Source organism: Denticeps clupeoides, chromosome 15 (genome assembly GCF_900700375.1).
Source record: "Denticeps clupeoides chromosome 15, fDenClu1.1, whole genome shotgun sequence".
Taxonomy (NCBI): Eukaryota; Metazoa; Chordata; class Actinopteri; order Clupeiformes; family Denticipitidae; genus Denticeps; species Denticeps clupeoides.
In genome coordinates this window covers 18,525,789-18,776,056 of record NC_041721.1, presented here as the reverse complement: position 1 = coordinate 18,776,056, position 250,268 = coordinate 18,525,789, and the positions used below count along the sequence as shown (strand labels likewise).

Below are 250,268 nucleotides of genomic sequence, written 5' to 3'. Positions count from 1 at the left end.
CTTATCAAGAGCGACTTACAGCTGGGATGCCAGTAGTTACAGGGACAGTCCCCCTGGAGCAACTAAAGTTAAGTGTCTTACTCAGGGACACAATGATAGTAAGTGGGATTTGAACCTGGGTCTTCTGGTTCATAGGCGAAAGTGTTACCCACTAGGCTACTACCACCCTATGCGTCACATTCAATTTGGTGACATTTGGAGCATGTTGAAAAATTAGCATGTTATCTAAAGTGTAATAGGTCCGGGTGTTCCTAATAAAGTGGCGGACGGACCGGGCGTTCCAAATAAAATGGCAGAAGAACCGGGCGGTTTTAATAAAGTGGCTGAAGGACCAATACTAAATGGTCTATCCTACTGACAGGCCCAAATGATTTACATACTCAGGATTGACGGCACCTGGGGACTCACCTGTGCCCAATCAGGGCGCTGTTATAAGGCGCTGTGGTTCCGCCCATCGAAGGCAACATTTTTGTGGACATGATTTATGTGTTTTACAGTTCTGGCAATCGCCACACGCCTGAAGGTTTGTTTAAGTTCTCCCCTTTATTTGTACTGTTTTCTGCCCTCGTGCCTGGTTTTGTTTCCCTTTATTGTTAATAAATACTTCCCAGTATTTCCCGCCTCTGCGCTTCATTCCCCTGTCAGCTTGCGGACGTGACAGAATGTTGCTGCCCCAACCTAAAGCACAGAGAAGAACTCAGCCAGTCGGAGTGAGTAAGGGCGCCAGCGGGGAGCGCTGGATGATCACCTGTGGGGTGGGGTAGTTCCGCGGGACGCGGGACGTGCCAGGATCCCCACGTACTGGTAGAGCAATTTCTTCTCATTAATACGGGGGTTGAGCCATGGCGAGGAGGGCCACGGTATGACATCAACCCCTGGGTGATCCGCAAAACCTGCAAGCGGTAGGGTCTTCGGGTAAGTGGGCGGAGCGAGGACAAAGGCGTCGGCGGCAGCAAGAAAGTGATGTGGGCAGCGAGCACAGAGAATGCGACCCCCACAATCTTTGCCATGTCAGGCCAGGAAGCTCTGCTGGCAAGGCTCCCCGTGGACTGGGAAGACGACGACGCGAGTTGGCTGGCTACACGCTGCCGGGACTGCCTCGCGGGGAATCCGTCTCTCCAGCTCCGGTCGCAGACACACCTACTCTCTGCTCGGACGTTCCCCAGCTGAACAGCAGCACAGCACCAGCGCCCCTGCCTGTTGTAGAGGACGTCCACCACCCTCCATGCCACACACCGACCACAATCGCCAGGACCCTGTGCAGGAATATTCAGCAATGAGAGGGTTTTCCATAAATTCCACTAAATCTAAATACTACTCTGTGATTTGACAAATATTCTGACTTTCCCTTCGATATGAGCTTAGTATTGCCCCCTATTGGGCAACACTGTAAATGCATTTGCACTTTCGTTCAACAGTTGCACTGTAAAGTGGGTGTATAAAATAAAGGAAGTTATTGACAGGACCTTATACACATCAGACGATTGACAAGGGAATGAGGGAAGGCAAGGCATATGTTAAGGGAACACTAGTTACACAGGAACGGAATTTACATGGCGGTAATCCACAACCAAAGAACCATGCCAGACAAGCACAGGACCCCTGCGGAATCAGCTCTGGCATCATCAGTGTCCTCCTCTGCCTGCTGAGAGTGAAACGACGGACCTGGGGACTCAAAGGCCAGAAATCTGGTTTGCGAGAGCCTTCAGCTGTCTCTGCTCATGTATTTCATCTGGAGCCCACCATCCTGCCTTCTCCAGTCTCCCAGCTGTCAGGCCCACTCCTCTCTTCTTCTTGTTTCGCCCCATTGCCCCTACTAGCAGTGGGGCAGTGGTGGCCTAGCGAGGGCAGTGGTGGCCTAGCGGTTAAGGAAGTGGCCCCGTAATCAGAAGGTTGCCGGTTCTAATGCCGATGCGCCAAGGTGCCACTGAGCAAAGCACCGTGCCCACACACTGCTCCCCGGGCGCCTGTCTTGGCTGCCCATTGCTCACCAAGGGTGATGGGGGATGTCTACTCAATTTGCATGCTCACCAGTGCATTTTGTACTTCTGACACCATGTACTGTTCAGTCAGGAGAAGGGGGTCATTTGATTTCTTTAAAGCCTTTACTGAGAATTTTTGCAACTCTACAACTTGAACACATAGATACACTGCACTGCCTACTGGAACATTATCCTGGTCTACACATTGGTTAATGTCCTTCAGTGCAATAATATATATCCTTACAGCACAAGAATCTGGAGGAAGAAATGCAGAGTCAGATCACTGGTGTGGGAACACTTTGGAAAACAAATTATGTTCCAGATTTGCTACTCTAAACCATTTCTGAACACAAATAAACTGATGTCAAGTAATCTAGCTGTCTTGATGACACTAATGCATTGCAAAGCAGTGACAATGTATGAGCTCTTTTCATGAATTGTCATAAAAATATGTGGGAGAATGCCTTACTGTTAAACTATTATACAATCTACTAAATGCACAATTTAATACAATAGCAAAAGCAAACTAGAAATCAAAAGTCCAGAGGAAATTTTGATGGGCCTGTCCGGGCGTTTTTCGCAGGAGCGGACATGGCCTCCTGAACTGGTCTCAGCTGTAAATTCATGTGGTGTATTAAAGGAGCCGATGGAGCAGGCGGTTACATGAAATTTAGTGACGTTTGGAGCATGTAAAAAAATTTGCATGTTAGCAAGTTAATGCTAGCATGCTAACATAAAAAATGCTAAAAGGGCATGGCCAAGATGCGTCACATTAAATTTAATGTTTGGAGCATGTTTAAAAATGAGCATGTTAACATGCTAATGCTAGTATGTTAACAACAAAAGCGCAAACAGGGTGTGGCCAAAATTTCGTGACGTCTGGAGCATATTAAAAAAAATTGAATTTTAGCATGTTACTGTTTGCATGCTAACATAAAGAATGCTAACAGGGCGTGGCCAAGGTGTGTCAAGTAAAACTAAGTCACGTTTGGGGCATGTTGAAAAATTTGCATGTTATTGCTAGCATGCTAACATTAAAAACGCAAACACGGTGTGGCCAAGATATGTCACATTAAATTTAGTGACGTTGGGAGCATTTTTAAAAATTACATGTTAGCATGCTAACATCAAAAATGCTAAGAGGGCGTGGCCAAGATGTTAAATTTGGGGACGTTTGGAGCATGTTGAAAAATGAGCATGTTACCATGCTAATGTTTACATGCTAACATCAAAAACGCTAAGACAAACCATATGTCAAAACGTCAGTCTTGGCGAGAGCTACGAGACAACATTTTTTGTATGTCAAATAATCTAGACACAAAGTCCAAAAAAGTCAAATTTTGGACTAGGATAATAAACATGTTCTGGAAATGCTTTTTAGTGTGTGCTGTGAACCATGTCATTGTCAGGATCCGGTCTGAAATGGGGGTTACCGGAGTTTAATTGTTGTCCTGTGTAATGTTCCCTAATCGTTCTCACCTGTGTTAATTGTATAAAGCTGCCCTGATCGTTTCTGTTCGCCGTCAGGTCTTTGACGTTATGTTCCATGTTCACCAGTGTCTACGTCTCGGATGTCTCCCCTGTCCTGTGCTTCACCATTAAACCCCTGTTCCATGATGTCAGGTGAAAGCGTCCTTCATTCCACGTCTTCTCGTCACTCTTCGTCCTCCTCTCCGTTCACCCGCCGCGTCATGCCTGCATGGACGTGACAGAAAGACCTGACCCACATTTGGACACCACCTGACGCAGCCCCGCTGAGATCGGAGGAGCCGCGACTCGCCGGGAGGACGCCGCCAGCTTCCTTGTCCCTGGCCTTCCATGGCTTCATGTTCAGCAGGGTCCCGACCCCTGCCTCTCAGTCCCGTGTCTGGCGGCGTTGAAGGTGAGGAGCGGCCATTCAGCGGGGCGAGCCGGAGACTGACAGGAAGCGGCGGGCGCATGCGGACGGCGGACGAGGTGCCGGTACCAAGGAGGAGGATTCTGTCAGGATCCGGTCCGAAATGGGGGTTACTCCGGTCAGGATCAGGATCCGGACCGGAGTTTAATTGTTGTCCTGTGTAATGTTCCCTAATCGTTCTCACCTGTGTTAATTGTATAAAGCTGCCCTGATTGTTTCTGTTCGCGTCAGGTCTTTGACGTTATGTTCCATGTTCACCAGTGTCTATGTCTCGGATGTCTCCCCTGTCCTGTGCTTCACCATTAAACCCCTGTTCCGTGATGTCAGGTGAAAGCGTCCTTCATTCCACGTCTTCTCGTCACTCTTCGTCCTCCTCTCCGTTCACCCGCCGCGTCATGCCCGCATGGACGTGACAGTCATCACAAATTCTAAGAAACTAAATGTTTTCACACTTTTAATAGGTTGGTCATGATTTGTGGGTGTCCCATAGTCCCCAACGAAGCATTTCAAGATCTTAGTGTGGCATCCACAAATGCAAGACCGGGCCTTTTTTGCTTTTTTTCCTAATTTTCCAGGTTTTCCTGACACCTGTTGGGGGTAGTGACACATCCAATTACCAAAATTAGAGAGGGGATAGCCTAACATATGAAACAGGGAAAAACCCGATGTGTAATCCATTTATTTCAACAAAGTAACTGTATTCTGATTATCACTCATTTAAACGGTAACTGTAACAAAATAGTTACTCATATTTTGTATTCTAAAGACGTTACGCTGTTATATGTATTGCGTTACTCCCCAACACTGTCTGTAGGCTTCATCAAACGCTACTGTCTCTTCATGTAATCTCAGACATACTTAATGTTATGATCAGATATTGTTTTAATGTTGTGCTGCCTATTGTAAATTGTTAAAAATAAAATATTACTTAGATATTACTTACCGCATTTTTCACAACTATCTGCACAGTACTCAGTGTATATATGATAAAAAAAAAACACAAAAATAAGACATGCTAGATCTGAATGAATAAAATAATCTTATTAAATACTTATTAAGTTCTTTAAATAGTTGAATGTGCTGACAACAAAAGCACATAAAAATTATCGATGGAAATCAAATTGATCAACCCTTGCAGGTCTGGATTAATACAGGCCGATCCAACTTTGATGTAATGTCAAGAAGTCAAAATTAGGCTCAAAACAAGTCAAAATTAGGCTCAAAACAAGTTAAGCTCAGTGGTGTGTATGGCCTCCATGTGCCTGTATGACCTCCCTACACCACCTAGGCATGCTCCTGGTGAGGTGGCGTATGGTCTCCTGAGGGACTAAAGCATCCGCCAACTCCTGGACAGTCTGTTTTGCAATGTGGCATTTGTGGATGAAGCGAGACATGATGTCCCAGATGTGCTCAATTGTATTCAGGTCTGGGGAATGGGCGGGCCGGTTCATAGCATCAATGCCTTTGTCTTGCATGAACTGCTGACCCACTCCAGCCACATGAGGTCTAGCATTGTCTTGCATTAGGAGGAACCCAGGGCCAACCACACAAGCATATGGTCTCACAAGGGGTCTGAGGATCTCATCTCGATACCTAATGGCAGTCAGGCTACCACTGGTGAGCACATGGAGGGCTGTGTGCCCCCCCCCAAAGAAATGCCAACCCACACCATTACTGACCCACTGCCAAAACGGTCAGGCTGGAGGATGTTGCAGGCAGCAGAATGTTCCGGTCATGCTGGAGGATGTGGCAGGCAGATGTTCCAGACTCTGTCACATCTGTCACATACAGGAGGAGTCCTAGCCTGTTTGGTGCCCAATCGAAACATAAAACATACTAAGAATTTATATTGGCATATTTATTTGAAAACCCTGTTGTCAGAACCATACTGAATTTAACTACATATATATATAGGGCTTTGACCTTTTCATGTCCATCTTCCATTGGTTTGTACGTTAGTCTGCAATTTCTCACAACCCAGTGTCACAGCCAATACAAGAGCGGGCCATCCCCTTCTGAACTCCTGGCAGGGACCACAGTCTTTACCAAGCTGGACCTCCAAAACGCATATCACCTCGTTCGGATCCGGGAAGGGGACGAGTGGAAGACTGGTTTTATCACGCCATCCGGACACTATGAGTATTTGGTAATGCCCTTTGGTCTCTCGAACAGCCCAGCCGCCTTCCAGGTGCTCGTCAATGACGTCCTCAGAGACATGTTGGACCAATTTGTGTTTGTCTACCTAGATGACATCCTAATCTACTCACCCAACCTCTCGACCCACATCTACCATGTCAGAAGGGTCCTCCAGCGCCTTCTACAAAACCGTCTCTTTGTTAAATTGGAAAAGAGTACTTTTCACACCGCTGAAATCTCCTTCCTGGGGTTCCAGATCAGCCCTCAAGGAATTGCCATGGACCCCCTCAAGACAACCGCAGTCACGGACTGGCCGGTACCCACCACCGTTCGTCAGCTACAGCAGTTTCTCGGATTCGCCAACTTTTACCGTCGCTTCATCCGCAACTTCAGCAAGGTGGCACAACCCATGACCTCCCTCCTTAAAGACCAACCAACCCGACTCCGCTGGAACCCCCAAGCTCAACAGGCATTCAGCAAGCTCAAACAGCTATTCACCACGGCCCCCATCTTATTCCACCCAGACCCCCAACTCCCATTCGTCGTCGAAGTCGACGCGTCTAGTCTAGGCGTAGGGGCGGTACTATCGCAACGCAACCCCCTGGACCACAAATTGCACCCATGTGCCTTCTTCTCCCACAGACTAAACCCGGCAGAGCGGAACTATGATGTTGGGAACAGAGAACTCCTGGCCATCAAATTGGCCCTGGAGGAGTGCCGCCATTGGCTGGAGGGGGCAGTCCACCCATTCCTGGTACTGACAGACCACAAGAATCTGGAGTACCTCCAAAACGCCCAACGCCTTAACCCACGGCAAGCACGGTGGGCCTTGTTCTTCACACGGTTCGAATTCACCGTATCCTACATCCCCGGCACCAAGAATGCGAAGGCTGATGCCCTGTCATGCCGGTACACCCCAGAGGCTGAGGACAATCCGTCCTCCCCTATCCTCTCCCAGCCGTTCCTACTGGCCCCCGTACGCTGGACCCTCATGCAAGAGGTGATTGCGGATCACACACACCACCCCCCACCTAGGACCACGCCTCCCAACCTCACGTACGTGTCACCTCCTCTCCGACCACGCGTCCTACAATGGGGGCATGACACTCCATTGGCTGGACATCCTGGACGTCAGCGCACACTGGCCAACATTCAGCAGACATTCTGGTGGCCAGGCCTGGCCTCAGACGTACAGGCATACGTTGCCGCCTGTAACACCTGCGCTTCACATAAGACCGACACACAAAGACCCCAAGGCCTTCTCCTTCCCCTGCCTCGCCCCCATCGCCCTCGCCCCCATGGTCCCATGTCTCCATGGATTTCATCACGGGACTGCCACGATCAAGAGGGATGACCACCATTATGGTACTCGTAGACCGGTTTTCCAAGATGGCCCGGTTCATTGCCCTTCCAGGACTGCCTACAGCTGCGCGAACCGCCGACGTCGTCCTCCAAGAAGTGGTGCGGCAGTTTGGACCCCCAGTAGACCTCCTCTCTGACCGCGGCCCCCAGTTCATCGCCAGGTTCTGGCGTCACTTCTGGGGACAACTGGGGGTCTCAGTCAGTCTGTCGTCAGGATACCACCCCCAGTCCAATGGCCAGACCGAGAGGGTCAACCAGGAGGTGGAGACCTACCTTCGCTGCTACTGCTCGGCCCGACCCACCTCCTGGTCCCAACACCTCCTCTTGACGGAGCTCGCACGGAACCAGCACAGTTCCTCGGCCACAGAGTGGTCCCCCTTTGAGGTGGTCACTGGCCTCCGACCCACATGGTTCCCCATGCCCATGGTCGAGGGACCGGTGCTGGCGGTCAACAACCGACTCCGCCAGCTCCACACGGTCTGGTCCCAAGTTCACCGGGTCCTCAACCGCACCGCGGAGCGCATGAAACGACAGGCATATTCCCCGGCGGGATATCCTGGATCCGGCCCTTCTCCTGGATTTCCATGACTGCCACCCTGATTTGCCGGGCCCTTCAGGAGCCGGGCCTAGGAGGGGGGGCTCTGTCACAGCCAATACACCTCCAGCCCACCAGAGAGCACCAGGCCAGACAGAGAGACGGCGACCCGGAAGCGGAAACGAGAGTGGGCAGCGTAGAGTATAAAAGTCAGGTAACCCCAAGGAGACGCTGCCCGCTCTTTGAGTTGAATTTACTTCCATTGACGCCAGCCTTATTTTCCCACGATTGATATCCATGACCACGACCTTTGCCTGTCCCCGACCTAGAACTTTGCCTGCCCCTCTTGTGACGACGATCTCTAATCGGATTCTCCAGTGTGACCACGACCTTCGCCCGCCATTGACCTTGAGTTTGCCTGCCCCTTTTGCTAATACGATCTTCCCCGTTACCCCCCACGGAGCCAGAGTTCCCTCCCCGCCGCGCTGCGGCGCTTCCACGGCCACACTCTTGTCCCAGCTCACCTCCGGCCGCCTTATCATCGGCCAAGCGCCTCCGGTCCTCCTCTCCCAGTACGACGACTACTCCACCCGCTCCAAGCATGCCTGCGAATGCGTCCCCCAACTCGGCCAGTGACACCCAGGGATAATTGATCGTGACACAATGAGCACAGATTGACAATATTATGAATGAAATGTGTTTTAATTGGAAGCAGCACACCTCCCTCCTCTTTCGACATGTGAGACTTCGGCACAGCTGCAGCAAGCAGGCAAACCAAGGACCTCACGCTCACATCCTGCATATATAGGTGTGATAGAATTTATAATACACAAGGATGATGAAGTTAGCTCATTATTCGAATTGCCTGTTCTGCCTTAAATACAGCTCACCTGGCTGCAATCCTAATTAAGTTTACATGGAAATGTCCATATTCATCATAAATCTATGTGCACATGAGGTTAATTTTACAGTTAAAAAGGTTTTGGGCCAGACAGGTATAAGTTTATACTATTTCGACACATCCTATTTTATCCTTAACAAGTTTGTTTTCTGTGGCCCCAAGCTTTTTGACTATAGTTTTGTTTTTGTTTAGAAATAAAATGACATTCATCAATCCAATGTTCCCACTGAAATGTTCAGTAAAAACAGTGTTGGACCAGACAGGTAACACTTGATACAATTTCTAATAGTTCAGGGTGTTGAGTGGGCACAGAGATCATCACCATATACAGATTTAAAATGTTATTTATTTCTGGGACAGATTTCCTGTCTGTGAAAGTGATTAGTTGTCACATGTGCTCGCTAGGCCACAACTGCCCCTCCCTCTAGTCCACCACTGCTGTAAGCCTTGCTGAACTAAAACCCCTTCAGGTGCAATATGGGATATGGGTACTGCAGCCTGCTGAGCAGTATTTAAGGTGGAACTGAAAATTCAAACAAGGAGCTAACTTCAGCATGTTTTTTTTTTATTTTGTGAGCTGGTTATTAAATGCAGCTCCAACCCGTGATACCACCCCCGCCATGATGCCGTAGGAGATCATGGTGGGGGAGATTTCTTCTTTTATCCTGTTCAGAGTCTACATTCCACCACAGGCCAACTGGCTGACCAGATCACAACCCTGGAAAGAAAATGTCCAGACTCCCTTTTTATTGTCCTTTTTAACAGAACAAAACTAAACCATGTATGTGCTGTAAATTCTGTAAATGTAAATGTATCACCCATACAACCAGCACTGTTGTAATACTTTCTCTTTATGTTATATTATTTATAATAAGGTATTGTATATCATATTATAATGATGTCATTATAAAAAAAAAAATACACACGACAGACAGACAGATAGATAAAAATGAAAAACAACAATGTTGAGGGCAAACCAAGTTATTCCACCCGGGCCAGGAGTTGAACCTGGTACGTCCACCAGAAAGGTGAATGTGTTACGAATATACACCACCCGGGTTTGGGTTTTGGTTTGCCAATTCATACTGGTTCACAGAACAACCAGTAGTTTGATTAAATTTAGCTGCCAAATTGAACTAAGTGCAAGTGACAGATTTCAAACTAGTTTGAAGCTTGATTTTGGCTTGGAAAGCAGTGAATATTAAAAAATTAGATACTGAAAGGATTAACACAAGAAATTAGGTGACAACACAAGAAATTAGGTGTTTAGAGCATGTTAAAATATGCATGTTAGCATGCTAATTCTATCATGCTAACATCAAAAATGCTAACAGGGCATGGCCATGATAAGTGAAGTCAAATTTAGTGACGTTTGGGACATGTCAATTATCTTTATTGCATTAATTACAACAATGTTACCATTCCCCACTGCTTACTAAGGGTGATGGGTTAAAAGCAGAGCAGCAATTTTCTTAATAAAGGGATAGTAAATTAATAAAGTTAAAAAATTGTTGCTCTGTTAAAGGGAGGAGTGGAGGATAGGCCGATGAGTTGAAAGAGGTTAAATGTGGTTGAATTGGTTAAATTTGGTGGATTGTTGAAATATGTGGAGGTTGAAAGGCTAAAGGTGTGATCATTGTTGATCTGTAAAATGCATGGCTGTAAATGTGAGGATGGAAAGATGAAAAAGAGGAGTAGAGGATAACGGGATGAGGGGAAAGTGGTTAAATGTGGTTGAATTTGATAAATTTGTGTGGTGGTTGAAAGATTGAAAGGTTTCCAAGCCAAAAAAATACTAATGAAATCATCTGAAACTGCCTGCTTTTGCTATGCATGTGGGAAACCGGAGTACCCGGAGAAAAACCCACGTGAACACGGGCAGCGCACGCAAACTCCATAAAGAAAGAAGCCAGGCCAGGACTAGAACCCAGTTTCTTTCTATAAGGCAGCAGCTTCAAGCACTGTGCTACCGTGTCACCAGAACAACACACATCAACATGCAGACATCATGTCAATTATATTCATTTCAATTACATTCAGTCCTGTCAAAACTTACCTACCTACATACTTATCAACCTAATATAATATACTAACCTAACGTACCAATATAACTGTTGTAAACAATGCTTAACTGTAATAAAACTACAACAATAATAAAAAAATAAATATATGTGATTAAGCTATGCTTAAAATATTAACAATACAAAAATATTTTTAAGAAGTAATATTAATAAATAAACTTTTTTTAATAATAATAAACATATATAACATCGGAATAAATACATGTGCTGGAACTTAAACTATGTGTGTAGGTGTGCAAGAGAATGTTTGTGTCTTTTCTAACAAATATGGGAAATTAAAACTGAACAAAGCAAAATAGAAAATTACATTATGTTTCAAAAACTCACTTAGGATGATCAAAAAAAAAAGATGGTGAAAAACTCCAGGTCCTGCAAAACAAATGTGAAACAAATATTATAAAAAAGAGCTTAAATATTTAAATGGACTGAAAAAAGGGATAGTTAAAAAAACCGGGGTCGTTTGGATGGTGATGCCCCAGCAGAGACCAGGGAGTGAAACAGCTCTGCCATGAGGTAAGGATGGCCTTTCTGAATGGTCTTCCATCCAGGTGTCCTCATGACATCCGAAGAATACCTAAGAGAGAAAAGGAGATCTTGTTAATGAAATATTTATACAGTACCATCTATCTTCTGAAAATAAGAAACAGCATAGAGTAAATGAGCTGTGGGAGCATCACCCACTGGTTGATGAAGGTGATGGACTTTTCCTTCAGATTCGGGGTCAAGTAGAGGTCAGCGAAGATGAGGATCTCGGCAGCGTTCTCCACCGTGAGACTCCTGCACAGCGCTTCCTCACACATCCTCTTCAGCCGCTCCAGAAGATACTGGGAGAGAGAAGAAGAGCGTCTAAGATCCTGTACGCTGAGTGTGTGCTGAGGGGCATTAGTGTGTGTGTGTGTGTGTGAGCATTAGCTACCATGTCTGCTGCTACTAGGAGCTCGGCTGCCATGTCCTGTAGGTTAGGTGCCTTGCCGGAGTAGATAAAGGTGAGCAGCTCTTTAAGCACCTCTGGCTCCATCTCATGGATCTCCACACGGTTCTAGAGAGGAAAGCAGAACTGAGATGAGTTCAGTTCTAGACAATGACAGTAAGAGTGAAGCCAGAGTTTGGACTGCTCCTGTTAAACCACACAGAAAGAGTCTTATAAATCTTTCTTTTCTGTTTTAACATGCAACATATTGGGGATTACAGGTCAATGGCTAAGATGAAGCATAGAGACTTACGGTCTGACGCTCCATCATGTTGTGCGTGAACATGGCCCTGAAGACTGGACAGCGAGCTGCAGAGGTAGAGAAAGAGAAGGAGCAATGTGAAGATCGCTGCTTCCACCAATCACTGTTAGCGTTTCTGCACATGTGAGCATTGTACCTGCTAGGATGGCTTTGTGGGCCTGGAACTCCTGTCCCGCCACAACCAGAGAGCAGTCTGGGAGCAGGGACTGGTCCCACAGGTCCCCGAGATCATCGGCCATGCTGCACTCGGGCACCTTCACCTGCGAACGCTGGGTGTTCTCGGGACTGTGCAACAAATGGAGCTACAACAAGCCAACACAGCGTTTACTACACTTCACTCAGCTACAACATCCACACACTGTCAGCATCCAATAATGTAATGTGGTCAGTGTGGTTATGCAGACAGAACATACTTCACAGGTCACTGTCAGGGTGTCGTTCTGAAGAATTCCTGTTTCCTCGTTCATGATGTCTTCCAGTCTGGCAAAGGTGTCAAATCCAACGACTTTCCCAGGCATCATTCTGAAGGTTCTATCCAGCTCTGCAGAACAAAAGCACACAAATAGGCTGTGTGAGTTCAGGAAATGAGAGAACACACACACACACCTCGTGTTCTTCAGTTTCACTGTTTTGAATCTCCAGACGGACTCACCCCTGGATATGGCCTCTTCTCCATCACTGTTGAGAATGGCCATCCTGCCCTTGATAGGGATACCTGTCTTTGGACCACTGATCCAATGGAAATAAAGAGACAGGTACTCTTCATAGGGCACACCACACGTGAACATTAGCAGGGTCCTGAGAAGACAGAGATTAAAGAAACGCAGCATGAGAAATACAGAGCACCAGCAGCCAGAGCCTCGAGCAGCAGTCCAGGATGCCACACCTACCATTTTGACTCTTCACTGGCGTTGGTGAAGATGCTGCTCTGCACAGTGCCATCAGCAAAGCTGAAGTCTGTGATGTTCCAGGTCAGTGAAAAGCTTTCAGCTTTGCACTGTGTGTAGAAGTGGTCATCGCTGGTCATCTCTGCTGCTGGATGTGGAATCTTCTCTTCTCTCTGATGAATGTCTTCTTCTCTTCAAACAGGAACCTCTCTATCTTCTTCTGGAATCTCACAAATCTCTAATTGTATGAAATAACTGAGAGAATAAAGAGACATAATTGAATATTTGCACAGGACATTATTAGCAATGATGAGGACATATATGTCCTGATATTAAAGAGCTAACAAGTGTATAAAGCGTTCAGCATCTCAACATGCAGGGAGAGAGGGAGAGAACTATGAACTATAAAATGCTGAATTTACCTTCCTGAGCAGGAAAAGTACACAGGCAAACTACAGCCACACAACCAGAGTAGGAATGGAAATGTTTTATTCCATGTGCTACTCACTGTGGCCTTTGTTACTTGCTCACTTCACCTTGTGTTTCAAAATTGTGACGGCGAAGCTGCCAAATATGCAAATTAAACGCGAATGTGCAGAAATATATAAAATATTCGTGTCAGAGCCGGGTTGATAAACGCGGTCTGTATTTTATCTATAAATCATGGCGCCAGTCCCGCGCTACAGTGTTTAAGGTCAGAAAGCAGAAAACTAGCTACTCACCGAACACGCCACCACTCGGATCTGTCGCCTCGCAGCTCTGACGGTTAATTTTATGTTGTGATAAACTCCGTTACCATGACAACGACGCACGACGTGCAGCGCAGCGCGGATTCTAATAAAAATATGGACGCAACTTTGGATTTTATGTTGGTAATTTGGCTCGTAAAATGAAGCTACATTAAATGAGTCGATTTTAGCTGCTGCTTTAACTATTACAACTCCGTAACCCACCACAATATAAACTAATGGACACTTTAGTGCGCAGATTTGGTTTGTATTTTTTCTCCAATTTCGCAGAACCCAGGGAAAATTAATCGTGAAATAATGAGCTTGGCTTGACAATATTATGAATGAAATGTGCTTTAATTAGAAGCTGGTTGCCTCCTTCGCCTTCTTCAGCACAGCAGCAGCATGGAGGACCTCATGTACACATCCCACATATATGTGATAGAATTTAGATTTCTCAACAACGCTGAAGTTAGCTTCTTATTTGACACGCCTCTTCCACATTAAATACAGCTCAGCAGGCTGCAACACTATTTTACATGGAAATGTCATTATTCATCATAAATGTATGTGCACTTGAGCAAAGTTCAAGTTCCAGGTCAATTTTACAGTGAGAAAACTGTTTGAGCCAGGAAAGTATTAGATGACACTGTTTCTACACATCCCATTTTACCCTTAAAAAGTGAGTTTTCAGTGGCCCAGCACTTTTAAACGTTATGTTTTTTTGTAAGAAAATGGCATTCATAAATCCAATGCACAGTTCCCATAAGAAATGTTCAGTAAAAACAGTGTTGAGCCAGACAGGTAACACTTGATACCATTTCTAAAAGTTCAGAATTTTGGGTGGGCACAGAGATCATCGTATACAGATTTAAAACATGGTGAATTTGCCAATTTTGGTGCTTTGCTGGCAAATGTCAAATGTGCTGCACGGTGTTGGGCCGTAACCCCTACCTGTGGACATCAGGCGCTCATACCACCCTCGTGGAGTCTGTTTCTGACCGTTTGAGAAGACGCATGCACATTTGTGGCCTGCTGGAGATCATTTTGCAGGGTTCTGGCAGTGCTCCGTCTCTTCCTCATAGGTAGTGGTGCTGGATCCTGATGCTGGATCGTTGCCCACATTTTTCACATTGTGTCACCTTACAACCAATCAATAAATATTTATAAATTGGCAATCAGTGTTGCTTCCTAAATGGACAGATTGATTTCACAGAAGTGTGACTGAGTTGGAGTAAAATAGTGTTGTTTAAGTATTCCCTTGATTTTTTGGAGCATTGTGTGTAATGTAGAACACACACAAACACACACACACTTCAAAAGTTTAGTATGATTGAAAAAAAAACAATTGTCTTCTCCAACACTGATACAGACATAAATTACGCTGGAATTGGCTGTTAATGATGGAAAATCTGTACACATATAGAGACCTGTCATGAGGAACAATTAGCCTTAGTCAACGGAAATGGAATTTTAGACAATGGAAAGTGATCTCAGATAATAGTTTTTATAAATTTGCCAAAACCTCAAGCAAACGTTTTTCTCTTTGTCAATATGGGGTGTTGTGTGTAGAATGCATTTAATGTAGCTGTAACAAAAAGTGATGCACCATGAAACATTTTCTGATTCACTCTGTGTGTGAATGTGTGTATTATACACACACACACACACAGCATCAATAATAAAACCAAGAGAAAATGACTGAGCAGTATTGTCCAGTACTGGTAAGGCTGGATTCTGGGATATGCTATTAGGGTGCAACGGACAGCAGCTCCTCTGTGTGCAGGAAGCCATCGTTGTACAGCTGGATCTTGTTCCTCAGTCTTTGTTTGGCTGGATTCTCAGATGCCATGATGGGGGATTCTGAGAAAGAGAAATATAGCATGAATTTACAAACAAATTATGAAAAAACGACTCGCTGAGTGTCACTTTTACTGCTGCCGAGAGTTAGAAGTGTTTAGCTGTCCTCCCAGCCATACCTACATTATTTGCCTTATAATTTCTTATAATTTCTGCATTTAAATACATTACAATTAGACCTGTGAATTTAAGAATGATGGCCAGCACTAATGAGGCTCTCTTTGGTGATGCACCTACCTGTCTGGAGCAGTGAGTGATGGGGGACAAAGGTGTTTGCCCGGCAGTCATCACACACCCTTCTACCAGTGTCTGACCCACAGCTGCACTGCACAGGCCAGCTCCTGTACAAGTCCACTGCAGGCTCTCCTGCATCAGCCTGCACAGTTTGTGCAGGCTCCACCACAACTGGTTTCAGGGGATGCATGCCCCCACCTTTGCCTTCGGTGCTCTGTTGGAAGTGCTTCTCACGTGTATACTGGCTGAGGTAAATGACTTCTGATTGGCTGCACTCTAGTGGGCCCAAATCCATGGCCGGCCACAGGCCATTTGCATGTGTGATGGGTGGCTCTTCATCCTCCACCAGCAGGCTGGGGGTCTGAGCTTGTCTTCCTCCAGACCTGACAGGGCTGTCATCAAAGGTCTGCTGCTCCTCCTCAGGAGGTTGGGGAACAGGCAGCAACTGACTCAGTGCCTTTAGTACCTGCAACCAAATGAGTGTGAAATGGCCAGTATGGAGTATTACATAGATTCTGTGGGTGTATCATAGCTTCGTTATAGAAAGGAAGTGGTGTGTGTGTGTGTGTGTGTGTGTGTGTACACACTCACCATCTCCATACTGGGTCTAATTCGGGCCCTGCTGGAGGTGCAGTCCAGTCCCAGCTGAAGAAGGCAGAGAGCTACAGTCTGTGGCCAGTCGCCTGCACTTTCATCCAGGAAACACAGGCAAGCATCCATGCAGCCATGACTCTCTGCTTCAGCCCACAGCACATCTCTCTGTGTTGGTGAGGCACAACCAACATCTCAGCTGCATCCCAATTCCTATTCTGTTATGTCACATCAGCTCAGAGCATTATCTGGCTGGAGGTAATGACAAGGCAATATCATTTAGCAGAGATTCTAATAACATAAAGTGCATTGAAAAAATGTTCATGCCCTTTTCACATTGTGTCACCTTACAACCATGAGGTGCTTATTTATTTATTATTATCGATTTTATGTGATAGACCAAAACAAAGAAACACATTTTTTTATGAAGTGGACTAAAAACGATACATGGTTTTCACTTTTATGAGTTTTGTGCTCAGTCCACCTTTTTAAGCTATTTGGGGGTGTGCAGAACAGTGACTTAAAATGTAAATCCTCACTCCTTTCCTTAATGTGGACATTGTAGTTTAGATGGATATTTTACAGATATTTGTATATTCATTATAACCACAAAGACTTTCAATAGCTTCAACACAAAGTGACCATGTGAACCAAATCTAATGTAGAACTGAGATGCTGCAAGGGACTACTCAGAAACACCTTGTTGATTTTCCCCACCCCTGATTTAATGTTATTATTTCAAGGGGATTTTTTTTCCAATAGCCTCCACACTAAGTGACCCTGTGACCCACAACAAACCCTTGAACTGTGGGATATAGTGGGTTGCACCTGATTTTATAATAATACTTCAAAGAAAAAACATAAAAAATAAATTTCTTCAATACCTTTCACATAAATTGACCTTGTGACCAAAAAACCCACTTAAAACTGTGCTGTAGCAAGGGATTTGTCACACCTCAATAATAATATAAAATCCCTGGTTTTATATTAATATTTCAAAGATACAGTGGGTATTCTGACCCCCTTACATTTTTCTCTCTTTGATATATTACAGCTATTAGCTAAAATCATTTAAGTTTGTTTTTTCCTCAATAATGTACACACAGAATTTACATTTTTGCAGATTTATTAACAGATTTATTAATTAAGAAACACTAAAATATCACATGGTCCTAAGTATTCAGACCCTGTCCATTTCTTCTGATCATCCTTGAGATGGTTCTACACCTTCATTTGAGTCCAGCTGTGTTTGAGTATACTGATTGGACTTGATTAGAAAGCCACACCCCTGTCTATATAAGACCTTATAGGTCACAATGCATGTCAGAGCAAATGAGAAAAAATTCTGCTGTACTTAAGGTTCCTAAGAGCACAATGGCCTCCATAATCCTTAAATGGAAGTTGTTTGGGATGACCAGAACTCATCCTAGAGCTGGCCTTCTGGCCAAAATGAGCTATCAGGGGAGATGAGTCTGGGTGAGAGAGGTAAAGAAGAACCTAAAGGTAACTGTGGCTGAGCTCCAGAGATGCAGTCAGGAGATAGGAGAAAGTTGCAAAAAGTCAACCATGACTGCAGTCCTCCACCAGTCAGGGTTTTATGGCAGAGTGGCCTGCTGAAGCCTCTCATCAGTGCAAGACACATGGAAGCCTATATGAAGTTTGCTAAAAACCACCTGAAGTGTGAGAAATCCAATTCTCTGGTCTGATGAGACCAAGATAGAACTTTTTGGCCTTAATTCTAAGATGTATGTGTGGAGAAAACCAGCACTGCTCATCACCTGTCCAATACAGTCTCGCAGTGAAGCATGGTGGCGGCAGAATCATGCTGTTTGCGGTGTTTTGCAGCTGCAGTGACAGAATGTCTGATTGCAAATCGAGGGAAAGATGAACGCGGCCAAGCATAGGGATATCCTGGACGAAAACCTTCACAGTGCTCAGGACCTCAGACTGGGACAAAGGTTTACCTTTCAACAAGACAATGACCTTAAGCACACAGCTTCACAACAACTCTGTAACTGTTCTTGAATGACTTAAACCCAATTGAGCATCTCTGGAGAGACCTAAAATGGCTGTCCACCTATGTTTACATTTACAGCATTTATCAGACGGCATTATCCAGAGCGATTTACAATCAGTAGTTACAGGGACAGTCCCCCTGGAGCAGATTATGGTTAAGTGTCTTGCTCAGGGACGCGGTGGTAGTAAGTGGGATTTAAATCTGGGTCTTCAGTTTCATAGTCGAGTGTGTTACCCACTAGGCTACTACTACGACTGCTACTACCATCCAACCTGCCAGAACTGGAGAGGATCTGTAAGGAGGAATGAAAAAGGATCTCCAAAGCCATCTTTCCCAAAAAGACTCATGGATGTATTAGATCAAAAAGGTGCTTCTACTAAATACTGAGCAAAGGGTCAGTTTTCCTTTGTTAATAAATCTGCACAAATGTCAACAATTCTGTGTTTCTGTCGATATTAAGTGCTTTGTGTACATAAATGAGGAAAAAATAACAAATTATTTTAGCAAAAGCTGCAATAACAAAGAGTGATTTGATCATTTAAGGGGGTCTGAATACTTTCTGTACTCACTGTATAATCTGATGAGGAATATTTTGTTTTAGTTTTCCCCTGAGGGATTCCCACCTTGTCGAGGGGTTTGTGTGCCTTAGTGACCCTAAACTCAGCCTTCAGGTGGAACACCCAAGATGAACAGGTCTTAGGGAAGAGGCATGACAAAGTAAAATCCAGTTACATGACAATAAGAGTTATCCAGAGCACCCAATCACACCACTTTGCCGTCTCTGTCACCACTATGTGCCCCCTTTACTCTTCTGTCTGCCCAGTCATATATGCCTGCCTAGAACTGGCCCCGCCTGCACGTAGTTATCAAGGGGGAAGAGGAGCTTCATTCATTTATTAGTTATTCATTGCATCTGTCCATGTAGGTATTATTTAAAGGGTTCCAAGTCTGATAATCTGTTACAAGTTTAGGGTAGCTAAATTTTTCAGTTTTGAAACCAATGTCACTAGATCATGTGTTTTCTAAAAGAAACATTTCTGCTCACATATTATAATCTTATTATAAAGATGTACCATCTTAATGCATGAATAGTCAATAGTGGGTAATTTGTGATAGGTAAAAGAAAACCCTTTAATGAATCAGATGCTCTGTCTCATACCTGCATGTGACATCTACAATGTGTCAAAGTGGGACTCACCAGTAAAGAGTGACTAGGTTTGTCCTGCTCCAGCTGTCTCCCAGTTACTGTCTCCAGCACAACCTGAAGCACAGAAACATGAATAAATCTACCCATCTCTTGATGCCAATCATATTTGAGGAGTTATAGAATCATTTAGCCAACCATCCCAAAGCTGTACACATCCAGTCGAGTAGACAGCTTCCCGTCACAGATATACTCCTCAGGCAGGTAGGCCAGGTTGCAGAGGGCACTGGTATCCAGGGTGGTGGTACAAGTCTGGTTAACAGCATGTGGCCTCAAGCAGGCCATTCCAAAGTCAGTCAGTTTGGGCTGTAAGCTCTCATTCAGAAGAATGTTTAAACTGTACACACAAATACACACCATGTTAAAAAGAAATGTTCACAAATACACAAACCCACTGTCCAGATGCAAAAGCAAGGCTGTGGAACAGTGTTCACCTGCTGATGCTGCCGCAGATGATAGAGTATGGCTTGGAGGTGTGCAGGTAGTGCACAGCCTTTGCAGTCCCTTTAATGATCCCCAGACGTTGCTGCCAGGTGAGTTCATCCACAGAGGTCTGAGCAACCTACAGCCAGAAACAATGGGAGGATTTCCTTAACTTTCAACTGAACTATATTTATAACACACAGCAGTGATATGGCATGATTATGGAATGGTGTATGTTTACTACAAATATAAAAAATATTTAGCATTTAAAGCTTATTCATGAAGGGTAATATATGGTCTCAGAAGGTCCTTGTGGTCTCAGAAGGCAGTCAATCCAGAATTAAACGGGAGGTGTATAATTTCCACACCAACCACCTGCATGTCCTCCCTCACTTTTCATAGTCGATGCATCGCGATGCAGACATGGACGATTCTGCACCGATGCCGTGCTCAGAGAAAACATTGTATGAAGTTATGTGGAAAAATGTATGGGATGCATCGTGATTTCATCGATAAACATAATCGAATAAAATAGTGAGATCAGTGAAGGTTCACACCCCTATCTCTCACCACATCCATAAAACTCCTACTAGGCATTCCTCTTCTTCTCCTGCCTGGTAGCTCCATCCTCAGCATCCTTCTCCAAACATATTCAGCATCTCTCCTCTCTACGTCCAAACCAACACAATCTCACCTCTCTAACCCTAACTGTTCACCTAATGCATTCAGTCTTAACCTCCAGCTCTGCCTCCTGTCTTAACCTTCTTCCACAATGCTTTCCCATAACTTCTACTTTATCCCCTATAGATACCGCCGCGTTTCACATCAACCTTTTCCATGAAAACCTCTACCAGTTCACTTCATCTCATCACTCATCAAGCATCCCCTCAGTTTTCAAGACTGTTTTTAACCAAATTGTACCACTTCTACAGTAGCTGTAACTCAAATTCAAAATGTATTTGTCACACACGCAGTCATACACGGAATGATATGAAGTGAAATGCTTCTGTGACTGCTATAGACCTCCATATTGCAAATATTGCAAGTATACAATCAAGACCAATGTGCAAATATTGCAAACATAACCAAATATTACAATTTTATGTTTTTAACTCTTTTGTTGGCTGTAACTCTTCCCTGCCAGCCAGTATCTTAGCTCCTCCCTAAACTCCACCTTAGAGTCTTCCTTCTTCAAGCCCCACCACCTGATCTATGGTTCGGCCTTCACTGTCCACCTCCTCCCCCATGCAGTCTCATGCTACTTTCACCAGTCACTACCTTATAGTCAACAGCCTCCTTTAAACTGATCATCACTTTCCAATCACCTCCTCATCAACTTAGTTTTCTTCACCAAAATGGAAAATGGGCATACATTGTGGGCTTTTCCCCCAACTCAAATTGTAATTCAGCCACACTGCAGGAATTATTGCACAAATGAAAAACTGGTACAAATTCTTTTAAGCGCCTGAACACTTAACATACTCTAACACCTACCTCATTTACAGCATTTATCAGACGCCCTTATCCAGAGCGCCTTACAATCAGTAGTTACAGGGACAGTCCCCCTGGAGACACTCAGGGTTAAGTGTCTTGATCAGGAACACAATGGTAGTAAGTGAGGTTTGTACTTATGTCTTCTGGTTCATAGGCAAATGTGTTACCCACTAGGCTACTACCACCCATTTCTCCTGCCATTTAACCCATTTGAAACTTCCTCCAGTACATCTGGCATTACTTTCCTTCTGTCTGGTCTTCTGCACACACACTATATCAACCTTCTGTCTACTCTATTACCCTTCCTCCTTTCCTCCTGCCTCCGGACACGACTTCCCATGACTTTCTAATGCAAATTAGAGAAAATCACTGAAATATCACAGTCACTATACACACAATCAGAGCACTTGCTTCAGATGTTATTGATTAAATGCCGACAGCAAAAAACAGCCAATGCATCCCCTACTGACATTTTGTAAATGCCCCAATTACCTTGTTGTGCAGTCTATTGAAGAGAGAACCACTGGACATATAGGGGTACACCAGGCAGTAGTGATCACCCTCTGAGAAACTGGCCCACAGCTCCAGGATGTTAGGGTGCTGATGGCTGAAAAATAAAGGTAATACAGTTTCCGGAGAACATCTTCACAGCTCTTTCATGGGTGTCAAGTTAAACTCTTACGTATGGAGAACCTCCATCTCTATGCAGAACTTCTTCCAAGTAGATTTCCAGGAGCTATTCTGGCCCTGCACCAGTTAAAAAAAAAAAAAAGAGCAATGTGCTGCAGTATCTAACAAAAGTGAGTACTCCCCTAACACACTTTTCTTGGGACAACACTTAAGATGTGACACTTTAATACAATATGAAGTATTCCGTGACCTGCTTGCATACCTGTGTAAACTTACTGTCAAAATAACTACACACACAGACATTAATGTCTAAACCACTGGCAGCATTGTGTCCAATTAACCATTTTCCCTCCCCTTATGTTACTGGCTTGTGTTTTAAGGATTCAGGTGTCAATAGGGTGAAACAGCAGCATCACAATGCAGTAATTACAATTACAAGCACATAAGCATTATATTTTATGTTGGTACTTCATGCAAATAATACATTCAAGACTAAGGGTTTAGCTGAACCATTATGTGCAACAATGTATAATGCATTACCTGTTTAAAGAGTTTAACTGTGAAGGTTTCATTTCCTCTTTTTCCCTGATAAACATCATAGAAAACTCCACTACCAATTTTTAGGTCTGGATGAAAGTGTCTGGTTCCCTCTATGACATCTGAGTAAAAGATTGCATGTCTTCCTCCTGCAACATGAAGACAACTTCAACTTTCCATGTAGTTTGCTGAATCATCTATGATCTGAATGGTATTGAAAGTAAGAACAGTTCTCTGGTTTCTCATGATAAAATCATTCTAAAATTGCATTTCAGTTTACTTTCACTAGTAACAGCAATGGTGATCACAATGCTGCTGAAATCTATCTGCATATTTAATGCAAAGGTCAAAGTAATGTGAAATGTTTTCCCACCCTGTCCCCTCCATGTGTGTACCTGAGGGCTGACTTTCCATCTGGTATTCAGATCTGAGTGGTGGTGGCTGGCAATAAACAAGAAATAATAAACACTCTATGAAACCTGTTTCCATCTTTTCTCACTCTGAACGTCATGTGAGCAGAGCTCCACCTCAGAGTCTTCAGAGAGTTGTGGCTGCTTGGGTTCTAAAAGGTCAGGCCACCGGCGACGTTCCACCAACATCCTGTCTGTGGTCTCAACAGCTAGAACAAAAATGTAGAAGTAACTTTCCTTCAGCAGGAAGTTACCAAAGAGTAGTGGTCTCCATGGCAACTACATATGACAGTGAAGTGATTGTCATGGTGACACTGCAGCACAGCACAGGGTGACAACGAAATGTGTCCTCTGTTTTTAACCAATCACCCTTAGTGAGCAGTGGGCAGCCATGACAGGCGCCCGGGGAGCAGTGTGTGGGGACGATGCTTTGCTTTGTGGCATCTCAGTAGTACCTTGGTGGCTCGGGACTCGAACCGGCAACCTTCTGATTACAGGGCCACTTCCTTAATCGCTAGGCCACCACTGCCCCCTTTATATTTTTCACATGGCTAATATTAAATTGGCTGGTTTGTAAACTATTGTTTTGTTTGTTTTCTTAATTTAATAAAGTTATTTGAAGTCTCTCTCTCTCACACACACACACACACACACACACACACCTATAAAAAGCAAAAGTGCTTAGTTTGTTTTACCGGACTGGCTGAAGAGACTCAGCGCTCTCTGATGGCCCATGGCGGTCAGCACGGTGAGCAGGTCACCCACGGTCCTGTTCTGCTGCGCCCACGTCCACAGCACCTCCTGCGTGGGACTCCTCCCGGCGCGTTCCGCCACCTCCGCCCGGCGCACGTCCCCCCAGCTGGGAGCGACTCGCGCGGCTGGTGGGACAGCAGCGTGTTGACGTGGAGGCTGTTGCAGAGAGGGGGATATTTCAGAAGGCGACTTACCGAAACTCCTCCACCCCAGGCTCCCCGCGTCGCTGTCCATTACTGAACAGAACGCGTGGACTAGGACCGGGGCGACGTCGAACAGGAGACGCGTGGATTCAGCTGCCATCGCGCCGCTTCCCCTACTGCACAGCGTGGAAATTCCCAGGCCCCGCCCACTTTCTTTATTTCTCCAGATACGTGGATTAAAGTTCCTGTCAGCGCAGTCCACACTGAATTATTTCTACACGTACACTGACGTATTGTTACGTACACTGACGTAATGAGTTTGAGTTATAAAAAGTTTTGTTGTAACTTTATTCTCTCTGTCTGGTCACCTGTCCTAGGGGAATTACTGCATATCAGACGTTCATTTTTATTCTATTAAGAATCATTATTTTATGGCGGAGAAACCATTTAAATATTATTTTGCAATTAGTGTTTTGGCATAACAGAAAGAGGCGGTTCTCATGACGCTTTCTGGAACGCCCACCATACAAAAAGGGGCGGTTCTTATCCACCCGTGATCCGCCATTGGTTGATTTCAAGAAGACGCCACAGCCAAACCGCGCAATATTTCAAACCAGAGCAAACACGGTGCCGTGTGAATAAGCAATCTTTTTTCCTCTAAAGTGTATTATTACATAATTCTAGTTTTATCCGCCTTATATATCATAGTTGACTATGATGCAAGGATTAGCAGACGTAACAGGTTTCATTTTATATTACATATATATTTTTATGTCATTTAATTCGCATTAGCCTGAGTGGCCTGCCATTTTATTTGTATGTGTCATAATACGTTTTCCCATACTCATGTCCATTTCATGTCATTTTCACACAATATGAGGTCAGCAAACACATTTTTAAATTCTTTACATTTTTTACACACAAATTAAACTCAAGAACAAAACTTTACAAATGTTTACAGACAGCATAGCAGAAACCCAATATTCCAAACTTTTCTACAATCAATTTAACATCTCTACATCTGGACAGATGTGCATTTACAGTTCAAATGAACCAGAAACATGAAATATCACATGTGCACTTGTGGTCGAGAAAGACGAAAAAATACTATTTAGAAATGACTGTCATGTTTCTGAGTTGTTTGCCTTCATTTTGTTCTCATAATTGCAAAGCTTCTAGTTTTGGGTAGTTTGGGTACTTGGTCAATTTCGCTCCGTTTTGGTCAGATGTCAACCATGATTGCTTCTAACCACGATATCAGGAATATCTCTTCTGTAATTTAATAAAAAAGATTCCTGCTCTTCGCCACTGTGGGGCGCTCGCTGGCACGCTCATATAGGGCCAGAGTGACAGGCGCACAGGACGCAGACTGGATACTGCAGGCGGCGGTGGCGGTGGCGGTGGCGGCGAGGCCGCTGGGGCCAGAAGATGACGGTCACCTACTCCAGCCAGGTCGCCAACGCGACTTTCTTCGGCTTCCACCGACTGCTGCTGCGATGGCGGGGCAGCATCTACAAGCTGCTGTACCGCGAGTTTCTGGTCTTCGCGCTCTTGTACACGGTCCTGAGTATCATCTACAGGTGGGCTGCTGGCGGGTTAAATTTAGCGATGTAACGGGAACGCGTATAATGAGCATACTTTATAGAAACTTTATAACTGGAGGCATGTGCTGACTTTGGGTTTTGGCCTAATTTGAGGCAGATTGATCTAACTTGGACTCAGATCCAAGTCAATCTCTGATAATAATATAATGTAATATAATATAATAAGCAGAAATGTTGCAAGCAATGTTGGAATGAGAATCTCAGCATCTTAGAGTACACGAGAGTTGGAATTTTAGTAAAATATACAAAAATAATTGTGAATAGTGAGGTGAATGGTGAATTCCGTGGGAATTTCTGTTTCTTTCTGTTTTCTCTCTGATGTCTTACTTGCATATCATGAGGCAGATGTGTCTGATGTGTTGTACTAAAAAAGAACCGGAAATGTTATGGATGCAGATCGGCCACTCTAAGGCCATTAGTTCAGATGAGGATAACACAAGATGTCTGTGGAGTCTTCATAAACCACACCTTAAATATAGAGTGATCTGTAATATTGAAATGGAACCATAATTCTTTATGAAACATTTGTCTTTATTGTGAGATTAATTGAATTGTGCAGATGTTTCAAACCTGTATGTGGTGTCTGTGCATCCCAGACAATTAACCAGTGGACAAAGAGAGAAACAGTGGGGTTAGAAGCAGCCTTTTATTATTTTTTTTCCCCAGTAAAATGCCTTTATCCACCCCATAGATATTTCCTTTCGGACCCTCAGAAACGTCAGTTTGAAAACTTGTCTCTATACTGTGATCAGTATGCAGAGCAGATTCCAGTCACATTTGTACTGGGTAAGACCATCTGACCCTGCATGTGCCAGCATGCATTATACTTATTATACGGTGGGTGTGTGGGGGGGTGGGTGTGTGCCCCCCGCAAAATCAGGCCATGACAAGATCTTATTGGGCTTTAATATTTATCTGCAGAACTGCAACATCTAATTTTTGGTCTAATTTTATATCTGAACAACTTTTTTTCTTTTGCTGAAAAGCTTTATTCAAGTACAAAAAGAGCAAAATGAAGAACAATTTACAGTCTTATTTTATTTGGTTTTCTGTTTCAGTGAAGTTTATTTCACTTTTAGTGTCTATCACTGTTCTACATTCAGTGACGATTTGTATAAGGTTCTATTTTATTGGCCACTTGGGTGGTGTGCAGGATATGTTTGTAATGAGTCTGCTTTAATAGTGGTGTAGTGGTGGCCTAACGGGCAAGGAAGTGGACCCGTAAGGCTGCTGGTTCGAATTTCGAACCACCGAGGTGCCACTGAGCAAAGCACCGTCCCCACACACTGCTCCCCGGGCGCCTGTCATGGCTGCAAACTGCTCACCAAGGTGATGGGTTAATAGCAGAGGACACATTTCATTGTGTCACTGTGATCTGTGCTGCAGTGTATCACAATTACAGTCACTTTCACGTCACACCATGAAGAAGCATGGCATAACTTTGCATGGTTTTGTTTGATCTTCTTCCGTTGTGGGCTTCCTAAAAGCTGACGTTAAAGGCTGCTGCCAGGATCAGGCCAACATGAAACACCTTCCAGCTGAGCATCTGTTCTACAGGGTTCTATGTGACACTGGTGGTGAATCGCTGGTGGAACCAGTTCCAGAACCTTCCATGGCCGGACCGGCTGATGTTCCTGATATCCAGTTATGTTCAGGGACGGGACGAATATGGCCGAATGCTGCGCCGCACTCTCATGCGCTACGTGAACCTCACATCCCTCCTCATCCTGCGCTCCGTCAGCACGGCTGTCTGCAAACGCTTCCCCACACTGGAACACGTGGTAGAGGCAGGTACATACATTTCCCCTGTGCAACACAATGAATGTCTGGCAGTTGAAAAAAGACATAATGAATTGTCAATTCTTTTGCTCATGGATTAAATGTAAGAAATTTAAATTCTCCAAACTACAAAGTTATTTTGTCAGGATCAGTTCTGGAAGGAGGATAGTTCATGTTCGTCCTGTGTTCCCTATATTCTAGACTGTTCTGACCTGCATGTTTAAAGTTGCCCAGTTTGTGTCTGCTCTTCGACGGGTCGTTGTTTGGTGATGTTTGACCCTGTCTAGCGTTTTTGTATTGTCCCGTCTTGTGAGTTGTGTGTGTGCGTCCTGCTTTCCATGTCCAGCAACCATGACACATTGGCATAAGTCTTTCATATCACACCTACATCACTCCCTCATTCACACAGATCAAATGTTCTTTATAAGGGTTAAAAATAATATGCTGTACCCATGGGATTACAGGGAATTTAGGGAAATTGTTTTAGTTGAGGGAAGCAAGGTTTCCTCCATTATTGCCCTCTGCTCCAAAGACTGGACTACTAGTCCCATTTTGTGCTCTAGTCCCTCCGTGCTCAGCCGGTGATAATGTGATCTGTGAGTTGGTGCTGCAGCTGTCTTCACTGTGACTGCATGTCCGACTGAAAATAACACATGAACCCGAGCCCTGGTGTTTTGGTTGCCAATATGATGAGGCAGGACTTTGTGTGCTTAGTGTTTAGGGTCTGGCCTCCAGTAGAATCCAGTGGACATGGACCTTAAACAACCATAGTTAGAAAAAGTTTATGAGAAGAATTATCTTCCTGCTCATTTGATGAATTAAAGGACCAATGTAATAAAGGCATGTAAAGAGTGATAATTGATATTATAAAATGTAAATAATTCATGAGTACCATTTACTACTGTTAATGGGTTGATAATCCACCATTGACTCTGGATCAGATAAATTTACATTTCAAAATATGTTTAGAGTCATGTAGATAACCAGGAAATTCCTGCAAATTACAGGTTCCTGATGCATTGAAGGACAATATAGAGTTATATAGAGTTACAATATAGATTTTCATGTTCTTAAAACATTATGTTGTAAGCATTGAATATTAACCAGTTATTAATTTTCTTATTTTAATATTAGAACAGAACCCAAAACCAAAAAAATACTCAACTAATAGAACTTTCATATGAAAGAGAATATAATTCATGAATTAATTCCATCATATAGAGGGTATGTTCTTATCAGGATAATAACATTATAGTCAAGGGTCTTAGATTTTATGAAATTTTCTTAGTAGATTTGTTGAGGGAGCAAATTTTTATGGCATAAGCTTGAGATCACACATTGAGGCAGTGGGGCATAAACATAGCAGTCTAACCCATGTTAGAAAATGCGGTCCAAAATGTAATTAAACTATGCGTCGCAAATAATAGTTCCGATCTATTCAGTCAAACACCTTTTCTGCATCCAGGCTAATAACACACACAAAAAAATGACCGATAGAAATCAAACTTATCAACCCATGGAGGCCATGATTTGGAGTGACACTCAAAATTAAAGTGTAAAAACACACTGCAGGCAAACCTTCTTGCCACAGCTCACATTGATGTGCCATCTTGGATGAGCTGCTGTATCGGAGCCACTTGTGTGGGTTGTTAACTCCGTCTCATGATACCACTAGAGCGAAAGCACTGCCAGCATTCAAAAGTGACCAAAACATCAGCTAGAAAGCATAGGAACTGAGAAGTGGTCTGTGGTCACCACCTGCAGGACCACGCCTTTATTGGGGACATCTTGCTGATTGCCTGTAATTTCCACTTGTTGTCTATTCCATTTGCAAACCAGCATGTGAAATTGATTGTCAATTTTGATTTCACAGAAGTGTGATTGACTTGGTGTTACATTGTGTTGTTTAAGTGGTCTCGTTATTTTTTGAGCAGTGTATTATGTCCATTAGAAGATGAATATTAAAGTATGAGTGGCGGTTTTTAATGAATCCAGTTTGGTCTTCAGATATGATAATAGTAGTGGTGGGCCATTATCGGCATTAACGTGCTGCGTTAACATGCTGCGTTAACGTGAGACTCTTATCGGGCAATTAAAAAAATATCGCCGTTAATCTATTCACAAAGTTGGGTTGGGAGCTGGGTCTATACTACACAAGCTATTGTGCCGGAGTTAAATGGTTACACTAGATTTATACAAGTATATTTCTTCTTTCTTGTGTCTTTTAGTTTCTTATTTCCTAAAGACTTTTATTTTGTTTTTGAGACCCGGTTCAGGTCTCTTGGACACATGGTGTGAGCTGTGAGAGGTGTGTGGGGTTTGTGTGCAAAAAGTTATTTCTTTCATTTTAATTTATGTACATATTAGGAATATTTTGCATGTGTGTTATTTTGTGAATGTTTTTTTATGTTCTTTTAATACTGTATATTGTAGAGAGAGGTGCAGAAAGACGCGATGTTCTGACGCGGCCTTGCTTTTTGTACAGAATACACTTTGCACAGAAAATCTCTTGGGTGTCAGCTCATCATGTGGTTCAAGAAACGAAATCAAAAAGTTACACAACGCAGAAGAAGAACCGCTACACTATGATGACTTTCACCTTGATATTTTAGCGCGGATGTATACCTAGCCGAATTGCAGTGTAGGGGGCGAGAACGAGTCTTCGAACTGTGAAATGACCACATCAAACATGACGCGGTAACATGGATGCAGCTATTTAACTGAATAAACAGTTGGTAAACACAAGTACATCTTATTGAACATAATTTATTTTCATCACCAACTATCATAGTAGAACAGCTTTCTCAAGCAGTTTGTGATGCATTTTGGAAACAGGAGATGAGCCCCTGGTCTAATGCGCCACCTGGCTTGAGAAACCCGTTCTCAAAGACTTACTTTTAGTCATTATTTGGGTAGCACACATATTCTGAATGCCTTCGGCAGAATTCAAATGAGCCATTTTAATCTAGATTAATCTATATTAATTCCAATATTACAGTGAGATTAATCTAGATTAAGAAAATTAATCTATGACCACCTCTAGATAATAGGCATGTTATTTTCTAGTCTCTAAGATAGTACTTTTGCCAAAAAATGAGACTGCCCTATAGGAGGAACAGTTAACCTTTGTGTTGTCTTTGGTGACTTTTTCATCTTTTTTAAAAGTTAATGTGTCATAAGTTTGCCTTGAAATTGTATAGCACCTGTGGTTTTCCTGGTGACAATTTCACCCTGCCAGTTTTAGTGGCTCCATGGATCAAACTATTGCTCTTTCCAGACAGACACACAACACAGACATACAAAATGACTTCGAAATGTCTCATTTACACAAACACATGCACCCCAACACACACACACACACACACACACACACACACACACACACACAAAAACTTCAAAGTAACAGGTATTCCAACTCTCAGACACACATTGGGCCAAGATGAAGAAAAAGTGTCAGAGGAAGAAAACTGAAAATGATGAGGAGGAATTAAGTGATGAAGAAGAGCCTGCTGAAATTGAGAATATTTTCCAACCCAATGCTGTTTCTCATTCTGATAGCATAAAGTCAACATTTGAGTTATTTATGCCAGAAGAAATTGAAAAGATTCTGCTGACCAACAAGGAAGGGCATCATGGTGACAACTGGAGGAAGATGGATAAAATAGATCTTCAGGGATACCTGGGTCTTTTGATTCTTGCAGGTGTCTACCAGTCCAGTAAAGAGGGTATATGCAGCCTTTGGCATCCAGAGTATAAGAGGGCAATATTTCGTGCCACCATGCCACTGAAGACATTCCACATCATCTCAAGAATCATTCGTTTCGATGATCGTGACACCAGACCAGCCCACAGTGCCAGAGACAAACTGGCTGCCATCCGACAGGTGTGGGATAAGTGGGTACATCCACTGCAGCTTATGTGTAGTGGACGAGCGCCTGGTCCCATTTAGAGGTCGATGTGGATTCAGACAATGTATGGCATCAAAATCCGGGCAGCCTGTGATGCCCAGTCGAGCTACACCTGGAACATGCAGGTGTACACAGAGAAAAATCAAGGCCAGCGCGTGGTTCTCGACATGACAGAGGGTCTTCAGGGACACACTATCACATGTGACAACTATGCTCTTGGGTGGGAGCTGCTAAGGAAGAAGCTGAACATGGTGGGAACTGTGTGAAAGATTAAACCAAATCTTCCCCCTGCACTGCTAGCAGTGAGAGAGAGGGCCAAATTCTCCGCCCAGTTTGTGTTGATTGATACACACTCTCTTCTCCTACTGCTTCTCATGAGCTCTCTGCATTGGGATAGTACAATTAGTGCCACAGAGGACAAAAAGCATTTTTTTTTTTTGCTGCAGGCCACCAGTATGTACAGTTGTAAATGGATTACGGGTGATTTACAACATGCTAGATGTGTCTACGTACTCCTTCATGCTGTGGAAAACAGTAAACCCTGGCTGGAATCAGGGGAAATGGAACAGGAGAAGGGACACCTCTCATAAAACGACGCCAGGTCCTTCCCCGCACGCCAGCCTCTGCCAGCTTGGTCATGGAGGTCCAGCAGGACACATCAACCTCGGCAACTGCCCTCCCTCACCCAGCAGCTTCTCCTCACCCATTATCCAAAAAGAAGAGGTGCAAATTCTGCTTGTATGACAACAAAACCAGTAGGAGGGCAAGAAGTGCAATGCACATATTTGCAAAAAACTATTCAATAATACCACTTTTGAAAGTGTAAAATACATGTTAATATTTTGGAAAAATTATTTAACTTAATCTCTTGTGCTTTAGTAACAATCAAAAACAGCGGTTAAAATGTCACCGGGAGGACAACAGGTGTGACTATTTGCAGTCATTCAAAAAATTTTAATGGTTTCGAAACAATATCCTGAAGAAAGTTTAACATGTACCAGTCTTTGATATTCTACCATGTTTTGTGCCTCTGATAATAACCTTAGTGAAAATAATTCAGAATATTTGCTTTTTTGAAAATGTTTTTTTAGTTAAATGGTCTATAATAATGTAAAATATATATATTAAAATACTGCAAAAAAGGTCACGAAAAGAGTGAAATTAATAAAATGGTTTTCATTTAATCTCTTGAGCTTTATAAACAAACACACCAGGTAAAATGTCACCAGGAGGATAAAAGGTGCGTAGTAAATGGGAATAAAGGGTTACGTAAATATTTCCCATTCTTAATGATAAGGGTTATATAAGCTTAATAAATAAATGCAGGTAATTTACCAGATTGAAAAACTCAACGAGGACTTCCCAGATTGCAACAAATGAATTACTCATCAATTTCCTCCTTAGATATTCTTCCAGTCTTGTTCTTTTTAAGTCTTGTTCTATGTAACACTGGTTTGACATAGCGAGGCAGTAGATCTGTAACGATGGCTGGACATGGCAAGGAAGAAGGACGCATGACATCACGAAACGGGTTTAATACATGGTGAACAGGACAGGACAAGTAACAATGACCCGATGGTGAACAGACAGGAACTGGGCAGCTTTATACAATCATTAGGTACCCTGAAGCTCTCTTCACAACACTTGAACCTCTCTCCTTGGAGTTTTTGATGATCTGATAAATGGTTGATTTGCAATCTTAGTAGCAGCAATATCCGTGCCTGTGAAGCCCTTTTTTAAAGCATCCAGTCTGCTATTCTAACTCAATCAGCATGACAGAATGATCTCCAGCCTTGTGCTCCTCAACACTCTCACTTGTGTAAACGAGAGGCTCACTGAAATGATCTCAGCAGGTCTTTTTGTGGCAGGACTGAAATGCAGTGGAAATGTTGTTTTGGGATTTAAGTTTATTTTCATGGCAAAGAGGGACTTAGCAATTCATCTGATTACAGTATATGCAAATTGCCATAATAACACAGATGCAGCAAACTTTGTGAAAACCAGTATTTGTGTTATTCTCAAAACCTTTGGCCACGACTGTAATGTGAATAAGTAGCTCCATCCCCCATTCTAATTTTGGAAATATGTTTTGTCTAGGTGCAGTTGCCCAACATCTTACTGGGTTTATCACCCTGAATATAGAATTGGCTTCTGCTTTTCAGGAGTTAGCATTCTACTAAATGTGCAGAGAGAATGTCCAGTTTAGTTTGAAGCTCTTTAACTGTTGAGTAAAGTTGATAAAAAATTTTCTTTGATAGCCCTTTTCTTCATGACTGCAGTGTATGATATAATCTCAGACAATTATAGTCCCAGACAATTAGGCTAGAGCTTCCATCGGCGCTATTTGTAGAGAAAATGTACAAAGGTGTTATAAGAATTGAGTTAAGGCGCTATCGCATGTTAAAGCGAGGGATATCAGGCAAGCTAAAATACAACACAACAGGAGCATGATCTGAAATTGTTATGGCCTTCTATGCACACAAAGGTGTCCATGAGATTAAACAGGTGTCAGTAAAAAATAATCAGTAAGTGTGATGTACATGGGAAAAAAAGGAATGTTCTATTTCTTAGGATGTAAATGGTGCCAAATATCCAGAATACCATAACTAGACTGGATATATGAAGCAGACCTACTTAACACACAGGGGTTAGAAGAAGAACAATCTAGCAAAGGGTTCATACAACAATTAAAATCTTCTACAAGTATAAGAGAGATGAACTCAGATCAGGTAACCTAGAGAAGAGATGCTTGATATTCAGATTGTCAAAATTAGGAGCATATATATTGTACGTTACAATTTTAAAATGATGCAGTTACAAAGTATGGCATTATAATAACATCTGAAATGACACCATGACACTGAAAAGGAATATTTCGATTGACATTGATAGATACCCCTCATGCCTTTGCCTGATAAGGTGAATTAAATAGTTGTATTGAAGGCCTTTGGTCTAGAGAGTTCTGCTGTAGTCAGTGGAAGGTTGGAAGGTTGTGGTTGAGGTCCCCATGATCAAGGGCACCTTTTATGACCGGCCACTGCTCACCAAGGTGATGAAAGTGAAGTAACGCATGGCGCATACAACTAAATGTGTCCTCTGCTTTTAACCCATCACCCTGAGTGAGCAGTGGGCAGCCGTGAAAGGTGCCCGGGGAGCAGTGTGTGGGGACGGTGCTTTGCTCAGTGGCACCTCGGCAAATCGGGATTCGAACTGGCAACCTTCTGATTGTTGGGTCACGTGTGCTTCAGTGTATCACAATGACAATCATTTCACTTTCACTACTGTGATGCTGTACTAATAAACTTGTACAAAACCAAAAGGATCATAACATCTATGTTGTCTAAATTACCTGCTAACCAGTGTATCTTCTTTTAGTTTTCAAATGTTATACCTATTTACACCTATTCTGAATACAGAATATTTTTCTGAATATGTCCTTGGGCATGCTCTTAGATCATCAGAAGACTGTCAATTAAAAGTGATCAAAGTGTTGCACAAGTTGGCAAGAGACATGGTGTTCAGTGTCATGATCCAGTCCGGAAGAGTTTCACGTTTGTCATGTGGAATGTTCCCTAATCGTTTTCACCTGTGTCGAATGTATAAAGCCGCCCTGTTCGGCTCTGTTAGCCGCAGGTCTTTGTTGTGTTACACGTTCACCTGTTGCCAGATGTCTCCCCTGTCCTGTTCTTCACCAATATAACTGGCTCAATTATTTTTTAATGCTATAACCTCATGGTGTGTTTGGTTTTATTGATTATTATACTATAATTATTGTTTAGTTTTTATTGAAATCCTTTCTTATTGTTCTTAATATTATTATTTCATCAATATTCACATTTCATCAATATTCACATTATTCACAAAAAGCACTTGGGGCTGCAAATACAATTTGAAATGTGGGCTATATAAATGAAACTATCATTATTATTATTAAAAGAACTGCATCTTTATAACTCGAAAGAATACTACAGTGTGGAATGGTACATTTGGGGGATGTTGAGCAGTGGGAGACATATATAATAAACAGGTGTTAATATTTAATAAAACAGATACAGGCCTTTTCTATGTCCAGGCTTCATGACTCCTGAGGAAAGAAAGCAGTTTGAACAGCTGAAGTCACCTCACCTGAAGTACTGGATCCCAGTCGTGTGGTTCACCAACCTGGCCTCGAAAGCTCGCAAAGATGGTCGCATACAGGACAGTGTTGACCTTCAGGCTATTCTGCAGGTAAGATGATGCATCGTGTGATGCGCTTAACCAAAGTGGTGGATCTCCAGAATTCCTGGATCATATTAGAAACTGGACATATTCTTTGCATGACAAGACATAGTCAGAATGGAACAGATCATGTTACAATGCATGGATGTGTGTGTGTAGGAAATGAACAAGTACAGGACCTGGTGTTCTACTCTGTTTGGATATGACTGGGTGGGAATACCATTGGTGTATACACAGGTGAGTCGGCAGCATGGGGTACAGTGGGTAAAATAAGTATTGAACATGTCACTTCTAAGTAAATTTATTTATAAAGGTGCTATTGACATGACAATCACATAAGATATTGACAATGTGAATGTGTAACAGAAAAGGATGGACACAGGGAAAAAGTATTGAACACATGACAAAGGAAAGGTGCAAAAGGCATGAAAATGACGTCAGCGGAACCCGATCAGTAATTAGAAGGCAATCCACTTAGTGCAAATTAATATCAACTGGTTCAGTCCTAACTGATGGCCCATCAGGTGTCTCATTACCATGGTGTCACACAAGAAACATCTCATGATGGGTAAAACTGAGAGCTCTTTCTAGCCCTTTAAAACATACTGGTGAAAGTGAAGTGATTATCATTATGGTGCACAGCACACGGTGACAAGTTGATCTTAATGAGCAGTGGGCAGCCATGACAGGTGCCCGGAAAGGTACAGTACTATGCTCAGTGGCACCTTGGCGATTTGGGATTCAAACCGGCAACCTTCTGACTATGGTCCGCTTCTTTACCCACTAGCCCACCACTGCCCCATTGGTCACAATACACCATCCATGACCAGGGGCTCCTGGCAAGATTTCAGACAGAGGAGTGTAAAGAATTATCAGAAGATTTGTCGTATAGCCAAAGACAATTTGTGGAGAGCTTCAGGAGGACCTGGAATAAGCAGGCCCAACTGGTTCAAAGAAAATAACAAGTAATGCTCTCAACCACCATGCGTTTCTACGCTCACCATTCAAGATTCCATTGCAGAGGAAAAGTCCTGAAGAATGTTGGGAAAGGGCACTGATACTCACCCAAACAACACCATACATACCATCAGTGATTTGTGGATGTGGGAACATCATGGTGTGGGGCTGATTTTCAGTATATGGCACTGGCACGTTTCTTATAACTGAATGTCATGATGCGGTCCGGCAGGGGTTACTCTGGGTCCGGAGTTCAGACCGGAGTTTCATGTTAGTCTCGTGTAATGTTCCTTGATCATGTTCACCTGTTGTATAATTATATAATTGTATAGAGTTATCCTGTTCATGTCTGTTCGCCATCGGGTCATTGTTTAGTGATGTTCCCCTGTCCTGTTTATTAAGTATTAAAACCCCTGTCCTATGACGTCATGCGTATGCGGCAAGCCAGAGACTGACGGAGTGACCTGGTACTTCGGACAGTGGACAGGATGCCGGTCCCCCACGGATGAGCCGTGCTTTGGCCCGGGCCTGAAGCCGCCAGTGTAGGACAGCCGCCACTCGTCCTTATGGACTTCTTCCCCCTTTTCATGGACCATCTTTTGTTGCACCTCCGGAGGTTGTGCCTTTGAGGGGGGGTACTCCGGGTCCGGAGTTCGGACCGGAGTTTCATGTTCGTCTTCATGTTGTTTGTTTTGGTAAGTTGTATGGCCTGCCCATACAGTTGTCAGGAAAACATGGAAAAAAAAGCAAAAAAGGCCATGTCTTGCATTTGTGGCTGCCACGCTAAGACCGTTAAACGCACAGAAACAACGACCAGGTCAGGCCGAAAGCCTATCCCCTCCGCACAAAATGACATATTGGTTGCTTTGTTGGGGACCACGGGACGGCCACAATTTGTGACAAAACTATTAAAAATGTGAAAAAAATTGGTTTATTAGAATTTGCGATGACACGGTTCACAGCACACACCCGCCTTTCATGTCAGGTTGTGCGGCTTTTTGTTCCGGACGATTTGACATATGGCTTGGCTCGGTCGGATTTATGGTCTGCGGGCAATTTCCCAAAAAGCTTTTCGGAATGCGTTTATTATACTAGCCCAAATTGGACTTTTTTGGACTTTGTGTCTAGATGGTTTGACATACAAAGAAGATTTTGATGTTGTTTCATAGATCTCGCCAAGACAGACGTTTTGACATATGGTTTATCTCTGTCTGATTTACGGATCAAGTGTCAATGGGCAAAAAAAATACTTTATTTATTTATTTGTTTATTTTCATTTAATTTTTTTCGGCACTTAATGCGGGTCGTACCGAAGCTCGCACACCGGTGAGCTATATATCAAAAATTTGTACTTTATTGTGTGAGGTGTGCTATTACTTTTATAAGTGATCGGACTGGGCGTGGCCAAGCTATTAACGCTCAAACAGGGTCATTTACCCATTAGAATGCGTTGAATGCTAATTTTAGCATTGGTAGCATTTGTAAAATGGGGCCCATTTTAAGTGGTACTGCTACTGTGTCATTGCCAGCAAAGGGGCCCTACAAGGGGTACTGATACAGTAGCAGCGGCAGCACTGTAATTCAATGGAATCTTAAACCAGCAGCTTCATTAGGATGCCAATCAGCCACATTACCGCCCGGTCCTTTGGCCACTTTATTAGGGACGCCCAGTCCTTCAGCCACTTCATTAGGGACGCCCGGTCCTTCGGCCACTTTATTAGGGACGCCCTGTCCTTCAGCAACTGTATTAAATCAAATTAAAATTTTATTTGTCACATACACAGTCATACACGGCATGATGTGCAGTGAAATGTTTTTTGCGACTGCTACAGACTACAGTATTGAAAATGTTGCAAGTAAACAATGAACCAATATGCAAATATTGCAAACATAACCAAATATTACACTTTTACGTCTTTAACATAAAATATGTGTAACTGGTAGGGTGAAGGTGTGCAAATGAGTTACAGTTTCTTTTTTTTTTTTTTTACAATGTTTAAAGAAAAAAAAAAAAGAGCAGTAAGGTAAAAAGCGCAGTGTCATTTTGTGCAAAGTGATTTTGTGCAAAAGAGTCCGGAGTGATTGGAGGTGAAAGTGCATGAGTTCTATGTACTGTTGTTGAGAGCTTGGACAGCCTGCGGGAAGAAGCTCCTCCTCATTCTCTCTGTGTTGGACTTCAGGGAGCGAAAGCGCTTCCCTGATCGCAGCAGAGAGAAGAGTCCATTGTTGGGGTGGGTGAGGCCCTTCACTATCTTCCTGGCCCTGGTGCAGCACCGTTTGCTGTAGATAGATTGAAGGTCAGGGAGCTTGGTACGGATGATTTGTTCGGCTGATCGCCTGTCCTTCATGGGGCTGTTCCCGAACCAGGTTGAGATATTTCACGTCAGGATGCTGAGCACCTTGGAGGGCAGTCTGAAGTCTCTCAGGCGTCTGAGGTAGTAAAGACGCTGCCGGGCCTTTTGTGACAGGACCATGACAGGTCCTGCGTGATGTTAACACCGAGGTAACGGAAGCTGTCCACTCGCTCCACTGGGCTCCTGTTGATGACAGGGGTCTGGTAGGTCCTCTCCTGCTTTGTACTGAAGTCCACTATTAACTCCTTTGTCTTGCTGACGTTCAGGTGTAGATTGATCCTCTGGCACCAGTTCACCAGATTTCCAACCTCCTCCAGGTAGGCCGTCTCGTCGTTGTCAGAGATCAGGCCCACCACGACAGTGTCGTCAGCAAACTTGATGATTGTGGTGGAGTTAGTAGTGGCTGTACAGTCATGGGTGTACAGGGAGTACAGCAGGGGGCTCAAAACACAGCCCTGGGGGGCTCCAGTGCTGAGGGTGATGGAGGTTGAGACATGTCCACCCATCCTTACTGCCTGTGGTCTCCCGGTAAGGAAGTTGGAGATCCACTGACAGAGAGATGAGCTGAGTCCCAGGTGCTCCAGCTTGGTGGTGAGTGTGGAAGGGATTATTGTGTTAAATGCTGAACTGTAGTCAATGAAGAGCATTTTAACATAATTTCCCTTCCGAGTGTCCAGGTGGGTGAGTGCAGTATGGAGGAGATGTGATATGGCATCATCTGTGGATCGGTTGGGACGATACGCAAACTGTAGTGGGTCGAGTGTATCTGGTAATGAAGAAATGATGAAGTCTTTGACCAGCCGTTCAAAGATCTTCATCACTACTGAGGTGAGGTCGTACCGGATGTTGGTGCTTTATAGTCCGTTATTGTCCTTAGTCCCCGCCACAGGCTCCTAGAGTCACTCTGTTCGAGTTGTGACTCCAGATTCTTCCCGTAGCGGTGCTTCGCCTCCTTCACCGCTTTCCTGACGCTGTACGACGCAGCCTTGTATGGTTCCATGTCCCCGGAAGCGAGCCCCGCGTTATAGGTCGCGGTGCGAGATTTCAGAGCGTCGCGGATGGTTTTATCCACCCACGGCTTCTGATTAAGAAACGTTCTGACGATCGTTTTCTGAACGGTGTCGTCCGTTAGTTTCCCAATGAAACTCACAACCGCTTCCGCAAACTCACTGATGTTTCCGGAACAACTCTGGAACATGCCCCAGTCTGCGTCATCCAGTGCGTCCTGAAGAGCGGCCACCGATTGGTCCGTCCAGCGTGCCACCTCCCTCTGAACCGGAACTTCCTGTTTAAGCCTTTGTTTGTATTTAGGCATGAGGAAAATGGCTGCGTGGTCGGATTTTTCAAATGGTGGACAAGATTGTGCCCTGTATCCGTCCTTTATTGTCGTGTAGCAATGGTCCAGTGTCCTTTCGCCCCTGGTGGGGCAGGTGATGTGCTGATGAAAATTCGGCGCTGCGCATTTGAGGCTGGCATTATTAAAATCTCCTGCCACCATAAGCGCAGCGTCCCGGTGCTGAGTTTGGTGCTGTGTGTATTAGGCCCTGCCCTTCGGCCACTTCACTAGGAATGCCCGGTACTTCAGCAACTTTATTAGGGACGCCCGGTCCTTCGGCCACTAACATGCTACACCTTCAGCTAACACGCTAAGTACTACATTTCGTTGCCCTGTACTTGTACATGTGTAATGACAATAAAGTTGAATCTAATCTAAGTTGTCGACATTCTCCAAACGTCACCAAATTTAACATGACCTATTTTGGCCCTGTCAGCATTTTTGATGTTAGCATGCTAGCATTAGCATGCTAACATGCTCACCAAATTTACCGTGACTCATCTTGGCCACGCCTTGTTTGCGTTTTTGATGTTAGCATTAGCACGCTAACTTGCTAATTTTTTTAACATGCTCCAAACAACTCCAAATTTAACGTGACACACCTTGGCCACGCCCTGTTAGCATTTTTCTAGTTATGTATTAAAACCCCTGTCCTGTGACGTCGTGCGTATGCGTCCTGCTTCCTCGCCATGTACAGCCATTGGGACACTGAATGTACCAAGATATTCTTGATCAAAAATCTGCTGGCATCTTAAACAAAGACTTAATTCATTTCACTAAGCGTGATCAAAATTTATTGCCTATGTCGTTCCATTTATCACACAGAGCAACAACAACATTTATTTCTTATATAGCCCATAATCACATACAGTATGTCTCAATGGGCTTTGACACCCCCACACTTGACCCTTCTGCACACAAGGAAAAACTGAGAATAAAAGAAAGGAAGAAACCTTGGGAAGGAGTGAAACAGAGAGGGACCCACTTCCAGGGTAGAATGAGCCTGCAATTGTTGTCAATGCAGGGTTGGTGATGATTTGTCCAAGAAAAAAAAAATTGTACATTACATTGCTACTGGTCCATTTGAAGATCCCTGAAGTTTTAGCTGTTACAGTGGTGGTGGCTGTGGTCACACTCTGGTTCTTTTCATGCTATGTCCTCGTTTAGCAGTTCATTGCTAGGGACTAGGATTCATCTGGTTGTCTTTTCACTGGAGTCTGCCAGTAGTCTGTGCGGTTGATTCCGGGCCTCGGAGAGAACAAACAAACGCAGTGGCAGATGGTGGCATCGTACAACTGGTACAGAAATACGTGGCTATAGTGGTATATTTGCACAAAAATGGCCCGGTACTTTAACTTGGGCAGCCTAACTAAGGTGAATTTAACACTGTCTGTGCTTGACAGGGGGACTGTGTGATAAAGTGGACTTGTGTCTGGGATTTTAACAGAGGACCAGAGTGAACAGGTGTGTTTTTTGTTTTAAATCACGAACACTGACTGGCAAGTCGTTCCACAGCTACGGAGCTCTATAAGATGCCCACTTGTGTGGACTGGATCTGGTAATTCATGCTATTCATGTCAATAGCACCTTCAGAAATATTTACTTAGAAAACTGATGATGTGTTTGATACTTATTTTATTTGCTGTATCCACACCTACATGCAAAACACACACACACACGCATACACTCCTTACAAAAATAACCCATGCATTCAAAATACATACACTATTAATCATCCAAAATGAGAGATAATGTATTTATACAGTATATGCCAATATAAGTATACAAAAAAACAAGATTAATTTAGTATGTGAACTCTCACAAACACACTTAGGTGAAAAGCTGATCTGCGTTTCCATTTTCAGGATAGGGCCGTGTTTCCGGCAGCATGCCCATCATTCTTGTGCTTTCTCCAGAACCTTCTATGTGCTATAGTCACATGCGCCCTGCCACTGGCCAAGTCTGAACCCCTGTGCTGTATTAGACTGTGTATATCTGAATGTGTGTTTGTGTGTGCGCTGTCATGAGTAATAGTGTATAATCCACGCTCCCACCCCTCATCTGTGTCAGTGCACAGAAACACGAGCAGCGCTTTTCTGTTTCTATTTTTCTGTCTCAGGTCGTAACCTTGGCTGTGTACACCTTCTTCCTTGCCTGTCTGATTGGACGACAGTTTTTAGACCCTGAGCAAAACTACCCAGGTCACAACCTAGATTTCTACATCCCGGTATTTACACTGCTGCAGTTCTTCTTCTACTCTGGCTGGCTGAAGGTTTGTCCTTTCCCACCTTGACCTCTCAGGCAGTCAACAGAACAGCCTGTTCATTTAAATGTGACTGGTCTGTACATTACACATGTTATGCACATAACACAGTTATGCACTGTTATTGCATCACACACCACAGAACTTTAATTTAGTACCCAGATGGTGCAAAGGTTCACTGGTAGTCACTCCCATTTGGTCATTTGTCATCGTGGCCATCATGAAGTGGTTTGCTTATGCCTTGTGCCCTTGCAACAAGTATGGAGTGTGAGACACAGTGCTGGTTATTGTTGTCGTGCCTCATATTATTCTGGATCATTTCTCTTATGGCCTGTAGGTGGCTGAGCAGCTCATAAACCCATTTGGAGAGGACGACGATGACTTTGAAACGAACTGGTGCATTGACAGAAACCTACAGGTGGGTTTCTTTTACTTGATATCTGTTCTGATTTTTCCTTTATTGGGCTCTGCGGGTTTGTGGCAGGTGTCTCTGATGGCTGTCGATGAGATGCATATGAACATTCCCCGCATGACAAAAGACATTTATTGGAATGACCCGGATGTCCGACCACCATACACACTTGCTGCTGCAGACTACTGCATCCCATCCTTTCTGGGTTCCACCACTGATATGGGGTGAGTCTGTAGATCACAGAAAACTGCATGGTTTGTGGCTCATTATGATGGGTTATGTTCATGTTTCCTCCTTAAGGTTGATTAAGTATTTAGTACCACTTGTGTTTGTCCAGATTGTCGGACATTGCTCAGTTTGAGCACCTTGATTCCCAGGATCCATGGCAAAGTCAGTCGGTCTTATGCCGCATGCGCCGTTTGCTGAGTGTCCAGGACCCGCCAGATCTCCCTCGAGCTCGCCCTGGACTCAAACGCCACAGCAGTGACATCACCAGCTTCCTCCCATTTGTTCCAGACTACCGCATAAACCTGGGGGCAGGGGACCTGGCCAAATCAGGACCGCTGTCACAAACCCGTGCCAGCTCAGTGGAGCTGCTGGCCACTCTGTCTGAGGCTAGCAGCACCTCATCCTCTCCCAGCACTTTTAAGGAAATCCCTACAGTAGTCATCAGTGGTGTAACTTCAACGCCTTTGTGCTCGGAAGAGCCCCTGTCAGCTCGTACAAATGGAGATCTACAACCGGTCCAGAATCCTCAGGCTACGTCAGAAACCAACCCAACAGCACAGGCCTCCAAAATGAACAGAGGAGGCTCTCGCTCCCCAGCGGGCCTGCTGAAGAAGCGGCAGCTCTCACTTCACTTCTCCAAACAGGGGTGTCAGAGGTCCATGCCCAGCCCCTGGCTACAACGGAGGAAAAAGAAGCCCCATGGCGGCACGCCCTCCCCACCCACAACCCCCCAAGGCAAACAGGACACCCACCCCCCCGAAAGTGACCGCCCAGACGATAAGGAGACAGGGAGCGGTGAGGCACAGGACAATGGCTGCAAGTCCTAGGATCCTGAGACCAATGGTACTGAAATTGAGAGTTCACCTCATGAAGGTGGTGCCTCATAAGGGCTTTCTACAGACGTCTGTAGGACCAATAATTTATCAAGGAACATGTTCAGACTGCGGAGACTTCTCCAACTTAGCATGTGGTCCGTGTATTTACTGATGAATGTGTTGATCCTGCACAAATTTATGCAAAGCGCACAAAACAAGATCCTCTGACAGGTAACAAATGTATAAGAAGTAATAAGCAGGACAGAACACGGACAGACATTTTGTTCATTACACCTGAGCTGGACAACTGATCACAAATGATTTGCAGAAAAATGTATGTTTGGTGTAAAACCAGCCTGGTGTGTACTGTTGCCATTTGTTTTGATCATTTTCACAGACCAAATCATGCTGCATGACTCGTGGTCATCCTTCATCGAAACATGACTGAAAAATGCAATTTGCAATGTGGGTTTCTTTTGTAAGAAAAAAAACAAGCAGGAGAGACATTTGTTGTTGTTGCAGGAAGTGAGTTCATCTCTGTACCCATTTATTTGTTGAGGACAAGCAGTGTATTCATGGTGCTAAGTCATTTTCTTGCACTTGCAAATCCCACACGGTTCTGCCCACGGTCAAACACACTGTAGAACTCGATCAGGAACACATCTCCCAGAATCCACAGGGGCCCTTCAGGGCTGGAAAGGTCCACTGCCTGGAACCCGGTGAAGCAGACCTCCTTGTCCCCAATCATTTCCTGTTTGTTTATGTGTGTTTAGGAATTAGAGCGTGTTACCTTTGGTTAATGAGATAGTATGTAGATATTGCAATATGAAATGGATAAACTGTAAAACAAAGTGTGCATTCAATGGGACAGTGTGTTTACCTGTCTGATGTAGGCTTGAGCAGACAGAGGATAATCTATCCCACCAAGAGTGAAGGATACCAGAGGCAGGCTGGATACGCGTGAGCAGTCGACAAGATACTGAAACAGACACACACACACACACACACACACACACACACACACACTGTGAAGCACAAACACGTAGACATAGTCTTGAATACATACAATACAACCTGTTGTGTACACAAAGCTGCTTCATACTGAAATACTCACAATCAACTTGCTACTGCACACATGCACAAATTTGTCAGTAATAGGACTCAAATGTTTGTAGAATGCATGTCTGGGCTATGATTGGTGTACTTCTCCAATAGAGGTGGGCGTGGCTCCAATAAACTGGTGCAGCAACAGGATGTCCCTGGTCGGCCCAGCGATGAGCGAGGTGCCCGTGTCCACAATAGCCTGGCAACCTTGCTCTCTCTGGCAGAAGCTCACTGCACCCTGAACTTTCACACTGGTAAACATTACAACAAGGAAATGATCAATCATGAAAACACACGCATGCACGAAACACTTTTTTTTTCAATAGTAAAGTGTAATTGCAGGCAGCTATGATCTGTCAGAATTCTGTTTAAAGGCAGTACTGGGAATATGTCTATTAATATTCAGTTCTATTTGAGTTCTTCCAGACTGCCAGAGGGCAGTTGATTGACAAATGGAAGGTGTACATGCCATGACTGTGTATTCCTCATTTTCACCATGGATGACTATAGAATATATATTGGATTTTCTGACTGACTGTTGCCTGGAGTCATGTATGCCTGGGGAAAATAGCATAGAAGTGTCTGTCCAGCTGAGTTTGGCTCCAGGTGCTGCTGTTGGACACCGGTCAGACTGGCAATTTTTCAAACTCTTCTCCTCTGCTGGAAGTCCACACTTGCATAGGGATCACATGGTTTTCACAAAGCACAGAATAAGGTAAGAACAGAGAGCTGCTGGTAGGGTGGCTGTGGTCATGCCCTGGATCTGAATATGGAATGTTGTGGCACAGATGGTTGCATGGGATGATCCTGCGTTGTTTCAATTTATGGGTGTGACTCACTTGTCCATCTGTATTTGCCAGTAGCTCTGCTGAGTGACAGGCAACCAGTTAATGGTGCCTGTATACAGGTTTTCATCAACTCCTCCAAAAAGGACCTCCCCCTCCTGGCCTGAAGTACTATTACTCCTGTCAAAAAATATTATTTATTTATTTGAGATTATTTAACATTAATACAAGTTCCCCTAAGCCTTTTTTTTTTTTGCTCGGTGAATGGATGTGAAAATTAGCACAAATGTATTTTTTAAGTTCCGTCACGTGAGACCACTTTGGGTGAGAGCGGGGAGTTACAGGTTTTAAAGACCGAAAACCAATTTAAGAAAAGAGAAAAGCTGAGTCGGCAGATTTACATGATAATTCATCAGATATACATTCAGAGAAAGCATTGCTTGCCAGAAGTGATAAATAAAGTGAAAATATTTACTTGCTGAGGAAGAATGAGAAGACGGGTTGATCAATGACCTTCTGTGCCATCATGTTGTCAAACACTGGTGCTCCAAGTTCCACTGCCAGGGATGGGTATCCCATACCCAATACGCCATCGAACTTTGCCATGACAAACGTATAGCCAGGCTCATACACCGACTCGCCAAACTCCTGATTCTGCACAGTCACTGAGCCCACCTACAGAAAACACTCATATGAAATAGCACAGAAATGACTGACTTGGCGGTTCATAAACAATGAGCTTGTAGTTTGGAATACATGTAACTTGTGTGCCAATATTCCATGTAATTCAGTTACAAATTTGGTTCTTGTGTGTATATGTGTGTGTACATGTAAGGCATCACCTTGAGCATCTCCCTGGCCATCACTCCCAAAAGACGTCCAGAGCCATAGTGGATGCTGAACACCCTGCCATCATGAGTGTAACTACTGGACTCAAAGGCCTTGAACTTGTGGTGCATGTCTGAAGAGATTGAGTGAGAATGTGTGTGTGAGACTGTGTTCAGAGTGTCCTGCTCCTACCCAGGTCAGGTCAGGTCAGTTCAGCTGGTGTCACCTGATGACATGCGCTCCAAGTCAAACAGCCACATGCTGTAATGTGAAAACTGAGCAAAGCCAAATTTGTGTTTCACGATGGCAAAAAAACAATCCTAGTCATGTGGGGTGTAAAGAATCCACAAATAAATGCAAACAGCTCTCACGGAACAGAATTAGGCAACATTTTAAATACCTTATATAAAAAGGCCTACTTCTGGCAAATATCTAGGGGACTGTCCCTGTCACTACTGAGTCACTCCGGATAAGGGCATCTGATAAATGACATAAATGTATGATTAAATGTATTTGACAGTCTGTGCATGGGAACTTCAGATTTTATAAAGATGTCTTTGAAAAATAAATATCCTCGACATTGGAATTAATTTTGGGACATCTCTGACCCCGATGCAGTCCTCTCAGGTCACCATTCCGTGTTGTAATTGGGCCAGATGAAAACAAGGGTTGTGACATAATAATGTTGTCTAACTGGGGAAATGTATGTTGCACATGGAATAAGAAATGGAAGAGTTTGTGAAACGGACAACCTACACACTCTGTCCATAATCCCTGAGTCCAACCCACGACATTTGGCAGAGAGTAACTCAGATTACGCCGTCTGCCCACCACATGACCCACACACACCATACGCTCACACACTCACACCTATGGCCATCTTAGAGTCACCAATCTGCCTCAAGTACTTTGGATGGTGGGAGAAAACCAGAGGATAGCCGTGCCAAATGGAAACTGCACACACACAAAGCCAGGGCTGAGATTCAAACTCCTGACCTTGGATGTAAGAGGCATGCCACCATGAACGGCCTCTGGCCACGGACAACCTAGAATCAACAACCAACACAATGTTCTCTAAAACATTAATAAAACAAATTAAAATTCAGTGCTGACTGCTTGTTTCTATTGCCATTGCCTATTTCATTTGCATATTTAATATTTTTTCTTTCTTGTATCTTATGCTGCACTATGATTTTATATGAAAATAAATTTGCCGTGCCGTGTGAATTAAGATTAAAGAGAAATTTCCTCACCACAGGCCTGGCTGACACAGTAGGAGGAGGGAACCCAGAGGTCAGCGGAACCCGTATCAAACACCACAGTGAAGTTCTGCTCTGGAGTCCCCAGACTGATCTGTCCAAAGTACTGTGCCTGTACCATGGGATACATAACAAACACAGCACACAGCAGCAGTTACAAACCAACACAACACATTAAATTCAGCAGCATAACACACAAAGCCACGCTTCGAAACAGCAGTGCTGCATGTTCATATCGTAAAGAGTTTAATCAGGTGCTCACCTCAAAAATCCCAACAAATCTTTAATAAATGGACATTGAAGTGGTCAGTCTGTCCAACATGATTTGTTAATCTAAAACCAGCTTAATAAATCTATGAATTATGCATAAATAATTAGATTAATTTATATTATAAATAAATATATGAATCTTGCAAAAATAACTAGATTTTCTTTATTCATTTGTTTTGCCAGCATAATAATAGCATGTTGAATGATTTGTTCTTTCATATATTTCTTCATATGTTTTTGTTACTCATCCTCCTGCCCAACCCATTAAACTTAAATCTTTTTTAAGGTGATTAAACAAAAATCCTTATGGGTTTTTGCCATGGGGCAGTGGTGGCCTAGTGGATAAGGAAGTGGCCCTGTAATCAGAAGGTTGCCGGTTCGAATCCTGAGTAAAGCACCGTCTCCACACACTGCTCATGGCTGCCCACTCTGTATGCTACAGCAGTATTCAACTCTAGGTTTCACTTTTAGTGTTGCACTGATCAGTGGTCTGATGGACTCACGTCCATGAAGTTGTACAGCTTCTCAGCACTCCTGCCCAGGTGGAGAGAGGCTCCAGCAGGGAAGCACTGGCCGTAGGTGCGCTGGAATATGTCTGACTGGTGGTCCCGCAGGAAATGGTCCAGGTGATGGGTCGAGCGCAGCTGTGAGCGCAGTGTGGTCATGCGCTGCAGGGGAATTCTGGAAATCACAATGGACACATCAGGAAAGACTATAATTAACCTCCCACAGCTTATATGTCTGAATCCCAGTGTGTTAAAGTGTTATTGTACCTGACCTTACATCCTGAGACTGTTTTTCTTATCTTAACAGTAGCAGATTTTCAATCTACCATCATAGTGGGGGCGGTGTCATGGGCATCAGCGCGTAAATTTATATAAAATATAATGGAATAAAACACAACGCTGAAGTAGCTCATTATTTGAATTTTTAGTTCCACCTTAAATTCTACTCAGCAGGTTGCAGTACATGTATTGAATATGTAGGGGGTTTATATCTGTTACAGAAATAAAGAACGTTTTAAATCTGTATATGATGATCTCTGTTCCCACTCAAAATTCTGAACTATTACAAATGGTATAAAGTGTTACCTGTCTGGCCTAGTAACACTAAACATTTGCTGAACATTTCAGATGGGAACTGTGCACTGGATTGATGAATGTCATTTCCTTAAAAAAACTACAGTAAAATAGTATGTGCAGAAATAGTATCAACTAATATCTGTCTGACCCAAAACATAGTATTGCAGTCTGCTGAGCAGTATTTAAGGTGGAACAGACCATTCAATATATGCGGGACACGAAAGTGAAGTGTCTATTCGTTTTTCATTGTGGTGATCCTAAAAGTTTATTTATTACTGTTTTATTATTTCACAACATATGTTACTGCTTATTACTCATTGTATGTGGCTTCATTTACGAGGCAAATTACCAACATAAAATCCAAAATTGCGTCTTTTAAAATCGCCTCCATGTTTTTATTAGAATCCGCGCTGCGCTGCACGTCGTGCGTCGTTGTCATGGTAACGGAGTTTATCACAACATAAAATTAACCGTCAGAGCTGCGAGGCGACAGATCCGAGTGGTGGCGTGTTCGGTGAGTAGCTAGTTTTCTGCTTTCTGACCTTAAACACTGTAGCGCGGGACTGGCGCCATGATTTATAGATAAAATACAGACCGCGTTTATCAACCCGGCTCTGACACGAATATTTTAAATATTTCTGCACATTCGCGTTTAATTTGCATATTTGGCAGCTTCGCCGTCACAATTTTGAAACACAAGGTGAAGTGAGCAAGTAACAAAGGCCACAGTGAGTAGCACATGGAATAAAACATTTCCATTCCTACTCTGGTTGTGTGGCTGTAGTTTGCCTGTGTACTTTTCCTGCTCAGGAAGGTAAATTCAGCATTTTATAGTTCATAGTTCTCTCCCTCTCTCCCTGCATGTTGAGATGCTGAACGCTTTATACACTTGTTAGCTCTTTAATATCAGGACATGTATGTCCTCATCATCACTAATAATGTCCTGTGCAAATATTCAATTATGTCTCTTTATTCTCTCAGTTATTTCATACAATTAGAGATTTGTGAGATTCCAGAAGAAGATAGAGAGGTTCCTGTTTGAAGAGAAGAAGACATTCATCAGAGAGAAGAGAAGATTCCACATCCAGCAGCAGAGATGACCAGCGATGACCACTTCTACACACAGTGCAAAGCTGAAAGCTTTTCACTGACCTGGACCATCACAGACTTCAGCTTTGCTGACGGCACTGTGCAGAGCAGCATCTTCACCAACGCCAGTGAAGAGTCAAAATGGTAGGTGTGGCATCCTGGACTGCTGCTCGAGGCTCTGGCTGCTGGTGCTCTGTATTTCTCATGCTGCATTTCTTTAATCTCTGTCTTCTCAGGACCCTGCTAATGTTCACGTGTGGTGTGCCCTATGAAGAGTACCTGTCTCTTTATTTCCATTGGATCAGTGGTCCAAAGACAGGTATCCCTATCAAGGGCAGGATGGCCATTCTCAACAGTGAGGGAGAAGAGGCCATATCCAGGGGTGAGTACGTCTGGAGATTCAAAACAGTAAAACTGAAGAACACGAGGTGTGTGTGTGTGTGTGTGTGTTCTCTCACTTTCTGAACTCACACAGCCTATTTGTGTGCTTTTGTTCTGCAGAGCTGGATAGAACCTTCAGAATAATGCCTGGGAAAGTCGTTGGATTTGACACCTTTGCCAGACTGGAAGACATCATGAACGAGGAAACAGGAATTCTTCAGAACGACACCCTGACAGTGACCTGTGAAGTATGTTCTGTCTGCACAACCACACTGACCACATTACATGGGTCAGTAATGGCATCTCTTATTGGATGCTGACAGTGTGTGGATGTTGTAGCTGAGTAAAGTGTAGTAACCGTTGTGTTGGCTTGTTTTAGCTCCATTTGTTGCTCAGTCCCGAGAACACCCAGCGTTCGCAGGTGAAGGTGCCCGAGTGCAGCATGGCTGATGATCTCGGGGACCTGTGGGACCAGTCCCTGCTCCCAGACTGCTCTCTGGTTGTGGCGGGACAGGAGTTCCAGGCCCACAAAGCCATCCTAGCAGGTACCATGCTCACATGTGCAGAAACGGCAACAGTGATTGGTGGAAGCAGCGATCTTCAGGTGATATAACGTTGCTCCTTCTCTTTCTCTACCTCTGCAGCTCGCTGTCCAGTCTTCAGGGCCATGTTCATGCACAACATGATGGAGCGTCAGACTGTAAGTATCTATGCTTCATCTTAGCCCTTGACCTGTAATCCCCAATATGTTGCACGTTAAAGCAGAAAAGAGAGATTTATAAGACTCGTTCTGTGTGGTTTAACAGGAGCAGTCCAAACTCTGGCTTCACTCTTACTGTCATTGTCTAGAACCGAACTCATCTCAGGTCTGCTTTCCTCTCTAGAACCGTGTGGAGATCCATGAGATGGAGCCAGAGGTGCTTAAAGAGCTGCTCACCTTTATCTACTCCGGCAAGGCACCTAACCTACAGGACATGGCAGCCGAGCTCCTAGTAGCAGCAGACATGGTAGCTAATGCTCACACACACACCACACTAATGCTCCTCAGCACGCACTCAGCGAACAGGATCTTAGACGCTCTTCTTCTCTCTCCCAGTATCTTCTGGACCGACTGAAGAGGATGTGCGAGGAAGCGCTGTGCAGGAGTCTCACGGTGGAGAACGCTGCTGAGATCCTCATCTTCGCTGACCTCTACTTGACCCCGAATCTGAAGGAAAAGGCCATCACCTTCATCAACCAGTGGGTGATGCTCTCACAGCTCATTTACTCTAGGCTGTTTCTTATTTTCAGAAGATAGATGGTACTGTAAAAATATTTAATTACCAAGATCTCCTTTTCTCTCTTAGGTATTCTTCGGATGTCATGAGGACACCTGGATGGAAGACCATCCAGAAAGACCATCCTTACGTCATGGCAGAGCTGTTTCACTCCCTGGTTTCTGCTGGAGCATCACCATCCAAACGACCTCGGCTTTTTTAATTATCCGTTTTTTACATTTAAATATTTAAGCTCTTTTTATAATATTTGTTTCATATTAATGTTTTGCAGGACCTGGACTTTTTCACCATATTGGAGACATCAGCTTTCCTGGACTTCATAGTAAGTGAGGTAGCTTTTTAAACAAAATGCAGTTTTAATTTCACATAATTGTTAGAAAAGACACAAACATTCTCCTGCACACCCACACAGAGTTTAATTCCATGTTATACATGTTAAGTATTAAAAAAAAAAATCTATATATATATATATATATATTAGTATCGTTTCTATTTTAAGAATAGTTCAGTCACACTATATATTTATTTATTGTTGTAGTTTTATTACAGTTAAGCATTGTTTAATTCAGTAATAATTTAATATTGGTAAGTTAGGTTAGTATATAGGTTGATAAATATGTAGGTAGGTAATTATCGACAGGACTGAATATAAATGATATGATGTCTGTATGTTGATGTTTGTTGTTCTGGTGACACGGTAGCACAGTGCTTGGAGCCACTGCCTTATAGAAAGAAACTGGGTTCTAGTCCTGGCCTGGCTTCTTTCTGTGTGGAGTTGGCATCTGCTGCCCGTGTTCACGTGGGTTTTTCTCCGGGTACTCCGGTTTCCCACATTCAAAACATTTTTTCTAATATAAAGTAATTATTTTTTTAATTATAATTTTGGGTTGGAAAGGGTTGGTTGTTCTTCTATTTCTTTATCCCTCCATTCTCCCATTAACCCCCATGAATTTTACAGTGGTCACATATTAAGCTATTGCAAAAGAATTAACTTAATCAAACACATTTATCCTCCTTCCAACTCACCCCCCTTACCTCCACCTCTCCTTTTCATTCCTCCACATCACTAAATTTACCGTGACTCATCCTAAACTTGCATTAACATGCACATTTTTAACATGCTTTAAGTCACCAAATTTCTTGTTGTATGAATTTTCAAAATTCATAAAATTCAAATTTAACAATTTCTCTCCATCCTTTCAGCTCTTAACATTTTACAATTTCACCTATTCCATGAAATTAACTACTTAGAAAATTATTCTACTCTTTTTCCTCTAATTTGGCAACTAAATTTAGTCACACTACTGGTTGTACTGTGAACCAGTATGAATTGGCAAACCAAAACCAAAGCCCTGGTGGTGTATAAGTAACACATTCACCTTTCTGGTGAAAATACCAGGTTCAACTCCTGGCCCGGGCAGAATACCTTGGTTTGCCCTCAACATTGTTAGATAAAGATGAAAAACAACAATCATCAACAAATGATTTAAATCACTATTTAAAGCAACCAAGCTAGGTATTCATTAGCAATAGCGCTAATGAATACCTAGAATAATGATGCTGTTAACCTGGCATCTAACACTGCACTCTGGTCCTCATATCAATATTTATGGTCAATATGATCACAGCACCTGGTGTGATGTTATATTACACTTTTTGATGAAGCAAATCAATCAACCCAACAGCCTTGATGTTTGAAAAAATCCTTACCTGATGAGCCCCTGAACGACACAGACATAGAAAAGCAGAGAAAACGGAGCCCACTTCATCCTCAACATGAGCACTGAGGTCTGAATACCAGTCTTTGACCAGGTCATTATGCCAACTGGAGCACCACTGAGGTGCTGTCTAATGCTGCAGTCAGGGATTCCTATGGTAACTTTAGCAGAGCCAGGTTACAGTGACCCAGGTCTGTGTGATCCCACATACACACAGCACAAAGTCCAGCACACCACAATCAATAGCACAGACATCTGTTCTCCAATCAAGACACAAAAGAGAATGGAACACCTACACATTTATTATAGTAACAAAACTGCTAATTTACTTCAGAAGAATGGAAACTGTGCATTCAGCAACCAGCAGTAGCTACAGAGCATCACATATATAGGAACTTGGAGTACATGGCATAGAGACCATAAATACACAAAACTCCTCTTCCTCTGACAATCCTCATGCTCTCATTCAAACTAACAAGGGTGGTGGTCTGGCACACGTTTCCTGCAGGGTCAAAAAAAAATAAAAAATATGAGGATAACACCTAAACAAACACACACACATTAACATCATCGTGCACAACTCTTGCATTTTATTCTAACTGTCCAACCGTATTCTTGAAGTGCAATGACTATCTACACAGTCTATCTTACCCGCTTTAACCCACTGCTTACTTACAATTGTAAATATTCTACACCTCTAGATATTATTTAAATTTTACTTATATTTTATCTTTGTTGAAAAAAAAGGATCAATAAGGCACTGGCTGGCTGTTAAAGAAAAAGTTATTAACTGTGCTTAATTGAAAATCATTGTGGGATGTTCCATGTCATTGATCGATCTCGCTATCCCATTTGCTTGAATTCCCAACATGTGGGAAGACGAGGAATTTCTCTCATTCTACTATTTATGTAGCCAAAGTGACAGGGCCATACCTGGGCGCTGCTTTAATGATGTTGTCTACTCGGAGGATCATTTCAGCTGCCTCGGCAGCACTCAGCAACACCTGCCGCTTCACCTGGAAGCTCTCGGTGATGCCCAGCTGTGCCATGTCTCCAATCGTCCCCTGGCTCATATCTGTGAGGAAAAAAAGAAGAAGACAGAAACGTAAAATTTAAGCTTAGTTAAATGAAGGCACTATGGGTGCGTGTAAGATTTCTCACCCAGACCAAAGGTACTCTTGTTTTCCTGGTGTGCAGCTCTCAGCTGGGCCACTAGGTCAGCGCTGTCATACCCGGCATTGTCTGCAATGATGGTGGGCAGCTAGAACGGAGAACACATAGATTATAGAATGCGAGAGAAAGTCTGGGATGCTCCTGTGTAGGGGTTCACGCAAGCCATTTGGTCTCTTACCATCCTCAGTGCTTTGGCAAATGATTCCATGGCAACTGCTTCTTTGCCTGGTGTTCTGTTAGCCAGATCAGTCACTGCCTTTGCCATTAACATCTCAGAGCATCCTGAAGACACACAGGCATTGATATGAGACAATATGACACTCTACAATGGAGAGTGACTGCACAGGAAAATATGAAGGAGAAAGGCTCATACCCCCTCCATAGACTGTGCGTGTCTCCTTGACTGTCTGAGCAAGGACACACAAAGCATCATGCAGAGAACGCTCTGCCTCATCCAGGATCTGCTGTGTAGCCCCACGCAGGACAATAGTGCACGCTTCACCTAAAAAAAAATTAAAAAAAAAAAAGTTAACAAAGTCGGTGACAGGGGAATCTGCATAATTTGATCATTTATGGCCGTACCCATAGCAACACCAGAGAAGTGGATGAGTGTGTCCTCGCCAATCATCACCTCCTCTATCAGTTTGCAGTGGCCAAGCTTCACCAGCTCAGGGTGGTCAAAAGTGGAAGTTATTTCACCACCTGCAGTCACAGCAAGGGGTTACACAGAAAACACACAAAAGTGGGTCACTCATGCACAAACAGCAGACTAACTGTTCCAATGCGACCCTTTACTGAAATGGGAATACCAACCAACCAACCCCTGATTACACCTTTAAAAACTCCATACCCACGTACACACCTGTAACCAGCGCAAGCCGTTCCACTCCGGCAAAGTCTGCATGCTCAATAGCCATCACTCCAGCTGCTGCAAACAACTGCTCTGGGTAATTATAAATCAGTTGCCTGGAAAACACACACATTACACACATCATGACAACTGGAAAAGGAAATGCACAACATTTTACAGATTATTGATATCGGACCTGCAGTGCACCCCCAAAATCTAAACCAACCTTTCACAGCAGGAAGAAAAAGCAAGTCAGAACGCTTATTTCTTTAAACCAGGGGGCGCTGCTGAGCGTGCAACAGAGTAGACGCATTAGTTTAGCGCTCTGCTGAGCGTGTTTTGAATAGTACCATTTTAGGCACATTTCATAGGTGAACTGTCGGTTGTGCTTTGGTCTGAAAGGAATCTGCAGATATATAATCCGGAGAAAGGGCTGGTAAATAGACAAATTACCTTCCAACTATGAGGCCTAAGGTGGCACCTCTGACCTCTTGAGCTTCGACAAGGTATGATTGCTAACTAACATTAGCGCTTCATAGAACGTTCATTATTAGTAATTATTTGTGTTATGAGTCCATAGTGACGAGGCATGATAAGGCATGAGATCTCACTCATGTAATTCATCCCTCGCACATGCCCCCCTTTACTTTAATAATAAAGGATGCCTTGCATTTGGAACTTTTGACCATAAAATGTGTTCAGGTGTTTTCACACAGATTGGTAGCTGATGCACCATGTGTGACCTGAAAATAGCTTTTGGTGTGGTCATCCATTGATCAGGGGATGAGAGAGAAGGAAGAAAGAAGGGCAATAGAATATATATGAGCAGCTGGACTGCAGGGGTCTACAGACCTGTTAATGAAACAGTTGATGCCATGCTTCAGGATGCGCTCCACCTTCTCTTTCATCTTCTCCTTCTCTGCCATCTCAATTTCTGCAACCTTGGCTGTGGAGTCCACACGCACCCTGGAGCCAAAGATCTGAGAAAGAGCACATGGTCAGTGCTTCTGAGCAATGAGATGAATACAGCAGAATACACACAACCAAATGTCACCTTGATCTTGTCTGTGTCCATAGCAGTGTTAGCGATGAGGATGTTGACATTTTCCAGCCTCTTGGGCTGGTTAACCCCAATCTTCTTGTCCAGAAGGAATCCTTTTAAATGAACAGAATATCATGAATTGACATTCACATCAAGCAATTGCTTGTCAAGAGGGGGGGGGGGAGAAACAAACAAACCTTCATCCAGGTACGAGTCTGTGAGGCTGCCACCCAACTTCTTAATGATGTGAATCGCGTCCAGGTTCCCAGAGCCTTTCAGTCGCAGCACAGCCCGGACAGCCAGCTGGGCAAAGTGATCCTTGTGGTGAGTCAGCAGTTTGGAAGATAAGGTGGTGCGGGAAATATTCAGAAGATCCTCCTGAAACTTCACCAGGTCGTTCCTGAGGATGGGATAGAAGATGGAACTACTTTCCTGAAAGAATCAAAACAGGCTGTACATTCTCGAGGTTCATTAAAAGAGGGAACGAGAGCCTACCCATGATCCACTGCTGTCTCTTTCAGAGCCTCACGAGCAGCGTGAGTGGCCTTCCTCCAGCCGGAAATAATAATCTGAGGGTGGATCTTCTTAGCAACGAGAAGCTCAGCTTCCTAGAATCAAATCAGATTTGCATGCAGGGAGTTAACATTTTATGTTCGTGGACTGTGTGGTGGACACAGGCATCCATATGTTGCTCAGTGGTTATAATCTCCATACACACAAGAATTCTAAAACAGGGCCCTGCGAAATAAAGTTTTGTTTTTTTCCATTTTAATTCTTCTGAATTGCATGTTTTCTGATATAAACCTATTTATTCACCTAAAAACTATATTTAAACACAGTTCAACCAGAAGCAGTGGCCAGAAACTGCAATTATACACAATTCCACGTTTTAAAGCGGATTCTGTGATTAAGTCCACACACATTTTATGCATCGCGGAAATCATAGGGCCTCAACTAAAGGACTCACCCTAAGAAGTTCAGCAGCGAGGACAGTGACCGAGGTCGTGCCATCCCCAACCTCATCATCCTGGACCTTAGACATGTCTGTGAGGAAAAAAAAACACAAGTCACATCAATGTTCTAGACCACTGACCTGAAGCTCAGCCTGGCCCCACTCACCAACCAGCACTTTTGCAGCGGGGTTGTCCACTCCAATGGCCTTAAGAATGGTTGCTCCATCGTTGGTCACTGTCACACTGGCATCTCTGCCACCACCCATGAGGATTTTATCCTGAGCAACGAACGTGGAAACATTTAACTCAGTCCATCTAAGAACTCAACTACAACAAAAAAAGTTATTGTGACTACACACCATGCCTTTTGGTCCCAGAGTGCTCTTCACCAGGTCGCCGATGGCGATCGCACCAACAAAGGAAGACTGAGGAGAGAAATCAGAATGCTTAGTTGACAGCCACCAGACGCAACCAGAACTGCCTGAAGAGTTCACATACCATTCGAGCAGTCTCCGCTTTCTCCTCATCAGCTCCTTGTTTAAAGATATTAACGGGGGCCATCGAAAGGGAAGCCTACAACACATTGCAATAAAAGAAATTGAACAATAAGCAAGCAAAACAATTTCTGGACTGGACCTATGTTGTCGCACACATTTTCTTTAAGCCCATTTCAAATAGACTTAATAAAATATCACCGGTTAGTTTAATAAAAGCTCATCTTTAAATGGGTAAAAAGTTCGATAGCTTATAAATTAATGTTCTTGTTCGTCCCGCCGACTCCTCCTCCCTACCCATAGAAAGCGCGGCATCTGGCCTTCCTTCTACAGTCCTTCTCACTGAAATTGGCATACTTGAGTATTTACAGTACTTTTAAATGGAGACATGGCTACCAGACATCCCAAGTCTCCTAGAAGTCGGTGGAACGGAGCAGCGCCGCCTCGAACGCGCCCCTGTCCGCCTTCACCCCACATTTCTTCCCCAACGGGGCTCGGTGCTAATCCGGAGCGGCTAACTGGCGACATCGCCTCGCGGCTCATGTGCCTTCACGATGCCGGTGACTTGTTTTTTTTTTTTTTACCAGACGCGCTCATTCTAAGATGAACGGGACTCTGTGCTAATCCGGAGCGGCTAACTAGCGACACCGCCTCGCGGCCCATGTGCCTCCACGATGCCGATGACACATGACCCCCTAAGCCCCCATGACACAGAATAACATCGGAATACAGCAGAATATCATCGATTACATTATAGTATAACGTAGTTTAAATAAATCTTTTTTTAATTTTAACAATATAACTGTATTTAACAAAGACACACGCTCACCATGTTTCTGCACTGTAGGGCGAGGACGCGCACACAGGAAGGATCCAACCAATCAGCGACGACGTCTTTGGGCTCCCGGGGGATGACGCAGCTACGTGCGCGCCGCCGTGCTCGCCTCCCATTTCATACAAACACGTAAAATGTTATAATAAGAGCTATGTAGAGGTGTTTTCTACAAATTGTTTTATGTATTACAGTTGACTTACGTGTTTAGAAGACTGTTTTTTGAAACCTGTATTGCTGAATGCTGAAAAGAAATAACACCTCCTGCAGGAAAACTTTTACTCCAGGGTTTCATCTTTTACATTCACAGAATTTCAGCATGAATTAAAGTAAGCGTTTCAGAAAATATATTTTATTAGCAATAAACTGGTGCTGAGAAGGAAGTGACGTACGGCGGTTTCCTGTCTCCTGGGTTCGATGGAGGAGGCTGAGTGGAAAATGGCGGACGGTGTGGATCACATCGACATTTACGCGGATGTTGAAAAGGAGTTCAACCATGTACCATATCTGCTAAAACGCTCATTTCTTTTGCATATTAATACTTTTCGAGCATGCTCCTTTGCTGGTAGACTAATTTTGCCTTAACCAGCCGCACGGGCGTGTTTTTTTGTAGTTGTAAGTAAAACCCTGTTGGCCTGCCCGGTCGCTGCGCAGGCTCATCAGATTTCAGCCGAGAGCCTCCGCGGCCACACTTTTTGGGTTAGCATTTTATTGCAATTTTTTATCATCGGATTTTCCTGTCAAATCTCGCGAGCATTAAGACAGTAAAGAAATACGCTTGTGTCGCGACTGGGCGCTGCGCGCCGCCGCTTCATTGTTTTGCCCGCGACCCCGTGCAGCGCGTCGCTAAAGCGGATATGAACGAAAGCTTTCAGACACGCATTAATATTGCTCTTTTATTTGCTCTCGCAAGCAAACATCGTTTAATTTGCACAAATCTCCGCTGTTGTTGAATCATTTATTCCATCTGCGGTTAGGGCTGGAGAGATGCCACAGATGCTCCATGTGTGTTCCCGACATTTTACAAAGTGCTTTAGTGACAAACGTTCCACTGTCACTGTGATCGCGCCGAATTTCATTCACAATGTTGCAAGCTCCACGGATACGATGTTTCTTAAGGAGATGAGAGATGAATGAAGTGGAGCCCGATGGTGCGCTCTGCGCATCAGGTTGCTGATGTAGAGTTTCACCGAGTGCAACACTAACTTTCCCCAATTCACCAATAAGTCATGTGTTTTTTTTAATATCAACCCAATCCCCGAATGCTTTTTAGGTCTGGACACTTATAATCCTTTGTTCCAACCATTTATCCAGCTGCTGATGATTTAATTACCCCTTAATTAACAATTTATCCTATATTTATCGTACATTCATCAACTACTTAATTTCAAATATATTTCATTCTCAATCAATTCATAAAACATTTTACACATTTACCAATGATCCCCCTCCGGTGATCCCCCTCCCCCCTTCCCCAGTACCCAGGAATCCCTCACAACCCCTCACAGACATTTCCTGTCCATAAACTGCGATAACTTGTTCTTAGTTGGCCAGTCTAATCCCAAGACTAACCCGTGTTTGTTCTGTCCTGGAAACGCTACATACTGAATTTGGCGAGCCATTCATCAATAAATGTTTTATTTTCTCTGGCGTTGTAGAGCACTTCTTACTTTCAACAGACCTTGTCTCTGTTTTTTTTTTCTGCCATTTTAACAAAGGAAGCAGACTACCCTGTCCATGAACAGATTGACCTGTACGATGATGTAAAATCTCCCTCTGCGAACAATGGGGATGCTCCAGAGACTACATGGACAACCTACCCGCCAGGTCCACCTGGACCAACCTCCGGGTCAGGGCTTGCCACCACCCCTGTCTGGTCCCCCTAATCAGGGTGATCGTCCCCCTGCTCCCGTCATGTTTCCAGGCCAGTTTGGGCAACCTCCAATGGGTCCCATGCCACCTGGCCCACCTCCACCTGGATGTGGCCCACCTCCACCTGGATGTGGCCCTCCTCCAGGCCCACCACCTTCTCAGCAGGGTCCGCCACCACCAGGGCCATTTCCTCCACACCCCCCTGGCCCTATTGGTCCTCCATTGGCTCTTGCACCACCCCCACACATGCAAGGTCCACCCCCTGCACCTCATGTGAATCCAGCTTAATGTTACTTGAAATTATTGCACAACCCCCCATGTCTCAGTTGTGTGTTAAACTGCATAATGTGGTGCTGGTCACCTTATTTCACCATCTAACTTTTAGATGTCTACTATATATGTATCACTCCCATTCTTTAATGCTTAAATGCTTCAAGCTTGACAATAGTTTTTTATAATAATTATATTTGTTTTTAAAAATGTTTAGATCATTTAAGAATTAATCTTGTGTTTTTTTTTCCTGAATGTAAATGATTTTATCTGAACAAGACACTGTTACAAAAGGAGGGTGTTTTTTATTGTACAACACTACATGAATCTGTTAGATCAAGGTAACATTTCAAGACATTTACACGCACATCAGGTTAGGATTAAAAAAAAAATAGTGTTATCATCAAGTTCAATATCTTGTAAAAATTCAAACTGATTTAAAATCAGATCAAATAATCACTCAAAAACATCCTTTTACATCTTGCTAATATGATCGTAATTACAAAGAATGAACAAGCACATATATAGGAACTAGGAGTACATGGCGTAGAGATCATAAATACACAAAACTCCTCTTCCTCTGACAATCCTCATGCTCTCATTCAAACTAACAAGGGTGGTGGTCTGGCACACGTTTCCTGCAGGGTGAAAAAAATAAGAGGATTACACCAAAACAAACGCACACACACACACACATTAACATCATCGTGCACAACTCTTGCATTTTATTCTAACTGTCCAACCTTATTCTTGAAGTGCAATGACTATCTACACAGTCTATCTTACCCGCTTTAACCCACTGCTTACTTACAACTGTAAATATTCTACACCTCTAGATCTTATTTAAATTTTACTTATATTTTATCTTTGTTGAAAAAAAATGTAAACCCTAGTTTAAATGTCCATCTTCTGGTTTGCTCTCACTGTACTTTATAGTCACTATACATATATGGCCATGAAAATGGACTTCTGTTTGGATCAATAAGGCACTGGCTGGCTGTTAAAGAAAGAGTTATTAACTGTGCTTAATGGAAAATCGTTGTGGGATTTTCCATTAAGTTATACTCATTATACTATTTGTGTAGCCTAAGTGACAGGGCCATACCTGGGCGCTGCTTTAATGATGTTGTCTACTCGGAGGATCATTTCAGCTGCCTCGGCAGCACTCAGCAACACCTGCCGCTTCACCTGGAAGCTCTCGGTGATGCCCAGCTGTGCCATGTCTCCAATCGTCCCCTGGCTCATATCTGTGAGGAAAAAAAGAAGAAGACAGAAACGTAAAATTTAAGCTTAGTTAAATGAAGGCACTATGGGTGCGTGTAAGATTTCTCACCCAGACCAAAGGTACTCTTGTTTTCCTGGTGTGCAGCTCTCAGCTGGGCCACTAGGTCAGCGCTGTCATACCCGGCATTGTCTGCAATGATGGTGGGCAGCTAGAACGGAGAACACATAGATTATAGAATGCGAGAGAAAGTCTGGGATGCTCCTGTGTAGGGGTTCACGCAAGCCATTTGGTCTCTTACCATCCTCAGTGCTTTGGCAAATGATTCCATGGCAACTGCTTCTTTGCCTGGTGTTCTGTTAGCCAGATCAGTCACTGCCTTTGCCATCAACATCTCAGAGCATCCTGAAGACACACAGGCATTGATATGAGACAATACAATGTAGAGTGACTGCATGGGAAAATATGAAGGAGAAAGGCTCATACCCCCTCCATAGACTGTGCGTGTCTCCTTGACTGTCTGAGCAAGGACACACAGAGCATCATGCAGAGAACGCTCTGCCTCATCCAGGATCTGCTGTGTAGCCCCACGCAGGACAATAGTGCACGCTTCACCTAAAAATTTTTTTAAAAAAAAGTTAACAAAGTCGGTGACAGGGGAATCTGCATAATTTGATCATTTATGGCCGTACCCATAGCAACACCAGAGAAGTGGATGAGTGTGTCCTCGCCAATCATCACCTCCTCTATCAGTTTGCAGTGGCCAAGCTGCACCAGCTCAGGGTGGTCAAAAGTGGAAGTTATTTCACCACCTGCAGTCACAGCAAGGGGTTACACAGAAAACACACAAAAGTGGGTCACTCATGCACAAACAGCAGACTAACTGTTCCAATGCGACCCTTTACTGAAATGGGAATACCAACCAACCAACCCCTGATTACACCTTTAAAAACTCCATACCCACGTACACACCTGTAACCAGCGCAAGCCGTTCCACTCCGGCAAAGTCTGCATGCTCAATAGCCATCACTCCAGCTGCTGCAAACAACTGCTCTGGGTAATTATAAATCAGTTGCCTGGAAAACACACACATTACACACATCATGACAACTGGAAAAGGAAATGCACAACATTTTACAGATTATTGATATCGGACCTGCAGTGCACCCCCAAAATCTAAACCAACCTTTCACAGCAGGAAGAAAAAGCAAGTCAGAACGCTTATTTCTTTAAACCAGGGGGCGCTGCTGAGCGTGCAACGGAGTAGACGCATTAATTTAGCGCTCTGCTGAGCGTGTTTTGAATAGTACCATTTTAGGCACATTTCATAGGTGAACTGTCGGTTGTGCTTTGGTCTGAAAGGAATCTGCAGATATATAATCCGGAGAAAGGGCTGGTAAATAGACAAATTACCTTCCAACTATGAGGCCTAAGGTGGCACCTCTGACCTCTTGAGCTTCGACAAGGTATGATTGCTAACTAACATTAGCGCTTCATAGAACGTTCATTAGTAGTAATTATTTGTGTTATGAGTCGATAGTGACGAGGCATGATAAGGCATGAGATCTCACTCATGTAATTCATCCCTCGCACATGCTTTAATAATAAAGGATGCCTTGCATTTGGAACTTTTGACCATAAAATGTGTTCAGGTGTTTTCACACAGATTGGTAGCTGATGCACCATGTGTGACCTGAAAATAGTTTTTGGTGTGGTCATCCATTGATCAGGGGATGAGAGAGAAGGAAGAAAGAAGGGCAATAGAATAGATATGAGCAGCTGGACTGCAGGGGTCTACAGACCTGTTAATGAAACAGTTGATGCCATGCTTCAGGATGCGCTCCACCTTCTCTTTCATCTTCTCCTTCTCTGCCATCTCAATTTCTGCAACCTTGGCTGTGGAATCCACACGCACCCTGGAGCCAAAGATCTGAGAAAGAGCACATAGTCAGTACTTCTGAGCAATGAGATGAATACAGCAGAATACACACAACCAAATGTCACCTTGATCTAGTCTGTGTCCATAGCAGTGTTAGCGATGAGGATGTTGACATTTTCCAGCCTCTTGGGCTGGTTAACCCCAATCTTCTTGTCCAGAAGGAATCCTTTTAAATGAACAGAATATCATGAATTGACATTCACATCAAGCAATTGCTTGTCAAGAGGGGGGGGGGGGGGGGGAAACAAACAAACCTTCATCCAGGTACGAGTCTGTGAGGCTGCCACCCAACTTCTTAATGATGTGAATCGCGTCCAGGTTCCCAGAGCCTTTCAGTCGCAGCACAGCCCGGACAGCCAGCTGGGCAAAGTGATCCTTGTGGTGAGTCAGCAGTTTGGAAGATAAGGTGGTGCGGGAAATATTCAGAAGATCCTCCTGAAACTTCACCAGGTCGTTCCTGAGGATGGGATAGAAGATGGAACTACTTTCCTGAAAGAATCAAAACAGGCTGTACATTCTCGAGGTTCATTAAAAGAGGGAACGAGAGCCTACCCATGATCCACTGCTGTCTCTTTCAGAGCCTCACGAGCAGCGTGAGTGGCCTTCCTCCAGCCGGAAATAATAATCTGAGGGTGGATCTTCTTAGCAACGAGAAGCTCAGCTTCCTAGAATCAAATCAGATTTACATGCAGGGAGTTAACATTTTATGTTCGTGGACTGTGTGGTGGACACAGGCATCCATATGTTGCTCAGTGGTTATAATCTCCATACACACAAGAATTCTAAAACAGGGCCCTGCGAAATAAAGTTTTGTTTTTTCCATTTTAATTCTTCTGAATTGCATGTTTTCTGATATAAACCTATTTATTCACCTAAAAACTATATTTAAACACAGTTCAACCAGAAGCAGTGGCCAGAAACTGCAATTATACACAATTCCACATTTTAAAGCGGATTCTGTGATTAAGTCCACACACATTTTATGCATCGCGGAAATCATAGGGCCTCAACTAAAGGACTCACCCTAAGAAGTTCAGCAGCGAGGACAGTGACCGAGGTCGTGCCATCCCCAACCTCATCATCCTGGACCTTAGACATGTCTGTGAGGAAAAAAAAACACAAGTCACATCAATGTTCTAGACCACTGACCTGAAGCTCAGCCTGGTCCCACTCACCAACCAGCACTTTTGCAGCGGGGTTGTCCACTCCAATGGCCTTAAGAATGGTTGCTCCATCGTTGGTCACTGTCACACTGGCATCTCTGCCACCACCCATGAGGATTTTATCCTGAGCAACGAACGTGGAAACATTTAACTCAGTCCATCTAAGAACTCAACTACAACAAAAAAAGTTATTGTGACTACACACCATGCCTTTTGGTCCCAGAGTGCTCTTCACCAGGTCGCCGATGGCAATCGCACCAACAAAGGAAGACTGAGGAGAGAAATTAGAATGCTTAAGCAACAGCCACCAGACTCAACCAGAACTGCCTGAAGAGTTCACATACCATTCGAGCAGTCTCCGCTTTCTCCTCATCAGCTCCTTGTTTAAAGATATTAACGGGGGCCATCGAAAGGGAAGCCTACAACACATTGCAATAAAAGAAATTGAACAATAAGCAAGCAAAACACTTTCTGGACTGGACCTATGTGGTCGCACACATTTTCTTTTAGCCCATTTCAACTAGACTTATTAAAATATCACCGGTTAGTTTAATAAAAGCTCATCTTTAAATGGGTAAAAAGTTCGATAGCTTATAAGTTAATGTAACCATAGAAAGCGCGGCATCTGGCCTTCCTTCTACAGTCCTTCTCACTGAAATTGGCATACTTGTGTATTTACAGTACTTTTAAATGGAGACATGGCTACCAGACATCCCAAGTCTCCTGGAAGTCGGTGGAACGGAGCACCGCCGCCTCCACGATGCCGGTGACTTTTTTTTTTTTTTTTACCAGACGCGCTTATTCTAAGCCCCCATGACACAGAACAGCAGAATAGCATCGATTACATTATAGTATAACATACTTAAAATAAATATTTTTAAAATAATAACAATATAACGGTATTTAATAGAGACACACGCTCACCATGTTCCTGCACTGTCGACGCGCACACAAAAAGTATCCAACGAATCAGCGTTTTATTCTTTTTATTCACGTTTTATTCTTTATTTATTCGCAATAAACTGGCGCTGAGAAGGAAGTGACGTACGGCGGTTTCCTGTCTCCTGGGTTCGATGGAGGAGGCTGAGTGGAAAATGGCGGACGGTGTGGATCACATCGACATTTACGCGGATGTATACTGTGTGTGGTATTCCAATTAAAAAAGCTCAGCTTCCTAGAATCAAATCAGATTTACATGCAGGGAGTTAACATTTTATGTTCGTGGACTGTGTGGTGGCCACAGGCATCTATAGAAGGAGGTTTAAACATGATTGACTTTGAGTCAATGAACGGCTGCATCAAACTCAGATGGTTACAGTTTTATAAAAAACTAGAAGCCAAAATTCCAGGGGAAATTTTGATTGGTCTGTCCGGGCATTGGTCACAGCTGCGGGCATGGAATTTGTAAAATGGGAATTCTTTAATGTGGTACTGCCTTCGGACTGACCACTCCGTTGTTTCTTTACGTTTGACGGTCTTCGCGTGGCGGTCTTTAACGTAAGACATGTTCTTTTTTGCCATTCTCAGCACAATAATAAATGGTCTGTCTTTCTGACAGACCCAATTATGAAAGTTTATGGTTCAGTTTTCCTTATAAGATTCTTGGTGGAATTAAATTTTTGATGACATGTGACTTTGAAATACCTAAATTACCAGTAAAACTATCAGACTTTCATAAACAAGTATTGCAATATTGGAAACTCATTTTCAAACACAACTTTTCACCACATGCAACTCCGATTTGGAACAACAGATACATCTTGATCAAACGCAAGTCATTCTTTTACAAAGATTTGTTTGAAAAAGGTATTTGGTCCATCTTACATCTTATGGAAGCTGATGGTAGTTTCTTATCATATGAAGACTTTATAGGAAAATACATGTTAACATGTACAATAACTACATTTAACAGTTATTAAAGGCAATTCCTTCTACTTTGACTTTATTAATTAAATTCCGTAATTATTCCAAAAGAACCATCAATGACTAAATGGATGTGAATTTATAGACAGATTATGATGTCATCTCTTTAAAGAACTATTAGAACTAAACACCTCTCTTTTCCAATACCACAGAAAGCTAAAGAAATCCATTTTAAAATTATGTATGACATTTATCCCTGTAATGATCTTCTGCAAAAGAAATTTGGTACAAATGACAATTCTTGTGTTTTCTGTAACTCTAATATTGAGACATTAGAACACCTCTTTTTTGTTTGCAATGCCACACATATTTTTTTGAATGATTTTCAAAATGTGATAATTATTAAAAAATCTATTCCACCTTTGAGATAATAAGGGTTGGTCTGATAGGAGATGAAGAATCAGAATACTGTAATAATAACTTCATTCTTATGGCAAAATGTTTTATTCATAAATCCCATTTTCAAGATTTTTGCAAATGAAATACATTTATTCAAGGAAGTGCTAAGTCACTGTAAAAATACTAAAGCCCAATCATTATATCAGTATATAGAAAACTTAATATAAGAACTGGAAGTCCTCTTGTAAGCAACAACGATCATTGTTTTGTTTTTTTGTTTTTCATATTAAGCTATGTTTCTTCATTGAATAGTTTGTTTGTTTGTTTGTTTGTTTGTTTTTAATTTCTTGTTGTGGTGATATTGGTTGTAATATTTTGTACCCTTTGTGCTCAGTTTACAATGTTCTGAAGACATTCCTTAATATGTGAAATGTGCCTTGTAATTTGTAATACTAATTAAAAGGTTAATTGAAAAAAAAAAAACATTTGCACGGATGTTGAATAGGAGTTCAACCATGTACCATATCTGCTAAAACGCTCATTTCTTTTGCATATTAATACTTTTCGAGCATGCTCCTTTGCTGGTAGACTAATTTTGCCTTAACCATCCGCACGGGCGTGTTTTTTTGTAGTTGTAAGTAAAACCCTGTTGGCCTGCCCGGTCGCTGCGCAGGCTCATCAGATTTCAGCCGAGAGCCTCCGCGGCCACACTTTTTGGGTTAGCATTTTATTGCAATTTTTTATAATCGGATTTTCCTGTCAAATCTCGCGAGCATTAAGACAGTAAAGAAATACGCTTGTGTCGCGACTGGGCGCTGCGCGCCGCCGCTTCATTGTTTTGCCCGCGACCCCGTGCAGCGCGTCGCTAAAGCGGATATGAACGAAAGCTTTCAGACACGCATTAATATTGCTCTTTTATTTGCTCTCGCAAGCAAACATCGTTTAATTTGCACAAATCTCCGCTGTTGTTGAATCATTTATTCCATCTGCGGTTAGTGCTGGAGAGATGCCACAGATGCTCCATGTGTGTTCCCGACATTTTACAAAGTGCTTTAGTGACAAACGTTCCGCTGTCACTGTGATCGCGCCGAATTTCATTCACAATGTTGCGAGCTCCACGGATACGATGTTTCTTAAGGAGATGAGAGATGAATGAAGTGGAGCCCGATGGTGCGCTCTGCGCATCAGGTTGCTGATGTAGAGTTTCACCGAGTGCAACACTAACTTTCCCCAATTCACCAATAAGTCATGTGTTTTTTTTAATATCAACCCAATCCCCGAATGCATTTTGGTCTGGACACTTATAATCCTTTGTTCCAACCATTTATCCAGCTGCTGATGATTTAATTACCCCTTAATTAACAATTTATCCTATATTTATCGTACATTCATCAACTACTTAATTTCAAATATATTTCATTCTCAATCAATTCATAAAACATTTTACACATTTACCAATGATCCCCCTCCGGTGATCCCCCTCCCCCCTTCCCCAGTACCCAGGAATCCCTCACAACCCCTCACAGACATTTCCTGTCCATAAACTGCGATAACTTGTTCTTAGTTGGCCAGTCTAATTCCAAGACTAACCCGTGATTGTTCTGTCCTGGAAACGCTACATACTGAATTTGGCGAGCCATTCATCAATAAATGTTTTATTTTCTCTGCCGTTGTAGAGCACTTCTTACTTTCATTCCACCGAGACTGCCCTTTTGGCGGTTACCGAGCAGCTACATGCAGCCAGATTGGCAAAACTGTCATCAGTTCTTATTCTCCTTGACCTATCTGCTGCATTTGACACCGTTAACCACAAGACTCTCTTGTCAATCCTGAAGAGGCTTGGAATTCGGGGCTCAGCATGGCAGTGGTTTGCTTCCTACCTTGATGAGCGATCTTACCAAGTGACTTGGAAAGGATCCACCTCTACCTCACGTAGACTCTCCACTGGTGTCCCTCAAGGCTCGGTGCTAGGTCCTCTCCTTTTCTCCCTCTACACGAGATCACTTGGTGAGGTCATTTCCTCACATGGATTATCCTACCACTGCTATGCTGACGACACACAACTCCTCTTCTCCTTTCCTCCCTCTGATCTACATGCTGCTTCCAAAATCTCTGCATGTCTAACAGACATCTCGTCTTGGATGGCAGCCCATCACCTCCAACTCAATCCCACCAAAACTGAACTAATATTCATTCCAGCAGATTCTTCACCACATCAGGATCTTGCTATTTACCTAGACAACTCGCAGCTCTCTCCTTCTGCAACAGCCCGCAACCTTGGCGTAACAATAGACAACCAACTCTCCTTCTCAACTCACATCAGCAATCTTTCCCGCTCATGTAGATTCCTTCTCTACAATATCAGACGAATCCGCCCTTACCTGTCAACCCAGGCCACCCAACTACTGGTTCAGTCCTTAGTAATCTCACGACTGGACTACTGCAACTCCCTTCTAGCTGGTCTACCTCTATGTACCATCCGACCTCTACAACTCATACAAAATGCAGCAGCACGACTGATCTTCAACCTTCCCAAATTCTCCCATACCACCCCTCTGCTACGTTCCCTTCACTGGCTCCCAGTAGCTGCACGCATCAGGTTCAAAATACTGATGCTGGCCTACAAAGCCAAACATGGAGCAGCACCATCCTACCTCACAGCCCTCATTACACCTCGCACTGCACCTCGTCTACTCCGAGCCTCCAGTACTGCTCGCCTGGTCCCTCCATCTCTGAAGGTAAAAGGAAAACATTCATCCAGACTCTTCTCCGTCTTGGCCCCTCGGTGGTGGAATGAACTTCCCCTCGAGGTCAGAACAGCTCAGTCACTGAGCACCTTCAAACGGCAGCTCAAGACCTTCCTCTTTAAAGAATATTTAGATTAAATTGTAATTTTCTTGTCAAACTTTGTGTACAGAATCTACAACAGAGTGAATTAAATAGATGTATTCATAGTTGGGGTCCTAGTGAACCGGAATTGATCTCTTCATCGATGGTAACTTGAAAGCACGTTGTAAGTCGCTCTGGATAAGGGCGTCTGCCAAATGCCGTAAATGTAAATGTAAATGTACTTTCAACAGACCTTGTCTCTGTTTTTTTTTCTGCCATTTTAACAAAGGAAGCAGACTACCCTGTCCATGAACAGATTGACCTGTACGATGATGTAAAATCTCCCTCTGCGAACAATGGGGATGCTCCAGAGGACAGAGACTACATGGACAACCTACCCGCCAGGTCCACCTGGACCCCCTGGACCAACCTCCGGGTCAGGGCTTGCCACCACCCCTGTCTGGTCCCCCTAATCATGGTGATCGTCCCCCTGCTCCCGTCATGTTTCCAGGCCAGTTTGGGCAACCTCCAATGGGTCCCATGCCACCTGGCCCACCTCCACCTGGATGTGGCCCTCCTCCAGGCCCACCACCTTCTCAGCAGGGTCCGCCACCACCGGGGCCATTTCCTCCACACCCCCCTGGCCCTATTGGTCCTCCATTGGCTCTTGCACCACCCCCACACATGCAAGGTCCACCCCCTGCACCTCATGTGAATCCAACTTAATGTTACTTGAAATTATTGCACAAACCCCCATGTCACAGTTGTGTGTTTAACTGCTTAATGTGGTGCTGGTCACCTTATTTCACCATCTAACTTTTAGATGTCTACTATATAGGGTTGTATCACTCCCATTCTTTAATGCTTAAATGCTTCAAGCTTGACAATAGTTTATAATAATTATATTTGTTTTTAAAAATGTTTAGATCATTTTTTAAGAATTAATCTTGTGTTTTTTTTTCCTGAATGTAAATGATTTTATCTGAACAAGACACTGTTACAAAAGGAGGGTGTTTTTTATTGTACAACACTACATGAATCTGTTAGATCAAGGTAACATTTCAAGACATTTACACGCACATCAGGTTAGGATAAAAAATAGTGTTATCATCAAGTTCAATATCTTGTAAAAATTCAAACTGATTTAAAATCAGATCAAATAATCACTCAAAAACATCCTTTTACATCTTGCTAATATGATCGTAATTACAAAGAATGAACAAGCACATATATAGGAACTAGGAGTACATGGCGTAGAGATCATAAATACACAAAACTCCTCTTCCTCTGACAATCCTCATGCTCTCATTAAAACTAACAAGGGTGGTGGTCTGGCACACGTTTCCTGCAGGGTGAAAAAAATAAAAATAAGAGGATTACACCAAAACAAACGCACACACACATTAACATCATCGTGCACAACTCTTGCATTTTATTCTAACTGTCCAACCGTATTCTTGAAGTGCAATGACTATCTACACAGTCTATCTTACCCGCTTTAACCCACTGCTTACTTACAACTGTAAATATTCTACACCTCTAGATCTTATTTAAATTTTACTTATATTTTATCTTTGTTGAAAAAAAATGTAAACCCTAGTTTAAATGTCCATCTTCTGGTTTGCTCTCACTGTACTTTATAGTCACTATACATATATGGCCATGAAAATGGACTTCTGTTTGGATCAATAAGGCACTGGCTGGCTGTTAAAGAAAGAGTTATTAACTGTGCTTCATGGAAAATCGTTGTGGGATTTTCCATTAAGTTATACTCATTATACTATTTGTGTAGCCTAAGTGACAGGGCCATACCTGGGCGCTGCTTTAATGATGTTGTCTACTCGGAGGATCATTTCAGCTGCCTCGGCAGCACTCAGCAACACCTGCCGCTTCACCTGGAAGCTCTCGGTGATGCCCAGCTGTGCCATGTCTCCAATCGTCCCCTGGCTCATATCTGTGAGGAAAAAAAGAAGAAGACAGAAACGTAAAATTTAAGCTTAGTTAAATGAAGGCACTATGGGTGCGTGTAAGATTTCTCACCCAGACCAAAGGTACTCTTGTTTTCCTGGTGTGCAGCTCTCAGCTGGGCCACTAGGTCAGCGCTGTCATACCCGGCATTGTCTGCAATGATGGTGGGCAGCTAGAACGGAGAACACATAGATTATAAAATGCGAGAGAAAGTCTGGGATGCTCCTGTGTAGGGGTTCACGCAAGCCATTTGGTCTCTTACCATCCTCAGTGCTTTGGCAAATGATTCCATGGCAACTGCTTCTTTGCCTGGTGTTCTGTTAGCCAGATCAGTCACTGCCTTTGCCATCAACATCTCAGAGCATCCTGAAGACACACAGGCATTGATATGAGACAATATGACACTCTACAATGGAGAGTGACTGCACGGGAAAATATGAAGGAGAAAGGCTCATACCCCCTCCATAGACTGTGCGTGTCTCCTTGACTGTCTGAGCAAGGACACACAGAGCATCATGCAGAGAACGCTCTGCCTCATCCAGGATCTGCTGTGTAGCCCCACGCAGGACAATAGTGCACGCTTCACCTAAAAAAAAAATAAAAAAAAAAGTTAACAAAGTCGGTGACAGGGGAATCTGCATAATTTGATCATTTATGGCCGTACCCATAGCAACACCAGAGAAGTGGATGAGTGTGTCCTCGCCAATCATCACCTCCTCTATCAGTTTGCAGTGGCCAAGCTGCACCAGCTCAGGGTGGTCAAAAGTGGAAGTTATTTCACCACCTGCAGTCACAGCAAGGGGTTACACAGAAAACACACAAAAGTGGGTCACTCATGCACAAACAGCAGACTAACTGTTCCAATGTGACCCTTTACTGAAATGGGAATACCAACCAACCAACCCCTGATTACACCTTTAAAAACTCCATACCCACGTACACACCTGTAACCAGCGCAAGCCGTTCCACTCCGGCAAAGTCTGCATGCTCAATAGCCATCACTCCAGCTGCTGCAAACAACTGCTCTGGGTAATTATAAATCAGTTGCCTGGAAAACACACACATTACACACATCATGACAACTGGAAAAGGAAATGCACAACATTTTACAGATTATTGATATCGGACCTGCAGTGCACCCCCAAAATCTAAAGCAACCTTTCACAGCAGGAAGAAAAAGCAAGTCAGAACGCTTATTTCTTTAAACCAGGGGGCGCTGCTGAGCGTGCAACGGAGTAGACGCATTAGTTTAGCGCTCCGCTGAGTGTGTTTTGAATAGTACCATTTTAGGCACATTTCATAGGTGAACTGTCGGTTGTGCTTTGGTCTGAAAGGAATCTGCAGATATATAATCCGGAGAAAGGGCTGGTAAATAGACAAATTACCTTCCAACTATGAGGCCTAAGGTGGCACCTCTGACCTCTTGAGCTTCGACAAGGTATGATTGCTAACTAACATTAGCGCTTCATAGAACGTTCATTATTAGTAATTATTTGTGTTATGAGTTGATAGTGACGAGGCATGATAAGGCATGAGATCTCACTCATGTAATTCATCCCTCGCACGTGCCCCCCTTTACTTTAATAATAAAGGATGCCTTGCATTTGGAACTTTTGACCATAAAATGTGTTCAGGTGTTTTCACATAGATTGGTAGCTGATGCACCATGTGTGACCTGAAAATAGTTTTTGGTGTGGTCATCCATTGATCAGGGGATGAGAGAGAAGGAAGAAAGAAGGGCAATAGAATAGATATGAGCAGCTGGACTGCAGGGGTCTACAGACCTGTTAATGAAACAGTTGATGCCATGCTTCAGGATGCGCTCCACCTTCTCTTTCATCTTCTCCTTCTCTGCCATCTCAATTTCTGCAACCTTGGCTGTGGAGTCCACACGCACCCTGGAGCCAAAGATCTGAGAAAGAGCACATAGTCAGTACTTCTGAGCAATGAGATGAATACAGCAGAATACACACAACCAAATGTCACCTTGATCTAGTCTGTGTCCATAGCAGTGTTAGCGATGAGGATGTTGACATTTTCCAGCCTCTTGGGCTGGTTAACCCCAATCTTCTTGTCCAGAAGGAATCCTTTTAAATGAACAGAATATCATGAATTGACATTCACATCAAGCAATTGCTTGTCAAGAGGGGGGGGGGAGAAACAAACAAACCTTCATCCAGGTACGAGTCTGTGAGGCTGCCACCCAACTTCTTAATGATGTGAATCGCGTCCAGGTTCCCAGAGCCTTTCAGCCGCAGCACAGCCCGGACAGCCAGCTGGGCAAAGTGATCCTTGTGGTGAGTCAGCAGTTTGGAAGATAAGGTGGTGCGGGAAATATTCAGAAGATCCTCCTGAAACTTCACCAGGTCGTTCCTGAGGATGGGATAGAAGATGGAACTACTTTCCTGAAAGAATCAAAACAGGCTGTACATTCTCGAGGTTCATTAAAAGAGGGAACGAGAGCCTACCCATGATCCACTGCTGTCTCTTTCAGAGCCTCACGAGCAGCGTGAGTGGCCTTCCTCCAGCCGGAAATAATAATCTGAGGGTGGATCTTCTTAGCAACGAGAAGCTCAGCTTCCTAGAATCAAATCAGATTTGCATGCAGGGAGTTAACATTTTATGTTCGTGGACTGTGTGGTGGACACAGGCATCCATATGTTGCTCAGTGGTTATAATCTCCATACACACAAGAATTCTAAAACAGGGCCCTGCGAAATAAAGTTTTGTTTTTTCCATTTTAATTCTTCTGAATTGCATGTTTTCTGATATAAACCTATTTATTCACCTAAAAACTATATTTAAACACAGTTCAACCAGAAGCAGTGGCCAGAAACTGCAATTATACACAATTCCACGTTTTAAAGCGGATTCTGTGATTAAGTCCACACACATTTTATGCATCGCGGAAATCATAGGGCCTCAACTAAAGGACTCACCCTAAGAAGTTCAGCAGCGAGGACAGTGACCGAGGTCGTGCCATCCCCAACCTCATCATCCTGGACCTTAGACATGTCTGTGAGGAAAAAAAAAACACAAGTCACATCAATGTTCTAGACCACTGACCTGAAGCTCAGCCTGGTCCCACTCACCAACCAGCACTTTTGCAGCGGGGTTGTCCACTCCAATGGCCTTAAGAATGGTTGCTCCATCGTTGGTCACTGTCACACTGGCATCTCTGCCACCACCCATGAGGATTTTATCCTGAGCAACGAACGTGGAAACATTTAACTCAGTCCATCTAAGAACTCAACTACAACAAAAAAAGTTATTGTGACTACACACCATGCCTTTTGGTCCCAGAGTACTCTTCACCAGGTCGCCTATGGCGATCGCACCAACAAAGGAAGACTGAGGAGAGAAATTAGAATGCTTAAGCAACAACCACCAGACTCAACCAGAACTGCCTGAAGAGTTCACATACCATTCGAGCAGTCTCCGCTTTCTCCTCATCAGCTCCTTGTTTAAAGATATTAACGGGGGCCATCGAAAGGGAAGCCTACAACACAAATTGAACAATAAGCAAGCAAAACACTTTCTGGACTGGACCTATGTGGTCACACACATTTTCTTTTAGCCCATTTCAACTAGACTTATTAAAATATCACCGGTTAGTTTAATAAAAGCTCATCTTTAAATGGGTAAAAAGTTCGATAGCTTATAAGTTAATGTAACCATAGAAAGCGCGGCATCTGGCCTTCCTTCTACAGTCCTTCTCACTGAAATTGGCATACTTGTGTATTTACAGTACTTTTAAATGGAGACATGGCTACCAGACATCCCAAGTCTCCTGGAAGTCGGTGGAACGGAGCACCGCCGCCTCCACGATGCCGGTGACTTTTTTTTTTTTTTTTACCAGACGCGCTTATTCTAAGCCCCCATGACACAGAACAGCAGAATAGCATCGATTACATTATAGTATAACATACTTAAAATAAATATTTTTAAAATAATAACAATATAACGGTATTTAATAGAGACACACGCTCACCATGTTCCTGCACTGTCGACGCGCACACAAAAAGTATCCAACGAATCAGCGTTTTATTCTTTTTATTCACGTTTTATTCTTTATTTATTCGCAATAAACTGGCGCTGAGAAGGAAGTGACGTACGGCGGTTTCCTGTCTCCTGGGTTCGATGGAGGAGGCTGAGTGGAAAATGGCGGACGGTGTGGATCACATCGACATTTACGCGGATGTATACTGTGTGTGGTATTCCAATTAAAAAAGCTCAGCTTCCTAGAATCAAATCAGATTTACATGCAGGGAGTTAACATTTTATGTTCGTGGACTGTGTGGTTGCCACAGGCATCTATAGAAGGAGGTTTAAACATGATTGACTTTGAGTCAATGAACGGCTGCATCAAACTCAGATGGTTACAGTTTTATAAAAAAATACGAAAGTTTATGGTTCAGTTTTCCTTATAAGATTCTTGGTGGAATTAAATTTTTGATGACATGTGACTTTGAAATACCTAAATTACCAGTAAAACTATCAGACTTTCATAAACAAGTATTGCAATATTGGAAACTCATTTTCAAACACAACTTTTCACCACATTCAACTCCGATTTGGAATAACAGATACATCTTGATCAAACGCAAGTCATTCTTTTACAAAGATTTGTTTGAAAAAGGTATTTGGTCCATCTTACATCTTATGGAAGCTGATGGTAGTTTCTTATCATATGAAGACTTTATAGGAAAATACATGTTAACATGTACAATAACTACATTTAACAGTTATTAAAGGCAATTCCTTCTACTTTGACTTTATTAATTAAATTCCATAATTATTCCAAAAGAACCATCTATGACTAAATGGATGTGAATTTATAGACAGATTATGATGTCATCTCTTTAAAGAACTATTAGAACTAAACACCTCTCTTTTCCAATACCACAGAAAGCTAAAGAAATCCATTTTAAAATTATGTATGACATTTATCCCTGTAATGATCTTCTGCAAAAGAAATTTGGTACAAATGACAATTCTTGTGTTTTCTGTAACTCTAATATTGAGACATTAGAACACCTCTTTTTTGTTTGCAATGCCACACATATTTTTTTGAATGATTTTCAAAATGTGATAATTATTAAAAAATCTATTCCACCTTTGAGATAATAAGGGTTGGTCTGATAGGAGATGAAGAATCAGAATACTGTAATAATAACTTCATTCTTATGGCAAAAATGTTTTATTCATAAATCCCATTTTCAAGATTTTTGCAAATGAAATACATTTATTCAAGGAAGTGCTAAGTCACTGTAAAAATACTAAAGCCCAATCATTATATCAGTATATAGAAAACTTAATATAAGAACTGGAAGTCCTCTTGTAAGCAACAACGATCAGTGTTTTTTTTTTTTTGTTTTTCATATTAAGCTATGTTTCTTCATTGAATAGTTTGTTTGTTTGTTTGTTTGTTTGTTTTTAATTTCTTGTTGTGGTGATATTGGTTGTAATATTTTGTACCCTTTGTGCTCAGGTTACAATGTTCTGAAGACATTCCTTAATATGTGAAATGTGCCTTGTAATTTGTAATACTAATTAAAAGGTTAATTGAAAAAAAAAAACATTTGCACGGATGTTGAATAGGAGTTCAACCATGTACCATATCTGCTAAAACGCTCCTTTCTTTTGCATATTAATACTTTTCGAGCATGCTCCTTTGCTGGTAGAGCACATTTTGCCTTAACCATCCGCACGGGCGTGTTTTTTTGTAGTTGTAAGTAAAACCCTGTTGGCCTGCCCGGTCGCTGCGCAGGCTCATCAGATTTCAGCCGAGAGCCTCCGCGGCCACACTTTTGGGTTAGCATTTTATTGCAATTTTTTATCATCGGATTTTCCTGTCAAATCTCGCGAGCATTAAGACAGTAAAGAAATACTCTTGTGTCGCGACTGGGCGCTGCGCGCCGCCGCTTCATTGTTTTGCCCGCGACCCCGTGCAGCGCGTCGCTAAAGCGGATATGAACGAAAGCTTTCAGACACGCATTAATATTGCTCTTTTATTTGCTCTCGCAAGCAAACATCGTTTAATTTGCACAAATCTCCGCTGTTGTTGAATCATTTATTCCATCTGCGGTTAGTGCTGGAGAGATGCCACAGATGCTCCATGTGTGTTCCCGACATTTTACAAAGTGCTTTAGTGACAAACGTTCCGCTGTCACTGTGATCGCGCCGAATTTCATTCACAATGTTGCGAGCTCCACGGATACGATGTTTCTTAAGGAGATGAGAGATGAATGAAGTGGAGCCCGATGGTGCGCTCTGCGCATCAGGTTGCTGATGTAGAGTTTCACCGAGTGCAACACTAACTTTCCCCAATTCACCAATAAGTCATGTGTTTTTTTTAATATCAACCCAATCCCCGAATGCATTTTAGGTCTGGACACTTATAATCCTTTGTTCCAACCATTTATCCAGCTGCTGATGATTTAATTACCCCTTAATTAACAATTTATCCTATATTTATCGTACAATCATCAACTACTTAATTTCAAATATATTTCATTCTCAATCAATTCATAAAACATTTTACACATTTACCAATGATCCCCCTCCGGTGATCCCCCTCCCCCCTTCCCCAGTACCCAGGAATCCCTCACAACCCCTCACAGACATTTCCTGTCCATAAACTGCAATAACTTGTTCTTAGTTGGCCAGTCTAATCCCAAGACTAACCCGTGTTTGTTCTGTCCTGGAAACGCTACATACTGAATTTGGCGAGCCATTCATCAATAAATGTTTTATTTTCTCTGGCGGTGTAGAGCACTTCTTACTTTCAACAGACCTTGTCAAGCAGACTACCCTGTCCATGAACAGATTGACCTGTACGATGATGTAATATCTCCCTCTGTGAACAATGGGGATGCTCCAGGGGACCGAGACTACATGGACAACCTACCCCCACCAGGTCCACCTGGACCCCCTGGACCAACCTCCGGGTCAGGGCTTGCCACCACCCCTGTCTGGTCCCCCTAATCATGGTGATCGTCCCCCTCCTCCCGTCATGTTTCCAGGCCAGTTTGGGCAACCTCCAATGGGTCCCATGCCTCCTGGCCCACCTCCACCTGGATGTGGCCCTCCTCCAGGCCCACCACCTTCTCAGCAGGGTCCGCCACCACCGGGGCCATTTCCTCCACACCCCCCTGGCCCTATTGGTTTTCCATTGACTCTTACACCACCCCCACACATGCAAGGTCCACCTCCTGGAGGTCCACCCCCTGCACCTCATGTGAATCCAGCTTTCCCCCGGCACCGCTAGAGCTGGAAGGTGTGTATGATTCCGAACTGTCTTTTTTTTTTCGTCTCACTGTTTTCTTCCGACAGGAAACTGGTTCTGACCTTCAGGTTTCTATGGAAACCATTTGAAGCTGTGGACTTCTAACCACAGGTAGGTGGGTGGATCTGTTTCAGGTTTTTAACCAGAGCAGGTCCTCCACATCCATCCAGGTCTTACCAACAACCAACTTTGAATGTGGAATAAGGCTTTTAAATCTGAATGTTTTTAATTTAATACCATAATCAAATTTTCAATGAATCAGGTGTGAAGACTCACATAAACACAAATCTGTGAGAGGGGTGGTGATTTAAATGAATATTTGCATCTAAAAATGTTACTCTGCAAGTAATTGTTACACAGCTGTGGCCGTTGATGGTACTGATCAGTATCTTATCAGGTTGATGTTGAACATGATCTTTTGAATTATACACCTGCCCTTGTGAAAAGTAATCTGGAAATTTCTTTGTTAAACATCTTTTATATCTAATACATCTTAAATGTCTTGTGAACTGTTCTAGTCATGACATGTATGTGTGAAGGTTTGTAGGGTTTCCAGGTGAGTATTAATACATGTCATGTAACTTGATTTGATGGTGGCTAACTCCGCTGTGGACCATCTGCCAATTTTGTTTAATCATCAAATGTGCGCTTTTACTGAATATTTTGGCACATGGTGCTTCTAGGAATCAGAGAACCAGTTAAATATTCTATTCCCTGCTGTTAAACATTCTTCCCCTTTGCCCTCAAATTTTATTGGTTGATTAGATCAGATCTTCCTTAAAAAGGGATAGTTGTGAAATTAATGTTACTTGAAATTATTACACAACCCCCCATGTCTCAGTTGTGTGTTAAACTGCATAATGTGGTGCTGGTCACCTTATTTCACCATCTAACTTTTAGATGTCTACTATATAGGTTTGTATCACTCCCATTCTTTAATGCTTAAATGCTTCAAGCTTGACAATAGTTTATAATAATTATATTTGTTTTTAAAAATGTTTAGATCATTTAAGAATTAATCTTGTGTTTTTTTTTCCTGAATGTAAATGATTTTATCTGAACAAGACACTGTTACAAAAGGAGGGTGTTTTTTATTGTACAACACTACATGAATCTGTTAGATCAAGGTAACATTTCAAGACATTTACACGCACATCAGGTTAGGATAAAAAATAGTGTTATCATCAAGAGCTTGTAAAAAATCAAACTGATTTAAAATCAGATAAAATAATCACTCAAAAACATCCTTCTACATCTTGCTAATATGATCGTAATTACAAAGAATGAACAAGCACATATATAGGAACTTGGAGTACATGGCATAGAGATCATAAATACACAAAACTCCTCTTCCTCTGACAATCCTCATGCTCTCATTAAAACTAACAAGGGTGGTGGTCTGGCACACGTTTCCTGCAGGGTGAAAAAAATAAAAATAAGAGGATAACACCAAAACACACACACACACACACACACACACACACACACACACACACACACACACACATTAACATCATCGTGCTAAACTCTTGCATTTTATTCTAACTGTCCAACTGTATTCTTGAAGTGCAATGACTATGTACATAGTCTATCTTACCCGCTTTAACCCACTGCTTACTTACAATTGTACATATTCTACACCTCTAGATCTTATTTAAATTTTACTTATATTTTTGTTGAAAAAAAATGTAAACCCTAGTTTAAATGTCCATCTTCTGGATTGCTCTCACTGTACTTAGATAGATGCCTTTATAGTCACTATACATATATGGCCATGAAAATGGACTTCTGTTTGGATCAATAAGGCACTGGCTGGCTGTTAAAGAAAGAGTTATTAACTGTGCTTCATGGAAAATCGTTGTGGGATTTTCCATTAAGTTATACTCATTATACTATTTGTGTAGTCAAAGTGACAGGGCCATACCTGGGCGCTGCTTTAATGATGTTGTCTACTCTGAGGATCATTTCAGCTGCCTCGGCAGCACTCAGCAACACCTGCCGCTTCACCTGGAAGCTCTCGGTGATGCCCAGCTGTGCCATGTCTCCAATCGTCCCCTGGCTCATATCTGTGAGGAAAAAAAGAAGAAGACAGAAACGTAAAATTTAAGCTTAGTTAAATGAAGGCACTATGAGTGCGTGTAAGATTTCTCACCCAGACCAAAGGTACTCTTGTTTTCCTGGTGTGCAGCTCTCAGCTGGGCCACTAGGTCAGCGCTGTCATACCCGGCATTGTCTGCAATGATGGTGGGCAGCTAGAACGGAGAACACATAGATTATAGAATGCGAGAGAAAGTCTGGGATGCTCCTGTGTAGGGGTTCACGCAAGCCATTTGGTCTCTTACCATCCTCAGTGCTTTGGCAAATGATTCCATGGCAACTGCTTCTTTGCCTGGTGTTCTGTTAGCCAGATCAGTAACTGCCTTTGCCATTAACATCTCAGAGCATCCTGAAGACACACAGGCATTGATATGAGACAATACAATGTAGAGTGACTGCATTGGAAAATATGAAGGAGAAAGGCTCATACCCCCTCCATAGACTGTGCGTGTCTCCTTGACTGTCTGAGCAAGGACACACAGAGCATCATGCAGAGAACGCTCTGCCTCATCCAGGATCTGCTGTGTAGCCCCACGCAGGACAATAGTGCACGCTTCACCTAAAAAAAAAAATAAAAAAAGTTAACAAAGTCGCTGACAGGGGAATCTGCATAATTTGATCATTTATGGCCGTACCCATAGCAACACCAGAGAAGTGGATGAGTGTGTCCTCGCCAATCATCACCTCCTCTATCAGTTTGCAGTGGCAAAAGCTGCACCAGCTCAGGGTGGTCAAAAGTGGAAGTTATTTCACCACCTGCAGTCACAGCAAGGGGTTACACAGAAAACACACAAAAGTGGGTCACTCATGCACAAACAGCAGACTAACTGTTCCAATGCGACCCTTTACTGAAATGGGAATACCAACCAACCAACCCCTGATTACACCTTTAAAAACTCCATACCCACGTACACACCTGTAACCAGCGCAAGCCGTTCCACTCCGGCAAAGTCTGCATGCTCAATAGCCATCACTCCAGCTGCTGCAAACAACTGCTCTGGGTAATTATAAATCAGAAACGACAAACAAACCTTCATCCAGGTATGAGTCTGTGAGGCTGCCACCCAACTTCTTAATGATGTGAATCGCGTCCAGGTTCCCAGAGCCTTTCAGCCGCAGCACAGCCCGGACAGCCAGCTGGGCAAAGTGATCCTTGTGGTGAGTCAGCAGTTTGGAAGATAAGGTGGTGCGGGAAATATTCAGAAGATCCTCCTGAAACTTCACCAGGTCGTTCCTGAGGATGGGATAGAAGATGGAACTACTTTCCTGAAAGAATCAAAACAGGCTGTACATTCTCGAAGTTCATTAAAAGAGGGAACGAGAGCCTACCCATGATCCACTGCTGTCTCTTTCAGAGCCTCACGAGCAGCGTGAGTGGCCTTCCTCCAGCCGGAAATAATAATCTGAGGGTGGATCTTCTTAGCAACGAGAAGCTCAGCTTCCTAGAATCAAATCAGATTTACATGCAGGGAGTTAACATTTTATGTTCGTGGACTGTGTGGTGGACACAGGCATCCATATGTTGCGCAGTGGTTATAATCTCCATACACACAAGAATTCTAAAACAGGGCCCTGCGAAATAAAGTTTTATTTTTTCCATTTTAATCCTTCTGAATTGCATGTTTTCTGATATAAACCTATTTATTCACCTAAAAACTATATTTAAACACAGTTCAACCAGAAGCAGTGGCCAGAAACTGCAATTATACACAATTCCACGTTTTAAAGCAGATTCCGTGATTAAGTCCACACTAGGGCTGCAACAACGAATCGATTGAATCGATAAAAATCGATTACTAAAAGAGTTGGCAACGAATTTCCTAATCGATTCGTTATGTCGCGCGACACGGAGACGTTTGATTAGACACTTAACCCTAAGTTGCTACAGGGGGACTGTAACTACTGATTGTAAGTCGCACTAGATAAGGGCGTCTGATAAATGCTGTAAATGTAAATGTTTACCCGTCATCCAGCTTGACAGGCATGACAAGTTGGCTCGTTAATAACAGTAGTAAAGCAGGGGTGCTAAAGTTACTTTGCATTAAAAGACTAAAGACATGTTTGTATTCACTAGCCTTTTTTGGACCATTCATTTTTCAATCTGTTGTCATGTATAGCTACACTGCAAAAAAAGCTTTTCTTACCTAGTCATTTTGTCTTGTTTCCAGTCCAAATATCTAAAAAATCTTAAATCAAGATTACTAGACAAGAAAAATGGCATGAGAAAATTAAGTGATGCTTAAAACTTCTGTTTGAGATTATATCTCATTAAGATTAGTTTTCTTTCCCCATTGGCAGATAATTGTGCTTGTTTTAAACAAGCAAGCACTTAATTTTGAGATGTTTTATCAGAAAACAAGACATCATTTCTTATGCTATTTCATGTGTCTAGTAAACGTATCTTGATTTTTTTGAGATTTGGACTGAAATCAGGACAAGTTAGAAAAGCTGTGTGTGTGTGTGTGTGTGTGTGTGTCAGTGTGAGAGTTTGTGAGTGTGTGCGTCTGCGAGTGTGTGCATCTGCAGTGTAGTGTAGAGAACAAGTTCTGACATTCTGACATTCAAACAAATCCTGTTAAATTTTCTGATTTGTATTGTTCTTTATTTTTTTATAAATTATTTATCGTTCTGGCAGCTCAGGTGGCCTTTTATTTATTAAAAAAAAAGTCTATATTTGGCAGATGTAAAGCATACATGTGTATGTTTTTTGTGTTAGTTAATTTTTATTTTATTTTATTATTATTATAACAGCTCAAGGAGCAACATGTTTGTGCACTTTCTAAAGATTTTGGTTCTGTTTCTGAATAAAGGGTTGGAAACGAATGCTTTTCTTGTTTATTTTCTTGTCCAATTCTACGATTAATCACACACAAAAAATTGACAGATTAATCGATTATTAAAATAATCGTTAGTTGCAGCCCTAGTCCACACACATTTTATGCATTGCGGAAATCATAGGGCCTCAACTAAAGGACTCACCCTAAGAAGTTCAGCAGCGAGGACAGTGACCGAGGTCGTGCCATCCCCAACCTCATCATCCTGGACCTTAGACATGTCTGTGAGGAAAAAAAACACAAGTCACATCAATGTTCTAGACCACTGACCTGAAGCTCAGCCTGGTCCCACTCACCAACCAGCACTTTTGCAGCGGGGTTGTCCACTCCAATGGCCTTAAGAATGGTTGCTCCATCGTTGGTCACTGTCACACTGGCATCTCTGCCACCACCCATGAGGATTTTATCCTGAGCAACGGACGTGGAAACATTTAACTCAGTCCATCTAAGAACTCAACTACAACAAAAAAAGTTATTGTGACTACACACCATGCCTTTTGGTCCCAGAGTGCTCTTCACCAGGTCGCCGATGGCGATCGCACCAACAAAGGAAGACTGAGGAGAGAAATTAGAATGCTTAAGCAACAGCCACCAGACTCAACCAGAACTGCCTGAAGAGTTCACATACCATTCGAGCAGTCTCCGCTTTCTCCTCATCAGCTCCTTGTTTAAAGATATTAACGGGGGCCATCGAAAGGGAAGCCTACAACACATTGCAATAAAAGAAATTGAACAATAAGCAAGCAAAACACTTTCTGGACTGGACCTATGTGTTCGCACACAATTTGATTACATTATATGTGACGGGTTCACCTCCGCAGCACCATTCTACCGGTTCCACACACACCATTAGACACTTGGACAGCCGGGTGGTTCACGAATTCCCTTTTTATTTTCTGTAATACACACCAGGTACAGTGGAGTAGGTGGGAATTAGCCTACGGTTGGTCTGGATAACTCTCTCCATTCAGTGTCCTGAATTTCTTTGCAGCTACATACTTGGTTGTAAATGTAATAAAAGGTACAAATAAGCAAAACAAACTAAATAAGGCCTCTCACATTAGTGATCATATAGTGATATGAAAAGCACTGAACACTTAAGCATAATGTACTCAAAACTCTTAGTATCTGAATTAATACATTTTATCCGTAGCACCAGGGATAATTCAAGTGAACCCTTTTTCTTAGAATTAAATAAGAAACCACATGAACACAGTGAAACATGAGACTCACCAATACATTTACTGGGTGGTGTTCTACCGGATTACCATCTAACTAACTTATATGAATGAATCTTAACAGATATAACAGAACCCAAAACTTTTGGTAGAACCATGTAACATTATAAAAACACAAGAAAATCCAAACGATATTACCTGTAATACATGCAAGGTACAGTGGAGTAGGTGGGAATTAGCCTACGGTTGGTCTGGATAACTCTCTCTGGGTAGCGTGGGTAGAAGAAAATTAGCATGATAATCAAACAAGTAAATCAACCTAAAACTACGGATATACATGTCATGGAATCATCTCAAAATATTGAGCAAGAATCGCTACCCAAACTGCATGATAAATAATGGCTTCTGTGTACTTATAACCCAGTAAAACATAGTTTATTCCAGACCTCTCATTACGTAACCTACCCATTCAGTGTCTTGAATTCCTTTGAGCAATTTCATGCAATCTCCTACTACACTGTACCTTGATACCACTAGAGGGCGTCATTGCGCCATTTAAAATAATTTAACCACATACTACTCTGTTACATATAGTATAACATACTTTAAATAAATATTTTTAAAATAATACAATATAACGGTATTTAATAAAGACACACGATCACCATGTAAATGTTTCTGCACTGTAGTGCGAGGACGCGCACACAGGAAGGATCCAACGAATCAGCGACGACGTCTTTGGGCTCCCGGGGGATGACGCAGCTACGTGCGCGCCGCCGTGCTCGCCTCCCATTTCATACAAACACGTAAAATGTTATAATAAGAGCTATGTAGAGGTGTTTTCTACAATTTGTTTTATGTATTACAGTTGACTTACGATCACATTTTAAGATGACAGTGTTTAGAAGACTGTTTTTTTAAACCTGTATTGCTGAATGCTGAAAAGAAATAACACCTCATGCAGGAAAACTTTTACTCCAGGCTTTCATATTTTACATTCACAGCATTTCAGCATGAATCAAAGTAAGCGTTTCAGGAAAATATATTTTTATTCGCAATAAACTGGCGCTGAGAAGGAAGTGACGTACGGCGGTTTCCTGTTTGCATTTTGTCTCCTGGGTTCGATGGAGGAGGCTGAGTGGAAAATGGCGGACGGTGTGGATCACATCGACATTTACGCGGATGTTGAAGAGGAGTTCAACCAGGTACCATATCTGCTAAAACGCTCCTTTCTTTTGCATATTAATACTTTTCGAGCATGCTCCTTTGCTGGTAGAGCACATTTTGCCTTAACCATCCGCACGGGCGTGTTTTTTTGTCGTTGTAAGTAAAACCCTGTTGGCCTGCCCGGTCGCTGCGCAGGCTCATCAGATTTCAGCCGAGAGCCTCCGCGGCCACACTTTTTGGGTTAGCATTTTATTGCAATTTTTTATCATCGGATTTTCCTGTCAAATCTCGCGAGCATTAAGACAGTAAAGAAATACGCTTGTGTCGCGACTGGGAGCTGCGCGCCGCCGCTTCATTGTTTTGCCCGTGACCCCGTGCAGCGCGTCGCTAAAGCGGATATGAACGAAAGCTTTCAGACACGCATTAATATTGCTCTTTTATTTGCTCTCGCAAGCAAACATCGTTTAATTTGCACAAATCTCCGCTGTTGTTGAATCATTTTTTCCATCTGCGGTTAGTGCTGGAGAGATGCCACAGATGCTCCATGTGTGTTCCCGACATTTTACAAAGTGCTTTAGTGACAAACGTTCCGCTGTCACTGTGATCGCGCCGAATTTCATTCACAATGTTGCGAGCTCCACGGATACGATGTTTCTTAAGGAGATGAGAGATGAATGAAGTGGAGCCCGATGGTGCGCTCTGCGCATCAGGTTGCTGATGTAGAGTTTCACCGAGTGCAACACTAACTTTCCCCAATTCACCAATAAGTCATGTGTTTTTTTTAATATCAACCCAATCCCCGAATGCATTTTGGTCTGGACACTTATAATCCTTTGTTCCAACCATTTAACCAGCTGCTGATTTAATTACCCCTTAATTAACAATTTATCCTATATTTATCGTACATTCATCAAATACTTAATTTCAAATATATTTCATTCTCAATCAATTCATAAATCATTTTACACATTTACCAATGATCCCCCTCCGGCCCTTCCCCAGTACCCAGGAATCCCTCACAACCCCTCACAGACATTTCCTGTCCATAAACTGCGATAACTTGTTCTTAGTTGGCCAGTCTAATCCCAAGACTAACCCGTGTTTGTTCTGTCCTGGAAACGCTACATACTGAATTTGGCGAGCCATTCATCAATAAATGTTTTATTTTCTCTGGCGTTGTAGAGCACTTCTTACTTTCAACAGACCTTGTCTCTGTTTTGTTTCTGCCATTTTAACACAGGAAGCAGACTACCCTGTCCATGAACAGATTGACCTGTACGATGATGTAATATCTCCCTCTGCGAACAATGGGGATGCTCCAGAGGACCGAGACTACATGGACAACCTACCCCCAGCTGTGGGTTCTGAGGGAGGCAAGGGTGCCCCGCCCAATGTGGTCTATACATATACTGGCAAAAGGATTGTTCTCTATATTGGCAATCTCACATGGGTAGGTCATTAAATGACACATGCTTCATTTGTAACTGTTTTTTTTTTTTTTTTAATTACCTTTGTAATACCTTTGTTTTTGCCTCATAGTGGACCACGGATGAGGATTTGACCGATGCCATTCGATCGATTGGTATTAACGATGTGCTGGAGATTAAGTTCTTTGAGAACAGGGCAAATGGCCAGTCAAAAGGGTGTGTGTTGCTGTCTTTTCTGTCTATACTAAATTCTTTACTAATTGCACCTTTAAAAAAAATGTAATCTTATTTGCTTGTTTTCTTTTTATCAGGTTTGCCCAGGTATGCGTTGGCTCAGATGCCTCCTCACGGAAACTTCTGGACCTGCTGTCTAAGCGAGAGCTTCATGGTCAAAATCCAATAGTCACTCCCTGCAACAAACAGTCCCTGAGCCAGTTTGAGATGCAGTCCAGGAAGAGTATGTACAGGTGTCCATCTGACTGTTGAGTTCCATAATGGTGTATTCAAGCCACAAAAATCAAATGTTCTTTTCCCTCTGTGCTCAGGTACACAGTCTGGTCAGATGTCTGGAGAGGGGAAGGCTGCACCTCCTGGCGTGGTTCCTCGTGGTAGCTTTCCTATGGGTAGGGGCAGAGGCCGCTTTCCTGGTCCTCCTGGTCCTGTTGATCGCTTTCCTGGTCCTGTGGGGCCTGGAGGTCCTCCTCCACATTTTCCAGGTAATGGAGTTTAGAATTACTGTTGGGGAAGGGGTGGTTATTCCATACTTCGACTCGCACGATTGGGGAGTTAGGGCGAGTGGAACAGAATATGCCTGTAACATGGATGGAGGATGCTCCTGTCCAGAGTGCCTTACAAGTGCTGTTAAATGTATAGTACATAGAGCTGGGCAATATGGCAAAACATGGATCACAATATGTATATTTTGTAATGGGGCCACTCTTGTCATGATGCTCCCCTAAAACAATTATGGTTATCACTTCAACATTTTAATCACAATTTCAGACCTTGTAGTTAAATAATACTGATACCTGATTGGCTTTTTTCACCCAAAGTAAATCAATCATGATGCTCTTAGTCTAGCACAGACTACGTGAACACACATACAAATTCTCCCTCTTCTCTAAAGTGCTTGTTCACACTGCTGTCTTGCTTGCATGCTCCAAAACCTGAATATTTTATCCAATTTGCGGGTATTGGGGAGCCTCTTCAGGAAACTCCTGGAACTTCCAGGAGACTTGGGATGTCTGGTAGCCATGTCTCCATTTAAAAGTACTGTAAATACACAAGAATGCCAATTTTAGCCATTTATATTGCAAATGTATATATTGAAAAATCCACCAAGTCAACCACCAAATACGGTGTGTGCTTACCCATCTGTGAGTGATTCAGATGGTACAAAGAAAATGTACGCTTTTTTTTTTGCGCATCTCCTTTAATATGTAAATCCCACCTCAAACTGGGTTGCCATTTCGTTTGGTTGCAAACAGTCTCATTCTAGAGTAGTCATGCACAGCCCCCAGTGCAATGAGTAGCTAAGCATTCTTTCCTGCACATGAAACATGATTTTATATTCTTTTCCCCCTTACAGGAGGCATGCAGGGACCTCCGCGACCCCCACCTGGTCCGCCAGGTCCACCTGGACCCCCTGGACCACCTCCGGGTCAGGGCTTGCCACCACCCCTGTCTGGTCCCCCTAATCGTGGTGATCGTCCCCCTCCTCCCGTCATGTTTCCAGGCCAGTTTGGGCAACCTCCAATGGGTCCCATGCCTCCTGGCCCACCTCCACCTGGATATGGCCCTCCTCCAGGCCCACCACCTTCTCAGCAGGGTCCGCCACCACCGGGGCCATTTCCTCCACGCCCCCCTGGTCCTATTGGTCCTCCATTGGCTCTTGCACCACCCCCACACATGCAAGGTCCACCTCCTGGAGGTCCACCCCCCGCACCTCATGTGAATCCAGCTTTTTTCCCCCCACCTGGCAACAATAACATGCCCTCTTCTGATAGCCGTGGTCCTCCTCCCAATGACCCGTATGGCCGACCGCCTCCATATGACCGAGACTATGGGCCCGGCAGGTAATACTACGAATGAAGCTACATTGTGTGCATGAATTTTTCTTTTATAAGTTATGCCAGGAGTTGGCAAGGACCACTGGTTCAGCCGTAAGCAAGTCATTGCAGATGTGTATCTAGCTTCACAAAAGGGGGAGGGGGGTTGTCACAATACAATATATATTTGAATGCATGTCATGTTTTAGTGTTTAATGCATGTCTTTAGCACTTCTGCATTCATTTTTCACCCGACTCACTTGACTGAGAATGAAATGAACAGTTTGTTTACACAGCAGTGAAGTGCCTGGACAACTTTGCCAGACATGAAGACCATTTTCTTTTGTCTTAGGCCTGTGGAGATGACTTGTTCAGTGTAGTGTCCTGATTGTGTTGATCCATCTCGATGCGTTCGTAGGGATATGGACTCTGCACGCACACCACTGAGCGAAGCCGAATTTGAGGAAATCATGAACCGCAACAGAGCCATCTCTAGCAGCGCCATTTCAAGAGCCGTGTCTGATGCCAGCGCAGGTAGCTGCACAGCGCACCCCCGCTCACAAGCGTCCCGCTTCCCTCAGTGCAGTTAACACATTGGTTCCCTCTCCATTCTCAGGTGACTACGGGAGTGCCATTGAGACATTAGTGACTGCCATTTCCCTTATTAAGCAGTCGAAGGTGTCCGCTGACGACCGCTGTAAAGTCCTCATCAGTTCGCTGCAGGACTGTCTTCATGGCATAGAGTCCAAATCTTATGGCTCTGCTTCCAGGTAGTATTTTTATTACCCCCCCCCCCATGTGAATTTGGTAGTTCTTGAGCCTCTCTTTCCTCTGCTGAAAGACGGGAACGTTCGAGGGAACGGGACCACAGCCGATCTCGTGAGAAAAGCCGTCGCCACAAGTCGCGTAGCCGCGACAGGCACGAGGACTACTACCGTGAGCGCAGCCGCGAGCGCGACCGTCACCGCGAGCGAGACCGTGACAGAGAGAGGGATCGTGACCGGGAGAGGGAGTACCGCCACCGCTAGAGCTGGAAGGTGTGTATGATTCAGAACTGTCTTCTTTTTTTTCGTCTCACTGTTTTCTACCGACAGGAAACTGGTTCTGACCTTCAGGTTTCTATGGAAACCATTTGAAGCTGTGGACTTCTAACCACAGGTAGGTGGGTGGATCTGTTTTAGGTCCTCCACACCCATCCAGGTCTTATCAACAACCAACTTTGAATGTGGAATAAGGTTTTTAATTTAATACCACAATCAAATTGAATGAATCAGGTGTGAAGACTCACATAAACACACATCTGTGAGAGGGGTGGTGATTTAAATGAATATTTGCATCTAAAAATGTTACTCTGCAAGTAATTGTTACACAGCTGTGGCCGTTGATGGTACTGATCAGTATCTTATCAGGTTGATGTTGAACATGATCTTTTGAATTATACACCTGCCCTTGTGAAAAGTAATCTGGAAATTTCTTTGTTAAACATCTTTTATATCTAATACATCTTAAATGTCTTGTGAACTGTTCTAGTCATGACATGTATGTGTGAAGGTTTGTAGGGTTTCCAGGTGAGTATTAATACATGTCATGTAACTTGATTTGATGGTGGCTAACTCCGCTGTGGACCATCTGCCAATTTTGTTTAATCATCAAATGTGCGCTTTTACTGAATATTTTGGCACATGGTGCTTCTAGGAATCAGAGAACCAGTTAAATATTCTATTCCCTGCTGTTAAACATTCTTCCCCTTTGTCCTCAAATTTTATTGGTTGATTAGATCAGATCTTCCTTAAAAAGGGATAGTTGTGAAATTAATGTTACTTGAAATTATTGCACAACCCCCCATGTCTCAGTTGTGTGTTAAACTGCATAATGTGGTGCTGGTCACCTTATTTCACCATCTAACTTTTAGATGTCTACTATATAGGTTTGTATCACTCCCATTCTTTAATGCTTAAATGCTTCAAGCTTGACAATAGTTTATAATAATAATAATTATATTTGTTTTTTAAAATGTTTAGATCATTTAAGAATTATTCTTGTGTTTTTTTTTTTTTTTCCTGAATGTAAATGATTTTATCTGAACAGAACACTGTTGCATAAGGAGGGTTTTTTTTGTTTTTTTTATTGTACAACACTACATGAATCTGTTAGATCAAGGTAACATTTCAAGACATTTACACGCACATCAGGTTAGGATAAAAAAAAAAATAAAAAAATAGTGTTATCAAGTTCAATATCTTGTAAAAAATCTAACTGATTTAAAATCAGATAATCACTCAAACATCCTTTTACATCTTGCTATTATGATTGTAATTACAAAGAGTGAACAAGATGCAGGGTTTAGATGTGAAGTTATTTAATTATTGATCTAATTTTATTTATTTTTATTCACATCAATTATCAAAGCATTAATTGCAAAATTAGCTTAATGTATTAGATTTTTTCCCCCCTGTGTTTGTGTGTACATGTGACCACATGAGTGTAGTATAAAATGTGTAAAAGTATAAGCAACCTTGGTACTCTTGCTCATGAACCTGAATACATTTGATATATTTTGCGTACGTCTGAATAATCTTTTCATGTCAACTGTTCTTTACAGTAAACAAAGCAGGTGGCAAGGTTGCTTCCTGAATGTCAGGTGGATTTCCAGCTCTCTCCCTGTTGACTCTCACCACTTGGTCGGGTTATTTAATGGAACCCTTGTCATGGTTTAGATCAGGGGTCTCAAACTCGCAGCCAGTGGGATGTTTTGTGGGCGCAGGACGATCTAAAAGTCTAATGTTAATTTTTTATTTTATTTTAAAAAATTTTTCAATGAATACTATCTTAAGAATGTCTTGAATTTTCGTTTGTAAAATATGCTGAGAACAGGGCAAGTTTTTATTTATTTGTTTTGTTTTGTTTTTAATGAACTCCCACTGGTTCAAATGACACTTTACCATGTTTTGTATAAAAGGTTCCTATTTTTGCAAGCAGTGAAACATTCCACAACAGCAATGGAGTGCCCGTGCTACATCTCATAGCCATCATTGAAATAGTACTTCTTTTTGATTCGGCATCATGTGGGTTGTATTTTGTTGAATTTGTTAGGACGGATTTTCAGATTAGCAATCAGATTAACGACCAACATCAAAGTTTCGTTGGCCAGTGTCACCAAGGGGAGTGGACAGTCCAATAGCTCCCGTCCGCCCTCTTGCTTCAGTAAAGCTCCAACACTATCCTCCGTGCAGTTTTTTCAGAGAGTAAAAGTAGAACTAACTTAACACAAAGAAGTAAGATGTAGGCAAGAGAAGCCGTGTTCAGAAGAACTCGTGTTCAATTCTTTTAAATCATATTCAGGACTGTTTTTGTTCAAAAGAACCCATTGAATTTAAAGTATTAGTTGTGTTTACTAATAGTTCTTTAAATTCAATGTGTTATTTTGAACATAAACAGTCCTGAATATGAATTTGTGTTTGATACCCCTGGTTTAGATAGAAGAGCTGGAAACCCTCCTGTCACTGTGGCTTTGTATGGTCTTTAGCTCAGCTGCAAGTGCTAATTGAATACAGGCCTGGGTTTATGGTGCGTCTTTTCGTTTTTGACTTTCATTCTGGGACTTGTAGTAATGTTTTGTATATTTAGTGGAATGTTTCTATAACTCAGGAACCTGATGCTGAGGCCACTAGTTTCATAATCTTTTTCTTCAATGTCATTTCACGTGCAGAATTAAATTAGAATGCTGTGCAATGCCCTTTGTAAGGTGTTATGTGTCCAGTCTTCCTTCTAAAGCAGTCAAACGAAAAGCCTGAATGTAGTTCATTGCAGAAAGCTCTGATTCATGTGTGCATTTATGCAGCTATGTAGTAATTCATGATGTTGCGTAAGGGCGCTTCCATCTGTTCACACTCACCCTTCTACAAATCTCATTTTGAGACTCCATAGTGTCCTGTGAATTCCTGGTCCTCTTGTGCAGAGGTTCTGACATGTTTCTAGAGGAACCTTATTAGCTCTGTTATAATTAAAAAGACCCTCAATGGCTATTAATAAATGTGGTTATTTGAAATCAGTATGTGTAGTAATGCGGATCCTCCTGGAACAGGGTTGAGAACTTCTGCTCCAGTGGATATACGTGTTCTGGTCTTAAGAAACCTCTCCGCTGCAGAATAAGGAGTGAGGCCAAAAATCATTTTCTCGGTGCATGTTATTAAGACTACTCAACAGTTGTCTTCAAGACATTTGTAATTTACCTACCTTCGGTTTCATTTATATTATTTAGTTTAAGTGTAAGTCTTGTGTTTTAAGAGAATATTGGTTGCAAATGTTTTTTTTTTTTTTTGTAAGACTTTGATGAATGTTTTCCTGCACCAGTGAGTCAAGTGCACTAGCATATCCTTTATTGTGCTTAAATGTGGTAACTGTTCAAAAGAAGCATTGTGCAGAACCGCTTGTAATTGTTGGATTGTCAGTCCCAATATGAGCCTTTCAGAACGCAATCAGGGTGGGTCTTACTATAAAGGCTGTGTGTGAGAGAGACTACATCGCACTGAGAGGTTTCTTTATTGACCTGTAACAGACTCACTCCACGCACACTCTACCTTGTACTTGTGAGCATTTTCCTCCTTGAGCCAGAGGGCATGTTAAATTGGTGTTTTAGTGAACATATAGTGTGTAGGACCATGTCTACCGTGGCTGGAGGTTGTTTCTGCAGTATCCCGTTGGCAACATTTTGGCAGTCATGTTCCTTATGTTTTTGTTAATGCTTTTAATAAACTGGGTGACCATTATTTGGCCCAGTTCAACTTGGCATATTGTAGCCTAAAGTTGCTAAACTTCTTGGTCCAGGCTTTTTACTTTGCCCAATTTTACTGGTTATTGAAAACTTTTACGAAATACATTTAATGTGATTTTACTAGAATACATCACACTTTTTAAAAGTGCCCTAATTTATATTAAAATTAGTATTTTATGCACCATATTTTCATTAAGAATTTGAACCTTTATGGTCAAATGATATGTTTTAGTCTTCGTTGTAGCGTGTTTAATGAATTTTGGTGCTAAATGTTCAGCTGAAGAAATTGAGCTAATAATTATTAGATTTGATTATCCTCATTTTCTTTTTTACTTTTTACTCTATCCAAATCGCACATTTTGTTAGTCTCTCTAAATTTGCTTTCTAGCACCCTAGCTGTAGTGGCATAAATAGTTACGGCCCCTTTGTGTATTGCTGTTTGTTTTACTCTGAACCAGAATTTTATGGTTAAGGTTTTTTTTTTAATTTTTTTTTTTTTTTATTATTATGTACATCTTTTTCTTTCTTCCCGCTAAGTCGTGTTCTACAGACATTTTAGCATCTTTTTAGAAGTAGTGTCTTTCTATTAACCCCCCACCCCCATTTGTTTCCTGTTGGTATTGTTTAGGACTATGTACTCTTAACGCAGTTTGAAGCTGGTGCCAGATTACTGAATCGCTCAGTACTTTCAGAATACATATAATGTATATGTTTGAAAAGCAAGTGTTGAAACCGTTGTGCTGTATCATTATTTGTGTATTTTGTTTTGCTCTTATTATAATTTCAACCACATGAAACACCCCTCAAATGACTATTAATGACTGCATATAGGCTGATAGAAAAACAAATACTATTCTATTGTATTCTGAAAGTATTCTCTCATTTAAAAAAAAAAAGTTAGTATTCTAAATACTGTTTTGTAAAATGTAATGTGGACCTTTTTTATGTATTCTGAATACTCATTGCAGTTACATGTACGTATTGTTGATTCTGGTTAATCATCACCAGACAGCTGCTTACATGCATGGGCAAATAGAGACCTGTTGTGTATTCAAGGCAAAATGTCCATGGCCAACCTCAGACCATGGAGTAAATACTTTAGTATGAACATAAAATGATGCTAGCATTTCTCATTAACGCTTGCTCCTTTTTTACTGCATGCTACTGGATTGAGTACTTGGCCATTCATTAGACTCTTGGTATTACTGTTATGTTAAACATTGCCATTGGCCAAATTTAGACTACAGCTTAATGCAGTTGAGAACTTGTACTGTTATATGTGTATTTTACTCTCTAATACATTTGAGCCAGAAACATGCAGTAGAAAATGGCCATACGGTTGCTCTCTAGATAGTGGTAAATTTGAGCTTCATTAGATGGATCAGCTGGTAGTACTAGTACACTTGGCGGGAAAATGTATATAATTAACCTGGTGTTGTAAAATGTTCTTAAGTTTAATTATGGTAGGTTCTTCTCTATGGGCTGTTGGTAAATGTTTGTGTATGGCTGCTCTACCATGACTTTCTGTCAGAGGTTACTGAGACACAGATCCGGAATATTAAGTATGCATTATATTTTCACAGTTTAATTGTTTATTAGTAGATTTGTGATGTCATTGCCAAAGTGACAACACAAATCAATGACCATAGCTTAGCAAAGGGTTTTCTTTGGAGTTGTTATATAGGAGTGTTTACACTGGTGTATTTGTGTGTGTGTGTGTGTGTGTATGTGTGTTGGACTTGCTATTGGAACTTGTGTATGTTACTGGGTTGTCCCAAAACCAAACTCCACCCTTCATTTGACACCTTTCAGCTGACAGAAGAGGAGGAGGAGGAGCCCCAGCAGGACAGCATCCTCTTCAGGAACCTTCACTACTCTGCAGCATGTTTTTCTGGAGGATGGAATTGGTTCTGCGTAAGCCTCCACACACCCGTGAACTCGCTCTAAATCACAGACCTTTTATTTCATTTTTTTATTTTATACCACAACCTCCTGTGTGATTGGAAAAACCGCATTGCACCATAATGTGTAATATTGCTTGCTTTATCCCAAACAAACTTTGACTGCTTAAAACATGTTCATTGTTCATTAGGAATGGTTTTATAGGGTTTTCTTTTCCTTTTCTTTTTTTAATTAAAGTTCTTTCCTGTGTCTTGTTTTCTTCGTTTAAATGGATAATGTTTGTAAGTGTCTACACTTTATTAAATTGACTCTGTGTTGTAATAAACTGTTTAACAGGGTTTAATCTTGTTACTGTTTGGAATCTCATCAATATCCAGCTCTCATTTATATTAAATGTCTATTTTCCTCAGTATATTTTCATGTTGAATTTTATCCAAGACACATTGTTTTGTATCTATGGTGTAATTTATATTTATTTATTGTAATTTTGCATTCCACTTAAGCTTCATGAATTCATCATTAGTTTAGCCCAGTTTAAATGATAAGCGTGTTTGAACGTGGATGTCTTCCTGCAGGCTCATTACTACAGGGCTCTTGGTAGCTTATGCATTGCACACATTATGTGTTGGTTTTTTTTAATCTTTTTATTTTTTTGCTTTGAGAACTGTGGGTGGAAAAAACGTGGCTGGATTAGGAGGGATACCTGCGCTTGTGTTTGCCAGGCTAGCGAGTGTTTTCGTAGTCAAACAGCAGATGGCTCTCGGCTAAATGACAGACTTGTGCCAGAGAGGCAAGAGCTGCAGCATGACCTGGCAGGCCCTCCTGCTGCCTGCAGCTTCACTCCAGTCCCACCCTTACATGGCTACAGGCACCCGCGTCCATGGTGACCAAAGCCTTAAACTGGGATTTTGCACTGGGAAGCAGTCATGAACATACCATTTTGAGGCCTTATAAAGGGATTGAAGTGTTGCGTTACCATGAACCTGTCTTAATATTTCTATCTAATTGTTCTATGTAATGAATGTGGTAGGAAGCTTGCTGCTGTGTGTTTAGCAGGGAGGTTCTGTTCACAGGTCCATGCAGATGCCCCGGATGCTGTGGTAAAATGCATGTTGTCCAGGTAAGCCGTAGTAAGGACCACATAAGGCCTGGCCATTTGGTTTGAAGATGCTCCTGGTCTTCTACTGCTTCTACACAACACAGGTACGTAGCATCACCACCACACAGCCTACTTTTCCTCATGCAGCGGATATGACCCGAGGATGGGCACTTTAAAAACTTTGTGTTTTTCTACCTTCTCGCACTGGAACGATTGATGAAACTTTCATATTTCCCTTTTTGATATTGGCAATAAACTATGATTTTTACATAAACGCTTTTTGTTATGTCATTTTTTGTTCAAATGAAATGGAGGATGACCTGGTGTTATAAGGACAAACACTGGAGCGCTGTAATATTTCCTGATTGCGTGATCATGGTTGTCGGGAACGGTCCACGAAACGAGATTGTGCCCCCAAAAGAGTCGCCAGTGTCCTATCTCCGTACCTAAAATATCCCCCAAAACGGAGCAGGGAGGTCGGGAATGAAGGCGGACCCGGCTCCCAACCCAGTGACGCGCAGCGCGCCCTCCGGACACGCGCCAGAAAAACAAGACGCACGGCCGCGCGCCGCGCGCTCCTGCCGCCGGCCGCCATTTTGAATGGAAAATATGAGCGATTATTTTGTGGCCTTGCATGTGGGAGCCTGACGGCGATCCCGACCGACTGCTGGTGAGCCCGGCTGCGTCAGGGTCGCCACTGCAGACCATCCACGGGTCGCGCGTGTCGCCTGCGTCCTGAAAAACAGCCGTCCTTGCGCCGTCATAGGAAGTGAACTCCGGAATATTGATTGGTAAACAGCGGGCACCTCGGCGCACAGGAAGGGGGACGCGCAGGTCGCAGTTTGTCGCCTGGTAAGTTTAAGTTCACGGTCGGTTCCAGCGGCGGCTGCAGCTAGAAGCTAGCACGGCTAATTGGCTAGCAGCTCGGCCCGCCGTGTGTTCCGGCCCCGCTATTACTTTCGAACTTTTCGGGACGGAGGCGGAATATCCGCGGAAGTTTGTCTAGTTGGCGTAACTGGTTAACGTAACGACGTTAGTCCGGCCAGAGTGCGTGTTTGACGCTCCGAAACTGTGCCCGTATGTGGGTTTTGTCCCCCGAATGCTGAGGCCTCGCGCAGCACCACGGCGTCGCGGGCTGCCGGAAGGGTCGGGCCCGTGTCAGGGGTCAGGCGGTGACCCCGCCGTGCCCCCGGGGTCAGAGCAGCCCCCTGCGTGGCCAGGGAGGTGCACACGGAACGCTGCGCGACGCAGGAAGGAAGGAAGGAAGGAAGGAGGTTACTTGCTGCAGCGGGGCCGGGGGAGTCTCCGGATCAGCAGCTTGTTTTCGTCCATCATGGCGAGCGGCGTGTTCAGCATCTTCTCTCCAGCGATCCAGGAGGAACTCTGCATGTGAGATGTTCAGAGGCAGCATGCTGCTCCACTGCTCTCTCCATGTGGACACTAGGTCCGGTTCTGTTTACGCTGGAAGTCATGTTTAGTATGTGCTTTGCACCGTGTTTGGACCGTGTGTGCGGGTACATGCCATTTTAAAAGGTAAAACCAACATTGGTCTGAAGAATCTCACCAGCTTGAACTCGCGCTCCTTTTTTCCTTCTTGTCCAGTCCTGCTGCTAACGTCCTTATATTTATTTATGTTGACTAGCTGGTTAAGGATAGTTTCAGTTAGCCAGTACCATGTGACTCTGTCTGTCGGTGCTTGATCCTTCACTAATCTCATACTTTATGGAAATCGATGCACATTGTGTCCAAATCTTTAATTCCTACAAGTACTGAGCTGACAGCTTGACATAAATCATGACTTTTTCTTTTCCCCTTTAATCGTTTAATCTAAAAGCTATGGATTATGTGCCGGTATATGTGTGTTTTGGTGCTGTAGAGAGGTGCTGGAGGTGACGCCCGTGGAGAACTGGAGCCCCATGCTGGTGAATGCTCTCAGCATTCTGCCCCTCAGATGCCTGCTCGTCCGCGCACGGGCCGTCACTAAGCACCTACACACTTCCCCTGCTGGTAATACACACACACACACACACACACACGCATGGACGCATGCACGCATGCATAAGCAACATTTGTTCTGTGGTGCCTTTACATATTTTTGAATTCAGAATGAATTACTTCTGAACATCCAACGCCGTAAAAAACTTTAGACGTGCAATAATTGTTGACCTCCTTGGTTTTGAAAGCTGATCTTTTTGCTTCTACCTGTTTTAATGGAACAGAGCAGGAAAAAATGGTAGATGTTCCCTCATGTAGTCTACTTGCTTTCCGTCACGTCTGAATTTGGTGAACAGAAAATTAAACAGGTTGCCGTTTCAAAATTTCAGTTATTGCCATAATTTCAGGACACCATAGTTGGGTGACTGCATGTGGAACATGCAGTTAAGTCATGTTTCCCTGCTTCTGTTTTTCTGTGGAACCAACCAAAACACAACCTCATTATACACACACACACACACACACACAGATATACATACACACTGCTCGATTTTTGAATGATCAGTGTATTAAAAACAGCCAGCTTTGAAGTTCCTAATATCACCTGATGACTAATGACATGAAAAGCCATCGCTTCATTCCTCTTTTTCTGTCGTGCAGGTGAGCGCCTGCAGCAGCCTCCAGCATGTTTTGGAAATTTGACCTCCACACCACGTCCCATATGGAGCAGCTGCTGGAGCGGGAGGACGTGACACTGCACGAGCTGATGGAGGAGGAAGATGTTCTGCAGGAGTGCAAGGCCCAGAACCGCCGGCTTCTGCTCTTCCTCTCACAGGACCACTGCATGCAGGAGCTGGTCTCCCTCATCACAGAGGAGCCCCCTGCTGACCTGGAGGAGAAGCTGCGCTTCAAGTACGAGCAGGGGTGGCGGTCGTTCAGATGTGTTTGCAGGATTCTGCCTGGTCATACGTTCACTTTAACTATAGACTCTAAACACAGAATGGATTCTTATGTCCAGACACAGGCTCCAGAATAACATTCTGCATCCAAAAAGTTTCATTATTTTTAAAATTTTCAACCCTCAATTCAGCAGAGAAGATGGTCAGGCAGAGCAGGGACGGTGAAAAAAACACACACACACACACACACACACACACACACACACACACACACACACACACACACACACACAGTGATGAGCTTTAAAAATATTAGGTTTTTGTGCACCATAACTCCTTCTGTATTCCTAAATTAATTCTATTCCAAAATAGCTGTACGCTGTAGAAAAGTGTACGTTCTAGAAAGCTGTAGAGGGCAGCAAAGCTTCTGTGTTTTAATAATTACTCTGTTTTAGAATTCTAGCTTGCAGAATCACACCTCCACTCCTTATTTCATGGTGATCTGTCCACTAATTTTAGGGTTTTGTTTACTATTTATGTTCAAGTGCAGAGTGGTTTCAGGGATTCAGATGTTCATGTTGGTTGGGAAATGATTCTGGTGAACAGACGTTTCATTTGCTGTCTTCCAGTACTGCTCTGGAGGGAGCAAGTAACTTGATTACCTTCTAAATGTATGTCAGTGTTGTGCGGCGTAAATATATCCGTCCCGACCCTTCCCTCGTATCACACGACTCATGGGTGAGGCCTGCAGCAGCAGTAGTGTCTGCACTGGGTGTGACTGGAGCAAGACATCCCGTGGTGCTCGGAATGGAAAGGCGTCTGTGTGGTCACATGGCACATCAGCCCATCTGTCTACTAGAGATTCTCATTTCAACAGTTGTTTGGCCATCATAAAATGATTGATCATAAACCAGTCTTGTTTGCATAACCGTGTTTACATTTGAGGCATTTATCAGATGTTCTTATCCAGAGTGCCTTACAATTAGGGGGACTGTCCCTGTCACTAATGAGACACTCGAGGTTAAGTGTCTTGCTCAGGGTTTGAACCTGGGACTTTGTGCTCTTCTGCTTCATAGGCAAGTGTAAAAGACACTAGGCTACTACCACCCAAGACTTTAATTGGTGTCATTTTGTGTGCTTATTCATGGATCTGAAGATCCACCTGACACCACCCTCTTACGCCATTCAGTTCTCGAATAAAAAACCAAAACTCATTCAGCACCTTAGTGCTCCATTACTCAATCAAACGAATTCAGAAAACCGGTCTAACAGAACATCTTCACCGACAATCCACTACGTTCCACACATCCCAGTCTCCATAGTAAATAGACTTCACACACGTGTGATTAAATCTATATAAATATTTTATATATTAGCATTTTTAAAACACCATTAGCCTTAATTTCATTACTCGTTAACACATTATGGATGTTAACGTGACCAAAACCAGCCATGCGTAATGTGTAAATATTATATTCTGAGAGCTGGTTTTCTCCATGTGACCTCCTCTGACCTGGTGCAGGGAACAGATGGGATGTTTGAGTCAGTTTCCGGAAAACTGTTCTCAGGTGTTTCCACTCTGTTCAGTGACCAGAACTGTGGCCTGTACATTGTCAAGTGGTAAACAGCAGATAAATGATTAACATTTCTGCTGTTTCCACACAAGCATGAATTTAGATTATTATATATATTTATATTATATATATATATTTATTTTTTATTCTTATAGTTTAGAAACAGCATACTTTACTCCTCATCTTGTCAATTGCTTCCAGGTTCCCCAATATTGCATGTGAGCTGCTGACATCGGATGTGGGCATGATAAACGATAAGCTGGGTGGAGATGAGGCGCTCCTGGAGAAACTTTACCACTTCCTGGAGAAAGAACCACCCCTTAACCCCTTACTTGCCAGCTTCTTCAGCAAGACAATTGGCAACTTGATTGCCCGCAAAACCGAGCAGGTACAGCATTTTCGAACACATTCACATCACAGGATAAATGGGATGCACGATTATGCCCAAAATGATAATCACGATTATTTTTATCAGTATTATAACCATGATTATTTATCATGATTATTCATTATTTTAGGTAAAACCCATTTTATTGCACTTTCTGTTTGAAATAAACACTAAGTGAACAAGGCTTTCAGATATGTAGCAATAAAAACTATCCTGGATTAAGAGATGACTGAAGGCAGGTCACTATGAAAATGATTTTTTGTAGATTTAATATGAAAGATGACCATCCATTTACCTGCTTATTTGGATAAATAGTCACGCATGTCTCACTCTGTCACAATTTGGGGTTGCTTCTCAGTCTATGCTTTCGCTCGCCCCCTGGTTATTTAAATGTAAATATCGCAGGCAATCATCTTAATTAGTGCTGCACGATTAATCTAATCGCGATGTCTGTGCGATTACATGAACGCTGCGATTTAAATGATTAGATTTAAATGGATTGGATCGGCAGCATATCCGATCCATTCTCTCAAAGTTTGCGAGTCTCACTTCAGTCGGATGTGACGTATTTGGTCACATGACTTTCGATTCGGAGACATATGGGTTGACGGCGCATGACGAGCTGCCTCGTACGTCAACGTTGCCGCCATATTGCGAGAGGCTCTGCTGTGGAGTGAAGCATATACATGTCTATGGAGAGAAATGCATAAAAATGTCTCACTCTTGTGTTGCTTGGGGCTGTACAAACCGCTGTACGCTCCAAACCAGGGATTACATTTCATAGGTAAGGCTGGACAATTGTTTTGAATATATTTGGCCATTATAAAATCCCCGTTTTATAAGTCTTAACCTTAGTTAAGATAGGCTAAGCTAGCGAAGCTATGCATCCCTGAGTTCAAGTCAGCCTCCAAACAACGTTTTGGCTAAGTGTAGGCATTAACTATTTAGACTGTTCTTAGCTGTTTAGTTAACTTTTCTCAAACTTTGAAGGTTTCCAAAAGAAATTCACCTCTGTTTACAAATCTTAACCTTAGCTAAGCTAGCAAAGCTATGCATCCCTGAGTTCAAGTCAGCCTCCAAACAACGTTTTGGCTAAGTGTAGGCATTAACTATTTAGACTGTTCTTAGCTGTTTAGTTAACTTTTCTCAAACTTTGAAGGTTTCCAAAAGAAATTCACCTCTGTTTACAAATCTTAACCTTAGCTAAGCTAGCAAAGCTATGCATCCCTGAGTTCAAGTCAGCCTCCAAACAACGTTTTGGTTAAACGTAAGAACTATAATACGGGATTTTATAATGGCCAAATATAATCAAAACAGTTGTTTAGCCTTACCAGGGTTTGTCGTTCAACAGTAATGTAAAAGAGTTTTTTGTGATTTATTTAATTTTGTAGAATATTGTATTTTGAAAGCACTGGGCATTTCAGGTTATAAGTAGTTTGTATGTTTATCATATCGCATATCGCAATATTGATCTCAATAATCGCAATATGTCTTTTTCCCCAAATCGTGCAGCCCTAATCTTAATTTAATCGGCCAGCTAAAATCATGATCGTGATTAAAATTTGATTAATTGTGCAGCCCTACCTGATAAGGTGTGAACTGAGTCCTTCGTGTCCTCACCCCCGCTGTGTGTGGTGGGGGGGACAGGTGATCTCCTTCTTGAGGAAGAAGCATAGTTTCATCAGTCTGGTGCTGACTCACATTGACGCCTCCGCCATGATGGACCTGCTGCTGCGCCTCATCAGCTGTGTGGAGCCTGCACCTTTACGACAGGAGGTTCTCAATGTAAGTGTCTCTCAGACACAGGAGTGTGTGTGTGTGCAGCTGTGCATCGGGATTTGAACCAGCAACCTTCTTCTTACCGGGCCACTTCCTTAACCACTAGGCTACCACTCGCCTGATTATAACCTCACAATTTAATATGGCGAGATCCCATCACACCCCTTCTGTGTACAGTGTTATCAGGCAGTGGGTGGGACATTTTTTGGCAGCTAGGGAACATTTTAACTCTAGTAGCATCTCCAAATCTGCAGCTCCTGTGGTCGGCGTTTTTGGTTTATATGCCATATTGATTTCCCTGAGCACTTTGTTTTTTTAACTAGTGGCTGAACGATGAACGGCTGATTCAGCGACTAACAGAACTCATTCACACAGGCCGAGACGAGGAGGTGAGCGAGGATTTCTTTATTCATTTCTATCACACACCCACATGTCTGTGTCCAGACGGTAAAAACTCACAACTTCTTGATTATCGCCTTGTGAATTAATATTAATTAATATTCTTGTTTTCATCTTTTGTCTCCCAGAGACAATCCAATGCATCCCAGACCCTCTGTGACATCATTCGCCTCAGCCGTGACCAGGCCAATCAGCTCGCTGAGGCTGCAGAGCCTGATCCGTTATTGGCTGTCCTCGAGTCGTAAGTTAAAGAGAACGCAGATTTCAGCTCTGTGTGTAGAATATGTAGCCCTGTGTGTAATGGTGGTTTTTGACCGCAGGCAGGAGAACGTGTCCGCGCTCCTGAAGAGCATGTTTGAGGCGGACAGGACAGACGTGTCCGTTGTCAATGGAACTCAAGTGCTTCTTACATTACTGGAGTCCCGGAGGACCGGGTGAGCATGAGATGGATGCTGCATCTGAATATGAGAACTGTATCTGAAGGCGGCAAGGAGCATGATGAGTGTCCGTGTCTCGACAGGCTGGAGGGGCTGATGGACCTGTGTTCTCAGGGAAGTGAGTGTGCGTATTCCGTCAGCAGCAGTGTTCTACGTGCACTTGAGCCTCATCTTAAGGACTTCCAGCAACTTCTACTTGATCCTCCTAAGGTGAGTCCACTCTGCCAGTTTATGAAGGGTTGCGTTAGGTAATAAACACTGACTATGGGTGTGTGTTCTCCAGAAAAGTGCAATACTGACTACAGTAGGGGTTTTGGAGCAGCCGCTGGGTAACGCCCGACTCCAAGTGGCTCGGCTGGTGGCTGCCCTGCTCCAGACGAACGATGGGGCCATCTGCCAGGAGCTGTGCCAGCTCAGCATCATGGACAAACTGCTGGTCAGTGCGTCACACCACCCAGCCTCCTCAGCCCTGTGTCCCGGGTTGATCCCAGTGTCCCTTCATTATGTTGTATCACCATAGCAACACCATTTACAGATTATCCTGAGCTGTGAGTGATGGGATCGATCACAAAGAGCAACATTTCTCCCCGGGAACCTCTGTTCATTGTAAACAGTTTTTTGTCAATCTGTACAAGACCTGCTGTATGGCGGGACCACGCCCTCTAGTTCACCCATCCAGAAGGAGGACGTAGGATGTGTGTGTGTGTGAGCCACTAGTACCTTAATTTGAACAATACCAAGGTGTTAAATATTCCTGCTTGCTTGACTCATTTGTGATTGAATTATGGCTTCTTCCTGTGTTCAGGACCTGTTCTTTAAATACACCTGGAATAACTTCTTGCACTTCCAAGTGGAGCTGTGTGTGGCCTCGATCCTGAACCACTCTGCACACGGCACCCTGCCTCCTGCCAGCCAGCAGAACCACGAAGACCCTCCACCCAAAGCAGGTCCCCAGGACCCGCCCCATTCTCCTGCCAACGAAACACTGGTGGCTCATGTGAGCGTAACTCATATATATATATATACACACACACACACACAGTGGTGACCTAGTGGTTAAGGAAGCGGCCCCTTAATCAGAAGGTTGCTGGTTCGAATCCCGATCCGCCAAGGTGCCACTTAGCAAAACTCCGTCCCCTCACACTGCTCCCCCGGGTGCCTGTCATGGCTGTCAACTGCTCACTCATGGCGATGGGTTAAATACAGAAGACAAATTTCACTGTGTGCACCGTATGCTGTGCTGCTGTGTATCACAAGTGACAATCACTTCACTTTTTCACACTGATTTGTCCTGTCTCATCCTCCTAGCTCTTTCAACAGTGCCGTTTGATGCAGAGGATTCTGGATGCGTGGGAAGAGAATGATAAAATCCAGTAAGATCCGGGGGTTGGGTTGTGGGGAAGCTGGGTGAGCCGGATGATGACATTATCTTGGTGTGATTTTGTCAGGGTAGAAGGTGGGGCTAGGAGAGGCTACATGGGTCACTTGACTCGCATTGCCAACACCGTGGTGCAGAATCTGGAGAAGGTGCCTGTTCAGTCCCAGATCAGAGATCTGATCAAAGGTGGGTTCATACATGCTCATACCAGAGCTGAGAGGAACTCTTCCAAAGCCAGATCCTGGCCAGTGGAGGACACGTGATGATGATCATGCTTTCTGTCTGCAGAGTTGCCTGAGGACTGTAGAGGGCGCTGGGAAACATTTGTTGGGGAGACTCTTCGAGAAACCAACAGGAAAAACACAGTGGACCTGGTATTCAAACACACACACATAGACACATACACACCTTTCAGTCCGTTATCCTTCAGTTTCTTTAGGTTTTTGTATGGATTTGAATGTGTTGCTCTTAAATATAATTTTAATTGTTAGGTGAGCACTCATAACCTGCACTCATCTAGTGAGGATGATGATATGGAAAGCCCTTTCCCCAACGACTTGTCCATCCAGCAGGTGCGTGTGTGAGCGAGATGGAGAGAGAGAAAGAGAGCAATGAATGCTAAATTTATTTTTGATTTTTAGCAAAACTATGGCAATTGAGATCAAGAATAAATTTAAAATCTTGTAATAAAATATTACAACCATAGCTACTGAAATGTGGCATATCATTCTAGAAAGCTGTCAGGAACGAGTCCCATAACCAGGCTGTTGCCTATCGGAGACGTTTACTCTCCAAGTTGAAATAAGTTCAGAACGGCCAGTCAGGAATGATTACTTTTTATGTGTCTACGTGTGTGTATGTGTGTGAGAGCGAGAGAGGGAAGAGATGATCTGAAGCGCTGTAATTTACAGTGGAACATTTCACCCCGCCCATCTTTAGGCCTTCTCAGACTACCAGATTCAGCAGATGACTGCCAACTTTGTGGATCAGTTTGGCTTTAATGATGAAGAGTTTAGTGAACATGATGAGAATATCAAGTAAGTCCAAGAGTTGTGTTTCATGCTGTCTTGCGTGCACACAACACGCACACACACACACACACACACACACACACACTTGTTAACCCCCCCCCCTCTCTTTCTTCTTTTTTCCTCCTGAAGTGCTACGTTTGACCGCATTGCTGAAATTAACTTCAACGTGGAGGCGGATGACAGTAGTGTAAGATGCATTTGTGTGCTCCTGAATCTCTGTGTCTTGATCTGGACATCAGTTCACGCCGTGTTTGTGTGTGTGTGTGTGTGTCTGTAGGCCAGTGCTGCAGCTTTTGAGGCCTGCTGTAAGGAGAGGATACAGCAGTTTGATGACTGTGAGGATGAGGAGGATATTTGGGAGGATAAAGAAATTAACTATGCAAAACAAGTCAAATCTCGATCCAGGTAACCTGCTCAACACCCCCACAGTTCTAGAATCACCCCAGTATTCTACATGTCATAATAATTGTGCTTTGTAAATGTAAATCTATGTGTGACACTTTAACTCCCTCTGTCAATTTCTTTGAATACCCATCCTGAAGAATAGATTTTGCGTTTAACTTTGAATTAAATCTGCATATTTTTGTGTTTATTTAGCATGTGTTGATTTCCAGTCTTCATGAATACATTTGCCAAATGAGTACACACACACACACACACACACACACACACACACACACACACCATCTCTCTACCTTTTTCATAAACCCAATTCGTGTGTGTGTGTGCGTGCATACATCTGCTACAGGTTTGGAGTGTCGCTGTCATCAAACAGCACATCCAAAACTCTGAAGAACGGGGGGCAGGGCCGCGGGTCGGCCTCTGATGAAGACCGGGTGGAGGAGGAGGAGGAGGCTGAGCCGGAGGTGGCGGCGGCGGCGGCAGCCACCACTGTAGCCCAAGGGGTGGAATCAGTGGAATCACAGAGTCGGTGTTTCCCCAGTAACTCGTCATCCAGTTTGAGACAGCCAGTCTGTACAGCCAGCATTTTAACTGTGTGTGTAGGCCCAGGCTGGACCGCAGATTTTGGGGAGGTGGACGTGAGTGGGAGCTCCAGTTCCTGGGGTTCGTCTGAGCCGAGTACAGCTGACACGAACGACACGGGCTGGGCCAATTTCACCGAGTTCCAGCCCTTCTGCAGGTACGGATAACAGCAGTAAACGATCCAGTAATTTACTGCTGACTAGCACATATCATATCTCTAGTTTTACATTTAGAGCAGCTGAATATTTCTGTACTGGTTTCTTTGTCAGAATGACCGGAGAAAAGTTAACCTAATTATGGCATACGTACTCAAGTAGGATTGACGATTGGATGGGATATGATGTGGCGTGACCGTAATGCCATTCTTCATCCTGTACAGCTCAGAGAGCAGTGATACGGGGCCGCCAGCCAACCAGACACCAGAGAAAACATGTGAGTACTGTCTGTGTGTGCGTTCAGACCACATGGAGTAAAGATGAAAAGGAAGGCTATTTGTGCCGATGCCATGATGTGGACACTTTAAGGAGGCTGCTACTGTGAATTCAGCCGTTGTGTGAACCTTTTCGCTCCTCTTAGCATCCCCTGGTGGTGTGTGGGAGGTGTGTGAGGGGAGGAAAGCCCCCTTGGTCGCCTCCGACAGCAGCTCTTCAGGAGGCTCTGACAGCGAGGAGGAGGTGGAGGATGCGCGCGGTGACAAGACTGCTGCCAAGAGGTACGCTTACACAACTACATCACAACTAAAACAAACTACTGTAAACAAGTTCAAAATCATTTTAAAAGTCTAATTGCGATCTATTTGACTGATATTGTGATTTTGATTTGTATTAACTGTACTATGTGTAGTAAAAACTGTACATTGAAACATGAACTATAAGTAGTATACCACAAGTTGAGTGTCCTTGCTCGCGTTTTAGTGGGCGTGGCTTGTGAATAGCCATTAGGAGTGAGCAAGCCAGCAGGAGTGAGCAAGATCTCCCTTCCCTCCAGTCGCTGTAGGTATAATAATACAAGTCACTCTGTAGTGACATTAGCCAGTGTTTGCCATGGTTTATGAAACTCACCAATGACTGCGTTTTTGGTCATCGTAGTAGCTGAGTCAGATGAGCATGAACCCACGATTTTAAACCCCACTTACCAGACTCATTATAAACACTAAATTCGGAACGGTAGCAGCAAATGAAGAGTTAAAACGTGTGTGTGACTGTCTGTCAGTGAGGTACAGGTGCCATTGGAGAAACTCAGTGTGTCTGGTGGCAATCAGAAGGTGCAACCTGCTGCTGGAACCTCCCAGTCCCCATCAGGGGCCACGCCCTCCTCAGCCACAGAGAATATCACTGTGACCGACAGGAAGTAAGTGTGTGTGCTTGTGGGTCTCCTGTTGACTGGTGCAGCTGAGTGTGATCTTCATGTTGTACACCCTTCATTGCTGGTGGTCTGTCATGTGGCTCTCTGAACTTTAACCTCTCTCTCTCTCTCAGCAGAATCGACTCACCTTCACCAGGAGGTTTGACTCCCAATGGGCCGGTCTGAGGTTGGCTGAGCATCAGCCCCTCCACCACCCGGTCAGCCGGCCCTGTCTCTCCGCTTCCATTTGACCCCTGAAAACCTCAACGCCACTTCTGGTGTTTCAGCAAACCACATGGTCCTAAGTGATCTGGACACTGCCAATCAGCCAATCAGAGAGCATCTGCAGAGGAGAGGGGAGGCTCCAGGCCGACCTCCAGAGACTCACAGAATAAATGTAGCACTGTCCCCATGGTTACAGCCCAGCACAGCCACTTCGGTCATCCTCTTCATCTCTTCCCCACCCTCCTCTGGATGTTGCCTCTTCAGCAGCTCTTTCCAGTATATTTAAGCACAACAGAAGTATTATTTAAATCTCCACCCACCAGCTGCCACCGTCTCCATTTGGATCTGATCTTTGATGAATGTTGAAGTGATGGCGGGGAGCGGGAGACACATCCTGGGTCGACTCTGTGATGCACTTCTGCTTCCTTCTTATCAATGTGCAATAATTACCATTTGCCATTTATTTAACAATTTGATAAGCATTGTGGGTGAAAAATCTCTCTTCATGGTTCAGGGTTTTTTTTTTTTTTTTTTTTTATTTAATTTGCTTTTCATCTTTTAGTTTTAATCGCATGTGAAACATTATACTCAAGCATATACAAACACATGGTTTTCTTTTGATCCCAGCTAATTCGCCAAGATCTTTTGATTGTATAGACTTCAGATTTGTTCTTAAATCAACCAAAACTTGATCTGCCTAAATATCTTATCTACCTAAATATTCCCACAATTCCCTATTAAAGCAATTTTGAGAGCAGTGGACCCATTCCACACATCGTCAAGTCCGATGCGTCTCTTAATGATGTCAGCCTTAAGTTCACCCTTCCCCACGAGCCCTCTGGGAAGTGGGTGGGGCCTGCAAATCATGCTCTACAGAAGCTGCCCCGCCTGCTGCTCAGACAGTTAAAGCTCCTGCCTGTAGAGGGAGCTGACGCCCCTCTCCTGGTTCCAGCCCCGCCCAGTTCTGCTCTCATCACGTCCATCAGTCATATCTGCTTGCTTCAGTTCTCTATGGTACAAAAATCATCTGGGATGTCTATTGGTTTTTGGCACGTTTGTTTATTTTGCACTTGCAGAAGTGTGAGTTGGAGACATGTTGTGCTGAATTGTGTGTGTGGGTGTGTTGCATATCTGCCTCAGAACTCTAGTCTCCCACCATTCTGCTTTCAACAGTATATAAATATATATATATATATATATCAATGACAGACATTTTCAAAAACAGGTTTGTTTCCAAAGCCAAAATTATTGCCTTTTTTCTGTTGCTGTATCTTTCAAATCCTATTTTTGAATTTAACCAATATTATTTTGCATAATGTAGAAATTCTAATTTATGTGATTACTGTGTAAGCAACCAAAATCTCTCTCTCTCTCTGCCTGCTTCTGCTGGTTTTACTCACTGGGCGGGTGGGGACTGTGGGGCTGATGGTCACGTTCACGATGCGACAGACTGAGTGGGTCGCCAGACCTGGAGGAGCCCAGTTGTCTGGAGGGGAGAGTTTAGCTGGTAACTCTGTACATTTTTTTTTTAATTAAAAACATTTTGAGCAGCTGGACTAAATTGTTTTGTCCCCACAATGGGTCCCTGTAAAGAAGCGTCTGGTGTTTAAACGTGACCCGATCACACGATCTGAGGAGTGGTCAATCCAGAGGCTCCAAAACCAAATGAAACTGCAGTTGCTGTTCCTATTGCTTGTACAAATGCTGAACTACGACTGACGGATACCAGAGAGGAACCTGTTCCTGCTCCATCTTTAATGTTTTAAGGTGGAGAAACTGCACAGTTTCCTGGGACATCAGACTGTCATCTTCATTTTTTTTAATTCCAAAAGCATTCGATGTGCTTGACCACAGACCCCAAGAGACAACAGACAACATGGGATGTGTAGAGCAGAAATGTGAGACACGTGTACACACACTCACACATGGGGAAAGGACTACCATGTTTATACATATATATATATATTTTTTTTTTAAAATGGGGACATCTCCTCAGGAGTTCTTAAAAAAAAAAAAAAAAAAATTAGTCACGTTAATACAGAGATAAACAATGGCACATATTGGATCTAATTCAAAAGTGGTGTTTAAAAGGAGACAAAAGTTAAATAAATTACTACCTTAAACGATACATACAAATCTGAGTAGTATATACAAAGCAGTTATTAGAACAAAATCTACAATTCAAATGTAAAGTTCAGGACAGCAGTAGGACCCTATTTTACACGGGAATGTTGCAGTGTGTTTTGAAGACACAGAACATTCTGGGATTTGTGTCATCTTGGACTATGAATGAAAAATGAAAAGAAACTAATGGTGATGAGACAGAACTGCTCTATATACACGTTTTGAGATGGGGAACAGATTAAATACTCCCGGAAGACATAGTGGTGAGAGAACAGGAGCCCAAACACACACGCGTGCGCGCACACACGGATCCGTCTGCTCTGTGAATAGTTCCGAGTGTGTGCGTGTGTGTTCAGAAAGGCTCAAACTCAGTACATACTGCAGCTATATTCAAAAATGCTTCAGATATGAGTTTAAAACCATCAGAAATGCTGAGCAGCAACTCACTGGCAATTACCCCCATGAGACCTTTCAACTCTGACCTCTGCACCACAGCAGCACTGTTGTCATGGCAGCAAGCACCAGCCTCTCATCACTATGGGACGTAAACATATACAACCCCGGAATGATCAATTTACATGTTCTTGATGAGTTACGGAGCGTCTCCTCTGTCATGAATGGGTGTAAAGACTATTTCTTGTAAACAGACTAATCTGAGATATTAATCTCCCACTGGCACTAATCTGAGCCGAGAGCCACAGCGCCCCCTGTGGCAGAAATAATAACAAAAAGGTCCTTCATGAAGCACTGAGGCCATCGCAAAGTGACATCACTCACTAAATGGATGCATCTGCTGAGTACATAAACCTCTGTGTGTGTGTGTGTGTGTGTGTGTGTGTGGTGGGTGGTTTATGCACTGGCAGTGCAGATGGTTGTGGGGGCATTGTCATAACAACCACAGCAAAAGAGGAAACAGCATATCCTCTGGGGGTGAGATGCATGCTGGTCCCAGTGGACCTAGGGCATAGTGGTTAGTGAGACAGACACACGCGCACACACAAATTCTCTCGTTCTCTCTCTCACACACACCCACACACAATGGCCAGGCTTCACACTTCTTTTCACAAAAAAAAAATTTAAACACTGAGATGCTGCCAAAACACCAAGTGGAGCTCTGCTCCCTGCAGCCCCGCCTCCCTGTGACTGTCAATCCAAGCTGTCGGTCAGAGGCCCCGTGGTGATGGCTGAAGGTCCAATTGGTCATTTGAGCTGTGGCTCCTCCCCCTAGGCATCAGAGAGGCAGCTCTGAATACTGTCTACCCACAGCTGTGCATGCAGCCCATTCTCCGCACAGAAGTTGTACACACGCTTGGTCGTCTTCAGCTGTAAACACACACCAACACACACACTCATATTAAATGTTGAGGGTCTCTCAGATAAAGTTGGGTGACCGACTGCAACCTGCTGCATATGGAACTTACATCAAAGAAGGCTTTTTCCTCTATATTCTTGGGCGCGCCCATGGTGGGTGTTCCGGGGACCACAGACTCCACCTCTGCCAGTTCGATCACCCCCTTACACTCCTTATCCTGCCGTGAGTCGTAGTAGCGCAGCTACCAGAGACCACAAGGGCGTCAGCCCGAGAGTACAGGACACTGTGTGTGTCTGTGTGTGTGTGTGCAGTGGCGTGTTGTGTCAGCAGGTGGCGTGGTTGTCCTACCTGGTGCTTTGTTTTGTCCAGAACAAACCAGCGCTGCTTCCACGGCTTCAGCAGGGCACCCTTCTTATACAGGATCCCCTCGAAGCTCCTGAGTTCCACACAGACAAGCTCAGTCAAAAGCACGTCCCATCTGTTTGACCCCGTGTTTCATGACAATGTGAGGACACGTCACCTGTTCTCGCTCTCGGTGCTCTGGAACTGGCTGTACAGGGTGCTGGTGCTGGTCCTGGTCCGGCCGGCAGCGGGGGTGGACGTGGCACTGGCCTCGCAGTCCAGTGCCAGGTTGATGGAGGAGCAGACCCTGCTCTCTTGCAGATAGACACTCTGAGAGCGGCGCTGGTGGCTCAGATTAGAGGACATGAGCAGAGAGCTGGAGAACGAGGGCTGGAGGCACAAACACAGAGATCATGGAGGTGTCGGTTTTATTTTTTTAGAAACAAAAACATTCAAAACAACCATGAACCGGACCCAGTGTGTATGTATGTGTGTGTGTGTGTGTGTGTGTCTCACTCTGCTGTCCAGTTTGGGCTCATTGCGTTGTGTGGTCTTTATTCTGTCCCATGTCTCCTTCCACTTCTCTGACACCTGACCGAGCTCCGCCTCCAAAGCCTGCAGGTCCTATGGGAGAGGAGAGTCTTCACACACTGTGGTTTGGTGGTTCTGATTACTGTTTATGTGTTTATCGTCTGAGTGGTGACGAAAGACAGAAAGACACAAAGACACAAACAGCAGTAGAATTCATGACCTTGAAAAAGTGAAATTGATCATTTTTTTGTCATTCACAGGTAATTCACTGTTTACATAACGGAACGTGTCCTCTGCATTTATCCAATCGCCTTAGTGAGCAGTGGGCATGTGTGGGGATGGTACTTTGCTCAAGGGCACCGCAATGGCAGCTTGGCGGTTCAGCATTTGAACCTGCAACCCCAGAGGTACACCGGGTACGAGTGTGTATGTATACCTGCAGTAGCTTTGTGATGGCATCAGGCAGCACTTTGCTACAGTCATCATAACATGGCCAGACGATGCGTCTTTGTGATCTGGGTGCTACGCTGTCGGCGCGCTCCCCCGTTTCCTCGGCAACGTGTTCAGCTCGACCGCGCACCAGCTCCCAGTCGAATGGCGGCCCCTCTGCCAGGGTCTCTTCGGTGTAGAAATCCCACACCTTTAGGTTTGAAATGAAACTGTAGGGCTTCAGGACCTGGGGATGGATGAACAGGCGTAGTAAGACCCTGGATCACTCTGTCAGGAGACAAGCACCACCAGAGCAGCTACTCACCTCCTCATCTTCTGGAGCAAACATGTAGTTGTAGAAGATGGGGGTTTTCTTTGTGAGTCGCTCTATGTAATCCCACACAGACTTACACACTGTTGTGTTCTTGCGCTCCCCCTTCTCCTCATACAGAACCCCTGCAGAGAAACCCCGCCGAGAAACGGTCACTCCCGAACAAGTTATCAGCAATCGATGGTCATTCTGCTGAAGACTCACCGAGCTCAATTCGCTCGTAGTCAGAGTCCAGCAGAAAGGTCCGGAAGCGGTTGGAGACGTAGTGGTAGGCCAGGAACTTCAGGTAATGCTGACTGAACTCAAACTCCATGGGGAACTGAAGGTGGATCTGAACAGCAGGGGGAAAAATCCCATTTTTCTTTTTCCCCCAAACACAAGCAGAGCTACACCATGATCACAGGTGTAATATGTAATATTTTTTGGATCTGGTCAATGTCTACTCCATCAAATAGGGTTCAGAATTTGGACGATCTAAAGGAAAAATTAATAAATAAATAGTAATATATAAGTAATAAATAATTAGACAGCTTGCTCTGTCCACCAGTGGTTTAGCAAATTACTGGTAGTCCGATGCTCATTTTCGATGACGTTATTTAAAAAGCCCTAAACAATCTCTAAATTCACCTAATTCCACATTTAGCCATATTTCGAAACTTCTTTTGCAGCTTTCCAACATACATAAAGTTTGTTCACATACTGATACTGAGGCCTCATCCACACAAGAGCCTTTTTCTCTAAAATGGGAAAATTTCTATCTGATCTGGCCTTGCGTCCACATGGAAACAGCTTTTCAGAGGACCCAAAACCGTTATTTTCTAAAATGGGTTATAAGAATTTCTCTTTTCCACGTATTCATGTGAATGGCGAAGCGGCTGTTTTTTGACGTATGACGTATTACCTCATTCTCCGACCGGACCTATACAGGGTCGTGGTTGAGCAACTACAAGAAATCCTCTCTACAAGTGATGTGTCGGCCGTTAACGAAGCGGCTCTTGGAGTCAGCTCTTTAAAGTGAACAATCCGAGCCGGTTCCTGCCTGTGAGTTGGAGTCGGAGAGAGTTTTTTTTTTCTCTTTCAACTACATGATGCATGTCTGACTGAGTGGGGGTGGGTGGGGTTCGCGGGGGCTGTGCTATGGGGGTGTGTTTAACTTCTTCTTTTCGCAAGGTTTTTATATCATGTGACAGTGAAGGATGGTGACGTTTTCCAACATTGCGTAGCTCACCGCGTAGGACAGCTAGACGCTAAAGAAGGAGAGTGGGAAGTTATAGCGGCACTTACAGGGGTGGACGGGTGTTAAAACCATTTTTTTTAGAAACTGAAAAAGCGTTCTCATGTGGACGGGGCTTTATTCATTCATGTTGTAGCTGTGTTCACATTTGATTGTGAATATTAGTTTAATGTAAAAATAATGATTTACTATACACCTGACTTACCCAGTATATATAGGGTGTTATTTAATCCCAATATTAACATTACATACATAATGTACACAGTTCACTCCATGAATGATAGTTTCACTTTGCGCACAAGCAGGTCCAGTTCCCTGAATGATAACTGCCATTTTAACAGCAATCTAATGGGTTAATTGCACGTTACATAATAATGAAGAAAATCTTTCAGGTTTGCCCTGGCAAACCTTTTTCAAAACAGCAAAATGGAGCTGGAGACACCATTAATTTGCAGTTTATGTCAGATAATTGAAAAGTAGACTGATTATCTCAGTCCTGGTAAAGGGGGCAGTGACCGACAGGAGGTGTAGTCATTCGTATATTTCATAAAATTACACAGAACATTTAAAGACCACAGTCTTGGTATTTTACCTGTTATTTTTTAACATTTATAATGCTGCAGGTTCTCCCAGGGACCTAGAGTACAACTACACGTGTCTGTGTGTGTAACCCCACCCTTTAGTATCACTACATTTAAAACAAGTGAAGGAGTCTCAGTAAAAATGAGATTCACACTGGACCATAAAACTCAACAAAAATCAAGTGGTGTATGTGCTTATATGTGAGGAATGATCATTTTTAAATAGTGAATATTCACACACACACCTGATGTACACAGTCAAGGAACTGTAGGAAGATTGGTGTGAAACCACTGTTCTGGCCAGCTACAGTCTGGGCACTGCGGTGACTGAAGCGATGACCAAATGACAACCACTCCTTCTCCACCAGCAAACGGAAGCCATCAAACGTCCTGTAGTATGGGTCAGACAGTAGCTGGACCAGGGACACAATCTAAACACACACACACACAAATTGTTTTAACAGAGTGTTTCTGTTTGTGATAAGGGCAATAATTATGTAATAAACCCCTTATCTTATCAAGTGTGTGATAGTGGGCAAACCTGCGTTGTGACGTCCCATCCGTCCTCCAGGCTCACCATCACAGATGAGCCTGAGTCCAGCAGCTCCACCACTAACACTGATACTTGCAGCACCCTGTGCAGCTGAACACCGACAAACAGTGGAACATGAGGAACTGCTGATTAATGGTTCTAGAGGCAGGCGGTTCTACCGGGTTCTCACCAGGCCCATCCAGTCAGACTCCTCAAGGCATCGATGAAAAGTCATGTTGGGTTCTGGCGAGGCAGACGAGGGCACACAGGCCTTCATCAGTTTCTTAAAGCTGTTCTTCACCTGCCGCACGTCACACACCTCGATAGGTACCACCTCCCACTGCTGAAACGAGTCCTGCTTCCCGCCCTGCACACACACAAACATTTAACAAACCTTACACCTTTAGTCTGAAACTATTTCATGCAAAGACACTGACACCTATATCTGAATGAAATAATTTTATTAAATACTTTACATAGTTGAGTGTGCTGACAACAAAATTGCACCAAAAAATATTGATGGAAATCAAATTTATCAACCCATGGAGGTCTGGATTGGGAGACTTACTCAAAATTCAAGTGGAAAAATACACTGCAGGCTAATCCAACTTTGATGTAATATCCTTAAAACAGGTCAAAATGAGTCTCAGTAATGTGTGTGGCCTCCACGTGCCTGTAAGACCTTCCCTACAACGCCTGGGCATGGTTCTGATGAGGTGGCGGATGGTCTCCTGAGGGATCTCCTCTCAGACCTGGACTAAAGCATCCGCCAACTCCTGGACAGTCTGTGGTACAATGTGCCATTGGTGAATGGAACGAGACATGTCCAAAATGTGCACAATTATATTCGTGTCTGGGGAACGGACGGGCCAGTCCATAGCATCAAGGCCATCACCTTGCTGGATAGCTAGAAGGAACCCAGGGCCAACTGCAGCAGCATATGGTCTCACAAGGGGTCTGAGGATCTCATCTCGGTACCTAATGGCAGTCAGGATACCTCTGGCGAGCACATGGAGGGCTGTGTGGCCCCCCGAAAGAAATGCCACCCCACACCATTACTAACCCTGTGAAGTGATCTGTGAAGAGGCAAATTCGCCAATCTTGGTGTTCTCTGGCAAATGCCAAACGTGCTGCAGGGTGTTTGGTGGTAAGCACAACCCCCAGCTGTGGATGTCGGGCCCTCGTACCACCCATTCCATGAGCAAAGCAGCAGGTGCAATTGGTTGTCAGTGTTGCTTTAAACTGACAGTTTGATTTCACAGAAGTGTGATTGACTTTGAGTTACTTGGATTGTTTGAGTGGACCCTTTATTTTTACGAGCAGAGTGTGTCACGACTAGGGTTGCAAAAATTTGGTGGTTCAATTATAGTCAGAGAAATAAATTGATTTCACAACTGTATTAACATCCATAAACTACACAAACACAATTTAAGAAGCTATTTATGGCAGCTTTTCAGACAGTTAAAAAAATTAAATGTGTAAATAAAATAAAAGTAATTACTGTACACTTCTATGGTAGCACAGATCACTTGTTGCTGCCAAAATGCACAGATAATAAAAAAAATAAGGAATAAAAACAAGGAACTAATGTTAAACCTGTCTACATTTGAGCTTTAGTTGACGTGCAAGAAGGTGAAAAGTATGTTCACATTTTCTGAGCTCAGCCTTGAGTGATGAGGTGGGCAGTGGTGGCCTAGAGGTTAAGGAAGCGGCGCCGTAATCAGAAGGTTGCCGGTTCGAATCCCGATCTGCCAAGGTGCCACTGAGGTGCCACTGAGCAAAGCACCACCCCCACACACTGCTCCCCGGGTGCCTGTCATGGCTGCCCACTGCTCACTCAGGGTGATGGTTAAATGCAGAGGACAAATTTCACTGTGTGCACCGTGTGCTGTGTATCACATGCGACAATCACTTCACTTTCAGGTGAGAGAATCCTGCGACTGTTGAATGCTCATTTTATTGTAAAAATACCACCACTGTTTTAGAAAAAAACTCTAAATGGGGAATTTTGGCAGCTTTAAGGATGCGCTGCGCTCGCTGCACGTCTCAGAGCAAAAATATGTGTGGAGTTTTCTAAACTCCCAGCAAGACAATAATGTCACGTTGTAGATCTCTGGGCACTCATTTCAACTTTGGCCAGGTTGCCCACACAAGGCCACCGAGTTTCGAGCTCTTAGTTATCAAATATATTCCCACATATTCACAGGACACTTTTCGATTTGATTTTATTTCGATTATCAATCTCTCAATATCAATGCAGCCCATACAGTTTCTACGTGGTCACATGACAATTTCAAATACAAGTGTTAAGGTCTTGTATGCCTGTGTGGACGCTTTGATTTGCTACAATGAGCAGAAAAATGGTCTGTGTTCAGTCCGGTCTCCCCTGATGCCACAAACGGCAGAAAAAGGCCTGGTTCAGATGTCCGTGGCATGAGGTAAGCACGGACTGAACACGGACCTCTTTGTAGATTTGTTCACAGAATCATTCAGTGCATTGCAGGAGGAGAGTGTGTTGTGGCTGTGTTCCTTGGTAAAACTCAACTCATTTATAAATCATGATGTATTAAGTGTCCTGTCCTATGGTACGCTATGTAACTGGTCCATTACAAGGACTGTATAATTCACAGCAACTACTACTCTAATCTGCTCTAATGAAGGTTACAAAAAGTCACTATTCTCATTGTATAAGAAAATTATCCAGCCACTCAGATTCTCTACCTTCTTATCTTACTCATCTGCATTCTATTACACGTTTCCTTAAATTAAATAGTGAAAAAACTGAAATGCTACTTATTGGTACTAAAATCAACATTATCCAAAGCTGACAGTATTTCAATTAATATTGACAACTGTTCCATCTGCCCCTCTGAGCAAATTAACAGCCTGGGCATCATCCTCAACAATACCCTTTCTTTTCAATCTCATATCAATAACATTACCCTGGTCTACATACAATCCTCTTCATAATATGAATCTCCTCCGTCCCTCCCTCACACACCATACTACTACCATCCTGGTTCACTGTCTTGCCACTTCCCATTTGGATTACTGTAGCCCCCTACTTTATGGTTTACCTCACAAAACTCTTCATAAGCTTCACCTGGTTCAGAATTCAGCCGCCCGCATCATTACTAGAACTCCTTTTAACAATTGCATTAATCCATTGGCTCCCGATTAATTCTTGGTTTGAATTCAAAATGATTCTGTTAACGTTTAAGGCCATTCAGGGCTTTGCCTCTCTGCATATCGGTCAGACCTTCTACAGGTTGCAACTCCCTCTCGGACACTCAGTTCTGCCTGAATTTGAATGTCACCATCGGGAAAACAAATCTTTTTAGCTGCTCTGCACCCAGGCTCTGGAACTCACTCGAGCTGAGAAATCAATTTACACTTGACTTTAACACTAGAATTACTGACTTTTTTTATTTTCTGGTGCAATTACCACATCAGCAGTGAATATAAAAGGCCTGGAAGCCACTACTAATGTCTATTCACTTGGTGACCCTATTAAACGGCCTTTTCAGGCGCGTTAAAACAGCATCTGTGGTTTCCTCCTATAGCTGCATGTAACATTTTATAGACGTCTAACAGCAAAATCCTAACACACGTTTAAATAGGTATCCCATATTCTTCCCTGCGGTTCAGTGTTGAACTGATCGTCTTTTCTCCCTGTGGTAAAAACCCACAGCAAGTCGACTCCCGCAGCAAGTCGAGGTCAGTACTCACTCTTAGTTGGGCTTTGTCCCCGATAATATAGAGATACGCCCTCTGCTGGCGCAGGAAGTAGGTGTCGGCCGGTCCACCATTGGGCTGTGGAGACTCTTTCCCAGCCAACCGGTTCCCGACATCCGGATTGTAGACACTGAGACGACCAGAGCCGCGAATGCTGCCCCATTTACCTACACACACACACACACATACAGAGAAAGATTCCCAGGCACACATTTACACACACAAATACATCAACACACAGACAGAAGGCCCGATTAGAGCTACACTATAAACCAGATGAAGGAGGTGTGTGACATGCCTGGACATTATCGTGGGCTGTACTGTGAAGCAACGTTGACTCAGGGTTCAATAATAATAAAAGGGGTGCAGTCCAGCATTGTGAACCAAGAAACATACAGAAAAGATTTCATTTCAGAGGACTGCTTGGTCAGGGGAGGATTATTCCACATCTCAAATGTGCCTTTCTTGAATTTCCAATAAAGTACATACAGTGGGTACATTCAGAACCCCTTAAATTTTTCAGTCTTTGTTATATTTCAGCCATTTGCTAAAATCATTTAAGTTAATTTGTGTACATTAATCCTCATTAATGTACACACAGCACCCCATATTCACAGAAAAACACAGAACTGTTTTGTCACAGATTTGTGACATTTTTGCAGATTTATTAACAAAGAAAAACTGAAATATCATTATATATATATTCCATTAATATGGGATGCTGTGTGTACATTAATGAGAATTTTTTTATATATATATATAAATTGAGTTAGATCTATTTCAGAGTTTCCAAACCATGGTACTGGGTTTTCAAACCCACATGGCTTCACAACCTGAACCCAGACACTCTTCCTGATGTGAGATCCCTATGTGAGTTGTACTGAAGTATGAAGGCTCACTTCACAATACAACCCTGGCCCAACATGGACATTTTACTCTCTAAAAAAACCAAACAGGTGAAGAAGGAGCATGACAACAGGAGCGGCAGCCACGCAGCAGGAAGAACACACTCGCTCCCTTTCTCACTGTTAGAGACCACACACAGGACACCAGACCGGTTAGATCAGAGTCGAGCAGGGCGGAGATACAGTACCTCGGGGGGAGTGGCCTGTCTTGCCCAAAACTCGGGGCGGGGTGAGAGAGACCACCCGCGCCTTCTGACCCAGTACTGAGCCACAACACAGAGATACCCATTACTGACTGGGCGGGTCCCCCCACCCACCCACCCACACACGCACACATATGCAAACGCACACACACACGCGCGCATGCACACAGTACTGTGGAAAAGTCTTAGGCACCAATACAATCCAGAGAAAGAAAATGACTGTTTATATAAACCCCAAGCAATTTTGTTAATATAACAAAAATCTTCAGTCAAACATTTATGAAATATTCATTTACACACATAATTATTTTGTGGAATTTCCTTACTTTTATGAAACAATGACATGATGTGTGTAGAGAAATAGACTCTATAGAGCAGCAATACAATGTAGCTCTCCATATGTAGACTTTGTCTCATTCATTAGTTAAGATATTTTTAGATTGTTTCAGATCTCAGAAGATGAAAAACCTTTAGTTTCACTACTGCCTAAAACTTTTACTCAGGACTGCACATCCACACACTTCCTTGCTGTCTTACCCCCTCTGCTGAAGGTTCCAGGTATGTCTTCTTTTCCACCCATCACCTGCCTCATCAAAGCACCAATCTTGGGCTGCCGCAACTTATCACTCAAGTCTACACACACACACACACACACACACACACACACACACACACACACACACACACACACACACACACACACACACACACACACACACACACACACACACACACACACACACACACACACACACACACACACACACACAAAACGCACATGTGCACACATAACAGCCAGAATGAATGAGCAGACATTGTGAGTTCTGTGTAAATCTGTTTATTTTAGTCACTTAGTGTGTGTGTGTGTGTGTGTGTGTGTGTGTGTGTGTGTGTGTGTGTGTGTGTGTGTGCATGCCTGTGCGTGTGTCTGTGATGCACATGCGAACGTACCTGAGGAACTCGTGTGTGATGAAGAATAGCCACTCAGCGTGTTTCTGCCTGTAGCCTCACTGTAGGAGGGCATGGAGCTAACGATGGCCTGCAGATACTTCTCCTGTTCCAGACTCGTGGAATCGGCCTGAGAAGGGCCTACGCCTACACACACACACAGAAACAATGTTGACTACTTTAATAGACAGAGGGACTTTGTGCACCAGTACCAGCATGAGTATGTGTGTGTGTGTGTGTTTGTACCTGCAGAGGGTGCGTTAGGTGATTTAAAGAAGCCCACCACCCCTTTAGCATGCAGGCCAGCAGAGCGCAGCAGCAGCGCTTTGGTCCGGGAGTTTCTCCAGCAGACCACCGGGAAGCGGCTCTGCCTGTAGCACCGCGAGATCCGCTGGATGGTGGAGTCGGGAATACTCTGTGGCACGATGAGGAGCCCGGGGTAACTGCAGGGAACAGGATTATTACTACAGGACAACTACACCCAACACAGCACAATCAACCCATCACAGCACAGCCAACGACAGGCGCCCCGGGAGCAGTGTGTCTGGACGGTGCTTTGCTCAGTGGCACCTTGGCGCCACGGGATTCGAACCGGCAGCCTTCTGATTAGAGGCCACTTCCTTAACCGCTAGGCCACCACTGCCCCCACACTTCCATTGTGTCCCTGAGAAGGACACTTAACCCTGAGTGTCTCCAGGGGGACTGTCCCTGTAACTACTAATTGAAAGGCGCTCTGGATTGTGGCATCTGAGAAATGCTGTGAATGTAGAGTGTTTTTACCTCCTGCACATGGTATACATGCGGTTGGCAGTTGAGATGCGGAACGGCTCGTTTTTGGAGCGTGTGAGGCTATTACTGAGCGTGCCCAGTCCCAGACGCTGGTAGTCACGGCAACAGGCCCGCTCCACCACATTGCTCATGGTCTGGCGGTCCGAGGAGCGGATGGTAGAAGACATTGTGAGCGAACTCTGATCTGGCTCCTCACACACTGTATACACAGAATTAAAATGAACGAAAGGCACACATTCATTTTTTTTATTGAGCTGTAAAATAATAATTAATGCTCTCCCCAATACACTATATTAATGTGATTTCAAATCTTTTCATGATCAGTCCTATAGACACAAGATTATGAGAAGTAAAAATGAAATGTTTTAGTTCCATATATACTTAAAAGATTGATATACTTGTGAGGCTGACAGAGCGAGCTGCTGTGTTTACCTGAAATCTCGTCCTCGTCCATCTCTGACTGCAGGCTGCTCCTGTTCTCCCAGGTGGGTGGAGTGTATTTCTTGCGGGTGACATGCTGCCGGCCAATGGTCCGTTTCGCTGTCTTCACCAGGTTCTTGGACAGAGTTCTGGGGAGCGAGACATCATACATCAACACTGCTGCGTCAAGTCAATTTAGAACTGTGTGTGTGTTTTTGCAGTGTTTACTTCAGAGACTGATTCTTGTCTTTGCTCTTCTGCTCCACCACCAGTCTGGTTGCCTGTCCCACAGTGAAGGCAAAGGTTCCCTGCACATGCTGTGGATATCGTAGCTTATGGACATTCTTACGGAAAACTTCTGCCAGGTCAGACGCCACCTCCTCATCAAATGCAACCTTCATGAGCTGGAGAGATTAAAGGTTGTGTACGTCATACAGCTGTTTTCCATCCAAAATGCTTCTAAATATGGTTTAAAGTTCATTTCTGGAAGTTGAATCACTTTTAATGTGAAAGGGTGATTTGCATTAAACTGATTTCGGATCTGGAATAATAATCAACTATATTATTATAATTATATTTCTATGGTATGACATTTGCACTTTTTTCGACCGTTTGCAGACCTGAAAGGTGCAGGAGCGGAGCTGCAGGCCCTCCTGGATGAACTGGTCCATGGGCAGAGTGACTGAAATCCGTTTTTCCTTTGTCAGAGCAGCAATGGGGAAGGACCGTGTGACCACCTGTTCTCCAACTGCACACACAAAAAATGGCAGCATTCTGATACACTGAACACTGAAATAAAGAAAACCTTATAGCTAAAGTGACTAAACAGGTTTTAAAGGGGTTTGTTTGTAATTTTGATGCACAGCATGGACAGGACACGGTGACACTGCTTTTCCACTGTTCCCGTGCCAGTGTCGCACTATCCCACAGAAAAAAATAGGTGCCCGTGCCAAAAAACAGGCACCAAACCAGACCCTAACCTTGGCTGGTGCAGCAGCGAGAACCTGTGATGTAGTGAGTGGTGGGATTGGCAGCCTCAGAAGCTATATGGATATCCACAGAAATTCTACGGAAATTAAAAAGTGCACTAGAAAAAAAGTTTATGAAGAAATAAGGGAAGAACTTAAAAGTCGCGGGCTTCATACGAACAACCAAATACTCAGGAAAAAAAAGCACAAGAAAGACAATATGAATAAGTGTCACCTTGATGGCTCAGGATATGAACCAGCAACCTTTCAGTTATGAGTCCGCTTCTTTACCCACTAGGCCACCACTGTCCCACAGTGGAGCGGGGCTGAAGCCGCATTGTGTGTGTCTCTACTGTAAGTGTGTGAGCTACAGATTTGAGCCCTAATGTCCACAGGCTTTCAACGTTGTCCTCTCACCCAGTGGATCTGTGGGGGTGCCTTTAAAGATGATGCGGTAAGATGTGAGGAAAACAGCGCCCTCTGCAGGCAGTAATGGGGGGCCGCCCATTACACCCATCACCTCCTCTCGTCCGTCTGGGATTAGATGCACACGCATTCCATCCATTACAAGCTCCTCCCCTTGCAAGAGAGTAGGACGCAAGAGCTTGGGCTGCAGGAGCAGAAATATGAACGAGAAGCGATGAGCACACACACACACATTCTTATCACATTCATTATTTACACACATATTTCGAGATTTCTACTCACTGCAGGATTCAAAGGAACCATGCAACTTCAAATCCATTAGCACGCACACGCACACACACACACAGCGCTGCAGCTGAGAGACTGATGACGTGTGTGAAGCTATCTCAGCTCCAGCACAGACACACACACACACACACACACTCATATACACTCCTTCTCCTTATCTACTATTACTGTCTTACTAACAACAAAAAGAGAGGGTTGGGATTAACTTGTAGGAGGAAACAATATTTCCATGCAGAACACTCCACACCTCAGGCAGAAGCATCCCAGCATGCACCACTCAGGCCATGCCTGGAATGCAACATACCTGTCAGGGTAGGGGTGGGGTTTAGGGCGGGCCTGGTTGCAGGGGCACGTAAAAGCACGAGTTGGTTACCTTTTGAATGGGCGGTAGACGTTTGCTCTCCCTGTGCACTGCGTCCAGTGTCTCGATGTGCATCTGTACAATGTCTGTAACGCATGACCATCACATAACCATCACACAACCATCACAGAATATACAAATAGCAACTGAAGCAGTACGGGTTCATGGTGATGGTGTGGCTTAGTGTTGGATTTTTCGTTCTGGGTTATTCCAAAACAAAAATATATTTACTTTACTGAGCAGCCATAGGTACAGACTAGTGTTGATTTCATCAACCAAATTTTTGCCACAATATCTGGAAACAATGGAAGCGAGACAAGACATAAATGCTGTTCATGTGATAACTATAACCAAATATGTCATGTAATATGATTGACTAATAAAAATTTGACTAAATGTGTTTTACAAAATAAAAACTATACTAAATCGTCTTCATTTACTTTGACAAAAATGAACCAAAACGTTATTTGCTCTCGTTTAATAGCGTTATTATTATTATGCAGTATTTCTGTTATTATGCAGTATTCTGTTTCTCATACGGTCGCACAGATGTTGTCAATTCTCAATTCCAGTTTGCGCATTATTTATATTTCAGAGTGGGTCATAGATATATAAAGGTGGTTGGGAGAAATAGATGAAGTGACCTTTGGACATACTTTCTTTATTATGAAGTGGAAAAGACATTGACTGGGTTCAATAGAACTGCATACAATTTTAAATACAATTCTCAGCGATTAAAACTACTTTAAAATAGTCATGGATGATTGTGACTAAAATGAATCTGGATATGGACTAATAAACCAAAATGACTAAACTAAAACAGGCTTCCAAAAACAACTATAGTACAGACCCCAGACAACAACGCACACAACTGTTGGACCAGTCGACTTGGCACGGTGTGCTTGTGTACCTGGTATCATGGTGTGTAATGCCTTCAGGTGCTCATTGGTCACTCCACTCTCGTTACACACTTTGTCGACAAAGCGGTTGATGAAGCGCACCACGTAGTTGGCCACATCTGACGTCTCGGCGTCCTCAAAGCCGCTCTCTGTGTCGTAACTCTCTGCCATGCTACCTGCAATGCTGTACAAACACAGAAACCGAGTCTTAAACAGAAACAGCTGCAGCCGCACACGTTCCTCACCAGGTTAAAGTGCAAGTCACCTGTTGGTGACGTAGCTGTTGCTGACACTCTCCCCGTCCCCCAGGCCGGTGTGCCGGAGCAGCCGATTCTTGCTGGTGTCCAGTGGCAGCAGCAGGTAGCTCATGCGGTTCGCGTAGTGGATGGCCTGGCTAAACACTGTGCTCTCCTCCTTCTGCACGCGCTCCTGCTGCGCCTCCTTGCTCAGCGTGGGCCAGATGCGCCGCTGCTCAGACGCCAGTTCCAGGGCACTCTTCCCTGCCCCAGACAAGCCCTCCTGACACACAGATTCATAGAGAAGGAAACATGTCAATATTACAGGCTTACACGCATCATCATAAAGGCAACCAAATAAATCCGAATTTCAACCAGTAAGCTGAGACAAACCCCAGTAAAAACAAAAAACAGTCACCAGTAAATACTCAGTAGTAGCTGATCATATCCCTGCCACCAACATAAAAATGAGGATCCAGAGGACACCAGTGTGTGTGTTTGCGTGCATCTACCATGGTTCCCTCCTCGGTCTCCAGGTATAGTGCTCTAATGTGGTTCTGAACGTCACTGTAGAACATGGCCTCCCAGAATTGCATGGTGGTCCAGACAGAATGTTCTTGAACGCAGCTGTATGCAAACTGTGTGATCCCTGCCCCCAGTTTCTGCAAACATACACACAAGCATAGAAATGCTCTTAGGTGCAATTAGTGGTAATATTGATCACTAAGAAACACACACAAAGAGATACCTACTCTGCAAAAGGCTGTAACCAATGGTAGGAGTGCTGCAGCAATTCCATGTTCATCCATATGGGAGCAGTCCTGAGCACAAAACACACCTCAGCCGACTGTGTGTATTTTGTGAATGTGTGGGTGTTTGCGTGTGTGAGTACAAACCTGTAAAGTGCAGTTCATCATGCGGATGATGTATTCAAACTGTTGGTCATCCAGCACAGCCCTATTCTGCTGCACATGCTGGTTGAGTTCCTGTGTTAAACAGACACGAGCTGCCCGGCCTTTTAGAGCGCGCAGCACTGCTGGCATGAGCTACACACACACACACACACACACACACACACACCCACAGATCAGGTCACTACAGGAATTCCCCTGCAGAACATGTCATCTCAACCTTCCACACTTTATAGATTGTTGAGTGTGTTCACCTTCTTGGCCTCAAGCATCTTGTTGTCAAAGACGTACGTGATGCAGTTCCTCACCACCTCTAGTCTTCGAGCACTGTTGGCCAAAACATTCCCGTTTCGCTCCACAAAGTCAGCTGTTGAGGAGGTGGATGGATCAGCAGTTTGGTTACAACGGCAAAGGCGTGTAAGAGGAACACTAACTTTACTATAATACTTTTATTTTGATTTGTTTTATTATGCAAAGGATGATTCAATTAAATCAGGCCCAGAAATAAAACTTAAGCTAGAAAGATGTTTAATAAACGATTAATAGCAGAATATTATTATGATTTAAAAATAATTAATAATCATGTCAACATGTGAAATCAGATCCAAACCCAGCCACACCTACCAAGATGGGGTCCAGAGGGCACCATGCTCTTCAACTCAGCTTTAACCACAGGTGGAGCGCTCCTAAGCTTGGCATGGGCGTGGTCAATGAACAGCTGGACCGTCACCTCATCCAGGTGGGGGAAGGAGGCAGAGGCGTGGGCGGGGCAGTTCTGGGGACTTTCAGCTGGACGGTGCACCTTGTGCATTGCCACTGCAGGATATGGATTCTCCTAAGAAAGAACAGGAGAAATTTACCATTAGTCATTGACAGGGTAGTCAAAGTAGTGATGGCTGAATAATGAATACCCCATAAATGTATTCCAGTAGAGTACATGAAAAGTGTTAGAATACATTCAAATACAAAATAATAATTTAAAATACCTTTTTACCTAGTTTTTAATTTTAAATGAGCTCTCACTGGTGGTTAAAAAATGTTCTTATTGAAGGTGTGTGTGTGTGTGTGTGTGTGTGTGGTAAACGTACATTCTTGAAGAGGTGCTCAGCGAGTTCCTTGATGTGATTCATCACCTTGTGTGGAAACACTTCCTCCTGTCGAATCCGCTCCACCTGATTGGCTATAAGCTACAAAGAACAGAGTGATGTACATGGTAATATAAATGCATGTGTGGACGGTGAGAATGGATCAGGTTGAGACTCACATCATCGAACAGGTCTGTGGAGCGGTAGGGAGGACCCCTCTCAGAGACAAAGCGAGCGAAGGCCATGCCATCCAAAACCTTCATCAGGAAATCATCCTCAGTCTGAGCACGCTGGCCCAGAAATGCTGCCTGAGAACACACAACACACCGAATAAATATTTGTAAAATGTCTGGTTGCATGCATGTATTCATCTCTCTGTGTGTCTGTGTTTGTACCTTGTGGAAGCGGATAACCGGTTCAGGGTGGATGCGTATGATGTGAAGACACCAGCGGTATCCCTGGAACAACTGAGCAAAGATCCAAAGAAATACAGCACGGATCTCCTTGTCCTACAAAAACAAACACACACAAAATAAGATCACTGATTTAATAAAGACCAGGTTGGGGGTAGTAAGTATTATCACCAAGATACAAATACATTTGTTCACCTGGATCTTCAGAGAGGAGGACTGAATGGACGACGGGGGGAAAGCATGATCAGCCACTTGTAGATCAGGATCCAGAACCTACACACATACACAGATAAACACATACTTAATGAACAACTGGAATACCTCCAGAGGATGCTGATCCTGTGGTTCTTTACTCAGCTCTTCCTCTTTTTATTTGTTACTGGATTGGGATGAGGTGGGAGTGAAAATCCAATTAATATGTTCCATGGGGTGGAAAAGGCGTTTTTCCACTCTTCTCTCAATGCAGCGAAGAACTTAACTAGCAGTAGATGAATTAACAAGCTGCCAGGTAATAGTATGAGCGAGGATTGTCGGTAAAAAAGTAAGAAGGCAGCCTTCCATACAGTGGGTATGGAAAGTATTCAGACCTCCTTAAATTTTTCACTCTTTGCTATATTGCAGACATTTGCTAAACACATTGCAAGTTTATTTTTCTCCTCATTAATGTACACACAGCACCCCATATTGACAAAAAATTAATTGTTTACATTTATTAACAAAGAAACTGAAATATAACATTGTCCTACGTATTCAGATCCTTGAGATGGTTCTACACCTTCATCTGAGTCCAGCTGTGTTTGAGTATACAGATTAGACTTGATTAGAAAGCCACACCCCTGTCTATATAAGACCTTATAGGTCACAATGCACGTCAGAGCAAATGAGAATCATGAAGGAACTGCCTGAAGAGCTCAGAGACAGAATTGTTCCTAAGAGCAGAGTGGCCTGTTTGGGACGACCAGAACCCTTCCTAGAGATGGCTGTCTCCAGAGTGCTCAGGACCTCAGACTGGCTGAAGGTTTACCTTCCAACAAGACAATGACCCTAAGTACACAGTTAAAATTACAAACAACTCCATGACTGTTCTTGAATGGCCCAGACAGAACCTTGACTTAAACCCAATTGAGCATCTCTGGAGAGACCTAAAAATGGCTGTCCACCAACAGCCAAAAAAGTAAAAAATACTACCAAAAGTGTATTTTTTGGAGAAATGTGAGGTTTCAGTTTACTAGAGAGGAATCGTGCTCTCTGTACAGGGGAATACAAAGTCAAACAACCATCCAACCTGCCAGAACTGGAGAGGATATGAAAAGAGGAGCGGCAAAGGATTCCCAACTCCAGGTGTGAAAAACATATACCCTGTATTAGATCAAAAGAGTGCATCTACTAAATACTGAGCAAAGGGTCGAAATACTTGTGATATTTGTTTTTCTGTGTTAATAAATCAAAAAAATATCAACAATTCAGTGTTTTTTTCTGTCAATATGGGGTGCATTGTGTACATCAACGAGGACAAAAAGAACTGCAAAAAAAACAAAGGGTGAAACATTTAAGGGGGTCTGAATACTTTCCATTCCCACTGTATGTATATGAAAGCAATATGGAATTTTATTCCACACTTCCACTGGCCATGAGCTGATGATTTATCAGCTGTTCTGTTTTGCGTCCATGATGTGGGTGTGTTTGTTCATGTTCTTTTATTTCCGTGTTTTTTTTTTATGACATTTATGAGGTCATGTCATCAGACGCATCTGAGATCCTACCGCACTGTTTTCAGCACGGGGCTTTCATAGAGGACAAAATAATATCTATTTGCAGCACATAACACCTGCACACCGCAGCTGGACATATCACATGACCTTTAGATGCATATAAACTCTTTTAGATGAAACAAAGGGAACAGTAAACGTCTACTGACGAAACAGTGTGTGTGCCACGGCAGTCAAGGGAAGTGAAGCTCAGCATGGCTGTTCACACCCGAGCAGTTCACCATGAATATTGTGGCAGAGAGATAGAAATACCGTTGTAGAAATTACTATTTTGTGCAAACTGGGGCAGTGGTGACCTAGTGCACAATGAAGCAAACCTGGAAGGCTGTCTATTCAAATCTTGAACCGGCAAGACTCCCCTTCAGCAATGTACTGTTCCCACGCACTGCTCCCGGCACCTTTCATGGCTGCCCAGTGCTCACCAAGGTGATGGGTTAAAAGCAGATTGTATGCACCATGTGCTGTGTTGGAGTGTTACACAATGGCAATCACTTCCAGGGTTCTTAAACGTTTACAAGAATTTCCATGACTTTTAAATCCGTACGGTGAATCTGAATGACCATATGTTCTCTGTGCAATTTTGAGAAATTAAAATGTTAAATTTACCAAAATATTGTTAAACTAAAATTATGACAAATATAAAGAAGTAAAACGGATCATTTCCATGAGCTAAGCAATTATATGATTTTGATCGATGATCGTAATAAAATTCATCTCGGTGATCAGTCGTTCACATTTTTCACATTCACAGCTCGAGTTATTGTGGTAGTGGAGGCTGGCCAACTGGACTACCAGCAGGCTTTTGCGCAGCTATTTGTGCTAGAAAAGGAGGAGGAAATTAACAGGTTGGATGTAAATAGTTGAATGTTGCATGCTGAGATGTGTGTTCCATGGGGGTTAAACACAGTTTAAAGGTCTCTTTTCAATTTCCAGTCACTTTAACCCTGTACTTCACTTTCACTCTTAAATTCTGCAATCAAAATTATACAGCCAAACAATTCAAATAAATCTATTACATCTCTTCAACAATGACACACGCTGGTATAACACAAAGTCTCACATACCCATATTGATATTCCTTCATATACATTATTTTTTAAAATATTGGTTTTATGTTATGCATTTTTATTGCCTAAGAACTCAAATAACCCATAAATCTCTTCAAGTATGTGATCAGGTGATGTAATATACCTCAATTATCTAGTTTTGACGCCAGGTCTAGTTGTAAAACCCTCCTGGACTCTACATTTAATCAGTCCTGCTCAGCTGTAGGGATATGAAGTGTGTGTGTGTGTGTGTGTGTGTGTGTGTGTATGTGTGTGTGTGTGTGTGTGTGTATGTGTGTATGTGTGTGTGTGTGTGTGCGTGTGTGTGTGCGTGTGTGCGTGCGTGCGTGCGTGCGTGCGTGCGTGCGTGCATGCATACCGTGGACAGGGCAGTCTGTGTGTATTGCAGCAGTGGCTCTGGCAGTAGTGAAATGTGCACACACTCTGGGATGGTCACCGTTCCTCCATCCAAATCAGCAATGACAACATCCAACTGTTGGCAAAAACACAAACACACTGAAACAGAATCCACTGGTGCCCAGGGTATAGATTTTTACTGAGGGTGATACTAATATTGTTTTTTCTATAGCTTGTACGCGTAGGAAGAGACACACATCTTTTAGATCCTGTTTTGTGCATACGCAAAGGTTTTCTAAAAAAACTTTTGACTTGTCTGGGTGATTAAACATTCCCACATCATCGGTTTCTACACAATTATTGGTGTTAGCAATAAAACCCTGGACTTTGGCTGCAAAGTTGTATTGGTGGTACTAGCCTAGTGGGTAAGACACTCGAACTATATACCAGAAGACCACAAAGTCACAACCATTGTGTCCCTGAGCAAGACACTTAACCCTGAGTGTTTCCAGGGGGACTGTCCCTGTAACTACTGATTGAAAGTCCCTCTGGAGAAGGATGCCTGATCAATGCAGTAAATGTAAAGGTACTGAAATGCAGTGCAGTGTGTTGTGTCTTCTCACCAGTTCCTGTGTCTCGGAGCGAAAGGTGGAGTTAACCCCAATGATGAAGGGAGTCGGAGTGCTGAGGACTTCTAACAGTTTACCAGGAAGAATGGGAACGTATGTAAAACTGTAAGAGATTAAGTAAAGGACAGTTGAGCACTGACACAAACACCTCACAAACACCACACACACACACACACACACACACACCTGTATTTGAGAGGGAACATGATGGCCAGCAGGGCTCTGCAGGCATCAGTCAGACGCTGATAGCTTCTGGACAGGAACAGAATCTTGTGTTCGGTCAGAGCAGCGCAGAACAGGTACAACACATTCACTATGCCTGCAACACACAGCACAGATGAGACCAAGACGGACGAGAGCCGTGCTGAATCGGCAGCCTGCTGATGGAGCTGCTCTCACCAAGCTGTCTGAAGAGCTGAGCCACGCTGCAACCACTCACTGGAAGAGACTCATTGATGGGAGTCTGGATGACCTGACGATCTCCCGCCCCTAGAGTTATGGTCCTCTGAAAAGAGAAGGGGGACAACATCATACAAGGTATATCACAAAACACACACACATGAACATGTGTGAAACAGTGACAAAAGCCAAAGAAAGTGTGTGAGACCCCATGAGGTGTCTCTAGGGAAAATTATAGTGATGATGCACTGTGTTTCAACATTTTTACTCTTCCAGATTTCTGCTCACATGCTGATTAGTGCAACAGAGCATATGCATGAGCGCGCGCGCACACACACACACACACACACACACACACACACACACACACACACACACACACACACTCTCTCTGTCATACACACACGTCAGGAGATTAAACCTCAGTTAGGAGTGAAGAAATGGTGTAGTGTAACCAGAAAATGTAGAACTAGGACACAAAGCTTCAATGGGTCAGTACACACACACACACACACACACACACACACACACACACACACACACACACACACACACACACACACACAGCTCATGAGGACCAGTTCCTGTCTTTATGATGTCGGATTTTACCTCAGCATCACACACAGACAGACCCCAAAGCAGAGGAGACACTCAGGTGTCTGGTCCGCCCTCAGCATTTTGTTCAATACTGCCTCATAGGCTCCACCGCTTATAAACGCAGGTTCAAACCCCACTTACTACCTTTGTGTCCCTGAGTGTCTTCAGGTGGGACTCTCCCTGTAAGTACTGATTGTAAGTCTGGTAAATGCTGTAAATATAAAATGTAAAAAAAGACCCCACCCTGATCCAAGAGACCCTGCTTACAACACTTATTTACTGCCATCGCTGCAATTTTTGCATTTAAAAAAACAGGAATGTTCTCCCTCTTAAATACACAAACAAACACACACAGTCACACACACACACACACACACACACACACACAGCTGTAGCAGGATTGAAAGCTACAAGATGAGATAATATAGACTTGCATACCGAGCACTCCTCTCTCCCCTCCTGATCGGGCTATAGCACAGGCGAACACAGACAAACACACAATCACCACAGGAAAACACACACACATTAAGTAATCCATGACAGAAATTACACAACATATACAGAAACAAGACAAAAGTAAAAACATCTTGTCCAGCAGCATGCACACATAACATGAGAGCTGCAGAACATGCTTCCATGCTGGACCTGTGTGTGTGTGTGTGTGTGTGTGTGTGTGTGTGTGTGTGTGTGTGTGTGTGTGTGTGTGACCAACTTGACACTGTTTAAAACCTTTACGCATGTGATCAGGAGGGGTAGAGGTAATTGAAATCTGTGCACAATATTACAGTAATAATCCACTCCAATATTCAGCAGCAGTATATTCAGAAATCTGTTCAAGGTATTAACAAGACCCAATAGAGGCTCAGTGAGTGAGCAAGAGTGTGTGAGTGTGTGTGTGTGTGTGTGTGTGTGTGTGTGTACAGGGTGAGTCGAACAACATTTAGCATTAGTGTCTCTGATCATTTTGAATTGAGTTCTGTCTCTGGAACTGGAATGTGTCTCGAGTGACACCACTCCCCATTCCAGTGAGAGTGCTGCTCATCATCTACCTGATGACAGACAGATCCTTTCTTTATTTGAAAAGTAAAAATGAAACGAGTCCTCTGCTTTCAACCCAACCCATCACCTTGGTAAGCAGTGGGAAGCCATGACAGGAGCAGTGTGTGGGGATGATGCTTTGTGAGTGGCACCTTGGCGGATCGGGATTTGAACCGGCAAACTTCCAATTACAGGTCCGCTTCCTTACTTGCTGTGCCCCTAAATGGTTCTGAGCTAATTTCTACACCAGATAACTGCATGGACCTAGCAATATGCTGTTCAATTTATTGGTCCTGTCCAAAAAAAGAGCAACCTGTTGAGTAGATGTCCTCATTGATTCTGAATCAAATCATATTCAGGTCTATAATGATTTTATCATTATTTCAGTTGTAATCCAGCAAAGCGCAGGACCGTGTTTCATTGCAGCGCTACTCTTGTAAGAAATAAGTATAGAATTTTTCTACATTTGTTGGCACTAGGTAGCTGGATCAACGTGCACAAGACGGCAGGTGATCGTGCTCCTCGTATTCCGACACTCACACCCAAGCTTCACCCATGGCCAAATTTCCCATGATTCTCCGCTCGTGTTGAGAAATATAAGCAGCAGCACAAATACACCATTAAATAAACACCAGTCAAAGATAACACGTTGAAAAATTCAAATAAATGTGATAATGTAATTCTTATTGAACTTTCAGACTTCATCCTGCATCTTCCACTCTGTTCAACTCGTGTTAGACTCACCCTGTACATGTTCACCCGAGAGAGTTTGCACTGATGGAGATCCTACAACCACACCCATATCAACAAGAGGCAGCCAAACAAACACAACAATATTTCAAAGCACAATGAAGAATGCGATGATTCAGAAGATTTACACAAGCGGAATTTCACCACTGAATCAGCAGTGTGCATGAATTAGTATGAATTAGCGTGGCTGCATCTGAAATCATCCACGACTGAATCAGAATGTGCTGATTGGCTGAAGCAGTCACGGCTTTACCTGGAAACAGCCCAGCAGCCAGTCACAGGTTAGGTTTAGAGGAACCAAGTTTAAACTACAGACTGGGGACTCATTTATCTGTAACAAAAATTACATTGACAATAAACAGTCAGCTCTGACTTGTGGTTTTCAACTAGATAATCAGATGGACAGACATTTCATACACAAGACCAGTTATTCTATCAGGTCAAAAACATCTGAAAATTTTATTCCCACTCAGTTGTTGAATATAGTGGGAGGTTGCGGAACGTGAACATGGGACCGGTTTCCATCTTCCAGCAATGATGAGTGATTTGATCTTTCTGGTTGCTTTACAGAGGATCAGCAACATGGCGAGTATTTATGAGCATTCTGATTCTGAGTCAGTAGTTGAGTCCACTGCAATGCTCCAATTCCTATTGGATCTATGAGGAAAGAGTTCTGGTGATGATATGGAATCCCTTTCATCAAGTAGAGCCCATTCCCACCCAATTTATTATTCCCACTAATAAAAAACTTGACAAATACAACATATACAGTGTGTGTGTGGGAGGTAACACATTAAAAATAATAATAAAAAAATTATTATTGTATCAACAAATTCATATGTGTATGCATATAAGAAAGAGTATGTGAACCCTTTAGAATTTTATGGTTTTCTGCATTAATCTGCCATAAAATGTGATCTAAGGGTATTGAGAAACATAATGGCCAATTCTTCCTGGCAGAACTGCCTTGGTTCAGTCGTATTCTTTGGACGTCCCATGTTCATGGGACATCATTCCACAGCATCTGTACTGGAATGCATAATTTTTGATACACTTCGGAATTAATCTTGCCTGAAAATTTTACAGGCTGGTCAGAACATGCCCATGATGTTTCCTCCATCATACTTCATTTACTTCATCTTTACCTCATTGATCATTGGTCATCTTGGGGCATTTTGACTGGGCGCCAAATTACTTTGCAACTTTTTCCAGCTTTATCACAGATCTTGTGAAAGTTATTTTTGGCAAGGCATGGCTGACATAGGTGTATTCATCTGGTGTGGAGCAAACTCAAAATGTTTGAGTGATCTCTGGTCCACACCTCCAAACTCATTCTGAACAAGACTCCAGGTATTCTAATTCCTGACTTCAAATCAGCTTTTTTTTGGACATTTTTATTCAGTATTTGCCGGATAGATAGATGTACAATCACTTGAAGGTATTGTGACTTGAATTTCACTTCAAAATACAAAAACAACTTAAGCAATAAAAACAAATGAATAAATAAAAGAATAAACAAATAAACATTTAAATAATACTATAATAAAGACGTCATTTAGAACAAACGCACACACACGAAAAAGCACTAGAGCCCCACAGAACCAATACCATTCTTCAGAATTTTTTAGAACTGTAACCACCTCAAAAGCCTAATTGACACACAAAACCATTTCTCTCCCATCTGGAGATAAGTGATCTATAAAGGGAGACCATACATTCTGAAAGCTATTTATATTACCCCTAAGCACAGCCACCAGCCTTTCATGAGGCAGAACTGTCAAAGCCTCTGTGTGACAGAGGTGGGAGTGTTTTTTTATCCCTCTAATAAGAATACACTTTCTTGCCACATGTAGCGGTCTAACAATCTATAACTTTTTGCATCAAGTTTCAAATTTTTAGGTCATTAACTAAAGATCAGGTCACAGTTTATGACAAATTAATGCAGTTTACATACTTTTTGTTGACACTGTGTGTATTTTTCACACAAACTTGAACACTGGATAATCAACAAGGCTGTAATGCAGCAGGAACAATCCTATAACATACATGGGCTGCTGAGATGGATGGATGAATGGATGGAAGGATGTTTAAAGAAAAAAAGATGGGCTTGCAGGAGAGAGGTGTTTGTCCACCAAAAAAACACACGTCTCATGTGGTTTTACACATCATGTAGCGAGCTTCAATCTCACTGCTAGGTTTTATACATTCACACACACAAAACATTGGTTCAGAGTATGTTTGTGTGTTGTGTATCCTGGAACAGAAGCAAATCTCCACAGTACTCACCTGGGATCCCCCGGCGATGGGAATGATGCAGGTAAGAAGATTTCCAATCACAGTTTCCAAGGGAACGCTCAGCCCATCCACATGCACCGTGTAGATCAGGCTCAGGCAATTCTACACACACACACACACACACACACACACACACACACACACACACACACACACATCAATTTACAATCTACAGAAATTAAAAGTTTGATGAGATGTACAGAGTGCACTGATTATAAACAAAATGATAGCAGCTTTAACAGAGCAGAAGAACATCTAAATATATTTATATATATACTGTCCAAACAACATGAATGAAAGAGATCTGACTATGTTGACTTGGATTTGCATAAATCAGGTATTAGTTCTTACACGTTGTAAGTCGCTCTGGATAAGGGCGTCTGCCAAATGCCGTAAATGTAAATGTAAATGTATTCAAATCACTACGCAGTTATGGAATTTTTTTGGTTTCAAAAAAAGACTCAGTATATTGCACTGTGCTGCCTGAGAATATGTGTTTAAGTTACAATATTGCATCCACAATAGAAATTAGAATGTTTGTGTTTGTATTGCATTACTAACCCTGAACACTTCTGTGTGGTCTAGACGTGATACCAGCACCAGACTCTTGGGGGCGTACAGATGACTGGTCTGAACTTCTCTTGGTGTTTCATCCTCATCTGCCTCACAAGGCTCTGCCCTCTGCAGCTACAGACACAGACAGCAGTTTAAAAAAAAAAAACAACAAAAACACGCTCCAAGAAATAATGAACATGCCTAACCTGATGCATATTGTAAAAAAAAAAAAAAAAAAGACTCTGAGGAAGAATTCTTTTTAAATCCCAACGTGAATCTTTACACATTTTCACCACAATCTTCAATGGATTTGAGCAGACACACTATCACACAGGTACCTGAGGGTCTACAAACTCCCAGAAGGTGAAGCAGGCGCAGTAGTGGCGCTCGGAGTTGATGTCTGTTAAAACCGCAACGAAGAAGGATGCAGGCAGACGCTCGGCAACCAGCTGCCATCCACTCGGCTGGCAGAACTGAAACAGAGTTGAAATGAAACAAAATCTCATTCAACAAACATCTCATATAACATTTGAGAAGGACAGCTATAGACTAAGGACACTTTCATAACCTTAGTTTGTTTGCTTTGGTCCAAATCAGTCGGTGACTTTTGAACATTGTATCATTTTCCTCTTGGTTGAGTTCTCTTCAAGCGAACCAAACTACGCAGCTTCAAGTCATGTGAGAACTTTCTCTCTGCTGATTGGTCAGATGTATCGCCGCGGGAACCAAAGTAAATACAGGAAGCACATCTGCTGTTGTGGACTGTGTTTGTGAGAAATTGGAGGGACATCATGGACGTACATTTGCGCGGCTTGGCTGTTGCCCTGGCCATTTTATAGTATATTACATTATAGTATATTCTCCAGGCGGACTGAACCTGAGTTCGCGATTTGATCCAAAATGAGACCACCTCTTGTGGGTCTCTGCACTGTGGTTTTAGTGCGCACCAGAGTGCGATTACTGTGTTCACACCGGACAAAACAAACCGCACCAAAGGGGGAGACTAAGTTGAATTCGTTTGAAGTGCCTGTAGATGTGCCAACACCCTAAGGGTCGGTTTTCTGTTCATGGATACTCCTGAAAGAGAAATTCAATAAGCTTCCACATTCAAAAATGGTTTAGCCTGGAAAAGTGAAGCGATTGTCATCGTGATACACTGCAGCACAGCACACGGTGCACACAACGACATGTGTCCTCTGCCCGAGGAGCAGTGTGTGGGGACAGTGCTTTGCTAAGTGGCACCTCGGTGGCACCTTGGCAGAACGGGATCCGGACCGGCAACTGATTATTATTTTCATTATGAAACACTGCAGCCCAGCACATGTTGACCCAGTTAAATGTGTCCTCTGCTTTTTACCATCACCCTTATTGAGCTGTGGGAAGCCATGAAAGGGAGGGGAGCAGTATGTAGTCATTTCCTTGATCAAGGGGACCTCAGCGGGACCTTGGCGGTTCAGCATTTGAACCCGAAACCCTTCGAGTGTAATTTCGCTTCCTTTCCACCAGGGTAAATAGTAGACCACGTAAAAGGCTTTGAGTGAACAGTTTGGGGACTGACCCCTGCTACAACATGACTGAGTCTGTGAGCTGAGACTTCATGTCCAACATCAGTGCCTGATCCTCATAAACGCTCTTCAAAAAAAAAAAAAAAGGCCACAAATATTCCGTAAACACACTCCTAAACATTGTGAAGCTGTTAGAGGGTAAGGGTTAGGTGGGTCAACTCGCAGTTTATGTGTCCCCAATACTTTTACAATACACACAATGGTCGTGGTAAACGTGCCATTCCAGGCCAGAACAGTGCAGTAATCTCCAGAACTGCATTTCATGTCAGCCTTTGAAGAATTTCTGGGAACTCTGTAATATTGAGACCTCAGATGGATCAGTTAGCAGGAAAAAGGGCTCTACAAAGACTACACTTACGACCACAGGAAAATATTTGTTTGCATTGTGGTTGTTTTAAGGTTGGGCCAGTGTTGGACAACTGCTCAACAAAGATTCTGCTAATGGTTTCAAATGTAAAAGTTTTGTTGTGGTAGCTAAAGTGTTTCGGTCAGCACGGCAGAATTCATGATTGCTTTGTGTACATTTTCCAACAGGGTGGGTTGGGCAAAGCTTTTCAGCACCTTTGTGCGGAGGCTTGTTATCAAATAACCTGATCTAATTTCTCAGTCTTGATTTTGTAAAAGAGACCTTATTTGTGTTTTGAACACAGATTTGGATCTGGATCCATTCATAAAACACAAAATCTGCCTAAAAAGGCCACCATTTTCTTAGAATTTTTTACTCCTGTAGACCTGTGTCAACACTTATACCAGATTTAAATGTTTTTTTTTCTTCTAACAAGCACCACTCTCTCAAGAATTGACAACTTTTTCCATAGATAAAAAACTGACCTCTTCACAGAGAAAGTAAGAGAAAACAGCAACTGACTGATACCATACATAAATTATCCATCACCCAATAAATCACTTTACAAAGAGAGAATAGCTAACAGTTGATTGGACATAATTTGACAAGAACCTGATGGTCACTCTGTCAGAGCTCCATAGGTCCTCTCTGGACAGAAGTGAACCTTCTAGAATGTTGCAGCAATCCACCAATCAGGCCTGTATGGTAGAGTGGCCAGACAGACATGGCAGCCTGCCTGGAGTTTGCCAAAAGCCTCCTGAAGGACTAAGGCCATGAGAAGCCAAATGCTCTGATGAGACAAAGATTTAACTCTTTGGTGTGAATGCCAGGCATCACATTTGGAGGAAACCAGGCTACCATCCCTACAGTGAAGCATGGTGGTGGCAGAAGCATGCTGTGAGGACGTTTTTCACCTGCAGGAAGTGGGAGACTAGTGTAAAAGATGACTCCAGCAATGTACAGAGACTTCCTGGATGAAAAGCTCCAGAGCGCTCTTGAACTCAGACTGGGGACGCTGGTTCATCTTTCATTAGGGCAACGACCCTAAGCCAAGATATCAAAGGAGTGGCTTCAGGACAACTCTGTGAATGTCCTTGAGTAGCCCAGCCAGAGTCCAGACTTGAATCCAATTGAACGTCTCAGGAGAGATTTTAAAATGGCTGCACCAACACATCCCATCCAACCTGATGGAGCTTGAGAGGTGCTGCAAAGAGGAATGGGCCAAACTGGCCAAGCATAGGTGTGCCAAGCCTGTGGCATCATATTCAAAAAGACTTGAGGCTGTAATTGTTGCCAAAGGTGCATCGACAAAGTCTTGAGCAAAGGCTGTGAATACTTATGCACACATGCTTTCTCCATTTTTTTTATACATTTTTTTTTTATTTCCCAAAACCTCAAGTAAACTTTTTTTTCAAGTTGTCATTATGGAGTGTTGCCTGTAGAATTCTGAAGAAAAAAAAACAATTTTGGAACAAGGCTGTAACATAACAAAATGTAGAAAAGTGATGGGCTGTGAATACTGCACTGCATACAAACAAACGTAGCAAATAAAAGCTCTAAACTAACTTCAGGCAGCATATAAAACATCCCAAAACCGAGCATAATACAACCAAACTGAACATAACCTCTACCTGGCTCTCGTATTGAAGCAGGCTGCCGGATCAGAAAAACATCAGTGTCCAGTGAGTGGGTGAGACCTGATGGAGCTTGAGAGGTACTGCAAAGAAGAATGGGCCAAACTGGCCAAGTATAGGTGTTCCAAGCCTGATCTAGCCTGTGTCTTTTCCAATATGGCAATATTTTCCGACAGGATTAGCAGATTACTTGAAAGCAGGGGATTCTGGACAGTTGGAGTTATTTCGATTACGTTCTGAACAATATCTTTAATGGTAGTGCCCATGAATGGAAGACACCGGCTAGATCAGTGTTAGTCCTGTACACTTACGTTGATGGATCAGACTGACAGATAGAAATTAAATTGTGAAAAATTTCAATATGATATTTAATTTTTTGATATGGTTTTTATTTAACTGTTTATTATTCATGGCATAATTAATTTCCAATTGTTCATAATTCATAACATGTTATTATTTATGTATTTATCTATTTAATTTTGTAGCACTCCATACTGGGGAAACTTGTGACAGTGTATTTTTTTGTGCCGGTCCCAAGCCTGGATCAATGGGGAAGGTTGTGTCAGGAAAGGCATCCGGCATAGAACTTTTGCCATTTCAATTATACAGCCAACTAGACCAGTTGATCAGTGTGTGACAACCCCTAACGGGAGCTGCTGGAGGAAGAAGTGAGCAAACAAGAATCTATAATCAAATCATTATTTGGTGTTACTACCCTTTGCCTTCAAACCAGCATCATTTCTTATAGTTACACCTGCACAAAGGCAGGATCATGAGTTTGATAAAAAATAATCAATTTCATATATAAACACAGTCGGAGGACAGATTCATAACATCAGGTCGTACACCATGGCAAGACTGTTTAGCATCAAGACACCAAGTAGATTTTTTAAAAAACCATCAGGAAGCTCTTTCCCAGACAAACATTTTAAAGCAGACAGGTGCTTGAAAATGTGCTGTTCAAGCTCTTTTCAAAAAACCCTGTTGAGGATCGTAAATGCAGTTGTCAACAAATGTATTCTGCAGCAGAACTGTGGTTAATTCTCCATGAGGTGCCTAGATTCATTGATGCTGTTTTGAAGCCAAAGGTTAATCACACCAAATACTGATTTGATTTACATTTCTCTTTTGAGAAATTCACTGCATTTTGATAATTGATGAAAATGAACTATTAACACTTTCAAACACACTCTTCATTTATAGCACTTTTTCACATCCTGTTTGAGTTTAAAAGCAAATAAAGGTGGCGCCCTCACCAATTCGATGCCTTGTGGAAAGGGGTTGTCCTCCCAGTCTTTCTCTGGGAAACGTTGGAGAATTCGTCCCTGACCCTCACTAACCCCTACAGAGAGAAAGAGAGAGAGAGATGATGTTGATGATGATGACGACAGGATATTCCGTTCACAGCAGCACCATGTCAGTAGCAGCTGCAGCATCCTGTCTCTGCTCTGCTTTTTATAAAGCGGCACTCTGTTCGTACAACAGAATCTCATTAAAAACTTTTCCACATCAAGTCAAAGGCTCACCATCCTCAGCCGGAACTGAAAACAGTTCCATTTAGCCAAACTCTTTTTTTTTTTTTTCCCCTCCTTTCTCATTGATCCACCTAATAGAGCTAATACATGACATCACACGTAGTGGGAAACACAGAGTGACCACCCAGAACATCGCTGGGGTACAGACGGTTTTAGACTATGGCTTGCGTGGCGCAAGAGCGGTTGTCAGTGCCGGATCAAAAACACTTGCACTGAGCACAGCGCAAGGTCAAAGTTGAAATATGTGGGCTTCAGTCACGTGGTTATGATGACGCGCAATTTCGAACGGTGGGCAGGAAGTAAAATTTGAGAATACGTCTTTGGAGTAAATCATTGAAGAGAGTCCGTATTGTACGAATTTAAACCCAGTGTCCAGATAGCGCCAGCCCACGCTCTGCCCATTCGGCTCACTGGCCTTTCAGCCCTAGTCAACAGGTCTACAGAAAAATCTACATCTCAACAAATCATTTCTAATTTACCTCCAGACATCCAGAGACAAAAGCAAGTATCCTGTATCTGTTTAAATACTTCATTCAAATATTCAGAATTCCCCCGTAACAATATTTAACACAGCAGGCATGAAATTATGTACCTCATTTTGTTAATACGGAGCTGATTTCAGAATATGAACAAGAGCAGGGTCTTATCATGATCCCACTTTCTTGATATTTCTGTGAATAACCAAGTCAGCACAGCAGTGTGTGAGAGTGTGTTATCTGTCTGAAGGAATCTGTAGGAAACTCTGCCACACCCCACCTGGCAGGTTAAATAAAAGTGGGTGTGTTTCCAAACCACCCTTAAAGAACTTGACTAACACTTGTGACAGCACACTCGATTACTCATTGAAGTGTGCCAGGTGTGTGTGTGTGTGTGTGTGTGTGTCAATGCAGGTGCGAAAGACTGGGTGGGCGTGTTCAAGCGATAAACTGGGGGCATTAATACTGGTACAATAAAGCAGAGCCCAATTCAAATGCAGACTCAGCATTGGTTGCAGTGTGAAAATGATGACATCTATACATTAGAACTGAGGATTGTTAAACTACTATTGCTTTTAGCGGTTGAGTAGCAGTTGAGGTCAATGTGTGGGGTGACAGCTACAAAGTAGTCTCCGCAAAAACCAACAAACTTGACAACGGCGAGACACAGGCATAAAGTTTTCATGTGCCATATGAGATTAGCATTAGGGCTGCACAATATTGGGAAAATATGCAATATTGTTGTTCAATATTGCGATAACGATATTTATTGCGATATAACATTTACCTAGAGAAATGCTTTTTATATTATTATTATTATTAGCTATTTAAAAAATTATATATGTAATGATCATACTAAAATAAACAGGTAATATATATTCATTTGATTAATTAAATCTTTCCTTGCCTTAATAAATATTTCCTTGCCTTGCCTGTATACACACACACACACATATATATATATATATATATGTGTGTGTGTGTGTGTGTGTGTGTGTGTGTGTGTGTGTGTGTGTGTGCCTCGCATACTGTTTTTCACATCCAATATATTGTGTGGCAGCGGAGTTGGGACCAGCATGCCTTGTGGGTGAGATACGCGCAGACGGGACGGGCGCAGCCGGGGACTGTAAATAGTTAACCATTTTAGGGGTAAATGTGTTCTGTTGGGGTTCGGGATCTGTGTGTTATGGAGATTTAATGTAGCGTGTGCAAGGGGAGAAACTTTACACCGTGATGTTGAGGTGTAGGGCTGGAGGAGAAGAAAAGCCGCCTCCCTGTTTTGTAGAAACCAGTGACATCTGTATTGGCTCTTAGTGCCACCTACTGGCTTCCGTTCAATAAAAAGCGTTATTCCGAAACTCTCATGATGTAGCCGATTTCTCCTTTGATGACCTCGCGGCGACGGCTCGTCACAATAGTACATAGTACGAGATTTCGGACGCAGCACAAATTTCATTTATCACAACTCTTTGCGATACAGATATCGCGCATACTAATATCGCAATAACGATATTTTTTTTCGATATATCATGCAGCCCTAATTAGCATATTATCAAAGAACACAGTACATGATGAAAATGTGTGCAGATATACGTTAACCAACTGCAAGACAATTATTCAATTCTGCAGGAAAAACCACTGGATTGGCAGGACAGTTTGTGGCCACTTTGAGGTTAGTTCCGCATTTGGCTGATGAAGCCCGTGTGGAGGAAAAAAACTTCTGCCATTTGGAATGATTCTGGATTCAGGAGAGTTCAGGATAGGACATCAATCACCATAAAGAACCACATCAACAATTCAGAACCAAACCACAAAAAACACACTGACACATGGTACTGACAACAAAAAAACCCCATAAAAATGCCAAGGAGAAAAACAGGAACCAAAAGCCAATGCAAACCTGCAGCTGTCAGGTTCATGACTGAAACGGAATGAAATGAATAGTATTACAGCAGCACTTAGACTGAAGGGCTGCAATGTGTGAGACATTGAAACAAGAGTAGTGTCAGAAACTAGCGGTGCCACCACGGCAACCAGGACAACAGATCAGAAATGTCATAGAAGGTGGAAATGCAGCAAAGTGGCACAATGAGTCAGCAGAGTGACTGCAGGACATCCTGTAAGTCATCGTCGCCAGCACCACAACGACTCTACAGGTCTACCGCACACACCAAGTCCCCAACATGGCAACATGGACAGATTTAGAGTGGTAACCAAGACATCTGGACGATTTGACACTTTATAGCTGATGTGTGGAAATTGATATCAATGTCTCTATCCACAAGATGACCGGATGTAACAGTCACCACAACTCCGTTTCAGTGACTCTTCTACACACCACGCCTACAACGTGTTCCAGCCCCCAAAAATAAACACCATTTAATAATGGAACAGAGAAGAGAAGGGAGCTTCCATGCGACTCAGAACACAGCAACCACATCTAAACCACGTACATGTGACACAACGCTACCATGGTAACAACTAGTCACCCTGACCAGCACTGTGTGAGAAGTTTATCACTCCAACACACACTAAAATATATCCACTCACCAACTAGTGTATACCTGTGTAAAATGTGTTTGAAATATTAATATATCTATGTAACTAAAGATTTGTAAGACACAGGTACTGTTTTCTTTATTTGTTAGACAATACAACAATCACACAAATATACAACATTGAGTATGTACGTCACTTTCAAGGTTCGCCATCCAGATAAACTCTCCTGGTGCATGTGTGTTTTGTACCAGAAAAGAATCCGTGGAGATCAGTGATTTTTGGGTGACCAGCCGTGACCAAGCCACTTACCACTTTGGCAATTTTGCACCCTAGACTCTGTTCTATCAGTTAATATCTGGGTTGCTGGTGGTAGTAGCCTAGTGGGTAGCACACTCGCCTATGAACCAGAAGACCCAGGTTCAAATCCTGCTTACTAACATCGTGTCCCTGAGCAAGATACTTAACTTTGTATACCATGACACTGGACTACATTTTGGACTTCACCACCTCTACAACTGTAGGTCTTTTTCTCTTATTGGACAATCACCAGCCCTGCACTGACACCACTTGCAGGCTCACTCTACCCTGGAAGGGGGTCCCTCTCTCTATCACTCCTTCCTAAGGTTTCGTCCTTTCTTTTTTTCTCTCTCCTAGAGTTTTTTTGTGTGGAGTTTTTCCTTGTGTGCAGAAGGGTCAAGTGTGGGGGGTGTCAACTGTAGGGCCTGTCAAAGTCCATTGTGACATACTGTGTGTAATTTTGGGCTATATAAGAAATAAATGTTGTTGTTGTTGTTAACTCTGAGTGTCTCCAGGGGGGGACTGTCCCTGTAACTACTGATTGTAAGTAGCCCTGGATAAGGGCGTCTGGTAAATACCATACATGCATAAGCCAACGTGCTGGGTGGGCTGGACTGACAGACTGGAGAGTTGGTGACCTCCTGGGGCGTTGGGAAGACAGGCAGAAGAGCGGCAGCTGCAGTGATGCCGCGGTGGGCGAACGGAACCGAGCGAATGGGCAGAGCGTGAGCAGACGACACACTGTCTGTCCGAGGAGGTGCGCAGCAGAGCAAACAAAGTTCAGACAGCTTGCAGCGAGATTTACCTCAAAAACACGCCATTTTTCCGCGGGGACAACACGAAAAAAAATCTTCTGCCGTCTTCTGGCATATAGACGAGGTGGACTTTCCGTCCAAACAAGGATTGAACCCTGGAGCCCCAGATTAAAACTCTGATTCTCTACCGACTGAGATTTTCATTGATATGGTCTTGGATATGATATGGTCCACCATTCAGCCAAAACTGTGACTTCCACAACTGTAAGCGCTCACATATGAACAAAGACCGAAAGGAAGGAATTTGTAGTTTTTTCCCTGTTTTATAATGTTATACTTTTAAACTGCTATAGTGAGTTTAAAATGCTGAAAGCTAAGAATGCGTTCAAAAAAAAAAAAAATTTTCAGCAATTTATTAATAGCAAAAAATGAAATTTTTGCTACATATGAAATTAATATTTCACGGAGCAAGAAACATTGTGGAGAACAAACCACAGATTTTCTGTGCCTGTAGACTTCATCAGATCCTTCTGCCTCTTCATGTGATCCCAGACAGACACGATGTTGAGAGCAGGGCTCTAGTAATACTGTGGTTATTAGGACTCTTTATTCTTCTTAACGCTGAAGATTGGCTGCACGTTTGACATCATTCTTCTGCGGCAGAATAAACGCCTACCTGACAATACTGAATTATGAAGTATCAGCCCATATTTCTCACCATGCTTCACTGCTGCCTGTATCGCTCTCCAGGCGACCAACCTGACTTCTGACACAGCGCCCCAGTCCCTTACTTCTCATGCACAGCTGAAAGTGAAGGTGAAGTGATTGTCATTGTGAAACACACCACAGCACACCCTTGGTGAGCAGTGTGCAGCCATGACAGGCACCCGTGGAGCCACCACCACCACTGTTGAGTTGAGCCATTGGAGTCTTCCATGAGTCTTCCATGGAGACCACTTCTGGCCAGACTTCTCTGGACAGTAGATGGGTCTACCTGGATCCCACTGACCTCTGCCAGTTGTGAGCTGATGGCACTGCTGGAAAAAAGCTTGATGTCTTTTTCATTTACTTTGTCGTCCACTGCGTCTATGATTGAAACCGTCTTCCACAACCTTTTGTTGTTTGGATGTTTCCCCACCCAGTCTGGTATATTTTTTTTTGCCACACACTTGAATATAATCCTACAAAGTCCCTGCCTTTATGCAGGTGAAACTATAAGAAATGTTGCTGGTTTGAAGGCAAAGGTTTAGTAACAACACATTTTGTGTTTCTTTTTGTACACCCACTTAGAATATTGTGCATATTGTTTAGATTTTTGAAAGCATTGTTAATGTACAACCCTTTTTCAGACCTGCATTAATCTTTTGCACAGTACAAAAGTCCCAATATAGAGCAGCAACCTTACATTACACCCTTTCACCAAAGCAACTCACGGACTTGGTCGATCATTCATGCTCCAGGACAACATCTATAAATGATTTAAGGTACATGAAAAGTACACAAAAGGCTCAGATGACAGGAAAAAGTGATACGAGTTCGACAGCCCAAAGACTCAGGGCCATAAATGCCGTATAATAAAATTCCAGTACAGTGTGCCTCCAGTTCCAGTAAATTTGCCGGTTCAAATCCTGATCCGCCAAGGTACCACTGAGGTGCCACTGAGCAAAGCACCGTCCCCACACACTGCTCCCCGGGTGCCTGTCATGGTGCCCACTGCTCACCAAGGGTGATGGGTTAACAGCAGAGGACACATTTCGTTGTGTGCACCGTGTGGTGTGCTGCAGTGTTTCACAATGACAATCATTTCACTTTCTTTTCTTTCACAGGGGTTTATGGGATAAAAACTATCCATATTAGAGTACGACCAGCATATCTGTACCTGAACCCATTAACTGAAGAGCAACAGAGCCTGCAAGAAAACAGCTTCCACACCTCCCAGCTCAACCCAGTCCCTACTCCAGAGCTCCCATGATAGGTGCATGTTCAATTGTGCATAACTTCTCGACAAAGTCACATCCTTCCCAAATGCATGTGTGCACACACGACTCTCTCTCTCAGACAGGAAGTGATGGACAGAGCTGGCCAACAGGATATTTCTCTAGAAATATGTTTGCATGTACAAGGGGAGGGGGGGGGTATGTGGCTGTGTGAGAGTGTGTGAAATCTAGTTCTGTCTGACTGTACTCACTTTTGTTATCAAAAAAATTCTCAGATATCTACATTTAGTATCGATACTTATATTCCAGTTTTGCATCTGCAGGCTCGCAGAAATTGCCGGCAGACTTTGCAACAGGCTACCTGGCTATTAAATGCTAATTCTCAGCCACCGTCATCAGGTGATTGGTTTTAATTATTGTGAGCAAGATGCTAAAATGCTGAGAAGGTGAAACGGAGGCATAGTAACTTCTGCAGCATGAGAAGCAAGGAGTGCAATATTCTTATTTATTTATTTATTCATGCATTTTCTTATTCGTTTGTTTGTTATCTGTGGATCAAAAATATTATAAAAATGTTTATTAAAAAATGATTTATATATTATTTAAAAATTATGCATACAGATGCCCAGTCCCCATATCAGCGGTTACCCCTACTCTTAGTCCTTAAACAGCATGAAGTGAACACACACACACACACACACACACACACTCAAGACACATAAATAATCCAGGGCAACATATCTGAAACAGGAAAAAACACATATTAAATCTCTGCTGGGAATCCAGTATGTCTGGATTTATTCATTGATTTTTTAGATCATCGTTTGTGCATTTTATCACCCTTTCTAATGTCAAGTGGCCAATATATTAAAGCATCATCATGTAACGTGTTGATGCCTACATAAGGGTGGGCTGTCTCACTGGTAATTTAATAGGATGAACTGGTCTGTGGCAGTAAGAGCAACAGAATCCTCTCCTATTCATAGCTTCCGAACGGCCACTCTCAGGGACGCTGAGCATGCATTTTGTAAATATGGAACATAAAGCTCAAATCGGCACAGCATTGACAGCACACAACTGTATTTACAGCATGGCCTGGTCAGATTAAAACACACTCACACTAATCTTACAGTACGGTTTAATGCTAATAACACTAAATCCTTTTAATTAAGTCTCACTACACCTTCTCAGTGCAGCATCATGAAAGGTGCGTGTGTGTGTGTGCATGCACATATGACACACTTCTGCTCACTGTTAGAAAGGTGGAATGGTCACGCTCATGTTATGAATTAGGATATTCACACACACACACACACGCACACACGCACACACACACACACACACACATAGTGTCCTCTCAGAAGCCACCTATGAGCATCTGATGAATGGCAGGCCACTCCCTCGGCCAATCAGCAGTCAGTCGGCTCAGAGAGCGGGATTAGCAGCGGCCATGGGGGAGGGATTATAATCCCAGTCCTGAGCCACTCAAGCAATAGCCGCCGCCGCCGTAATTTAGGGGTCAGGGCAGAGTCACAACCTCCTGCTGTAAGGACCTTCTACAAGGCTGAATACAGAGCAGCAACATTCCCAGAATTCCAGTGTCAGCAGATACCCACACACAGATAATCGGAAGATCTCCACTTTTATTTTGATTTTATTATGTAGGGTTGTTTACAGATTCTGAGATCATCTGATCCTGATCCTAAAGCCCCTCCTTCTTCTCCTCCTCCAGCAGATTCCTACATCAGAAGACAATGATAAAGAGGAGCAGATTCCCATCTGGTCAGCACGTTCACGTTGAGCACAACATGAGCACAAATGAGAGAAGAAATCTTCATTATTTGTTGCGCCCATATTATTGTCTTTAAACTATTATAATGCTTTGCTGAATTGATCAGTTATGCTCTGTGGTTTTCTGTGGTTAACTGTGGAAGAAGAGGGGCTTCACCCCACCTATGATAAATCCTGGCTAATGAAGGACGGTGAATATCAAGTTCACTGTTTTTAAAGATCATAAATATTGAAATAAATTGTTGCTAATACTATTTCAAACACAAGAGTGCAATCCAACTGTTTTAAAGGTCCCCTAAAAAAGATTATTTAACCTTAATACGATTTCCCCTAGCTGGTCTATGATCCTGCAGTGGCTAGAAATGGCGATAGGAGTAAAGAGAGCTTTATTCTGCTTCATCGTTCAGAGAGCGGCAGCTCAGACGGTCGGATCTGGAATTTGTCCCCTTATGTCGTCCCAAGGGGAGATATAACAGACACAACTTCCTGTCTGTGCCAAACATTGTGGTTGGTGAATGGTGTTGACGTCATTTCCATGAATGATCCTCAACTTCTATAGGCCGCATTTAAAGCATTTAAAGCTACAGACACCGAAACGGTGTGTCCTGGGGGAATCTCATAGTGGGACTGGATCAAAGTGGCTGTAATTCTGCATCAATGCTGAACTTCGGAAAGAGACTTCAGATACAGTATTAGGGGACCGATAAAAGCAAAAAAAAAAAATAGTCATTTTGGATGAGGATGGGGCATTTACAGCAGTAAGCTGCAGTTTTCAACGTGTCACCGTTGAACAGCATCCGGTAGTCATGCATAATAAGGGGCACAGTCTCGTCTATAATGGCACAGTGGTGCGAAGGTGCACTGCACGGGCAGGAAAAATCAGGGTGCTCTCCCAGGCCACACGCGAAGGAGCCGTATCATGACGTAGAAAACTGGAAATTAGGAGCTCTTTTTATAGCACTTGTTGGAGGAAGTTCCCCCTTTATTCTGTTTCCGCACTGCAGGAACCGAGAACAAACATGGTTCTTCGAATGCGGCAGGGATATGAATATGAGAGCCAGAGGCCATTTTTTAAAAGTTTGACGCGATAAATTATTCGCGACAGAGGACAGGTGACTTAGCAAATGCACAGCGTCTCTCGGGGGAGCTTCCTGGTACGTGGCGATTACTCCGTCGCCACCATGGGCGGCGGTTAAACTGCATGGGCACAAAAACCAGAGCCACCAAACTCGCAAAACCAAAGAAACCACGACATTCGGTTAATTACAGGTCGTTCACAATCAACCAGGCTGGAGAAAACGTATCATTTCACAAGAAGGTTTATTGATTTGCCGATCAATATGAATCTTGGAATGAAACACTTGAGAATTCCTGTGCGCAGGAAGCTCGACCTTCCTGGCCTTCCCTCCCTAGTCTACATCTCGCTCTACACTCCCGCACGCGCACCGCTTAAACCCACTACACATACAGTCTTCTCTTCTATTCGGGCGAGTAAAAGATCATAGTGCATCATAGTGTTTTTTTCATATATGACATCGAGTGCGTTCCAAAATAATACGATGCAAACAAAGCATTAGTTATTAAAGGATCAATACTGTCAATGTCTGACTACGAGTCTGACTATCATTCGCATTAAATGTTATGATATAATAAGAAGGTTCTCCTGCACTTAATACTGTATTTGACTCCCCCACCCTACATAGTCAGCTTGTTACTTCGATACCTGATACACACACACACACACACACACACAAAATCCCCCCAGAACCGCAGCCAGCCCTCCACCCAGATAGAGAAAATGATGGAGGGAGGGAGGGAGTGAAAGTGAAAGCGCCAGAAAACAGAGATGACTGGTTTGGGCGGTCCATCAAAAGACGAATGATCATTGGACTGTCTGATTTGCTGCTAGAAGTCAAAACACCGCCCTGTGTAGACACACACTGTGTGTGTGCAGCACCATGAGAGACAGCGTTCCTCCGTAGGGGAACTCGTCAACATCTGTACATCAGAGAGAAGAAACCTGTCTAACACACACACACACACACACACACACTCATGCATACATGTACATTCATGTCTGGGCAACATGCACAAACAGAAATAGTGATCTATCACACACACACACACAACTTATTCCAGGATCTGTTAAACACAAGCACCTGATCTGCACCTGCACAGCAGGTCTTGCCGGGAAGGAGCACAAAATCACCAGAACCCTGAAACCCACACACACACACACACACACACACCCTAAAGTAATCTCCACAAGTTCCTCGACGACGGCAGCTGATGGAGGTGCTGGTCCTTTCGCTGGTGAATTTCTCCAGGAGGCATCATGGCCCAAGCCGGGCAGGATCACCTCCGTACACTCCTTCACAACACGACACACACGCACCGCGCGGAACCACTCGTGAATAATAGATGCTTAACAAGCCATTATGTGACACGAAACTAGGCCACAAACAAAGCGGGAGGGTGGGGGCTCAGATAACGGTCCCACGCAGCTGCAGCGCCCGGCCGGGGTGTGCGGTGCGGTTCCGGGCGCCCGAATGCCCACTGATCCCAGACTCCTGTCACACCGAGGAGTTCCCGAACTAGCAGCCGGAAGAGCCTGCGGTCCGACACCGGGGAGACGGTCACGGCCCGGGCCGGGCGGGTCTGCGGGCTGGATGGTAAAATTCCACTTCGCCGAGCGCCGCTGTTTACCCAGCCCGACCCGGGCACCCGGCTCCGTCCGGGACACCTGACAGGCCGCCTCCCGTCCCGTCCCGTCCCGTCCCGCCTCCAGTCCCCCCGGGGCTGCACCGCGGCTAACAGGCTGTAGCCTAGCAGCTAGCGCCTCCGCCGCTCACCTCTCTTCTCGAAGTCGTATCCGACCACCACGAAGTAATCTGCGAGCCGGGCCATCCTGGCCGCACTAGCGCAGCTGCTCTCTGTACTGGCTCCTGTTCCCGCCGCGCACGTTATTCACTCCGCGTTCCGCTGAGAGAAGAGTCATCACGGCCGACAACGGCAGCATCCTCCCCGCGGAGCTCCGCCGCCATACTGTCGGCGCGCCCTGACAGCACGCAGCGCTGCGCATGCGCAATGAGGAGCCCGAGGGAGGGAGAGAGAGAGGAAGGGGGGTGAGAAAGAGGGAGTGAGAGGGAGAGAGGGAGAAAGAGAGAGAGAATAAAGTGATAAAGTGAAGTGATTGTCACTTGTGATAGCACACGGTGCACACAGTGAAATGTGTCCTCTGCATTTAACCCATCACCCTTAGTGAGCAGTGGGAAACCATGACAGGTACCTGGGAACAGTGTGTGAGGACGGTGCTTTGCTCAGTGGCACCTCAGTGGAGTCAGTGGCACCTTGGCGGATCAGGATCCAAACCGGCAACCTTCTGATTACGGGGCCACTTCCTTAACCGTTAGGCCGACACTGCCCCGGAGGGAGGAGGGAGAGAGAGAGGGAGGGACAGAGAGAAAGAAAGAAAGAGAGAGAGGGCTGAGCGAGAGAGAGAGAGGCAGGGATGGAGAGAAAGGGAGAGAGAGGGAAAGAGGAATGATATAAATTGCTTCAATACATTTATTTTACGATACATTTTTTTACGAACTATTTTTAAACTATTTAGTACAAGTGTCCTGAATTTTGTCAATCTGGTGTAGCCACCATTCAAGAAGCAGGATATCATGTCATAGAGAAGGACACCTGGTGACTATTTGTAATTCCAAAATAGCATCTGTTCAAAACCCAAGAGGTTGAAGCATCCTAGGTAAAAAAAAGACAAATATCTCAGTATCTCTATACAGCATCCCACATATCCAGACAGGGCTGGTATGAATTTGTCTACTGATTTAATATAAACTTCTTACACTGAGCTTTGTCCCTGTACACATGAGGTACAGTGCAGGCCGAAAGTTTGGACACACCTTCTCATTCAGTGTGTTTTCTTTATTTTCATGACAATTTACATTGGTAGATTTTTTCTTTAACAAAAAAAGGTGAAATAACTGAAAACATGTTTTATATTCTAGTTTCTTTTCTCTGATTACTGCTTTGAACACTCTTGGCATTCTCTCGATGAACTTCCAGAGGTCGTCACCTGAAATGGTTTTCCAACAGTCTTGAAGGAGTTCCCAGAGGTGTTTAGCACTTGTTGGTCCAGCTCACCCCAAACCATCTGGATTGGGTTCAGGTCCGGTGACTGTGGAGGTCAGGTCTCCACTTTTTGTTAAGTACATAACTCCACATGTGATCATAGTTTTGATGCCTTCAGTGAGAATCTACCAACGTAAATGGTAATGAAAATAAAAAAAACACATTGTGTGTCCAAACTTTTGGCCTGTGTTGTAACACCATTCCAGATGTTTCATAATTCCAGGTTTGCCCTTACGCTCAGACAGTTACAAATGACATGAATGTCATAATTTATACTGAGAAAGACACATTACTGTGCCCCATGTAATTTCAGTAACACAGTCATTTCACCCTGCTATGTAACCAAGTGAGAGCTTTCTACTGCAGCGTTGCATTCTTCTGTGACCGTATGGACATATGGAGTAGGCTGCTTCCTGCCTGTGTCCCACGCCGTCCCCACAGCGGACACATCTGCATACTTGGTTGCATAATAAAGCCACACACAGTGCAGTCATCAGGCCGGCCCAGCTACCGATCTTGAAGCGCTGAATACGCTCATCCTTGGTGTGGGAGTGAGAGAGAGAGAGAGAGAGAGAAGCAGCTGACCTAGAGGCCGGCTTCCTGCAGGACAGTCCCTGGCTGTCAGCACAGAAGCGGCACTCCAAGAATTCCAACATTTCCTGTTCTGTGCCCTTCAACCCAAAGTACTCATCACTGTTCTGTTGAAAACATTCCCAGGCCATTTTTCTCTCTCGGACCGTGGAGTGGAGCTCGGCCGTTTATCCAGACACAGTCTCAATCACCTCCACTGTCCCAACACCCACACACACTAATACACACTTACATACGAGAGTGACCACCCCCCACTCAAGATGTCCTCTGTTTCACAAGCTCAGATTTGGTCACCCTAAACCTCCATAGCCCTGAACTGTAGCTGAATCTCTGACAGAAGGAAGGAAGGAAGGAAGGAAGGAGGAGCTCCAGCTTTCAGCTGTCTGGCAGATAACACCCCTTGTGCGTGCTATTTGGAGGGAATAAAAGAGGAAGAGAGGAAAAGAGGTGTGACCGAGGACGAAAAACACACCCTCCACTACGGTCAGGGAGAACGAGACACTGTTGCTAAATGTAATCCTTACTACCGTCCCAAAAAGTCTACGCCAACACACACTCACATGCCAACACAGGCTGCAATAAACCTGTGCAGTGAGCGGTGTCCAGTGGTCCAGCGATGGCCTGGACTGTGATTGGACATTCACAGTTCATACATATCATACAAGAGGAGACCAGCAGTCACAAACGTCAAGATGCAGCAGGCCTGTTCCAAAAACCACACCGAGACCTCAGGGAAAGTTTTTATCTGCAGCCATCTAACATCTGGTCAAACTTGCTGAGCTCACCGTTAGGTCACTCTTACAGTTGCCACGACGCCAAGGTGCACACCCATTCGGATTGAGAGGCTCTGAAAGCACGACCTCGGGGCTACAAAAGCAAGCCCCTCTTCTCCCAGGAAATTTGATCTGTTCGTGGACCTGTGGAGTTTATGGTGGACAAAAGTGTTCCTATCTACATCTTCCCCGTGCTTTGCATGAAACATGCATATGTGTTGCAATGATAAGCAGCATATATCATGTAGGTTTCATAAACTAAAATAAAATGTTCTTGAGGTTGAATTTAGGGCTATAGTCAGGTTAAGCATTATGAAAGTCTTCTATGATGATAGACATTTAGGTTTGCACTAATATATGATTACGAAGTTGTGTTTTGTGTGTGTAAATGTTGTCTCCTCTGCACTCTGAATGGCCCCACTATGATATACTTGTTGTTTTGAGGCATGAAGAGCACACCATCAGGCAGGATATAACTGTCATGTGACTTCCTGCCAACAAAGCAGTAGACAGGAAGTGGCTTCTGGGCATCATGCAAATCCTAGACTACGTTGGTGCATTTAGCAACTTCTGAAAGCATGACCTTTGCAATTGAGCCACCAGTCAGCCATGGCCTTCTTCTGACCACAACAATTTCATTTTTAATTTTACAAGTGCAGTACTTTTGCGACTTTTTTTTTGATTATGGACCCGTAATCGGAAGGTTGCCGGTTCAAATCCAGAGGTGCCACTGAGCAAGGTGCTGAGGCATTGACCCTTACGAAACAAATGTATATCCCTACATACTAGAATTTATATTGCAATTCATTGGTAAATATATTTCAATACATGAGAAACATATTTTAGTGCTTAAAATAACATATTAAATAGTATGTATTCAATATATGAAAACGGCAATAATTGCAGTATTTTCATGTATATCCTATTTCATATATTTATATATTACTTACATATAAAATATATTATTATAGAATATATCAACATATATTACTATGTACAATTCACAATATATGAATACACACGAAATATATTGTCACATAATATATTGAGAAATATATTTTTGTTGCGTATGGGGAGGTCCCTTTGATCAAAGTACCATCTCCACACACTGCTCCCCGGGCGCCTTTCGTGGCTGCCCACTGCTCACTAAGGTGATGGGTTAAGCGCAGAGGACACGTTTACAATCACTTCATTTTCACGTCAAAATTGCCTTATGATGGTTAATAGACCGATCAGCCTTAATATTTTGACGACTTAAATAACACCTACCCTTTTTGCCATGGCACCTTCTTCCATTGCTGTTCTGTGCTCATGTGCCCATGGTAGGTGCTTTTGAAGGTGGACATGTGGGCCCGACTTACTGGCCTGCAGATACACAGTCTCATACACAACACATTGTGATACATTGTGTGTTCTGACATCTTTCAGTCAGAATTTGGAGCCATAAAATCTCATTACACTGGGAGTCAAAGAACTTAACATAATTAATTCAATATGATCATTAAAGATCACAGTTTTAATACTTTGCATGCTAACTTTGTTGTTGGGGTGTGTACATGAAAATAAAATCATGTTTGTGGAATTACTACTGCAGTGCACATTGCAAACTAAATCTGACTTAGTCGTAGTCCATGTAATATAGTCTAATTATTGAACATTTTTACATTTACATTTACGGCATTTGACAGACGCCCTTATCCAGAGCGACTTACAACGTGCTTTCAAGTTTTTATCACAGTAAAGTGCAGTAATATTAAACCTGCCACATTACTGACCTACCTGGATATACTCTGGATTTATTCTGCTATACCACTGCCTATTGGTAAACACAAAATTCTCCCAGGACAGTATGGCAGTATGGTGCATTCAGTCACATGTAGAGAAAACAAACACACACACACACATGCACACACTCACACACACATACGTTTATTAGACTGCATACTGAATACGGCCAGCAGACCCAGTAAACATCACAGCTGACAGCAGTGGGGAAATGATTCTTCACAGGGATAACATTGGGCATGGGTTCAAAACATGAGACACTCTGACATTAAGAGTGTGTCGTCCCCGCACCATTACTTGATAAGTAATTAGGACATTTTATTCCTCACTGTGATGCAAACATCTTGTGCTCCCTGTGGGAGATAAAAAAAAACTTTGTCCACAAACGAACAGGCCGCTGCACAAACACTCTTAAATTCCACACATTCTAAGTGGCTCTGGTCTCAGTCAGAGGACCACTAGGTGTCAGTGTTTGGTCAGAGTTTCTGCTGCCATCTATACAGCACCCCACATTCACACACACACACACACACACACACACACACACACACACACAAAGCAAGTGTCCACAGGTGTCAATTCATCGTGAAATAGATCCTGTAGACGAAAAGCAGACCCGCTGGCTGCATGATGTTTTCATGGCGACCCCCATGTTTGTCCGGAGTAATAACGCTTCATTTATTTTTATCTGGGTTACATCTAAACACTGGCGACGTGCCACAGAGAACATCTCCAACATCTCCAAGCTCAGTCGAGAGTGACGGGAAACGCTCAGTATGGCTGGAAAGACCACGGTCGTCCGGGGTCACACGTTCTCTGTTGATTATGCAACTGGCTAGAATCCGGGCCGACCTGATTTTAACCTGGAATGGATGATGACTGAGTTTATCACAGAAACAGTGGACCAATCATTAACCAGCAGTATCTGGACGTCTGGGTGGCTGCCTGTGCTGTAATTCAGCGTTTGGGGGGCAGACAGCAGAGCCCATGCCGGCAGGATGCTTACACCTGGACAATTCCGCACAATTGACATTTTCCTATGATTTAAGAGAAAATCTTGTGTATGTAAACTTTTACAGAAATGTCTTACTGTGGGTTTAAATTGTAAAACCGTCAACAAGGAACTTGGGTTGGTCACTCATTTCCATCTGGATTTTCACTTTAAAAAATCAACGTCACTTGTGTAATTCCAGCTTTGGATGAGATTAGGAACACTGAGTGTGATTGCATAATTAGCCTGTGTATGCGTTTAGGCCCACGGAACACTGTGAACAGCGTGCTGATGTCCCAGCCTCGGACGAAACGCTGGCTTCAGGACCGGTTTGAGGAACCTCTGTTGACATTTGCGGAAGCCGCTACCACACTTCAAGCGCTTCTCGTGTGTTGGTTTTCAGATGAATGAGTTTCACTTCTCCACAAGCCGCGACCATGGATCGCCTCTCAGGTCAGAGGTGAAGGTGCTGCTCTGGTTCCGGGGGTTGACGCCAGCGGGAATCCCATGGCACCGGTTTGGGAACATTTACTGATGGGCGCCTTACTGTACTTACAGTAAGGAAGCTTGTGGTACCTTATGGGAATAAGGTACCCAATGGGAATGTAAAAGTCGGATAATTCTTATCCCCCAGACACAGTGTGCATTTAGACAGATAAATACACAGGGAAGGGGGGGGGGGGGGGGGGGGGGGGGGGGGGGGTGTAAAATTACTAAAACCATTAGAACGACCCACAAAATCCACCCCGGCCCCAAAATCTTCAAATCACTCACTCTCCCACATTCACTGTCACTTCAGTTTGAACAAGGATTCGTGGTCTGAATACTGGTAATAACTATATGAAATAATGGCCTGGTCCCACACGAAGTTTCTTCTGGCCCCGCCCACACGCTATTTAAACGCGCACAGCCGCGTCAGACGCGTCCAGCGCACTCGGGACACCCGCAGCAGCAGCAGCAGCAGCAGCAGAAGCAGCTCAAGCAGCTCAAGCAGCTCCTCAGTCACGGTCCGGCGGCTCCACCTCAGTTCCCCCTCGGGACAGAAGCCCACGCGGGTCCAGGTGCTCTGCAGCTTCGCTCCCCGGCGATGCGCTGCCTTCTCCCGGTCGCCGTGTGCTGCGTCAGCCTGTTCTCTCTCCAGGAGCTGCTGGCCCTTCCAGTTGGCGGCCGCCTTCAGAGGAGCAGGTGAGAACCCGGTTCCGGTGATGTCCGCGTAACGGGGCGGGTCCCCGCTGAAGGTCGCGGCGAGGAGGAGACGTGCCGCGCGAAACGCACGCGTTCCGCCGCGCACCTGGCCAGGTACCTCTTCTCTTCTCTTCTCTTTCCTTCCTTCTCTCTCTAAACTCCTCTTTCCTTCTCTCCTTCTTTCCTATTACTGCGAGTTGTGCTGGGAAGACCAGAACCCGGGTTCTGGGTTCTCCTGAGTTCTGCTGCGTGTTCTGCGTGGGGATCGAAACGCAAACAGCGCAGATAGTCAGTTGCGTCAGCGGCGTGAAGTCAAGGTTAAAAGTCTGGTTTTGATAAGAGGAGCTTCACCCTCCTGAGCGCATTTTCTGAACGTGTTCGTGTTGCTCATTACATGCCTGGAAATTCTGGACTGGTGAAAGAAAGGAAGCGGAGAAACTGGTTCTGTGTGACAGATCCTGCAATTAGCACAGAATTGTGTGGTTTTCCATTTCTGGTCTGATCACAGCTCTCACACACACACACACACACACACACACACACACACACACACACAAGCCATAATTTCTGCCACTAAACGGCAGTGGTTGAAGACGTGCTCCTAATACTGTAACGAAAACCATACGATAAAGTGAGCACTGTGTCACATATATTATACTGAGGAAAAAATGTAACTATTAAAAATGTAATTATTGATTACATTAGATTGTGTACACAAAGTACAAAGTTTGGCCTCTGCCATCAGTGGATCGGTGTGGTCTGGTGAGTCCTGTTCACGAGTGATCGGAGCATGAGTGCATACAAGCCTGTGGAGGCAGTGTTGGGATCTGAGGTTGCTTCAGTTGGTCACGTTGGCCACGTTATGAAGTCAGCTGACTACCTCACTCTCCATCCGTAGATCTTCCTTTCCCATATTTCAAGATGCCAGGATCTAGCTGACAGAGAATGGTTCAGGGCGTGGTTCAACACACCCAGAGTCCCAACCTTATCCGATGAAAACTCTTTGCTGTGTGCTGGAGAAGACTTTTTTCACAGTGGTTCCAGTCTCCCATCTGTGGTGGCAAATCAGCACTTAGAATCAGAACTTAGATTTTATATCGCCCCCTTGAGGTCTGTAAAAGCTATTGTTCCAGATCGCCAAAAGTGAATTCATATTAAGCATCAGGAACTTTTAAATCAATTAAACGTTAATTCAATAAAAATAAATACCTAAATACTATTGTTTTAGATGTCAGAACACCATATGCATACATAAAATAAATGAATAAGTAAATAAATTGATAAATCGATAATAAATAATAAAACATAAAACTTTTTTGAGCCAAACTAAAAAAGGATTCTTCGCTTCTCAAGCCGCATAAGTGAAAAATATATGTGCCTGTCATGACTGCCCACTGCTCCCTCAGGGTGATGGTTAAATGCAGAGACCACATTTCACTGTGTGCACTGGGTGCTGCGATGTGGTGAGTCACATCATCGCTTTCACTTTCAGTATTGTTTGCAATTAAAATATTCATATTGCGTTTGGACAAAAACTTTACTCCCCTCTCGGAACTCTGGGTATAATTCGGAGTGAGGTTGTTTCAGATGCTTTGTTAAACTGGTCCTTCTTCTCGCTAGCGACAACTTTAAAGCACTTCGTTGCAAACGTTCTTGTCCACATCTTTTGGTTTCCCGTGGTTGATATCAGATATACTGCCAGACCGTGCTGTGGAATTAACGCTCGCTGCCATGTTTAAATTGTGTCTCTGAGGTAAACATTGGGTCTGTCAGTGCTGAATCCGTACCACTTGATCGATCCGGTCCGTGCACGTGCAAAGGTTAGATTTAGGACGCTAATGTGGTGGTTCTCAGAGTATGTGTGCTCACGCATGCTTGGAACCGATTGGGCAAGTGGTACAGATTGGGTACTGACAGGGTCCTCCGGGGTCATCCCGGACAAGCCCACTGACTGCTCTCATCTCCCATAAACATCTGATTAGATTTGGAAACCGAACGAGAATTGCTGGTGTCTTCCTCTTGTAAGTCGCTTTGGATAAAAGCGTCTGCCCAGTAAAGTAAAGTAAAGTAGCCGGGGGAGGGGCTGCCCGCTGTAATGCCAGTTGAAAATTGTTATATCCTGGCAGTGATTTCCGTGAATCGACAGATGCAAAACTGGTATGTAAATAGAAATTGATACTAAGTGGTAGAATTGATTAGTTTAGAATGAAAATGTATTATAATCACGTTCGATCAACACTGGCTTGTGGATATGGGGAAGTGGCGTACTGGGAGAATACACGGTGTTGCTAAAATAAATGACGCTGGCCGGGCACCAAGTCATGCAGTCGGTGCCCTTTGATTTTTTCACCCCTGCCCTTCAAACAGCCTGTGTTCAGCACTGATGCCAGGGAATCCTTGGCAGGTTGTGTTGCTGTGGGCGACTGGGAGAGCTCGGTGTGCTGTGGGAAAGAGGAGAATGCCTCATTTTTCTAATGAGTTTGGTTTGAAGCGGCTTCTGGGTAAAATTACAGCCAGCTCCTGAGTCAGCATGTGGAGAAAACGCAGAGTGTTCGTCTCGTTCTGTCTCTCACTCTGCCTGCTTCCCTCTTGTCTCTTAATAACATGGATAAGGGACACATTTTCACACTTGTTCATCACACCGTGTAGCTGTTTCTGTACATGTGCGTAAGAGAAATGAGACTTTCTACTATGGATTCTCTGTGGGGAACACCCTTTGACTACAGGTTCGTGTCCAGATGTAAAAGGACAGTTGGATTCCTGGTCACTCATGACCTGTCACTGATGGATATGATATTTATGGAATTAAAAGGGATATGACACACACACACACAGGACCTTTAGATAAAGTGTCTCTTTGTGCCCAGGAGTGTGTGTGAGACTGTAGCATTCATTCAATATCAAGGGTCACAACATTGATCATGAGCTGCTAAATGGATTCCATTTGGGATTATGGCTATACCCACCCCCCCTTCCAAATAACAAACACACGCACACACTTTAACATAGATTTAAGCAGTGACAAAAACCTCTGAGGTGTATATGGATTGGTTTTATAGTGTATAGTCAGGTGCAGTCATTCGAGACTGTGTGTGTGTGTACCATATTTAGCAGACATGGCCATTGCCTGGTTGTGCGTGTGTGTGTGTTTTGTGTGTGCATGGAGAGCATCATTAGTCTTCCCAAGTTTGAGGGTATGAATCTGACGTGTGTGTGTGTGTGTGTGTGTGTGCAGGTTCTGTCTGAAGTGGCTTCAGCACACGGAGGCAGAACTGCTAACCCGCTTATCCCTCAGATGTTGTGACTCACTCAGAACAAGTAGCTCAGATTAGCCGAGAACAAAAAGCAGCATAATCATTCCCAACAGCCCCACCAAGCAAAGTTAAACGTGTCTGCTGCATCTTTGATCAGCCTGCAGCCACTCACCTCCCAGTTACTGTCAGATGTTCGGATTATGCTCCTAATCTGGAGATGATGGGAGACATGTGACTGGATGGAATTCCACACGTTGGGATGGAGACTCTGCTGAAGCCCACTGGTGAACGTTGCCGTCCAGATGAGAATTCTGGGAGAAGCAGCTGGATCCCGCTCTGTCCGTGTGACTGGAGAACCATCTTTATTTATTCCCATCCTAGCGAAATATTAGCACAGTGGGGACATGTAGTTGGTCCCTACAAGGAAAAGGCCTGTTTATACAGGATAACGACTGAAAAAAGTTCCTGAAGTTGCTGGTTTTCTACACTTATATTACACTCACAAAGGACCCAGAGTGTGCGTTTGTGTGTGTTATCCCGTGTAATTTGACGCTCTTCTAGGTGCGATTGGTGCTGAGGTTTGTTAAGCTCGTGACAGGTTAGGTTTCAGCTTGCAGGTGCAGATGGGATCGACTTTCACTCAGCTTTGTCAGAGAAAGGTCACTTCATTTTCAGGAGTTTATGTGCCTGCAGCAAATACCGAATGGCAACAGGACTTTTTGGCTGCCCACACACACCCCTGGCACACAGGCATCTGCAGCTGGATATGTGGCTTTTGGTAATGATGCCCTCCTGCAAATAGCACTGGCTGCTCCACCCTGGGCGCTGCGTTACCTGCCATTGTACACCCACAATGTTGTGTGTGTGTGTGTGTGTTGGGGGGAGGTGGGGGCTTCCTTGACTCTTGACTATAAACTTTCTTATACTTGGAGTGGGGGCCTAGCGGGTTAGGAATGAGACCCGTAACCAAAGGGTTGCGGGTTCAAATTCCGAACTGAGGTCCTGTCACTGCACCCTGGACGCCTTTTATGGCTGCCAGTTTGGCTGCCAGTTGTAATGGGTTAGAAGCAGAGGACACATTTTGTTATGTCACCGTGTGCCTTCAGTGTATCACAATGACAAAAGTAATTCTTGGCCATGGAAACGGGTTTGAGTGTGGCACTAACTAAACAAGAACCCATCAAGACTAATTCCAATTCCAATGCTAGCACTGGAAAAATGGGGAGATGAACAGCTCCAAATGAAATCATTTTTACATAAAGGATCTGGAAATTAAGAGCTTGGAACATCAGAACTCGCTAGTAAGATGAGTGATGAGTGAAGATGCTTAACCCTGCAAGGCATGAAATGAGAATGTAAGGGCCTTCTAAAATGTTCTTAAAAAATATTACTAGAGATGAGTATAGTCACGTAACCTTACATTACCTGGTGTTGCCTCAATAGATTTGGAAAGACAAACCATTTCTCATAAACACTTGCACTATTCCTAACTAATACCGACTTTACAGAGGTGGGTATGGGTGCCTACGGGTTGGTAAATTGGGTTATTCTGATCCATTCTCTGGTTGGTGCCTCTGAGAGTAGAAGATGTGTTATTTTACACATTCCGGCCCTGGTATCCAGGAAAAGGGCCCCTTGGAAGAGGCCGTGTTCCATCCCTCATTACGTTCTCGAGCTGTGGGAAGCTGTCCGCCGGGCCGTGGCCTCCACACACCCACAAGACAGTAGAAGCAGGGAAACAGCATGCAGCACCTGTGTGAGTGGACCGGATTGTGCTCTGGCCTAGTTTAGTGCTCGTCTACTCTCACTCCGGTCTGAGGAGAGAAGTCGGCAGCTGACCTTTGCCTGACTGCAGGATTCAGTGTGAGGTTAGAGAACACAGTCATGCTGCTCAGTATTTTATTTCCTGCCGTGCCACAGAGGACTGACTGGCTCATGTGTACAGATGTTTTCCAGGACTTCAAGCCATCTGAGCAAACACACACATACTTCCACATTTATCATGGCTCAGGAGCACCTACGGCTGCAGTAGTCACAGTGGCTGTGCCGTTAAACAGAAGCAGATGGTCAATGTCGCCACTGTTTGTGGACTCATTGTGTCCTGCCACTCCAGTGACATTTCACAGAAACTGCCATCGTCAGTGACCTGTTTATGTGGATGTACAGTATGTACAAGATTTCTTCTGAAAAAAATATATATATATACAGTGGAGGAAATAATTATTTGACCCCCTCACTGATTTTGTAAGTTTGTCCAATGACGAAGAAATGAAAAGTCTCAGAACAGTATCATTTTAATGGTAGGCTTATTTTAACAGTGACAGATAGCACATCAACAGGAAAACTGAAAAAATAACTTTAAATAAAAGATTTGCATTTCATTGAGTGAACTAAGTATTTGAACCCTCTAACAAAAAAAGACTTAATAATTAGTGGCAAAACCCTTGTTTGCAAGCACAGAGGTCAAACGTTTCTTGTAGTTGATGACCAAGTTTGCACACATCTTAGGAGGAATTTTGGTCCACTCCTCTTTGCAGATCATCTCTACATCACTAAGGTTTCGAGGCTGTCTCTGTGCTTCTTTGAGCTTCAACTCCCTCCATAGGTTTTCTATTGGTTTAAGGTCAGGAGACTGACTAGACCACTCCATGACCTTAATATGATTCTTCTTGAGCCACTCCTTTGTTGCCTTTGCTGTATGTTTTTGGTCATTGTTGTGCTGGAACACCCATCCACGACCCATTTTCAATTTCCTGGAAGAGGTTGTCACTCAGGATTTTATGATACATGGCTCCGTCCATTTTCCCGTTGATGCGGTGAAGTTGTCCTGTGCCCTTAGCAGAAAAACACCCCCAAAGCAAAATGTTTCCACCTCCATGCTTGACAGTGGGGACGGTGTTTTGGGGGTCATAGGCAGCATTTTTTCTTCCTCCAAACACGACGAGTTGAGTTAATGCCCAAGAGCTCAATTTTGGTCTCATCTGACCACAGCACCTTCTCCCAGTCACTCTCTGAATCATTCAGGTGTTCATTGGCAAACTTCGGGCCTGCACATGTGCCTTCTAGAGCAGGGGGACCTTTCGAGCACTGCAGGATTTTAATCCATTGCGGTGTAATGTGTTTCCAATGGTTTTCTTGGTGACTGTGGTCCCAGCTACTTTGAGGTCATTAACTAACTCCTCCCATGTAGTTCTAGGATGATTTCTCACCTTTCTCAGAATCATTGAGACCCCACGAGGTGAGATCTTGCGCGGAGCCCCAGACCAAGGTCGATTGATGGTCATTTTGTGCTCCTTCCATTTTTGAACAATTGCAGCAACAGTTGTCCCCTTCTCTCCCAGCTTCTTGCTAATGGTTTTGTTTCCCATTCCAGCCTTGTGCAGGTCCACAATTTTGTCTCTGACATCCTTGGACAGAGTTTGGAGTCTGCCTGATTGATTCTGTGGACAGGTTTCTTTTATACAGGTGACTAGTTAAGACAGGTATCATTAATGTGGGTGACTAATTGAGTAGGCGTGTCTAACCACTCTGTGGGAGACAGAATGGTTGGTAGGGGTTCAAATACTTATTTCACTCAATGAAATGCAAATCAGTTTCTATATTTTATTTAAAGATATTTTTTCAGTTTTCCTTTTGATGTGCTATCTGTCACTGTTAAAATAAGCCTACCATTAAAATGATACTGTTCTGAGACTTTTCATTTCTTCGTCATTGGACAAACTTACAAAATCAGCGAGGGGTCTAATAATTATTTCCTCCACTGTGTATGTGTGTGTGTGTATATATATATATATATATATATATATATAGTGGCAGTTTTTTTATTGGCTATGTGAAAGATACTCTATCCCTTAATATTCCTTTGTAATATTTTTTTTTTTTTCACATTACAAAGGAGACAGAGGATGAGAGGAAATTGCAAAAGTAGCACAGGGTTAAAAGTTACATGGTGCATCTAAAATATGATTAAATCACGTAATGTATATTTTAAATAACACATCAGACAGACAACAGGTTTAAATTAAATTCAAAACAGGCAACATGTGCTTAAATAATACAGGAGACAGGTAACATATACATATAAAAATGTACAATTCTACAAAATACAAATAATGTATTAATATATACAATATTCTTTAAAAACAATGTGATATATATATAATTTTTTTTTTTTACATTCTGGCTCTCACAGTTGAAGTTAACATGTGTACTTTGTTCTGTGTTTGCAGGTTGGGCATCCCTGAAAGACTGCATGAAGAGCAGGAGCACAACGGAATCTTACTAGACTCTACCATGAAGAATGCACCCCTTTGGCCACCCCGCCAACCCTCCCAACACTGGAGGGCCCTGCTCCTCAAACACACCCCACAAGAGTCAACCGACATGCCTCCCTGGCTGGATCCAGTAGCGTTGGCCGGGGAGAAGGAACCACGGCGAAGAGGGAGGCGCGGCCGTCGTCACGTCAATTCCCGCAGCTATCACCACCCACACCACGCCCAGCTGATGCGTGTTGGCTGTGTTCTGGGCACCTGCCAGGTGCAGAACCTCAGCCACCGCCTCTACCAGCTGATGGGCCAAAGCGGGCGGGAAGACTCCTCCCCAATAAACCCACGGAGTCCACACAGCTACGGATGAATTTCAGAAACAGATGACAGCAAATCTATCTATTCTATATTTTATTATATTGCCTATATTATTATTATTTTGCCTTAGATAGCGATGCAGTGGACATGTTTCTCTTTTTTTTTTTTTTTTTTCTTATGAAATGATTATTGTGCCTTACTGACAGATTGGGTGCCACTCACTCAGGGGACAGTACTACATACCCTTCAGTACTGCACCCCCCTGATGTTTCCATATCCTCCTAAACCTTACCTGTCCCATTCACAGGTACACAGAAGCCAGTTTACAGTATGTGGTACTTAAAAAGTTGGAAGCAAATTTAAGGGAAAGGTCAGAGTTAAGCTTTCAGTTTGCAGAAGGATTAGGTCATTCCAGGTTGGATCTCACACACACACACACACATACGGCCACTGGGCCGGTTTCCGCACTGCAGGACCTGTAATGGTTCTTAGCAAGCTCCTAAAGTGACTGGTTTTGCAGAAGCAGATTTTAGTCTGGCTCTGACAAATGAGAATTTAACAGCGAAGCAAATCCACAGACATCATGCCAAATGTGTGGCCTGTGCAGTTATTCTTAGCATTTCTTTTAAATATAATGACTGTGTTCTCTGAATCTCTGGGTGGAGCATTTTTTATGCCTGGCACAGAAAGAGACCGTTTTAAGATACGCCTTTTGAATTAACACACCAACCAGTAAGAGACCAATAGGAGTCAAATCAACCATCAACGAGATTTAAGCGTAGCTGCTAATGCTAAGTAGCATTAGCATTAGAAGGGACTTTAAGATGCAAACTCTGCCCCACAGACCTTGGTAAGAGGTGCTTTGTGCTATGTTGAGTGTGGTTGAGCTGAAAATCTACCAGCAACCCATACTAATGGTAGAAAATGAAAACCACAACTTCAAATACAAACGCACAATAATCAAGGGACCAATATCATTTTGGACGGGCCTAGCAGAGACATTGGGTTGCAACTCATTGCACCTTTGATAATGAATGTATGGGTGGATATTCCTCCACAGACTCCCACGGCAAAAGGAACGCCTTGTTCCCCTGAATGAGTGGCTGCCTGTTCAAATTCATTAGTTTTGTTTTTCATACACCAGGATTAGCATAGCTGTTTTAATCTCCTCAGGCCTGTCTGGGCTCCACGGCTCCTCTGTGCTTACTTATCTCCATGGTTCCAGGCCCACAGCTAATCGCTCCTCTCATGTTTCCAGCAGGTACATAAGTGCTGTTACCAACCTCTCAAGTAATCTGACAATCTGGTCCACATCTCTACATAAGAATAGATAGAAAAAAATTCCCCTCAGTGCGCTGTCTGACCCGAATCTGCCAAAAACCTGACTATACTTGAGCATAAGTGCCGTCGCCTTGTTCTTCGATTTAATCTGAACTCTGATAGGCTGCTTCATCAGGGTGTGTTCAGCCCTGTTTGGTGGTGTGGGTGGTGGCAGGGTGCCCACCGAAGTTATGATGGTCGTGTGTTGGCGCTCCTACTGTAACTCTGATCACTGCTGTCCGATTAAACGCCTCTGAAACGCTGACGTCACTCTGTGCTTCTTCCTGCTGCCGCTGTGGCCACCGTCACCCTAATGTTGGGCAGCTCAAAGATAAGATGACCCCCGATCAGGAAGAAAGGTGGAGAGGAACATCTCCTCCCACTGTGACTTGCTGATGTGTGTGTGTGTGGGTGTGTGTGATGGTAAATGTGAACATACATTTCAGATTCAAGGTCAGATGGTCATTTCAAAAAGAAACAGAAAAGCACTTTATAGTGAATGTGTGGGGGCGGAGCTTCTGGTCGGTGTGAAGGTGTAATATAACCAGTGCATTGTGAATATTATTTACTCTGAATATTTAAGAAAACAAACTGTATTTAAGTTAAGTTATATTTGTTTATGTGTATGTCACCAAAGACTATTTATCTGATCACGCTTCATAAACTGTGGTGAACAGTAAGTGGGCGGATCCCAAGGGGGTCATGTTACTGTCTCTCTCACTCTCTCTGTTTAATAAACCCCTCCCACTGCACTCACATCACCTTTCACGTGTCCTCTTCTTTACCTGTGTATTGCGTGTGTGAGAGTTGGTGGGTGAGTGTGCTGCAACTCAGACCTGTCACTAAAATTGTCATGAAAATTTATATCTAATAGCCAATAACACTGATAATCTGAATATTAAATGGAATATGTGAACACAGAAAAACACATTTGACTACATCAGTGTGTGTGTGTGTGTGTTTGTGTGTGTGTATGTGTATGTGTTCCCTTACTGGGAAAAGCATCAGGCCTTATGGTCACCTCTAAAGTTAATCATTACACAAGTAATGACAGCAGGTGATGCACACATACACACAGTGTTGTAACACTGGTCTGTGCTAGTCCTCACACACACACAACGATCACACTTTTCCCAGTATTCCCTGTATGCATACACAGTTTATTGCTGGGCCATACACATACTGAGTTTCATCCAGTCACACACAAATGGTGGGAATTTGTATTCTATGTGTGACAGGGGTTAATGTGTGACTAGATGTGTGTTCATCAGCTGATGAAGGACCCAGATGGTGTGAGTGTGTGTGTGTGTGTGAGGGTCATGAGGAGTGAAATGTGAGTGAAATGCAGTGGAGCGATCTGCTCTAAAACTCACCAGGCTCACTGTACCATAGGGTGGTAGTAGCCTAGTGGGTAAGACACTCGTCTATGAACCAGAAGACCCCTAGGCTCAAATCCCACTTACTACCATTGTGTCCATGAGCAAGACACTTAACCCTGAGTGTCTCCAGGGGGGGACTGTCCCTGTAACTACTGATTGTAAGTCGCTCTGGATATGCGTGTCTGTAAATGTACATGTACCATTCTACATCTGTCATCTGTTTGGGATATGAGATGGGTAGTTTTTGCATAATCTTGCACACACACAGACAAAATGAACCAATAACCAATAACAAATTAAGATTTCTGGCTGTACTGGCATCAGTATCTCTAGAAACATCAAATAAAATATGAGCAATAATTAGAGAAAATGACTGACATTGACCACTCAGCTTGATATTGTTGCTGTGGAGAGCAGCACCCAGTGCTTGTGGGTGTTGCTGGATATTACCTCCAAGTTCCTCTTAATGGTTTGTTCCTTATTGCTTCTTCAGAGTGTGCAATAATTATCATATAAACCTTTCAAAGAAACACACTGGTTATCAGTGTTTGACAATGACGATCGCTTTCACTTTCATCATCTTATAACTGGAATAAATAATTCAGAGATTTCAAAATGAGTGCATTTCTGTATGATTGGAAAAGGGAGTGTCTGCTCCTGTAGTGACATGACCAGGTTCCTGTGACACCTGATACCGTGTGTGGTGTGACAATCCACTGACTCTGTCCTGGAGACACATGGCAGTTGGTCAAGAGGTGTAGGTGTGTGTATGTGTCAGGGAAGCTTTGCGTCATCATCATTTGAACTGTGCTGAATTTCACTTTTTTTTTACAAACACAGGAGGTTATTAGCTTTGTGTGTAACACACTTGCCTATGAAGACCACAAAGTCACAGATTCAATCTTCACTTACTACCATTGTGTGAGGCAGTACTTTTATACTGAGAGCATCTTTCTGACACACACACACACACACATAGACGTACACAGCCTTATTGCTTGCTCGTGGTTAAACAGCCTTTAACACCTGGGCTGAATAATGTAGGTTTGGAATACCGGATCAGATAGGGAGTAATGTGGAATAATGATTAACACCTTTGTCTGGAGGCCAGTGTGTATGTCTGTGTGCTCAGACTGTGTGTGAGCGTTGGACCTGGTGTGGTATGGTCCATGTCTGGACCAGAGTTTGCTGTGACCCGTCTTCCCCTGATTCCTAACTGTGTGCTCCTGTTCCTGCTTGTATATAACTGACTAATTGGTGTCACGTTGACATCCACATCCTCATCATTTTCATTGTATGCGGTACGTCTTGTCTTTTTTTATCATGCGTGTTCTATGTTTTGCAATAAATCCCCCTTTATGTACAAGTCATGCGAACGCGTCCTTCACCATCTGCGCCAGCGCTGGAACTGTGAGTTAAGATAGCTAGATTACTAGACAGATAATGAATAATTCTATAAAATAACCCTTAATTGCAATATGTCTATGACCCATGGACTCCAAACTGGTTTATCTTGATCTAATACACACATCTTTAATGCACACTAAATGGTTTCAATGTTTTTGGAGGGAACGCTGTCATTAAAATATTTGCAAATATTGCAGATATTCCAACTTCACCCCCTGCCATCAACTGAACCCCACCCTCCCGCGGCTGGACTCGGTGATGTCGATGGTGTTGATACTGTAGAGCACTGTGTAGAGCCAGCTGAGCGGGGCTCTCCGCAGAGCAGTGTTTCCCAACCCTGGTCCCGGAGGAACGTCTGCCGAAACGTCTTCACACCAACCCTACCTTAATTATGCTCAGTTGTCTCTTAATGGACTAATAATGAGTGTGGTGGGTTGTGAAGCCATGTGGGTTCGATTGAAAACTTACTGGCAGACGTTCCTCGAAGACCAAGATTGAGAACTCATGCACACACACACACACACACACACACTCAGACATGCACAGCTGAGAGTCTGACTCAGCACCAGAGAAGTGTACACAGTTCTAACCACACACACTCGCATATGTCCAGCAGCCCTGTGTGTATACGTGCAGCCTTACATGCTCTCGCTCGTTGCCGCCACCGCAACTGACACACCCACACACACACACAGCATCTCTCAAACACTTCACACTCACACTGTCCCGTTTCCAGTTAAAATACAGAGACAAACAAATACACACCCACCTTGTGGATGAAACGGGGCTTTGTAGTCAGGGCTGAGAGGGGATGCGGCGGGAGGGACTGGACTGACCACCCTGCCTGATCCCTGGATGCCTCTGTCTGGCGGACAGCCCTCTCCATCACAAAGCCCGTTCATCTCATCTCTCCATGTCCCACTCACTCTCTCCTTCCAGTCATTTTCCCCCAGATGTTCTGTTTTTATATCATATTTTATAGCAAATTATGTTTGAAATGACTTTTTCCAAGGTACATGCACTTTTGGTTGACTTGTTACTGTTTATTACTGTTTAATTAAATCTATTTATAAGCAACTGTCGTATTTTTGAGCAGCAAAACTAAATATGAACTAAACAAGACAGCAGTAAGATTTCAGTTAAGTAGTACCACAGTGGAACTGATTTTTTTTATCATCATGAACATTAACATTTGTGATGTATCTCACCCCTAGAACCTGTGAACTTAATATTTTAATTGCATGGTATTACATTTCGTCAAAAGGTTTGCGTGGAACAAGGCCACTGTACTATTTAGTGACACGGCACGTGTGTTGGCTCTTGTAATGTCCCCTGGCTTTGTCATTTCCAATGTTAAGAAGGAAACAGAAAATATCTCCGTACGTGCTCCATAGATAGCAGGAATGAAACAAGTCTTTTGAATGTCAGCAGTCACCCACGCCTCTTTTTGTAGTTTATGGCCATTTCCCCATGCTGTAATAAATGATATTTATAAGAAGGAAGTTCAAGTTTCATTTCTTTAAAGCAAGTGAAACATAACACATCGTGACACTGTGTTCCCGCAGCACAACAGCAGTTTAAAGTGCCCAGGTCACTGGAGTGTCTCACGTTTGGTCGACACAAAACCGGCAATCCAAACTAGTGTATGTAACCATGTGAAAAATATGATATTGACCCATGTTAGCCTCTGTTAATCTCACTCTTCACTCACTCACACAGAAGGACTTCTGAGCCACTCATTTCTTCTCTGTGCTTGCCAAGAATGAAGGTGCACTGATGTGACAGCAGGTGGTGACGAGCAGTTCCATTTACAGGAAGATGCTGTTGGTAGCTCCACGTAACACAGTCTGCTTGACACTCCTTGACTGTTTATGGGACACAGAGAGTAAATGAATCAGCTGCACTGTTGTATGTGACATACAGGTTATGTGGCCCCATAAGCAGCCAGTCAGGTTCCTGAAGACTCCAGAATGATCTGCAGCACCATCTACTGTCAAGTGTGTTTCTCATTTTTCATCCTGGTTCTACACTCACACATGCAGAACACCCTCTCTGTCACCCTCTTGTGGATCACATAACTGATTCATGGTGAAGATTCACATTTGATGGTAAATAAAGGAATTGTTTTCATTTTGCATTACTCTTTCAAAATGAATTATTCATATTAATCAGGATTTATTCCATCATATTTGCTGCTTATGAATGTGTGTTTATTGTTTGCTTCAAAGAGTCAAACTGTCATATGTACAAAAACAGACACATGAAGAGACTTCCCCCCACACACACAAACACCTAAACACACCAATACACTCACTTGTGCATGTACACACATCTGCAATGAGGTCCATTACAGGCTGAATGAATCACCACAGAGGCTCAGCAGAACGTGAGCTGTTGATGATTGACAGGCTAATCAGACTTGTGTGTGTGTGTGTGTGTGTGTGTGTGTGTATTTCCTACTCAATCTTTAGTTTCCAGGATGCTTTTAGTGGCAGTCACATTTCTAAGTGTCTCATGATTTATTTGCAATTGCCTTTCACCATTGTACTTCATTGATCATAGTTCACAGGTACAATTTCACTCAGCATTTTACCAGCATTAAATTCATAGTGTATTTATATTACATCAAGAACTGGATAAGTATTTTATATATTCAGTGCTCCACAAAATCAGCCCAATTTGTTAACATTAGTTAAAAAAGTTAGATTTATTAAAAGGCTTCAGTTTGTTTAGCACAGTGTAAGTGAAGTACATGTTTAAGTTGACTGGATTCTATAGGAATTTTCAAACATCTGAGGTGACACAGCGAACAAACGTCCTCTCAGTCATCCATCTGCATGGCGTAGATAAGAGAACACACACATCAAATGAAGCGTATTGACCTTGGTATGTCAAGGATGGGTTACAGAAAACATCGACTCATCTGATAGGGAATGAATAAGCTGGCTGTCATGTCATAGAGAGGGCATTAGGCAAATTTTAAACAAATAAATGGCATGGCAGCAAATACCCGAACAATGATGTCTGTTAAACGTGGGTTAACTCAGACAAACTCAAATGGAGGGAGGGAGCATGACAGCTATATAAGGCAGCAAATTAGGATGATTATGAAATTAGAAAACACACGGAAGGCTCATTACACATGTGGAAGGCTAGGATAAGGATATGACGTCACCTGGAAGGCTACAGGTGCTAAGGACAAATTGGAAGAGTTCCCCCCCCCCCATAATGCTCCAGGGGGAAAAAAAGGGCCACATGACCACAGAATCAAAATGATTGGTTGTCTCAGTGCTGTGAACTGAACCCTATTAAAACCCTATGGGTTGAACTGAAAAACAGACTCTTGGATGTAGAGAGTTTCAAGCCCCCTGGATGAGTTGGAGAGTTCAGATGGGGTCAGATGTCCTGCTCTATGGCCTACAATATAATGTGTACAGCAATATAACATCTTAAATGCAAGGGTGACAGTATTAGTCACACATGTACTTTTGTTGAAAAGCATTATTGTCTTGTGTGAGGTGAATTATTTTAAATAGAGGCCTGCGTCCTCTGCTGAAGTACAAACCTAACCAAAATAGTGACAAGTTTGGGCAATCGATTGCTAAGAAAATGTTTTTATAGGCACAGATGAATGCAAAATTTGGCGTTGTTGTGCATATTTTATGTATTGAGATATTTGCATAACCAGGTTGACCAAATAAAATGATATTGATGTTCATTAAGAAATTACTATAATTGAACAGCCAATTGTGTTCCTTTGTAAGGTTATTAATTAAAGAACCATTGAATTAATCTATAAAGAAACATAGACTATGAGGTTCTTTTTGGACCTGGAATAGATCTACAGTTTCAAAGTATTGCTGCTGCCTTATAAGTTAAAAGAGGGGTTGAATCGATACACTGACGAGTAACCCCGACTAGAACTACACATGGTGAGGCAGCTTTCAGTTACTATGCTGTATAGTACAAAGCAGGAGAGGACCTACCAGACCCCTGTCATCAACAGGAGCCCAGTGGAGAGAGTGGACAGCTTCCGTTACCTCGGTGTTAACATCACGCAGGACCTGTCATGGTCCTGTCACATCAACACCGTGGTGAAAAAGGCCCGGCAGCGTCTTTACCACCTCAGATGCCTGAGAGACTTCAGACTGCCCTCCAAGGTACTCAGCATCCTGACGTGAAATATCTCAACCTGGTTCGGGAACAGCACCATGAAGGACAGGCGAGCCCTACAGAGGGTGGTTCGATCAGCCGAACGAATCATCCGTACCAAGCTCCCTGACCTTCAATCTATCTACAGCAAACGGTGCTGTACCAGGGCCAGGAAGATAGTGAAGGACCTCACCCACCCCAACAATGGACTCTTCTCTCTGCTGCGATCAGGGAAGCGCTTTCGCTCCCTGAAGTCCAACACAGAGAGAATGAGGAGGAGCTTCTTCCCGCAGGCTGTCCAAGCTCTCAACAACAGTACATAGAACTCATGCACTTTCACCTCCAATCACTCCGGACTCTTTGCACAAATCACTTTGCACAAAACCACTTTGCACAAAATCACTTTGCACAAAATGACTGCGCTTTTTAGGTCCTTACTGCTCTTTCTTTTATGGCTCTTTCTCTCTTTCTTTAAACATTGTAAAAAAACTGTAACTCATTTGCACACCTTCACCCTACCAGTTACACATATTTTATGTTAAAGACGTAAAAGTGTAATACTTGGTTATGTTTGCAATTTTTGCATATTGGTTCATTGTTTACTTGCAACATTTGCAATACTGTGGTCTGTAGCAGTTGCAGAAAGCATTTCACTGCACATCATACCGTGTATGACTGTGTATATGACAAATAAAATTTGAATTTGAATTAGACATAGACAGTCCAGGTACTGTTCACTGAAATCATTTTTTTTTTACCAATATCTAATCGAATTGTTTTACCATTTCTTGTATTATTTTTTCGTTCACTCATTTAATACTCTCTTATTATGCATTCTTTATTCTTATCACCCTGTAAATGAAACATGCTGTATGAATGGATTTGGCTCACCTTTTTATAAGGGTGCTGTTGTTGCTCCCTGCTGGGGGAATTCAACGTAGCGTTTACATGGCATCTGCCCTTATACAGCTTCTTTTTATAAAAACTAAAATGTTAATTTCATAACTTTTTCAATAAGGACAAGAGAACATTCAACTAGATTTATTTACATTATACATACATACATAGCACAGAACGCAAAATGGAAAACATTCGAATCTGGATGGTCTTCATAAATTATTAGGCAGAAAATTAGGGAGAACTATGAATAGTGAAAGTCTTCTTGGATGCAAATGCAAAACAATTAGATGCTGCCAACAAATGCAACACGCGACTGCCAACTTTACAAACATAAGCGAAAGTTGCAACTGTAGACTCCGACGAGAGGCGCGCGATTTGGTGTCGTAGTGCCCCCTGGGTAGTGTAGTTTATACAGGGTCGTTACTAATCAGACTTGAGAAACCCTAGTACGCTCAGTGTTGCGAACGTAGCAACATTGTCGCTACTTATTTTTCAAAAACCGCCTAGCGACAAATGTAGTCACATTTTTTACAAGCCTTAGCAACTTTCTGTACAACTTTGTGAGCAATATTCCCTCCCTGCGTTCTGAAAAGAAATTATCTGCGCATGTGCAAACATTATGACGTCACATCGACTGACCAATCACAAACCTTTCCAATTCACAAATTCACAAAACAAGTTGTATGACCTGACGCAGACCGCTTAAATTCCTATCAGTCTACTGTTAACAATTACTTTAAGCGAAATTATATATTATCAATTTATGATCTGATTTGACTGCTTGACATGCTCAGTAATATATATGCCATTTTAAACAAGAACTGTGTAAGAAGAAAAGTGGTGAATCGTTGTAAAAAATGAAATACCCTGAGCTACTTTAAAATACACCAAACCATTTCTGTATTGGGGAGAAAGTGAAGACCACCCCGTGATTTTTGGCTGAACGCAAGCAAGAACAAGAGCGGCGTGAAGCCGTCATACATGTAAATATGCGTAGGTCATCATCTAGCGACATCTAGCGACTTTCTTGGTAAACTTCAGCCACATTCTGTATGTAGTTGGCTATTTTGAGTATAGTTTTGAGCACTGCTGGTATACATTTTATTGTGCAGTCCCTGTATGAATCTTCGTCGCTTACGTAGGGTCGTGTTGTCTGAAATCAAATTCTGGTACATATCAAAATCAAAATGTCAGTGCATCAGTTTACTGACCCATAGATAATACCCAGAGTGTCATGACGTACTGTTCTTTATCTTACTAAAATTATTATGGATTGTTCACAAACATTCAGAGACCAGAGCTGGTGGTTGTTTAGCTCCCTCTTCGTTACTAAACAACTCGTTACACTTATCACAAGTATCTCACAAAAGACCTGTATTGGCTGCTCCATGGTCAAGGTTAACGAAGTGGCAGCCATAATTATTAACAGTTTCCTGCTAGGTTCGCCTATGAATTAACTGATGATAAATATTCATAAATATATTGCATAGATTCAATATATTGTGTTTAAAATGTACCTGAATTTGATTAACAGGCAGGAAATGTTTGAATGATCAGGGAGCGCTAGCATCCTTGAAGTTCCCGTATGTCCGACAGCTCGGTCGAGGATCCAGCTGACAGCTTCCTTCGCCAATGAAAACTAGCCACGATTTGGCGGCGTAAATTCGGACATGTAAGCCCGTGATTGGAGGAATCTGGCCGCGAACCGCCTTACCATTGGCTGAGGTTTGTGCGTGGGCTGTAGCGATTTGTCGGTGGAGGCAAAGCTCCACCTCCTGGTGGCTCTTTTGTTAAAGACGAGCCCCGGCTCCTGCTTTCACGCACTTCGGGCTTTTGCTTAGGCGCTCAGCAGAACGTACGTTCCACGTTGAACGCACAACGTCGCCGAAATGAAACGCTTGTGGATTGTCGGCTTAGCGTGTGCTCTGCTGGCCTTTAGTAAGTATCCCTTTCCCCGGCTTTTTTCTGCGCTGGGCTCCTCGCCGCGTGTATTGAACTTGTGGAAGTAACGCAGGTTCTGGAAGTTTCCTTATGAAACGTGGTTCCTGCGGCGCTGCTTTAATGGACGCGGAGGAGGTGTTATCGCCGCCTCGCTTCTTATCAGCAGTCAGGTGAAACGCTGTTATCGGACACGCCGTCCGCCTTGAAGGGTGACCCGCGTGTCCACGTCGGTCCTCAGCTAGCATGGTCGGCCGGGCCTGAAGGAGGAGTTGAAATGAATGAATGAATGAGGGTTTACGGTCTCTCTCCCCCTCTCTTTGAAGGCTCAGTTCGGGCGGAGGACGACGTCGACATCGACGGCACTGTGGAGGAGGACCTGGGTAAAAGCAGAGATGGTTCCCGGACTGATGACGAGGTGGTGCAGAGGTGTGTGTTCTTGCTCTCTCTCACTGCAGGATTGTCGAGGTGCATCCGATGCTGTGGTGTTCAGATGGAACAATAATCCACCTTTCTTCTCATCCAGGGAGGAGGAAGCTATCCAGTTGGATGGGCTGAACGCATCTCAATTTAAAGAAATCCGCGAGAAATCTGAGAAGCACGCCTTCCAGGCAGAAGTAAACCGTATGATGAAGCTGATCATTAACTCCCTGTACAAGAACAAGGAGGTAAGCTGCTGCTGCGCCTGCCATGCCTCTCTTCCTGAACATTCACCTGGCCATTGCTAGGCCGTATGCTCATGCGTTATAGAACCAGGAGAAACACAGTTCAGGGTTTGAGATACTTTGATATCTTGCATCTATAAATAAGCACATTGATTAGTTTTATAGTTATCCACTACATTAACATGTTAAAGCCATGACATTTTAATTAATTAATTAACTAATTAATTAATTAATTAATTGGCCTCCGAAGCGGCCCCGTAATCAGAAGGTTGCCAGTTTGAATTTCAAGGTGCCACTGAGCAAAAGCAGTCCCCACACACTGCTCCCCGGGCACCTGTCATGGCTGCCCACTGCTCACTCAGGGTGATGGTTAAATACAGAGGACTCATTTCGTTGTGTGTGCTGTGTATCACAATCACTTCACTTTAATGCAGGTTTAAAACACTCCAAGAAAGTGCAGTAGCTAAGGTGTACTTGGAGCTCATCTTCTATCTCCCCTCTAGATTTTCCTGAGAGAGCTTATCTCTAACGCCTCTGATGCCTTGGATAAGATTCGACTGCTTTCGTTGACCGACGAGAACGCCCTGACCGGTAACGAGGAGCTCACCATTAAAATTAAGGTGCGTTAACAACCTGCAGAACCCAGCAATCATGTCCATATCTGAAGCCCCGCTAAATTGGGAATTTTGCATCAGGAGGGCAATCCAGCATATAACTTCTGCCAGATCAATTGTGCGAAGGACCAAACTTGTTGATGGGCTGTTGTGACCCCTAAAGGGTACAGCCAAAGGGAGTGGACTACTTAAAGGACTAAAGCATGTGCTTTTGCACTAGGCTGCTCTCTAAATGGGTGTTATGACACAGATTTTAGTCTTAAGTCACCTCCCATCAAAAATTACTTTTTTTACATTTTTGTGTGTATGATCACATGTTTAGCTTTCGAACCGATCAGTCTGAATTCTCAGACAGCTGTCTTGTTCCTCTGCAGTCTGATAAAGAGAAGAACATGCTGCACATCACAGACACTGGTGTTGGTATGACCAAGGAGGACTTGGTTAAGAATTTGGGCACCATTGCAAAGTCTGGCACCAGCGAGTTCCTCAACAAGATGACTGACATGCAGACTGAGGGTCAGTCCACCTCTGAGCTGATTGGCCAATTTGGTGTTGGGTTCTATTCGGCCTTCCTGGTGGCCGACAGTGTTATAGTTACATCAAAGCACAACAACGACACTCAGCATATCTGGGAGTCTGACTCAAACCAGTTCTCAGTCATTGAGGATCCCCGTGGAAGCACTCTTGGACGGGGAACCACCATAACGTAAGTACAGTTTTAATTGGGTCAGTTTAAAGGATGTCTTATCACAACACTCATAATTAAGTTAGTCATAATGCTTTAAATGTCTTAACAGCCTTGTGATGAAGGAGGAGGCATCAGACTTCCTGGAGCTGGAGACCATTAAGAATTTAGTAAAGAAATACTCCCAGTTCATCAACTTCCCCATCTATGTGTGGAGCAGTAAGGTGGGTCTCTCCGCACGCACACACAAAAAAATTGGGACTCTTCTGTCTGACTCCTTTTTAAACTGCAACGTGTAAATGCGATGTTCAGAGTTGATGTCAACCTGTTCCCTGTATTCCCTTCCACTTAGACTGAGACTGTAGAAGAGCCAATTGATGAAGATGAGGCTGAGAAAGAGAAAGAAGACACCACTGAGGATGAGGCTGAGGTGGAGGAGGAAGAGGAGGACAAGGACAAGCCAAAGACCAAGAAGGTAAAAGGATCATCCATCTGAGACCAGTTATTACAATAAAAAAAAAAAGTGTTCTTAGAAGGATCAGATGCACTGTATGCTAAACAGATCACTTCCTGTTGGCTTTTGGCAAAACTGACAACTTGTCTTTTGAAGTAGAAATAATTAAATGATAAATGGTGCTTGGCAGTAGCTACATGTTGAGCTTAAAATAACTATGACTGGTATAGTAAAGTGACAAGATCAAGTGATTTGAAAGTGAACTAGTTAATTTGCAGGTCACAACAGAAGATTCAAAATGCTTATGGCAGCAAAGTGCATTATGCTGTTTGACTGCATGATTACTGACTGCATATGATTTGTTCCATATGATTGGTACACTATTGTCCAATAGGAATGATTATCACTAATTATGGGAAGAGGTTGGAGCTGCAGCCTGTTCATTTGGAGATCTTTTAAAAAAAAAAAAAAAAAAAAAAACATCTAGATCTGACCCTTTTGAGAACATCTTTCCTTTAGGTAGAGAAGACTGTATGGGACTGGGAGCTGATGAACGACATCAAGCCCATCTGGCAGCGTCCAGCTAAAGAGGTGGAGGATGATGAATACAAGGCCTTCTACAAAACTTTCTCCAGGGTGAGTCTGCACTGGCCTAGCTCTGAGTTTGTTGAAGCATCCATTCTAAAAGCTCTTTCAGAATGGAAAGCCGATTATTTAAAAACCCACCACCTGATTTATTTCCAGGATTCTGATGAGCCACTGTCTCATATTCACTTCACTGCTGAGGGTGAGGTCACATTCAAGTCCATCCTGTTTGTTCCTGCATCCGCACCTCGAGGGCTGTTCGATGAATATGGTTCTAAGAAAAATGACTTCATTAAGGTATGAAGAGGGTCTGAATCCACGTAAACGCACAACCTACCCTAAATCTCTCCCTATTTCTTCTGTGCTCCATAACATCCAACTTTCCACCCCTGCAGCTCTTTGTCCGCCGAGTTTTCATCACCGATGACTTTCACGATATGATGCCAAAATACCTGAACTTCGTCAAGGGGGTGGTGAGTCTTTTGCTCTCGCCTTCGTTATGGGAACGTGTGGCCCTAACATGCAGACATTGATGAGTCCTCTGCGTCCTAGGTGGACTCTGACGATCTTCCTCTGAATGTGTCCAGAGAGACGCTGCAGCAGCACAAACTCCTCAAGGTGAGTTCTGCACACCTACACTAGCAGTCAAAAGTTTGGATGCATCTACTCTTGGTTATGGAGCCATTATGAAGAATCCAATACTACAAAAAAAAAAAAAACTAAATATATCAGGAAAAAGTGAAGTATGCTTTCTTTACCTTCATGGCTGCTTTTCTATTCTATTATCATATGCCACTTTATTAAATCACATGTTATTTTAGTCTATAGTCTGTGATGTAAAAAAGACCCATAAATAAGTAGGTCTAAACATTGCATCAGAGTACAGGTGAGACACTGTGTGTCTGCTTCCTGCAGGTAATTCGTAAGAAACTGGTGCGTAAAACCCTGGACATGATCAAGAAGATTGCAGAGGAGCAGTACAACGACAAGTTCTGGAAGGAGTTTGGCACCAACATCAAGTTGGGCGTGATTGAAGACCATTCCAACCGCACACGCCTTGCTAAGCTGCTGCGTTTCCAGACGTCCCACAGCGAGAGCATCTTGGCCAGCCTTGAGCAGTATGTGGAGCGAATGAAGGAGAAGCAGGACAAGATCTACTTCATGGCTGGAACCAGCAGGAAGGAGGTACGCAGGCAGAGGAGTGACTCGAGAGACTTAATCAGGGCTTAATTACAGCAACGCTGCAAAGTTCAGGATCCCACAAGACTGTATTCAATCTGATTCTTCTTTTGTGGTGTAACAGGAAGGTTTAAGTCCTGTGTATCATCTCTCACTCTCCTGCAGGCCGAGTCTTCTCCATTTGTAGAGCGCCTGCTGAGGAAGGGCTATGAGGTCATCTACCTTACAGAGCCAGTAGACGAGTACTGCATTCAGGCCCTGCCCGAGTTTGACGGCAAACGCTTTCAGAATGTGGCTAAAGAGGGCTTGAAGTTTGATGAAAGTGAGACCGCGAAAGAGAAGAGAGAGGCGTTGGAGAAGGAGTTTGAACCTTTGACCACCTGGATGAAGGACAAGTCCTTGAAAGACAAGGTGCTGTAGTACTTTGTGGTGTTTGTTTAATTACTGCGAGGGGTGGTCTGGTTATAAGCTCTGTTGGTCTTGCAGATTGAGAAGGCTGTGCTGTCCCAGCGTCTGACCAACTCTCCCTGCGCCCTGGTGGCCAGTCAGTACGGATGGTCCGGCAACATGGAGCGCATCATGAAGGCCCAAGCCTACCAGACTGGAAAAGACATCTCCACAAAGTACAGTTCTTAAACGCTGTTATAATAATACATAATCTAAATATCTTTTGGAACAAGGGTTAAGCATTATTTCTCACCTCAGTGAGATCTAAACATGCACACCGGTGTCTGATTTCGAATAATGCGGTTATGTTTCTGCAGCTACTACGCAAGTCAGAAGAAAACCCTAGAGATCAACCCCAAACACCCCCTGATTAAAGAGATGCTGAAGAAGGTCAAGGTGAGTACCTTCCTTTCCAACTTCTCTACCTGTTATTTATGAAGGTCCTTCAGGTGGAACTTCTTGTCTAAAGAAACTGCACCCTCTTTCTGTTCAGGCCGAGCCTGAGGACCAGACAGCATCTGACCTGGCTGTGGTCCTGTTTGAGACTGCAACACTGCGCTCAGGCTTCCAGCTAGCCGACACTAAAGCCTACGGGGACCGCATAGAACGCATGCTTCGTCTCAGCATGAACATAGACCTGAGTGAACCGGTACGAATTGCCCGACAGAGGAATGTTAGTTTGTATTCTTTGTCACTATGAACAGGTCTTCATAACCTGGTGGTTTTTGTTTCTCAGGTGGAGGAGGAACCAGAGGAAGAGCCAGAGGAGACTGGTGAGGAAGAGGATGCCGATGAAGAGGAACTGAAGGCTGAAGACGACACTGAGGAAACTGAAGTGAGTGTGTGGGGTTGGGTGGGCCTGGTATAGGTTAAAGCTATGGCTGTCTGAAACAAGTATCGTTATATTCATTGCCTGACATTTTGATTCCATTTGATTTATTTCCACATGTATGGACTAATATAGCTGTTTTATACATCTTCATTTAGATATTGGTAGGGGGGGAAAAACATTTCAGTACACCCACTTTGAACAATCTTTTTATCTATTTATTTATTTATTATTATAATTTATTTATATATTTTTTTGCACTTTCTGTATTATACTAATCTCCGTTTCCCTGACTTTTCCTGCAGAGCACAGAGAAGGATGAGCTCTGAGAAACCGCAACGTGGAGAGAGTCTGAAATTAGGGGGACTGACTTTCTCCCTGGTCATGGGAGGGGGTGGGTGTTTGGGCAGGTGGGGGTGGGGTTTTTTTAAGCACTGTTTTCTTTTTTTTACTACATTCCTCATGACTGTAAATTTGTTAATATTTAACTGAACTGGTTATGAAGTGCTGACTTCTGTCGTGAACGATTAAATGTCTTTCCGAAAACTGATTTTGTGTCTGCTGTTTTTAATATGCTGCTTGTATGGATGTGATGTGAATGGAGCACAAGGCTACTAGCACCCTGGTTTTAGTGTGGGGCAACAGCGGTAAGCACCAATAAGGTTCCTGGTTCAAATTGCAGGCCCATATCTGTACTGTAATGTAATTTTGGCATCAGATTTCAGTAATTTTAGCTTTGAGTACAAATGGTAAAATAAGTAGATTCCAATTCATTTCTGCCAACCATCAAACATGTATATTGATACGATTACAGGATTTCCTGCATTGTGGGAACCTGAGTGATTTAACTCTATAGTGATATAATTAATATTTCAGTCTACTTTAACTGTCACATACTTTCAATAGCACAAAATCCGCCATCTTATGTGTTGGGTGATGGCCTACAAAAGTGATGTACAGAAATTGCTTCAGAGCAAGGTTCACCATCCATATTTCATGCTGTACTGTGGCATCAACAACACTGCAGAGGAATATTCCACTGACTTCTGGGAAGGCAAGAGGGTTTACCATACCCCACTACAGGGAGTGCAGAATTATTAGGCAAGTTGTATTTTTGAGGAATAATTTTAGTATTGAACCATGTTCTCAATGAACCCAAAAAACCAACTTAATATCAAAGCTGAATGTTTTTGGAAGTAGTTTTTAGTTTGTTTTTATTTTTAGCTATTTTAGGGGGATATCTGTGTGTGCAGGTGACTATTACTGTGCATAATTATTAGGAAACTTAACAAAAAAATATATACCCATTTCAATTATTTATTTTTACCAATGAAACCAATATAACATCTCCACATTCACAAATATAAATTTCTGACATTCAAAAACAAATCAGCGACCAATATAGCCACCTTTCTTTGCAAGGACACTAAAAAGCCTGTCATCCATGGATTCTGTCAGTGTTTTGATCTGTTCACCATCAACATTGCATGCAGCAGCAACCACAGCCTCCCAGACACTGTTCAGAGAGGTGTACTGTTTTCCCTCCTTGTAAATCTCACATTTGATGATGGACCACAGGTTCTCAATGGGGTTCAGATCAGGCCACGCTGTGGAGTACTTGGACGTGTGTGATGGAGCATTGTCCTGCATTAAATATTTTTCTTGAAGGATGCAGACTTCTTTCTGTACCACTGCATGAAGAAGGTGTCTTCCAGAAACTGGCAGTAGAACTGAGAGTTGAGCTTGACTCAGGGTCAAGCTCCTCAACCCGAAAAGGCCCCACAAGCTCATCTTTGATGATACTACCCCAAACCAGTACTCCACCTCCACCTTGAGTCGGACTGGAGCTCTCTGCCCTTTACCAATCCAGCCACGGGCCCATCCATCTGGCCCATCAAGACTCACTCTCATTTCATCAGTCCATAAAACCTTAGAAAAATCAGTCTTGAGATATTTCTTGGCCCAGTCTTGACGTTTCAGCTTGTGTGTCTTGTTCAGTGGTGGTCGTCTTTCAGCCTTTCTTACCTTGGCCATGTCTCTGAGTATTGCACACCTTGTGCTTTTAGGCACTCCAGTGATGTTGCAGCTCTGAAATATGGCCAAACTGGTGGCAAGTGGCATCTTGGCAGCTGCACGCTTGACTTTTCTCAGTTCATGAGCAGTTATTTTCCACACGCTTCTTGCGACCCTGTTGACTATTTTTAATGAAACGCTTGATTGTTCGATGATCACGCTTCAGAAGCTTTGCAATTTTAAGAGCGCTGCATCCCTCTGCAAGATATCTCACTATTTTTTACTTTTCTGAGCCTGTCAAGTCCTTCTTTAGACCCATTTTGCCAAAGGAAAGGAAATTGCCTAATAATTATGCACACCTGATATAGGGTGTTGATGTCATTAGACACACCCCTTCTCATTACAGAGATGCACATCACCTAATATGCTTAATTGGTAGTAGGCTTTCGAGCCTATACAGCTTGGAGTAAGACAACATGCATGAAGAGGATGATACTAGGCTACTAATTTGCCTAATAATTCTGCACTCCCTGTAGACCCTTATAAAATCTGCACCCCCTTCTCCACAGGGTCTTCAGTGAATGAGCTGCCCATTGTTCTTACTCCTTACTGCAGTCATGACCTTCATTATGCCATTAAAATGACCATTCTTTTAATTTAATTATCCTTTTCATGGTTATAACAATGGTTATAATTTCATTAGTGATTGCATTGGATATAGTTATATTATTTTTGAACTAATGAAAATACCGAGCTGTGATTTGTACCGGTTTTATTATTTTATTATATGACATGTTCAGTGCCAGTGTGGAAATTTATCTTACGAGAATCTCTACCCAGCTAAAACTAAGCAAGACCGTCATCCTAGTCTGAAGCCATGGAAACCCAGTGGGGATTGATGTCATTCATTTATTTTTGGGTCGGACCAACTTGAACCTTCCTGTTACATCTGGGACGAACCATTTCTCCCAGCGCTCTGGATGAACACAGGGGTAGTCCCACGGCTTGAAGCGCCCGTTCCAGTGGAGCAGCTTTGCCTCCTGCAGGGTGGACTCTGGGTAATGGGTTTCTGGACTCCAGCCTACCAGACACACAGCAGAAGACTATTTCCACACAGTTGATAAGGCCTGTTACTGATGTGACTGTCTCCTCAAAACAATGTAACAACCTCACTGCCCAATACAAGCAAGATACTCCTTACTAAAAATCTTCCTTTCATTTATGCATTCGTTCCCTTTGACCTCTCGACACACAAATGTTTGCAGAATGATGCAGGAAGGATATTCTTTTGCTGGACAAAATTAAATCTATTGTAGAATCAAAAACATTTAGAATTTGATATAAAATGGTCCATTGTTCTTATAGTTATAGTTGAAGTTTCAGCTATATACATGTTAGACAGTACATATTGAAACAAAATAACGTTTCTCCAAAACCTGGTTCTGCTCGTAACATTTGAACAATTAGACAAAGTTACATACTGACATAAAGTCCACGTGTGTGACACGGACAAACTGGGCAACATAAAGTGCAAATAGGGGATACAGGCCGTGCAAGAGTAACATTTAATACAAACATGCAGACAACAATAAGACAGACAGCGCTAAACTAGTGAAATGAATAATAAATGTGCAAAGTAAAATAGTGCAAATACTGCTGTGCAAAAAGGAATTATAGATGATATTACAGATCAATAATCATACAATATAACAGAGGTAGTGTGTGTGTGAGTGTGTGTGTATATGTGTGTCAGAAATGCTGGGCTTTCTTGGCGGTTGAACTGGTGTTGGGATTCCAGGAAGTTCAGTGTAGAGTGGTCCCTCTGTTGTCTTCTGAAGTCAACAATCATCCCCTTTGTATTGTCCACGTTCAGAAATAGATTGTTGACCTTACACCAGTCCGTCAATCGTTGCACTTCCTCTCTGTTCGCTGACTCGTTGTTCTTGCTGATGAGACCCACCACGGTCGTGTCATCGGAGAACTTGATGGTTGGAGCTGTGCATGGCTGCCTGCCTGTCGTGGGTCAGCAGGGTGAACAGCAATGGACTGAGCACAAAGCTCTGAAGAGCTCAAGTGCTCAGTGTGGTGGTGCTGGAGATGCTGTTGCCAATCCGGACAGATGGAGGTCTCTCAGTCAGGAAGTCCAAGATCTAGTTGCAGAGGGAGGTGTTCAGGCCCAGCAGGCTCAGCATCTTGACCAGGTGTTGAATGCTGAACTGAAGTCTATTAATAGCATTCGTGTGTATGTGTCCTTATTGTCCAGGTGGGTGAGGGACAGATGTAGGGTGGTGGCGATGGCTTCGTCTGTGGAGTGGTTCGGACGATAGGCAAATTGCAGTGGGTCCAGGGTGGAGGGCAGCAGGGTCTTCATATGTTTCATGACCAGCCTCTCAAACCACTTCATCATGATGGGTGTAAGTGCAACAGGACGATAGACATTGAGACACGACACTGAAGACTTCTTTGGCACGGGCACGATGGTGGTGGCCTTGACACATGTAGGAACAACGGCGGTGCTCACTGAGATGCTGAAGATGTCAGTGAGAACATCTGCTAGTCTGCACATTCTCTGAGCATCTTCCTGGGATGTTGTCTGGTCCAGCAGCCTTTCATGTAAGGAGTTTTCCTTACATCCGCCGTGGTTAGACACAGCACCTGATCACTGGAGGAGGGTTGGATTTCCTCACAGTCATGTTGTTCTGTGTGTTGAATCGTGTGTAGAAGTCATTCAGTGCATCTGGTAGTGAGGGTCACTCTCACAGGCAGAGGTTTTAGTTTGTGACTGCCTGGATGCCCTGTCACATGCACCGTGTGTCACTGCTGTCCTGGAAGTGGCTGTGAATTTTCTGCTGTGTGCCCGCTTTGCTGCTCTAATGACTAATAATGACCATTTTTATGGACAAAATTACATGGTTTGTCAGTCAATTGTAAAATCAGAAATTAAAACGAGTCGTGGCTTTAATCAAATACCCTTCCACCATCCACAAAATATTTTTTGGAAATAAAAATTTATTGTGAATTCAGCATTTAGGATAGACTAAGATCTACATTATACTTATCAGTACTACATTCTGTTGTTCTTAACCATTTTTGACATTGTATTTACAAAACCTATTGAATACTTAGAGATGCATTTTCATATTAGATATACACTTTAGTTTCACAAAAGATCAAATAGACAGCACTAGAGAGCAATAAGCCAGACATTTTTACTTGAATACTTATGAATACTACTCTGATTAGGATTTAACACAAATATATGTAAAGCATCTATAGAAAAACTAGAATGAATAGCATGAAATATCCATTGCCTATGCTTTCTTTAGGTTCTCTCGAGAACACAACTGAAATGAAAGTGGGTTTTAACGGCAAATTACATGACTCCTTATGCTGTCAGTGCATTGTGGGAAGGCTCTGATATCACTCAGGTGAGACTCACCAAGGTGTCTGACATGCCAGAGAGGGTCCATGGTTGTGAACTTATCATGGAAGACAATTAGCATAGGTGGGGTGGCAACGCCCCCCGCCATAGCACTGCTGTACAGGTTCTCCCTGGTGACAAGGCAGAAGGTCCATCAGCATTTTATAGTCATTTACTACTGGTCCATAAGGTGTACCACAGCATACACAATCCCTTCATGTCAGATCTACATCTACAGTGGATTAAGGCTCTTTTTTTCCCTTCTAGACAACAAACCTGCACCATTATGTGTGTGGACGGTGAAGGAGCTTGAGCACTATATATATATATGTCAGAATGAGCAAACATTTAAATTAAATGTCTATAATATATAGGTTTCATTTAGTATGTAGTTATGCAGTTCCAGCTCTACATCTAACATGTTTATCAGCTTCCCATTTACATTTACGGCATTTGGTAGACACCCTTACAACATGCTTTCATGTTACCATCGATGAAGTAAACTTCCCCATCCATTTAATCAGTAATGACAGTCCAGGGTGTGGGGTGGTAGTAGACTAGTGGGTAACACACTCCCTATGAACCAGAAGATCACAAAGTCCCAGGTTCAAACCCCACTTGCTTTCATTGTGTCCCTTAGCAGGACACTTAACCCTGAGTGTTTCCAGGGGAACTGTCCCTGTAACTACTGATTGCAAGTCGCTCTGAATAAATGCTGTAAATGTAATAGTAATTAGCCACATCATTAATTAAAGCCTGACTAAACAGTAGCAACTGGACGGGAAATGTCTTCTACCTTCTGCACCCAAACCTCACCTGAAATTCTCTTTCATCCATCTCTCTAAGTGCTTGGTAACTTTTTGCTGCTTCCACATAGTGATGTCAGCCAGAAAGACGCCAGGGTTGAAGGAGCAGTCTGAGGGGTTGATACCCAGGTCACGCACTCCTTGTTTCCTGTAATCCAGGAAGCCCATGTACGTTGTCTGGGAAATGGTGTCGCAGAAGATGTGTTATAATGTGGTGTAACCTGTTAAAACCCTAATAAACTGTCTGTTCCTTCTTACATTTCATTTTTATGCTCACCTGCATACCCACACTGCGCACCATCTCATGACTGAAGGGCAGGTCACAGTCTGAGGCAAATGCAGCGGCGTGACCTGGTTGCAGCTCCAGATGGAACAGTTCCTGGATGTCATCTGAGGAAGACAGGGAGGCAGATCGGGATTTGAATCCGGCCACCTTCTGATTATGGGGCCGCTTCCTTGACCGCTTGGCCACCACTGCCCTCACAACTGGTGGTAAGCGCAGTGCTTTTCGCTAGTGTAAGGTAAGGCATCCTCAAGAATAACACAAACAGATAAACTAGAACACTCCCTATGAACCAGAAGATCACAAAGTCCCAGGTTCACTTGGAAGCCAATCAGGGGATCATAATATAAATGTTCATCAAACGTTCATAGAATGTGCAACAGGATATCGTTCAGTTTTGGACATTGTTCTGAAATGTACATATTAAAAACAAATCCTGTATAAACAGACAGCTACAAATAGATAAACACATATTGCATTGCAAGGATTCTGAAATTCAACATAGTCCAGCCTATTAGCAACAGAGCTGCATCAAGTCTACAAAGATACACTATTGGATGATGTTAATATCCAGAAACCTGTGAACCAACAAAACACCAGACTGATTCACACATCTCCCTCTATTTACACTCTACCGACTGAAAATTATACAGAACAGTGGAAGAACATCACTTTCTCAGCTGCTCTGACACTTCAATAGAGGGAAGAGATATTACCCTGTACAATGACATCGTCATCTAAGTAGATGACCCTCCTGTGACTGATGTCCAGCAAAGGCAGGTAGAAACGTACAAAATTAAGCTGCAGCAGGGAGGAAAAAAATGGGGTCAGTTGCTATGCAAGCATGAGTATGACAAGTATGTACAAGTCCTGTATGAATTGTAGTGTGAGTGTAGTATGAGGTATGTGTGTGTGCGTGTGCGTGTAGATGGCCATACTGGGTTCAGCAGCTCTGGTCTGGATGAACTGGGCTTCACTTTGCCTTTTAGCACCATGGGGTTGAACTCCAGGATCCTGTAGCTGATTGTCCTCAGATGTGTCCCCTCTATATACTGCCTGTTGTCCGGCAACCAGAGACATTACTAATTAGACGTTACTAGACATTGCTATTTTATCACAAGGCAAAAAAAAAAACTGCACTGAATATTCACACAGCACATTTCTTCTTTCTGAAAGTCTGTGTATCAGTTTGTACATTCAGGGTTCCTGTCATTTTTGCATTCATCTTACAGTGTCAAGCAGCAAGCAGGTAAGGAACAAGGCCAACCAGCTATAACATTATGATTATATTTTTGGGGTGTTTCAGGTCTGCAGCAATCAGCACATACCAAAAACAGTCCAACAAAGGAAAAGCAGTGAACCAGTTCATTCTGGTTCTTACAGAAAACTATCAAAACCCACTGTGGGGCTGTGTAGCTGCAGAACAGTCAGGGTACCAATCCTGACCCATCCACCACCAAAAATGTCAAAAATGGGCACATCAGAACAGAATCTGATCATGTTTCATGCATCCCTGGGTGCTTCCGCATCACTCACCTGGGGAAGAAATGGGAAAGAGGCGCACTGGCAGAGGCAGTGTGATGCTTTGGACACCCTGGGAAACTTAAGGTCTTCCATGTGATCGTAATTTTACCACTGACCCCCCTTTCATAGAGACGGTATTCTCTGACAGTGCCCTCTTTCGGACAATTCCTTTGACTTCATGCTTGGTTTGTCCTCTGACATGAACTGCTGTGTCCCATAGCTGTGGGACATTATATAATGATGTCCAGTAAACTGTTTTTTCCACAGGTGGACTCCAATTAAGCTGCAGAAACATCTCAAAGATGATCAGAGGAATCAGGATGCCCCTCAGCTCAATTTTGACCTTCATGGCATAGGCTGTGAATTCTTATGTACATGTGCTTTCTCAGTTTTTTTATTTTTAATAAATTTGCTAAAACCTAAAAGTACATTTATTTCATGTTGTCATTATAGGGTGTTGTGTGTAGAATTCTGATGAAGAAAATTTGATTTAATTTTGGAATACGATTGTAACAAGTGGAAAAAGTGATGCACTGTGAATACTGTCCGGATGCACTATATGTTTGAATATGATGTGTAGTGGTGGAACTGGCTGTAGAACAACGGGCTAGGTCAGAGCTGGTCCTGACTGTGTTGTCATTAGGTGGTAGTAGCCTAGTGGGTAAGACACTCGACTATGAACCAGAAAGTCCCAGGTTGAAACCCCACTTACTACCATTGCCCTGAGCAAAGCATTTAAGCCTGAGTGTCTCCAAGAGGACTGTCGCTGTAAATACTGATTTCTATGTCACTCTGGATAAGGTTTTTAATAACCTAAAAGTAAATTTATTTCATGTTGTCGTTATAGGGTGATGTGTGTAGAATTCTGATGGAAAAAAAAAAGAAAAATTGGAATAAGATTGTAACAAGTGGAAAAAAAGGTGCAAAGGTGTCACACACTTGACCAGTTGGGTGCCGTCTCTCAGGGTAATTATGTAGAAGAACACATTGGAGTTCGTATTGCTGCGCACACTGTTGATGGTTGCCATGGAAGCACCAATGCGTTCCTCAGACGCACAGATGACTACAGGAATGACCTCTGACTCATTTTCTTCCTGTCTGCCTGGGTTCAAGACACCTCTGGTGGTCTTCAGTGCGTCTGAGGATACACAAAGACCAGCATATGAATAGCATAAGACTTGCACATGCACAGAATGTCTACAGTTTTCTTCTGTAATGTAATTAACCTACGTTTGCCAATTAGGACAGCATGTTTTATTTGTCCTTTGCATAGGTGAGTTTGAATTCTACATATATGGAAGAAACTGTGAGAAGGTTGTTCCACACATCTTTGAGAACTCATCACAGATCTTCTGTGCCTGTAGGCTTCTTCAAATCCTTTAAATGTAAATTCAAATGTATTTTATTGTAATTGGTGGGGAACAGCCAGACACTGCTACCAAGGTAAGGCTGTGGAAAACATTTACATTTTCAGCATTTGGCAGAGGCTCTAATCCAGAGTGATTTACATCAGTGTGTTAAAATGCCATCGTCAAAATCCCTTATATGGTTCACTAGGACCTGATCTGCAATTACCATTATCTTTATAAATCTGAACCCAACTGTGTGGGTTTTTTTTATATATATATTCTTAAGAGGAATTTTTAATCTAAGTTTTCTCTAAACTTAGTGGAAATTCATTCCACCACCTAGACAGAGAAGAGATGAATGCTTTCCTAGTACCTTGACAGATGGTGGTACTAGTTGAGCAGTGCTGGAGGATTGTAAATGCTGTAAATGCCGTAAATGATGAGAGATCTGAGGTAGGAGGGTGCCGGCCCTTCCTTGGCATTGTAGAACATAGCAATGGAAACAATTGCATGAGAGACTAATTGTCACAGAGGCTAAAAGGTTTTGTGCTTGGTGATCCTGTGATCCTGTATGTCACCATATGTCAACCCAACACAGACAGGCCACACACCATGGCAGGACTGAAGAGAGCACTGTGTGTGCCTGTGTGTGTATGTGAGGTGTGTGTTACCTGTGTGTTTGTGTGGCTGCAGCTGTCTTCTGTGCAGCATCATGAAGAGCAGCAGCAGCAGCAACAGCAGCAAGAGGAAATTGTTTGCTGCAACACAGGAAACAGGACTGGGGATGATGTGCGATTCTGGCACATTCAGATTAAAACTGCAGACATAAGGATGGCTGAGGAGTAAAGAACAAGCAGCTTCCAGACTGAACCTGAGAGGGGTTCCTCGTAAATGGTGAATGATGAATGATTTGATGTGTCGTGTGTATTACATAGATCTTGTAAGTGACAGAAACATGAACTATGAACACCTCCATATAAAATTATATCTTTTTTGTGTGCGTTTATATCCCTTAGAATGCAGATAAATGCTAAAAGAGAGCTTTTTCTCATGCTGACCATGATTACATCATTTGTAGACCATGTAGAATTGGAACCAATGCCTAAAACAAACACAGACACACACTTACTGTTCCTCAGGAGAGCCATCCTGTCTTCTGTGTAATCCATAAGGCGTGATGCAGAATGGAAAAAAAGGACAGAAGGCGAAACATTACAAAAAATCTTAGTCTCTGCAACTCGTTCTCGATGAAATCATGTGATCATCTTGGAAAGTGAAGCAAATGACCACTATACCTGGCTTTTTACCGGGCGCTCGCGGTGACCAGAGAGAGACAGAGAGAGGACAGAACGAGGGGCTGACAGATCAGGAGACAGACAGAGAGTTGTGTAAGAGTGAGAGAGGGCTTGTCTCTGCACATCTGGAAGTGTTCCTTCCCAGTTCCTTCCTGATGCCAGTCTGAAGGGAATTAAAGTAAAAAAGCACACTGAGGTTTACAGGAGCTCAACATGTCCACTCGCTTCATCTGCTTCTCCATACACATATCTGTTGTTGTCGTTGTCTTCCTCGTTGTCTTATCTGGGTCCGGGGCGCAGGGGCTCAGCTCCCTCTTCACCACGACAGATCAGACACTGCCCCTGTCGATCTCCTACTCCCTTCTTCCCTCACTCAAGACCCTGAGATACTTAAACTCCTCCACTTCAGGCAGGACCTCTCTCCAGACCCTTAGTTGGCAAACCACCCTTTTCCGGTCGAGAACCATGGCCTCAGATTTGTAGGTGCTGGTCCTCGTCCCAGCCACTTCACACTCGGCAAGAGCTGAAGGTCAGAACCTGATGAAGCTAGGAGGACCACATCATCTGCAAAAAGCAGAGACGAGATTCTCCTGCCACCAAACTCGACACCCTCCACACCACGGCTGCGCCTAGAAATTCTGTCCATATAGGCTAAGAACAGAACCGGTGACAAAGGGCAGTCCAACACTCACCAGGAACAGGTCCGACTTACTCCCGGCTATGCGGACCAAGCTCACGCTCCTCTGGGACAGGGACTGAATGGCCCTTAACAAAAGGCGGTGCCCCTGGGGACACAAGGTCATAAGCCTTCTCCAAATACACAGAACACATGTGGACTGGCTGGGCAACCTCCCATGCCCCCTCCATCACCCTAGCAAGGGTAAAGAGCTGGTCCACAGTTCCACGGCCAGGACAAAAACCACATTGCTCCTCCTCAATCTGAGATTCAACTATCGACCGGACCCTCCTCTCCAGTACCTTGTAGTAGACCTTTCCAGGGAGGCTGAGGAGTGTGATCCCCCTATAGTTGGAACACACCCTCTGGTTCCCCTTCTTAAAAACGAGGACCACCACCCCAGTCTGCCACGCCAACGGAACTGCCCCCGATGTCCACGCAATGCTGCAGAGACGTGTGAACCACGACAGCCCTACAACATCCATAGCCATGATATTTCGTCCCTGTCAGAAAGACTGTGGGTGGAACCGGCTTTAGTTAGCTTTTTCTATCTAGTCCAGTTGGAGTGTGACAGCTAATGAGCCACACATATTTCTTCACATTGTGTGTTTATGACAAAAAATTAATAATTAACAAATCGGATAAGCTGGCCTCCAGGCTCTTAATTCTCTGACCGGAATCAGGCTCAGGAGGAGGCGCTGCAGGCCAGAGAGGCCTTAACTAAACGACTGGAGAGAAACCGTCGCTTAAAGCAAGCAAAGACTGATCTTCATATAGCCAAACCTCAATGCTATCAGCAGACCCCAGTGCAGATTCGCCAGCGAGTTTTCAACCACTACAAGATCAGCCCAATGCTGTTACTACATCACCAGCAGAAGGCTTCAGCCCAGTGTTTCCACTCGGGACAACAACACCTACACCACAGAGTCCGGTGAGGACACACCACAACACACCGGCTGCAGTGCCACCGCCACTCGCAGTTACCACAGCTCTGATGTCAACCACTGTGAATACAATGGCGCTATCTTCAGCTGCACCTGCACAATGAATCAAACACCACCGTCATCTCAGGACCCACGTACAGCAACACCAGCAGTAGTTCCTTCCAGGGCCGAGGTGAGGTCACAGCCCTGTCACAGCTCAGCAGTGCAGCACCCTGTAACCATCGGCACACAGCCATGTGAGGTACCTTCCCCTTTAATCCAGCATTACATGCTGCCACCCGGCAGCCATCACCTAATCATCTAGTGCTACTCATATCAGGTCCTCAGCAGAGGCACACAGCACTAAATGACATCACTCCCAATGTCCCCAACAATCTGGCTTACCACCACAACTCGGAACAGAGCTACTAATTGCCTCAGCATATGGCATTCCAAGGCCCACACTGCCAGTGTTTGAGAGCGGCAATGGAAGTGACTTTACCCTTCTGAAAATGGCATTGGACAATCTGCTAAACAGCCATAGTCACCTCAGTGAGCAAAACAAATATCAGATGTTACTTCCCAGCGCTCTTCAACTGGCAAAGGTTTACATGTATTATTCAAGCCCATATACTGCTGCACTCCAAGCACTGAAAGACAAATATGGCCAACCACGACAGCTCGTCCAATCAGAGCTGGGTGCCATCCCGACCACTCCAGCTCTCAAAAGGGGTGACACGAACGCCTTTGACTCTTTCGCTTTGTCGGTTCAGTTGATAGTGGGCATGCTGCGGACGCTTGAAGGTCAAAATGGTTATGAGCTCATGTGCGGCTCCCACGTTGACAAGCTGCTGCCACTTTCATACAGAGACAGTTTTGAATACTGTATCAATCGAGGCATCCTGCAGTCTGGTACAGACAGAACTTACACATTTCCTGACCTGGCCGCCTTGCTACAAATTAAGTCACAGGCCAAGCGTATAGCCAGTTGTGCCACAGCACAGATTCTCCTAAATTCACCAAGAACGAGCGCAGGGGCCCATACCACAGAGAGCGCTCAACACCTGTCTTGTTCACAGTTAAGGAGTCTACTCCAGCTGAGCCTGCTTGTAGCAGGAATACCCCAAAACCCAAGCCTTACTACTGAGATTGATCACTATCTCAACACCTGTGAGGGTTTCCAGAAACTTGACACAAGACGAGTCATTGCATGGATTAATGACTGTAAACGGTGGCAGAGGTGCGAGCGTAGCCATTCGACTGAAAGCTGCAACCTCCCTGCAACGGCCCTGCAAGATTTGTAAAGCCGTGCACCTTACTGTACTGCACCATGCCTTTCACGACAGTTCCAACACAGTTGTCATGGTGAGTTCATCAGGCTCTAGGGTCACAGCACACGGTGACACAACGAAATGTGTCCTCTGTATTTAAGCATCACCCACCCAGCCATGACAGGTGCCACTGAGCAAAGCTGGATCAGGATTCAAACCTTCTGATTACCACTATGTACATATATCAAATAGAGTATACACATCTAAAATTAATTTTAAAAAATTGATTAAAATGGGATGAGAAACAGACATAGGATAGTAATACTGTGAGTAAAATTATGAAAAGGAGGGTGGCATGTTCTCATTGGTGAGTCGAACGGCTGAGTGCAGAAGTTGGATGCGACAAGTAAAAAATATTCAGTAACATCATATGCTATAAGCAGTGGTGAAGGAAGTACTGAAGCTTAGTACTTAAGTAAAAGTACAAGTAACCTGCAAAATATGTACTCAAGTAAAAGTAGAAGTACATCAACAATCTTACTTAAGTAAAAGTCCTAAGTACTTACTTTTAAATTGACTTTAAAGTATTTTTTTTAAGTAAAAGTACTCACACAATTGTTTGTCTCAACATCTGGGGTGTGCCATTTTGTAAAAGCATAGTGCATATACTGACTTATGCCTGTACTGATGTCATTGCTTGTAATAATTTCAAGCAATTATACAGTATATGTGTATTGGAAAGTTTGGTGTGCTTATTGTGCGTGGACTCTGCAATACTGTGTGTACCTTAGAATTATGTGGATGACAAGTTATGTACTAGGTATGACAGATAGAAGGAGAAGACTGAAGGAGGTTCAGATAGAAGGACGTTGTATTGAAAATGTTAAAAAAGAAAAAAAAAACTAAAGAACGAACGTGAACTAGTTCATTTTTTGAGCTGTGAACTTGGTTCAAAATAAAAAAAAATTAACTATGAACGTGAACTAGTTCTTTTTCAGTGTGAACTGGCACAACAATGAGCTGGACATTATGCTAACAAAGACATTAAGCTATCTTCTCTGAGCTAATAAACCAGTGTTAAAAAAATCATGAAGCTACACTGGTGTGGTTTTTTATACTACTTCTGTATGTCAGCATACATTTCGCTAGATGATAGTATCTTAACATGTCATAACATACCCAAAAGCATAGCATACCATAGCATAGCTTACCTCTATATGTTTTTTCAAATTTGAAGGGGAGTTTTTAAATGCCAACAATTCTTTATGTTGAGGCAGGCATGGGATGCAAAGAAATAGCAAGGACTCATTCTTTGCTCCTTTGTACTCAAATAAATTTCTGTCATGATCCGGACCGGCAGGGGTGACTCCGGATCCGGAATTCGGACCGGAGTTTCATGTTCGTCTCGTGTAATGTTCCCTGATCGTGTTCACCTGTTGACTATTTATATAATTGTACAAAACTATCCTGTTCGTCAGGTCACTGCGTGATAATGGTCCCTTGTCGTGTGCAGTTTGTATTAAACCCCTGTCGTGTGAAATCGTGCATATGCGTCCTCCTTCATCGCCATGTCCAGCCCCCACGTGACTATTTCTTAAATCCGGCCCAGGATTTCTTTGTGATTCAGAGCTCAGTAGATGCAGCTGTGGGTCCATGTTGAATGTCTCGGTCTACCAGCTCGTGCCGCGAACTGACGCGCGCTCTGCCATCATTGGATAATACAGCCTGATTGGTAGGAAATGGCAAACAACGCCAGAACGCAGTAGGCAACTATTTTTTCATGCAAGATTTTGAGGAAATTGTGTTCATAAAATGTAGAAATGTAGTGGAGTAGAAAGTACAGATAATTGCCGCAAAATGTAATGGAGTAAAATAAAAAGTATGCATTATTATTTTTACTTAAGTAAAGTACAGATACGTAAAAATGTACTTAAGTACAGTAACGAAGTACAAATACTTTGTTACATTCCACCACTGGCTATAAGCGCCAAACATATATGTGTGGTTCAAAGTAGCGAAAATGAATAAAAACTGAAAAAACACAGTCTGTACGGAGCGATCGGGAAGACGTGGCCGCGCCATCTTGTCATATAATCTATTCCGGTGATATTTATGGTTCTATCCACTTAGAACCATAAATGTTCTGACAGACGAATCAGCGTCATTATTGAGGTTAAGTAAATTCATGGATGCATTGTGGGTCTGGCTTTTCAAACTGGCAACCGCGCACACTACCACGTGACACGAAACAACCAATCAGTGACATGCTTACGTTCTTATACCATAAGTAAATGTCAAATCGCGTAAATTTCAAAAAACAAGACAGCAGCAAGGATTTTGTGGCGACAATAGACCATGGTGTAGTTTTTAGTTGCTTCGTAAAAATTGTATATGTTATTGGCTTTCAGTGCACATCCGGGTTAAACTTTGTTAGCAACGGCTGGCGCTGAAATCGCGCATCTCTGCGAGAATTTCGAGTCTTTACAGCCTGTTTGGCGCGTCATCTGTCCCAAATACAAAACTGCGCTGGCTAGCAAAAAAAAAAAAAACACATAGACTGTAGCGAAGCGACATGATTGGTCAATTGACAACGAGGGACAACGTGATTGGTTGAAAAAAAAACAAAACAAGATTGGTTGGTTTAGGACCAATCACGTTTGTTTGTTTTGATGACGTCACTAAACCTAATGTTATAAAAAGGCGAACAAGCCTGGACACTTCATAGTTGAGTGGAGATCTTGTTGAGAGAAGATAGTACTGAATGGGAGATAAGGACATACCTGTGCCGCAGCAGCAGATTACATTACCTCTGAGAGGGGTTCTGTGGTGCATGGGACCAACCTCTCAGCTCCACCACGCTCAGGTCCCTTTCGGCAGACCAATGATTCTTAATACGCTTGCAAACCAGTGGCAGCAGTTTGGCACTTACAATCCTGCATTGGGCTTCTGCTCACCGTACACCGTGCAACCAGAGCAGAACACCAACAGTCTGTCAATCATGCAGACCCGACCGCAGCAACAAGCTTGGGTGCCGTGCAACGGTGGAGTCCAGTTTGATGCTGGACAAACCCCACAGCTCGACAACTCCATGGCCATCAAGACTTCAGTGGCCAGATCCTTGACTACACAGACTAGTCTCGGGTCAGAGAAATTATCTGTTGGTCCACACTTGTCAAATGTTGTGTCTACATTTAATATTGGATGTAAACTGGACCTGAACAACATAGCAAGGCGTGGTCGAAATGTTGTGTACAACCCAAAGCGTTTCAATGCTGTTTCAATGAAGATGCGGAAACCCAGAACATCTGCACTCATCTTCGAGTCGGGGAAAATTGTTTGCGCAGGAGCCCAAAACGAAATTGAGTCCCGAAATGCAGCCAGAAAGTATGGGAGGCTGATCCAGAAGATGGGATACCCTGCAAAATTCCAAGGATTTAAAATCCAAAACATGGTGGCAAGCTGCAATGTTAACTTCACTATTCATGTTGAAGATCTTGCTCGGGACTACCCACAGGAGTGCTGCTATGAGCCCGAATTGTTCCCGGGATTAAAATTCAGGCTGTCTGAACAGAAACTTACACTCCTGATCTTTATATCGGGCAAAGTTGTCTTTGTAGGCGCAAAAAGCAAAGACCAAGTCAACAAAGCTTTTCAAGCCATCTGCCCAATCCTGCAGAGATTCAAGAAGAAAACACATTGAGAGGGTACAGTTGTGCATTTTTTCCAAGATGCCTTCTACAGTGTTTCAAAAGAACTGTGTACTTGCAATATGTGTTGCATTATTCAATAAAAATCCCCCTATTTGCAGACAAAGAAAAAACGAAATATCACGTGTATTCAGACCCTTTGCTCAGTATTTAGTAGAAGCACCCCCTTGATCTAATACAGCCATGAGTCTTTTTTAAAATATTTATTTCACCAGACTGTCCCACTTTTTCCTTCTCAGGAATGCTTCTTCTAAGCACGATACACCACAGTCCAAGTTACGATACAAAGCGAAAGCCCATCTTAATCAAAGATTACAGGAAATGCAAATGAGTTGTTGACGGCCATGATAAGGCATATTTTCTTCTGGCTCTTCCACAACCTGGTTGACCCGTCCCTCTACAATGCCTGTGTCCTGTGGACTTCAACCGAGGCGCCATCCTGGCAGCAGCAGAAACCATGCAGGAGGAGGCTCGACATTGAAGACATGGGAGAAATGCTGGTGACCCCACACATCCAGAAAAGAGGGTGCCTTCCACCTCATCCTCCACTGCAGGAATAGCTGCAAATCTGCAGGGTGCTGCTGCAGGCCCCTCTCTCATCAGTAACTGTAAAGGCAGGAGGTGGGGCTACAGGAGGTAGGGATAAAAAAGGAAAAGTTGGGGGCACCTGTTGCAAATGTGGGAAATTCACATGCAAGGACCAGAGTCGGTCCTTTAGCAGCCACATGAGCTCGATTCTCACTCCCAGACAAATATGATTTCTTTTTCAATAATGTTCAACTTTGTAAAATAAAGTTTGTCTGGTCAAACTGATATTTTATTCTTCATGTATTATTAAAACACAACAAGTTAATAAGCATTTAGTGGGGGAAAAGCCTTATACTTATTGTTGGACAAAGCCTAGTAACAATCAGCATATACAGTCCCTGACAAAAGTCTTGTCGCTTATCTATTTTGTAGAAATGCCTGCTAATAACCTGACTTTTAAATAATCAATTGGTGTTAGAAATAGCTCGTATGAAAGTTAAAACTCTACAAAATGATGTTTAATACATGGAAGTGAATTCAGTTTTGCAAAAAAAATTATCATTTAATCAAGACAGAAAGGTCACATTTTGGCAAGGCAAAAGTTTATACAGAAATTGAACAAATTTCAGGTGACCAGGTCTCGTGGAGCTCTGCTGCAGTGGAAAATGTGCTGGCCTTGGCTTTTGGAGCCAACAAACGGTCCTCTCGAGCAGTTGTCTTGCAGGGTCTGCCTGACCTGGGCTTGTCAAAAACGTCTTCAGTCTCTTCAAATCTTTTTTGTATCCACTGTACTTGACGCTGAGACACATTGAAGGTGTCGGCCACATCAGCACTGGATCTGGTCTTCAGCCTCTTGATAATCAACACTTTAGTCTCAGGGTGAATCTTAGGCATGTTTGCGGCGGTCTAGTTGCAGTTGATGTGAAGGTCTAGTGTACTGGGGTTCTTTTTATACACATCTGAGACACACCTAATTCATCCATTATTAGTCACAGGTGAAGCTCATATGACAAGGCGACAACTTACGTCTTTTTCAAAAATTATAAAATACAATTGGATGCTTTATTTGCTTTGAATTAACCAACAGTTGTGTATTATTGTATACATCAGATTAATGCACATGTACTACAGTAAAATATATTGATAAATTGAAGATGCTGCTTCTGAGACATAAATAAACCAGATAATTCTTGCAGCAAGGTCCTAAACCTGTAATATTTTCATTCACACATTAAGTTTTTGTTTCATAAATTAAATGAATCAATGACTATTTTCTTTATATTGAAGCAGTTCATACACCTTCCTCGATGTCCCCACTGAGGTAGAGAGCCCTCTGCACATCAGAGCTGTAGTAGCGGTTAGCGTAAACCTGATCTCCCTCTCCTTACCTTAATCAGTAGTATGGTGTCAATGCCTTATGTCAATAAGACAGTTGGATACAAAAGGGTCATCAATCTCCAGAACCTGTAGCAAGGTGGGAAACACTGGATGATGAAAAATCTGGAAACTTAAAAAACTTAAAATTTCCATTCTGAGATTTACCAGCCAGTCTATGTAAAGTAGATTCCATCATAAGTGTCACAACCTTTAGGCATGACAAGGCAGGTGAACAAAGAGGAGGACGAAGAGGTGACGAGATGACGAGGAAGAAGGATGCAATCGCACGACGTCACGATACAGGGGTTTAATGGTGCAGAACAGGGGAGACATCCGAGACGTTGGTGAACATGTAACATATCAAAGACCCATCAGCAAACAGGGCAGCTTTATACATTAGACACAGGTGATTAGGGAATATTACGCATGACTAACATGAGGATCCGGTCCGGATCCCGGAGCGGAGTAACCCCTTTCGGACTGGATCATGACAATAAGATGTCCATATATGAGTACAAATTGCTGAATAGTAATATCTGTATATGGTTGAAAGAGAGATGACACAGACTGTTTTGATAATTTTTTTTAAAAGAGTACAAATCTGTCTAACATTTTTTTATAAAAAAGAGTACAAGTCTGCACCTGAATGAGTCATTTAACACAGATTTTTTCCCCCTCAACATTGCAGCGCTTGTCTGTGAACTCACTCACAATAATTTGAGGTCTCTTGTCTTTAAAGTAGCGGAGCAAGAGCGCTTCATCACAGCAAAAAGCCAGCATCAGAGACTTCAGGCAGCTCTCCACGGCCACAGCCAGCTCTGGGTCCTAGACAAGACAGACCCTGTCAGACATTGCATCTCATATTCTGTTGCAGCTCTGATTGAACTGTGCATTTGTGAAAAATGTATTTCCTGTCCAAAACATTTCAGGGTAAGATAAAATTCAAACTAGAAGTATCTTATGATTCTTTATCATACTGGCAGGAAACACAACAAAAGTGGGACGTCATGGGTAGGAGGAGCGCAAAAAAATCCATTATATACAGTAGGTACGGAAAGAATGTTTAACCCAGTTAAATGTTTCACTCTTTGTTATATTGCAGCCATTGCTAAAATCATTTGAATGATTTTTTTCCTCATTAATATGCACACAGCACCCCATATTGACAGAAAAACACAGAATTAAAGCATTTAAAATGTGGCACATCAGCAAACACTCCAATGGCCATGTTTAATGCGTTATCTGAAACTATGACAAGGTCCTTGATTTTACGTCCCATTTCTCCACTGCTCCTTTCAGCAGCTCAGTGATGTTACTGCCAGTATAGTTCTCATGGAAAACCAATAACACTTAACAGCACTGTAACATCAACGTAATTTGTGTGTGTATGTGTGTGTGTGTGTGTGTGTATATATATATATAAAACGATATTTGGTGTCCTTGTAACAATACAATATCACATTTAATGCAGTTTTACCGGTTCACTTTTTCTTATTTTTAAATTACTGTCCACATAGGCAATATTGACTTGTAAATTATTAAATAACAATCCGGTTTACGCTTTATTTGAAGCACAATTCTACAAGAAAATGTGTTGGTGCTTAAAGGGTTTGACTGAGCTGAAATTAAAACGAGAAATCAGTGTATTAAATTCTTGTTTCACCCACTGAATATACTAGTGGTGTGGTTTTTCGTGTGTTTGTGTGTGAATGAGAGGGAAAGAGTCTACTGAGTCTACTGAATCTACTGAGTCTGTCCAAAAGAAAATTGTTTGTGTAATGCCTGGAATGGGATGGGACGACAGACTTTGCTAGCCAAAGTGGTCCAAACCGAGCTGACAATTCCTAAAAGACAGGTCGTCTGTTGGTCAGACTCCACTACTGTGCTGCATTGGCTAAGTTCAGAGTACTGCCACTACAAGGTCTTTGTGGGGACGCGAGTGGCAGAAATCCAGAGCCTAACCGACGTGGCGAGCTGGAGGCATTAGTGGCATTACAGGCATTAGTGCAGCCCCATCAGTGGAGACCGGGTCCCAAATTCTTACTGTAGTCACCTGCCCAGTGGCCTACCAAGCCCAGCACATGTCCCAAACCAGACCAAGGTGAGCTTCGGAAGGGTGCCTTTGTTGGAGCTACTTCAATAGTGAAGACTTCAGTCCAGGACCTTGAGCAGTACCCGACTTGGTGAGAGCTCATCCATGCCACATTGAGGGCACCACATGGGGCAGCTGTTCCCTCCAGCGACAGCACGTACATGATTCATCCAATTGTCCTCGACCCGAGACATCACACCACAAAGCTCTTGATAAAGGAACGTGATGAACACCTTAATCGCCCAGGTACTGAGTGTGAAATCAGTACTGGGATTTTCGAGACAGAGAGGCCATCTGCAAATGCCAACGTGCCTGCCGAGAATGTCAGCTATGGTCTGCCAAACCCCAAGCTCCTAGAATGGCTGATCTTCCACCTTCCAGGATATGCCTGTACAAGCCTCTTTTATTCTGTGGGAGTAGACTGCTTTGGGCTGTTTGTGATTAAGATTGGACATCGTCAAGAGAAGAGGTGGGGGATCCTGTACAAGTGTATGACCACAAGATGCTTGCCTTGATGCAGATGCCTTTTTACTCTCCGTACGGCGCTTCATGGCCCACAGAGGCAAACCTTTCGAGCTGCTCTGCGACAATGGCACAAACTTCACCGGTGGATGTCGTGAGTTCAGAGAGGCATTCTGGTTCAATCCCCCCACAGCTCCACATTGTGGAGGAACTTGGGAGCAAGAGGTAAAATCAGTAAAGACAGCACTGAAGGTCACCTTGTGAGACCAGGCAGTCCCTGAGTCAGTACAGAGGACACTGCTGATTGAGGTTGAGGGAATCCTCAATTCAAAGCCTCTTGGTTATTTTTTATATTTATTTCTTGACAAATAAAAGTGGATCAAGAATTCATAAGGAAACTGTTTATGTATCTCTGTATTTGGTATTTTTTCATTTGTCATTAATAACATATAAAATTATGTTAAACTTAAGATTTGTGCCACTGGCACATCACACTGGAAAATAAACAATGCTACTAAAACAGCCATTAAATAAAAAATTAATAATAATAAAAACAGGATATGCATTTACATATTTCAACACCACACAGTCCAAGTTTGTTTGTGTGTGAGTTTACAACAGGGCAAGAAGCATGGCGATATTGACTGGCAGCTCAACCCTCTCCTCGGTGACGTGCATGTTCCGAACACATTCCGGTGAATCCAGGAGGAAGGCCATCGGGCCGACGCGCTGTTCCACACACAATGCACACAGCAGCCCACCTTCATCGCAGCCATCCGTCTGTAACACACATACATTAACAAAAAAAATATCCTGGAATTAAAGTTTTTCAGATTCAGAATTACAGATAGGACTTTTGTGAACAAAACTACAATAAACTAGAAAATTCTAATTAGAACTTTTTTCTTGAGATTTAAGACCTCCCTGCACAGAGTGCAGGCTTGTGCAACGAAACAACTGTTTATCTTTTACCGCCTGTTTCACGTGAGCAAGCCAACACTCACAGCTAATTAAAATGTACAAGTTAATGTGCGTGTATCCTGTTCACTGTTGTGCTGTACATGTACATGTACATGAACCGTTGTATTTTCGTATACCAGTATCAAATCCTTTGAAAAAAAAAAAAACTGATACAGGTTCTGTTTCGTAAGTTTCTCATATTCTGTGTTTTGAAAATTCACATCCAACACACACACACACACACACACACACACACACACACACACACACACACACACAGTTGTTTTGTTTACACTGACATAAGTGACAGACAGTTTTCTCATGGAGAGTGCACACTCTGGGCCGAGCAGGTTCGGACAGTCTCTCACAGAGCAGCACAGTGGATAGGCCTTCTCTAGCAGAGCACTAGTCAACTCAGACCGCAGGAAGTACTCCTGTGACACAGGAAGTAAAAGTGATCAGCACGGGAGCAATAGGATCATCTGGCCTTGCAGAAGAACAGGAAGCAGTTGCAGTGGTGCTTACCCCAGCCAGGGTGAGGATGTTGCGGATCGATTTGGTGATGATCAGGTTCCTCTTGGCACGAGTGACACCTACATAAAGCAGGTTCCACTCATCATCACGAATGCCCCCTACAACAACAAAACCACATGACACCTCTTTCAAACGAGCCTGAAAGCAAAAAATGTTTGAATGAGACCAGGATCGAGGACGGGATCACCATGTGCAACAAACTGTGTACTTTTATTGGAACTGCATTCACATGGACAACAAAATAAAGGTGCAGAGCACCACATAAAACAGAACTTTGGTACTTAATTACTGCAAGGGTCTTTTAATTCAACTGAGAAATGATTCAACAGACAAGAAAAGATCAACCTGATCTGTAAGTAAATATTTAATAAGATTTAATAAGTGAAGCTTCATCCCCAGAGACCCTGTACCTGCTGGTTTGATGCCTCTTTTCTGCATAATGTGTCGCTGGCAGGAGACTTTTACAAAGTCATCTGTGAGGATCACCGTGTCAAACTCCAGTCCTTTGGATTTGTGCACTGTCCCCAGGATGTAATCTGCAGCAGAATAGAAACAATTTATTATTCAGTTAATCTCAGGAATATTTGGCCAATGAATATATAACCTTCTAGATTCTTAATAACATGCATTTCAACTAATTAATCCATATGCTTTAATATGGAACTGGCACACTCCATTATAGTTTCAACTCTCCTGAGAAGCTTTTCCACAAGGTCTAAGTGTGGGAATTTTTGACCATACAACTCCTAAAGGAGTTCTATCAGGTTGAGTTCAGGGCTCTGTGCAGGTCAGTCAAGTTCCTCCACACCCAACTCAACCGTCCAGGTCTTCACTGACCTTACTCTTTTGTACTGGTGCGGTCAGATTGGAAGATGAAGGCACCATCACCAAACCCACAATGTTGGGAGCATGAAATTATCCAAAATGTCTTGGTATGCTCAAGCATCGAGTGTCAGGCAAATACCGTTCTCAACCGGTCATCCATCAAACCCAAACTCGTCCACCAGACTGCCACTCGTGAATCAGAATCCTGGTTCATCACTCCAGAGAACATCAACGCAACCAAAACTCTCTGTGATGTAAGGCTTTGATGTGGCTCTGTTGCAGTGGAAACTAATTCCATGAAGGTCTCTCCACACTGTTCTTCAGCTACTCTGAAGGCCACACAGTTTGGAGGATCAATAGTAACTGACTTCTGTGCACCTCAGCATGTGCTCACCCCGCTCTCTGATTTTAATTTGGTCAACTTGTTCCCAATTGCTTCCACTTTGCTATAAAACAGATTACAATGTAACATTTACAAGTGAGGAAATGGTATATTCAAATATTCTTCATATAACTCGTTCCGCCACATTAGAGAGCAGCACCATAATAGTTCAGCATAATTTAGTTCTTTTTGTTGGCAGAATATTCAGAGCAAACAGGCAAGCACACGTTCTTTATTCTGTAAATATGCCTTTAAGAGAGAGTGCTTTACCATATGGTTAGAGCTTTCACCTTCTGAAAAAATGTTTACCTGCATTAGCGGGGCTGTCCTCTGCACGTGAATAGATCAGGTTTACCAGTTGCGGAATTCGATTACTATATCTCTCCACCACAGCCAGTTTGACCTCCAGTTCCCGATCCTCTGTATTCTGAGCATAGCTCTTCAGACCCATGAACCCACCAAGGGCTCCACCAGCAAAATTACAGATGAAAGGGTCTTTTATGTTCCCTATAGCACACATGCACCAAAAAAAACAAACATGTATAGACAGTAATAGTAATTGGTTGGAAGTGGATCTGTCTAAAAATGTCTATTACTAAACAACACATTTAGTTTAAATGTTACATGTAAAAAGTGTTTTGTATTTCATTTGGTGTACTTGTTTCAGTGCAATGCAGAGGTGAAACCAAAAGAATACCAGGTCTGTGAACTGACAGGCCTACTTATACATATGTAAAACAAGATGTTTTTATGTTGGTTCAATGACCTACCTTTTCTGTTATCGCCCTGCATTAGCTCCCAAATATCCATAATTTTTTGGAGGCCAAACGAATTGACTCCCTAAAATAGTGAAACAGTGAAGGTGAGCGAGAAGAGGAAAACTGCAGGTGGCGAGTGAGAGAGTGCGGGTGAGAATGAGTGAGTACACTCACCCCTATGATGTGTATCTTGCATTGTGGGCTATTTTCAGCAACTCTGACAGCTTCGCTGAACACAGTGCCGTTGGACCGGCAGAGAATGGCCAAACTGCCTTTCCCCTTTCTTGTATATACTCCACACACACTGCCTGAAACATGTTGTATCATATGTCAGATTATGCCAGTAATAAAATGAGAAGGGGGGTGTAGTTTACCTTCTTGAAGTCCTCCCACCAGAGTCTTCTTTACTTGCTTGCAGACATCAAGTATGGTAGCTCCTATATAGGCGATCTCAGGTCCAAACCTGAAACTCTTTCACACACACAGACATCCAGAACAATAGTTAAAATGATGTGGTATGGTTAAGTACTTACAGCGGCTATTAAGTTAAATGAAGAGAAATTAATCAAAAAGATGGTATATGGCAATGCAATTGTCACCTCTTTATTTGTTAAACCTGATGTATCTGACTTACACATTTCCTGTTATGTTATGGGGGAAAACAACAGTACTCTGTGTGTATACCTGTGTGAGGTAGAAAAGGTGTGTGTGACTGATGGTGTGTAGGGCATTGACAGCTCCTCTGAAAGTATATATCTGCTGATGAGGATCTCCCACAAGAATCTTCCCACAGTTCTGTGACAACATGATGTCCATGATAACTGAGAAGCAAAACAAACACACATGATTGGATTAAGGCTTCAAGTTGAACATGATACCATTTGAGAAGTTTGCTTGAGCCATTAAATGCTGATCGTAAAACAAAAACATTTTGAGTCAGTCTCTCTAGTGTCTGGACCACAATCAATTTGGACCCCTCCATTATATAGTGCCCATATTAGCCAAATATAAATATGTGTGTGTGTGTGTCGTGGGTGAAGGATGTAAATATTAAAAAACGTATCTGATGGTGCAGTGCACCGGAAGATATAGTTAAAAATACATTTACATTTATGGTATTATTACACGTCCAAATCAAGAGCACCTTACAATAATTAGAAACAGGGACAGTCTCTCTGGAGACACTCAGGGTTAAGTGCCTTGCTCAGGGACACAATGGTAGTAAGTGGGGTTTGAATCTGTGACTTTGTGATCTTCTGGCAAGTGTCTTACCTCCTAGGTTACAAACACCCTAGACCATGTCCTGTCATTACTAATTAAATGGCTGGGGAATGTTTAATGCATCAAACACTAGTTACTAAGCCACCATCCTGGACACTCCACTCCATTATAGCGGCAGTCTGGAGCCCTGCATGCAACACAAGTCAGTTTTCTATGCATCTCTTTTCTTTCTGGCCTCTTTGTTGTGATGTTGCATGATATTGAGCCCACTGTTGCAGCATGTGGGACTATGGCTGCCTGTGTACCTGGAGTGCAGTCCTGAGCCTCGTCGATGAAGATCACATCATACTGATCAAAGCAGGGCCGTTGCAGCTGCCACAGTTTCAGGTAGCCTGGACATAAAACATATTACACAATGACACACTCCTCTCTCGCAAAACACACATGCAGTCATGTAAAGTGTCTGTACCGTCATGTGTCATGTGGTAAGCGGTCTTTCTGGTGGGCCTTAGGTCAATCATCTTCTCCCAAATGTCTTGTGCAAGACTTGCAAACTTCTGCAAGGAGACAGAAACCGTGGACAAACCGTTACTGTTTGTACTATATGAAAGAGGTGTGGGTGTGTGTGTGTGTGTATGTGTGTGAGAGAGAGGCTGTACCAATTTCTTGTACAAGTCAGGTCTTTCCACTAGGCCTTTTGTGTTCGTGTACTTGTCGGGGACATGCCCAGTACTGATGCACGGGTCAGCAGACGCACAGAAGGTGTTTATGGTCGTGGTCACTACCTTGGCATAAATAAAGCCTCCCCACCCTTTGGGAAGAACCCAGGCAACAGAAAAGGGCTTCAGGTTGCCACCTAGTTTCTTCAGATCCTTGTACCTTAGAGCAAACACAGTCAAATAATATTAATTACACATACAGTTCAAAAACAGACACACAAACAGACTGATGAGCAGATTAAATCAAAGAACCTCTGCCCTATGGCTTTGAAGGCCATGGAATGGACCGTTGTACACTCCACATTTGAGGGAAAGCGGTGCTGTGCTTCCATCTGCACTGACTTGTTGAAGGCCGCATACAGGAAGCGCAGGTGTGGGTGGTGACTCGCATACTTAACCAACGTACTCGTCTTACCCGTGCCTGAAGAAATGCAGCAAAACATCAGCAAAAGAACATCTGGCTTCATTCAGATTAGAACTGATTTTGCTGTAATAAAAAGGACCAAACTGAAAATAGGGGTGACTGGGTTTGGCTGAAGGTTTTTGGGATGACCCATGAACTTAAACACCTTTATTAATAGCAGACTGACATGTCACCCCAAAAACAAGCACCCACTCCCAGCCTTGAAGGATCAGGCAACCCACACTTACATAGAGGAGCATATAAATGAATGACTAGTCCTATTTTTCTGTGTATGCTTACAAACTTGAGTGTGAATGAGTGTTTGTGCTCTTACCTGCGAAGGCTACTATCTTGACCACATGGTCTCTCTGGATGCTGTGGTTGGTGATCTCCAGCTGTTCTGGAGTCATTCGCACCACTTCTGTCCTGAAATGGGTGGAGTGACGGAATATTTTTGTCCATAACACTAAAGCACATAACTGTAGATTATTGTAATTAAAAACGCCTTCTGACCTGTGGTCCCCTGATGGTGTGGATGTGTTCTCCATCAGATACAGCACATAGTAGATATTGTAGTGTATTCTGAGAGTGGGAGGTGCAACGGCGGCAAGTTAATCACAAACACACACTACACACGCACTCACGCACATACGCATGCACGCACGCACAAACACACCCACCTGTTGCTGATATTGATGTCGTTGTTTTTCATAGCCAAGAGGAGAGTAGCTACGGCCCACAGGAACTCAGAGATTCCACCCATGGCACACATGCAGCCTGAGTGGTGAACGCAGTCCACCAGCTCCCACACGTCCCACACGCTGGTCGCCAGTAACAACACCATGGCCATTACGCTCCATGGGCTTGGACCCTGCAGGTCCCCAAGCACACATGCTAAATTATTGACCGACATGACAGGTAAATACAAACGCAGATTTCTCAATATCATACACTGGTCAGATTGACAGAGAAACAAATGATCAATGAATCACCCCTTCAATTTGTGGTACTGATGGTATCCTCTGTGTGATGCAGGAATAAGCTTGATCGAACAGTCTGTGTTTCCTCACAGACCTCAGCACCTGCTCTGGGTCCACACGCGTACTGTGTTTAAATCCTGACATGTAACTAACACACACATACACACAAAACATCCTAGTTAAAATGACGACATTTTATAATGATGCAATATAAATTTGACATCATCCTGGCTTGAAGGCATCTCCACTACCCACACTTCAAATCTCTGTTTATGATAGACAATTCTTCTGCTGCACATTAACTGGATGGAAACTGGGAGATGCAGCAGATGTAGATGTACAAAGCTCTCTAAAGAGAGTGTGTGCACACATACCTGACCATGTTGAGCAGGCAGAGGTCATCCTGCTGAGTGATGTGATTGTTCATCAAGATGGAGTTCAGCTCTTCCACTGCTAGCTTCTCCTCCTTATGATAACGGTAATATAGTTTCTTCCACGGCAAAAACTACATGCACACAGAAACAGAGGTGTTGAAAGATTCTACTAAAAAGTATGAATGATATTAATACCTCAAATCATGACTCTTTTACTTTGTTTAATCAAAAATATATAATCTAATCTCAAATAAAAGGAAAAAGATATCAGTGGAGTGAGTCCTGTGAATGAAGAGAAAAGCATGTATAGTGAAAAACTGCAATAAAACAGACAGAACAGGCGGTACACATTTTTTTCCTATTTGATCCACTATTATTTTGATTTACTATTATTGTTGTTTTCTATTAACAGATCCTTTGGTTGCTCCCATTTTAAGAAAAGGAACTTTATTATAATCAACACAGTATGGCTTTCAGAAATCACAAAATACAACAATGTACATGTTATTGCCACGGGGTTCAGCTCAAAAAGTAGGTTAACACCATCACTAGGTTATCACGATCTCACCGTATAATAACTACACCTCATTGTTTCAGGTAACCAACTGAAATGTAGGTTTATATGGATCACATGCTATTTCTACACTGCCAACAATAATCAACTATCACTATGAAAACACACATGGCAGACCTACTGCGTGTTTCTCCTTCCTCGCGGTAAGATGATATGCTATAATCAACCTCTCCTTCATCTTGGTTGGAGCAATGCTTTGTTTCTATTGGTCTCACGTTCATGTATAACAACACACAGAGGTCCAAGTTCAACAGCAGAAGCTTGCAGTGCATTGCTTTGCATCAGCTAAAAATCACTCGTCTCATATTCCAGGTAGTGGGTCGGCCCTGTCTGTCAGATACTGCTACATAGAATGACGTCATTATCCAACCCGGCCCAGATATCATATAAGATTGAGCCTATCCCTACTTCATGTTTGGCTGGAAAAAATGGACCACCAGAAGAAGACTTTCCCCTTAATCACACAGAGGTTTCGGGATGAACATCCCACAGTTGGGCAATTACTGTTCAAGAGAGTGATGTTCAGGATTGTTTGGGAACGCACTGGAATTGACATAAGAGTTAACAATGCCTAATTACATTATTATAATGTCGCTGAAACCGCAAAGAGAGGGTTACGACACAACTAAAGGAGTACAAAAACAAAAAAATTAAAGAGTAGAGGTATACAAAAAAAAAAAACCCTAAAAGCAAAAAACACTTTTTCAGAGCTCTGTTTGATGACATTGCTATAGAAAGATCTAAATGTTATGACAAATGAGAAAATTCTTAACATTCTCAACTTGTAGAGGCTTTTCCTGATCAGCTTTTAATCATTTATCACATTTAATTAGTCAGCTTGGCAGTGGAGGGACTAGAGCCATAAATAATAACACCTTAGGAGGGCATGGGTAGAAAAAAAAAAATTTATAGTATATTTAGTGTAATAGTGTATCCAGGAGAGAGCATGTATAGAAAAAACATCTCGACCCAGAATAGATCCCTGAGGATCCCCATAGGATATTGGGGTGGAGGATGAGCAAAACTTATTATTATTGAATGCTAGGGGTGCTTAAATTAATCTCGTAATTGATTCATTGTGAAGCAGACATGAGAGGTTCTGCTATGATGCAATGTAAAACATAATTGATTATATTATAATTGATGATTGCTTGGTGATTATCTGGCTGGGGAATAAAAATTCTAGTCAAAAAGTAGTACCGCTAGTGACTGTGGCTGCCTGATCTGATCTGTCTGTTTTTTGAGATTGTTAAATATTCATCATGTCACGTTTTTCACACAAAAATGGCCTTTACAACATTTTAAAAATGATGTAATTTACGCCACTGTTTTAGAGAACACACTTTGTGAGTGGTGAACCCATTTCTTCATTAATATGTGCAACGTTTTGTGATTGAAATGCTTCAGTTTTACCTGCACGTCACTGATGATAGCCCTCCAGTGCCGACAGACATAGCCAATGCTCCTGAACAGGTCTGCAGCAGGCAGAAGGCTGAATACCAGCCTCAGCACCTCCTCTGGCAGGTCCTCTATGTGCCCACTTGGCCATTGTCCATCAGCCACACCCAGCAGGCCAAAGTGTGAGTCTGGAAGGGGTTCCACTGGGTACTTCTCGTTTCTGTCCTGCAGAACTGTCTGTAAACAGCCTGAATGGTAGGCGGAGCTGTTGACTGGGTTTTCGAGGTAAGAGTCTTTTTTTGGGGTGTGGCTGGGTGGTGAGGAGGAGCAGAATCCCCAGCTGCTGCAGCCTGCAGGTTCTTCTGCTAAATTGTTCACGGTGACATCACTTTCAAACTCCCCATCATCCCACATGGCCTCCGTTATGTCAGCTAGGTGGTCAATCTCCTCGAGCTCCTTCATCCGTGTCTCCTCCTCTGTCTCTACTCTGGCTGTTTTCTGGGGGCTCACCCGGACCGTGGCTGTGATGGGGAAAAATGCAGTGATGTTCTTCTGCTGTCCATCTGAAGCTGTTGGACAGAAACAAATAAGATTAGAGAAGGCGAGACAGAGATGTCTTGCATTATAGCTGCCCAGCCTGCCGGTTTCAGGCCAACCTGGATGTCAACTGCCTCACTGAACATGCTGCCCATCAAAAATAATCTAGAATTTAAAAGTGATGTGAACACGACAGCTGTACTGACAGGTACCTCGCCTCCTCCTCTTGTTGGGCGTCCTGGGGTAGAGCCCATGGTTGGGGTCTCTGCTGTCACAGGAGACTGACAGCGGCTGGCTGAGAGGGCGGCTGCCATCGCTGCTGTCAGTCAAACCAGCACACTCCGCTGTGGTCAGATGCCTTCGCTTAGCTTTACCTGAGACAGCAAATACACACACACACACACACACACACACGCACGCGCACGCACGCACGCACGCAGAGAGGGAAAAAGCAAAGCCATTTGGTCGGATATCACTCCTAGTATTTTGACAGTGTTGCAGGAAATACTTTATAATACGCCTGAGAAAAAAGGCGAGGAAAGTGAAAGTGAGGTGAACTCTGAGCTGAAGTTCTTTAAATTCTCGTCACAGGTTTATTGATACACAGACAGAATAATTACACAACGGATGACAAAAAAGAAGCCCCATTTGTTTCGTGACCTATTACAAACGCATAAATGTTGATTGAGACTGTGCTCCACTCCGGATAATTTACTTCTTTAAGACTGGGAACAGCTAGCTCAGTTCTGAGCACTTCACAACATAAATTCATTCTTGATTAATGCAAATAAATTATAGATATAACTATTGTTCGGCTCTTTACCTTTAAGTGACGATTCCATTAATATAAGGCTCGGATTTCTGAAAGAAATGTCGAAATCTCTGCAGTTCTGCAACTCTTGTCTATCCAAACATCTCTGTTTGTAGTCTTCCTCTGCGGTGCTGAAGCGCATGCGCGTAACGTCCTTAATGACGTGTATCGCCACCTACAGGCTAGGATTACAGAGTACTGTATGTGGCCTTTGGACTGCTTGCTATTAAATAGATAAATACATCAATAATGTAATATTTAAAATGGGGAATTAAAACATCATCCATTCATTCAATATGACCTAACTGAAAATTAAAACATTCTTAATGAATTAAATGTGTCACAAATGTGTCATTGATTTAATTTGGGTACATTGAGTGCATCATGAATTACTTTTATCTGTCAGTTTGTTAAACGTCCCCTGACATAAAAAACTGTGTGAGGATGCACGTGATATGTAGGAAGAAAGAGAAAATATGCATAAGCAACACTGAAATGGCTAACTGAGATCATACTTATAACTTGCTCATAAATCATTATTATGCCATATATATCACACTGTAAGATGGGAAACTTTTCATGTGTTCAACCTTGAAAAGTCTTCATAATGGTTGAATTACAACAATTTTGCAAAGATGAGTGGGTCAAAATTCCGCAAACACTTCATTGAAGTTGTTGCTAACAAGGGTGGCCTAACCAGTAATTAGATTTAGGGAGAACACAGGTTTTTTTTTCTTATTAATAAAATCCTTCACTTTATTTGTGTCTTTTACTAATATTTAAATTAGTTTTAAATATTAAATTAAAACACTTTTTCACACCACTGTATGCTAATTAATCGTATTTTTAAGGGCCATGCTGGGACGAGCGATGTGCACTGTGCCCATGGGACCATGACTACTGAATTTTGTGTTAAAGAAGCTTACTGCACCTCTTTAACGCCGTTTATTTTCAGACTTAGTCTTATTTCTGAATTTTCCATGACACTATGAAGGTGCTGACCCCACCTGTGAGAGATGTTCTGTGCATGCCCTTCTTTACATGACTATTGACTCCAGGAATTTCGTTCAATTTCCAGTTGTGTTGCGATTCAAGTTGAACCGGTAGCTCTAACAACACTATTTAGGATTATTGCTTCCAAAAAACAAAACAGATTTTGTGGCATTTGATAAAATATTAGCTTAGACGGCTCATAAGTGAGGGCCCAAATGCTTTGGTACCTTTTTTTTCGTTATGTCCGTTATGGAGGGAAGAGAGACTCCGATGATCTTCTCAGCGGTCCTCACTATCCGCTGTAGGGTCTTGCAACTGTAACCTTTTTTCTTTCTCTCTTCTTTCTCCCCTTAGCAGATTGGGGTTCAGAATTCATTTGAAATTGTATAATGATATGTTTAAAAAAATACTTTGGATAAATCAAGTTCTCTTCATTATTTGGTAATGCTATGTGTAATATTGTCTGGTAATTGCAACTCAAATGGCGTAATTCCATATAGATACTGGCAATATTGATTTGGAAACAAATTCTGTATTGTGAACATATATGAAAAATATAACTAATTTGTATGTGTCACATACCCGGTTTAGGGTTTGCCTGGTCTTGTGTTCCCTGATAACATTACTGTGTACATCTATTCTATTAGTATAGATGTAGCCTCGAAGTGTCCTGTCCTTGTTCCATCATCTGTCTCCCACCTGTGGTTCATGTGTGGTGTGCCCATACCCTGTGTGTGTTGTTAAATCTCTGTGTTAGTGAGTCGTGCATTTGTGTACTTCCTTCCAAGCCTCGCTTACCTGACAGTGTGATTTATTACACATTTTAAATAATTGATTACATACTTTACAACAACACATTATATGGCATTTTGAGCAAGCGCTGAATAAAATTTGCACAGTACACCTTACTGGTAAGTACACAACGTTCAGTTTATTCAAATGTATTTTGACAGTTCATTTTACAGCTTTAAAATGACCAAGAGGGAGTGTATTCTGAAAAATGTAAAATATTTTTTAGAGGTTAAACACTGAAGTACCCTTCTCAATTGTACTTATCAAAATTATGTACTGTTTAGTACATACAACAGTGAATTTAAGTACAAAAAAGATGTCGTTGTTTACTCAATTTACAGTGAATTACCTGCTACAGAAAAAAAATGTTTTTTGAGGGATGACTGTCTACAGGCCAAAGTCATAGTTGGGTTTGCCAGAAACGTAGGACTTGAAGAAAAACTTGTGGTCCTCAGTGCTGAACAGAAGAGCCTTAACAGTAGGATCGTCCAGCATGTTCACAATCCATTTCTTAAGGTCTGGACAGTGAGTGATGCAGCTGGAAAGACACAATTACCAATTGGCTTAAGAAAAATGTGTCTTAAGAAAAAAAATGTGATAATGTGCCTCAAATTAATTTTTTTCATTGTAAATGTATTTTACTTACTGCTCCAACTCCACCATGCCCAGTCTCTCAAACCATGGCCATATCATGTAATCAATCATGCTGATTGTGTCTCCTCCGAAGAACTTTGTCTTCTTGCTAGCTAGTTTCTGTTAAATTAAAAATAAAAAGTTACACAATCCTCTCATTTCAGGGGAGTGTACACCCTACAACTGTTGATTGTGCCACTACTAATATTTTTTTTTTTTTCCAACCTAAGGATGGTCTGTTCCACCTGCATGTTGCGGGACAATCTTTCCAACGGCAAACGCCACGCCTATAATCAGGTCTTTAATCTGCTAAATTCATGGTGAAATAATGACGAAATGGCCCGCACCTGCTCATGAAATATCTTTTCTGTCAATTTTCCAAGAGCTGGAATTTGTAAACCCAAAGTGAAACCCGAGAGTCTGCACAATACATAAGTCTAATATGAATATGTTTCAGAAAACAGGTAAAATATCCTTACTGATAAATCATAAACTGGAGAGCCATTAAAGGGAAAAAATGGTCTTTCACAAGATTGCAGTTTGTACCTTAGTCAGTGACACAGAATCATAAAGTCTAAGTTGACACTTTAAAGTGTAAAGATAAGATGAAAAGTTTTTACCTCATTTAGATCTGAAAGCTTGTCCTTGAATTCTGCTTCCAAAGCAGAGACATTCTCACCATTCTCCCTGCTCGCTGGGATCTTGTACATATATGGGATGATCTAGACAGTTAAAATCACAAAAGTCACTTGGGATGTAATGATTGAAAATGATAATGCATATTCAATATTTTTTATTTTCAATCAAAATAAATGGTCTAATCAAAATGTGAGAGATCAGGGATGTCCCACTCCACACACTTCAATGGAAGACAACCTGTTCCATCTGACGTTTTTTTAATTTTTTAGCATTTGAATTTTGCTGTAAATTTGCTGTAAATTTTTTCAATGGCAATACATTTACAGTAAAAGATAAAAGGACCCAAATTTCAAGAAAAATTAATCAGCGTGCTCAAATTCAACTCCAAAAAATCCAGCGGCGTCAATCGGCAAACTAAGTATGAGCTATCCATTAGCGATTTCCTTGACATCCAGCCAATCAAGACATGAAGATGCTGGTGGTGTTATGGGTGAACTGTGGTGACCAGATGTTCACAGCAAAAGATTCGTCCATTTCAAAAATCGAATCCCAAGTGAGACACAAAGAACTGGATTATAATCAAATAAAACTATGTATCCATTGTGCCCACTTGGAGTTCGAGACACTATTTAAAATGCAGCAGGACCTGCTGTGCCACAGAGTGGCCGACAAGGAGTCAATCAAATCTACATAATTTGAGGAATGCATGTTTACCTGCATATATATATAAATCTTTCTGTCACGGTCCCGGCAAGGGACCAGAATGTGAGCGTGTGTGGGAAGGAGGGACGCAAGGAGGCAGGTAAGTTTCCTCCGGTTTAATATACGAACAAGAGCCAGCGTGAGCCACAACACCACACAGATGTTGTTGTTCGCATTTTAGGTTGAATCGGGGACGGGGCAGGATGAGAGGGACGAGTAGAGAAGAGAGGAGAGGATCAGGATAAGTCTTACTGGTTTTAGGTGAGGAAGGAGCCGAGTCCGGTTGACAGATGCCAATAAATGACTGAGCGGCTGGCAGTGGCCATCTTGCCAATCACGTTACCTCATTTCCGTGTTGCTCCCGGTCACATGGATGGAATCATGTCACACATACTTAGTTTTCCCAATATTTGTAGTTAAATTTCTGAGCTTAAATTCTAAAATTTGAGCACGCTGAATAACATTACTTGAAAATTGGGTTCTTTAATCTGTTACAGTGACTTTATTGGCATTGAAAAATATACACTAAAAATATTTGCAGAAATAAATTCTAATAAAATTAGGTTTAAAAAAGGTATTTATACCTAATAAAATTAGGTTTAAAAAAGGTATTTTAAACCTAATAAAATTAGGTTAAAAAAAGGTATTTTAAACCTAATAAAATTAGGTTAAAAAAAGGTTTTCTTCCATACACTTCCTAGAGTATTCCTTCCACACATCCTAGCTTTTCAATGTAAATTATTTTAATCCTCACAGATTTTAATAGATTTTTTGCAAATTTGTGGTGCATCTATTAATACTTTACTAATCCTACAGTATCTTAGTAGCAAACTATGAAGCAACACAATGATATAAGCCAAACAACTGTCGTGTCTCATTGATAAGACAGTTAATACCTCTCAGCTCTAAGAATACAATCCTGCTAAATCAATACTTTCACTGTGGTCAGTAAAGAGTTCCATGCAAGCAGCATACCTTGGAATACAACTCCAGAAGCATCTTCTGCTGAGCTTTCTCAAAAGGGTCTGAGGGCAGCAGCTTCTTCTGAGGGAACGCTTCATCCAGGTAATCACATGTGATTGGTGACTCGTAGATGATCTGAGAACCTGAAGTCTCCAGGACGGGCACCGTTCCAAAAGGATTCTTCTCCAAGAACCAGTCAGGCTTGTCCTTCAGATTAACGTTGATTATTTCATGCCTGTAAAGGAAGGTAAATAAAATAAATGATTTAATTTTTGCTTAGTGGTTGTAGTGGTCCCCTAACACTGTATCTAAAGTCTCTTTCCAAAATCCAGCCTTGGTGCAGAATTACAGCCACTTTGATCCAGTCCCACAATGAGATTTCTCCAGGACACGCCATTTCAGTGTCTGTAGCTTTAAATGCTAATGAGGAGGAGAGAGGCGGAACGAGGAAGAGAGCGGCCTATAGAAGTGCCAGGACTGATGTCACCTGGGGACTCACCTGTGCCCAGGACGGTGGTTTAAAAAGCACTGTGGAGCAGCCGGTCGAGGCTGCGACATTCTTTGTGGACCTGGCAACTGTTTGGTTGTGTTGTTTTGAGTTGGCAATCGCTAGTTTATGTTCTCCCCTTGTTTCCCCTGTTTTCGGCCATCGTGCCATTTTGGTTTCTATATTTAATAAATCCTTGTTCCCATTATGTCTTGCCTCTGCGCTTCCTTCCCTCGACAGCTCACGGACGTGACAAGAAGGGAAATTATGTAATCAACACCATTCACCAACCACAATGTTTACCGCAGACATGAAGTCGTGTTGCCGTTTTTCTAGAAAAAAATGAACCCACTGGTTTGTCAGTCTCACATGATGGAAAAAAAAAAAAAAAAAAAAAGCATTTTTACATCCAAACACCCAGCAGCTGCAATGCTTCACATTGCAATGCTTCACGAACTTGCTTCACAAAAAGTTATCAAAACAAGAAGTTATCTTACTTAATACCCTTGGAATGGAGCACAAGTCTTGCTCTTTGAGCGAAGGGACAGAACCTCATGCTGTAGAGCCTGATAGTGTCTTTGGGCACAGGGCCAGGAGCACAGCTTCCTGTGGAAAAGTAGAAAAAACACATCCAACTACTTGCACAAAAAAAAAAGATAAAACATAAACCGATATAATAAGATCAGTTTGAGGGTGCGGAGGCATGCTCTCATGGCTGAGAACTGTACATGTCAGCGTGACTAAGGATTTTTTTTCTTTATCCAAGATGTGATCCATCACAGTCATGACACTGCATGTTTGCGTTGCATGTCAGCCATTGTGTGCATGCATGCATGCATGCATGAGCCACACCCAGACTCACCTTTACCGAGGGACTTTTGAGATGCCATGTTGACTCTGGACGGCTTTTTACACTGTATGGGATTATTAATAAACGTCAGCATAACTTTATACACACCACAGCAACCATTCAGAAGCACGAAATCCAAAATGATATAAATACCGGGCCGCGTCTGTGCTGTAAGTTTGATCTGAAGTTAAGTTTGATGTCATACTTACCACAGGCACGAACGTTCGCTGCTGTCTGACCGATCGGCCGCGGCTGCTCGGGTTTTGTACAACGCTGACTTCCGTGGGCGGGTTGACGTCGGCACTCAAACTATGACGTGGGCGTGTTCTACCGCTTCCAGTTGTCGTGGAAACGGGGCGCGCGGCGTGGCGGGGAAATGGACGAAGTGGGGACGTTGCACGTCAGGTAAGGTAAACCGGGGATGAAATAAACGTGCAGCTGATAAGAAAAGTTGTTAAAGTAAAGTAACGGCGTGTTTCGTTCGGAAGCTGGGCGCAGGGGTTCGCCTGCAACAGCTTGGCGTTCGTGGACGTGGACACCGTATGTTACACCAGCGGATGCTGCGTGGTTTTCCTGAACACGGAGAGCAAAAGCAGGAGGTTCCTCCCGAGCCCGGGCCGCGGGGTCGGGGCGCTGGCGGCCGAGGCCCGCAGCGGCTTCCTGGCGTTTAGCGAGCAGCAGCTCCGGCCGTCCATATACGTCTACCGGTACCCCGAACTCGCCCTGCAGAGCCAGCTCGTGGGTGAGTCTCTTACTGGCGGTTAATACCTTCCATTAGATATTTTTTTCATATTTTTATAAGTTGAGCATTCAAAAGAAGTGTATGGACGTTGTTATAATGCAGCTATAAGTTCTAAGCATATGCTATCAAATGCTAATACTGGGCTTTAATCTGTAAAAATATGTTGTTGTTGTTTTTTTTTAAAGTGTGCAGTATTGTGTGCAATATTAAAAGTTAAAAAAATAGTGTTGGGACTCCACTGGACATCTCCAGTCCGCTAGTGAGTAAACACTCACCTATGAACCAGGTGACCACAAAGTCACAGGTTCAAACCCCACTTACTACCACCAACAACAACGTTTATTTATTATAAGATAAGATAAGAAAATTATCCCGAGGGAAATTATTTTGTCTCAAAACATGCTCAAAGCAACAAGAGACAATAAGACCAGAACAGTAGTGCAGAAAAAGTCATAAATAACCGTGACAGGTATTGTAGTGACCAAAATTAATTAAGTGATTTGAAAAAGCAACATAGCGCTGTGCCATAGAGAGAGAGGTAGCAGCATGTTGTGCTGGATGAAAAACCAACATTCAGTAGCATGCAGGAGGGTATAACTGCACAGTCCCATCCAAATATGGACCAAAACCGCATACAGTGGGCTTTGACAGACCCTACGGTTGACCCTAACCCCCCACACTTTGACACTTTATGCACACAAGGAAAAAGGCTTGTGAAAGAGTGAGAAGCCCTGTGAAAAAGCTAGTCAGAGAGGGACGGCCTTCCTGGGGGGAGTGAACGTTCAATAACTGTCAGTGCAGGGTGGAAAAAGGCAATGGATGTAATGTTGTGTAATGTTGCTTGTGGCTCCTGAACAGGCACAGCTCACCTGGAGTACACAGCAGTGGCGTTAAGCAGTGCCGGCCCTTACGTGGCCTCTTGCTCTTCATTTCCAGACCCCACCATAACACTGTGGTACGTAGACGTGCTAGTTTAATTCAATCTACAAATGACAGTAGGCCACCGGAGTAACAACAAAAAAAAATATTTCAGCAACTGAAATATTAATCTTAAAACTTTTGCAGGAACAGGGAGACTGGAGTCCTTCTATGTAGTCATCCACTAGCAGGACAAAATGTCACCACTTTAGTGTTTAATCCTATGAATTGGCACCAGATATGTGCTATGAGCTCAAGCTCTGTGGTGCTGTGGACCGTGGAGAGAAGCAACCATCTTCACATGATGAAGGCCAGGTACATGAGGTTCACAACCACTAGATGGCGATTTACCTATAACAAACAAGTTTAATTTACTCTAAAGGTCCCCTATTCTGAAAATTTCCCCAGGACGCGTCTTTTTTGTATGTTTTGTCTGTAATGTTAAATGTTAATGAGGAGGAGAGAGTAATGAGTGAGCGGGCATTTGCGAAAATGACGACATCAACACCATTCACCGACCACAATGTTTGTCAGTATTTAAAATAAATAACTAAATAAATAAGATGAACATACTGGTTCTTCAGAGTCTCATGTTTTTAGCAACTTTTTGGGGGGAGGAGTAGGAAATTCTCTGGGTGAGAAACGGGAGGTAACCTTTCCCCGTATGATGACATAAGGGGACAAATTCCAGATCCGACCATCTGAGCTGTCGCTCTCTGAACAATGAAGCAGAAAGTACTCTTTACACCTATCGCCATTTCTAGCCACTGCAGGACCGTTGACAGGCCAGGGGAACTTGTATTAATGTTAATCTCACAAAGTCATATTTTCATGTCAGGGGACCTTTAATGTCATAATTATACTCTTAATGCAAATAATTGAACTTGAAATATATTGTGCACATCTGGAAAGGAATTATTATGCCTCTGTGTTATGAGTGTGTTTTAATGTTTGTTATAATAATGTTTGTTATAATAAACAGTGTAATAGACCTTCCTGCCATAGATGGCAGTCTGATTGAGATGGGGATTGGTTCATCTCATCAGTCCAATGGAGAGCTCACTTACCTTGGACCCCAGATTCCTACTTCTGCTGTTGCTGGACTCAAGGGAGAGTGGGCTGAAAAGTTTGTGGTAAGTTTCAGATCAATTTTGAAACACAATTAGTTTGTTTAATTTTTGTAATAATTGGTAATAATTATAAATTTGTATAATTTTTAAATAATATTAAAAATATACAATTTTATATAATATCCTTTGTACATATTCTTCAAAACTGAATAGGTTATCTTGGGGAAATTATCTATTTATTTATGTGTTAAATAGTGATAAATGTCTCAAAGTCAATACATTTGCATCAGTAGTACACTAGACATGCTACACAATGAGGTATTTAGGGGCACAACCTCATGAATGTTATTCTGACTTTACTGTTATAATAACCTCATCATACACACACTATTTTGATGTAAGTATTGACCCTGCTCTATGATTTCAGATCAAATCCCTTTTGTCACATCACATGACACCAATACACAGGTACAGTGCATATGAGTGAAGCTTCTTGTATGTGCATTGTAGAAGCGAAAAAAATATCTAGCATACAGTTAGTTACATTACATTTACATTTAAGGCATTTGGCAGACGCCCTTATCCAGAGCGACTACAGCGTGCTTTCATTACCATGAAATATATATATGCAGGTTACCATGTTACCTTTAAAATAGTATACTGTGCAAATTGAGCTTATGAGTTCAGTCAGTGTGGTGCAGAGTTCAACAGTGTGATGGTCTGGTGGAAGAAACTGCTGGATGGGACCGGATGCTGCAGTCTGTCTTATGGTAGCTGTTTGAACAACAGTTTGAGCAGTTCGATTTTACGTGGCCAGTTGCTGATGTTCCAACTGCTTTTATTTTGTTATAATACCACTAAGAGTTCACTGAGGAATATGTAGTAGAGAGGATATTTCCTGAGTTGACTTATATAACAGAGGGCATCATATAGCGGATCCTGCGAGTGACTCATTCTTCATAAACGTGAGTAGAATCAGTCTGCAAGCCTCGGTGCTGTGGCCATTGAAGGGATTGGAACACTGTACCTGTACTCACACTTGTATATTCCTGCTTCAGTTTGTTTAAGAATTTACTTCTTCAGTGCAGTTCTAATTGAGTATGTTTTATTAGCAATCCACATCAGGATGCTTTAAATTGTTAAGATTCCTTTCATCTTCCTCTGTATTGTACAGCCCAAAGGTAAACTGAAGCCCAGGGTTAAGCCCAGCAGTGTATGCTGGTCAGCAGCATCTCAACTGTATGTGGGATGCAGAGAGGGTCACCTGCTGCTGGTCAATCTCAACACTGCACTCACGTCTATCCTCTTCAGTCCACACACCCATGCTGTTCCTGCAGGTACACTGAACCACAAAATACATTACACTTCTGGATCCATGGTATTGGTAATCACTGAAAATCAATATATTGTTAACCACACCTAAATGAACCTAATTAATGACACAGGAAATGAAAAGAGTGAATTAGGTGGAGCATATGATCTCAACGGAAAGACTCATTTCACATCACTTGAATTAAGTAGAGTATAATGAGCACTCTGCAAATATAAGGTCATAAGGTCATAGACATTGTTGTAAAACTGTATCTGAATTTTGCAAAAATGAGTGAGAATGATGAGAAAGAATTGATTTAAAAGGAAAACAATTCCATTTAATTTCATAGGTCTCACATGCAATAATGATCCACCAATTCAAGCTGGATGCTTCAATAGTTTAGCTCTACACAAAGATGGCCTCTTCACCGCTGGGACCGTAAGAACCTCTACATTTCTAATTTGCATTTAAGACATTGAAACTATTAATAACACCGGTTTAGCAGTTTTATGGTTATGGTTTAACATTCCAACTGCTTTTTGGTTTGTGACAGGATGGAATGTTACGTAGGTGGTATATTAAGGGGAATCATGTTGACCTCATGAAGACATGGAAGCTGGAGGAAATCGTTACCATTATAAGCTGTTCTCCTGAATGTGAGATTCTGCTGCTGGTGAGCAACACGGTAAGCAAGACAACATAAGCACATGTTCTGGGAATAATTACTTAACCCTTGTGTGGTGAATGTCTTTTTGCAAGTCTATTGTGGTGTAGGGCCAGTGTGCAGTGTGAATGTGTTATGTTAATTGTTCTTCAGTGAAAATTTCCTGTAGTGCCCGGCTTGAGTCCGGGCACAAGTGGACAACGTTGTGAAGTTTATAAAAGAACAACACATTTACAGCATTGATCCAAAAGCCCTTATCCAAAGCAACTTAGTAGTTATAGGGACCGTCCACCTGGAGACACTCAGGTTTGTCTTGCTCAGGGACACAATATAATAATTAGCATATTTCTTATTTTGGTATACATTGAAATGGTTGCCACATACCCAAACACGACACAAGAGTTAAGCCAAACTAGGTAAACTGATAAATTTGTCGGTATGTTGCGTTTGCTTCTCTATATTATGCAGGGTTGTATCTACCAGCACAAGACATCACTTTCAGAGATGATGGTGAAGGTTCTGGAGGTCCTGAATGGAGAGGTTGTGGCGGCAGTGCCAATGGTCACTGACAACGCAAACTGTGTGGTAATTGCTGGAAGGGATTACTGATTTTAGTGATGGATTCCAGACCTATAAAATCTAAGAACATTTTTTTGCATGAAATAATGAAAACAATGGATAATCCTCAACGTCAGTGGCTCCTATGTTACAACTCCAGTCTTTTTATTTGCCTGCTTTTATGTGCTCTATCATGTGCAGTCTGTGAGTTCAGATGGGGAGTTGCAGGTCTGGTCCATGGATGCAGGTATCTGCAGGGGCTCCATCTCAGTACATGACCAGGTTAGTCTCCTACAACATGCTTGGAGCTACAATACACTTAGTTGTGCTTATTCTGACTATACACCTCTATACACCTCTATACACCTGACTATACACCTCTATGAATAAATAAGGGTTCATTAAATAATTTACAATTTATTAACCATTTACAATGCAGTAAATGAACACATATATTTACTGTAGGATGATAAATGAAATGTATGGTATTGGAATTAGTTTGTTTATAGGAGGATTGAGATTTAAGTACGGAAGTGTGCAATCCATTTAAATTAACAGCATTTAGCAGATGTTCTTATCCATGTTCCTCAGGGCTATGTGACTTGCTCAGGGACACAATGGTAGTAAGTCGGGATTTGAAACTGTGACTTAGTGGTCTTCTGATTCATAGGAGAGTGTGGCCACTACCACCCCCTATACAATACTTGAGACTTAAGAATTTTGAGAATTCCATGTATTCCCATGATTGTATATTAGATCATATTCATGCAGATGCCTATACTTGGATCTTGACAGTTCTTCAAATATTATTCAGGCCGATTACTCAGCTTTTGTGTCTCTAGGTTACCACCATGGTGAGCTGTCCTGTGGCTGAATATGTTGCCGTGGGTACCAGGTCTGGACATGTCCTGTTTGTGGATCTGACCAAAAAGCAGCAGCCACGTTTGGTGCATAGAGTGAAACTTTTCCATGTTCAAGTGGAGAACCTGCTGTAAGTCTGCAGAAAGCAAACATACCTCATTACCTGTTTTCATTTTGCAATATTATCTTGTTCATCTCTGTTGCTATCCTGTTCTCTATTTTAATTGATTTGACAGTTTTGACCAGGGAGGAAATATCTTGATTGTCAGTTCCTTAGACCCACACATATTTTTGCTGGATGTCAGACCTTCAAAAGATTTTGCTGTTATTGGCTATACAGGTACAATGATTGCATTAGTTATGTGTAGTTCGATAGAAGGTGTTGGGACTGGTTGGGAATCAGTGTTTGAGATGAAGAGGTTGTTATTGATGCTGTTTCAGATGCTGAGGGGGCCATTCTGACCCTCACCACTCAGTACATCAGGGAGACCCAAAATGTGGAGCTGATGGTTGTGTACGATGAAGCAAGGGATGATGGGAGAGAAGCAGGGCTAAAGGAGGGAAGACTGATCATGCTGCTAACACTACCAGTGGATAGTCTCACAGGTAAGTGAAAAATGAAAATGATTATGAAACACAGCAAAGAACACAACGAAATGTGTCCTCTGCAGTTAACCATCGCTCTTGTTGAGCAGTGGGCAGCCATGAAAGGCTTCGAACCGGCAACCTTCCAACTACGTGTTTGTTTCCTTAGCCACTAGGCCACCACTACCCACTGTGCCAGCACTAACAATGCAGGAGTAGAGAGAGAATATAACAGATTAAATAGAGCATAAATTATAAATAGTTGTTATACTGTGTATTCAGCCAAATAATATGATCAATGTGACAAATGTATGATCAATGTGACAAATGATCAATGTGACATTCCTGTGTCCAGTGTTTCTTACTAATTAGTCAAATGGCTCTTAACTTGTTGCCAGTATAGAGCACCTGTAGTGAATAGGGACAGTTCTAAAAAAAATTATTTGAAAGAGTAAATGCTTTCAAATGCAAGCCAATGCGCCTTACTTTCATCAAGATCAGTTGTTTTAATGGACTAATGATGAATGTGTTGTTGGTGTGGGTTGGAATGAAAATTGTCTGACAGGGGTTCCTCTGTGGACAATTTTGGGGCAACATTACTATGTTTCTTTTAAGGAATTCACTTAGTGAAAAAATAGTGATTATTAAAAAAAGAGCAAGTAATGATCAATGCTGTGTGTGTACAGGCTTGAGTGGTTGTGCAGACCCACGTGGTCTCCTGAATTCTGAGATCCTGCAGGGATGTAAATATGAGGTCCCCCAGCCTGTCTCCTCCTGTGCTATCAATGGTAACCAGTTATACTGCTACTGCCAGCTGAGGAGAGCCATCCAGCGGTTCCAACTTCCAGAGGTATGTCTACCAGTTAACACATTGGTTGAGTTTAACTCCATTATTTTTTACCCCATTACATTTACACCATTAATAAACAACAATATAGTTTTGTATAGCTATATTTTATTTATTATACATTATTGTGGTTGCATTGATGTATGATTTGTTCTGTACTGATGTTCTGTATATTCTTACCATTCCAAACTAATTTTTTATACCTGTGACCATTTAGAAGAGTGACAGGCTGTCTGACCAGACTCTGGTGGCGCTTGTCCCAGATCTGGAACTGCAGGGGCATCCTCTGGGCCCTGTTACCCTGCTGCTATCCCCCCACCAGAAATGGCTGGCCTCTGTGGGGCATGATGGCCTCCTTCAGGTCCGGGATCTCACTAACCTGGTATGTAGATGCATGCAGCTTGTACTTTAAATTAGGTGTCTATTGTCATGTTCTTTTTTGCAGGCGTATGTGTATATCGTAAAATGGAAATGTGAAAAATTATTCATACATAAAAATCCTCAAAGTGTTGTTTCAACTATTTAATTGTAAGAAACACAAATAAAATAATTTTTATCATGACTAAAGCAAAAATGTATTGTATGGTATATCGCAAAATATTTAAAGGAAAATAAAATGAGGAATCAGAAAACAAATTGAATGTAAAAAAGTGGGTCTCTTGAATATGAACATCTTTTAGTACATTAGTACATCATTTTGTAATAACATATAAATACATCTAACAAAACATTATATAAACAATCACCATTAATACATCTTTATCCCAGTGACATGGTTGTGCATCCTTGGCAGGATCGATTTATGCAGATGCAGTGTCACTCTTGCTGGCTAGGTGGAGGGCAGAGTCTTGCCTTTAGCTCTGACGTCCAAACAGTCCTTACCACTGGTCACAGAGGAAGAAGCCTTGTCTGCACCAGACTCAGGTTCACATGCTCACTCACATAGCAGCAGTACAGCTCACCCAGACAGTCTACTGTACAGTTTTGTGTCATGCATTGCTAGAAGCACAAGAATAAAGTACAAGTCTCATTATGTTCAGTGTCAACCTTGAAAGAAGCTATTGTAAATTTGGGTTATTTTTGTTCCACAGGCTGTCAGATGTAGAAAAAGACAGTCGTGACACACAGTATGAGCAATCGCTGAAGATCCTGGCAAAACCCTCAGAGAACAACATCTTGAGAAAGATGGCTGAATGGGATCCAGAGACACACTCTCCTTCTGGATCTGCTCTGTCTCACACAGAAGAGGTTGGAGGCTTGAGTTGTGACTACAAAAGACATTTAGGGATCCTGTCTTTTTATTTAATAAAAGCTAATTTACAACACAATACAGTTTGGCAAATATCAGGTTTATGATTAATATCTATGTATGACTAGTTCCTATAGCAAGACAAGATGATCACTTCATTTTAGGCCTGAATCTTGTGCTTTGAACACAGCATGTCAAAAGACCAATTTACATGATTGATGACTATGATTTTTGTTTCAATTAATAAAAAGAATGTGAGCATCCACAAATTAGCACAACAGTCCTGTTACACACACATACCCTCCTTGGCTCCTCCCATGATCTTTCAGCCTCTTGCCCAGTTTCTGTACCAATTTTCAGTATTGTGCAGTAGGTGGAGTTATGCCTACAATTTAAAAATCTCAACATAGATAAATATTCTTAATGCATTTTATTTTTAGGCTATAGAGAGCAGGCCGTGCACCAGTGTGGCTGACAAAGATAACAGCCTTCCCTGTTCTATTCTCTTTACTTCCACCTGGTTGGACAACAGGCTCAGTGTGGTAAGCAGCAGTACACACGCTACACCTTCTTCACACTGTGTAGTTGTGTAGTAGCTAAGATCTGATAACAACATTAAGACAACATCAGGACAATTTCCCACAAAAAAACTCTAGGAGAGAGACAAAGACGAAAGGAAGAAACATTGGGAAGGAGTTATTACTGTCATCTATTTACTAGATCAAATTAAGTAGAATAACTAACTGTGTGATAGAGGAGTGTTAAAAGAAGTTTTCCCCAGCAGCTTCATTGAGGAAGGCAAATGGCTGAAAACAGTAGGTTATACTGAACTGCTTTGCCTACCTGCATATAATGTTTTTGGTATCAGCAAGGAGTGGTTCACATAGACCTAGTTAAAACATTTTCCTTTTAAATACTCTATGAATCTTTTGAAAGAAATAACGACATACTGTAAAACCTGTTTAACTGGATATCCTGGTGTGGATCGTCTGTGCACAAAAGACTCTTTCATTTTATGTTGAGTCGGGGAAAGTTTGTTGTCTTGTTATGCATTTTATGAAGTATTCAGGAATGTCTAACACACCAATAACCTGAAAACGAGCCACAAAATCCAATACAAATAAAGCTCAGGTCAATTTTAATAGTCATGCACTTCACCTGCAGGATGTTCACTTTCTCTCTGTGTAGGTGATGAAGCAGGAAAGTTTGCAGTTCTCTGAAGATAGGAAAGATATAAGAAGAGGAATCAAGGAACTCAGAAACACTGTAAGATATTTATATTTTAGACCAGCCAAAGTAACAATAAAGGAATTTCACATGGAAATATGCATCAGTGACTTTTCTGTGTGCTTAGATCCAGGAGATGATGGATGAGAATGAAACCTTGCCAGAGATAGAGAGGATGGAGCTACAAGAGTTTAATCTGAATGTGGATGAACAGAGGAGATTGCAGCAGGAGGGTGATGAGGAAGTTGTTAAGGTAACCAAAGAAACAAATACATCACATGGTGTGACCATCCTATGAAGCAAATAATTATGACACTAGTAAGTAAGCAAAGAGAAGTGACTCTTTATAATAAATATGTACAATTCTTCAAAACAGCCTCTTATTAGGTGTGTATAAAGTTTTCACTGATAGTGTATATATAGTGCATTTGGAAAATATTCACAGCGCATCACTTTTTACACATTTAATGTTATAACATCATTCCAAAATGGATTAACAGCATTTTCCCTCAGAATTCTACACACAGGACCCAATAATGACAACATGAATAAAGTTTACTTGAGGTTTTGGCAAATTTCTTAAAAATAAAAAGCATATTTATGTACATATTTATGTCCTTGAGATGTTTCTGCAGCTTAATTGGAGTCCACTTGAGGAAAAGAAACAGTTGATTGGACATTGTTTGGAAAGACACACACCTGTCTAGCACAAACCAAGCATGAAATCAAAGTGATTGTAGACCTCCAAGATTTTGAAGGTCCCAATGAGCACAATTGCCTCCATCATCCGTTAGTGTAAGAAGTTCAAAACCACCAGGACTCTAGCTAGAGCTGGCCGAGCAGGGAATAAGGACCTTAGTCATGGAGGTGTCCAAAAGCCCAATGGTCAGAGGAGAACATTCTAGAAGGACATTCTGAAGGCCTGTATGGTGGCCAGATGGAAGCGACTCCTTAGTAAAAGGCACATGGCAGCATGCCTTTACCAAAAGTCACCTGAAGAACTTCTGAAGGATCAGAAGAAAATTCTGATGAGAAAGATTGAAACGTTTGGTGTGAATGCCAGGTGTCATGTTTGGAGGACACAGGCACTGCTCATCACCAAGCCAATACCATCCCTACAGTGAAGATCAGAGATCTTAAAATGGCTGTGCATCGACGCTTCCCATCCAACCCGATGGAGCTTGAGAGGCGCTGCAAAGAGGAATGGGTGAAACTGGCCAAGCATAGGTGTGCCAAGCCTGTGGCATCATATTCAAAAAGACTTGAGGCTGTAACTGCTGAGGTGCAGAGGTGCATCAACAAAGTAATTAGCAAAGGCTGTGAATACTTATGTGCATGTACTTTCTAAGTTTTTTATTTTTAATGAATTTCCCAAACCTCAAATAACTTTTTTTCATGTCATCATTATGGGGTGTTATGTATAGAATTCTGAGCAAAATTAATCCATTTAAGAATTTACAACAGAATGTAAAACAGAAACGTATAAAACACGGCAAACATGCTGTCATCAAGATATCCAGGCCACACAAGTGGCTTCATCAATATCTCGTGGCTGGGTGTAGGACCACTGACTTATTTCATTTCAGTGTTTATGGGCAAGGGCACGTAATGATTGAGATTACCCAGTGGGATATTACAGTCGACAATTACAGCACCTAGCAGTATGTTGATATCTTTATTCACTCGTCTTTTTCAACATACTAGACTTCAGTCTAGCAAGGTGTTGTAAGAACATTCATCCATGTATTTACCTGCATTTATTCCTAGACATATTGGAAATACAAGGCCAGGTTTCAGCCTAAAAAATCAGTAGCTGTAGGATCAGTATGGTTACAGGATACCTGCTTATGATTGACTGAAAACATAAATGATTACAGTATGTAGTATATATACAATATATATATACAAGGGCATACACTTGCTTAGCATACTCTGCCACTTAGTTATGTGGAGTCATTAATCAGCTACATTTCTTTATGTCAAGATACAAAATGAGATTGAGCTGGAAAATCTTGCTAAATGTTACCTGAAGGACGTCCTGAGAAAAGAGTGCTGGGACTCATTGAAGGTCAAAGGACGAAGCATCAAGGTAGAGACAATACAACAAACCACATGTAAATGTACATTTTCCAGGCATGCATCTCATTATTGTTATTAACATTTATGGTTTAGTATAAATTCTTGGAAGTATGACACAAATGCTGGTTTTGCTGCTTCCAATTTTATTTAGGTAATTTGCATATAGTCCAGAATGTTATGAAGAGTGATCAGATAGCAAAGTCACCATTTTTCCATGAAAATGAATTTAAATCCCAAAAGGACCTGCTGAGGATCATTTCAGTGATCCTCTCATTAACACAAGTGAGAGGAGCACAAGGCTGTGCCTTAATCCAATTTGGAGAATTTGGATTAAGATATGAGTGGACAAACAAAAACCCACAAATTCTGACAAACTCCAAGCACTGATTATGAATGGAATGGGTTGCCATCAGTCAGGATTTGACCCACAAGTTGATTGACAGCAGCTCAGTGTGAATTGCAGATGTCTTGAAAAAAAGGGCCAGCACTGCAAATATTGACTTGATGTAATTGTCAATAAAAGCCTTTGAAACGTATAAAATATTTGTAATTATACTTCAATACACATCAGCAACAACTGACAAAAAGATCTAAAAACACTGAAGCAGCAAACGTTTTGAAAACCAGAATTTGTGTCATTCTCAAATCTTTTGGCCACGACTGTGCATGTGATTCATTCATGGCATCCTCTTACCATGTGTGTGTTTTCCAACAGGCTTTCCACACTCACTGTGAAATTAAGAACTATCCCATGACAGAGCGCACACAGGAGGAGTTGGAGAAGCTGCACAGAGTTGAAGAAATTAGAAAGTCTGAACTCATCAACACCAATGTGAGTTATAGTCACAATACACACAATAGTCACACAAAGGAGAAAACGTCACTTGTCTCCAAGGGCTTATTTTTCAGAAAGTTAACTCACTTATTACCCACCAAACACTAAAATAAATGAAAGAGAGTCTTTAAATAATAAAAACATTTTTTTTAGTAAATTTAACACAATAAGTATATTGTTCTTTTGTAATGGTGGATGAAGTACACAAACTAGGTACTTGAGTAAAAGTGGACTTACCCAGGGTAAAATTTTACTCCAATAAAAGTAAAAGTACAAAAGTATTTGCCTTCAAATGTACTTAAGTATGAAAAGTAAAATTACAATGATTTATTGTGGCTCCAATGTCTAATTTTAAGTTACTGGTTAATTCAATTCATTTTAAGGAAATGTTTGTGATAATGTTTTATTGGAATACCATTAATTACTCTGCCACTGATAACTATTAAAATTATCATATATGTACATATATGAGCAAACCATAATCGGAAGGTTGCCAGTTTAAATCCCGAGCCGCTAACCTGTCATGGCAGTCCACTGCTCACTAAGGGTGATGTGTTAAATGCAGTGGACACATTTTGTTGTGTGCACCGTGTGCTGCTTGCTTCACAATGATAATCACTTCACTTTTAATAGACAGTATTTCTGGTCTACGTATTTGAAAAGACTGTAAATACAATCACCTAAATCTATTTCGACTTGTACGTGCAAAATATGTTCCTCGCTGAAACTCCAGAATCTGTACGTTTTGAAGAAAAGAGTCCATGATATGGACAGTTTTTTGAAAACTGATTGATAATGTGATTGCATGATTACACATATTTTTCTCGCAGTTGTCTCATGTGCCCTTACAGCCTATCAATGCACAATGTAATGCAGGTGTCAAACTCAACATCATTTAATGTAGATCTATTATTATGGCCTGGTGATATGAAGTGCTGAATGTAAATGTTTTACACTACATTACACATAATAGTCTTTTATAATATGTGTTATTGAAGCAGATTTCCTGAGCAATGTCTGAATGGAAATTGCATGTGAACAATTATTTTTCTCAAAATACGCTAATTATTAGATGCTGGTACAATACTTCTGGCAACACTGAAAACATTCTATATTATAAAATAATAACGACTAACACAGCCATAGAAGGGAAATTGATCAAATAGCTTTAGCCTGCTACTGCCATTATAGTAGCGGCGTTTCACAAAACTGTTTTGCTAACTAGCCATCAGAAATTTCCATTAGAATCAAATCGTACCTCTACCAGTTTCCTTAGTTTAGATGGTGAATTCTTGTAAGACAAAATTGTATTGACTTTTAGGATCGATTCTGATATTAAGGAACTAAATTGGAATTAAGGAACTGAATATTATGTTGACTGAACAGGATTTTTCAAAACAATCTCAAATTAATTTAATATTTAGCTTTGAAGAGTAACAATTAATTGAGAGACAGAAATATTGTCAGTTGGCCATATTGAAGTAAATACAAAAGATTACTTTTTTCCAGTGTACATATTTAAGAAATATATTGTCACAAGCCGTCGCCACGATGTCTTGTCCATCTCCAGGGGTCCAGCAATTCACTTTTTATTGAACTCGAGCCAGTAGAGGGCGCCAACAAGCAATACCTACTTCTCAGGCTTACAGACAACAGGGAGGCAGCCTTTCTTCTCCTCTGACCCCGTATGTCTACTCCCCAGTGTGCCGCTTCTCCCCTTGCACACGCTACATGAAATCCCCAGAACTCACATGTCCCGAACCCCAACAGAACACATTTACACATAACATGGCTAACTATTTACAGTACCTGTGCACGAATTTTAATGAAATAAGAAACGTTCCCTTTTGATACTACTAATAATGTGTGAGAAGAAACACCATTTTCATTGGTTTAATATTTATTACCCCAAAAATGTAGACAATAATAGGGATATCCCCAAATAACAAAACAGTAGCGAGTGTTTCCACCATTTGCTGCAATGACAGCTTGACAGCGACATCTCACGCTCCTCACCAGCCTCATGATGTTGTTCTGAGGCGATGCGTTCCTCTCTTCCACAAGTGATACACACAGTCCTGCCAGGTCATGTGGGGGTGGGGTACGATCATTTAGTCTCTGCTTCAACTTGTCCCAGACGTGCTCTATGAGGTTCAGGTCAGGGGACATTGATGGCGTACCATATGAGCGGTGACATTTCTGCCACGATGTGGCAGAGCATTACCATCCATGAACAGAAAGTTGGCCAAAGCCAAAGCGGTGGAGTCGGTTGCAAATGTTTGTTTGGAAACCCTGGTACCCTCACCGCATCTCGTTAATGGGCCTGCAGCATAACGATGTCTGTGCATAGCTCCTTAGGTTCTCATTATCAGTTTCAATGATAATGAGAACATTGTGGAACCAGCCCAGATCTACTCGGGAGAAAACAGAAAATTGGAATCCTGCTGTCACAACACCAAGGAGGAGGACCCAGGCACCAAGGAATTACGGGACATAAATGAATCTACTTTGGGGAAGTGGAAACGGGGAAAAGAAAGGATCACTCACATGGGGGACACTCCACGCACAACCACACCACTTGAAAATACAAAACAACACCCTCAAAACCAATTTCTAAAAACATGTGACCCTGACTCACCCTTAAAAGGAGGGAACCTCCTTTCTTTAGCCACGGGATTGGAAAGCAGTCATGGGTGAGTATTGAACCAAACACGTGTCAAAGACAATAAAGGACTGACTTGGAGAAGATCAGCAAAGAGGAGAGGGACAAAATCCCCTGAGATATGTGCACTTAAGGATGGTTTGTAAAAGGATAAAATGTTTCAATCATAATTAGAATTAATTTATCAATATTTTGAACTGCATTGTTTTTTCCGATTATTTTTTCTTAGTGGGCAAACTTAATAAATCAGCAGGGGTTAAAATATTTTTCCCCCGACTGTATTTGTTTAGCTGCAGATCCTGGAGCATCAGAACCGGGTGTTGGTAGAGAAAAGTGAAAAGGATGATGAGGAAGGTTCTGAGGCAGAAGGTACAGCACTGAAGGGAAGCATCAGTTCTCTGTACAGTAGCAATGAGTTCCTCTACAGCCAGTTCAGTGTGTACCTTCGAGAACAGAAAATCAACCAGATCACTCTGCTGCAGGTAACACACTCACACTCACCTACCTGATATGGCCCTGATACATGATGCCCAACACCTTACAGCGGGTGGCCTACACAGAATTTTACAACAGCTAGCTCTGATCTGACTTTTGATTTGCTGAGAGGATTTCTGGGATTGTCAATATACACTGAATGTAAAGAATGTAATGAACAGTCACAATGTCATGTGACGAACTGCAGCCTGAATGATGTTGCAGCCAAACCCGCTTTCCATATAGAAGCTGGAGGTAAATTTTGAAATATGAACCGATTGATTGTAGATTGATTGCAATAATTCACTGATGATCACAATTTTTTTTATTGCCAGTGCGGCTTTTATTCTGGTGAGGCAATGGAACAATTCAACCTTCAAACTGAACAGAATTATGATACCTTGTACTTTAACAATGTGTTTTTGTTTCTTAAAGGATGTCATCTACAAAGTCAAAACTGCGTTCAACCAAGAGTTTGATGCTGTATACAAACAGAAACAACAGGAGATAAATTGGGTTCGAGAAAAAAACAAGCGTATTTCTAAGATAATGGATGAACTGGGCATAAGGGAGAACCTCTGGGAGACCACAATGTCAGACGATGAGAGACCAGAGAGATCCCTGACTGTAGAGGACTCAGAGGTATAGTGCCTATAGACTATAGCACTATAACATCATCACACAATCTTTGAATAAATAAGTAAATATAATATCTTCAAAACAGCAGTCTAATGAGATTGTCTGTGCGTGTTTGTCAGATAAAAGTAGAGCTGTATCTGACCTCTGAGCAGAGAGAGAGGAAGGAGGAGGAGAAGAAAGCAGAGAAGCAGCAGCTAACGTCAAAGGTTTGAATATACGTTCCTGTACCTTTCATGTACATGCACTCACACACTGATATTGTTGAATTCGCCCTGTACATTATCATCTTTAATGTCCCTTCGTTTTTCTACAAAATAGTTTTCCTGATTCCTCACTTTAAAATCTGTTCAGATCATTGCTTTCACATTTTGACATTGTATTATGAAATCTTCTGCGATAATAACATGTTAAAGTTTAAACGGTGGAGCTGTGTGTGTTCTGGTTTTATCCTGAAGGGCGACAAATCAAGAGAACATGCACTTGGTTACATGATGGGTGGAGTTCTACAGCTCAGAAAAGAAGGCATCTTAAAAATGGTACCAAAAAAATGTGTCTAAAATGGGAAACAGATGTATTTTCTTAATTCGTTTCCTTAATTAGAATCTGCAAATTTAAGACAATGCAATTGGTGGAACATCTGCTTGAACATTCCAGGAAGTCCCTCAGCCAGAATTCATATCCAAGCCTGAGCTTCAGTGGACAGAGGAAGAGAAAAGGATGTTTAAAGATTATGACAAGAAAGTGAAGGAGCTAAACGAAGAAAAAGAAAAATTCAGGAAGGTCAGATGGAGTGGGCTGTATCTTGTTACATCTGGTTTGTTAGATATAGACTGTTCATTTTCAATATTCGGGACTAGAAATAATCACATATACAATGGGCTAAAATCATTGGTAAGGTTATACCTTGTTATAATGTTACTGACTTTATATTTTAAAAAAGAAGCCAAATATGAATTCATGAGACACTGTGAAGTTTTAAAAAAGAAAAAAAAGATCATGTTGGAGGTTGCTATTTTGCATTGATCCTGATGTTTTCAATCATATTGAGATTTTAGTCAGATTAATTTGGTCAGAATATATATAGATATTTTATTCTGTTGAAACTATGTGATAAGTAGAGCTACACTTCATCACTTATAAGATATATGTTGTCTTTTTAGATTTTGGAAAGTGAGATGAAGAAGCACCATGAATCAATTAAGGAAACAACAGTAGCATTTGATGAAACTTTGAATAAGCTGTTTGAAAAGAAGATTAAATCAGATATTGCTATATCTCAGGTAAACTGGTGCTTTTCAGTGCGTGACTAAAGCTTTTGAAAATGCGTCACCTGTATTAGATAATTGTTCATTCTTGAAAATCTCCTTAGGAAGATCTGAAGATTGCTAATCTAGCACACTCCATTCTCACTGAAGAGGAAATTCTCAACAGGGAGAATGATCTCAACTACAAGCTTCAGCAGACAAAAACACTAAAGGTAAGATTTAGTCCAGAATCCAAGACGCTTGCTTTGATGTTTACATTACGTATTCCTGTGGGTGAGCTAGACATCTAGTTAGAACATCACAAGAATAAACATGTGTGACACGGTAGTCCCTCTGACCTAGAGGTAGATAAGTTCCTTTCTGTGAGTCACTGTGTTCTCTGCGCAGAAGAACATTAAGGCAGACCTTGGAAATCACACAGAGGAAGTGGAGGCCTTCAGAGAGACTTATGACAATGCTGTCGCAGAAGACAAGGTCCAAACTCCCTAATAATGATGACTAATATAGCCGAAAATTATATTTTAAAATTACTGCAAATATTGTTTTGTCACACTTTTGTGGTGCCATTTGATTATGAAGCTACTAGACAAAGGATTTCGAAAAGAGTTCTTTGATGTTCCTGGACACTTAGTTGATCAACTCTACAAGCTTTACAAGCGCAGACCAAGGTACTGTACATAAAGGGAATAACTTAATGAACATGTGACAGCATACAAATGCATGAATGGCCAAATAGGCCAGGATTGTTCATACTTGATGCATAATTCTAGAAGTTTGCATGTTGTCAAGTACAGGAAGTCTATAACTGTATGAATAAATTACTGAAGAACTAAAACTAACAAATGATCATTAACTCATTCAGCTAACGTTAAGGCCAGTAAAATATCTATCAATATTCTGCAGAGTCCAGCGAATGAGGACACAGACAGACAGCACCATTCCATTGAAAGACCACCTCCCATCAAACCAGGCACCCAATGAGGGCCCCACTCTCATGATGAAGGCCATGGAAGAACTAGACTCCCCAGAGAACATGCCTGAAGGACTGGACCTTGCCATATGGGAGCGTTTCTGCTTGGTCAGAAGAGCAAAGCTGGAGAAAGAGCAACAAGTATGTTGTGGCATCTTGACTCCTTATTAGAATTTCCAATTCCACCTTAAATACTGCAGGCTGCAATACAATTTATTTTACGTGAAAATGTCAATAATCATCATGAATCTATGTGCACATGAGCAAAGATCCCAGGTCAAAAAATGTTTTGGGCCAGTTGATAATTTTACACATGCTAGTCATCCTTTAACAAGTGCTTTTCAGTAGCCCAGAGCTTTTAAACTATAGATTTTTTCATGTAAATTAATGCCATTTCAGTGAAAACTGTGTTGGGCCAGACAGGTAACACTTGTTGCGTGGGCACATAGATCATCACTATATACAGATTTATTTCTGAAACAGATTTCCTGACTGTAAGCCTACAGGCACAATACAGATGCTGCAGCCTGCTGAGCAATATTTAAGGTGGAATTGACAATTCAAATAAAGAACTAACTTCAGCATCATGTTTTATTTTGTAAGAGGGTTATTAGATGCCGTTCCAGTCAGAGAATCTCCTTTCACACCTCTGGAAACCCGGATGGCTTCAATACTGGGGGAAACAGGTGCATGTAGAGCAGTGTCTGAGAAAAAGGGGGACACAAACGTGGCTGGAAAAATTGCTATAATGATACTCACACTCGTGCGTGTGCTGTTGTGGAACATGCGATTAGCTCCAAAAGCATACATCTTGGTAATCTAAATTGGTTTATGAACCAGGAATCATCATCAGACAAAAAAATCTTCATTGTCCCTGAAAACCAAATCCTGCCATTGGCATAATCTACTAACAATGCCAGCACATCCATTATGTTACATTACGCACGAGTGTGATTGCGGCATTTATGTGTTCTCAGCAATCAGATGGAGTGTTTCGCACCATGTCAAAATGTTTGTGATAATCACGGCCACCACTTATCCATTTACAATTCAACAGCTGCGGTGCATAGATTAAAGATTTTATTCAAAATATTTTACTTATATATTCACTACGGTGTATTACTCACTAGCCTAAGGATATGGCTCTCATGCCACTTTTGGTCAGCCTCTTCACCGTAGCCACAATTTCCCATTTTCCCATTTTTCTAAAATGTTTGCACTCATGGGTCAGAATTTGCGTAAATATTCCACACATTCTGCTGGCAAGTTTGTTTCTATATATTGCACCGTATTCGTAGGAAGAGGCGTACGCATTCCCCATTTAGTGTGTACGCAATGGTTATAAATGAGACCCCTGAGGTTGTGTTGACATGAGTCATTTCTTCACATCAGTGGCATTAATTCCACTCCCTAGTAAACTGCCATGAATCAAGAGGTGTCAAACACAATTCAAATTTCAAACATCTCTGAGTTTCACAGGTGAAAATAAAGGCCCTGACCCTGGCAGAGATGCAGGCTTTCCTGCAGAGGATGACTGCTGAAGATGAGAACTTGAGTTTGGAGATTGAAAAACTCACACAAGATATTAGCAGGTCAGATCGCTAGACTGCATTCACTCCAAAGCAAATATTTATTATATTAATGCATGTTGTGTGCTTCCACAGCCTTTGTGACGATAAGATAAGATTTCAACAGGACCTCATGGTTCAGATCCTGCTGAAGCAGGGCCAGGTGGAGGTGGAGTCTGGTGACTTCATCAATGACTATTCTAACTCACTATTGCTACACCGTAGTGTGGTGGAGGACCTCAACACAAAAATTAGGGTATGTGGTCCAGACCCAAGGCCGTTGGTTAATTTAATTCATTTTAAAATATTAACATTTTGTTACTAAGCAAAATCAACAAATACATTGACCACACATAAGCTAGTCAATGATGTAAATAACTTTGTGTATTAAAATGGTGTATCTCCTTTTCAGACTTTGGGTAAACAGAAGATATCCATAATGGCAGAGATCAAGGACTTCCGCAAGGGGATAATCCAGCAGGAATGGGAACACCGCAAAATGGGAATGCTGATGGAGGACCTCTATAACAAAGCTAGAGACATTCAGACATTGCACGTGTCTCAGAACCTGCTGGAGGTACAGAGTTTCAGTCGGACAGGTTGAAAAAACAGCCAAAATGCTTTTCTCCATTGGATACTATCACTGCGTAAATTGCTAAGTCTGTCTTCAGTGTAATTTACATTTACAGCATTTAGCAGACGCCCTAATCCAGAGCGATTTACAATCAGTAGTGACAGGGACAGTCCCCCCTGGAGCAACTTAGGGTTAAGTGTCTTGCTCAGGGACACAATGGTAGTAAGCAGGATTTTAACCTGGGTCTTCTGGTTCATAGGCGAGTGTGTTACACATTAGGCTACTACCACCCTGTAATGCCACGTGGCTGAAGGAGTGAGGAGGCACAAATGCTTGACATTGTGAGAAATGAAAAGCTTTTCTAACTGAAACAAAAATGGCACGCTGGCCAAAAAATCCAAGACACACAAATGCAAATCTGAATTTTTTTAAAACCCCCCCTACTGCCAATACCTCCAGTATGGTGCTGCTATTAACGATTATTATAATAATCAATTTATCGATTATTGTTTTTTTTTTGTTTTTTATCAGAGATTCAGATTTAAAAAATAAATGAATAAAAACATTTTATTCTGACACATCTGTTGTTAGAAACACTGTTCAAAGCTGCACTTTTTTCATAAAAACCTTGCTGACTCTTTTAGTAATAGATTTTTATCGATTTAATTGATGTGTTTCAGCCCTAATCCAGTACAATCTGATCAGCATATTACAGTGTAATGTAAATACACCCCTTCTCCACACTACATTTACCAATTTCTATGATCAAATGTATTCATATTTTTATTATTGTTAAATTATACTATCTTACTCATAGTGCCTTTTTCCTCAACTGATTTGCCTTTTTCTCTTCCAAGCACCTGAGGGAAAAAGATCATGACCACAAGATATCAAAACAGGATTCTCTTTCTGAGAAAATCATTTCACTGCAGGAAAAGGTAATTCTGTCCCATCACAAGTCATCACAGCACAAAGAACTTGCCAGCTCCTGCTGCTGTATGTTTCAAAAATGCATTGATAAAGGGGGTGGCATGGAGGGTTGTTTATGAATAAATGATGCCAGGAACATCAGATCTCTTCCATAAATGATGAAAGGTATCATTCCTAATGATTGGGCTGTTCAAATGTGGTGTCAGAATGTATTTTACCATACAAAATTGATAAAATATAAATTATCTCTAAAGCATTCATCTAAGAGTAAAAAAGCTAAAAGAACTGTATGAGGAAGGTCCATTAAAATCCAAGAAAGCAGAGTCAATGAATATTTGTGTTGACTGTAAAACCGCTCTTCTCCAGTGATTATCTTGATTAAGAATGATATGAGACCACAAAGAACCTCAGTAAAGAACTGCAGATCTAGGTGTGGCCATCATTAGCCCAAAGGCAGAATGTTTTTCTGATATATTCTAGATCTTGTCATCATAACACGCAAGCTTGTAGAGACATTCTGAGACTTACAAAAGGAGTACTGGGATGAATTTAGACTTTATTGGTTGTCGTAGTTGAGTGCAGTTGAGTCCGATATACAATCATCAACAAACTAAAAGTGTGTACTCATACTCTTAGAACCATGCAAAGAGAGTGCAGAGTTGTCAGAAGCTCATAAAGCAGCTTGAGATGCAGGCGTCAATGAAAGCGAAAGAGGTGGAAGACCTGGACCATCGGCTTTCTGTACTCAAGATGGCCGTGTCAGAGAGGAGAGCCATCTGTGAGGGAACAGGTAATGTATCAACTAAAAAGTCGCTGTAGTAAATTAGCAGGGAAGAAAATATGACATAATCTAGATTTAGAAGTGATCAAATTTTTGATAGAAATAATTTGAAATGATCTTACTGAATATGAGGCATGTAATTGTCAACCTCCTACTCATACTGAGACATCTTTAGTCTGACCCAGTACCCAGGCTTGGTTACCTGTAGGATGGTAGGCTGGGACGCTCTGCAGCCTAATGTTCTTATGAAAGATTGTTTTTTTTATATTTTATATTGACTAGTATTCTATAATTGACTGCTGTATGCTCCACCCACCAAGACACTGAGGCCATGCAGGTGGCAGAGGCAGAAGCACGACACCAGAAGATACTCGAGAGGAAGAGGCTGATTCAGCTGGCCAGGACTCAGGGAGAAGAGGTGGAGGCACTCCGGGCAGAGCTGAATAGGTGGAGGATGAGGAGCTTCCCGTGCTTCCACCAGCTCAAATAAAACTAAGCATGACCAATACTGCTTTAAAGACTACTGTTTTATTTCTTTTTTAAGGTTCCAATTCACATATCCCTATACTTGTTCTTTCAGACCAGGACAGTTGACAAAAAATACTGGGGGAAAAAAAGGTTGTTTGCCCCTGAACGTCGCCTTGTGGATTTTACCCCTGGGTCTGTTTCAATTCCCCAGGTCCCAATCTTGCTCACATCCCCCAACCAAGCCTCCAGCGCGTCGCTTTGAATGGATTACCAAGGGTAACTAGAACCTGTGCGCTCTGTTGTCGTAAACTGTTATAACCGATTGGCTCTCTGTGTGTTCAAGGTTGCTTTAGATGTTCCTGGTAGTATAGTTACTTTCCACTGTGTTCCTGTTAAACTACTGTGATTTCCCAAATCTAATTGATTCAGGACTATAAATATGTAGGATCTCTTGCACACCAGTAGCAATTACGCAAAACAGCACGTTTCTGCCATGATTCACGTTGAAGTGTGAGGAGCAGTAGTTCTACCAGCACATTTACTTTCAGTTGGAACGTTGTACTGAAAGAAGAAGAGCATTCCATTGTGCTAGTATCGATCTGATTCTGATACTTGGTATCGATAACTTGAATCTTCATGGTGCTGAGCTTTCGGGTTTGTGACATTCGCTCTTCTTTGGCCATTGCACAGTGGTGGCCTAGCGGTTAAGGAAGCACCCCCATAATCAGAATGTTGCCAGTTCCAATCCTGATCCGCCAAGGTGCCACTGAGCAAAGCACCGTCCCCACGGTGTGAGCACCGTGCTGTGCTGCTGTGTATCACAATGACAATCACTTCACTTTATGATACTAACACAACCATGACACAAAGGCAACAGGAATACAAGTCATTTTCCCAGGGTTACGATTTGGTTTCATTCATAAAATGAATGACCACCTCCACGGTCTAGACATGCTTCCAATAGCTTGCAGGGCAGAGTGAGGAGCCTAGGACAAAAAAAAAAAAAAGAGCACTCACACAAGCAGATGTACAAACACACCTGCATGTAACACCAACCTACAGTCGTGGCCCAAAGCATAGTGAGGCCATGTCAGGCACCCGGTATTTTGCTCAGTGGCACCTTGGCGGATCGGGATTCGAACCTTTTGGTTATGGGGCCGCTTCCTTAACCACTAGGCCACCACTGTATGTAATACATACAGGTGGAAACAATCATGGCAATCTGGGAACACAGGACAAGGAACACATGGAAAGTTTGCCCCAGAGCTCCAGGAAATGTTTGGATCCTGAAAACTCTAGATATTGAGTTGGGGACCAGTGTGTGGGGACAGTACCTTGCTCAAGGGTACCTCAGTGGCATCTTGCTTGGTGGTTTGGAATTTGAACCCACAACCTTTCAATTACAAATCCGCCAACTAGGCCAGCACTGCCCCACGAATAGTGCTACTACTGTGGAAATAATGCAATCCTCAATAATATTGGTACCAAGTAGCTGGCTCTGCAGTCTGCCTGAATTTCTGCCTGCATGTGAGGAAAGTTCTGCACCTCTTAATTAAGAATCATAGGCTATGACCTGGGGAGCAAGAGTGGCTGGTGCTAGACTGGAAGATTTTACACACAGAGTGGGTAGATATACACATATTGCACTTGAAATGAAATGGAGCTGTTGTAGAGCCTGACAGCGGTTGGCAGGAAAGACCTTCTGAGTCCCTCCATCCCACATTGTGGGTGCCAGTGAAGAAGCTGCTTAGTGCTGTCAGGGTCTCTTGCATGGGGTAGAAGATGCTGTCCAGCAGGGATGACAGCTTAGCCACCATTCTCCTGTCACTCACCACCTCC

General features: G+C 42.9%; 16 protein-coding genes and 3 pseudogenes across 29 annotated transcripts; 8 read left to right on the top strand and 11 right to left on the bottom strand.

The window, feature by feature from the left end:
• Positions 1-11,335: 11,335 nt before the first annotated feature.
• On the bottom strand, positions 11,336-13,019 carry LOC114765241 (speckle-type POZ protein-like). The gene is made up of 8 exons (XM_028955321.1): positions 12,973-13,019; positions 12,779-12,924; positions 12,540-12,667; positions 12,263-12,428; positions 12,118-12,173; positions 11,811-11,933; positions 11,576-11,718; positions 11,336-11,468 (listed from the first exon to the last, which is right to left on the bottom strand). The coding sequence occupies exons 1-8, from the start codon at positions 13,017-13,019 to the stop codon at positions 11,336-11,338; spliced, it is 942 nt and encodes a 313-aa protein (XP_028811154.1).
• Positions 13,020-15,229: 2,210 nt separating this feature from the next.
• On the bottom strand, positions 15,230-24,249 carry irak3 (interleukin-1 receptor-associated kinase 3). The gene is made up of 13 exons (XM_028954624.1): positions 24,089-24,249; positions 23,837-24,019; positions 23,259-23,350; positions 23,127-23,172; positions 22,735-22,880; positions 22,247-22,311; positions 22,057-22,171; positions 20,082-20,209; positions 19,786-19,984; positions 19,642-19,704; positions 16,427-16,594; positions 15,839-16,301; positions 15,230-15,604 (listed from the first exon to the last, which is right to left on the bottom strand). Exons 1-13 carry the CDS (start codon positions 24,195-24,197, stop codon positions 15,492-15,494), a joined length of 1,890 nt encoding a protein of 629 aa, XP_028810457.1. The 5' UTR covers positions 24,198-24,249; the 3' UTR covers positions 15,230-15,491.
• A 1,137-nt stretch (positions 24,250-25,386) lies between these two features.
• LOC114764726 (bestrophin-3-like) lies at positions 25,387-46,032 on the top strand. Of its 2 annotated transcripts, XM_028954598.1 has the most exons (9): positions 25,387-25,617; positions 26,333-26,427; positions 27,199-27,432; positions 35,401-35,555; positions 35,706-35,783; positions 42,313-42,465; positions 42,794-42,874; positions 42,941-43,092; positions 43,206-46,032. In XM_028954598.1, the coding sequence occupies exons 1-9, from the start codon at positions 25,466-25,468 to the stop codon at positions 43,921-43,923; spliced, it is 1,818 nt and encodes a 605-aa protein (XP_028810431.1). In that variant the 5' UTR covers positions 25,387-25,465; the 3' UTR covers positions 43,924-46,032. The 2 variants fall into 2 exon arrangements, with proteins under 2 accessions (XP_028810431.1, XP_028810430.1); XM_028954597.1 differs by having other exon boundaries at positions 42,794-43,092.
• On the bottom strand, positions 44,498-49,678 carry nots (nothepsin). The gene is made up of 9 exons (XM_028955319.1): positions 49,593-49,678; positions 48,661-48,838; positions 47,882-47,999; positions 46,643-46,761; positions 46,276-46,475; positions 45,855-45,980; positions 45,116-45,266; positions 44,792-44,890; positions 44,498-44,662 (listed from the first exon to the last, which is right to left on the bottom strand). The coding sequence occupies exons 1-9, from the start codon at positions 49,676-49,678 to the stop codon at positions 44,498-44,500; spliced, it is 1,242 nt and encodes a 413-aa protein (XP_028811152.1).
• A 29-nt stretch (positions 49,679-49,707) lies between these two features.
• On the top strand, positions 49,708-52,361 carry LOC114764931 (speckle-type POZ protein-like). The gene is made up of 9 exons (XM_028954913.1): positions 49,708-49,753; positions 50,221-50,472; positions 50,565-50,710; positions 50,830-50,957; positions 51,089-51,254; positions 51,354-51,409; positions 51,594-51,716; positions 51,806-51,984; positions 52,056-52,361. Exons 2-9 carry the CDS (start codon positions 50,336-50,338, stop codon positions 52,186-52,188), a joined length of 1,068 nt encoding a protein of 355 aa, XP_028810746.1. The 5' UTR covers positions 49,708-49,753; positions 50,221-50,335; the 3' UTR covers positions 52,189-52,361.
• A 1,624-nt stretch (positions 52,362-53,985) lies between these two features.
• On the bottom strand, positions 53,986-59,153 carry cct2 (chaperonin containing TCP1, subunit 2 (beta)). 2 transcript variants are annotated; one of them, XM_028954430.1, is made up of 16 exons: positions 59,046-59,153; positions 58,221-58,295; positions 58,082-58,147; positions 57,889-58,000; positions 57,737-57,813; positions 57,265-57,377; positions 56,967-57,169; positions 56,782-56,882; positions 56,580-56,707; positions 55,740-55,843; positions 55,460-55,579; positions 55,251-55,379; positions 55,056-55,159; positions 54,866-54,965; positions 54,638-54,779; positions 53,986-54,206 (listed from the first exon to the last, which is right to left on the bottom strand). In XM_028954430.1, exons 1-16 carry the CDS (start codon positions 59,046-59,048, stop codon positions 54,176-54,178), a joined length of 1,608 nt encoding a protein of 535 aa, XP_028810263.1. In that variant the 5' UTR covers positions 59,049-59,153; the 3' UTR covers positions 53,986-54,175. The 2 variants fall into 2 exon arrangements, with proteins under 2 accessions (XP_028810263.1, XP_028810262.1); XM_028954429.1 differs by lacking the exon at positions 59,046-59,153 and adding an exon at positions 58,514-58,781.
• Positions 59,154-61,744: 2,591 nt separating this feature from the next.
• On the bottom strand, positions 61,745-85,633 carry LOC114764466 (T-complex protein 1 subunit beta-like; annotated as a pseudogene).
• LOC114765238 (T-complex protein 1 subunit beta-like) lies at positions 71,920-79,712 on the bottom strand (annotated as a pseudogene).
• Positions 80,933-86,116, bottom strand: LOC114764468 (T-complex protein 1 subunit beta-like; annotated as a pseudogene).
• Positions 86,117-87,075: 959 nt separating this feature from the next.
• On the top strand, positions 87,076-98,661 carry cpsf6 (cleavage and polyadenylation specific factor 6). Its single transcript, XM_028954556.1, has 10 exons — positions 87,076-87,175; positions 88,378-88,587; positions 88,677-88,780; positions 88,876-89,021; positions 89,110-89,280; positions 90,153-90,639; positions 91,031-91,146; positions 91,229-91,382; positions 91,454-91,649; positions 97,199-98,661. Exons 1-9 carry the CDS (start codon positions 87,095-87,097, stop codon positions 91,638-91,640), a joined length of 1,656 nt encoding a protein of 551 aa, XP_028810389.1. The 5' UTR covers positions 87,076-87,094; the 3' UTR covers positions 91,641-91,649; positions 97,199-98,661.
• Positions 98,662-98,929: 268 nt separating this feature from the next.
• Positions 98,930-112,134, top strand: ppp6r2a (protein phosphatase 6, regulatory subunit 2a). 6 transcript variants are annotated; one of them, XM_028954554.1, is made up of 24 exons: positions 98,930-99,239; positions 100,264-100,394; positions 100,983-101,234; positions 102,997-103,183; positions 104,831-104,968; positions 105,286-105,351; positions 105,490-105,602; positions 105,682-105,795; positions 105,882-106,008; positions 106,082-106,234; positions 106,604-106,795; positions 107,107-107,171; positions 107,247-107,362; positions 107,465-107,550; positions 107,668-107,748; positions 108,116-108,213; positions 108,337-108,394; positions 108,485-108,612; positions 108,956-109,134; positions 109,213-109,348; positions 109,571-109,623; positions 109,768-109,903; positions 110,404-110,541; positions 110,670-112,134. In XM_028954554.1, exons 3-24 carry the CDS (start codon positions 101,008-101,010, stop codon positions 110,719-110,721), a joined length of 2,643 nt encoding a protein of 880 aa, XP_028810387.1. In that variant the 5' UTR covers positions 98,930-99,239; positions 100,264-100,394; positions 100,983-101,007; the 3' UTR covers positions 110,722-112,134. The 6 variants fall into 6 exon arrangements, 5 of the variants coding, with proteins under 5 accessions (XP_028810387.1, XP_028810386.1, XP_028810384.1 ...); XR_003742541.1 differs by lacking the exon at positions 110,670-112,134 and adding an exon at positions 110,106-110,183 and having other exon boundaries at positions 108,956-109,348; positions 110,404-110,539; XM_028954553.1 differs by having other exon boundaries at positions 108,956-109,348; positions 110,673-112,134.
• A 366-nt stretch (positions 112,135-112,500) lies between these two features.
• sbf1 (SET binding factor 1) lies at positions 112,501-156,091 on the bottom strand. Of its 5 annotated transcripts, XM_028954546.1 has the most exons (44): positions 155,886-156,091; positions 145,000-145,085; positions 140,537-140,671; positions 140,205-140,330; positions 139,635-139,745; positions 137,602-137,679; positions 135,999-136,028; positions 134,964-135,069; positions 134,751-134,883; positions 134,559-134,667; positions 133,958-134,071; positions 130,959-131,036; positions 130,746-130,859; positions 130,530-130,658; positions 130,354-130,452; positions 129,890-130,100; positions 129,520-129,632; positions 129,251-129,400; positions 129,107-129,175; positions 128,867-129,016; positions 128,384-128,637; positions 128,130-128,302; positions 127,232-127,305; positions 126,562-126,754; positions 125,797-125,924; positions 125,405-125,580; positions 125,189-125,325; positions 124,748-124,955; positions 124,214-124,410; positions 123,971-124,114; positions 123,557-123,652; positions 123,005-123,079; positions 121,906-122,078; positions 118,367-118,543; positions 118,186-118,287; positions 117,890-118,075; positions 116,034-116,160; positions 115,824-115,954; positions 115,506-115,745; positions 115,055-115,162; positions 114,717-114,928; positions 114,545-114,632; positions 114,306-114,437; positions 112,501-114,207 (listed from the first exon to the last, which is right to left on the bottom strand). In XM_028954546.1, exons 1-44 carry the CDS (start codon positions 155,938-155,940, stop codon positions 114,109-114,111), a joined length of 5,826 nt encoding a protein of 1,941 aa, XP_028810379.1. In that variant the 5' UTR covers positions 155,941-156,091; the 3' UTR covers positions 112,501-114,108. The 5 variants fall into 5 exon arrangements, with proteins under 5 accessions (XP_028810379.1, XP_028810381.1, XP_028810380.1 ...); XM_028954548.1 differs by lacking the exon at positions 123,005-123,079; XM_028954547.1 differs by lacking the exon at positions 135,999-136,028.
• Positions 156,092-162,250: 6,159 nt separating this feature from the next.
• On the top strand, positions 162,251-172,413 carry adm2a (adrenomedullin 2a). The gene is made up of 2 exons (XM_028954877.1): positions 162,251-162,498; positions 169,982-172,413. The coding sequence occupies exons 1-2, from the start codon at positions 162,401-162,403 to the stop codon at positions 170,385-170,387; spliced, it is 504 nt and encodes a 167-aa protein (XP_028810710.1). The 5' UTR covers positions 162,251-162,400; the 3' UTR covers positions 170,388-172,413.
• Positions 172,414-181,270: 8,857 nt separating this feature from the next.
• hsp90b1 (heat shock protein 90, beta (grp94), member 1) lies at positions 181,271-187,303 on the top strand. The gene is made up of 18 exons (XM_028954288.1): positions 181,271-181,431; positions 181,758-181,860; positions 181,958-182,099; positions 182,600-182,716; positions 183,085-183,416; positions 183,508-183,619; positions 183,748-183,870; positions 184,369-184,485; positions 184,594-184,731; positions 184,830-184,907; positions 184,987-185,052; positions 185,350-185,619; positions 185,779-186,024; positions 186,100-186,236; positions 186,378-186,456; positions 186,554-186,709; positions 186,797-186,895; positions 187,195-187,303. The coding sequence occupies exons 1-18, from the start codon at positions 181,383-181,385 to the stop codon at positions 187,216-187,218; spliced, it is 2,388 nt and encodes a 795-aa protein (XP_028810121.1). The 5' UTR covers positions 181,271-181,382; the 3' UTR covers positions 187,219-187,303.
• A 2,356-nt stretch (positions 187,304-189,659) lies between these two features.
• glt8d2 (glycosyltransferase 8 domain containing 2) lies at positions 189,660-201,712 on the bottom strand. Of its 2 annotated transcripts, XM_028955080.1 has the most exons (11): positions 201,662-201,712; positions 197,581-197,642; positions 197,415-197,441; positions 196,957-197,043; positions 195,876-196,074; positions 194,351-194,468; positions 194,129-194,213; positions 193,407-193,519; positions 193,140-193,306; positions 192,342-192,454; positions 189,660-189,983 (listed from the first exon to the last, which is right to left on the bottom strand). In XM_028955080.1, the coding sequence occupies exons 3-11, from the start codon at positions 197,431-197,433 to the stop codon at positions 189,808-189,810; spliced, it is 1,077 nt and encodes a 358-aa protein (XP_028810913.1). In that variant the 5' UTR covers positions 197,434-197,441; positions 197,581-197,642; positions 201,662-201,712; the 3' UTR covers positions 189,660-189,807. The 2 variants fall into 2 exon arrangements, with proteins under 2 accessions (XP_028810913.1, XP_028810912.1); XM_028955079.1 differs by lacking the exon at positions 201,662-201,712 and having other exon boundaries at positions 197,581-197,718.
• Positions 201,713-203,211: 1,499 nt separating this feature from the next.
• LOC114765236 (TATA-box-binding protein-like) lies at positions 203,212-204,241 on the top strand. The gene has a single exon (XM_028955317.1). It carries the CDS (start codon positions 203,212-203,214, stop codon positions 204,148-204,150), a length of 939 nt encoding a protein of 312 aa, XP_028811150.1. The 3' UTR covers positions 204,151-204,241.
• Positions 204,242-209,023: 4,782 nt separating this feature from the next.
• fbxo18 (F-box DNA helicase 1) lies at positions 209,024-219,219 on the bottom strand. The gene is made up of 21 exons (XM_028954635.1): positions 219,105-219,219; positions 218,494-218,655; positions 217,760-218,313; positions 215,773-215,903; positions 215,411-215,546; positions 215,099-215,289; positions 214,932-215,000; positions 214,753-214,844; positions 214,268-214,436; positions 213,956-214,175; positions 213,766-213,853; positions 213,602-213,688; positions 212,760-212,896; positions 212,450-212,546; positions 212,250-212,383; positions 212,088-212,157; positions 211,627-211,824; positions 210,521-210,646; positions 210,102-210,208; positions 209,876-210,010; positions 209,024-209,396 (listed from the first exon to the last, which is right to left on the bottom strand). Exons 1-21 carry the CDS (start codon positions 219,121-219,123, stop codon positions 209,229-209,231), a joined length of 3,090 nt encoding a protein of 1,029 aa, XP_028810468.1. The 5' UTR covers positions 219,124-219,219; the 3' UTR covers positions 209,024-209,228.
• Positions 219,220-220,994: 1,775 nt separating this feature from the next.
• On the bottom strand, positions 220,995-225,452 carry LOC114764939 (glutathione S-transferase omega-1-like). Its single transcript, XM_028954923.1, has 7 exons — positions 225,361-225,452; positions 225,164-225,215; positions 224,799-224,907; positions 223,827-224,049; positions 222,131-222,232; positions 221,524-221,630; positions 220,995-221,415 (listed from the first exon to the last, which is right to left on the bottom strand). The coding sequence occupies exons 2-7, from the start codon at positions 225,189-225,191 to the stop codon at positions 221,265-221,267; spliced, it is 720 nt and encodes a 239-aa protein (XP_028810756.1). The 5' UTR covers positions 225,192-225,215; positions 225,361-225,452; the 3' UTR covers positions 220,995-221,264.
• Positions 225,453-225,505: 53 nt separating this feature from the next.
• On the top strand, positions 225,506-248,459 carry LOC114764938 (cilia- and flagella-associated protein 43-like). Of its 2 annotated transcripts, XM_028954922.1 has the most exons (38): positions 225,506-225,556; positions 225,640-225,893; positions 226,752-226,848; positions 226,959-227,126; positions 227,794-227,944; positions 229,056-229,218; positions 229,543-229,631; positions 229,747-229,878; positions 230,326-230,442; positions 230,617-230,697; positions 231,258-231,406; positions 231,513-231,616; positions 231,718-231,882; positions 232,548-232,711; positions 232,926-233,090; positions 233,502-233,632; positions 233,800-233,956; positions 234,398-234,499; positions 235,146-235,223; positions 235,312-235,437; positions 237,169-237,273; positions 237,979-238,095; positions 241,051-241,242; positions 241,670-241,876; positions 241,993-242,079; positions 242,329-242,409; positions 242,528-242,653; positions 243,034-243,153; positions 243,243-243,350; positions 243,526-243,612; positions 243,718-243,806; positions 244,042-244,249; positions 245,588-245,700; positions 245,773-245,932; positions 246,089-246,253; positions 247,108-247,188; positions 247,817-247,970; positions 248,282-248,459. In XM_028954922.1, the coding sequence occupies exons 1-38, from the start codon at positions 225,528-225,530 to the stop codon at positions 248,449-248,451; spliced, it is 4,992 nt and encodes a 1,663-aa protein (XP_028810755.1). In that variant the 5' UTR covers positions 225,506-225,527; the 3' UTR covers positions 248,452-248,459. The 2 variants fall into 2 exon arrangements, 1 of the variants encoding a protein (XP_028810755.1); XR_003742566.1 differs by lacking the exons at positions 246,089-246,253; positions 247,108-247,188; positions 247,817-247,970; positions 248,282-248,459 and having other exon boundaries at positions 245,580-245,700; positions 245,773-245,787.
• Positions 248,460-250,268: the final 1,809 nt, after the last annotated feature.

Bases quoted from the DNA above. Each gene is read 5' to 3' on its own strand.
- LOC114765241 (XM_028955321.1), bottom strand. From the start codon at position 13,019: ATGGTAGGTGTGGCATCCTGGACTGCTGCTCGAGGCTCTGGCTGCTG. The intron at 12,668-12,778 runs GTGAGTCCGTCT...TTTGTTCTGCAG, and splicing joins AGAAGAGGCCATATCCAGGG to AGCTGGATAGAACCTTCAGA. The intron at 11,934-12,117 runs GTAAGTCTCTAT...TTTCCTCTCTAG, and splicing joins ACATGATGGAGCGTCAGACC to AACCGTGTGGAGATCCATGA.
- irak3 (XM_028954624.1), bottom strand. From the start codon at position 24,197: ATGGCAGCTGAATCCACGCGTCTCCTGTTCGACGTCGCCCCGGTCCTA. The intron at 23,173-23,258 runs GTGGAGCTCTGC...GTTTATTGCCAG, and splicing joins AACTCTCTGAAGACTCTGAG to CCACCACCACTCAGATCTGA. The intron at 22,172-22,246 runs GTAAGAGTTTAA...TTTATTTTTCAG, and splicing joins GAGATGGAGGTTCTCCATAC to CCATCAGCACCCTAACATCC.
- LOC114764726 (XM_028954597.1), top strand. From the start codon at position 25,466: ATGACGGTCACCTACTCCAGCCAGGTCGCCAACGCGACTTTCTTCGGC. The intron at 25,618-26,332 runs GTGGGCTGCTGG...TCCACCCCATAG, and splicing joins GTCCTGAGTATCATCTACAG to ATATTTCCTTTCGGACCCTC. The intron at 35,784-42,312 runs GTGAGTCGGCAG...TTTCTGTCTCAG, and splicing joins TACCATTGGTGTATACACAG to GTCGTAACCTTGGCTGTGTA.
- nots (XM_028955319.1), bottom strand. From the start codon at position 49,678: ATGACAACGACGCACGACGTGCAGCGCAGCGCGGATTCTAATAAAAAC. The intron at 46,476-46,642 runs GTGATGCCTTAC...TGTTTTCTGTAG, and splicing joins TGGCCAGGGAGATGCTCAAG to GTGGGCTCAGTGACTGTGCA. The intron at 45,267-45,854 runs GTGAGTCACACC...AATGTTTACCAG, and splicing joins TGGCAAATACAGATGGACAA to TGTGAAAGTTCAGGGTGCAG.
- LOC114764931 (XM_028954913.1), top strand. From the start codon at position 50,336: ATGACCAGCGATGACCACTTCTACACACAGTGCAAAGCTGAAAGCTTT. The intron at 50,958-51,088 runs GTATGTTCTGTC...GGCTTGTTTTAG, and splicing joins CCCTGACAGTGACCTGTGAA to CTCCATTTGTTGCTCAGTCC. The intron at 51,985-52,055 runs GTTTCTTATTTT...TTTCTCTCTTAG, and splicing joins CAGCTCATTTACTCTAGGCT to GTATTCTTCGGATGTCATGA.
- cct2 (XM_028954429.1), bottom strand. The intron at 55,160-55,250 runs GTATGAGCCTTT...GTGTGTCTTCAG, and splicing joins ACGCACAGTCTATGGAGGGG to GATGCTCTGAGATGTTAATG. The intron at 54,207-54,637 runs GTATGGCCCTGT...TTGACCCTGCAG, and splicing joins ATCATTAAAGCAGCGCCCAG to GAAACGTGTGCCAGACCACC.
- cpsf6 (XM_028954556.1), top strand. From the start codon at position 87,095: ATGGAGGAGGCTGAGTGGAAAATGGCGGACGGTGTGGATCACATCGAC. The intron at 89,022-89,109 runs GTATGTACAGGT...CTCTGTGCTCAG, and splicing joins TGAGATGCAGTCCAGGAAGA to GTACACAGTCTGGTCAGATG. The intron at 89,281-90,152 runs GTAATGGAGTTT...TCCCCCTTACAG, and splicing joins TCCTCCTCCACATTTTCCAG to GAGGCATGCAGGGACCTCCG.
- ppp6r2a (XM_028954551.1), top strand. From the start codon at position 101,008: ATGTTTTGGAAATTTGACCTCCACACCACGTCCCATATGGAGCAGCTG. The intron at 103,184-104,830 runs GTACAGCATTTT...TGGGGGGGACAG, and splicing joins TTGCCCGCAAAACCGAGCAG to GTGATCTCCTTCTTGAGGAA. The intron at 107,363-107,464 runs GTGGGTTCATAC...TTCTGTCTGCAG, and splicing joins GATCAGAGATCTGATCAAAG to AGTTGCCTGAGGACTGTAGA.
- sbf1 (XM_028954546.1), bottom strand. From the start codon at position 155,940: ATGGCCCGGCTCGCAGATTACTTCGTGGTGGTCGGATACGACTTCGAG. The intron at 139,746-140,204 runs GTTAGTAATGCA...GTGTGTGTGTAG, and splicing joins ACCACACAGAAGTGTTCAGG to AATTGCCTGAGCCTGATCTA. The intron at 130,453-130,529 runs GTGAGTCTCAAC...TGTTCTTTGTAG, and splicing joins CCACAGACCTGTTCGATGAT to CTTATAGCCAATCAGGTGGA.
- adm2a (XM_028954877.1), top strand. From the start codon at position 162,401: ATGCGCTGCCTTCTCCCGGTCGCCGTGTGCTGCGTCAGCCTGTTCTCT. The intron at 162,499-169,981 runs GTGAGAACCCGG...CTGTGTTTGCAG, and splicing joins GGCCGCCTTCAGAGGAGCAG to GTTGGGCATCCCTGAAAGAC.
- hsp90b1 (XM_028954288.1), top strand. From the start codon at position 181,383: ATGAAACGCTTGTGGATTGTCGGCTTAGCGTGTGCTCTGCTGGCCTTT. The intron at 186,025-186,099 runs GTGCTGTAGTAC...TTGGTCTTGCAG, and splicing joins ACAAGTCCTTGAAAGACAAG to ATTGAGAAGGCTGTGCTGTC. The intron at 186,457-186,553 runs GTGAGTACCTTC...CTTTCTGTTCAG, and splicing joins AGATGCTGAAGAAGGTCAAG to GCCGAGCCTGAGGACCAGAC.
- glt8d2 (XM_028955080.1), bottom strand. The intron at 194,214-194,350 runs GTATGGCCATCT...TCCCTGCTGCAG, and splicing joins GACCAGAGCTGCTGAACCCA to CTTAATTTTGTACGTTTCTA. The intron at 193,520-194,128 runs GTAATATCTCTT...TGTCTTCCTCAG, and splicing joins TGACGATGTCATTGTACAGG to ATGACATCCAGGAACTGTTC.
- LOC114765236 (XM_028955317.1), top strand. From the start codon at position 203,212: ATGGGAGATAAGGACATACCTGTGCCGCAGCAGCAGATTACATTACCT.
- fbxo18 (XM_028954635.1), bottom strand. The intron at 215,290-215,410 runs GTGATTCATTGA...GGGGACCTGCAG, and splicing joins CAGTACCACAAATTGAAGGG to GGTCCAAGCCCATGGAGCGT. The intron at 212,547-212,759 runs GTATACACACAG...TGTGTGTGAAAG, and splicing joins ACCTTTTCTACCTCACACAG to AGTTTCAGGTTTGGACCTGA.
- LOC114764939 (XM_028954923.1), bottom strand. From the start codon at position 225,191: ATGGCATCTCAAAAGTCCCTCGGTAAAG. The intron at 224,050-224,798 runs GTAAGATAACTT...CTTCCTTTACAG, and splicing joins CTCCATTCCAAGGGTATTAA to GCATGAAATAATCAACGTTA. The intron at 221,631-222,130 runs GTAAAAACTTTT...TTAATTTAACAG, and splicing joins AGCTTTCAGATCTAAATGAG to AAACTAGCTAGCAAGAAGAC.
- LOC114764938 (XM_028954922.1), top strand. From the start codon at position 225,528: ATGGACGAAGTGGGGACGTTGCACGTCAG. The intron at 230,698-231,257 runs GTTAGTCTCCTA...TTGTGTCTCTAG, and splicing joins CCATCTCAGTACATGACCAG to GTTACCACCATGGTGAGCTG. The intron at 244,250-245,587 runs GTATGTTGTGGC...TGAGTTTCACAG, and splicing joins AGCTGGAGAAAGAGCAACAA to GTGAAAATAAAGGCCCTGAC.